The 288,358-nt window shown below is 48.6% G+C and overlaps 1 protein-coding gene across 1 annotated transcript; it reads right to left on the bottom strand.

The window, feature by feature from the left end:
• Positions 1–73,921: 73,921 nt before the first annotated feature.
• Positions 73,922–240,042, bottom strand: LOC146813592 (E3 ubiquitin-protein ligase TRIM39-like). Its single transcript, XM_085620341.1, has 6 exons — positions 239,559–240,042; positions 223,641–223,736; positions 189,499–189,729; positions 159,412–159,434; positions 158,812–158,864; positions 73,922–75,050 (listed from the first exon to the last, which is right to left on the bottom strand). Exons 1-6 carry the CDS (start codon positions 239,967–239,969, stop codon positions 74,554–74,556), a joined length of 1,311 nt encoding a protein of 436 aa, XP_085476467.1. The 5' UTR covers positions 239,970–240,042; the 3' UTR covers positions 73,922–74,553.
• Positions 240,043–288,358: the final 48,316 nt, after the last annotated feature.

Here is a 288,358-nt window from a genome sequence, read left to right as displayed (position 1 = left end):
AGGAGTGGTGTGGTTTGGTATGGTTTAGACTATAGTGGCATAGAGATGAGTGGAGCGGTGAAGAGAGGAACAGCATAGACTGGAGCGATGTAGAGTGGAGTCGTGTACAGTAGAGGGGAATAGAATGGAGTGGTGTATAGTCAAATAGTGTAGAGTGGAGCAGCATAGAGAGGAGTGGCCTAGAGGGGAGTGATGTAGAGTGGCATACAATAGAGTGTCATGGAGTGGCACAGAGTGGAAAAGCTTAGAGTGGAGTAGTGTAAAATTGAATGGTGCACAGTGCACAGTGAAGTGCAAAAGAGTGGGGTGCCGTAGACTCCAGTGGCATAGATTGGAATAGTGCAGAGTGCAGTAACAAAGTAGAATGGCATAAATTGGAGTGGCATAGAGCTAAATACCGTAACGTAGATCAGCATAGAGAGGAGTGAGACAGAGTGGAGTGTCGTAGAGTGGAATAGCGTGGAGGTGGTGTATAGTGGAATGGCATAGAGTGAAAGTGCCACAAAGAGGAGTTGCATAGAGTGGAGTGGCATAGAGTGGAGTGGCGTAGAGTGGCATAGAATTGATTGGCATAGAATGGAATAAAAATGGAGTGGCATACAGTAGAGTAGTGTTGATTGTAGTGTAGTAGTTTCAAATAGTGTAGAGTGGAGTGGTATAGAGGGGCGTGGCATACATTGGAGTGGCATAGAATTTAGTGTCGTAGAGTAAGTGGCACAGTGTGGAATAGCATAGAGTGGAGTGTTGTAGAATTAAATGTCATAAAGTGTAGTGGAATAGACTGGAGTGGTGCAAACTGGAGTGGTGTAAAGTGGAGTGGTGCAGAGTAGAATAGCGTAGCGTGGAGTGGTGTAAAGTGGAGTGGCATCGAGTGGAGTGGGGTAGATTGGAGTGTTCTATAGTAAAGTAGAGTCGAGTAGAGTGGCGTAAAGCCAAGGGGCATAGATTGGAATAGCATAGTGTGGAGGGGTCTAGAGGGGCGTGGTCTAGAGGGGCGTGGTCTAGAGGGGCGTGGTCTAGAGGGGTGTGGTCTAGAGGGGCGTGGTCTAGAGGGGGGTGGTCTAGAGTGGGGTGGTCTAGAGTGGAGTACATTGGAGTGCCATACGGTGGAGTAGCGTAGAGTGGAGTCACGTATAGTGGCATGGTATACAGTGAAGTGGCATACAGTGGAGAGGAATAAAGTGGGAAGGTGTACATTGGAATAGCATAAAGTGGAATGGTGTAGACTGGAATAGCAGACAATGTTGTGGCGCATACAATGTCGTGGCATACAGTGAAGTGCTGTAGAGTGTTATAGCGTAGCATGGAGAGACGTGGTTTGGAGTGGAGTTACATAGAGTGGAATAATGTAGATTGGAGTGGCACAGGGTCGAGTTGCATACAGTTGAGTTACATAGAATGGAGTGCTGTAGACTGAAAAAGAGTAGAGTGGAGTGGCAGAAAGTGGAATAGGGTAGAGTGGAGTGACACAGAGTGGAATGGGGGTAAATAGCATAGAGTGGAATGGTGTAGATAGGAGTGGTGCAGAGTGGTGTGGTGTAGAGTGGAGTGGCATGTTTTGTAGTAGGGTCTAGCTTAAACAGACATAGGATGAAAGTGTCTGAACTAATGTAGATTACATTTGGCAAGAATATAGAACATGGGGTAGAAAAGGTCACTTTGGTAGTGGCTCTAAATTTCTTAAGTATTGTTAAAGTTATATGTCACAATACAAATAGTTATGTGCTGGCCTGCGGTATACTGTGGTTACTTCATGGTATACCGCAATATATGCCAATCGCAAGGCAGTATATTGCCAGCTATTGATGCCTTCCAACCGTAAAGTGCAGCCATGTAGTTTTCACTCCACTTTGGCTGTTTTCTGTATAAGCACGTTAAATATGGGTAAGTAGGTTTTATAGTTGTTCCCTGCCTATTTTACTTTATTAAAAAGATCATAGGTAGGGAAATGTATTTATATATATTTTTAAAATATGCCCATGCCCATAATTACACACATCTCTGATCATACTTGAACATCATTTTTATATATGTACATGTGTATATATTACCCATTGTTCCCCACTAGCTAATTATAGATGGGGACACGTATCCATAGGAACAGGATATGGATTTTTTGGTCTAATAATAACTTTGGTGCTTTTTGATTAATCTTTATGAAACGTTCCCCCAAAAACATTTCATCCACCTCAGCTTCTTAAAGGTGATCCATCAAGCAGGGGTGAGAAAAACGGTGATTCATAAAACATGTTTTTCCCATGTAGTTTTCAATAGAAAATTTAGACACAGCTTCAGCCAAAATGGCTGAGCGGAATTACAGAAAATTGACAAGAAGGCGACTCAAATGTATATATATTTAACAATGCTAATGATTCACGATGGATCAGTGGATCCCCAAGCTTAAGCAAGCATTGTGATTGACTAGCTGAACCTGACAGAAAATTGCACCCATCATCTTAGTCCTAAAAACTAAATAGAATGATAGAAAGTTGGGTAGGGTTGCCCTGACCCCTGTGCCTTGTTGGGGGGTGGCGGGGGGCTCAGAAGGGCCACCTTTGTCAAATTAAAAAAAAAAATCTTTTATTTGAAGTTTCGTAGATCCATGGAATCAATGCGACATGCAGGATTACTCTGTTTAAAATATAATTAAATTCTATGTATTTTTTAACAAAGGTTTTAAAAATGAAGCATATTTATTAATTTAATTTAAAATAATGTATTAATGTTTTGTAAATATCAAGAGTTTATTTAACAATTAAATTACTGTTATTTAATAATTAAACTTCAGATGAAATATTTTTTAAATTAATAAAAATTCAAAATACTTAAATGTTTAATTTAAAATTAAGTTAATAATTCTGTGACATTGTTTATATTATTATACGTTTAAAATAAATATTTTAAATGATCATTAAATCACATTATTAATTAACACAAATATTTTTTCTATTTTTTCGAAACAATATACACGTTAAACATTTTCCCTATATTTTACCCTGTGAGACCGCGACCTTAATGGTGGAGATCTCCTCCAATGTATTTAACATTACAAATAGTAACTTTCAACTCATAAATTAGGCTCCAGCCTATACATTTAGAAGGCGAGGACTTTTGAGTAACATTACACTCATAAATAGTGAAGATCCCTAAGCAAAAAGTTGCTCAAAAGTGAGTAAACTTAGACATGCAAATTTATTCATTTGTAATATTATTTGTGAATGGGCTCCATAGGTTTTTAAATTGCATGTTTTAGTAAGCAGTACTACTGTAGTACTACTTTACGTACTGAAAAATACAGTTTGTGATTTGGGCTCTATGGCTTTGGGAATTGGAACATGACTATCATAACACAATATGGTAAAGGTATCACTTAAATCTGACTTAACTTTAAATGGCATCACTATAATTACACAGTAATTCTACAGAGACTTGAAGATTACTGTAATCCAACACTGGCTCTAGACTTGAACATGATTATCATCACACACTATCTTTGACTTGAACATCTGTGGGCACTTGAACACCACTCTTGTCTCTCATGATCTTTGTTTGGACTTGAACATGATTATGTTCTAATACGATCTGTGTAGGGACTCAAACATCATCGCAACACACTTTTTCTTTGGGAATGAGAACATGATTATCTTCACACACCTTCTCCCTAGGAAGGAGAACACCACTATTACACATTATGTAGAGGTTTGAACATGTCTATAGTTACACACTATCTCTGTGGGGACCTGAACACCATTATAATCACACACTAGCTCTGTGGGGACCTGAACATCACTATAATCACACACTCTCTATGGGGACTTGAATATCCTTACCTTTACAGACTATTACTGTATGGACTTGACAATGACAATCTCAACATACTCGGGCCCAAATCACAAAGGTAAACTTATACCTGAAGTCAAAGTTTATACCTGAAGTAAAACTTTAGAACTGAAGTCGAAGTTTAGACCTGAAGTCTAAGGGCCTGTTTCGAAAAGGTAAACGTACAATTTTGTGTATGTTTTAATGTGCTTGCTTTTCACAAAGGTATTTTACTAGAAGTATCTTTACAACTGTGGAGCCTGCGCACATAACAAGATAGGACAGTCCTATATTTTTATGTGGGCACTCTTAGCAGTCATGAAGATGCTACTAGAAAAATAACTTTGTGAATAGCTAACAATTGTAAACTTACAGGTCCTCTTTTTAGACCTGAAGTCTAAATTTCAACCTGAAGTCTAAAGTTTGATTTCAGCTCTAAACCTGGACTTCAGGCCTAAACTTAGACTTCAGGCCTAAACTTAGAAATCAGGTCTAAGTTTAGCTTTGTGAATTGGGCCCTCTGTCAGTAAGGACTTAAACACCATTATAATCTAAAACCACGTGAGGGCCTGAAGTGGAGACTTAAGGATCGTTATCTGCATGCACTATCTGTGTGGAGATTGAACAGTTTCTTCATCCCCCATTTTTCCCCCTCCACCCCAGGCATAGGTATAGGTGACAGGGATCAAACAGAAAAGGCAGCAAAGGCATATCACATGGAATTGGAGTGAATACTGACACACATACATGACCACTGTCAAATTTGACAGAGAGGTAGGACAACAGAGGAGGGCACTGGGCATATATTGTACATCTAGGTATGTAGCACATGCTCTACCTATACTTTCATACAGTGGTGGGTGTGCAAAGGTATGGTTATTGTGTAGGAACATTGGGTATATTACTGGTGATACTGTTTTTAGTTCTTAGCACTGCATATCTGTGAACTCAGTTTTGTTTGAATAGTACTAGCATTGGTAGGGTTGCTTAAACTATGACCTAGAATGTTCAGGAGGTATGGTGCGGGTCAAGATAGTTTGTTATGTGTATGTCCGTTTTCTTTATATGTCTCTTCTTATTCCTTCTGTGTAATACATGTTTTAGCTCTTCATACATCAGTGTCGTGGCCGCAATGCAGTGGTGTTAGCAACAGTCTTAAAATCAATAACAAAATGTTGCAAAAAAAGAACAATATCTTCACACACTGTTTGTGGAGTTTTGGACATGACACTATCTCTTTGAGGGCTTGAACATCCCAATAACAATGCAATATATCTATGGGGACTCGATTATTCCAGTAACTACACACTATATTTGCAGGGACTTGAACAGCACAATAATCAAACTCTATCTTTATGGGGCTTAAACATTGCTATAATCACACACTATCTCTCTGGGGACTTGAAAATCACTATAATCACACACTATCTTTGTGGGGACTTGAACATCACTATAATCACACACTATCTCTCTGGGGACTTGAAAATCACTATAATCACACACTATCTCTCTGGGGACTTGAACATCACTATAATCACACACTATCTTTGTGGAGACTTGAACAGCACTATAATCACACACTATCTTTGTGGGGACTTGAAAATCACTATAATCACACTTTCTTTGTGGAGACTTGAACATCACTATAATCACACACAATCTTTGTGGGGACTTGAACATCACTATAACCACACACTATCTCTCTGGGCACTTGAAAATACACTTTAATCACACACTATCTTTGATGGGACTTGACCATTACTATAATCACACATATCTCTGGGGATTGAACATCGCTGTAATCACACACTATCCCTGTGGTAACTTGAATATCATTACCTTTACATACTATTGTTGTATGGACGTTACCATAATGTTCTCCAGACACTCTGTTGGTAGGGACTTGAACACCACTATAATCACACACTATCTTTGTGAATCCGGTCCAATATGTGTAGAGATGTTATCTACACACACTGTCTTTGTGTGAAATTGAACGTGCTTACCTTCACATATGATCTCTGTGAGATATTGAAAATCTTCATAACCACACACTATCTCTGTTGGGACTTGAACGTTCTGTGTAACTACACACTGTTACTGAGGGGATTTAAACATTCCAATAATCACACACTATCTCTGTGGGGACTTGAATATTACTATAATAACACACTAGCTCTGTGGGACTTGAAAATCACAGTAACCACACACTATCCCTGTGGGGACTTGAACATTCCAATAATCACACACTATCTCTGTGGGGACTTGAACATCACTATAATAACACACTATCCCTGTGGGGACTTGAATACATTTATAGTTACACACAATCACTGTATGGACTTGGACATGATAATCCCCACACACTATGAGAGCAATTTCAGCAATTTTACGTTACTCTGCCCGTTCGCGTACTTATGAGTAATTTGGCACAGACATCCTGTTGCAGGAGCACTGGAAGAACGAATATAGCGAGCATGAGTGGATGTGGACTGCTGCTGTTCGGTTTCTGTTATATTTAGATCTATTTTCTTAGCTATTGTCTTAGCATGAAATGCATCCTCAGGTCCATTTTGTGCATTTTGCACTCAGAAAAAAGTCCTAAATGCTGGGATATGCTAATTGCGTAATTCAGCAACATTTTGCATAATTTTGCTGTAATTTCGTATAATGACGCTACAGAAAATAATGCAAGTTACTCCCCCTCCTACTTTGTCTCTGAAGAATTTGAGCACTAAGCAAAGAGTTGCATACAGTTTTAAATTCCCTTCTGTAATCTTGCTATATGTTAATATCTGGCACTTTATTAACACAATTCATCTTTTGTGTACCCATAGAATAAATGAAGCCATTGAATTATGAAAAGATTATGATGTTATGTGCATATTTTACTGATAAAATAAACATTTAGCCATGTGTACATGACTGTATTCAATAGCAAATGATAATTATACAGCAAGTCCCCACAAAGATGGTAACACATGTTCAAGTCCCCACAAAGATGGGGGGCCTGGTGCTTTCAGGGGCTTCAGACGGGCAATAGCAGAGATCACCTCTTCTATCCGTATGGGGGCCTCCAGCCCATCATCCTCGGTGGGAGTGGAGTGACCGCTGCGCCAAGTAGGTACCCACTGGGGTCAGCAAGGTTAGAGGACTGAGCGGAATACAGGTTCGCGTAAAAGGATCGAAAGGCCGCCACGATCTCTGCATCTTCCGTGACCTCAGACCCACGCTCTCCCTGCATTGCTTTAATTGCCTCGGCCATTTGTTGACTGCAGAGGCAGTGAGCTAACATGCGACCTCCCCTATTGGAGCCCACATAATATTTATGCTTCAGCCGAATCACCGCATATTTGGCCCCGTCGAAGTCTAAACGCTTCAGCTGAAGTCGCTCCTTCTCCAACTGGCGCCATATTCTGGGGGCACCTCTGGGGGCACCTGTGGATTGCCTAGAGTTCCCTTACTTTGGCTTCTAGGTCCTCTCGCTTAGTCTGCCTAGTTTTGTCATCATAAGCCACTTTGGCGATGAAGGCCCCACTCGCGACCAGTTTAAGAACCTCCCATACAGAGGCAAGGGGTGTGGAGCCAACATCGTTAAGTGCTAGGTAGTCAGTCAGTGTACGGCAAATGTCTTCCATGATCTGCTGCGACCGTAGCAGGGAGTCTCTCAGGCACCAATGCGATGTGGGTGAGGGTGTGGGTGGCAAGCGCAGTGTCAGGGCAATGTGCGCATGATCTGAGGGGGATCAGGCCTCAATGGTAGAAGCGCTGGTGCATGCCAATGCAGCCTGGGTGATGAGAAAGTGATCCAGGCGGGCATAGGTCTTATGGGCTGCTGAATAATAGGAATAATCTTGTACATCGGGATGTAAGCAACGCCAAGCATCCTTGATCCCACAGTCGGCCAGACATTCACTACCACTCCCTGATATAGCGCCTGTCCCCACTGATCGCTAGCTAGAACGGTCAAGACCTGCGTTCATAACTAGGTTTTTGGCAGCCGCTATCGTGGGGTCTTGAAGCTGGCCGTCCCGCGAGTTGGGAACAGGCCCTGGAGAGAGGATTTGCGTGAACCAGGAGGCTGTCAGATGAAAGAGGAAGCACACAAGCTCCTAGTAGGGGCGTCGCTTGCACTCGGGTGTTTCACAAATACTATTGGCGTTCCGCTGCAGCCAGACTGAATCTCCGGCCCTCCTTCAGTGCCTGGTGGTAGGGAACTACAGGCCCTGCGATGCTCCCATGGGCATCCAGCCCCCAAGGTGGATGGGATCGGGGAATACGTAGCACCGGTGGCCACAGACCCCACCGAACCTCCGTCCGCTGGAAAGGCCTAAACCGCCAGCAGGGTCCAGTGCCACCCGAGGCACCCCTCAAGTCGAGCCCACGGGGTGTGCGGAGGAGGCCCGGCAAGTAATGATACCCCAGCCTCGTCGCCGCTCCGCAGGCCCCACCAGCACTCCTTTCAAGGCCCTTGCCACCTGACCACGGGCAACCGGACAGTAGGCTCCCCTGTCGAGGAGATGTTCTACCAGCAGGAGGGCCCCCGCCCACATCACCCCTGTACCTATACTTCTCCTTCACCACAGTCTTCACAAGCATAGCTGGCCTCGTGTGGGCTGCTGTTGGAGGCCACACAGACACCAATCCAACCGAAAGGGGGGTTGGTGGGGGGCAAGAGTCCTCACCAGGCAGTCCTCGAGTGAAGCACTGTGCTGATCCCATCCCCTGGGCAGTGGGAAGAGGAGTAGGCCCCCGGCCGTCAGAGTGCAGTGGTTTGTGTAGCACTCCCAAGTCTGGGTCTGTCACGAGTGCCCGCTGGTTCAAGAGCAGTCGATGCAGGGTTCTGCTGCAGCAGGCCATCCGTGATTCAAAGGCGGGAGCGGCGGTGGAACGTCTTCTGGGCCCTACGCTCAACTGCATGCCTCCGGATCCCGCAGGGCCTCCTCCAGGAGATGCCAACCCCGCAGGCCCTGACTCAGCAACAGACGGGGCCAAAGGGCACACAGTCCTCACCTTGTGGCATCTGATGCTGTGGTACGTCTGTTGGGTCTCCTCAACAGCAGGGTGCTGAGTGGGCCGCACGTTGCGTCCTGGGACTGCCCTGGCTCCTCACTGCCAAACGGCCCTCGAGCCGCTTCTCTGTCCCCTGGCGAGCGGGAAGGTCGCTGCTCGGTTCCCCGCCTGGAGCGCCGCAGGAACCAGTCACTTTAGGTGGGGGCCGAGCATCTGATGTGCTTTGGCAAGTGCTGTTGGCCTGGAGGGAGCAGAGCTCAGAGAGAACGTGCCTGCTCACTCCGCCATCTTGACCACGCCCCTGAGCAGCACGTTTGATTTAACGTCCGGGTACTGGCAGATTGCATTAACCAATGGGGCCAAGGAGAGGTCAGCATTCCCAACCTCAGAAGGACATTACCAGTTCTGGGTGATGCCCTTTGGGTTGAATAATGCCCCTGCCACCTTTCAGAGGTTGGTCAACCAGGTGTTGGCTGGACTAGAGGATTTCAGTGCTGCATACCTGGATGACATCGCAGTGTTCAGTTCCAGCTGGGAAAAACACTTGCAGCACCTTGGTGAAGTGTTGATGGCGCTGCAGAGGGCAGGCCTCACGACAAAGGCCAGTAAGTGCCTGATCGGGCAGGGTTCGGTGGTGTACTTGGGACACCAGGTAGGAAATGGCCAGGTGGTACCCCTGCAACCCAAGGTTGAGACCATTCTGGCTTGGGAGGCCCCCAAGACTCAGACAGAGGTGAGAACCTTTTTAGGTCTCACCGGTTACTACAGGAGGTTTGGTAAGGGGTATGGCACCATTGTTGCCCCCTTAACAGAGCTGACTTCCAGGAAGCAGCCCAAGAAGGTGATCTGGACTGAGTTCTGCCAGAAGGCTTTTGGTTCCTTGAAGGCCGCCGTGTGCACGGCACACGTGCTCAAGGCACCCGACTTATCCAAGGAATTAGTCGTGCAGACTGATGCTTGAGAGCATGGTGTGGGAGCGGTGCTCTCACAACTGAACGAGGAGGGCCTAAACCAGCCTGTAGTCTTCCTTAGCAGGAGACTACTCCCCAGGGAACAGAGGTGGAGTGCCATAGAATGGGAAGCTTTTGCTGTGGTTTGGGCACTGAAGAAGCGGAGGCCTTACCTGTTTGGGACTAACTTCCGGGTTCAGACAGACCACAGGCCCCTCAGATGGTTGATGCAAATGAGGGATGAGAATCCAAAACTGCTGAGGTGGTCCATCTCCCTACAGGGAATGGACTTAAAAGGTGGAACACAGCCTCGGCAGAGAACACACAAACGCAGATGGTCTGTCCAGGTTCTTCCTCCTTAGTGAAGAGAACTCCCAGGAGGTTGGGTAGTTCTCCCTACTTTTAGATGGAGGGGACATGTGTTAAGCTTGGCATCTTTTGGTGTGTTTCCCCTGAGTTTTTGCTTTCTGACCTCCCGGTTTTGTCTGTGCTGGCGTAGTGTGTCTGCGCACTTTTCTCACTGCTGATCAGTGGTAAAGTGCAAGTGCTCCTGTGGTAAAAGATGTAATGGATTGGTGTTTCCGTGATTGGCCTATTTGATTTATGTGTCAGTCCCTAGTAAAGTGCACTGAGTGCGCCAGGGCCTGTAAATCAAATGCGGTTAGTGGGCTGCAGCACTAGATTGTGCCACCCACACAAACAGCCTGTAAATTTAACTCTGGCCTGCCATTGCAGAGCCTGTGTGCAGTCTGGTACTGCCATGTTGACATGGCAAGTGCACCCACTTGCCAGGCCATACCCTTCCCTTACATGTCAGTCACCCCTAAGGTAGGCCCAAGGTGCCCCTCTGGGCAGGGTATGTGAAAGGTAGGACATGCCCTGGTGTATGTGTGTGGCACGTCCTGATAGTGTATTACTGCCAATTTCGTTTTCCACTATTTCAAGGCTATCCATTCCCCATTGGAAATAATGGGTAGTTTGTTTATAACATCTTCTAATCATAACTGGCCCTGGGAACTAGGTAGGAAAATACAGTTTAGTATGCCTGAAATCTGAATCTAAAGATGCATCTTTTAGTGAAGGTGATTTTTACATTCTGGGTGTGAAAATACCACTTTTAGAAAGTAGGTATTTTCTTGCTCAGCCATCCAGCAGGCCTCTGTTGGGTTTGTTGATTGACTGTCTGGGTTTTGGACGACAGGGGCTGGGGAGCAGCAGTGGCTTCGGATAGTCTAGGTGGGTCAGAACAGGTCTGAATAGACCTGGGCTGCATTTAGAGTAGGGGGAGGAGATTTCCTTGCACCTGAATGGTCCTGGTCTACCTCTGACAATGCCGTCTCCACCTCCTTCCAGGAAGCCACACCAGAGAAGGCAGAACTGGTTCTTGCTGTGCACAGACACTCTCTGCCTGGGAGGACAAAGGATTTTGGCTATAAAAAGTGGAGCTCAGACCCCTGAACTTTAGAGCTCTTTTGGACTGAGAAGACTGCCAAGAAGAAGAGCTGGAGAAGCTGTGAGGAGGAACTACCACTTTGCTGTGTGCTTTGCTGCATTGGCCTGCAGTGGCTGCTTCTGTCTTGGGCAGTGAAAGGACTGGACTGAACTTTCTTTGATCTACTTTTGTGAGTTTCTCTAAGGGCTTGAGTTGAAGCTTGCCTCCTGTTTATGAAGTCTCAGGAACAGGAAAGACATAAAGCTCTTCTGCCCTGGGAACTGTGTGTTTTGTACTGCAACAGAAGAAAAGCAACCAGATGCCGTTGACGACGCTGCCGACTCTGTGTCCTGAAGGCACTGCAGAGGGCACTGCCACAATGCCGCACTGAAACCCTGGTCTCACCGGCGACGCCAGCGAGCCGCTGCTCACACCGTGACCTGTCGTCACCGCACTCCACACCACCTCGCTTCACGACGGCGACTTGGTATCCCTGACAACGCCACTCCAAGCTGAAATCGATGCCACTGCCTGCACCGTGGTTCGAGGGCACTGCTCGTAAAGTTACATGACGCGCTGCCCTCATCCTGCACCGCGGCCTTGGCCTACCAATGCTGGCGCCATCTACTCCAGTTCGTCAGCCGACGACAGCGATTCAGCAATTACGACGCCGCTGCTTGCACCGTGACCTGCCAGCACCACAACGGACACTGCATTATGTTGCACCGCGACCCTGGTCTCACGACTATGCTATCTGACGGCGCCACCGAGCTGCTGTACGCACCGCGACCTGAGGGCGCTGCACCGCTACACTTCGCACTGCAGCACCCGACGCCTGCCGACACCAGCGCTCCTGGCTTCAACCGCGAGGAGTTAAATCTGCAACGTGCGTGACTTCAAGGGCCCGACGACTGCTGCACTGACCTCCGGAACCAACACCTGTGGACTCCGTGCTTTCGGAAGCTCGACGCGAGGTTGCTGACGCCCTGCATATCTAAAAGTACTGTTTTCCGGGTCTTCCTGACACCGTAGCTGGCCCGCGATGCCGTGGTCAGCCAGAACTGTTTGGATTTGTCTGTTCACAATGTCGTGATAGCCCCAGAGGGAACAACTGACATCAAGGAACTTCATTTCAAGGCTATTTTGATAGCAGAAGATTTCTAAATACTGTATTGTGGACTTTTGGTCTTGTCTTGAGTACATAAAAATATTGGATATTTTTCTAAACTGGTGTGGTATCCTTTTGTAGTGCTTACACTGTATTGTTGTTGGTTATGTGCAAATGCTTTACACACTGCCTCTAAGGTAAGCCTGACTGCTCGTGCCAAGCTACAAAGGGGGTGTGCAGGGGTTATTTTAGGAGTGTAACTCCCTTATCCTGACTACGAAGAAGGATCCATTCTTGGACAAAGGTGCAAGCCCTTGCCAACTAGAGACCCCCATTTCTAACAGTGGTTGTCTCCGGAGCACAAGGAGGACGACTGCGATGCTTGTAAGTCGTTTCAATCCCAAAAGACTTTTCACGATCGACGGGCTTGACATGGTGAAATGCAACATCAGAATATTTAACACACTCCGGATATCTTCGGTGAAGAATCCGAGCATGAAGATGTTGAATGCCCACTGGTGTTCGGTGAAGCAGGAGAGTTGTCAATGACCTTGAAGCTGCAGCTGTGGGGACCAGGTGACGCTGTAGAAGACCAGGAGCCGTTCACAAGCTGTCCCAAGCCGGATGACGAGAGCTGAAGGGTCGGTGTCCGTCGTGAGCATTAAAGCCTTGGCAACCAAAAACAAAGTGGCAAGCGAAAAAGGTGCAGAGTTCGGACAAGCAAGTTCCAAGTGACTCACCACAAGCAGGGGAGTCGGAGTAGGCCCAGAGTAATCAGGAGAGCCCACTGAAATCAAATGTCCCTTGAACGGACCCACAGATCTCTGGAGACGCCCAGCCTAAGCAACAGCCAGCTGTCGCGGTGCACAGGAGCTTGGTTCAAACTATGTTGACGAGGGATAGTGGCCACAGACTTGGAAGTGTGGGCCTCGAGAGTTATAGTACCACCAACTGTGTTACTGAACCTGTCGGAGTCCGTAGGAGCCCAGGAGCAGCAAACCGGTCAGTTACGTTACAGTGCCTGCTGATGCAGGGGAGTGACTCCTTCACTCCAAGGGAGATTCTTGGATGTCCACAGGCTCTGTGAGGAACCTGTAATGAGCACGGACATGGACAGTGCAGCGGACTTGCTGGACAATGAGATTTGGAGTAGACAGAGTCTTCCTGGTTGCAGTCTCGGTTCCATAGGCGAAGTCTGAGGCGGTCAGAATGTCCAGACGGTTGAAGATGATGCAGAGTTGAATCGGAACTAAATCCCAAGACGAATTTAAGGTCCCTCCCTCAGGTAAGGCCAAAAGTACCCTAAGGAAAGGGTTGGGATTCATTCAGGGCTCCCTCTCAGAGGAGGGGCTGGACAGTGGGGAGGATACTCCCATGTCCTTTGTCCAGTTTCATGCCAGAGCGGGAGCCAATGGCTCCTTGAACTGGTTTCAGCTGGAGTATGCAAAGAAGCCACCAAAGGTGCCCTTCAAGGTGTCTCAGTGGTGCTGGCAAGAACCCCCACCATGCCCCAATACACTAAACCTTGTCTGGGAGGTGGTGAAACCTCCCTGTGACAGGATATCTATTGTTCTGCCTCGCCCCTGCTTGAGCTTGGCTCAGCAGTAGGAGGAAAGAAATATGTCTCTTGTCTGCAGCGGCCCTATCTTGCTGTCCGGGTCTGGAAGACTGGTACCGGGAGCACTGAGGGCCTTCTGGAGGAGCTTTATAGTGCATGGAATCATATCTCCTACACAGTCTATGGTGTGGGGTATGATTCCACCATGTTTGATATCAAACATGACAGGGTTCATTGCAGCCAGTTTAGAGATGGTCACCGCGTAATGACGCATGGCCAGCCTATATGTCGTAATGGCTGAGGCACTTACAAACCATGAGAATGGACTCCGTCGGTCGTAGGGGTTTCCTGCTCATGCAGGGTTGCCCTCACACTTAAAACCGAGCACTCTGCCTTCAGGATTGAAAGGCCTGCCTTGGGGGTGAGTTCCATGGTGAGGTGTTCTTGCTGAAGATCACTACTACTATCTTGTCCGTATTGAGCTTGAGGCAGTTGGCTTTCATCTAGTTAGTGACGTCGGTCACGCAGGCTGTGAACTTGCTTCTAGTTTTGGGGCTCTTGTCTGAGAGGTAAAGTATACGTTGTGTGCATAGGAGAGGATGTTGATGTCTTGTGTGCTGATGGCGTTGGCCAGAGGGATCGTGTATGCATTGAAGATGGTGGGGCTGAGGGATGACCCTGAGATTGCGAGCTTGTGAGGAGTAAGGTACCAGGCTTACCACTTGTATTCTGTCTGGTAAGGAGTAGTAGATCCAGTGGAGAGCAGGTCCTTGGACCTGATGCAGATGGGATACGAGAACATCAAATACTGTGGAGAGGTCCAGGAGAACGATGGCTGCTGGGTCTCCTCTGTCCAGGATCATGCAGATGTTGTCTGTGGCCGTGATGAGCACTGTCTCTGTACGGGCATGAATCTGGGTTGTGTCGAGGAGCTGGTGGTTGCTGAGTTGGTTGGTGAGGCATCGGTTGATCAGTTTCTCTAATATACAAATAAGTTGCTGGGTGTATGATCAGATCTGTGTTCTTTTGCAAAGGTGATAAATTGGCCATCACATCACCCAGGGAAGTCAGCTGGAGGGTTTGTAGTTGCCTGGGCTTTTTTCTTCTTTTCTTAGGCAGGTGATATACCAGGTAGTGCACTAGAGGGAGGTTTTGAGAGTAGAACGGCTTCTACAAGCCTGTTCTGTACACACCACAAAGTTTAGTTCTTCTGTTGGTGAATGACTGGTTGGCACATTGCGAATTTCAAGGGCATGGGCACTGCACTGTTGCCCTTTGCATCAAGACGCAGTGGCAACGGGGAGGTGAGGAGATGTGGTACCAACAGGACGAATAGTGAAATAGTGAGCCCGGGTGCACAGGTAATGGAGCCCAAAGTCTGGATCACACGCCAGCCTGAGGGCTTCCCATTTTAGTCTGGGCTGTTTACGGCCAATGCCAGCTTCAGTGTCTGGGATCTGAGGAGACGGCCGTGGTGTCTGGGCAGTACACGGGGGATGTTTGGGAAGGACTGCCATCTTAACTAAGGTAATGCGACCTGCCCGGTTTAGTGCAGCAATTCACCTGCTCTTCTTTTTGTGCACGGTGGGCCATAACTTTCTTTTTTAACCTGGCATTAGGTCAGTCTCTTGACCAATTCAGATACCCAGGTATTTAGCCGAAGATGCATACACTACTGATGGACAATCCAGGTCTTATATCAGGATATTGGGTATTCAAGGGGAAAGTGTGCCACCTGCCCCAGTTGATTGACAGGCCAAACAACTGGCCGCATACAAAAAATCCATGAATGCTGGGGGAAAGGTTGGAGCGCAGTTCCCTAATGAATAACAGGATATCGTCTGCGTAAAGTGAAATGAGCAACCGGCGTGCCCTAAAGTTAGGCTTTTACTCAAGTGGTGTTTACAGAGGAGAACGGTGGACCTCGAAGCTGGGAACCGGGTTCGAGGCTCGGTAAACGACGCTCAACGTCCTGTGATTCTGGGCAAATCACTCATTCTCCTTAACTGTGAGTGAAACTGATCAATACAAGAAAATAAGGAGCATAAGGTGAGATCCAGCTTGGATGAATCCTGATTGGTTGGGCAATACCATGTTTGAGAACAATCGTTTAGCCAGAACTCTAGCGGACATCTTGTTGCCATTAAAATGAATGATGGAGGACAGTACAAACTTTCTGAGTTTCAGCAGGGTAAGATTTAAGTCCCTCACCGGAAGGCTCCTTGTAGCTTCTTCACACATTACCAGGAGATGCATGTAATACTGCCTGGCCTGTGTTGGATGGGATTGTATGGGATGCTGAGGGGTGGAGTTGGCAGAGGTGGGCACACCTCCTGGGCTGGCTAGGTTTTCCCGCCTGTCATCCCGCCGAAAAGGAGGGGAGATAGGAAGGGGGCCTGATCCTGCTAGCAGGACAGGCTGGGGTCGCATTACAAAGTCTGCCAGGCCTTTGAAGCTCCCCTGTCACAGATGGCTCTTCCTGGTGTGGGGGAGGTGTGAACACCTCCACCCGGGAAAGGTTTTGTTTCTGGGCTCAGGGAGCATAGGCTCCCACCCTAGGGACCAGAAACATGTCTCATGGTGGCAGGCTGGTGTGTACCAGTCAGGGAACCCACCAGAGGCTGGTCGTTTTTCAGGGGGCATCTAAAAGATGCCCTCTGTGTGCATTTTTCATTAAATCCCACATTGGCATCAGTGTGGGTTTAATGTGCTGAGAAGTTTGATACCAAACTTCCCAGTCTTCAGTGTAGCCATTATGGTGTTGTGGAGTTCGTAATGACAAACTCCCAGCACCATATACTTTTAATGGCAGCACTGCACTTACAGTACCCAGGAATAGACTTGGGTACTGTAGGGGTACAGGGCTCCTGCTCTTGTACCCTCACCACTGGCATAGGGCACTCAGCTAGAGGGGTGACTGATGTATGCCAGGGCAGTGGCTTGTGGGCATGACACACAGGGATGTGTGCCATGTCGACTCTTCACTTTGTTCTGCACCAAGGCGCTGTGTGTGTGTGTGTGTGTGTGTGTGTGTGTGTGTGTGTGTGTGTGTGTGTGTGTGTGTGTGTGTGTGTGTGTGTGTGTGTGTGTGTGTGTGTGTGTGTGTGTGTGTGTGTGTGTGTGTGTGTGTGTGTGTGTGTGTGTGTGTGTGTGTGTGTGTGTGTGTGTGTGTGTGTGTGTGTGTGTGTGTGTGTGTGTGTGTGTGTGTGTGTGTGTGTGTGTGTGTGTGTGTGAGAGAGAGAGTGTGTGAGTGAGTGAGTGAGTGAGAGAGAGTGAGAGAGTGAGAGAGTCAGGGTACAGGGCCTCTGAGGGTGGCACAATAAGTGCTGCAGCCCTTAGAGGCCTTCTCTGGTCACAGTGCCCTGGGTACCTTTGGTACCAATTACTAGGGGCTGAGCTGCGGCCAAAGATGCCAATTGGGTTATATTTTGGGGAAAGAACACAGGACCTGGGAACCTGATTGGCAGGGACCCAGGGCACACCAAGAAAAAGTGCATCCGTAGTCTGGCAAAAAGTGTGTGGTGGGGGGGGTTACTGCAACAGAAACCCACTTTCCTACACACGTGACAAGTGGTACAAGGAGGGTGTAGTGACTTATGGACAGAGTACATACTGATGCTACGTGGCTGACCAAGCATCGAGCTTGAGTTGCACCGATCAATGCTCCAGCTCAGGCGGCTGCTGATACTACAAAGCTGTCGGGGATCATTTGAAAAAGAAAGATTCCAGAGAAATATGTGAACTGATAATGAGAGCTATGTAAAATCTGGCAAACCAAGTGTATGGGCAAGATTTTATAGTATGCTAAATACTGTGGTGAGTGTTTTGATTTGAAGCAGAAGAAGATTAAGATGAATCCAATGATTGCACAGAGAAAGCAGATTCTGAGAAACAGAAATTCGATGATGGTTGCTGATTCTGCAGGATGAGTGTGTGAGGTGGTGTAGACTCAGGGTTGTGGTAGAGGGAATGTGAAAGTCTGGTTTGTAAACAAATATTGATTTGCCCTGTTTGGCATTTCTGTGGCAAAATCAGGCACGAGAAGTTGAGATCGAATTGAGAATGATTGGCATTTGCATTCTGGGGTGTGTTTAGACACAAACTGTGCCCCATCTCAACTGACTCTTACGCAGAATATGCAAAATCGAAGGCAATTCAAAACGAATATGCCTGCAGCTCCAGTTCTGCAGCAAAACATGAGAAACAAAGTCATACAATTCAGGGTACCAGCAGAATCCGCAGATTCTGAACAATGATTTCTCTCAGTTTTCACCTGAGACAAATTCACAGTGACGGTGCCTGAGGAGGGCGGTGGACTGCATTCTTGGTGCCGTCCTAGAGGTACGGCAGCTGGCCTTTATGTGGATGATGAGGCGGATGGTCTCCCCCATATCATTCTTGATTGACCCAGGTGCTACCAGTTCTTTTCTGTGGAAGTTAAAACCAGCCCTTTTCGGGAAAAGAAGTCCAAGTTCTAGGCATTAGCAACAGACAGATTGTTAATCAGGTTACAGCTAATGTCTCTGTTAAAATAGGGCCAAAGAAGAAAATTAACCAGTTTGTATTGTGATTCAAGTCCTGTGAATTTGCGTGGTAGGGTCTTGCTCTGCAAGATGAACTGTGTGATTTACTGCACACCGGATGGTGTTACAATTGAAACTGAACACGAAGATTGAGGGGCATATGTAGATGGACTTCACGCCACCAGAAAATAACTTTTTAAGAATTTCTGGTGGCATTAAGTTTATCGCCTTATTTTCAAGGCAGCATTAAGCCACATAATGTGGCGCAATGCCTCCTTGTAAATAAGGCCCCCTTTCATGCTATACTTGGTGTAAAATGGGAGGGCAATGGGTGCTGCAGTGGGCGTTCCGTCGCAACACCAATTGATTTTGACGATGACCCCTATTTACAAGGGTGGGGTAAATATGGGGCAGCGCCAAATTTAGGACCAAAAAAACCTGGACTTTACAAGGCGAAATAAGGAGAAATTATTAATTTCTCCTCGTTTTTGCTGTTTCTATGTGTGCTGCCTTCTGCAGCACACATAGAAACAGCAAATCGCCATGAATGCCAACGCAGACTCTCTTGCATCATTGGGTGCCTGCGTTGAGGGAATGATTGTTTATGTGCAGGTGTAGAAGTAGACCTTACCAAGGCCTCCCGGTGCTAGGGGTTCGCCATTCTTTGCGCACTAGTCCTCAGACCAATAAATAGAGATTGGCACGGAAGCTGTAATATCAAGAAAACAGTTTATTAAACCTCATGAGTGGAACTACATCTATACACAACCCTCCGGCAGTGTATGAGGTAGCACAAGTGGTACTGAGACTGTGTGTCTTTTATACCCACTCAAGAGCTCAAAAGGAGGCGGTACAAGTACACACAAGAATAGCTATTCACATACATGGACATACAGAAAATGCTCAGTCAACAAAGTAGGAGGAGCAATGAGTTGCTGACATCAGTTAAAACAGCCTGACATTTACAGACTAAGACAGGTGCATGAGCAGCTACAGACTTTTCTGAGCATGCTCAGTGCTGCAGGAGCTAAGTATAGATAGTTATTCTAGTAAAGCACAAGGGTAGGCAACAGCGAAGAAGGAAGGAGCATATGGCAAGCACATGGTCAGTCAAAATGGCTGCCAAAAAAAAATGGCTTCAGCTCATGCTAACCGCGATCTCTTCCAAATTCCCGCAGATGACCCTTTTAGCATTAGCTGAAGACATCTATGATTTAGAAGGAACAATAAAAACATCTTGTATGTTGATTTGCATCATGTCATTAACTTCTTGGTCTAGTACATGTTGGGCATTCACTTTCCCAACGCTATGTTTGGTAGGTGTACAAGCAGAGGCACAAAGGGAACAAAGCATTGGACCACATTGTAGGCACAGGCAGCATGTCAGCAGAATTGCAAATAATATACATAGTATTGTCAACAGTTTCCAGTCCCAGGTAACAAATAATGTCCACAGCCAACCGGTTAAAGTCCATGTTCCGGTATCTGGGTGAATCTCAGCAGCGATTTTATGCAGTTTAGAGATTGCATCAAAAACTGAAGGGGTGGGATCAGGGATATAAACACAACAACTGCTCCCGATGGTGCGACATGCACCACCTCGATCGGCCACAACAATGTCCAGGACCATACGGTTTTGGAGCGCCACAATTATCGCAATCTGTAGCACTTCTGTGATGTTTCCAAGTGCCATAGCTGTCTGGTTGGTCACAGCCTCTACAACACGTGTCAAACGCCTGATCTTTCTGCTGTTCAAGGCAGCACCAACAAAGAAGAACAGACCCAAATTAAAATCAATATATTGCTGCAGTGTAGTATCAGTCTGATCCACCTCATCATGATTTGTAGTCCTCTTAAATCTGTTTTTGGAAAAGTCATTGAACAGTTTATAGTCCTTGTGATATGATGCAGGTGCCAGAAACACAGGTGGTAACAAAAAGGGCACCAAACAAGTACCGGACCAGCCAATGGGTAAATTATAATATCCCTTATTTCTACATATAAAGTAGGTATTATGCGATGACGAAAAACTGCTGTTATTTACTCCAGTAATATTTAAAATCAGAGTACAATCGCTTTTTCCCACGGGAATTTTGCCAACACTATTCACACACAAGTCTGCTTGAGCCCTATTAACAGCTATAACAAAAGGTCCATTACCCTTAACAGTTCGAGTATTGGGGAAAACATCGGGACAGATTTACGTTCCCTGGCGCATCCCTGCAAATTAGCAGGGATGCGCCAGTGAAGATGCGTCATGCAAGTTTGCCCTTGCGCCACAGCAGATGCACCGCATTTACAATGCGGTGCTTCATGGCGCAAGCACAGCAGATGCGTGACACATCTGCTGGCGTAAGGTTGGCGCAGTGCTGAAGTTGTGTCGCAAGCGCGACACAACTCCAGCACTGTTCCAACCTGCCCTATCCTTAACATGGTGCGTCACGCCTTACGCCTTCTTGAAGCAGGCGTAAGGATTTGACGCACGAGTGTCGGAAAAGTGACTGCGTGAAATCTTGTAGATTTCACTGCGTCACTTTTCCGAGGCTTTTTCCGACGTAACACCCACCCTACATACATTAAACCTGACGTAGGTTTAATGTGGCACAGGGCTTTACAACGTGACGCATCTCCCTAGATGCGTCACGTTGTAAATCTGTGGCAGCATGGCGCTAGCTTTTGCGCCGCCGCTGCGTCACAAAAGTGGCGCAGGGGGCTTGTAAATCTGCCCCATAGTGTGTAGAGGAATTTCCTCTGCGTTACTCCTCCATTTCCCATACAGTTCCTTTAGCCTGTGGATCTCCTACCTCATCAGGATAGCACACCTTATTTAGCTGGTAGTTCAGTCTTCCTACATCAACATCAGTGATATTAGCAATGTGAGTGGCCCACAACAGAGCAAACCAGGCCCTACAGGAGCCATTGTGAGAAAATGGCAGGGGAGTGAAAGGTGTTCCTCCCTTTTTCTGATGAGCTGGCATCATTCCACACACCCAACAGTCAGTAATGTTCATAGCATTATGTGTGTGGTGCAACATCTGGATGAACGTGTTGTTAAAATAAGACTGTCTATGCTTCTGCTCATTAAAAGGGAGGGTGAAGTAGTGGTGCTCAATAGGTGCTGGAGTAGTGGCAGTCAGTGTTCGTCGAGCCGGAGCCACTTCCTCTACAACCCAAGGTATTACTGCCATAATGATCACAGTGACAGTAAACCCAGCAATGCACTTAGTCTTTTTGTTGCAGATTCTTGCAGCAGTCGATGTCTTTTCCCTAGGCATGTTTATCTTGACGTTGAAATAACAAAGCAGATGGAGCTCTAAAGTCCTGGGCAGCCGTTGGTTTCTTCACTGAGTTTGTGGAAGAGTGTCACTAATAGATCCCCCCCCCCCCCCCACACACCCCCTTTGAAGCCCAGTCTTTCACTAACCCAGGACGGTTGCTCAACCAGTCTTTTTCAGCAATGCAGTTTCTCTCCAGGGCCGCAGCTGATATCGAGATGCAACAGGGTTCGTGTGGTCCGGGAAGACTTCCTCAGGTTCTTCAGGTGATAGGGCTTGGCCTCTCTCTGTGCCCAGGATGTCTCGATGGTCGGTAAGTGCAGCAGGTTCCACCAGGGCAGACGGCACCTTCTTACAGTGCGTGGAGTGAATCCAATTCTTCCGATTGGTCACTCGGACTGCAGTTCTGGTTGCCAAGAGCACCTGCTCAGGACCTCGCCACCTTGGTTCCAGGCTATTCGACCTCTGGAAGACTTTGATCATAACCTGGTCACTAGGCCGCAGATCATGGCATTCACCTCGCGACCTGTCAGCAAGAGCTTCTCGAACCTGTTGATGAATAGAAAGCAAACTGTCAGTCAACTGTGACAGATCGTGACTCATCAGCACACAAGGTACATCATGTATTGGGAGTGGCTTAGGAATCCCCCAGATATTCATTGGCCTTCCAAAAACCACCTCATACGGTGTAAGGCCAGATCGTGTATGTGGCACCGATCTAATGGAAAATAATGCCGAGGGTAGTGCATCAGGCCATTTCAGCGATGTGGAGGCCTGGATTTTTGCTAACTTAAGTTTGAGAGTAGAATTGTATCGTTCCACTAGCTCTGCTGATTGTGGGTGGAAAGCAGCCTGAAACTTCTGCTTAGTTCCTAATCCTTTCAAGACATACTCAACAACTTGCCCAATGAAATGGGGTCTGTTATCACTCGATAAAAGTCGGCAAACACCAAATCTGGGGAAAAACTCCTGACGGTCCTGAGGCGAAAAGCCGGGACTTGTATGCATGTGCTGTTTTTTAGATTGTGTTTTTTTCAAATTTGTACTTTGCTTCATTTGCACAAACCCTGTTTTTAAATGCGTGGTAAATCGACAATATTGTCAACAGACATAGCGCAGCACTAACTTGCCTACTTTTGACCTGCTATTCAGTCTCTTACCCCACCGCAACCGATTAGGTGTTGCCTGGGGGCTTGTTCTCTAGCGGCCACCATCTTGGGTGAGGAAGAGGGCGAGCAGACTAGTTCTCGGCACCTCCCACCCTTGTAGGATAAAAAATGGTTCCCCCACCCAGGAGGCGCAGCGGGCGTGCCGGAGGCGCGTCGAAGGCGGGCCGGGACCAGGGGCCACATCCCCTACCCAAACGACTAGCGATACCCCAGGAGAGACGAGCTGCCTTATTTCCTACTCCAGTAGTGAGCTTAGGAGTCTCAACAGTACAAGGGTAAGCAAGTCTGCACTATGTGCACAAATGGGACCATTAAACACCATGGGCCCTTTCTGCTGCCATACCTGCAGATGGGAGAGTGACACGTGGTATGATCCCACTCCGATAAACACCTCAAATCTTGCCCTCAAATGCATCTACCTTAACGCTAGATCCCTACCCAAACACGCGACGGAGATATGGGGCATATTGACCGATCTTAAACCCGACTTGGCCTTTATAACAGAGACCTGGCTTGACAACCATATCACCCCCGATGTTGCAATAGCCCTTCCAGCTGATTACAAAATACTTCATTTAAATAGAGTAAAGAAAAGAGGTGGAGGGGTAGCTTTGCTATTTAAGGACTCCCTCACCTGTAGACAAGAGGTGATCACACAGGCCAATAGCCATGAAGCAATGGCATTTTCAGTGTCTATAAACACCAACATTCTATTTGGTGGAGTGATAATTTATAACCCCCCGGGCAGTACGTTAGACTTTAGTGCCCAGCTTCTTGCACAAATCATGCCAGTCTGTCTTAAAAACAAAAATATCCTGCTGATAGGGGATTTCAATATACACTACGACAATAGCAATAACCCCCTAACTAAACAGCTACTGGAGGATATGGAAATCCTACAGCTGACTCAGAGAATTGATCAGCCTACACACATAGCAGGACACACATTAGATCTGATGTTCTCTAACATAGGAGCCATTGACATCAACGAGATAAAACCAATGATATGGACAGATCATTTTATGATTGTGTTTTCCATTAACCTATTTACTAAACACTCCAAACTACCGGCCTCGGCAGCAGTAAAAACAAAGAGCTGGAAAAACTTTTCTGTAGAAAAATTCCAGCAACATTTCACACATGTAAACACAGGAATTACTAACATTAACGACGAAATAGAACTACTCCAGAACAACATTAGGAGCGCACTGGAACATTGTTCAGCACCACACTCCAAACACAAACGTAGATCCACAATATCAGAGAAATGGTACGGATCAGAACTAAAGTCATTGAAAAGGAAATGCACATTATGTGAACATAAATGGAGACTCAATAAAACCCAAGAAACTAGAGCCACATACAAAAGAGAACTTACACTTTATAACAAAGCTATTAGGAAAGCGAAGAAAGAATATTTCTCACGTAGAATAACAGAAAATAAAAACTCATCGAAAGAACTATTTAAAATAGTCAAAGAACTATGTAGCCCTGCGAGTCTCTCTTAAGATTTTACTCCTTCGCAAGAAGGCTGCAACACAATAAATGAATATTTTTGTGAGAAAATAGACACAATTTATGCCTCTTTCTCCAATATTGAACTGGAACATACAGAACCCCATGTGCCATTCATAATTCAGGCTAGCTGTCCCAGGTTCGGCCCCTTCTCAGAGGAGGAGGTGGGCAAAGTTATGTTAGAAGTAAAATCAGGCTCCCCATTGGACCCATGTCCACATCATATGTTCTCGCAACTAACTCCAATAATCTGCCCGGCCGTAACAAAAGCATTTAACCTCTCTCTAAATTCCGCTGAATTTTCAAAAATCTGGAAAAACGCCACAGTTACCCCCTTATTAAAAAAAGCAGGTTCTGATGTTAATAACCCGGCAAACTATCGGCCTATATCACAATTACCCTATTTATCTAAAGTATTAGAAAAGTTAGTCAACAGGCAGTTGTCCAATTTCCTGGAAGCCAATGATCTACTAGCTATCTCTCAAACAGGGTTCCGGACCAATAACAGCACCGAGACAACACTCCTGGCAGTGATGGATAACATCAGAACCCAGGTAGATCAGGGGAAAACGGTCGCCCTGACCTCTCGGCGGCATTTGATACCGTACCACACAATCGGTTACTGGAAATTCTTGCAGCAAAAGGCATCCGGGAAAATGCTTTAGGGTGGCTACAATCTTTTATGCAAGATAGGACACAATCAGTACGGATGGGTGATTTTTCATCCCCTCCCCAGAACATTAAGTATGGGGTCCCACAAGGGGCCTCACTGAGTCCGACTTTGTTCAATGTGTTTGTCTCCTCGTTGGCTGAAACAGGAAGAAAGTGGGGTGTCGATATCTGTTCCTATGCAGACGACACCCAACTGATGATCAAATTGGATGAGGAGGATGACCCAAAGGACAGGTTACTACATTGCCTCTGGGAACTAGCCAATTGGATGCATAGCCACTGTCTTAAGCTAAATGCAGATAAGTCCAAAATTCTGTTGCTCGGCAAACATACACAGCTATGGGACAGCAGCTGGTGGCCCACAACCTTGGGCACCCCCCAGCCCGACAATGACGGCTAAGAATCTAGGTGTGACACTAGACAACACTCTGAGTATGAAAACCCATGTATCAATAATCTGTGGTAAAGGCTTTGCACTACTGAAGATGCTCAGAAGAGTCTTTCCATGGATTCCTACTGAGTGCAGAAAGATCCTGGTCTAGTCTCTACTAATGAGCAGGCTGGACTATGGAAACTCCCTGTTCGTGGGAATGGCTGACTATCTCTGTTCCAAATTACAGGTCGTACAGAACGCTGCGGCAAAGGCAATCTGCAACAAAAGAAAATACGACCCAGCCAAGAGCTGCACTGGCTGCCAATGAGACAAAGAGCTGCCTTTAAGCTACTGTGCATAACGCATAGAGCACTGCACAATACAGGCCCACGTATTTTAAAAAATAAATTACGTCCCATCCAGGAATTTACGCTCCCAAGCAAGAGCAAGAACTACCCGTGTGAAAACAGCAAGGATGGACGGACGGGCCTTCTCCCACCTGGCGGCGACCAGCTGGAACGAGCTGCCTGTGAATCTTAGATTAACGGACAGCCATCTGTCCTTCAGGAAGCAATTGAAAACATTTCTCTTCCCCAAGCCTGATTAAAAGAATGACCCTGTTATCTGCCTACCACTCACTACTGACACTATAGCGCCGTGATATCCTACTTAGGATGATTTTTCGCGCTTTATAAGCACTATTAACATTAACATTAAAAGCACCTTTGCTGTAGTAAGAGCTGTAATATCTTTCGTAAGGTACGCTTCTATCCACTTACTGAAGGCATATACCACTACTAGGATTTTTTTTTAAAGTTATTACAGCGTTCAAGCTGGATGTAATCCATTTGCAGGACTTCAAAAGATGCAGTTTGTGTGGCAAACCCTCCTGTTGAAGTTTGTGTTCCCTTTCCAGGATTATACTGGAGACAAGACTGCACTATCTTTTTAGCTGTACCGGCAATTTGTGGATGATCCCAAACTTGCGTAAGCAACTTCGCTATAGAAGAAGCTCCAACATGTGCCGGCCCATGTGCATCGTAGGATGTAAATAGGCTGTGGGCAATCTCCATTTAGTCATGTCTTTATTTCTCCAACAGCCCTCATCATCAAATGTTCCTTACTTAGACCATTGCTCAAGTTCTTCTGCAGAGGCAGATCGCTGCATGTCCAGCACTTCTTGCCTGGCATCATGCCAATGTTCAGCCTGAGACTTAACCACGTATATAGATGTGGTGCTTCGCTGCATCGCAGTCTCACGGGCTGTGTGATCTGCAAAGGCATTGCCCTGTCCTATTTTATCAGTCACTTTCTTGTGTGCGCTACACTTAACAATTGCCACTTTCTTAGGATAGGTCGAGGCAGTAAGGAGATTATGTACTAATTCTCCATGCACTATTTGTGTCCAATGTGATGTAAGAAAGACTCTCTTCTTCCAGAGCTACCCAAAATCGTGAGCCATTCCAAAGGCACAGCGGCTATCGGTATAGATGTTAACAGACAAGTCAGTACTAAGTTCATACGCCCTCATCAATGCTATCAGCTCAGCTACCTGAGCTGACTTCTGTGGGATGCGAGCTGTCTCAACTACCGTCTGAAGCGTTGTGATTGCATATGCAGCTGATGTCGTGCCATCCGGTAATTTCAAGCAGGACCCATCAACCCATAATTCCCCATCAACATTTGAAAGAGGGGTATCTTGCAGGTCAATACGACCCTTTGTCTGTTCCTCAGTAAGGAATATACAGTCATGAGACTCTTGCTACTGAGGCTGAGTAGCTGGAGCTGGCAATAGAGTAGCCGGATTAAGAGTCGAACATCTTTTCAAGGTGATATGAGGGGCCAAGAGTGTCAATTCATAACCTGTCAAGCGAGCACTAGTTAAATGCTGCGTTTTGGTCTTGTTCAAACTGCATGGGGTTCTAACACAAGCAATCTATGTGACAAGACTATTCCCTCACTCTGACGTATGGACACAGCTGCCGCAGCCACAGAGCGAAGACACACAGGCAACGCACGTGCGACTGGATCGAGGAAAGATGAAAAATATGCACAAGGACGCTGCTCATCACCGTGTGTCTGTACTAGAACTGAGAGTGCGCAACCATCCCTCTGGTGTACATGGAGTGTGAAGGCCTTGGTGTACTCTGGAGTGCCTAATACTGGTGCAGAACTTAGAGCTTGACGCAACTGTTGGAAAGCATTCTGACATTCAGTATTCCATGGAAGGGGCATTGGAGTGTGTTTAGTCAAAAGAGCCAACAAGGGTTTAACAATGTGTGAAACGCTAGGGATCCGCTGCCTACAAAAAGAAGTAAGACCAATGAATGCTCGAACATCTTTCTGAGTACGGGGCACAGGCGTGTCTAAAATAGCTTGGATGCGATCTGGTGGGAGTGCACATCTCTCCTTAGACAGGAGGTGACCTAAATAGGTAACCTACTGTCTACAATATTGCAATTTCTTCGAAACCTTGTGATGGTGTGATGCAAGAAAGGAGAGCAAGGACAATGTTCTTTCTTCACATTGGTCAGTGGTGTCTACAGCCAACAAGATGTCATCAACATATTGTATGAGAGCCACCCCTTTTGGCACAGGGAAAGAATCAAGCTGTCTTTTCAATGCCTGGCTATAAATGCTAGGACTCTCTGTATATACCCTTGTGGAGCTCTACAAAATATGAAGGATCGATTATTCAAAGTGAAGCCGAACAAATATCGGCTGTCGGGATGAATAGGTATGGAAAAGAAAGCGTTCTTCAAATCAATCACAGAGAATGTAGTTGCAGTCGGAGGAACCATGGTAAGGAGTGTCGTCATGTCAGAGACTACCGGGTATTGGAGTACTACGATCTTATTAACCTCACGAAAATATACAGGTTTATCATTGATTTGCGAATCAGTGTCCTTCTTCAAGATAGGAAAATAGGGCTATTGCAAATATTGTAAGAGACTTCTTCCACAACCCCTACTCCAATCAGATCTTGAACAATATTTATTAGTGCCTCTTCACCTTCTCGAGAAATCCTATACTTAGACAGTCGAGGCAATGAAGCACCTTCCTTCACCTGAATATGAACTGGTGAGATAACCATCTGACCCACATCAGTATCTGACGTAGCCCACAGAGTACTAGGTAGGGATGCCAAAGCAATATCTTCTTTAATAAGACTTATCCTCTCAACCATGGGATAGTTATCATTCAGAATAACACACACACCTTCTGGGGAACAACGTATCGTAGCACGAAAATGTTTGAGCATATATATCGAGTCCCACAATGTTGTCCGGTGTGTTAGGGGAAAGCAAAAATGGACATGCAGCAGAGAATTTATCAACATGAAATGCAAGTGGTTGTGACAGTGGGCTAAGGGAAGGTGTCCCATTGAATCCTATCGATGTGATTGTTAAGCCAGACAGGGGAGCCCTAGGAACCAATTGTTTAGACAGGGCGCTATGGGTAGCTCCTGTGTCAACCAAAAACCGATCAGTAGAACCCAAAATGTGTGCGTTAACATAGGGACCCTTCTGATCTACTGGGACTTCAACTGATTCCTGACACCATCCTAGGCATTCCTATGCATAAACAGAATCCTTCAAATCAGCGGTAGAATAATTGGACATTTGATATTGGTTGCGTCTGTAAAAAGTGTTAGAAGAATTCTGAGTATGCTCATTAGCTTCAAACCTGGTGTGATCATCCATACCTCCCCTATTTCCTGAGTTCCCTGGGCGGCTTCTAATTTGTCCTCTACCACGCTGATACTGCTGATCTTGCAAAAGTGGGCACTCAAAACGCCAATGTCCAATCTCCTTGCAATAGGCACACTGATCAGAAGACAAAGTAGCTCGAGGAAAAGGGGGTGCACTAGGGCGGTACATCGCACGTCCACCTCTACCACTACCTCTGTAAGATGGACCATAAACCTGAGCTAACATAACCTTTGTTTTTAAATCCTTAGCCTTTTTATCCTCGTTGCTCTTAGCTTCCAATTCCTGATGTTCATAATACTGAGCCATAGTCAAAAGAGAGACTGGGGAAGACGCAGTCCATGAACTCTCGCTGGCCTTTAGGCGACTAGCTATTCCTGGCAACATGTTCGTGACAAATTTGTCGACGAACAGATGCTTGCCCGTGTCATCTGTCAATGACTGGCCACTAAAGTCATGGAATGTCTCCTCAAAACGTGTAAAGAAATCAGAAACTGACTCATCTGGTTTCTGCTTACAAGAAGCTAGCATAGTCCAATCTATCTTTTTTAGGATGTATGAGAGTTTTCAACTTAGTTATTATAGCCTTTGGGAGGTCTAATCTCTCTTGTTGTGGTTTCTGTGCGGGTTCCCTTTCTGCATCTATCCTCTCTCGTCCCTTCCAAATATCTCCCAAAGCTGCATGATCATCTACTTTACGAATAGATCTCCACATATCAGGGGGTAAAATAAGCCCAAAAAACATATCAATATCAGACAAAGTCAAAGTACAAGAACTAATGGCTCCTTCAATTTCTTCATAAAAAGCAGCCGGATTTTTCCGTGGATCAGGCAAAGCAGCTTTAAGAGCCATGACATCCGCTCTACTCCAAGGAGCATAGACCCGATTATAAATAAAATATCCCTTTGCATCAGTTGAATCTTTATCGTCATCTGTGCCTGCACCCCTAGGAGATACATACAAAGGCGCAGCTTCGCGTATTGGTTTCCCATGAACTCCAATATCCTTATCTGTCCCTGGATCGTCATTCTGCAGCACGGGGGTCTGAACTGGTTGTTCAGCTGTAGCAGCTGCCTTTTTCTCCTCTCGCAAACGGAATACATCAGTTCGTAGTTTAACCACGTGTCTAATTAAATCGGCCACCTGGGAAGGGAGAAAAATACTGTCACTCAACCGTTTATGATCATTTTTTATATCAACAGGCTCTAATTCTTTGGAATGATTCCTGAACCGTTCAATTACTTCTGCAGTAAACGTCTCTGTAAAATATACCTGCTCTGGCCATTGCTGAACTTTTGCTATAAGGTCTGGAGCAGAAGTGTTATCACGAGCTGCTTTACGAGCAGTGGATCTAAGAGTGGCCGCACGGTCAGCGGTCATAAAAGAGCAAGTCTGTCGTTTAGTGTCCGATCCTGACTTTCCCCGATCTGAGAGAGAGATGTCATCATCAGAATCATCCTCGGGGGCAGAGGGAAAAGTATAAGGAGGCGGAGAGCGATCTAATAGAATTGAATCGTCCTGTGGTTTATTAAGTAGAGGGTAAAGGGGGTGCCGGACAGGGTATTGGCCATTTACCTGTAAGCGGTGCTCCCTAGCCTCCCTCTCTTTTGCTTCCTTCGCATCTTTAAGTTTCATTCCCAGCGCTTTCGCATAGATATTTTTGCGCTGTTCTTTTTCTGCTAAAGATTACTCTTTCACATGCTTCTTTCTCCCAGATTCGTACACAGTCAAACATATCTTGTCTACTTTTGCGCTTAAACACACATTGTTCCACATACTGAATCTTTCTAAGATCAAATGACCCATTTATTGGCCATTGTAGATCAGGATCCTTTTTGGTGTATTTATTCCAAAGTGTGCGATACATTATGGAAGAAATACCGTTTTTAATGTACATTGGAGTCCCCTCGGGGGGAGCCGGCTGACTCTGTTCTAGATCCATATTGGTACCGCCAAGAAAGCAACACATCCTACGAAGTGTGCTTGGAACGGGCATGCCAAGAATATGATAGCATATATAATATTATAACAAGTAGTACTTAACAGAATTTGTACCGTTCAAGAATTCAAAAATTAGAGAAAATCTCCTCATTACCTGCAATTTATATATACCCAAGCAAATCCAAGATTTTGGCCAAACAAACAAGAAGTGTCCCATCAGACGACCTTACCAAACAAAAGTCTCCAACTGCCAAGCTCTGAATCAACCGAATGGTCTCTGCACGACGAACGCCAGAAGGGATCTCAGTTGAGGACCGACACCACCTGGAGGGTCAAATCTGGAAAATTGGAAAGGCACTTCGGTCTGCTAAGACAAGGGTCTCCTCACGCAGTGTACATCCTTAGTGAGATTCCAAACCTCTGTCGAGACCACTCCTACGGGCATCCGAGTCGCCGATGAGCCCCACGTGACAGGCACCAATTTATAGAAGTAGACCTCACCAAGCCCTATCGGTGCTAGAGGTTCGCCTTGCTTTGCACACTAGTACTCAGACCAATAAATAGAGATTGGCACGGAAGCTGGAATATCAAGAAAACAGTTTATTAAACCTCATGAGTGGAACTATATCTATACACAACCCTCAGGCAGTGTATGAGGTAGCACAAGGAGTACTGAGACTGTGGGTCTTTTATACCCACTCAAGAGCTCAAAAGGAGGTGGTACAAGTACACACAAGAATAGCTATTCACATACATGGACATACAGAAAATGCTCAGTCAACAAAGTAGGAGGAGCAATGAGTTGTTGACATCAGTTAAAACAGCCTGACATTTACAGACTAAGACAGGTGCAAGAGCGGCTACAGACTTTTCTGAGCATGCTCAGGACTGCAGGAGCGAAGTATAGATAATGATTCTAGTAAAGCACAAGGGTAGGCAACAGCGAAGAAGGAAGGAGCACATGGTCAGTCAAAATGGCTGCCAAAAACAAAATGGCTTCAGCTCATGCTAACAGCGATCTCTGCCAAATTCCCACACAGGAAGGAAATGCAGGGGTGCGCTGTATCATTGTAGATACGGCGCAACTCTGTGCTTTTGAATTGAGGGAGCACGGCGTTAGCAATTTTGGAGCTAACCTGTGCTCCTCCAGTTCACTGTATATCAACCCCTCCGTGTTAAAATAAAATCTCAAGATTCAGGAGTTTCGTTGTTTCCAGTTCTTACAAATGATGACCAGCCAAGCGTTCTTATCCCTTTCTCTTCACAAGGTTAGTCAATATCGGTTTTGGACCCGCATTTTGGCATTCGCTGTGCCTTATACATTTTATCAATGTCCAAAATAAAGACTTTGTTTGATGCAGAATTCCACAGGGTGTAATGGAGGTCCCTCGATTTTTAGTCACATCCTCAAGAATGAGGTGGATACTTTGCAGTTACCCTATAGATCAGACTCGGTCCAAACACTGCCACCAAGACCAAAAGACGAGTGCAAACTGGATACAACTGCACTCTTGAATCTTCGTGCCGACAATGGTCACAAGCTTTCACCTACAAAGATGCAGTACTGTAAAAATGGAAGTGCTTGATCCTGGGCATCAGCTCAAAAAGGAATGTCTCAAAAGAATGTGTTTGTACAATCCTGAGGATGAACGGCCAAGACCCAACGCACAGAGTTAAATCCGAGTTGGCTGAACATGGGAGTACTGTTGAAGAGCTGCTGGGACCCTCAGAAGGTGAGTTATTGGCCCAGGAAGGATTGGCCTTTGACCGCGACACTGGGCAACAGGTACCCCAGTGGCGACTGGACTTTGACCAGACCGGAGAGGTTTTTAACCGTGCAACCAGGACTCTCATTATCTTCGTGGACCAAAGAATCCCTGTAGAAAGACCCCTGTAGCCCACATTGGATCCACAGCCTCCTTAAAGCACCTGCAGCATCCTTCATCCCTTGCATCAGGACCACTCCATAGGAATCCATTGCAATGCAGTTAAAGGGGCAGATTTACAACAAAGTAACGCAGCACGGTACAGCAAGTCATTTTGCTGCACCGTGCTGTGTTAGTTTGGAAAGCACAGAGATGCAACATATTTACAAGAATATGTTGCATCTCTGTGTTTCCCCTGCGCTGGCGCTCAAACTGCAGCCATGCGCCGGCGCAGGCACCCTTGCACCATGGTGCAAGGATGCCTGCGTCGTGGGGAGATTGTTTTTGTGCAGGAAGGGACTCCTTCCTGAACAAAAACAATCACAAGAGGATTTTTCCTCTTTCAATGCGTGCTGTAGAATGCAGCACGCATTAAAAGAGAGAAAAATTAGGAGAAATGAAAACATTTCTCCTCATTTCGCCTCGCTACGCCACCTCTAGGGGGAGTAGCATTCACACGCATCTCCAGATTTACGATTTCTCATAAATCTGGAGATGTGTCTTGTTCCATGGGTGTTGCTTGGCAACACCCATGGAACGCCCCTTCAACGCACAGTGCTGCGTGTGAAGGGGCCATATTTATGAGGAGAAGAAGTCACGCAGGGTGGCTTTTCCTCTCCTTGTAAATATGGAGGAGGCACCTGCGCCACAAGTACGTCACAAAAAGTGATGTTGTGGTGGCACAGGGGGCTTGTAAATCTGCCCTAAAGTGCATGGAATTGCTGAAGGACTGCTCTCTGTGAAGGTAACTTCTCTGGAGGACCTTGCTGGTCCCCTTGACTGGTTCCCTGCCAGAGTTGGTCGTCCCAAGTACTCACTACCGATCCCGCTTTACTGGATCCCTGCTTTAACTAGCTTCATTTTATTTAAGAACTCTCAGAGACCTCCTCCTTGTTGAGTCTGCCCTGGTGGTATCATCCGTCTATTCTAAAATCTTTGGATACCCAGGAAGACTAATGAGCTTCAACCAGTCCTCTTGTTCTTTTGTTCATGACTTAGTTGCATTTTTGTGATTAATTATTCTTTTGGGGAGAATACAACTGAACAATTAGGCGAGGAATTCTTTTACCGTGACAAGAACAGAACAAAGAACGTATGAGCTGCTGCATGAAGGATTCATCTAGGGGGGCAGGAGGGTTTGACTTCTGCAAGACTTTGAGGATTCCCTTGGGAGAGAACCAGGATTACAGGTAAATAACGTAAATTTTTCTTCCAGGTGATTCCCATAAGGCACTGAATAGAGTAGCTAGTTCATCTGACGCCTGAGGACGAATCAACAACTAACAACAGCAGCTGTAATCCTCACTGAAATAGATTTCTTAAGGAGGCCTTTCCAACTTGAGTGTCTGAATAAAGACAACAATGCCTTGCGAAAGTATGCACCGATCTCCAAGTAGCAGCTTTGCAAATTTTGAAGATGGGGACATTTCTTAGTAGAGCTGGCTTTAGGTAACTCTGCTGTCCAACTGGTAAGCGAACAGAGATGGTCTGCTAGGACGAAGCTATACCTGTCCTTATCAGGACATAGTTAACAAAAAGATGGTCAGATTGCCTGATAAATTTGATTGTGTCTAAGTAAAATTTCAGGACTCTTTTGAGATCCAACAAGCGTAACGCTCTTTCCGCTGGGGTGGAAGGATTAGGAAAGAACGTTGGGAGTGAAATCGTCTGGTTAATGTAGATATCATACACGACCTTGGGAAGAAAACTCAGATGAGTTGTCATCACCACCCTGTTAGCATGGAGAACTGTGTAAGGCTCTTTGGCACATAGAGACTGAATCTCACTGACGCTGCATGGCAAAGTATTCGCTACTAGAAAAGCAGTTTTCCAGGTAAGGTGTTGTAAGGATGCCTTATATACAGGTTCGAAGGTTGGACCCATTAGTTTCAAAAGTACCACATTCATTTCCCTCGGAGGAGAGGGAGAACGCACCGGTAGGAAAACCTTCTTGAGCCCCTCTAAGAAATCCTTTACCAGAGATATTTGAAAGAATGAAATCTGTGTAGGGAATTTTCTGTAAGCAGTAATTTCCACGTGATGTGCCCTAACAGAGGAAAATTGCAGCCCAGATCTTGCTAAATGGAGGCGATAAGATACAATTACGTCCTCCTGCCCCAGAATTGGATGAAAGTCATTTTTTTTTAACACTCCACATATAAAATCTTTTCCACTTGAACGCGTAGGAGCACCTGGTCGAGGGCCTTTTGGATTCCCTAAGAACTTCCATGCATTCCTTTGGAGAGTCCCAAGTGTCCATATTGGAGGAATTCAGGAGCCATGCTGTCAAGCTCAGCGATGGAAGGTTGGGGTGGAAATTAGGCCTGGGCAAAAATTTCGTTCCGTTCGCGGAAATTGCGATAATTTGACATGTTTGCGTTCCGCGGAGAGCGCGAAAATGTCAAAATTTCCGCTTTCCACAGCTTGGCGATAATTTGTTTCTTGCTCGCGCTGTAAAATAATACATTCTCGCGCGCGCGATCGCCTTACCTGAATACCTGCGTTCGCTGACAAGTTTTCTTGATCCGGTCGCGTTCTCCATGAGATGTTGGATTGTTTTTAGCCATTTGCGCTGTCTCGCGACAGTTAGCGCCCGCAGTGACGTCATGCGTCACGCGATCACGTCTTTCTTCTCGCGATCATGCACCACGAGACAACTCAAAACAAGATGGCCGCGCCCGCGAGCAACCACATGGGTAAGATGGCGACCCGCAACCATGCAGAAAATCTTGCGAACAACGCGGGAAAAAAATTCCGCATCTTCGCGATATTTCCGCTTGTTTGCGATAATTTTAAACATTTTCGCGATAATTTGCGAAAGTGGATTTCGCAAATTCCGCCCACCCCTAGTGGAAATCCTCCTGCCAAGCTCGAGGAGGAGATCCAATCTGCATGGCAGCCTCCTGTGTGGTCTCTCTGATAGGTGGAGGCGATCCAGGAACCAACGCTGGCAAGGCCATTCTGGTGCTATGAGGATCATCCTGGCCCAGGCCCTGTACAGTTTGTTGATGAATGTCAGGCTTAGCGGAATGGGAGGAAACGAGTATAGAAATGTCCCAGACCAGATTACCCAAAGGCCATTACCCTTTGTTCCTGGTAGGTAGAACCTGGATGCGAAGTCTGGATATTTTTATTTTGGTTTTGTCTGCAAGCAGATAAATTTGCAGATACCCCCACACAAGAAAAATGTCTTGCACAACATTGTTGTGCAGAATCAGTTGGCTAAATTGCGGCTGCAAGAGCCCGCTTGCGTGTTCTGGAATCCTGGCAGGTGAATAGCTGAAATACCCAGGTGGCTTGCGCTTCCATAGATAGGGGGTGAGAGTCAGTGCCCCCTTGCTTGTTCAGATAGTGCATCGTGGTCGTGTTGTCCGTTTGGACCAGAAGAGAGCTGGTTTGAATGGATGGATGGATAGAAGGACTTGAGGGCTCGATGGACCTCCCGCTGCACCAGCATGTTCACGTGATATGGTTGCTCCTTGTCCAACCATAGGCATTGTGTGTGCAGAGCCCATGTGAGCACCCCCTCCCCTGGGGGGGAGGCATCTGTGATGAAGGTTTGTGTAGGAGGGTCCTGGTGAAAAGGGACACCTACCAGCAGATGTTGACGACGATACCACCATGGTAGCGAGTGCCTCGCAGCTTGTAAGAGGGTCCGTTTTTCATCCCAATGGTCTGCAAACTGATTCCACTGGTCATCCAGATTCTGTTGCAAAGGGCTCAAGTGCAACCTGGATTTGAGGAAAATGAAAATACACGAGGCCATCGATCCCAGGAGAGACACCATCGGTCTGGCAGGTTGGTGTTGAGTGTGGAGAAGGTTGTAACACTTCGGAGGGATTGAGGATCGTCTCTCCTCCAAAGGACACTCTCTTGCGGCCTTTGTGTCCAGGGTTGCACCCAGATAGTGTAGTCCCTGGGTTGGAGTTTGGATCGATTTTTCAACATTGATCTGGAGCGCTAGATAGTTGAAGGTCTCAATGCCGATGCAATAATGCTTTTTGGGTTGCTACAGGGCAGAGCTTTTTACAAGCCAGTTATCTAAGTATCAGTAGGCGAATATTCTTCTCCTTCCTAAGGCCGCTGCTACTACATCCATGCACTTCGAAAACATGCCTGATGCTGATTTCAGGCTGAACAGCACCACCTTGTACTGATAATGCTTGGATGCCACTTGGAAATGCAGAAATTTCCAATGTTTCTAGGCACTTGGGATGTGGAAGTAGGCATTCTGCAGATCGATGGAACACATCCAGTCCCCCTTATGGAGTTAGGAGTAGATATGGAGAAGGGCAAGCATCCCGAATTTCTCTTTGCAGGTGTATTTAAGGCCAGAATGGGCCTGAATTCTCTGTTTGGGCCTTTTTTCTTTGCCAGGAGATGAGTACTTGGAAAGCATGGGGGCCTCTTCTATGAATCCTCCCGGAACAGACTGGAGTCTCCGCTCTGAAGAAAGGTTTGCTGGGGGCATAAGATTTTTGAAGGTGAAACAGCGGGAGGAGGAGACTTGAGCCATAGTTAGTATCCATTCTGAGCAATATTTAAGACCCAGTTGTCAGTGGTGATGGAATGTCACTCGTCCAGGTGTTTGGTGATGCTTTCCCCCCACCAGAGTGGGAAACGGAGATGGGGGAAGCGATTGTTCATTGTTTGGTTGGCATTTTTGAGGCGGTTACTGGATGACGATTTGCTCCTCTTCCCAGCGCTGGTTTGTTGGTGCTGCTGTGGAACCCAGTGAGAGTTTAAACCCTCTGTTGGTAGGGTCATCTGTCATAAGGCCTGTATCTACGACGAAAGTCTTTCTGCTTTTCAAGACCCACAGCTTTGAGTGTGTCTAGTTTGGTTTTCATTTTGGCCATTTCATCATCTGTGTGAGAACTAAATAACGAATTACCGGCTACCAGACGGTTAGGAATCCACTGCTGTGCCTCTGTAAGGTGAAGCCATGATGAACGTCTGGCACACATTTCCTAACAATACCCATGTGCAGCCAAAGTGGAAGCATCCGCAGCCGCACTAATCACCTTATTGGAAACAAAGCCCTGTTCCTGTAGCATTTCCTGCAAGTCCTGTCTATCTTCTTTGGGTAATTTTTCTGTAAACCTGGACAGTGAGACCTGTCATAACTCCCTAGCAAGACTGATTCACTAGCCGCCTACATATAAGAAACAGAGGTGCTGCACATCTTTTTTCCCAAGGCGTCCATCTGCTTCCTTAGCTTGGGGGGGGGGGGGGGGGGGGGCGATGCGGAAGCAGCACCTGTGTGCATCTTCCTAGCCATGGCTATAATCACCGGGTACAGTGGTGAGTCGGTTCTCAGGAATAGCTGGTCCTGATTTGGAGCCTTATTTTTTAAGGATCCTCATGGGAGCAGCTCATAGGGAGGCTTGAGTGAGAAACCGGTCCTATTCTGACTGGAGCAGACCTGGGTCCAAAGGAAGCAGTGGCCTCGAAGAAGTTCGTTAAAAGTGTTCAGGTCATCTATTGGGGATACTCTCAATGGTGCAGTGTCCGTAAGTGTGGGTGAGTAATCCTTTATTGAAGATCTTGTGTATGTAGGAGATCTACGTCTGAGTTGACGTGACCAAGAACATCAAGACCTCGGAAGTGGTGTGGAGGATCTGGTTCTGTGCCAAAATCTACTCATAGGTGTTGGACTTGGCCCTTCTGGCAGGCTCACCCCTAAACTTTTTGCGATTATATTAGCTTTTTCCCAATGTCGTGTAAGTGGTTTTAGGCCTCTAGGCGCTTTAACACTTTGTCCCACTGTGAAGTGCGTGCGCTCTGTGTTACATTGAATGAGACTGACCTGCCCTCTCATAGGAATGCATGGGGAATGTGTGTGTCCATGGTAGTTCCTGATGCGTGGGGAGTGCATGGTCGAGTTTGGTATGTGCAAACTCGTGAGAGTGAATGCTGCGCGATGATGTGTGTGTCGTTACTGTGTCTAGTGTAGAAGTGCCACTTCTAGACGCTGGCATAAATGTGAAGTGACTCTCTGGCTTGTGATTGGCTGGTGAGCCTGGCTCCAGGAGTCAGGATGGGTCTGCCCCAGTGGTGAGTGGAGAGATCTGCATGTTGATGAGTGGGAGGAGTACACCTGGGACCTGAATAGGGCTGGGCTTTCCCCACACAATGCTGGCTCCGCCCCCTGTGGTGCGACTGATGACCCTGGCCTGTTCTGTGAATAGGGAGAGGGGCTGAGCAAAACAAAGTGCTCAGGAACCTGTTGCATCTGGTTCGCCCCTTCCCTGCACCTTGAGACAGAGGTAACCGGTGTATAAAAAGGGGCTGTGACCCCATGTAAAATGTTCTTCTGATCCTAACTGGAGGGGGGCCTGCTGCTGGGAGCCAGGAGAGACCGCCACTCGGGACTGCCTCCCTGCCTGGAGCTCCCTGTGAGCTGGCCCCTGGGCCCAGCCCTTGCCCCCCTGCCTCCTAAAAGACTTTTCCTGGACTTTTGCCTCCAGCACCCTGGGGGCGCTTTGGCATATATTTTACTAGAGCGCTTGGCTCTTGGCCCAAGAGGAGAAGCGCTCCTGATCTGCCTGCAGCACGAAGCTGCACCGTGTGGGGTTCCCACCCCACCATTGGTAATTATCGAGCAGGTGCCCACCCTGCATCTCGGCGCTAAGAAAACCGAGCGGGAGCCCACCCCGCATCGGTGCCTTCGTGGCGGGTGCCTACCCCGCTTTGTGTACTTGGAGAGGGAGAGAGCTCTCTGCTTCCTGCCGCCTTAACGTAATTTCGGCGGTTGGCCACCCCGCCGTTGGGCTCGTTCTCGCGGGTGCCCACCCCGCATAATTGCCATTTCATTTACTATCCCTAGCGGGTGCCCAACCCCGCCGGAGACTTTGTGCTGAGTAACGGGAGCCTACCCCGTACTGAAATCACCGCCGCAGCCCGGACCCACCAGGAAGCCAGGCAACCCACGCCGAGATGTGGGCGGGGCCTGGATCGAAGAGAGGGAAGTCCTTTTTCTGGCTCGCTGGCCGGTAGCTGAGCCCAGCCGGAGGTCGGAGATGCGCTGGACGGTGTGCGGAGGAGTGCAGCAGGGGCTGGCGGGGCCCCCGTGCCGCGAGGGAGAGCCCCGCGCCTACATCGGAGGAGGCGTCCCCCGCCTGGAGGAGTCTCCGCTTCAGTCCGGTGAGTGGGGGCTGAGTTAGGAGCTCCCGTAGAGCTCCTCCGTATCCTTTGCCTCCCTACCCTTCACTTTTGTTCTTTCAGCTGCCCCACTTGCAGAGGGCAGCTGCACCGAGGGGGCAAGTTCTTTTGGGGGCATGGTCTATCTAGAGCGCCAGTGCGCTCCAACGTTTGGGGGACACGAGTGTTCCCAGAGCCTAAGTGGCTCCAGCGCTGCGCCATGCTTGGTTCAGAGCCTGTGTGCTCCAACCCCGGGGGCATGTTTGATTAAAAGCACATCCTGTGCTCCAGTGGGGGCATTATTCTTTTAGAGTCCAGAGGGGCTCCACCGAAGGGAGCATTCTCAGTCTAGAGCCCAGAGAGGCTCCAACGCTGGGCATATTTGTTGAAAGGGCCATTGAGAGCCCAGGCCTCCCTTTTTGACATGCCAGCCTGCACAGCTGCCCAGCAAGTAGTGGGCAGCTGCAACGTTTAGGCCTGATCTTTGCGCCTTCTGCCTTGACTGCGTGCGCAGTCCAGCCCTGACACTTTGGACAAAGGGCGTTTGGGCCCCTAAAAGGCCAAGTTGGCCTGGGGACAGTTTTCCTGTGTTGTGCCCTCACCTAGGGTGCATGGTTATTTTTACATGTGTACTTTTGCGCCATGTGTATTGCCTTTATGCTATTGTTACTCCTACCTGTGTCTATGCGTAGGGGACTGTTTTCCTAGTATAGGTTATGCTAGTGTGTTCATGGTTCCCTGCGTGATACATGCCTAAGGTGGTTAGGATTGCGTAGGGTGTACTTACCTGTTACCAGTGGTTACTGGTTGTGCGCTACATTTATTATTTGTTCTACATTTACAATTTGGTGATTTGTGATGATTCTGACAGTGGTCCATGTGGCCCTGTCCCGTGTAAATAGTCCCCTGTAAATTCTGCCCAGTGCCAGTGGCACAGTGTAAATTATGTGATTATCATCTAAATGTGTTTATTATAATACAAAGGCTATTTTTTTATATATATCCTTGTGTGGAGTTTCTTTTGTGGTGGGCCTTGGGTGTTGTTGCTGGGTGCGCGCGCAAACGCTTTACACATTGCCTCTGGGATAAGCCTGACTGCTCGTTCCAAGCTACCAAGGGGGTGAGCAGGGGTTATCTTTGGCGTGTAACTCCCCAGCCCTGACTAGAGTGGTGGTTTCTGCCTGGCTTTGGCGCAAGCCCTAGCCAACCAGAAATCCCATTTCTAACAATAGGTTGCCTGGTTCTGTGCAGAGATCTGCTCTCCCTAGGTAACGTGGATCTTCTTGGAGACTTGGGTGGAATGTTTTGTAACAGATCAGTTGAAGGAGCCGCAGCCTGTGGGTTTGACTTAGGAGATGATATCAGCGAGGCAGACCGTGACTGAGAGTAGATCCAGGAATACAGCAAATCTGTACCACTTACAGATGCTTTCTAGCCAGCGTGGTGAGAGATTGATCGGAGTCTCAGACACCTTTAGGTGATGAGGCGACATCCGCCCCTCTGAAGAGGAATATGAAGAAGACCTTGATCTTCAGTGTTTAGAGGAGGCGGGTCCTTCTGAAAACTGTCTGGACGTTGAGTGGCATTTCGACATCGGAGCAGTCTGGCCAGGGTGGGCCTTTGACGTTGATTGGTGGTGGAACGTCGATGAAGAAGTATGCGAATCTTGCCTGACACTGAGCAACGAGGAGCTGTCATCAGCGGAGGCGTTGTGTGCCACGATGTTGTGTGGCAATGTGAGACCATTGATGGAGTCTTCGCCATTGACGCATGCCTCAATGTCAAAAGGTGATGTGTTGCCATCAACGGAGTCCGCCTAGGCGATGTTTGCCTTGACGTTGAACAGTGATGTGTTGCCATCGATAGTCTCCGAAGTTGAAGCCTGTCTCTCCCTTGAAAAGTGATGTGTGGACATCGACGGAGTCCCTCACAACATCGACAGGTGATATTTTGCAGTTGGCGGAGTTTTCACCTTTGATGCACGTCTCGATGTCGAACCGCAGTGTGTAGCAGACGATGGAGTCCCTATAAACAACATATGTCTCATCGTCACTCGGTGGTGTGTCACCGTCGACTGAGATCCTCCAGGCATTGTCTCTAGGCGTTGTTCATTATTAGTTCGGCGCTGACCGAGGTCTTGTAGGCGATGTGTGCCTTGTAGCTGAAGGTACTTTCAACGTCGATCTTGACACCAAATGGGAACAGACAGGTATTTTCCTACCTCTAGATGTGGATCTTGTCCGTTGCTTTTGTTGTCTGTCTGGGGATCTTCCTCTGGAGACTGTCTTGGAAAGAGAGAAAGTGTCTTTTTGGACAAAGTTGGTTCAAGTCCTCCTGATGAACCAGTCCTTCCTCTCTACAGCAAACCATGGAGACAGATTTTCTCTTTATCTTTTAAAGTTCTCTTTGAGAGTGTCTTACATTGATGACACGTCTCTCAAAAATATGCGTCAGGGAAACAGATGATGCAGACTGAGTGGGGGTCAGTCTGTGCCTTCTTTTTGGTACAAGCAGGGCACTTGGCAAAAAGGGAAGGCTTTTTTAACAGAAAAAAATAACATTTCTGTCAGGAAAGTAGTGATCTTCACATCTGCCTCTAGAAGGGTGATCTAGAGCTAACTATTTACAGTCTTCCACTGATTCCTTTACAGCATCCTTCAGGGGAGAGCCAAACTTCACTCCATTGAAAGGGAGATGACTTATAAGGCCTTCTCAGAGTTATCTGCACTCAAGACCCTAAGCCAGGCATGTCTTACTATCGCTATAGCTGGTCCTAAGGAGAGGCTGCTCCACAAAGTTATTCCAACGAAATGTTGGATAAAGGCCTGACCCGTTGTTCTGGCATGGAGAGACAGAAGGTACACTCAACCCCAAGATGTAATTCTTCTGCTAATATCTGGAAATCTCAAAGTGACTGGACTATAAAAGTAGCATATATGCCAGCTCTCGATGACAAGTCGGATACTATATAAAATGTATTTACAACAGGAGACGGAATGCGTGAATTAAGCTCAGCTACCGATAATTGCTCTGGTCGCATTCCAGTCTATCGTTATTTTGCTCACCATATCACCCCAGTTAAGACCCAGACACATGCAAATAAGTCTTGACCCTGATTCTCATAGGAACATTCCAGCCTGCACTGCCAAGCCAGGTCCTCCCTTAACCAAAACACGAGCAACCCAGGACCGGTTTCACCCTAGTTATGGGCTCATCAGCCGGGTACAGATAGGTTCCAATGATGCAGTGTGACTGATTTGTATATCGCCGGGCCTAAATTGAGGTGGCGTGCAAAATAACGATGGATTGGGATGTGGGCTGACTAATCACCCATCACTTTTGATATACTTCAGTATAAAATCTACTTGTGGCACCTTCAATCTTCTTATCGGCAGGAGCCACGTCCTCTGAGATACCGGTTCCTTGAGAAGCCATTCAGGATTCAACCTGCATCACTGCTGGGAATTCATGCTGTACCCCATCTAGAGAGTACCTACTGGAAAGAACCGGGAAAAACTGGGCTTCAGAACCTCGCCACTCCCCTTGCAAGGACTCCTCGCATGGCCTTAAGCACTGGAAGAGAATGAGGTGCCTTCCATCTGTACTGAGAGAAGACATCTTCCTCTATCTCCTTAAAAGGAAATGCATGGAGGCAACACATTGTTTCACAAGCATTGCATTACTGCTGTCAACGCAGTCCTTTGCGCATATCTATCTATACAGCCTAGCTCCTTCTCAGAGGTGCCTGTGTCCTGCTTGGGGGAGTGGGGGAGGAAAGCGGCATCTGATTATCACTTGCAAAAGTTCAATAGAAGGCCCACCCTGCTCGCCTCTAGAATGGCAGGACGCTTCTTCCCCAGTTGACGCAGTCACCATGGATTCTTTGGCTGGCGCGCTTTCCCTGCTTCGTGGCATTTCTCATGGTGAAAATCAAGTCGCCCAAGATCAGGAGCGATTTCTGCGCCTTCTTGATACTGAGGCGATCAAACAACCTGCTGCAGAAACAGTGCGGGACCACTGCCATAATAAAGTCAGGCGTCGCGGTCCCACTGATGAATAAAATCCATTTATTCGCATTACTGTTCGTTTATAATGCACTCCCCCCTACTCGCTTTGTGGAGGCGGCAGCTCTGAATATAGCTACGGAGTACTTGCAACCAGGACACTAGAGAACTGGAATTACAAACTTCAGGGCAGATTTACTTCCTGTTCATGCTACGAAGGGCAGCAAACAAAGGAGACAGCAGAAATGCGCCATATCAAGTAAGATATGGCACATTGTTGCGGTCTCTGAGCACTGGCAATATGTGCTGACTAGCGCCAACACAGACACCCTTGCATGATGTTACAAGTGCGCCGCGATTACTGGCAGGATTGGTTTTGTGCAGGAAGGGACCCTTTGGAAAGAGGAATTAACGAGTAGAAACAGGTCTCTCTCCTCGTTACAAGTCACTCAAGAGGGTGCAGCCTTTAATGCAGGATAACAGAAGGCCATACACACACAAGATCTGGAACAACATCTCCAACGCCATCAGAAGGAATGGCTACTCTCCCGTAATTCATGAAGAAATAGAAGGGATTTTGGAGAATATTTACAATAAAGTGACAAAGCGTGTTGTTAAGCCAAGAAGGCTAACGACACGCTTCATGACTTTAGAAATGCAGGGCTTCAACATATTTACTAGTATATGGTGCAGCCCTGCGTTTCCCCCTGCGCTGGCGCTAACTTTAGCTGCCTAGCACCGACGCAGGCACCCTTGCACTATAGTGCAAGGGTGCCTGTGTTGAGGGGAAGATTATGCATTCTGCTGAGGTCGGCAAATTAGTTGTGCATGCCTGGAAGGTGTTCTCCCAGAAGATGAATTTTGCCCAATCCCAAATAGTCTGAGAGAGGCATGACAACTGCAGAGAGTGTGTCCCCCGTTTTGTACATAGTACATTGCTGTCATATTGTCAATTTGGACTAAGACAACTTTCCCTATGAGGTGACGCTGAAATGCTTTGAGTGCTAGATAAACAGCTAGAAGCTCCAAGTAATTGATGTGGAGACTCTTGTGTTTGGTGTCCCTGGACCCTGAATTGTTAGATGCTGGAGATGGGCACCTCAACCTGTGAGAGATGCATCTGCTGTTAGTACGACTTGTTGAATCGGGTCGATGAAGGGCCGCCCTCTCGTGTGTTCCACCACGGCAGAAAGTGATGAGCATGGCTGGGCCGTCTACCAACACTAAATTTGTTAATTGACCCTGTGATGGATTCCACTGACGCGCTAAGAATTCTTGTAGAGGACGCCCGTGTAATCTTGCGTGAGGCACTATTGCAATGCATAATGCCATCATCCCTAATAGTTGCGTGAAAGTTTTGACTGTTTGGCATTGGCCGCTTTGAAACTGTAGTAATAAAGTTTGAAAGTTTTGAATTCTGGCTGCATTAGAAGAGACTAGATCTGTGCGAGTGTTTAGCATTGCTCCCATATATGGTCGCAGTTGTGAAGGTTGAAGCTAGGACTTTCGTGCATGGCCTGTAAATCCCAATTGATATTGTGTTATACTTTTTTATAGAGCGCATAGCTGCCCCGGCAAAGGGGCGTCCCTGCGCTGATAGCAGACATTAGGAGGCTACTAACAAAAAGCAGGGCCTATAGCAGAGGAAAGAGGAGCGTTTTAATTGCCTTACAAAATGCCAGGTAATTATTCATGCTGCGGATATGTATTGGGAGAGAGTTCCAGAGTCTGGCTGCCAGTGTGCGGAAGGAGCGCCCACCAGCACGCACCCTTCTCACCCGGGGATCAACCGTCAGATGTCGACCCATCAAGCAGAGTTGTCAGGTGGGTGTATAGGGTAAAAGCAGGTAGGCCAAAATGCCAGGAGAGGAGAAATTCAAAATTTTAAAAGCAATGCAGAGGGACTTTAACTCTACACGTCAGGATTTCAGTCTTGTTCGTCCCCAGGTAGAGCGAGCTAGCATAATCCAGTCTCGACAGAATGGAGGCCTGAACAATAACCTGCCTGATGGACAGATCAAAAAAACAGCAGTTTGAGCCCCTGCAATATACAGAAACAGGTCCCTGCCACTTTCTTAGTTTGGACCTGGAAGCTAAGGGCCGAGTCAACCCAGACATATACATTTTTTTACCACCTGTTTGGGGGCGGGTGCACAGCCCAGGGCAGCAGGCCACCAGGGTTCACCCCACAGCTAGGAGTCTCTCCCAACCAGCAAAACATTACACTTGCTGGTGTTAAGCTGGAGACAGTTGGCAGTCATCCACTCAGCGATAGCTGCGAGGTCACTCCGAAACTTGCGAGCGTCCCGCACAGGATCATCAGAGTGCTACTACCAACTGTGTATCATCTGCATACGATACTGCTGTAAGCCCTCTACTCCTGGCCACAGCTGCTAACGGTTGGACATACAAGTTGAAAAAGCGTTGGGCTCAGAGCTGAGCCCTGTGGCACCCCTTGTTTAGTGGTATGGATCATAGAGGCAAAAGGGGGGGCTGTTACCTGGAATGTCCTCTCAGAGAGAAAAGAGAAAACCAGTCCAGGGCAGACCCCACGATGCCCGCCTCCTCCAACCTTTGCAGCAGGATCTGGTGGGCAACCATGTCAAACGTGGCACTGAGATCTAATAAAATCAGTGCCAAAATGCGTCCCGCATCTAGTGCTACCCTCAGATGTGCGGTCGGATCACTGACAGAATATCGAGGAGCAAAATATCGACCTGCCAAAATATCGATGACAAAATATAGAATGACAGAATATCGACTTCCTATCTACAAACAGGTAAGTACAAAAATATCGAATCCAAAATATCGTTGTAAATAATATAGTTTGTTAAAATATCGAATTTTTTAAATGCCTTAAAAGTAATGTAAAATAATGAAATAATAAATATAATTAGGTAAAACATACTTAAATACAAATGTACTGTTCCCACTCCAGTGAGTGCAACAGTAGGGAAAGCGTTGGATAGCGGGTGGGTAAAAATTACTATTCCCACTCCAGTGAGTGCAACAGTGGGGAAAGCGTTGGATAGCGGGTGGGTAAAAATTACTATTCCCACTCCAGTGAGTGCAACAGTGGGGAAAGCGTTGGATAGCGGGTGGGTAAAAATTACTATTCCCACTCCAGTGAGTGCAACAGTAGGGAAATTGTTGGATAACGGGAGGGTAAAAATGACTATTCCCACTCCAATGAGTGCAACTGTAGGGAAAGCGTTGGATAGCGTGTAGGTAAAAATTACTATTCCCATTCCAGAGAGCGCAATAGGGAAAGCGTTGGATAGTGTAGGGGTAAAAATTACTATTCCCACTCCAGAGAGTGCAACAGTACGGAAAGTGTTGGATAGCGTAGGGGTAAAAATTACTACTCCCCCTCCAGTGAGTGCAACAGTAGGTAAAGTAATGATTTAATAATTAAATATATATAAACTAATTATTACCAATACAAATGTATTAAAAATTAATTACCAATGACAAATTATTTAATAATTCATTATTAATACCAATAAATATTAATTATTAAACATTAATTATCTATTAATAATTAACCACACATAATTTTTCAATACCAAAAATTAATAAGTAATACAAAATGTTTACGAATTGATAATTAGCAGCAAATTCATTATTAATACACAAAAATGTTCAATAATTATTTAATTACAATTAAATTACTTCCCACCCTATTCCCCTATAAACCCACAACCCGCTCTGAACAATACATTAATACAATTAATAGAATTATCCATTAATCAATTAATAAAAATGTATTACCAATTAGTTAATTAACAATACATTAATTATCAATACCAATAAATAATTACTTAATTTCAATTAAATTACTTCCCACCCTATTCCCCTATAAACCCACAACCCACCCAAATAATAAATTAATACAATTATTATAATTAGCAGTTAAAACATTATAAAAATTAACTAAATTAATACAAATTAACAATTAATAATTAACAGTAAATTATTTATCAATACCAATAACTAAAATTAAATAATTACTTAATTACAACTAAATTACTTCCCACCCTATTCCCCTATAAACCCACAACCCACTACAGAACTAAAACGCAAAATTAAATTAAAAATAATTAATACTTCCTAAAAATTAATATTTAATTTACAATAATTAGATTACCTCCCACCCTGTTGCCCTATAAACCCACAACCCGCTACAGAATTAAACTATGCAAAAATTAAATAACATAAAATTCATTACTTTAAAAAAATTAAAACATACATTGCAAAAATAATACATACTTTTAACACATATACTATCACTTAAAACACTAATCAAAAAATCGATATTTTTAACTATATTATGACTGCCGATATTAGTAACTTCGATATTATGACAATCGATATTTCTAACCTGAATTTCGATATTCTGCACCACTTTATTTTGGCAATTCGATATTCTGTCCATTCTATATAAAAAACTTGATATTTTGGCAATTCGATATTAAAAATTCAATATGACTGTTACCCGTTCGGTCACAGCTAGGAGAGCAGACTCCGTGCTGTGACCCGGGCGAAAGCCATTCTGAGAGGGGTCTAGTATGTTGTTATCTTCCAAAAATCCTGTCAAGATGGAGTTAATGTAGGCCTCCGAGATCTTGGATACCCACGGCAGGAGAGAAATAGGACGCAAGTTCTCTGGTTTAGCTGTTTCTAGGGGTTATTTTTATAGCAGGGGGACCACCCTTGCTTGCTTCCAAGTCATAGGGACAACTGCCATGGACTGGGACATGTTGATCACCTGACCCAGAGGTGTAAGAGGCACAGGTAGCAATTTCATAAATTGATCAGGCTTAAGGGGGTCAGCAGGAGAGCCTGCTTTAACCTTGCTACATAGCATGTGCAGCTCATCCTGGGAGATCGAAGGGAAAGCAGCAAGAGTGTGAGTAGGAAGGGGTATAAACACAGGGTCAGTACACACTGCAGCTTGAGGAAAGGTCTTCTAAATGTTTTCCACCTTCTTATCAAAGAAGGTGGCGAGAGCCTCACATTGCTCATCCGATGATATCGAAGGTGCTGTAGAAGGCGCTGTAGAAGGTTTATGGTAGCTTGAGCGTGTTGTAAACACTTTTGGTGTGTGTTGGCTTTGATGAATCAGTCGTCTAGGTACAGGAACACAAGAATTTGTTGTCTGCTTAGATCAGCTGCTACCACTGCTAGACATTTTGTGAATACTGTGGGTGCAGTACTCACTCCGAATGGGATTACTTTGAACTGATGGTGATTTCATGCTATCACAAATCTGAGATATTTGCAATGTGCTGGGTGAACAGGAATATGGAAGTATGTGTCCTTTAAGTCTAGTGCTGACATAAGTCACCTTGCTATAAGAGGGGAAGCACTTGTTGAAGGGTAACCATATGGAAGTGTTTTGAAAGTATGTATAGGTGATTAGGAAGTAAAGTGAGTAAACTTATGATCCTTGATGTTGTATTGGAACTGGTTCTATAGCTCCTTTTGTTAGAAGAGCTCGCACTTCTTGTTTGAGGAGCTGTTGGTGGTGTAATGAACGTTTGCGATTGCGAGGTGGAATATTTGGAGGATTGCTGGTAAGCTCCAGGCTCTAACCATGTTGGATACGGTCTAATAACCATTTGTCTGATGTTACTCATTGCCAAATTGGAAAGAATGGTTGTAGTCTCTCCCCAACAGGATTAAAATGGTCAGGGGGGATTGTAGCCAAGTCACTATTTATTGGGGAATGGAGGTACGTGAAGGTGCGCCTTTACCTCTGCCTTTGAAATGGTTTCCTCGGTACCCACCTTTATAGAAAGCTCTGGATGGTGAGGGTTGTGTGTTTGACCTTAAGGAGGACACATTGTTATCTGAGGAATTACCTTTGAATGAATGAATCCGCATTTATAGAGCGCATGGCTAACCCGGGGCATCCCAGCGCTGAGAACAGTCCAATCACGAACTCCGAAAAGCGTTTAGAGGAACAAAAGGTTTTATGAGTTTTCGAAAGGTCAGATAATTGGTCTCAAGACAAATTTGGAGGGGGAGGCGGTTCCATAACCTAGCGATGTTTTAGGAAAAGAGACGTCCTCCACTTCGTGATCATTTGATTTTAGGAACTGCCGCCAGATGTTTTCTATCTGACCACAAGGCCCTATGAGGACGGTAGGGTGAGATGATGGTATGAATAATAGGCGATCCCTTGGCTGGCAGTGCCTTGTGCAATGCCCAGAGCCTTAAACTGGACGCTCTCCTGAATGGGAAGCCAGTGGAGTGTGGCAATGGCAGGCTTTGCTGATTGGCGACTGGGGATGTTCAGGAGAAGGCGCGCTGTGCAGTTTTGCAGTCTGCAATTTTTTGGTGGTGAAGCGTGGGGCTCCCAGATAGAGGGCATTGGCATAGTCAAGCCAGGAGAGAATCAATGCTTGAACCATCAGTCTTCTGGCGGGAAAAGGCAACAGAGGGAGGATTTTTCGTATCATCCTGAGAATCCCAAAGCAGCTAGCGGCAACCTTCTGTGCTTGCTCCCTAAAATCAAGATTACGATCAAGCCAGATGCCCAGGCTCTTAATCTGTTTTCTTAGGGGGGGTTTGGACCAAAGCAGCTGGGTCAGGGCAAGCCTACGTTCAGAGTGGGCGATTGACCAAGGAGCATCAGCTCCGTCTTGGCACCGTTAAGCTCAGGTACGAGCCTTCCATCCAGTCTGCCACCTTTTCTAGACACAAGGCTAGATCAGGCCCAGTTTTGTCAAGCTGATTGAGAGAAACAATCAGCTGAGTGTCATCGGCATAGGTGACAATCTGGATATCGAAAGGCTGCACTACCTCTGCCAGGGGGCTCATGTATACATTGAATAGAGTGGGGTTTAGGGACAAACCCTGCGGAACCCCACATCTTAGAGACATACATTCGGAGGTAATTTCATCGACAAACACCTGGAATGACCTGTCCTCCAGAAAGGATTGCATCCACTAAAGAGCTGTCCCAAACACTTCTACCTCCCTAACTCTGAATCAGCAGCAAATGGTTGACCATGTCAACGGCTGAGCTGAGATCTAACAGGATAATAGCAGCACAGCCTCCGTCATCCAAACATTTTCTAGCTTCTTCTATGTAGGAAGGTGGAATCTGACTATTGGTTGCCCCCAACTTTTTGCCTGGTATTTGAGTGGTTTTTGACTAGTCTGGCTGGGATCCTGCTATCCAGGACCCCAGCCTATCTGCTTTCTCCTTAAACCTGATGTGAGTACCCTAGGTACAAACCCAATTGGATGCGGAGGATGCCCTGACAGTCCCTTGTAGATGGTACCCTAGGTACCCAGGGCATGGGTCCCTCAGTAGGCCTACCAGGGCTGCACCACTTATTGTGCCACCCTAGGAAAGCCATACAAACTGACACCACCAGACCACTACTGTAGTCTGGGTAAGGTGGTGCTAGCACCCCTTACAGGGATATAGGTACCCTATATCCCACCCCATTACAACACATATACATAGGTCACCCCTATAGCAGGCCTTGCTAATCCTACAATGCAGGGTGCTGAGGTATGTGTGAGGGGGGACCCCTACCTGAGTAGGGCCTCTCTGCAACCTTCGTATAATCATTGCTGGGTTGTTTGTAGTGTAGCCATACCATATACTCTTAACCGCATTATATCTATCGCGATAGCGTGATAACTTGAGAATGGCTACACAGAACCATATAGTGTTTGGTGTCAAACATGTAGGAATCCTACCCCCAGTCCAGCCATGGGCATGAGGGCACGATTCCCCCCTGCTAGAGGGGCGATATGGGAAAAGCGGCAGAATTCAGACACCAATTTAAAAGTTCACACGTAGTACAAAATGGCTACTACCCGCCACCCACACGACTCTGGCTGGCTGTTGCTGGGGAAAACCCCAGCCTCGCCAACTGGACAATAGGGCTCCGGTGGCAGGGAGGTGCTAGCATCTCCCCAGACAGGATATGTGGATTGGAACAGGGTGGGTGCACCATATGTTGCCTTTCAGAGTTGCACATAGGCAGCTACAGCGCCTACATTCTGCATACACCGCCTGGAACCGGTTCAGGGGCATCCTGCCCATCGCCCAGGTGGGAAACACACAAAGGGGAGAGGGTGTAGCCACCCTTTTCCGCCTCACCTCTCATTGGTGGACACTACTCTGGACACTCCCCTAATCTTGGGGATAAAGGTGAATAACGTGGCCCCAGAGCCTCAGATTAATCTTGGACTTCACAGACTTGACCTTCGACGAGTTGCTGCCCAGCTGACTGAAGAAATCTCCCTTGGGGTAAAGGAGTTACCCCCCTGCTTGGCAGGCACCTGAAACACTGCAAGTGACCCGGTTGGAACTTCGCTGCTCCTACGGACTTCGTCGACTCCCAGCAACCTTGAGGTGGGTTTCCTAAGCATCCCAGAGGCCAGTGAGTGTGAACAGCAAGGCTGAGCACCGTGGACCGTGTGGGTGTCGAGATTCCCAATACCCCAGGACACCGGCCACCTCTTGCATAGCACACGACCCTGACCAGTGGGGAAGTTGTGCTTTGGCCCATTTTTGAGCCAACCACCAAGCAGCACTTGTGCCAAAAACCAGTGCCCTAGCCCCCTCCGGTGGCCCGTGGGCTCCCTTTTACGCACTCCATTTTGCTGCCTTCCGCGGTCCCTTGTCTCTCGACTTGTGGGCCCTAGCGGAGGACAACCTCGACATTTAAGAGTTCCCCTGGTTGCTCCAGCCCTGCTCTACACTCTCTCCAAAGGAGACCTCTCACAGACCTCGTGGGTCTGCACCAGTAGCTGATTTGTTCATCTTGCGTGGGTTGCGGTTGCCAAGGCTTAGTGGATCCAATCCGGACACTAACACCGCAGCGACCCTAGTCCGACGTGGGACAGTCGCCCTCCCGAAGCTGGCTTTCCTTGAAGCCTCCCGGAGCCCGTGGCTGCAGACCCAAGCTACACCTCTTTCCACTTGAAGCACCCGACATTGAAGGGCTCTTTCCTTTGAGCTCCCTGGTCACTGTGCCGTGACCCAGACTCTGTCCCCTCTGCTTTCAGGTTCTTCTCTACAAGATCTACAACTTCAATCTTCACTGCATCATCAACGCTTTTGGCTAGCAGCAGTTTTGTACATTTTCCCATTGAAAATTAGCCCGCGACCCGACATCGAAAACGACCTATGCACCCGGCTTCCCTGGGGCAGGTAACAGTGGTACCTCGGTACTCTCGTGGTAGTGGGCTCCTCAAAGGCTTAACTCTAAGCCCTTAACTTTGAACTCCTGCTAGAAGTGTCTTTAATCTGTTTAAATCAAACCGCGACATTCTCCATAGGCTTTAAAAGAGATCCCGATAGCAGCTATTTCCACTGCACGCGCCTCCCGTGGATCCCCTTCCTCATAACCTGGGGTGGATTCTTAAGAGGCCAGCGATCCTAAATGCCCTAGGCATTGTCTGTAGAATTGTCTTGGTTCTTATACCACTTTTTTGATATATGGTTTGGTCCCCCCCTGGGGCCCTATGATTCCAGTGCTATTTATTGTATCTATCAATGCTTGTTTGAATTGTAACTTTGCCACTAGCCTCATAAAGAGACTTGTGGGATTCTGTTTAGAATAAATACATATATTTTATATATATACCTGTGTGGGCAACTCTTTCATTTGGTCATTCAAGAGGTTATTATGGTAAAACAATAAGCTTAACACTCCTTCAAGACTTAGCCTGAAGGCTGCTCTCCACAGCTACCACTAGGATAGCTTTCTTTAAAGGTTGTCTTAAACCTATCATCAATAAGAGTCGAATTGGACTGGTGCAAGGTGTCCCTTATAACTAGAGGACAGCATATGCCAGGCCAACTTCTCACATTCTACAACTGACAGAAGGGCGGTCTCCGTACCTTGTTGAGGTCTAAATCCAGTTTGCGAGGGATGGAGAAAATTATTAATTACTTTCCAAAAATGAGGTGAGAGCAGATTTAACATGCTTTTCAGCAACGTTGCTGATCCCTGGCAGTAATGATATGGGACAGTAGTTCCCCAACACCTCTGGGTCCAAATTTTTTTTTTTTTTTTTTTTTTTTAGAAGAGCTTTAACCATTGCTCGTTTCCACAAGGGGGGACAAGTCCTGTTAGGAATGAGGTTTGATCAAATCCAGGATAACAGGAGACACAGTATCAAAGACCTGGTTTAAAATAATAGGGGAAACCAAATCTCTTTGGATCCTCCTCTGTAAAATGAGCAGCGAAAGGAACCTCTATTGGATGGTGACTGAAGGGCTTCCATTTTTTGACACTTCTGTGTCCTTCTTCATCTTCTCAAGTGACTCATCTACTTGGGGTCCAAAAAGATTCTGTTTGTCAAAGGGGGCATGAAGAATAGTTTGTTAAACCTCCGGTTTAAACCCAGAGATTCTCAGCCATGCATGTCTTCTAAGAAGAGTGCTGGCGTTAACACCCCTTGCAGCAGTATCGGCAGCGTCTAGTGCACATCTGATAGAGGAATTCGAGATTAATTTTCCTCCTGCACTAATTCTTCTCCTTTTTTCTTGTGTTCTTCGGGGAGATACTAGAGTAACTGCTCCATTTCATCCCACTGGGCCTTGTCATATCTTGCTAATAGGCCTTGTGCATTAGCTACATACCAGTGGTTGGGGAATTGTGCAGCCATCCGTTTCCCTGATTCATCTATCAATTTAGACTCTTTGTCTGTAGATGGTGCATCTGCTACAGTTTGGGAATTTGCTCTTTTCCGAACAGTGGAGACAGCTAAGGAACTTGAAGGTAACTGTCCTCCAATAGAATATGGATCATTTGGTGGAGGTTTGTATTTTTTGGCAACTCGGAGTGTTCAAATACAAGCCCGTACAGGGTCTTTAACATATCATCACTATATCGCATTATGCCCTTTAATATAGGTGAAAAATTGTGCCGCCCTAAGTGACGTTCCTAAAGTTTCAAATAAAAGATCCTTCTCTAAAGATTCCTGATGTAGTGTGACCCCATGGTATGATGCTGCTCTGAAAATTACCTCCTGGTATGCAGTGTTGTCATTAGGATGGGATGGCTTTGTAGGGTATAGATCAAATTCATTATCTGTTGAAGGATCAATGTTGTAATCATTCCATGGATCCATTGGTGGTAGACTATCATCACCCCTATAACCAATATCAGGCTGTGGGTGCGGAAAACCCTGTGATGTAATGTCTAAAGAGTTTGGGCCTGGTGGTGGTGGTGCAGATGATGGAGGGGTTTGAGCAATAGGGTGGATAGGGCTTGTGGCCACTTCCTTTTCTTGTTTAGAGGAATCTTGCAGACTATATCCTCTCAGGAATGTTCTTTTTAGAAGGTATGACATGTATATCTGTGATGTGTCCAGTGTCTAGATTAATGTAGGTTTTTTTCTGTATGGGGTCCAGTTTTTCCTGCATAATCGCCAGGATAAGTTCCGATGTTTGAGGAACATCCTTTGTTTTCGGTGCCAACATTTTCAGTGACAAACTGGTCTTGTCATTTTTATTCTTTTGAGCTGAAGGCTGGACTGCCTATTTCAGTGCCGAGCATAAGGGTGGGGCATTAGAAGCAATGTCTTTGTGCGGACCATGGCCAGAAGGCAGTGGTGGCCAAGAAGACTTTTGTCTGGTGTAAGAAAGTTTGAGGGGCAAAGGGGCTTTGTTACTCACGTCACCCTATCCTGCTGGAACATTTTCGTACTCTATCCAAGAATATGATTTGGAATGGGAAATCGAGTTAGAGAAGGCCTCCGCCTCTTCCTCAGCAGATGCCTCCATTTCTTACTGCTCTGTATTTTCTCCGAAGATATCTGGAGTGTGTTCAATGTTTTGTCACTGCATGTCCCTTCTTAGAGCCAGACGATCCCGCAAATGCTTCTTCGATCAGAAAGATCGACAAGTGTCGCAATCTTCTTCCTTGTGCTTTGGTGAGAGGCACAAGTAACAGACTTTATGCAGGCCGGTGTGCAGATACTTGGAGTGGCACCGAGGGCAAAATTGAAACGGAGTCCGTTGTATCAGCAGAAGACTGGCTACAACAGAACACAGAGTGGAAGTCGACTGGCGCGGCTAGTCTTGAAGGCAGCCAACGATGTCTTTCCTACCGAAGACAGAGAGTTTTCTATTTCTCAACATACAGAGAATGATGAAGCGTGTACGAAAACAATACAGACAAGGATACAGTGGATTGCTCACCCAAGAGATCCTGATGAATGGTTTCGAACCGGAGCACCGCAAACCACGTCTGAAGCCAATGGCGGAAAGAAAACAATTGAACAATGAAGTCGATGCCCATGCACAATATCACCGAAAGGAGGACTCACCTTCCCTTGTGACTGGAAAAGACATCTTCGGAAAAAAAGCAACTTGGAAACATCCGGGCCCAACACTAGATGGCAGGAGTATGCAAAGCATGTGTATCTACAGCACACATGCCTCAAACACATATTTCTTGAAAAGCTGTGTTAGAATAGAAATCGTTTATGCTTACGTAGTACTCTGTGTAAGTTAGCATGCGCTGTGCCATTTTCTATTTGGCCGCCATTTTAGGCTGTTTGAAACTGATCCCGTCCTATTATGAGAAATGCTCCTTTTTGAGTTTCGTTTCTTCCCTTAGGTTTCGTTCTAGTAATGAGCACACAGTTCATGTCAGCACATAGCTTTCTCACTAGATGGAGGCCCTTTCCCCTTTGTCTGGTGGTGGGCTTCGGATGGAACGACCTTGGACCATGTTACTTTGTGTAAGATATGAGCGCTGAACTGTTTTTTTTCTGTAGTTTGCTGTGTAACTGCACCTGCTTGGAAAATTCCACTGTGGGAGTGTTTTCACCTAGTTTTGAAACAAACATAATGTATCTTCTTGCTTGTCAATTTCATTTCCCGCTGTAGCACCCCTAGCGACTGGGCAGATGGGGCTCCACTCTGAGTGTATATGAATAAACAGTTATTGGTTTGTAATCTCTACTGTCTGACCGATTCTTCATTCAGTACAGAAGGCTGAGAGGTGGTCTTAGTGGCCATAAATGGGTCACTTCCTTCAGTTGGCACCCGAACAGGGACTACTTCGGGTTGTTGACCCATCCCCTGTCCGCAGACGGAGGGGAGGACGAGGACATTGCTCAGGAATCCCTGCACAAAGTTTCTGTTACTCGCTGCTGCTGCTGCCTCTGTCCCACCGGACTGTGCCTCACCCAGCGGTCGTCCCGACTGGGGTCTTAAAACAGCGAACCCTTGATTTGACTGTTTTGGTCCGAAGAGTCAGCAGTGAAGAACCGGTTTCTTTGTACTTCAGACATCAGGCGAGTCTGTTTTGATTATATATGGATGTGGTACCACTGTGATTTGGTTTTGTTTTGGTATTTGGATTGTTTTGGTAAAAAGTGCGTGCACATACTTCGTTCGGTAGTGTAACGATTTGTTTTCTTTTTGCAATGCCTAGCCTCAGTAAGTTTCAGAGTTTGTTTTCCAGTTGTTGCTCTGGTGATGCACGGTTGGCAGGATCCCAACTTGCACCTCCTGAGGGAAGTCCTAATTAGGATATGTATGTGAAACATGGCCCTATTATGTTTAGTACATTATGGCACAAACATAAGAGTGACAACGTCGAATTGCAGTGGCCCTTGACAAGCTTTTTTGATGAACAAACAATTGGATTTTTACAGGAACAATTGTTTAAAAAATGTATTAGACAGTCTATGTTTGAGTCCCTTCGCACTTGGCAGAAAGAGGCCCGACAGAGGCGATTGAAAGTAGAAAGAGATGTTAGGAAAGGAAAGTTGCAAACACTTACACAAAAGGCTGTAGCTTATGATAAAAAGAAACAGGAGGCAGGGATAGGTGAGGACAGGAGATTCCGGCTACACATTGATGAATCTTACGTGACTAGGGAGGAAGAGGATACTTTCGTGGATGCTTTGCTAGATGTTCGACCCCCACCACTGTATGTCCCAGAAAAGATTTATCCTGTCGTTCCTCAGCTGCAACAGGAGGCACTAGGTGCACCTGCCCCTACAATTATCACACCTACTGCCCCAGTTGAGGTTACCCCAGCACCTCCTATCCAGTTACATTCTTTAACAGTTGCATCACCTACTACTCCTGCTCTAGTAATACATTCCCCATCGGCCTCAATTATTGACAAACCAATACGCAGTGCTGAAGATAGAGATCCTGTTGGGCTTAGAGAAAGGTCAGGTCAGTTAATCCGATCAGGAGTCTGGAGTGGGAGATAGGGAGAAGAAAGAAGGGGTGGAGCAGGCGATACCGTGGGCTTGTAACCCAGTTTATAGTCTCACGGATATTTTGCAGGTTATGAGGGACTATGATCCCTTATTGCAACAACATGCTCTCAAATATCTGTCTTCTACTTTGATTGACCTCTAGCACACACACATCGAAACAGAAGCACCTCAGATAATATTTGATATCAACTAAGGTGTTTATGTACGTGATTCGAAGCCAATGTCTTTACATAGTAATGTTGCCAAATCGTTGCATTATAGACAAAAATTGCATGAAAAGAGTCCCACTAAAATAATTTCCAATGCAAGAGTTTCACCCACTTTATCATCCAGCAGTGACACAGCTAAAAGATCACCTTGGAGCAGTCATTAGACAGGCTGCGCCTACTCGTTTCCAGGGATTTATAGCCCATGGAAGAGGCGTGAGGGTTTGGCCCTTAAGGCTACCTTGCCCGACCCTGGGAAAAATCCTACAGCCTATTAAAAAGAATTGACAGAGGCTGCTTATTCTACTGTGATGACATTCGCTGACATTTAATTTTTTTTTTGGTTTGCTGGTTCCAGTTGATATTTGGCGGTAGTTACATACCAAAGATCATGTTGCTGAGTTGGGTGGAACGTGGGATGCTATCAAGGGTTGGGATAGGAAGCCAGGAACTAAACCATGCACTGAGTTACGTGCTTTGCCTGTCCATATAATAGCTTATATGCATACTCTTATTCTGCCCAAAGAAGGTGAGCTGGGACAAATTTACAGCTTGTCGGCAGAAGGATGAGAGTGTTTGATTATTTTACTCGGTTTGAAGATACGTTTTTGGATTATAGTGGACATGATATGTCCTCTGAGGGAGGAGTGCGATGGTTTGTTGACAGGTTTGTTACTAACATTCTTCCTGAAATAACGACCAGTTTGCAGGCATCTGAGAGTACTTGGACTACATCGTCCCCTTCTGTGATTTTAAACATGGCCCAATATTATGAGAATAGGGATAATGAACAGACAGATAGGAACGATAAAAAACATGAGGATTTGAAGACTAAGGTATTATTGCAACAAGCGTATCGAGGTAACACAAGGGGACGGGGACCCCAACAACTTCCTCATACTAGACAGCCTCCAACTACACCCTTGGGACGGAATCAGTTTGCATACTGTAGGGAGGAGGGTCATTGGCGTAGCCAGTGCCCCGTACTTTTGCAAAAAGCTTCGTCTACTTGAGGCAGAGGTTCCGGAAATGGGGGCTGGGGGACTGATAGGCAGCAATGTACTGCTGCCCCTGCGGATCGTAGTAACAATTATTTCGATGATGCTAAAGATAGACGGTACTACAATGATGATTATGATGATGTAACGGGGATATCTTACAGCTAGGACAGCCAGGGACAGGGTACGGGACCAGTTCAAATACCTGTAGATCAGCGTGACCCATATGTCAAAATAGATTTACAAGGCTCCTCCAAGGAGTTTTGGGCTGATACGGGTGCCACAAAAAGTTCTATTGCCAAACACTCAGTCCCTGGGGCACCCCTGTCTAGCCAGAGTAATGTTTCGGTGGGTTTCTCAGGAGTACCGGTTGTAAGCCCCATCTCACGCCCCCTTGCTCTTACCATAGGTCCTTTTCCAGTGGATTCTTCGCTTCTTTTGACATCTAATTGTGGTGAGAATTTGTTAGGTTTGGGTTTGTTAAGGAAATTGCACGCTACAATTTACTGCTCCTCAGATGGAGTCTCTATGACCATGGGCCCGGACGCAAGTATTAAAACAGTGCTTATCTAAAGATGCCCCCCTTCCTTCTGAATTTGATCAAGTACCCCCTACATTGTGCGCCACCGGTGATACTGATGTGGGTCTGTTGCATATACCACCAGTTTCTATACAGGTTAAGGACAAAGCCCTATTGCCTCATATTCCGCAATATAAAATCCCACTGAAAGGAGAACGAGCCCTTCTTCAAATAATTCAGGACTTAGTATGTAAAGGAGTTGTTCAAGAGACTATGGGTAATGTATGTAATTGTCCCATTCTTCCTGCCCTAAAAAGAGTGCTTTCTGACTCTTCTGATAAAGATGATGAGGTAAATTATTTTGTGAATGATCTGTGGGAAGTTAATAAAATAGTGGTTCCTCAATTCCCAGTGGTCCCTGACATTACTACTCTTTTGACAATTAATAAGTCCACTGCCCAGTTTTTCCTCCGTAATCGATCTAAAAATGCATTCTTTAGTATCTCTATACATCCGGATAGCAGGTATTTGTTTGGGTTTACACTAGCTGGTAAGAGCTTTCGCTTCTGTCGCGCTCCTCAAGGGTATACTGAGGGTCCAAGTATTTATAGCCAAGCATTGAAAGGTCAATTGGATTCACTATCGCTTCCCCCAGGTAATGTATTGGTTCAATATGTGGATGACGTATTGATTGCTTCAGATACGGAACAAGGTTATTGGGATAGTACAGTGAAATTATTGTTACATCTGGCCCATCATGGATACAAAGTATCCCTTTCTAAATTTCAGTACTGTCGACAGGAGGTTACCTACTTAGATCACAGACTGTCGAAGGAGGGTAGGAGATTGACCCCCGAGCGTATCAGTACTATTGTTAAAATGCCCATTCCACACACTCAAAAAGATGTACGTGCTTTTATAGGTATTACTTCCTACTGTCGCAAGTAGATCCCAAATTACTTGCTACTAATCAAGCTTTTACTTGCATTAACAAAAGCAGTGCATGAGCCTTTGCCTTGAATGCTTGAATGTCAGCAGTCTTTTGACCAACTGAAAACTGCGCTTTGTTCGGCTCCGGTACTTGGTACACCGAATTATAACTGTTTGTGCTCTAAGTCCATGAGATGGCTGTCTGCGCACTTTCTGTCCCAACACAAAGATTTGGGGATAAACATGATGCCTTGTGCTTATTTTTCTGCTGTGCTTGCTCCTGTTGCTAGGCCCCTTCCGTGTTGTCTGAGAGCAGTCATGGCTGTGGCCGATCAGACAATCAGCTGGACTTGTCCTCGATACTGACCTCACAGTTATGGTACCCCATGCTGTGGATACACTTTTGAATAAGCCAAAGACACAGCATTTCACCAGTGCCACAACACCTCACCAGTGCACGTCTTCCTAGCTATGAATTGACATGGTTTGCTAAACACATTATGATCAAGAGATGTGCCACTCTAAACCCAGCCACGTTACTACCCCTCCCTCTGAGAATGATGCAGTCGACAAACAGGATTGTATTTTCCAAACAGAGGAAACGAAAGGACGGATAGACCTGACTGATGTTCCCTTATCTGACCCTCAAGGATAACTATATGTCGATTTCTTTTGTTTTAAACAACCAGATGGCACCACCACTGCAGCTTATGCTATCACCACATTGCGGACAGTGGTAGAGACATTACGGGTTCCTTATCAATGTGCTCAAGCGGCAGAGCTTGTGGCCCTTATACGAGCTTGTGAACTGAGTGAGGGTTCGGTTGTCAATATCTATACAGACAGCCAGTACACATTCGGGGTTGCCCATAATTTTGAGCGACTGTGGGCAGTGAGGGTTCCTTACCTCGCATGGCACCAAAAACCCACACGTGCACCTTATATTGCAGCTTTTGTCTGCTTTAACGCTCCCCGAGAAATTGGCAGTAATCAAGTGCAGTGCCCAAAGAAGGTTACAGATGATGTGGGTAGAGGAAATACTTTTGCTGATCAGGTAGCTAAGGAAACAGCCCGAACAAAGATGAAACGCATGTTTGTTGCAGGTCCAGCTAGGTGGGATCCAGGGGTTATGTTTGAAAATACCCTTGAGAGTGTAAAGGAAATACAAAGTGAAGCCACGATAGAGGAACTAGCGAAATGGCATGAGAGTACAGCACAGTTGAATGAGGAAGGGTGTTAGATTGATATCTTGGGGCAGCAAAAACGGATGTTGCCCGATGCATATGTTCTTCCCGTGGTTACTATGGCACATGGTCCAGCTCATCAAATTAGAGAGATGCAACAATCTAAAGTATGCTTTGGTGGTTGTATGCACTTTCAGTAAATGGGTTGAGGCATACCCCACTAAAGATAATTCGGTCATTACGACTGCAAAGGTACTCCTTAAAGAGTACTTTCCTCGATTTGGTTTGCCCCGAATTATCGGGAGTGACAACGGAAGTGATTTTAATGGGAAAGGGATTAAATTGATTTGTGAAGGGTTGCACGTTAAACAGAATTTTCATGCTGCCAATCATCCAATGTTCATCCAATGTTCAACACTCCGTCCATCATTTCCTTTGGTTTTTGCTTTGTTCGCCATAAGTTGGCAGGGTATGCTCAGACGTGAGTCCCTTGCTCACTTTGCCACTGGATTCAAGCAAGCCTGGCTGAAGACGGCTGAAATGCCAGAAACCGGTCCTAGGAAGCTTGTTTCCTGTCCAGGGAAGACATGGCTTGGCAGTTCGGGCTGGACTGTTCCCATGAGGCACAGGGTCAGACTGATTTGCATATGGCCATGTCTGAACTGGGGTGGCAGAGTGGGCTAAAGAATGGTGATGGATTAAACCCAGATCAGTTGACTGGGGGTGAGTGCTTGCAATGTTCAACACTCCGTCCATCATTTCCTTTGGTTTTTGCTTTGTTCGCCATAAGTTGGCAGGGTATGCTCAGACGTGAGTCCCTTGCTCACTTTGCCACTGGATTCAAGCAAGCCTGGCTGAAGACGGCTGAAATGCCAGAAACCGGTCCTAGGAAGCTTGTTTCCTGTCCAGGGAAGACATGGCTTGGCAGTTCGGGCTGGACTGTTCCCATGAGGCACAGGGTCAGACTGATTTGCATATGGCCATGTCTGAACTGGGGTGGCAGAGTGGGCTAAAGAATGGTGATGGATTATACCCAGATCAGTTGACTGGGGGTGAGTGCTTGCAATGTTCAACACTCCGTCCATCATTTCCTTTGGTTTTTGCTTTGTTCGCCATAAGTTGGCAGGGTATGCTCAGACATGAGTCCCTTGCTCACTTTGCCACTGGATTCAAGCAAGCCTGGCTGAAGACGGCTGAAATGCCAGAAACCGGTCCTAGGAAGCTTGTTTCCTGTCCAGGGAAGACATGGCTTGGCAGTTCGGGCTGGACTGTTCCCATGAGGCACAGGGTCAGACTGATTTGCATATGGCCATGTCTGAACTGGGGTGGCAGAGTGGGCTAAAGAATGGTGATGGATTAAACCCAGATCAGTTGACTGGGGGTGAGTGCTTGCAATGTTCAACACTCCGTCCATCATTTCCTTTGGTTTTTGCCAATCATCCACAGTCAGGTGGCTTGGTTGAGAAGTACAATGGTACTCTCAAACTGAAATTGGCAAAAATACATGAGACAACAGGGTTAAAATGGCCAGAGGTTTTACCATTAGATCTTTCGTCAACAAGAATGACAGCCCATTCAAGAACAGGATTGTCACCTTATGAGGTTGTGTTTGGACGCCCAGCAATCCTACGCCCTCTTAAATATTTAGATATCAAATATCCTGTGTTGCTTGATTATCTTGGCCAGTTAACCGAAAGATTATGTTCTATTCACCAACAAGTGCGGGAGTCTCTGCCTCCTATATCAGAGGGACCCGGACACGATATTCAGCTTGGCGATTATATCCTCATCAGGCTTTTTCAGAGGAAGAAAAGTCTAGAGCCGCCCTGGAAGGGTCCCGAGCAGGTTCGGTTGGTGACACTGATGGCTGTAAAGGTTGCAGGTCGAAAGAACTGAGTTCATGCCACTCATTGTCGGAAGATTCCTCAACCGTTACCAAACGATCAGTGGGTCAAAAAGGGTGTCGGTGACGCAGAGGGCGAGCAGGTGCCTGGGCTTGTTCCCTTCAACGACATCCAGCTGACCTGGACGCAAACTGATAAGGAGAATGATGATGTTTTTAATGCGTGTATATTTTCTTTGCATTTTTGCCTCTTTGCAATCCATTATTCATCCTTTTGGTAGAAAGGCTGCTGAGGAGGAGCACCCAATGGTTCTTGTTGCACAGCATAATATGATGTGGCCCCGGAAAAGCAAAATGATCTGTGTTGTTCTTGTGGTTTTGCTGATCATAATTATGTGGGTTTTGGAAAATGATCAAAGTGTGCCTTTACGCAGCAAGGGTAAGTTATCTCCCCGAAAAGAAGCAAAAGAGTAGCCTAGCGTAATGTATTTTTAGATACACATATGAGGTTTTTCGGAGAGGGGACAGCTTGTTATCCCACTAAATCCGTTAGTCTGTTGACTTCAAATCCATTATCACTTGTGAATTATACATATACCCAACCACCTGATTTCACAGAAGTAAAAGGAGTGTTCGGTTACTAAGTGACATGTTTATACCATAGAAAGCCATCGGGGGAGGGTTACCCCGGTTGCAATAACAATACATACTGTGATAACTTTTAAATGGGTGAACAGAACATAACAGTGTCCCCCGCCCCCCAAGTGGCGTAATACAAAAATGATGCCCCTCCCCCCGCAGAATGTGACGTGGAGCCAATGAATCTCCCAGATATTCAGTGGCAATGGGCTAAACGGCAGCTCCCCTGAAAGGTTGAGGGGTCACCTTAAGGGAGGGGGGGGACTTTACCACAGGGGCTGCATGGGCTAGTTTTACACCAATGACTTCCCCAACAATAGGAACCCACCGCTTTTTTAAAACAATCCTGCATCATTCCTCAGGGCTCCAGTCCCGGCTCAGCACGCCACTACTCTTTGTAGGCTTTCCATACACTAATGCCAATTTACGCACACCTACAGCGACTCACTGCCTTTAATTATGTGTCTGCTTCTGTCACTTTGCTGCTGTGTAACTTAGGGCTGCAGATAAACATGTATGAGGTTTAATAAATCTAAAATAAACAATTTAAACTAATACATAAACCAAAAATACTAGTATATTTACTACTTCACTCAACACTGTGGAGCAACTAAACATGCTGCACTATGTGGTGTGGAAAGGAGACAGCAGAAATGTTCCATATTTCCAAAGTTATGGAACATTTTTGCTCCCTCCTTGTGCTGGCGCTTTATGTGCAGCGTTGCGCCGTAATGCGGATGCCTGCGTTACAGGCAGGATTGTTTTTCTGGAGGAAGGGAGACCTTTCTACAGAAAAAACAATCTAAAGAGACATTCATCTTTCTGTGTGCTACAGAACAGATGATGGGGAGAAAAGGAGATTGCTACTTACCAGTATGCATCTGTTCTTGGCATGTAGAGCTGCAGATATACACACTGTGCATAGATCGCCATCTGGTGTTGGGCCCGGATGTTTGCAGTTGTTTTTCCTCTTGGAAAGTCTTTGGAAGTCACGAGGTATGCGACTCCTCCTTTGGATCATACTGCGCATGGGCTTCGGCTCCATCCTCAGATTGTTTTTCGCTAGCAGGGAAATGATGGAGCGTAGTAATAAGCAGTGAAGATGCCCATGTGTGCTGTATCTAAATAAGATAAACTGGAACAGATAAAGGTAGCCAGGGAGGCGGGTGGGCGTGTGTAGATCTGCAGCTCTACATGCCAAGAACAGATGCATACTGGTAAGTAGCATATTCCGTTCGAGGCATATGAGCTGCAGATTACACGCTATGCATAGATTATATAGCAGTACTCGCTCCTAGCGGCGACCACCAGTATCTGTTGCAGTTGTTTGAAACAGTGTTTGAAGGACAGCCTGGCCCACACTAGCTTATTGTTTAGTTTGCACATCTACACAATAGTGTTTAGTGAAAGTGTGCGGTGTAGAACACGTAGCTGCTTTGCAGATATCATCTAAGGGGATGTTCCCTAAGAATGTCACGGAAGCCCCTATTTTACATGGAAGCCCCTATTTTACGTGTAGAGTGGGCTTAAGGGGGAACAGATAGAGTGCGTTTTGCTTTGTGGTAGCAAATCTGGATGCATTTAACAATCCACCTAGCTATCCCAGATTTGGAGATGGGGTTGCCTTTGTGTGGTGGTGAGAAAGACAAGAACAGTTGTTTGGTCTTATGAAAGGGTTGTGTCCTTTCAGTGTAGTAGAGTAAGGCTCGTTTGACATCTAGTGTGTGTAGAGCTCTTTCTGCAATGGTCTGTGGCTGCGAAAAGAATACGGGCAGTTCCACAGATTGGTTTAGGTGAAAGGGAGAAATGACTTTAGGGAGGAATTTTGGATTAGCGCGGAGAACCACCTTGTTATGGTGCATTTGCAGAAAGGGTTCTTGAATGGTGAGTGCTTGCATCTCACTGACCCTTCGGAGGGAAGTAATGGCTACAAGAAATGCAGTTTTCTATGTTAGGAATTGAAGTTCACATTTGTGTAGAGGATCAAAGGGAGGCCCCATTAGTCTTGTGAGAATGATGTTTAGGTTCCACACAGGTGAGGGTGGCACTCTGGGGGGAATTATTCTCTTGTGGCCTTCCATGAAGGCTTTTATGGCTGGAACTCGAAAGAGTGAGAGAGGTTGCCTGTTTTGCAGATAGGCAGCTATGGCCGCAAGGTGCAGTCTAATAGACGTGTAGGCTAGGTTGCATCTTTGTAGGTGTAATAAATAGCCTACGATGTGTTGAATGGACACATCTAGGGGATTGAAGTTATTGTTGTGACAATAGATCACGAAACGTTTCCACTTGGCTGCGTAGCAAGCTCTAGTGGTAGGTCGTCTAACTTCTCTAATGACGTTCATTCAGTCAGGGGGAAGATTAAGATAACCGAATTCTAGGATTTCAAGAGCAGATCGCAAGGTTGAGCTGAGCTGGGTCCGGGTGCCTGATCTCTCCATGGTTCTGGGTTAAGAGGTGTGGAGAGTGGTGCGGTACTATAGATAGTTCCAGCAGTGTGGTGTACCACGGTTGTCTGGCCCAATTTGGAGCTACTAGGATGAGAGTGAGGGAGTGTTGTTGTAGTTTGCACACCACTAAGGGAATGAGTGGGAGAGGCGGAAAAATGTACGCAAATCTGCCTGACCAGTTCATCCATATCGCATTGCCTTTGGACAATGGGTGTGGATACCTGGCGGCGAAGCTTGGGCATTTGGCGTTTTCGTGTGTGGCGAAGAGGTCTACTTGTGGATGGCCCCACATTTTAAAGTACGGGTGAAGAACTTGTGGATGGAGTTCCCACTCGTGGATCTGTTGTGCTTGTCTGCTCAGCAGATCGGCCATAGTGTTCTGGACTCCCGGGACATGTTGGGCTAGGAGAAAGATTTTCTGGGGTATGGCCCATCTCCATATGCTCTGTGGTAACAGAGAGCTGCGGAGAGTGTTTGCCGCCTTGTTTTTGTATATAGTACATGGCTGTCATGTTGTCTATGCGGACTAGGACGGCCTTGCCTGAGATATGGGTTTGAAAGGCCTTTAGGGCTAAGAATGTGGCTAGTAACTCTAGATGGTTGATGTGGAGTAACTTCTGTTGAGGTGTCCACCTGCCCTGTGTGGTGTGATGTAGTAGATGAGCTCCCCAGCCAGAGAGCGATGTGTCCGCTGTCAGTACTATCTGAGGAACCGGGTCCAGGAACGGTCGCTCTTTGGAAAGGTTTTTGGTGTTCCACCACTGCAGAGAGCGATGGGTACAACCGTCTACCAACACCAGATCTGTTAATTGACCCTGGGCCTGGTTCCATTGGTGCGCTAAGCACTCTTGGAGAGGACGCATCTGGAGTCTTGCGTGAGGTACTATGAATATGCAAGAGGCCATCATTCCTATAAGTTGCATGAACACTCGAGCTGGAAGAGAGTGTTTTGGGTGAAATTTGACACGTAGAGCCTGAATGTTTGCATCCTGCCAGGACTGGCATAGGCTAGCACTTTTGAGGTGTCTATGGTGGCCCCAAGGTATTGTTTTACGTGCGACGGTTGCAGATGGGACTTGGTATGGTTTACTGTGAAGCCCAGTTCGTGAAGTAGTTGGATAGTGGCGTGAATGTGTTGTACACACTGGTGGTATGAGTTGGCTTTTATGAGCCAGTCGTCTAGGTATGGGAAGACGTGGATGTGTTGTCTTCGCAGGTGTGCGCCACTACCGCTAGGCACTTGGTAAACACCTGTGGTGCTGTGGTGAATCCGAATGGGAGCACTTTGAATTGATAGTGTTGACCGTCCACTACAAATCTGAGAAACTTTCTGTGAGCCTGGTGAACAGGAATGTGGAAATAGGTGTCCTTGAGGTCTAGGGTGGCAAGGAAGTCGTTTTGGGAGAGCAGGGGAAGTACCTGCTAGAGTGTGACCATGTGGAAATGGTCTGAGTGTATATAGGAGGGAGATTACCTCCTGCTTTAAAAGTGACAAATGTTCCTGGGTGTTGTTTGGGTGGAATGTGGGGGGGGTAGATGTTAGTTTGAGACAGTAGCCTGACCAAATTATCTGTGTTCCCCATTTGTCTGAGGTGATAGTAGTCCAGACAGGAAGGAAATTGTAGAGTCTGCCCCCGAACGGAGTGGGATGGTCTGGGGGGAGTGGAGGGAAGTCATTGGGCAGGGGTGGAGGCAGAGCGGGAGGTGTTAGTTTTGCCTCTGCCTTTATTGTTATTACCACTGTAGCTGCCTCTGTGGTACCCCTAGTGAAGGTGGATTGGGTATGGGGTTTATAGGAAGTGGAGGCACTGTCGGAGGAGTAGCCTCTGGAGGTGCTTCGAAAGGAAGAGCGGCGAAAGGAGCGCCTGGGAGGGTGCGACAGCTAGGCTCCCATAGACTTCGCCGTATCAGTGTCTTTTTTCATTTTTTGTAGGGCAACTTCAACGTTTGGGCCAAACAGATGTTCCTGGTCAAAGGGGTGGTTGAGGATGGAAGCCTGCACCTCGGGTTTGAAACCAGGAATTCGGAGCCAGGCATGCCTACGGAGGAGGATGCTGGTGTTAATTGCCCTAGAGGCGGTGTCAGCTACATCGAGGGCACAGCGAATGGAGGTGTTGCTGATGGTTTTGCCCTCCTGGATGAGCTTGTTGGCTCTATTCTTATATTTGTCAGGGAGGTGTTCCATTATGGCTTCCAGTTCATCATAATGTGCCCTGTCATATGTTGCCAAAAGCGCTTGAGTGTTTGCAATGCACCATATGTTGGCCGCCTGGGATGCAGTTCGCTTGCCAGAGGTGTCTAGGAGTTTGGACTCTTTGTCAGTTGGTGGTGCCTCACCTGATGCCTGGGATTTTGCACGCTTCCTTGCAGTGGAGACTACTAGGGAGTCTAGTGGTGCGGGCCCTCTGATGTAGGTGGGGTCTGTAGGGGCGGCCTTGTACTTCTTCTCGATGCAAGGGTTGATGACTGTGGCCATGACAGGGTCTTTAAAGACCTCCGGCATGTCCTTGATAACCCCTTTAAGCATGGGCAGAATGGAAGTGGCCCTGTGTGTAGTGTCAAAGGTATCTAGGAGGAAGTCCTCCTCCACGGGGTCTGTATGGAGATCAACTCCATGGTAGTGTGCAGCCCTATGGAGCAGTTGGTTAAACCCCATAGTGTCTTCGGGGGGGGGGGGGTCCCATGGGTCTGGGGAGCCTGTAGGAGTGGGGTCCCCTGTGGGTTGGTCATGGGGTCCATCCCCTGTGTCGTCGTAGACGTCGTCCTAATCATCCGGAGAGGGTGTGGGGGAATGATGAGGTGGGGGAGGCGGAGGAGAGGAAGGAGGAGGGGGTGGAGGAGGGGGTGAAGGTAGTCTCAAAGGGGAGGTAGCAAAGTCTCTTCTTTGGAGGTGGAGCCGGAGCAGGCTTGTCCAGCGGTCTCTTTTTGATGCTGAGCATCAAATGTCCAGTTTTAGGGTCTTTGACAAGTGTTTTTTGTAGTGGATCGGGCCGAAATACTTCCTCTGTGAGGGGCCGATCCGTCGGCGCCGAAGGTGTCAGAGCCGTAGGTTTTTTAGTCTTGGAGTCGACATCGGTTCGTTGTTTTGAACTGTGTGGCTTATAAATGTCCGGTTGTTTCCTCGGTTCCGAGATGATTTTCGGCTTCAAGGTGTGGGTGTCGATGGCTTTGGATTTTTTGCTCGGTTCCGGAGATGGTGTCAGTACCGAGGAGCTAGTGCTTGTCTTCGGCGGCGAGTGCTTTGGTGTGGAGGAGGAGGAGGCCATCTTTTTTGGTGCCAGTGCGGAGGAGTGTTTCTCAGCACCGACCGCAGGCTGGCTCGAGCCCGAGCTGCTCGAAGGCTTGATGGGCTTCTTAACCGGGCCCGAAAGCGAGGTATGTGAAGCAGTGTCTTTGGTCGTGCCTAGGCCCGAGGGCGAAGGCGTGACCGAAGCCTTTTTCGATGCCGTCGAGGGAGGGGGGTGGGGGATCGATGTGAGTACTCACGCCCCTCTGTGCTGGAGTGATGTCTTCGATATCTGAGTCGTCGGCTTCGGAGGTGCTGACGAGGCCCTCTTCGGAGAGTGCCATGGTTCTCCTCGCCCTTCGATCCCGAATGGCCTTTTTCAACCAGAAGGATTTGCAAGCCGGACAGTCTCGTGCCTCGTGTTCTGGGGAGAGGCAGAGGTTGCACACCTCATGGAGATCGGTGTGGGGAAAGTTTTACCCACATCGAGGACACATTTTAAATAGAGTTCTTTCCATCAGCCAAGACCAGAGCTGAGGTAGTCCCGAAGGCCTTAGTCTACGACCGGAATCGAAGACTTCGAAAGATGAGTCACGTCGAGTGTAGAGATCGCGATCGAAACAATACCGCGGAAAGGGAAGGATTGCTCGTCGATCAGAAGAACAGAAAACGGTTCGGAACCGGAGCGCGAAGAACACATCCGAGCCCGATGGCGGAAAAAAAACAATCTGAAGATGGAGCCGAAGCCAATGCGCAGTATGATCCAAAGGAGGAGTTACATACCTCGTGACTTCCAAAGACTTTCCAAGAGGAAAAACAACTGCAAACATCCGGGCCCAACACCAGATGGCGATCTATGCACAGTGTGTAATCTGCAGCTCATATGCTTCGAACATATATTTCTACTCATTACGCCTCTGCAGGGTAGGCGCTCCATTTTAGCGTAAACCCAAGTTTACAAGTCTGAGTAAATCTGGATGTGTGTCAAAAAAGAAGGGTGGATGCAGGGGAATGCCCTTGCTCCACCCATGTAATGCCAATTTGATGCAAAGTAATGTAACGCAGCGCTGCATTACTTTGTACTTACTAAACCACGCACACAAAGTGGCATTACGTGGAGTAGTAAATGCCAACAAATTATCTTGCATTGAGGAGGCATTAGAAACGAACAAAGACTCTAAAGGTACTTGTACTCTGATGTATACTGGGTCATTAGGTGCAGCCCTGTATTTCTTCTCTACCCTGGGAGTGATGATCCGAGCTTTAACAGGGTCTTGAAAAAAATCATCAGTAGGTTTAAGCATGGCCGTGAACGGTTTGTGTAGCCCTTTCAGATGAACATAGGGCCTCCAATATAAAATCCTCCTCCAGACTCCTTACGGAGCTCTAGCCCATGGTATTCTGCAGCCCTATTAATGAGCTCTATGTACCCAATGTTATCATCTGGAGGGGAAGGTCCAGATGGAAACAAATCAGGGTCATTATCAGGTTGAGGGACATTAGAATGATCCCATGGATCAGGATCCTGTGGCATCTTGTGGTGCATAGGCATCTAAATCATCATCATCCCCTGTATCGTGTGGGTCAGGTGATGGTGGTGTAGGGATATGTGCAGGTGAAAGAAGAGGGTCTCCAGAAATAGTCAAATTTTTCTTTTTGTAAAGGAATATGGTTGTCGTCAGATAAGCCCATTTTCCTCTTTAACGGAAGTTTGGCATGAATGTGACCAGTATCCGGGTGGATTGCGATTTCTTTCTGCTTCGGATCTTGTGGATTTTCGGTCCGAGACTCTTTAGTTGCTGTACCATCTTTCAACGTCTGTTTCGGCTCCGAAAGTTTTGGCGCCGAAGATTTAGCTTTCCGTAACAGCGGAACGGATACCAGAAGGTGTTTCAGTTTCAACGCCGAAGGTTTCGGGTCAGCACAGACGTGGGGATGGGTTGAGCCCGAGCCGGAAGGCTGTTGTCTGTGCTTCGGCGCCAAGCCTGAAGGCAGGGTGCTCGAAACTTTTTCTCAGTGCCGACCTGGGCCCGCAGGCAGTGGAGGGACCGGAGCCTTTTTCTTGTAAAGGAGATAATAGGGGAACAAAGACTCTTTACTCACTGTCCGTTGGCCCCTGGGTCAGGTCTTCGGCATCGAAGTCAGCATCAGATATGGAGACACGTTCCTCCATCTCGGCTTCCTGCGCTTGCGTTTCGTCGTGATCGGACTCTTCTGCGAGGAGGTCCGGCATTGGGCCGCTTTGCTGGTACATTTCATGATGTCGAGCCAGACGATCACGGAGGGTTTTCTTTGACCGAAACAACTGGCACGCGTTGCAGTCTCTCGTCGTGTTTCGGGGATAGGCAAAGGTTGCACACTTCAAGCAAGTCGGTGCACAGGAACTTAGCGCGACACCCTGGACATAACTTGAATGGAGTCCATTCCATCAGCTGCTACAGATCCCAGCGCAGGTAGGTCCAACAGCCTTCCACAAATGTTCCGATCGAGGATTTTGCAGAGCAAAACGATACGCGGAGAGTGTGAAACTTGATCGATAACAATACCGTTGAGGGTACTGGATTGCGCATCGAAGGGGGCCCGAAGGAACGGTGCCAAACCGGAGCGCAACAATTCACATCCGAACCTGATGACGGAAAAAAAAAAACAATCTAACAATAGAGTCGATGTCCATGAACACTATCGCCTAAGGGAGGAGTCACCTGGAAAGACTTCTTCGAAGAAAAACAAAGTGCAAACTTCCGGACCCAACACTAGATGGCGATCTATGCACAAGCATATGATCTACAGCTCATATGCCTCGAACATACAGATTTTTATAACTACATTGTGTGATTCTTCTTTTTCACTTAACCTATACCATAAGATTAAGTACTGGTAAAACAAGCTGATTTACACTTCTTGTGGACTAAGCCTGAAGGCTGCTCTCCACAGCTACCACTTAAGAGAGCTTTCTAAGGTTGTCTAAGACTTCTAAAATCATCACCATAAGGGTTGTCTGGATTAGTGCACGGTGCTATACTTACAAAAGTGAGCACCAAATACTAAGGCAGCCTCTCACTGCTACTGTGAAACTCCCTCACCGATGCCCCCTCTGGTGGCCGGTCCTTACCACCTCATCTCACTTTTGCCAGTAGTCACTATATTACCTGAAGGGTGTGCTGTGAAAAACCATGGCACCGTCCTTGAAGTGGCCAGTGCCTTGAGCATCTTGTTGGCTTTGGATGAGGATTAGGACTTTCAAACATACTGGTACCTTCCATTTCAAATGAAAGAAGTCTGGGAACTCTGTATCGAACAATATCTGGCCATTTAAAGCCTTGATGAGGACACAATACAGTCAGCAATGGAGCGGAGAAAGAAGAATTAAAGAGGGTTTCTCTTTTAACGAGAGGTGAACCTGGGTGCACCAGTTTAAATGAACTGTTCCCCCTAGAAAATTAATTCCTCAAAAAACATTAAGAAAGGCGTATGTGCAAACTGAAAGACTTTGCATCTATATTACTACATGTACAGTGAACTATTCCAACAAATCTGTTACAATTGATAAATCAAGACTCTTGAGCCGGTCTCAGGTAAGAACGTCTGTATTGCTTTTATTCATACAAACTCTGCAGGAGGTTTTGAAAAGGCAGCGCAGTGCTCTGGTGCTCACGCAGGAAGATGCAATGAATTTAAAGCAGAAAGAAAAAGAAATATATAAGCCATGAAGCCATTCTCTAATTTCTGTCAGAAGTTCCCTTAGTTATCAGTTGCTCACTGGTCCACTTGAAAAGTGTACGTTTCAACCCTCGCTGCAGGGTGTTCCTGTGCCATCATCCAGACAATTACCAGACCCTGTGAGCATATAAAAATACAGACCAGCAGAAACTGCATCTTGCAGAAGATCAAGTATATTAAATATGACTTCACTGAATCAATTTGACGAATAAGCATCATTTGTCAGAAGGGCTCAAGTCCCATGAAGGATGGATTCGAACTGGCCGCTCCCAGTGAATCGGTCGATAACTAGATCAGTCTGGAGATCACATCTGATTCAAGGACAAAGGCGCGAATAGATCTGGCCTGATATACAGGCACGAAAGAATATGTGACAGATTTTAGGTTTCAGCACACTGACTATGCGGTGTCAGGGTGAAGAGCCATGGTGGAGGGTCTGGGGCCAACTATGGGAAGGACGAGTTTTTATTTTCACTGCAGCTTTTACACCAGACGCAGGTCTCCCCCCACCCAGAAGTAGGGGTGGAGCACACCAGTGAAGGTGTCATTGAAGGTGTTGAGCTGCTCCCAGGTGTCTGCATTGTAAATGGACAGCCGTCCCCCCTCATAGTCCAGATACACCCCCAGTTTCAGGGGACGCTGGTGGGTGGGGAGACAGGGAGCTTGTCTTGAGTGTTCATCACTGAACCGTCGTGCAGCAGCCCAGACCCATCTCTGAGAGGACAGTGAGACATCATCCGTCCTGCTCACACATTCCGCTGCGACCCCCACAGACCAGTCTAGGCCAGTCTGCAAGAGCTGCACCTCCCAGTAATGTCTCCCTGAGATGAATGCTTCTTTCCCAAGCACACAGCGAGCTTGTGTGAATCTCTTAGGACTGTCCAGAAGGAACTGCTCACTCAGTGTCCACTTCACACGTCTCTCGTTCTCCGAGATGGTCAGGTGGCGGTGAGCTGTTTCTGGATCCAGAGTGACTAGCACTACAGAGAGAGGACCAGAGAGAGTTAATGACACTGTTTGACCTCAGGCAAATCATCGTCCAACAAAGACTAGCAATACAGAGAAAAGAGATTTAATGACACTCAGAGACCTCAAGTCATTCTACAACCCACAGCTCCCAGCACAACAGTGGCAAGACAGTAAAGCATGGTGTGATCTCAGGCAAATCCCTTTCCAATTTACAGACCCCATCACTGCAGATCGAGAAAGAGTTGATGTGTCCAATTTTCCCCTCTTCCCCAACTGATGATGTAACCTACCTCACCGCGGACGTGCCCTACCTCACCGCGGACGTGCCCTACCTCACCGCGGACGTGCCCTACCTCACCGCGGACGTGCCCTACCTCACCGCCGACGTGCCCTACCTCACCGCCGACGTGCCCTACCTCACCGCCGACGTGCCCTACCTCACCGCCGACGTGCCCTACCTCACCGCCGACGTGCCCTCAACCCCCTCAACTGCAAATGCCAATGAGATGCCCTTCCAAGGCACAGATCCTCCGTTCATTTCTTGATTAGAAGTGCCCTCCAACACAGGTTCTGATAAGCCAAACATATTACATGCTATGATCTATCCCTCCCCTGAGCTGATGTGCTCTCAACCCAGATGCAGATGTTTTCCGCTGACTAAGTATCAAGGCTGATGTGCCCTGCGCGGAAGGTACATATCTTAGTTGGGATGTGTGCCCTACAAGCCAGGAGTTCGCAATCCCAGCTGCACAAGTCCAGATTTAGCCTCCCACTGAGATTCGGAGGAGCAGAAGGGACTTCCTCTTAGCTTTATGTGCTTCATAGTAAGCCATGAGATGCCCTCCGACCTAGGTATTGATGATTCTGTCCCCCCCCCCCCCAACCCCCAAGAGATGTACTCTTGAATTCTGGATCTGAACCCTCTCTGCCGCAGCCGCTGATGAGCTAGCTATCTACTGTGCTTGGTGCTCGCTTCCCTAAATGCGGATTTGCATGATTGCGATTCCAAGGTCCAATGAGAGCTCCACATCACCCAATTATACCCCTTCTCACCTCGATGCACTCTCCCATCAGTGTGCCGATGGACCCTCCAACCCAAAAGCTTTTGTTAACTCTAGACCAGATTTTGATATACACTTATAATTACATGCCACAGACTCTTCCCCTTGTGCTGCCATGCCCTCCAACACAAGTGCTGACGGACACTACATCTCACGCCCTCCAACACAAGTGCTGACGGACACTACCACTCACGCCCTCCAACACAAGTGCTGATGGACACTACAACTCATGCCCTCCAACACAAGTGCTTATGGACACAACTCACGCCCTCCAATACAAGGGCTGATGGACACTACAACTCACACCCTCCAAAACAAAGTGCTGACAAACACGACAACTCACGCTCCGGACCCCATCTACTGACGTGGACAACTCACGCCCTGGAACAAGTGCTGACGTGCACTACAACACATGCCCTCCAACACAAGCGTTGACTGTATTGGTGTCATAAGAGAAGTCAGACAGGGATGTATTCTAGCTCCCCTATTGTTTACTTTATACATCAATAATGAATATGCTACTTACCAGTATGCATCTGTTCTTGGCATGTGGGGCTGCTGACATTCATATCAGTGCATAGATCGCCGCCTAGTGTTGGGTCCGGATGATTGCACATTGTTGTCCTGGAAGAGTCTTCGAAGTATCACAAGATAGGTGGCTCCTCCCCTGGACTACAGTGCGCATGGGCATCCTCTCCATCCTTATATTGTTTTTCGCCATTGTGGCAGTGATGGAGTAGATACCGTAAGTGATGACCATGCCATACAGTAATTCTGAGTGCTGCAGCCGCTACAGGCGCCGGGGAGGAGGGTGGGCGATATGAATGTCAGCAGCCCTACATGCCAAGGACAGATGCATACTGGTAAGTAGCATATTCAGTTCGAGGCATGTGGGCTGCTGAATTCATATCTGTGCATAGATTATATAGCAGTACCTCCCCTAGCGGCGGCTACCCGTGCCAGCTACAGCAGTCTGAAAAAGGGTTTTGAGAACAGCCTGTCCTACAGCTGCATGCTGTTTTGAATACACATCTACACAGTAGTGTTTTGTAAATGAATGTATAGTGGACCATGTGGCTGCTCTACATATTTCCTCTAAAGGAATATTCCCTAGGAAAGCCATGGACGCCCCTAACTTTCGTGTTGAGTGGGCTTTGGGAGGAATCGTTAATGTGCGTTTAGCTTTTTGATAGCAAATTTGAATACATTTAACGATCCATCTGGCTATCCCTGCTTTGGAAATGGCGTTGCCCTTGTGTTGTGGAGAAAAGGCAACGAACAGTTGTTTTGTTTTCCTAAAATCCTGTGTCCTGTCTATATAGTACATGAGGGCCCTCTTTACATCTAGTGTATGGAGCATTCTCTCCGCGACATTTTCTGGATTTGGAAAGAAAACACGCAGTTCAATAGTTTGATTCATGTGGAACTGCGATATCACTTTAGGCATGAAAGTGAGGTTAGTACGTAGTACAACTCTGTTTGCGTGAACCTGTATGAACGGCTCTTGAATGGTTAGTGCCTGGAGTTCACTAACTCTTCTTGACGAAGTGATTGCCACTAAGAAGGCTACTTTCCAGGTGAGGAATTGAATCTCACATGAATGTAGAGGTTCAAAAGGTGGACCCATCAATCTGGTGAGGACCACATTCAGGTTCCACACCGGTGCCGGTGGGGTTGTTGGAGGAATCACTCTTTTGAGTCCCTCCAAGAAGGCTTTGATGGCAGGCACTCTGAATAAAGAGAGGTGCTGCCTGTTCTGAAGATAGGCCGCTATTGCGGTTAGATGTATACGGATGGAGTTGTATGCCAGATTGCATCGGTATAAGTGTAACAGGTAACAGATGATGTTCTGAATGGATGCATCCAGCGGATTAATGTTATTGTTTTTACAGTAAATGACAAACCTTTTCTATTTAGCCGCATAGCAAGCTCTGGTTGTGGGTTTCCTGGCCTCCTTGATGATATTCATACATTCTGGAGGCAGGTTCAGGTAGCCAAACTCTAAGACTTCAGGAGCCAGATCGCCAGGTTCAGCTGTTGCGGATCTGGGTGCTGAATTTCGCCATGGTTCTGTGTTAAAAGTTTGGGTGTTAGCCGCAGTCTTTGAGGCGGCACCGCGGACAGTTCTAGGAACGTGGTGTACCATGGCTGGCGTGCCCACATTGGAGCAACCAGGATGAGTGTCATCGAGTGTTGCCGTAGTTTGCGTGCCACTAGCGGTATTAATGGCGCTGGGGGAAAAGCGTACGCAAATCTGCCTGACCAGTTCATCCATATCGCATTGCCCTGCGACTGTGGATGCGGAAACCTGGCGGCAAAGCTTTGGCATTTTGCGTTTTCCCTTGTGGCGAATAGGACTATCTCTGGATGACCCCACTGCTGGAAGTACGGTTGGAGTACTGATGGATGTAGCTCCCATTCGTGTATTTGGTGGCTGTGTCTGCTGAGCAGATCCGCCATCTGGTTGTCCTTGCCCGGGAGGTGTTCCGCCATGAGGAACATGTTCCTCTAAATGGCCCACTTCCACATGCTCTGAGCCAGATGAGACAACTGTGGAGTGTGTGTTCCTCCCTGCTTCTGTATGTAGTACATGGCAGTCATGTTGTCCGTCCGGATCAACACGACTTTGTTGCACAAGTGTACTTTGAATGCCTTCATTGCCAGGAAGATAGCCATCAGTTCCAGAAGGTTGATGTGCATCTTCTTTTGTTGTGTCGTCCATAGTCCCTGCACTGTGTAATTGAGTACATGAGCTCCCCATCCCTGGAGAGACGCGTCCGCCGTCAGTATTATTTGTGGAACAGGCTCTTGGAACGGTCGGCCCTTGCAAAGGTTTTGTGGATTCCACCAATGCAGAGAGTTGTATGCCCGACCGCTCACCAACACTAGGTCTTTTAACTGTCCTTGAGTCTGATTCCATTGACGTGCCAAGCACTCCTGAAGCGGGCGCATATGTAGTCTCGCGTGCGGGACTATGAAGATGCAGGAGGCCATCATGCCTATCAGCTGCATGAACACCCGCGCAGGAAGGGAGTGTTGAGGTTTGAACTTTATCAGCAGTTGCATGCTGTTGATCCTCACCAAGTTTGGCTGAGCTTTGGCTGCCAGAGTGTCTATGGTCGCGCCCAGGTACTGCCGTACGTGGGCGGGTTGAAGATGTGACTTTGGATAATTTAGTGAGCATCCCAGACTGTGAAGAAGGTGAATGGTGTGGGATACGTGGCTGGCACACTGCTGGGCTGACTTTGCCTGAACAAGCCAGTCGTCCAGGTAAGGGAAGACGTGAATGTGCTGTCTTCTTAAGTGTGCAGCCACCGTCGCTAGGCATTTGGTAAAGACCCTGGGCGCCGTTGTTACCCCGAAAGGGAGTACTTTGAACTGATAATGCTGATCCTGAAGAGTGAACCTGAGATATTTTTTGTGTGATGGGTGTATGGGTATGTGGAAATACGCATCCTTTAAATCTAGTGTCGCTAGGAAGTCTCCCTGACTGAGTAACGGCAGAACCTGCTGGAGGGTGAGCATATGAAAATGCTCTGACAATGTATTGGTTGAGGGGGCGGAGGTCTAGTATAGGTCGTAAAGACCCGTCCTTTTTTGGGATTAAGAAGTACAGAGGGAGGAGCCTAGCGCGCAACCAAGATGGCCGCGTAGGTGCGAGGCTCCCGAGGACCTCCGCGACCTCCTGAATTAATCCTGGCGATATCCTGTCCTTGTTGAGGGGACTGTGTCGGTGAACCCGAGCTGAGGCGCCACCCGTTTTTCGGGTTCGAATCGGACCCCGGACACCGGTGGGAGCACCGATCGAAGGTTGCGGCCTTCTCCGCGCCGGCCCCCCGGATTGGAGTAGTGGGGCGATCCGGGGACAAAGTGAACAACAGCGGCGGGCAAGGCTGGGCGACTCGCGTACCCCGCGCTTTCACTTTCGCTTTTGCGCCCTCCTTGCCCTCAAGCGAGGTAGGGTTGCGGAGCGGGGTGCGGTGGTGTGGCCTTGTCAAGGTGCCCGGCTGACCCGCCGGCTGTGGGTCGTCCTGCGGTCCAGTGGTCGCCCTCCCCCCCCCCGGAACCCGTGAACTGGTTTATCGGCCCGTTTAAGGAGATTGGCACGACGGTGGGAGAGCAAGCATGTCCACCAAACAAGATGGCGACCGGGCGAAGGTGAAGACGACCCGCCGTGGCCCGGCGCACCAATCCAACAGTATGGACCGCTACACTCTCCAGAAGGGATCTCCGGAGACATCGCGCACATCCCCGGCGGGCCCGACGGAGGCATCTGCTCAGCCGGTGGATCTGACCCTCCGGGACGTCATGGGCGCCATCGCAGAGATGAAGGCCTCGGTGGACCAGCGCTTCGACACCCTAGCGCAAAAAATAGACTCGGTCCTTGTGGATGTGAGCCTCGTGAGGGCTGACTTGTCCAAAACGAACGACCGGGTCGATTCCCTGGCCCACACCACAACGAGCCTCACGACGGATGTGGTGGCCCTCCAGAAGGAGGTGCGCCGGCTCGGCCAGGCGAGCGCCCTGATGGACCGGCGACTGGAGGATTCCGAGGGTCGGGCCCGGAGGAATAATGTTCGTATTGTGGGGGTGCCGGAGGGACGAGAGGCGGAGGCGGCAGATCTTTTTGTGGAAGAATTGATCCTTACCCATCTCCAGCCCCGGGGGCTGAGTAAGCTTTTTGCGGTGGAACGTGCTCATCGGGTCCCTGGGGGCAGACCTAAGGCCGGTGCCCCGCCACGGCCTCTCATTGCCCGGATTTTTAACTTTCGGGACAGAGACGCTATCCTGCAGACCTCCAGGCAACAGGGACCGGTCAAGCTTGATAACATGGATGTGCATTTCTACCCAGACTTTACTCCGGCGGTCCAAAAGCAGAGACTGAGTTTTCTCGGTGTTAAACGTCGCTTACGGGACCTGAACCTTAAGTACTCAATGCTTTTTCCAGCTAAGCTGAGGGTGGAGGTGGATGGTCGCACGCACTTCTTTGACCGGCCCGAGGCGGCTGGGGACTGGTTGGACACTCTGCCTGGAGATCGGGGCCGAGGGGGTGGGGGGGGTGCGGTCAGCGGGGAGGGCCCGCCGGATCAGAATTGAGGGGTGAATAATAGGCCTTGCTCTGGACAACATTCCTTTACCATTTATTGATCGTATATGTTCCCCTCCTATGGAGGTCGTTCGGGGTCTGTTGGGGGCTTCCCTCCTCCTCTGGGGGACTAGTTAGTTTTCATCTATGGGGCGACAGGCACACTGCACTTTGGGGGGGCTGTCTGGGCTCATGCAGGGGTGCAGGGAGGGGGGAGTTCTGTTGGGATGGGGGGTGGGGGGGGTGTGTTGTTTGTTTGCACCGCAAGGCAAACCCGCTACTGTATTGTTGCTCTCAAGATGCTCTGTGGGGGACGACTGATTGTTTCCACGTACGATGGGGGGTAGGGATTTGACTGTGTTGTCATGGAATGTTAACGGCCTGGGGGATAGGATTAAGCGTGGTGTGGTCCTGCAGTACTTGAAACGTATTTCACCAGATGTTGTCTTCCTGCAGGAGACACACCTTATAGGTAACTCCTTTCATGCTATGAATCGGCGGGGCTATCGTTTGGTGGCCCATTCGGGCTTCACTTCGGGCTCGCGGGGGGTGGGTATCATGATCAAGAACTCGCTCCCGTTGGAGATTGATGAGGTGCGCCATGATGAGAGGGGACGCTACACTGTCCTGGTGGGTAGAATGGAGGGTAGAGTGTTTATTTTTATATCAGTGTACGTCCCGCCTGGGTTACAAGCTACTACATTTGCGGACCTGGGGCGCCTCCTCCTGGACCTTCCGGGTGGCCTGCTGGTGGTTGGGGGGGGACTTTAATGCGGTAGCTTCTGGGTCTATGGATCGTCATCCCCCTAGGGACCTCCCCCGGGCACAGGCGTGGCTGTCCGGCCTTTTAGACACACTGGGCCTGGTGGATTGCTGGCGCCTAAAGCATCCCGCACAGCTGCAATACACCTTCCACTCGGGTGCCCATGGTAGCCTCTCGCGGCTTGATTACATCCTTGTCCCGGCGGCCTATGCTGGGAGGGTGGGGGAGGTGTGCCATCTGGCGCGGGGTATTTCAGATCACTCCCCATTGCTGTTACATTTCGATGTCGTCCCGAGGGGGGAGGGCAGGGTGGCTCCAATCAATGCATGGTATTTGCGCGACCCCAGCATTCGTGCCGACTTGATCAAATCCTTACAGCGATATTTTGACGAGAATGTGGGGTCTGTCCCTTCGGCCATCTCCCTGTGGGAGGCTTTTAAGGTAGTTCTCAGAGGGGAGGCCCTCTCCTTTATCTCCCATGCCCGGAGGCGCGAGCGGGAGGAAGTGACCCGGGTGGAGGCCGAGATTGCGGAACTGGAGGGTGACCTGGGGAGCGGGGTAACGGATGCCAAGCTGCATGTTCTACACCTCAAGCAGGCGGCCTATAGGGCCCTCGTCACGGAGGCGGCCAGGGGCCTCAGTAGAGAGCAGCAGGGGCGATTGTATGATGTGGGTGATAAGGCTGGCAAATTGATTGCGTGGTTGGATAAGAGGGAGAGAGCGAGTCGTGTGGTTCCTTTGATTGAGAGGATGGATGGTGCGTGTGTCACCGAGCCGGAAGCCATTGTCTCCTGCTTCGCGGATTACTTCCGCGAGGTGTACTCCCCGGTTTCCCCCTGCTCGGAGGAAGATTCCCATGCCCTGCTTCGGGACATCGCGCTGCCCTCCCTTACGGTGGAGGACAGGGATTTGCTGGACGCTCCTCCCACCTCGGACGAAATTGCCCTGGCTATTCGCTCGGTTGCATCCGGCAAGGCCATGGGCCCCAATGGTATCCCCATCGAGCTTTACAAGCTACGCCCGGATGTACTAGCGCCCCACCTGCGCGCGATGTTCCTGGCGGCCCACTCGCAGGGTTCCCTCCCGCCGGACCAGCGTCTGGCCACAATCGTGGTGATCCACAAGGAGGGGAGACCCCGTGAGCGGGTCACATCCTATAGGCCGATCTCGCTCTTGAACGCGGAGCCCAAAATCCTCGCCAAGGTGTTGGCCAACCGGTTGGTCGGCGTGGTGGGCGATTTGGTCCACCAAGACCAATCTGGCTTTATACCCCACCGCAACACGGCTCTTAATCTGCGACGCTTGCACGGGGTGCTCGCGCGTGTCCCGTTTGTGCGGGAGCCGGCCATCTTGGCGTCCTTAGACGCCACCATGGCGTTTGACACGCTTGAATGGCCATACATCTGGGCGATGCTGGCGAAATTTGGATTTGGACCGGGATTCATTAGCTGGGTCAAATTGTTGTATTCGGGCCCATTGGCGCAGGTGGTGGTGAATGGGCGAGTCTCGGCCCCATTCGCGCTGGGGCGGGGCACGCGTCAGGGTTGCCCCTTGTCGCCGCTCCTGTTTGCACTGGCCTTGGAGCCCTTGGCGGAGTGGCTACGGTGGCACCCTTCTATCCGTGGTCTCCGCTGGACCCCCGAGCATGAGGACCGCGTGTCCCTCTACGCCGATGATATCCTTTTGTATCTCGCCTCCCCGCGTAAATCGCTGATTGTCCTGGTTGATGTTTTGCGCTCCTTCGGTCGTAACTCAGGCCTCGTCATCAACTGGGCGAAATCCTGCGTATATGTGCTTTCCGGGGAGGCTCCGGCCCTACCACGGGACTGCCCGATCCAGATTGCCTCCCAGGGGTTCCGGTACCTGGGTATATATATTACTCTAGACCCGGAGGCCCGCTATGAGCGGAACTTGCTACCCCCCCTCCAGCGCTTGAAGGAGGACGTTGCGCGTTGGCGGCGTCTTCCGCTTTCGCCGCTTGGCCGAGCGGCCTTGTTTAAGATGATGTCCTTGCCGCGCTTTCTGTACGCCCTCCAGAACACTATGGACTTGGTTCCGGCGCGCTACTTCCGTGAGGTGGAGAGCCTCCAGCGGCGCCTGTTCTGGGACGGGAGGCCGCGCATTGCTCTGGCTAAATTGACGCTCCCGTGGTACGATGGGGGGGTCGCCCTCCCGGACATTAAACGGTATTACTGGGCCTCCCAACTAGCTGCAATTAATCATGGCCTTTACGGGCCCGCCTTGAACCCGGCATTTGAAATGGACAAGATGCTCCTGCCCGGTGGCGATTACAATCGAGCGCTCTACTCTGGCGCGCCCGACTCCCGTCTGACGGGACCGACGCGTGTCATGGTGCGTGTCTGGCACGCGGCTAATGCAGCTATGGGGTGGAAGGACCGTTTGACCCGGGCGTCACCGCTATATGCGTCTGAGAGGTTGGGCTCCCTGTGGACATCGAAGGGCTTCGAGAAGTGGGACACGATCGGAATCAGCACGGTGGGAGATCTCTGGACGAAGGGGGGATTCAAAACTTTTGAGACGCTGCAGACGGAGTTTCAGCTGCAAGGCAGTGAGTACTTTCGGTACCTACAAGTCTGCCACGCGCTGGGCTCCGTCTTTCCGGATGTCGCGTCCATTCCGGAGTCTTCCCCCCTGGAGGACAGAGTGCTGGATGGCCATGTCCCAGACAGCACAATCTCCCTTATATATAAAAAACTGATCAATGACAGATCGTGCCTGCTGACTAGTCTCCGCGAGGCCTGGGTTGCCGACGGGCTGGAACTGGACGACGAGGATTGGATTTCCGCGGTGGCCTCTCCGAAGGAGGTGGCCATCCCGGCTCGCCTTCGCTTCGTCCAGCTTAAGATCCTTCACCGGGTTTACGTGACGGGGCCAAGGCTTCTACGTATGGGCTTTGCTGGTGACGGATTGTGTAAGCGTGGCTGTGGTGCTTTGGCAACTTTCATGCATATACTGTGGGAGTGCCCAAAGGTGGAGCGATTCTGGCGTGGTGTGCATGAGGTTCTGCGTGTGGTTACGCGTGTCGCGCTGTTGCCTGAAGCGAGGAGATGCTTGCTGAATGTGTGGGAACCAAATGACTATTCGGTCCCGCAGACGCGGTGGGTGACTCTGGGATACATGATAGCTAAGCGTGACATTGCTCAATTGTGGGGATCCCAGAGGCCCCCGGCGGTGTTGGCCTGGAAAGAACATATGGATTGGTGTATGTTTCGTGAAAAGGTGGTGTATGTGGCGAGGGGTAAGCCTGGGGCGTGGGTGAAAATCTGGGGCCCCTGGAACGCCTACCGCGGGGGTATTTGTGAGCCGCCACTGCTACCGGCTGCCTCGCCAGCTCCGTCCCCCTAGCCGACCCCCCTCCCTCAGCCGTGGGCACGTGGTTCCCCAGTCCCTGATCTACTCCCATTCCCCTCTTCAGAGTTTTGCTGCTGGTTGGGATCCCCCACTTACGGAGCACGTGCCGTCACTTTGGATTGCGGGTTGCCTTGCGGGTGTGGTTTTTTTGTGTTGTTCTGTTTTGATAAAAGGAAACCGTATTGTGGGCTTGGAGTTATGCGGCCTGCGCTATTGATGTCTCCTGCTTTACCAATCTGCACCGCCAAGAGACTCTTACTGTATGTATGTCATATGCTTTTGTCACTCTAGCGGCCGGCCGGGTGGTTGTAGGCCCATACCTGTAACTTTTTCAAAATGCAATAAACGGTTTCAAAAAAAAAAAAAAAAAAAAAAAAAAAAAAAAAAAAGAAGAAGTACAGAGAGCGATGTGCTGCAGACGGAATTCCAGTTGCAGGACAGGGAGTACTTTCGATATATGCAGATCCGTCATGCGTTGTGCTCCGTATTCCCGGACGTTGCCTCCATCCCGGAGTACTCCCCTCTGGAAGATAGAGTGCTAGATGGGCATGTACCGGACGGCACGATTTCATTAATTTACAAAAAACTCATCAATGATCGCTCGGGACTGCTGACTAGCCTTCGTGAGGCGTGGGGGGCTGATGGATTGGAGCTGGATGACGAGGACTGGGTGTCTGCGGTGGCCTCCCCGAAAGAGGTGGCCATACCGGCTCGCCTTCGCTTCGTCCAGCTCAAGATACTCCATAGGGTCTATGTTACGGGGCCGAGTCTGATGCGTATGGGCTATGCTGTGGACGGGTTGTGTAAGCGTGGGTGTGGTTCTTTGGGGACCTTTCTCCATATTTTGTGGGAATGCCCGGAGGTGGCGCGATTCTGGCGTGGTGTGCATGATGTTTTGCAGGCAGTTACGCATGTGTCGCTGCTGCCCGAGGCGAGGAGATGTCTCCTGAATGTGTGGGAGCCAACCGACTACTCAGTGCCACAGACGTGGTGGGTGACTCTGGGATATATGGTGGCCAAGCGTGATATTGCGCAATTGTGGGGTTCCCAGAGGTCACCGACTGTCTCGGCGTGGAAGGACAACATGGATTGGTGTATGTTTCGGGAAAAGGTTGTGTATGTCGCGAGAGGTAAGCCTGGGAAATGGGTGAAAGTGTGGGGCCCCTGGAACGCCTACCGTGGGGGAATCTGTACCCCGCCGCTGATGCCTGATCCGTCACCGGCCCCGTCTCCTTAGCCTGCTTGTCTTCCTGGTTCTGGGCATTGAGTCCACTTTGTCTCCGTCCCGACCTATCCCCCCACTTGATATTCCTGTGGATCGGTAGGGTCCCCCCCAGGGGAGCACATGCTGTTGTTTCCGATTGTGGGTTGCCTTGTGGACTTGTTTTTTCGTTATTTATATAAAAATGAAACCGTTGTGTGGGGTCCGGATGGTGTGGCTGCCAACGCTTCTTTCAACTCCTGTGATCTCTCTTCTGCCGCAGCGTGTGTTCTACTGTTTGTATTATATGCTCTTCCTGTTTGCTAGCGGCCGGCCTAAAGGTTGTAGGCCCATCTTTGTATATCTTTTGGATTCTGTAATAAACGGTTTCAACCAAAAAAAAAAAAAAAAAAAAAAGAAGTACAGAGAGTACACCCCTGTCCCCTGCTGGTTGACGGGCACGAGCTCTATGGCTCCTTTTTGCAGCATACTTGGTACTTCTTGCTGCAATAATGTCAAGTGCTCTGCGGACATAGGACGGTGTCTTGGTGGTATGTTGGGTGGATTGGATGTTAATTCCAGACAATAACCGTACTGGAAAATTTCTCTGACCCACCTGTCTGTGGTGATGGATCTCCAGACTGGCAGGAACTGTTGGAGTCTCCCCCCGACCGGTGTTATGTGGGCGGGGGGCAGCGACAAGACGTCACTGTTTGTTATTGGCGGAGGACCTGGTGTTGTTGTGTCCTCAGCCTCTGCCTTTGGTGCTGGATCCACGATATCCACCCCTATTGTTTTTATTATAGGTACTCTGGGTACCTCCTTTACTGTACTGCTGCTGGGGCCCCTGACCTCTAGCTGCTCCTCTATTTCCGGGGCGACGAAAGGAGCCACTCCGAAACTGCTGCGACTGTAGAGCCCCCTTAGATTTCGCAGTTTCAGTGTCCTTTTTAATCTTTTCCAGTGTAGTGTCAACCTCGGGGCCAAATAAAAAGTCGGGGTTGACTGGTTGATTCAAGATATTATTCTGAATCTCAGGTTTGAAGCCTGATATTCTCAGCCATGCGTGCCTCCTCAACATCACACTAGTGTTGATTGCCCTTGCTGCAGTGTCAGCTGCATCCAGTGCTCATTTGATGGACGCATTTGTAATGAGTTGTCCCTCTCCGATGAGGAGCTCCGCTCCATCTTTGTATTCATCTGGTAGGTGTTCTAGCAGTGTTTCTAGTGTATCGTAGTGTGACCTGTCGTATCGGGCCAGGAGTGCCTGAGTGTTGGCAATGCGCCAGATGTTTGCTGCTTGTGCTGCTACCCGTTTGCCTGATGTTTTTAGCACTTTGGACTCCTTGTCTGGAGGAGGAGCATCACCTGTAGTCTGCGAGTTAGCTCTCTTGCGAGCATTAGAAACTACCATGGAGTCCAACGGCAATTGACCCTTAATGTACATGGGGTCTCCGGGTGCAGGTTTGTATTTCTTCTCTATTCTGGGGTTCAATACCCGTGCCCTGGTGGTTTCCTTAAAGATGTCCTTAGCATGTTTAAGAACCCCTTTTAGCATTGGTAGAGTCTTGACCGTTCTTTCTGATATGGAGAACGTGTCCACCAAGAAATCCTCCTCCACAGAGTCAGAATGGAGTTCCACTACGTGATTGGCAGCTGCCCTTTCAATGAGGGCGTTAAAAGCAGCAGTATCTTCAGTGGGAGATGTTTTGACATTGTAAAGATGAGTGTCAGGAGCATCTTGTGGGTCACCTTGGTCAGTAGGGTCTCCCCATGCTTGATCTGGGTCTTGCTGTTGGTCATCAGGGTCATTATCCACAGGATAAGTGGTATCATCCCCAATATAGCCCTCTCCTGCATCCTGTTCCGAGTGTGTAGGAGAAAAGGATGGTGGTTCCTGATGATAGGAGTGGAATGTTTCTACAAGCACTGGCGTCGAACCTGAAGCCAGTTTCCTTTTTAGTGGAATCTTGTAGGAGTCTAAAGCCTTCTTTGGAACAATTCTCCGCTTACGGAACAACAGCCTACCAGTGTCGGCGTCGATAAACTGGTCCCGCGAGTCCTCGACATCGGTTCTTTCCGTGGACACTGTTTGTGTGTGTTCGAGACTCCTCTGAAGTTCGAACATCTTCGGTGCCCCGGGTGGCGGCAATCCAAACTTGATCGGTGCCGGCGCCGAGTGAGCTTTAGAGACTGTGTGGTTCGGGACCCGTTTTTGGTTCGAAGGTTGCCCGTTCCCTGATGCGCTGTAGGGCCTCCGACACCTGTTGCAACGTGAATGCAGACGGTGCTTTGGAACCGATAGGCTCTTTGGAGACAGGCCTCGACGCGGTCTCCGGTTTCTTCCCAGCCTTCGGGTGTTCGATCCGAAGTTTGGGATCGACGACTGGTTGATTCGATATCTTGGCAGCCGCCGCACTCTTCGGTGTCGACGTAGTCGGATCGACCACCGTGACCTTGGTGGTCGGTGCTCCAACCTTCGGCGCCATAGGCCGTTGCGTCTTCTCGGACCGAAGGCCTTCTTCTGTGTCTCGGTGCCGAAGCCCTTTTTTGTCTTCTCGGTACCGAAGTCCTTCTTTGTTTGGTCGGTTCCGATGTCCCTTTTCTGTGTCGACGGATCGGAGGGCTTCGATGCCTTCGATCCGACCTGAACCAGTTGCACTTTCGGTTTGACCGGTGCTGGTTTTGGTTTCGCTTTCACTGAATCGAATCCAGTCTTTTTTGATAGCGTTGGCTCTTTTGAAATGTTCGAAGCCGGGCCTTCAGGCGGGGCTGTAGAACGATCAGACCGATCTTGGGTAAGGCCCGCAGGCGATCCCTCGACCTGAGCCTTGTCAAGACTGTGTCCTTAGGCCTCCGCATCGACGGATTGGCCTAGCTCCTCGCCCGAGCTATCTTCCTCGGCCCCAAGGGCCTCATCGTCGTCTCCTACCTCGTCGACGACGTCTTCGTCCTCGAAGATCACCTCATCATCATCGTCAGATTGGGATTCATGCTCCGAAGCATGGCTCGAGTCTATCTCTTCGACGCTCTCGACTTCCTCATCCTCGGTGCCGACTATGTTAACCGGGGTAGGCGCCGATTGTTTGGCCTCCAATCTAGCCGCCCGTCGATTCTGAAGTGTCTTCTTTGACCGGAACCGGACGCAGGCCATACACCTTGACTCATCATGATCCGGTGATAAGCATTTGTTACACACCGGATGGACATCGATGTGTGGATATTTCGCATGACATAAAGGACATCTCTTGAAGGGAGTCCTCGATTCCATCCTCGAACGTCGATCGATGTTCGGACCGAGACTAGGTCCGAGAAGGGTGAATAAGTATAATAGTCTGTCGATACCGAACGCAAACAGTACCGACGATACCTAAAGGCTTTTGCCTTAAATAAAGTTTTCCGAACTTGAGCTAAGATAAGCACATCCGAACCCAATGGCGGAAAAAAACAATCTGAGGATGGAGAGGATGCCCATGCGCACTGTAGTCCAGGGGAGGAGCCACCTATCTCGTGATACTTTGAAGACTCTTCCAGGACAACAATGTGCAATCATCTGGACCCAACACTAGGCGGCGATCTATGCACAGATATGAATTCAGCAGCCCACATGCCTCAAACTCTAGACTCCTCTTTGTGCACAGCTTGTAAGGATATCCCTCGAGCAGGGGACTGGCTAATCCCTGCTCTCTTATACGCAGACGATGCAGTTTTATTAGCGCGAACAGCGGTTTGCAGATTTTATGAAGTCATTGGATCAAAGTCTTAATCTTTCAAAACCTCACAGTAAGATTATGGGTTCTACACCCAAAAACTAAAAAACGCATTGTTGTGGAGGGAATGAAATATCAAGGGTGACCACATTCTCGTACTTAGGGGTCCTGTTTGATGAAAGGGGCACTTGGGCGGCACAAATAAAAGCGAAAATAAATGCTATGATAAGATCAAAAGGGGGGGCGTGGCCTAGCACGTCAAGATGGTGGTCGCACTCTAAGAGTGCTCCGGACCCCTCCGTCATCAGCGCAACCATCCTAGATCATCAGCACCTTCTTTTCACCTGCCAGGCCTCCGTTACCTCTCCCCCAGTGGCTGCTACTTGGAAGAGTTGTTGGCACCGTGTCGTCCAGCCCGCACAGAGAGGTCCTTGCTGCGGCCTCTGGTACGCCTGACTCTAAGATGGCGGCGGCGGCGCCCTGAGGCTTGACGCCCTGCCTGCACCCGGCGCTGGGGTTGTTTCGTCCACCACAGTGAGCCTGAGAGTTCGTCCTCAGGAGGCTTGGGGGTATTCCAACACCACCGCATCACGGAGCGGAGGTGCCACGCGATGTGCCTCGAGGACTTGATCCTCCTGCCCCCGCTATCTGGATCTCTGACTGGGCTGCTTGGCCCGGGGGGACCGTGAGTGACGACTGCCAGCAGGAGTGTGCAGCGGGAGGTTCGGCCGCCTGATCAGGCTGCGGGTTCCCTGGATTGGGGCCCCCCTCTCCCCTTCTGCCCCCCTTTGGTCCTGGGCTTGGTCCTTGATGGGCCGGTACGGTGGTGGCATCTGGCGGCCCTCTGCGGGCCTGAATGATTGCAGCCACTGGCGCTTGGCTGCGCGTCCGGTCCCACATCATGAGGGTCCTGCTGTGATAAAGTGCGATCTCTCTTGCATGGTATGCCCCCACTTTTTGCTAAATTGCTGATGTGCTTTGACTGAGTGTCCCCTGGGCTCCTGCCAATCAGGTGCCCAGGGCCTGTGTTCCTTACCTAAACTGCATTGAAGCCTAAACCCAACTGGCATCTCTGGCCACAGGTCAGCCCCTGGTAAATGGCACCATAGGTACCCAGGGCACTGTGACCAAAGAAGGCCCCTAAGGGCTGTCGGACTTATTGTGCCATCCTTAAAGGCCATGTCCCCTGACACTCACACACTGCCTTTGCAGGCTGAGTGCCTTGGTGCAGAACAAAGTGAAGAATCGACATGGCACACATCCCTGTGTGCCATTCCCACAAACCACTACCCTGGCATACATCAGTCACCCCTCTAGCTGGGTTCCCTATGCCAGTGGTGAGAGTACAGGAGCATGAGCCCTGTACCCCTACAGTGCCCAAGTCCATTCCTGGGCACTGTAAGGGCAGTGCTGCCATTAAGAGTATATGGTGCTGGGAGTTTGTCATTACGAACTCCACAGCATCATAATGGCTACACTGAAGACTGAGAAGTTTGGTATCAAACTTCTCGGCACATTTAGCCAACACTGATGCCAGTGTGGGATTTAATGTAACATACACGACAGAGGGCATCTTAGAGATGCCCCCTGAAACTCAACCAACTACCAGTGACCTGACTGAGTGGCTGCGCAGTCTGCCATCACCAGACATGTTTCGGAACCCCCTGGGTCGAGAGCTTGCTGCCCTCAGGGGCCTGAAAATGCACATCCCCAGGATGCTCTCCCAGGATGGGTAGGGTTCAAGAAGGAGAAGCTTCAAAGGCATGCTGCCTTTGTGAGCCTCTCTAGGCCATTTGCTGCTTTCAGCAACTGGTCCCCACTGGTTCTACCCCCCCACTTTGGGCGGAAGAACCGGCGGGAAAAACAAATGAGGAAGAGAGGTGAGCCCACCTCTGCCAACTCCACCCCTAAGGTGGGGGAGGCGAGGTGAAGCACAACCTCGAGTCCCCGCCATCTTGAGGAGGGGGGGGGGGACCCAGCCAACAAGGGCCAGGCTCCTGCCCCCCTAAGGGGTGTACCCACCCCAGGGAAGGGACCCATTGGTCCCTGCCCTTTACCTACCTGTAACACCCCTAAGATTAGTAGTTAGGGGCACCCTGAACCTTCCTTCCTCAGATCCAGCAACCACAAGAAAAGAAGAGAAGAAGGACGAGAAGCCGTACAGAGCTATCAAGAGGACGACGCCCACTGACTTGGCCCCAGCCCTGTCTCCCCTCGAACCTGCTCCTGCAAAACCCCGGCGTGTCCAGCGGCCAGCAACCTCAAAAATCCCGGAGGACCGGCCTGCCTTCACTTTCCAAGCTGTTTCTCCCGTGAACACCGGACGTGTTTGAACTGCAGCTTCTGGTGCCAGCCAGGACCCGCGAATCCAGCCCACTCTGCACCCTCCGAACCTGGCCCGAGCTCGAGTGGAAAAATACCACGAGGAGGTCCCTCCGGCGATCCTGACCCGAGATCCAGTGACCCCTTACCTGCCTCAAGCTTCCTGACTACGCCTGCAGCCTCCATCCAGAGGACCCCCCCCTACCGCGACCAGAGCGGGTGAAAATCCGACATCCCAAGGCACTCCTGCACCAGACGGCCTTGTGTGCCCAACCCAGCGGTGCCTAACCAACCTTCAACATCCCAACTTACCCCTCAAAGTGGTGGTCACTCCTGGAAGATCCTCGTCCCCGAGCCTGCAGCGTTTCTTTATCCCGGAGAATGTCCATTGAAATCAACAGCGCACCCGACCTCAAAACAGCACCCTGCACCCGGCCACCCTAGTGCCGCTGAGGGTGCCCCTTTGCTGCTAACGTGATCCCCAACTTGCCCTGAAATTAACCCTAGGAGCTTTGCTCCCACAACCCCGTGGCCTCCTTGCCAGCTGCCACCAATCGGAGTCCCCCTATCCTCTATAGGATAACATTGGGCCTCAACACACTTTACCCGGCCGCCCTAGTGCCACTGGGGGTGCAACAACAGTGCATCACTGACCCTGGGAGACCTCTGAGTCTAACCCCAGGACCCTAACTCCAAAGACAGATTACCTACCTGGAAACCGATAACCTCGTTTTCCTCATTGAATAACATTGACACTTTTTCTCCCAAATAGTTTCTAAGTGTCGACTTTTGAAAACTGAGAATATTCCTTAAAAATCACCCAATTAACCAAAACGCATTTTCTCAACTGTTTTCAGGAGATGCCCCAGTGCTGAATCTAGGTATCCAGCACTGAGTAAGAAAAGTATTGTTAAAGTAACTTACCTGCTAAGTGAATTTCCTCCCGTATGATAACATTGGTGATTCTATGTGAAAAAGTTTAAGTGTCAACTTTTGAAATACAATAATATTCTTTGAACATCGTACCTCTAACTAAAACAAATTAACTTAACTGTTTTCAGGAAATGTCCCAGTGCTGAATCTAGGATCCAACCCTGTGTTAGCAAAAGTAATTAATTGCATTTTTCTTAAAAAGCCCATTCATACGAATGTACAATACCTGCTAAGTGTTGCAAACTGCTTACTTACACTGTAACCAAAATCAGTACAAGTTATACTGCAATTTTGAGCTGTGTTCATACAAGTAATTTACTACTGCAAAGTATTTATATGCTTACCTGTACCAGGCTTGCTTGGTTCTAGAAATAAAACAGTATATTTTTTTTATACAAAAACAATTGGCCTAGAGTTCAGTTCTTGAGTGTGTGAATTCATTTGCTGACTGAGTGTGTACATCAAATGCTTAACACTGTCCTCTGATACTGCCTTACTGCCTGACCAAGCTACCACTTTAGAGAGTAAGGTTCTATCTAACTGTAACCTCTGCCAAACCTCTGGAGACCCTTGGACCCTATACACACTGTACCTCACTTTGGTGCAGTATGTATAGAGCCAGTTTCTTACACCTGCTCCCTGTCGGGGCTACTGAGCTCCCTGCGGCCCACTGCTGAGTTCCTGTGGTGTGGGGCCTGCACTTGACTGTACTGACTGGACCCAGCTGCATCGGACATCCTGCCTTCTGACCTGCCAAGGACCTTGCGCTATATCTGGTGGAACAGAGGTGGGTGCTGGCTGGCCTGCGCGGGGTGGTCCCAGGTGCCATCAATACACACCCCCCCCCCACCTTTTCCCCCTCACACCACCAGTCCTGCTGATTCGTTCCTGGGGCCTGGCCCTGCAAACTCCTCTACCTCCCTGCTTGTGGTGGTCCTGGTCTGGTCCTGGAGGTCTGCCTGCCTGGGGCCATGCTGCCTGTCCTGCGACCTGGCTGGCGTGGTGCATCTGAGGCCGTGGACCACCTGTTGGGGGGTTGGAATCTGCCACATACATCGAGTGGCATGGGGTCCCGGGCGGGGGCCCCCTCCGTCACTCCCTCCTCTCTGTGCCAGCCCTGGAGCACCCTATTGAGACACTGAGCCTCTCGCCGAACCTCGTGCTGTTCCCCTTGAGACCGCCAACGGGAGGGGTGGTGTCGGCTGCACCAATTTAGCAGCGTGTGTCCTTGGCAGAGGGCCCCCACTACTTCCTTAACTCAGCACTGCTCCTGGGAGATCCGACCGGGCCTTGCAAGCTTCGAGCGCCTGGGCCTGCGTTGCTGGTCTGGGGTGCCGACCTGGGCGAAGTTCCCAACTTCACAATCCACCTGCCGCGGGGGGCGGAATGGGCCGCATTTATCGAGCAGCGTGGGGTCGCAGCACAAATCCCCTCCGCCCTCTGCCCCTATGGGGTTCTCCGGGCTGAGTTTGGCGTCGTCCCGATCGGATCAGCAGTCATCTCAGGCGGCAGGGGGGCTGTGTTTGCTTGCACCTGCGATTCCATCTTGAGGGGCCTGTACGGAGGGGAGGGTGGTGTCCGGATCAGAGTACAGACTTAGGTGCCGTGCCTCTCTCACATAGGTTCATCCCCTCCGCGAGCCTGGGCTCTTCCTGCTGACCGGGCATCTGTGGTCCTGCGCCTGGAGCGGAGATGGGTAGGGATCGTGCCCCCAAGGCATCCACTCCGCAAACTCAGACTAAGATGGACCAATACACCACCACAGACCGCAACCCAACAGACGGGACGCCTGGGGGCTCCTCCCTCCCTGGGACTGACTTCTCGACCATCCTACAAGCCATAGGCGCCTCCCAGGCTTTGGTGGAAAGCAAGATCGGGGAGGTCCGGGTGAACATGGCCTTTATACGCCAGTGCCTTCGTAACGCCACAGCATGGTTCTCGGAGGCGGAATCCCGCCTCTCCGCGGTCGAGGACGAACTTGGGCAGCTGAAAACTCAGGTGTCTCGCCTGCAGACTCGTACATCAGAGCTGCATCGTCGGGCGGAGGACGCCAAAAACCGCTTGCGGCGGAACAACCTGCGCCTGGTGGGGTTCCCGGAGGGGGTCGAGCAGGGTCATAGAGGCATGGCTGAAATCCTAGATGCCCTGTCGGTCTGGTTTGCGATTGAGCGCGCATACCGCTCTGACACCTAAACCTCCTACCAGTGCCCCGCACCGTCCTATCATAGTGAGGATCCTCAACTTCCGGGACAGAGATGCCATCCTCAGCACGGCCCAAAGCCCTGGGCCCCCTGAAGTACCATAATAGCACCATCATGCTCTTCCTGGACGACACGAGGGAGGTGCATGCCCAGCGCTGTTCCTATGCGAACAGAAGCTTCGCAATTTAGGGCTTAGATATGGCCTCCTCTTCCCGGCTCGCCTCCAAGTTAACTTTCAGGGCAAAACAATCTTTTGACACCCCGAAGGCTGCCTGGACCTGGCTCACGGAGGAACGGCCCTTGCGGACTCGACCTGCTCCCCCCCCAGCGCTGTCTGACCTTCAGCAAAAAAGTCTGTCTTCTGCCAAGCAGCAACGGAGACGCACCCGCTCTCATGAGGAGGGGGGGGGGCATTGCGGTAGCTGGGCCTCAGGACCCAGTTGTTGGCCACCGGGGGGCCCTCCTTGCTCTTGACGAACGAAGTTGTGCCAGCTCCATGGACAACGTGAGCCGCGATCCGGACCCATCTGGGGCCTTGCGACCTGCCTTGTCGAACTCAGACCTTTCTAGAAGCCCCGCACTTCAGGACATTGATGGAGATGCAGCAGTTTGATCTGCGAAAAGCCGATGGGTCAATACCGGGGTAGATCCCCCGTGATCACTACCCATTTAGACACAGGCTGATGATCGTTCACATCAGTCACTATGGAGGGGTCCACTGTTGCCACGAACTCCCCAGCTAAGCGTTTTAGCTTGGCTGCCTGTTATTAACTGGTTTCCTTTTCAGGGCGACAGATGCTTCGGTTCTGGAAGTATAGGGAGGGAGGAGGGTGGGAGAAAGGGACCGTTGTTCCAGTTTTTTGTTGACACACTTGTTCCTTACAATAGCATCTTTGACCGGTAGCAAGGCAAGCACGCACACAACTTACACTACAATGACACATTTACTAACTCGCACAGGCGGAGCATTCCTCCAGCGCCTGCTGCCTGTTCTGCGAGTTTCACCTCACATCCATGTTCCCCATGACTGACACTCATAGTGGGAGGGGAACGCTTCTTATAACGTCCTGGAATGTTAATGAGCTGTTAGAGTCAAGCGAACAGTGGTGTTGAAATACACACAACGCCACACAGTTGACATACTGATGCTCCAAGAAACCCACCTTGCAGGCAACAGCTGCCCCTTCCTGGCGAGGTACGGCTACGGCGGGGTCTGGTACTCCGGCTTCAACCGAGGGTCGAGGGGCGTAGCCATCCTTGTGTGCCGTACCCTTCCATTTGTATTACGCAAGACTACCACTGACCCTTCAGGTAGTTTTGTGGCCTTGGAAGGGACCATTGGTGACGGGGCCCTGAATTTGCTGTCCCTGTACTCCCCGCCAACTGTGATGACCTCCACCCTTAAGCGTATTGCGGGCCTGGTTGCCGCCTTGCCCCCGGGAATGACTGTCGTTGGGGAGGGGGGGGGGGGGGGGGGGGGGGTTGGGGACACTACAACACGGGTCATGAACCCTGCCCTTGACACCGCCAGAGCCCCCTCGGCCTCTAGAATCTCCCACGCTAATCTTTTGATGAACTGGCCGGCCGCTTTAGGGCTATGCGACACCTGGAGGCTTTGGCATCGAATTACCCAACAGTACACCCACACCTCAAATCGAAATAGATGTCCATGAATGTTGTATCTAATTAAAATAATACTGGAACAGATAAAGGTAGCCAGGGAGGTGGGTGGGCGTGTGTGAATTTGCACCTCTACATGCCAAGAACAGATGCATATTGGTAAGTAGCATTTTTCGTTCGAGGCATATGAGCTGCAGATCACACACTGTGCATAGACTGCATAGCAGTACTCCTCCTTAGCGTATCTAAGTATCTGTTTCAGTAGTTTGAAATAGAGTTCTGAGCACAGCTTGGCTCACACTAGCTTGTTGTTTTGCCTGCACATCTACACAATAGTGTTTTGTGAATGTGTGCGGTGTAGACCATGTAGCTGCTTTGCAGATGTCATCTAAGGGAATGTTCCCTAAAAATGCCATTGAAGCCCCTATTTTTCGGGTAGAGTGGGCTTTAGGGGGAATAGACAGTGTACATTTTGCTTTGTGATAGCAAATTTGTATACATTTGACAATCCACCTTGCGATCCCAGACTTTGATATGGGATTGCCTTTATGTGGCAGTGAGAAGGATACACAAAGTTGTTCTGTGAAAAGGTTTTGTTCTGTCTATATAGTAAAGGAGTGTTCTCTTTACATCCAGTGTATGAAGAGCCCTTTCTGCTACTGTTTGTGGTTGCGAGAAGAACACTGGCAACTCATCAGATTGGTTCAGATGGATGGGAGGGATAAATTTAGGAGGGAATTTGTCCTGAGAACCACTTTGTTATGATGGAGTTGTAAAAATGGTTCTTGAGTAGTAAGTGCCTGTAGCTCACTGACTCTTCTAAGAGATGTAATGGCCACAAGGAAAGCGACTTTCCATGTGAGGAATTGTAGTTCGCATTTATGCAGACGTTCGAATGGAGGACCCATTAATCTAGTGAGGACGATGTTTAGATTCCACACTGGGGAGGGAGGTACCCTGGGAGGAAGTATTCTTTTGAGGCCTTCCATAAATGCTTTAATGGCAGGTACCTTGAAGAATGACAGGTGTGGTCTATTTTGTAGGTAAGCTGCTATGGCAGTGAGATGTAATCTAATTGATGTGTATATGTGTATGCTAGATTACATCTTTGAAGATGCAGGCGGTAACATATGATGTGCTGAGTGGAGGCATCTAGGGGATTGATGTTACAGTATATAACAAATCTTTTCCACTAGGCTGTATAGCAGGCTCTAGTGGTGGGGCGCCTAGCTTCTTTGATAACGTTCATACAACCAGGTGGACGATTGAGGTAACCAAACTCTAGGATTTCAGGAGCCAGATCGCCAGGTTGAGCTGTGCTGGATCTGGGTGTCTGATCTCTCCATGGTTCTGTGTTAAGAGCTGTGGGGAGAAGTGTCGTTTTTGGTGCGGGACTACTGATAGTTCCAGCAATGTTGTGTACCACGGCTGTCTGGCCCATGTTGGAGCAACTAGGATCAGTGTTAGTGACTGTTGTAGCTTGCGCACCACTAATGGAATGAGTGGGAGAGGCGGAAAAGCGTATGCAAATCTGCCTGACCAGTTCATCCATATTGCATTGCCTTTGGACAATGGGTGTGGATATCTGGTGGCGAAGCTTGGGCATTTTGTGTTGTAATGTGTGGCGAAGAGGTCTATCTCTGGCTGCCCTCACATTAGGAAAAACGGTTGAAGAACTTGTGGATGAAACTCGTGAATCTGTTGTATCGGACGACTTAACAGGTCTGCCATGTGATTCTGAATTCCTGGAAGATGTTGGGCTAAAAGGAATATGCTTTGAGGAATGGCCCATCGCCATATGCTCTGTGCTAGTTGAGAGAGCTGCAGAGAGTGTGTCCCCCCTGTTTTTGTAAGTAGTACATTGCTGTCATATTGTCCGTGCGGACTAAGACAGCTTTGCCTGATATCTGTTTCTGGAATGATTTTAATGCCAGAAAGCTTGCTAGTAACTCCAAATGGTTGATGTGGAGTGGCCTTTGCTGATGTTTCCATGTGTCCTGTATGGTGTGATGAAGTAGCGCGATGTGTCTGCTGATAGCACAATCTGTGGAACTGGCTCTAGGAACAGTCGGCCCTTTGGAAAGGTTTTGGGTTATCCACCACTGCAGAGAGCGATGTGTGCGGCCGTCCACCAACAGCAGATGTTAGCGGACTTTGAGCTTGGTTCCACTGACGTGCTAAGCATTCCTGTAAGGGGAGCATCTGGAGTCTTGCATGAGGTACTATGAAAATGCAAGAGGTCGTCATCCCTATTAGTTGCATGAACACTCGAGCTGGAATTGAGTGTTGCAGTTGGAATCTTGCTATAAGAGCTTGCATGCTTGCTATCCTGGCTGGACTGGGATACGCAAGGCTTGTTGAGGTGTTTATTGAGGCACCCAGATATTGCTGGATGTGGGATGGTTGGAGGTGAGACTTTGTGAGGTTTAAGGTAAACCCCAAGTCGTGAAGTAGTTGGATTGTGGCGTGTGTGAGATTTACACACTGGGTATGTGACTTGGCTTTTATGAGCCAGTCGTCCAAATATGGGAAGACAGGAATTTGTTGTCGTCTTAAGTGGGCTGCTACCACTGCCAGACATTTTGTGAAGACTCTGGGTGCTGTGGTGACTCTGAATGGGAGAACCTTGAATTGGTAATGCTGACCGTCCACCACAAACCAAAGGTATTTCCTGTGAGCAGGGTGAATGGGAATGTGGAAGTAGGCATCCTTGAGATCTAATGTGGCAAGGAAGTCGCCTTGTTTGAGTAACGGGAGGACCTGTTGAGGAGTGACCATATGGAAATGGTCCGATGGTATGTAGCGGTTTAATGGTCTGAGGTCCAAGATGGGTCTCAGGGTTCCGTCCTTCTTTGGAATGAGGAAGTACAGGGAGTAAAGCCCTGTGTTTTGGTGATGAAGGGGAACTGGTTCTATTGCATGTTTTTCTAGGAGGGAAAGCGCCTCTTGTTTTAGAATCGTTAAGTGATCTGCTGACATTGGATGCTGTTTGGGTGGTATGTTTGGGGGAGTTGAAGTGAGATCTAAGCAATAACCTGATTGGATGATTTGTCTCACCCACCTGTCCATGGTAATGTTGCTCCAGACAGGTAGGAACTGTAGCAATCTTCCCCCAACTGGAGTAGAGTGGTCCGGGGGGGAGTGGAGGGAAGTCATTGTTTAGGGGTGGAGGCAGTGCGAGTATTGGTAGTTTTGCCTCAATCCTTGTCGTTATTGCCCCTGTAGCCTCCTCTGTAATAGCCTCTGTTAGATGAGATCTGGGAGGTCCCTCTTAACCCACTGAATGTACTCTTGGGGGTCAAAGAGGGGCTGGATGGATCTCGGACTGTCAAACTCTTTAAACACAGCCATGATGGTGGCCAAGAGAGACACTGTGGCGAGCTGGCTGAGCCCGACAGCGCCCACCTTGACACGATGGCACAAGAGGGTGGACTGGTGTGCGGTGCAGGAAACACCCTTGTACGAAGTCAGGGGATGCCCCAAGAAATACCGCAAAAATGTGGGGCAAATGGGTGGGGGTGATAGAGGAATGAGGTTTCTCCGGGGTGGTCTGGGACACGGGGAGTGTTCCCCTGTTCCCCTTTATGCTTAGGAATATCCAGGACGTACCTGCAGTCATAATATCACAATGTCTCCGATGTGCACTGCTGCTTTTGCTTGCTGCTGGTCTTAGGTTTCTTTTTTTCTTTCTGCTCGTTTTTCACTAAAATCAATAAAATTGGTTATCAAAAAAAATAAAAGAAGATCAACAGTAGCGGTACTAGATTTTGCACGCAGGTTAGGGGCCAAGCCGATTCAAGCCATGCTAAATATATACAAAGCCAAATGTACTCCTATTTCTAACTATGGGTCCGAAATCTGGGCATACAAGGAGGTTGAGGACTTCAAATAGTGGAGAATAAGTTCCTTAGAAATTTGCCTTCAGGCCTGCAATCCATAGCATCATAAATTACTCACCAAGAATTAGGTTTCAGTTTTGTATCGGATGCGATTGAGCGGCTCCGCTCTTGAGATGGATAACGATCTGGATTAATCCTGAACTAGAGCTGGACCATGAGATTGCCCGGGATTGTCTATCCCTGGACAGAGCAAGCTATGTACCTTGGCTAGGTTCTATAAAGAACTTAAAGAAATTAGGGTGCCCAATCTGTTTGATTTGCCAAATAAGTTGGTGAGGGAGGACTTGCTGTGGGTTAAAAAAACTATTTTTATGCATGATGCAAACTGACAGAGGCCAGAGAGATAATGAAACCAACGGTTCAAGCCCATCTACTTCTGAAAACAGTCCCCAGCGATAAAACCCTACTTAAACGAGACAAAAAAGCCTTACCACTGCTTTCTATTAACAAGAGGTAGATTAAACCTTTTGCACCTTTTATTGGCAGAAACTCAGGGGTGGTGAAATGTAAAAGACCTGGGCCCTTGCTCCTGTGATAATGTTTCAACTCAAGAGACTCTGCACGATGTTCTGCGATTAATACTTGCATATTCGATAACATTTTTTACTACCCATTCTGAAGGGAAAAGGTTTCATACAGGCAAGGTCTGCGCTAGTATATTTGCACATGTTGAATAATAAATGGGAACGCTTTAACACTGCTAGTGTTTTTAGTTGCAGCGTTTAGGGAAAGGAAAAGAAGGGCTACCAGGATATAATATTTTTAGCTTTTTTACAACTGTATTAAAACAAAAGCTTATTTGGATGTTTTTATGTATTACTCCGTTTCAGTGATGCTGCTGGAAGGGGACGGATATTTGTAAACTTCAACATAAATGCTTGATTGACAAGCAGAATATGACTGAGGAGCTCGGCCTCACCCCCCTACCTCCATCTGGAGATGAGAGAGTTAAGGTCTCTATGCAAAGTTAAAACTATTACCATGTGGTCCCATCCTACCAAGGTCCAGCTCCAGGAGCTCTTGGCAGAATATTCTAAGGGCCACCCTACGGAGGGGGAAGATACCCCCCTCAGGAGATGATGAAGTTAGTGAGGATGGGGGCAATGTCTACCCTGCCCCGCTAAATAGGAGACAGACTCCAAGGCTAGAGCTCACAGGACCTAGATTCCAGATCCCACACAGGTGAGTCAGGTTTTTCTGAGGACCTGGAGGATAGCCTCAATCAAGAAGACATCCCTCTTGCAAGGTTGACCAAAAGACTAGACCTAGAGTCCAGACTCCTGGCTCCAGAAAAAGAGCAGAAATGGGTTTAGCACCCACAAATGGTGGCAGCAATTTGATATCTAGAGAAAAGGAAAGTCCTCATGACCCTAAAATCCCCAAAGGGATGGTCCCCAAATATGAGGAAGGTGATGATTTCACCAAATGGTTCCCAGCCTTTGTGACTTCTTCACTTTTCTCATTCCACAGGTCCTCTCAAAGGGGGCACTCCTTTGGGAACTGTTGACTGGTAATTGCAGGCAATTGCAGGGACAGACTAACCTAAGGATTCCGGATCATGGCGGATCCGCGACCTTCACCACTCTGTATCCGAAGCCCATGGCCCGAGTCCAGGTGGCCCACCGACCTAGTGAAGTCCCCCTGGCAATCTTGACTTGGGATTAAGGGTTGGAACATCCTCTCCTGAACTTTCCCTCAACGCCTGAAGCCTCATCCTCAAGGCTCCCCCTGCCACGACCGGATCCGAAGACAAAACCTGATGCAAACAGACACCCCTGCACCCACAGCCCCAGGGCCTTGGTGTGCCCAACCGACTGTGTCCCAGCATCCCCCCCACTATCAAACTTACCTCTCCAGTCATCGGATTCCTTCAGTCAGCCTCCTGGAGCAAGCCTGCAGCCTTTTTCTCCGACCGAGGATCACCATTGGTTTCAACAGGGCCTCCGATGCCTCCTTGGCATTCTGCACCCATCCGCCTCTGTGCCGCTGGTGGTGCAGTCTCTGTGCTATTTGGAGACCCCACTGGTGCGGACCTTAACCCCCAGGGCCTGTGTCCCTGAACCGCAGGTACTCACCTGTAACCAGTGCCTCTTCGAGGTGGCCCCAGCCTCCATAGGATAACAGTGTGCCCAGTGACCTCTGCTCCCGGCCTCCTTAGTGCCGCTTGTGTTACAGTACCTACCCAGGTCCGATTTTTGCCCAGTGTTGACCAAAACCCCCGAAGACCATCTCAAAACCATGTACTTACCTGCAAGTTTCTCAACTGGCTTTCCTCCCATATGATTGGTCATTCTCTGAATTGCACTAAGTAATGATCCTGAAAACAGCACAAAGTATCTCTTTACTATTTAAAAGTTTTACATGTGCAAGCTACACAAACATTTGCCAAGTGTACACCGAAGTTATTGCCTGTATGAAAAGTCTACTTACCTGTAACGGAGTTCAACTTGGTTCCTAAAATAAAAGTAACTAAAGTAATATTTTTTCAAAACATTGGCTTGGAATTAGTCGCGGTGTGTGAGATTCCTGCCCTGTAGGAGTGTGTGAGATTCCTGCCCTGTAGGTGTGTGTGAGATTCCTGCCCTGTAGGAGTGTGTGAGATTCCTGCCCTGTAGGAGTGTGTGAGATTCCTGCCCTGTAGGAGTGCGTGAGATTCCTGCCCTGTAGGAGTGCGTGAGATTCCTGCCCTGTAGGAGTGCGTGAGATTCCTGCCCTGTAGGAGTGCGTGAGATTCCTGCCCTGCATGAGTGTGTGAGATTCCTGCCCTGTAGGAGTGCGTGAGATTCCTGCCCTGTAGGAGTGTGTGAGATTCCTGCCCTGCAGGAGTGTGTGAGATTCCTGCCCTGTAGGAGTGTGTGAGATTCCTGCCCTGTAGGAGTGCGTGAGATTCCTGCCCTGCATGAGTGTGTGAGATTCCTGCCCTTTAGGAGTGCGTGAGATTCCTGCCCTGTAGGAGTGCGCGAGATTCCTGCCCTGTAGGAGTGCGTGAGATTCCTGCCCTGCAGGAGTGTGTGAGATTCCTGCCCTGCAGGAGTGTGTGAGATTCCTGCCCTGTAGGAGTGTGTGAGATTCCTGCCCTATATGAGTGTGTAAAACAAACACATTCACACTACCCTCAAATATGCCTGACTGCTCAGCCCAGCTACCACTAAATTGAGAGTAAGGTTTTATCTACTTTATCCTCTGATGCACCTTTGGGGACTCACTGGACTTGTGCACACCATACCTCTTTAGTATACTATGTACAGAGCCAGCTTCCTACAAATGATGTGCAGCGGGCAGGAGTGGTGGGCTAGTGTGTAAAGGGCTTGTGGCCCTGTCAGTTTTCATTTTCTGTATGGCCGGAGATGGTATGTTCAAAGCCCATCAAAAGACACTGCCTTTTTGAAGGTTGAGCAACAGTTTGTGAGGGGCGAGTAATTATCCAGCCGGTGTCTGGGTGGATCGTTAGAGGTTTCCCGCTGAATTTCCATTTCCTCCTGCAGTCTTTGAAGCAGGGGTTAACGGACCCCGATCCATGAATGGCTTTGCTGTGCACCGACATTTTCGGCTCCAATTGGGCAGGTTTCGGCCTCTGCTTCGACCCGGAATATTTAATCGCTGATGGTTGACTCAACTCAGAGGCAGGAGTGGGCAGCTCTGAAGCAGTTGGCTTTGCTTTCTTCAGCGCCGAGCTAGCGCTGGGCGTTTCTGAACAATCGTGACCCAAAGGCAGTGGTGGCCCAGCAATCTGCTTTGAACGTTCATGAACGGGTAGTTCACTATTCGTGGTGATCTGCTGGGGTTGATGGTGAGGTGGTGGGAGAACAGTACTCATGGTTGGTTAAGGTGGAGACTGAACTTGGATCTCTAGTTCAGCGCCGAAGCTGCCGTAAGGGACGAAGGTCCCTTCATCCGTAGCAGACATTCCTCCTCCAGGACCTCCGGATCGAAGAGGTCTAGTGTGTCATACGTGTTCCTTTTAAGACATTGAGTCGCTCCAGACGGTCGCACATAGTCTTCTTTGGTTTGAAGGAGCGGCAAGCTTCGCAGCTGGCTTTGTCGTGTTTGAGGGAGAGGCACAGATTGCAGACCTGGTGAAGATCAGGGCACAGGTATTTAGGGTGACACCAAGGACAGTAACAAAAGGGTGTTCGTTCCATCTCCGTGTGAACATGATTGGGGGAGGGGGGGGGGGGGGGGGAAGAATGCTATGTAAGGCCTCTAAGGGTGATGGCTCACAGAGGCCTGCAATCGACTGCAAGTCGTAACGACAAATCAGGAGTCGTCGAACCGAACAGAAGAGCGGTAGGATCGCGATGGATAATAATACAGACGGAAAGTGGGTAAGAACTGAGAAAAGTGCAACATGATTGTGTCAAACTGGAGCATGAGAGCACATGCTCAAACCAAACCACTGAAGAAAGCAATTTAACAGTGGAGTTGATGAGCATGCGCATATCCAGCAATAGGAGAGTCAGTACTTCATGACTCCAAAGACTTGCACAAATCAGAGCCCAACACTAGATGGCAGGATAATGTACAGCATATGTATCTACAGCTATACATGCCTTCAACATACATGTACCTCTATCCCTCTTAAGGTTTGGAGTCCTGGTTGGATTTCTTCCTGACTAATACCACTACTTTACCTCTGACACAAACGTGTGCGGTTGGCATAGGGGCAGTCTCTTTCCATGCTAGCAACTCTCTCACGCTAGACTTGCACTTGACTTTGCCCAAATCCTGCATTGGTGATTCCTCGCGTCACAATTTAAATCAATGGGGGTGCTTGACGGTGCTTTTTAGCAACTACCTGGCGCTCAATGAGCCTTCTACTGATTGCAAACAACTCCTATGGGCCACAGGAAAGGGATAGCAATCAAACGCCATTTGTAGAGCTCCTGGTTACACCAACGGTGTGTCCCCGCGCTAGGATCAGACCTAGGAAAGAGAGAACAAGAGCATAGGTTGCAGAATGAAGGTACAAGATAGTCACCAAAGTTACGACGCAAAAAGCCAAGTTTTCAATAGTCTGCGAAAGGAGCGTTCCACAGAGTCCGATCGCAACATTAAGGGCAGGGAGTTCCAGATTTTTGCTGCCAGATAGCTGAATGAGCGAGCACCCATTCTCGTTTTGCGAATTTTGGGAACCTTAGCCTGGAGGGTTCCACTTGATCGGAGGGTGCGAGAGGGAGTGAATGGAGTGATCAGAGGTCGAAGGTAGCTAGGGCTCCTATTCCACCAGATTTGATGGCAATAGCACATAGTTTTGTAAGTAATTCTCTTCTCAACAGGCAGCCAATGGAGTGTTCAGAGCTTTAGAGGCAGAGGATCGTCTAGGGAGACCAAGAACCAAACGTGCCACTGCATTCTGAATGCGTTGCAGGTTGGTAAGACTTCTCTTGGTTGCTCCTCGATACAGAACATTGTCATAATTTAGTTGTGACATGACCAAAGCATGCAAAATAGTTTTCCTGGCTGCTATAGGGAAGAAATCTATAAGAATCCTTAGGACTTTGAGGACTTCAAAACACTTACCTGCAACTCTCCCAACTTGATTATCGAAGGAGAATTTCGAGTCAAACCAGACGCCTAGATGTTTAGTTACTGCTTTGGGGGGGGGGGGGGTTTGTCCCAGGGTTTCAGGCCACCAAGCAGGGGTCCAGTTGGAGGGAGCTTTCCCTACAATCAGTACCTCAATTTTATTGCCATTACGTTTAAGGAAATGGTTGGCCATCCACGTAGCTAGCTCTTCTAGGTATAAGGGCCGAAGCTTCAGAGCCATGAGATGGGGAGACATTTAGTTGTGCGTCATCAGCATAGGACACAATTGCCACATTATGTCTTTCCACAATGTCCGCATGAGGGCCAATATAGAGATTGAACAGAATAGGATTGAAAATAGAGCCCTGCAGAACTTCTTGCGCTGGAGGCATGCTTTCTGATAGAAAAGGATTCTGTGCGACCTGAAAGCTATGCTTATGGAGAAAGGTTCGTAGCCATCGCAAAGCGCTCCCTCCAACCCCGCCTCAACTTAGCCTTTGAAGGAGTAGGTTATGGGAAACCTTGTCGAAGGCCGCGCTGAGGTCCAATAGAACTAGTGCAGTGGTTTGTCCAGCATCCGCACACTTCATTAGAGTTTTCAGTAGCTAACAGGAGAGCAGATTCCGTGGAATACGAGGCTCTAAAGCCTGACTGAGTGGGATGATATGTCATTCGTGAAGATGTGTAGTTAGTTGGTTATCCACCACTTTCTCCGATATTTTAGCCAATATCGGAAGTAGAGAGATGGGACGAAGGTTATCTAGTGCTATGTGATCAACGAAAGGTTTCTTCTGAAGTGGTAGGACAATCGTCAGGGGGACGTCTCCCGCATAAAAAGTGTGTGAGGAGATGTTGGATACAAGGAGTGATAATGTCCAGCCCTTGCATCAGAACCTTAGGTGGGGCAGGGTCCGAAGGGGATCCGGACCATGCTAGACGCTATGATTTCAGCTCCTCCAGGTTAGGGGCTGTGAATTCCTTAAGATCCTTCACTCTAACTGGTTCAGCTAGGAGGGAATCAAGATTGATGGGGCTACGAGTTTCTAAAAAGAAGGTTTCATAGGTGATAAGATACTGTGGACAAAAAGAAATGGGCAATTTAATTGCAGTTCTCCACCGATGCTGGAGGGGGCGCAGTAGTACAGTCCAATGATAGATAGAGAATAATTCTTTGGATGAATTACTAGCAGTTTCTATTTTTTTTCAGTGTAGAAGAAACATCTGGTTCTCTTAATAGGCGCATGATATTTTTCAAGTTCCGCATAAGAATTGTCTTTACTTATAGGGCAATAATCTTTCTTCCAAATGCGTTCTAAGCGCTGGCACGTTTTTTGGAAAGGCTAAGTTCTTCAGTAAACCAAGGCGCAGAATTCTGCACCCTGGGATTTTTATTACCCGAAGTCCAGGGTACAGCTTCATCAAGAGCTTCCGATATCCAGTTTTCAATCTGAGAATTGGCTAGATTGACATTTTCCCTCAACTGGGGGGCTTTGAGTAGGAGAGACTCTGCAAATATTTTGGAATTAAGCGAATTCCTTTTCCTTCTTCTAGGCATTTGATTACCCTTGCTATTAGAGGTGGTCGTGTGAAATGGCACAGTGTAAGGCACCCCATAATCGTCTGACTAGGAAAATATTTATGGTTACATAACTTTCATTTTGTGACTATTGGCAAAAATAGGATCTAGGGTATGACCTAGTTGATGAGTTGGAGTGAGCACTCTGAGATAAGTGCCTCAGAACCCTAAACAAAGACAAATGTTGTCGGTTTTGCAGGTAGGCCGCTATGGCAGCTAGATGTGACCTTATAGATGTATATGCTAGGTTAAATTCTTGTAGATGCAAGAGGTAACACATGATGTTTTGAATGGAAGCCTCTAGTGGGTTGATTTTGTTGTGAGCAATAAATGACGAACCTCTTCCATTTTACCACATAGCATGCCCTTGTGGTAGGGCGTCTAGCTTCTTTGATAATGTTCATACAGTCTGGCGGAAGATTAAAGGTAGCCGAACTCTAGGATTTCAACCGCCAGATTGCAAGGTTGAGCTGATTGGGATCTGGGTGTCTTATTTCTCCATGGTTCTGAGTGAGAAGCTTGGGTGAGAGGTGCAGCTTTTGATGTGGTACTACTGATAGTTACAACAGAGTTGTGAACCATGGTTGCCTTGCCCATGTTGGAGCAACTAGGATCATTGTGAGGGAATGCTGTTGGAGTTTCCTCACTAGTAATGGAATGCGTAGGAGAAGCAGAAAAGCATGAGCAAATTTGCCTGACCAATTCATCCATATTGCATTGCCTTTGGACAATGGGTGTGGGTACCTGGATGCGAAGCTTGGGCATTTTGGTGTGTGGCAAACAATCTATGTCTGGGTGTCCCCAAATGTGAAAGAATGGAAAGAACTTGAGGATGAAGTTCCCATTTGTGGGTCTGTTGTGTTTCACGGCTGAGCAGATTCACTATTTGATTGTGTACTCCTGGTAGGTGTTCTGCCAGGAGGTAGATCTTCCGTGGGACGGCCCATCTCCAGATGCTCTGTGCTAGGCGGGATAACTGGAGTGTGTGTGTCCCCCCCCTGCTTTTGTATATAATACATTGCTGTCATGTGGTCTGTTTGGATTAGGACAGCTTTCCCTCGCAGTTGCGGTTGAAAAGACTCCAACGCTAGAGAGATTGCTAACAATTCCAGGTAGTTGATGTGAAATTGTTTTTGTTGAGAGGTCCATAAACCTTGAACGGTATGGTTTTGGGGATGTGCTCCTCAGCCGGTGAGCGATGCATCTGTTAGCACCATCTGTGGGACTGGCTCGAGAAACGACCGCCCTTTGTAAAGGTTTTTTGTGGTCCACCACTGCAGAGAGCGATGGGTGCGGTCATCCACCAACACCAGATCTGTTGGCTGACCTAGAGCCTGGTTCCACTGACGTGCCACTCTTGTAATGGGCGCATTTGCTGTCTTGCATGAGGAACACGAAAAACGCAAGAGGCTATCATTCCTATTAGCTGCATGGACACTCTTGCTGGTAGTGAGTGTTGTGGCTGAAATCTTTGAACTAGCATTTGTATAGAACTTATTTTGACCGGATTGGGATAGCTAGGGCTGTGGAAGTATTCAATGTAGCTCCTAGATATTGTTGTATTGTGGACGGTTGGAGTTGGGATTTGCTTATTTTGGGACATTGTCCGGTACAAAATCCTTCCCTGGTTCCGAAGCCTTCGGTGCTTTGTCCTATAATGGTCTTGGCACTGAAGTTTTCGGTGCCGAAGTCTTATCTGTGTGCTTCGGTGTCGAAGTTTTGTCTGTGTGCTTTGAGGGCCGAGGTTTTATCCGGCTGCTTTGGTGCTGATGCTTTATCTGGCCGCTTAGGTGCCAATGTCTTATCGGGCTGCTTCAGCGGCGAGGGATCTTTTGTCGATTTCGGTGCCGAATGTTTTCCCGGTGGAGGAGGGCATGGCAACTCTGACAACTGAGCTTTCGGAGCCGAAGATGGTTTTTCGGTACCGAGTGGTTGCCTCGAGCCGGATGGCTTTCCTTTGTCCTTCGGTGCCAGGCCTTGAGGCAGGGCGTTCAAAGTTTTCGTACGGTGTGGACCTGAGCCCGAAGGCGAAGGTGTTACCGGGGCCATTGGTATGGGCTTGGGTGGGGGTCTCAGTACTCACGTCCCTTTGAGCCGGGGTGATGTCATCTTTGGCGTCGGAGACATATGCTTTGGAGTCCAGGACCTGTTCTTCCTGTTCTGGCTCCGGAAGGTTATCGGGACCCGGATGGAAGATGTCCGGAATGGAACTGTGCCTCGCTGCATGTCGCGGCGTCGAGCTAGACTATCCTGGATGGTCTTTTTGGACTTGAAGGAGAGACAAGCCTCATTATCGTCCTCTCGATGTTCTGGAGAGAGGCACAGATTGCACACAGGATGGAGGTCTCCAAGTGTGGAAACTTAGCACCACACTGTGGACATTTCATGAATGGAGTCCGTTCCATCAACGTCCGTCTTTACTGGTGCGGGTAGACCCAGTGGCCCGCAGGCATCGAAGTTTATTCGTAAGTTGTCGAGGGTGCGTGTCGAAGGCACGCGATCAAGGCAATTCTGTCGGTTAAGTGTGATTGCACGTCGAAGGGGGTTCGATAACTACACCGATCCGGAGCGCAGCAAGTCACATCCGAACCCGATGGCGGAATAAAACAATCTAACGATGGAGCCGAAGCCCATGCGCACTGTCCACCGAAGGAGGAGCCACCAACCTCGTGACTACAAGACTTCTTCGAAGACAAAAACAACATGCAAACATCCGAAACCCAACACCAGATGGCAAACTATGCATAGTGTACAATCTGCAGCTCATATGCCTTGAACAAGGCATTCTCTGGCAGCAGGAATAAGACCTCCTATGAACACAGCGAAAAGGTGAGGCAACTACTAGCAATGTAATAAAGGAGAAGATAGCTGAATCTGCGATCACAGCATCCTCATGCCTTCCAGAAACATTCGGAAACATCCATTGGCTACTGTTGGAGAATTCAACCTTCTACTCATCACTCTACACTACGAAATGCCTAGTGGATGCTACACGGAAACAAGTTTTCCTGTCGGTCCTCCATATCACTACTCTCCCCCAGAATGATCAGGAGGAGTTCGACTTGGACATCTCTGAGGAGGAAGTTGTTGAAGCATTTAAAACGAGCACAGGCAAGACACCAAGAGAAAACTGCTTCCCCATGGCATTATCCATGGTCACACAAGACCAAACCGTCCCAAGCTTATGGAAATGTTGCAGGACGCTACGAACACAGTCTGTAAGACCGAAATTCAACACAGCGCACATCTCCCTAATTCCAAAACTGAGAAAGGACCACCTTCTCTGTGCCAATTACCGCCCCATCTCGCTTTTGAAGTGCAATATGGAGAGAGCTATGGTCCTGGCCACCAGACAGGGACGCGTTATCAGGTCTCGGATTCATGATCTCCAGGTGGGCTTTGTCCCACACAGAACGCCCTGCAATCATCTCGCCCTGCAATCATCTATGGACCTTGGTGCGTGTCCTCTGGTTTACAAGGATTGACCCAGATGAAACATTACTGCTTTCAGTCGGTGAGGAGACTGCACTAGACTTAGTTGAATGGCTTCATCGGCCTCGTACCATGGACAGATTTGGAACAGGACCCAGATTTATCCAAATGGTCCAGTGTCTCTACTAATCCCCCATGGCTATGATCAATTGGAACGCAATTCTCTCCTCTCTGACCCAATAGTCATCATCTGAAGTATGATACAGGGATACATCCTCTCACCGTCACTCTTCTGCTTAACTTTGGAAACGCTGGCTATAGTGGTCAGATCGTCGGCACAAATCACATGCATTCCGACACAGGCTGGGGAATTGAAACTTTTGTTCTAAGTAGAGTAAATCCTCCTGACAATAATAACCCAGAGTGTCGATCCCGGCTCACATGAATCTGGATGATTTCTTTGCTCACTTCTTTGGCTATAAGATGAACTGGAGCAAAACAGAGGCCATGCCGCTGACACCATGGACTTTGGAAACGATCCGTGTTCCAGCTTCCGCAAAGGCCTGAAAAGTGAGCATACTGGTTAGCAGATATTTTGGTACCATGGTGAGGGATAACATCCAACCCCTCATAGAAACTAGAAAAGGGAACTTTGCCAAATGGTCAGCAGTCCACCTGTATATCTGGGAGAGAATGTATAGTTTCTTACCCGTCGGTGTAGTTTTGCAGCTTGAAGACTTTCTGGATTCACTATGCTGTGCATTATTCCGCCATCTTGTGGTTGGGTCCGGAATCGTAGTATTTTCTCTTTTTTTTGTGGCCCAGGGGGGCGGCGACGTCCCACCATTTGGTGTCCTTCGTGATGTTGGCGCGCTTCCTGCGAAAGCTCCCACCTTTGGACGCCATCTTCGGATTCTTTTTTCTCTTCTTGTGTTAATCCCGTTTTCTCAGTTAGTCTGTAAAGTCTTGATTATCATTCACCCTTTACCTCCGGTCTCATCTTTCTGGTGGAGGAGGGTGGGTTTGCTAGTGAATCCAAAAAGTCTTCAAGCTGAAAAAGAACACAGACAGGTAAGAAACTATACATTTGGCAGCGTGAATCTTTCTGGATTCACTATGCTGTGCATAGACTTTGTAGCGGTTTGTCCATATTGTGGTGGCTGGGTGGAAGATGAGCACTGGTTACTGAATATGTGTTGTAAGACCTTCTGTCCCACTTGCGCTTCTTTGTTCATCTGGATATCCACACAGTAGTGCTTTGTGAACGTATGCACTGAAGACCATGTTGCCGCTTGGCAAATGTCTTGGATAGGTGTGTTCGCTAGAAACGCAATTGTTGCTCCTTTCTTCCTTGACTGAACTTGAGCTGCTCCTTGTAACTGTTGTCCTGCCTGCTTGTGGCAGAGTTGAATTGTCTGCGCAATCCATCGTGCAATGGTATTCTTGGTGACTGGTCGTCCCAGAAAACTGCTTGCGAAGGAGACAGAGTTGATTTGTTTTCCTGCATTCCTTTGTTCTCTCTATATAGTGCATTACAGCCCTTCTGGGGTCTAGTGTGTGTAGAGCCCTTTCTGTTTTTGTGGTCGGTTTTTGGAAAAAACTTGGTATCTGGATTGTTTGGTTGATATGGAACCGAGACACCACCTTTGGCATGAAGTGTGGGTCCGTCCTCATTACAATCCTGTTCTTGTGTATTTGTAAGTAGGGCTCTTGGAGTGTGAGAGCTTGCAACTCACTTACTCTTCGTAGTGACGTGATCGCCACTAAGAAGGCCGTCTTTATCGGGAGCATGTGCAGTGTAGCCTTGCGAATAGGTTCAAAGGGTGCCTTCATCAGTTGGGTTAGCACTACGTTGAGGTTCCATGCCGGTGCTGGCATCCTCTTGGGGGGTGAGGGTGGGCGATTCTCTTGGCCCCTTCCAAGAATCTCTTCACCACTTGAGAGGTGAAGAAACTTTTCCCAGCTTCTCCTCTCGTGTAGGCCACTATCGCAGCCAAGTGCACTCTCAGGGATGTGTAGCTTAATCCGCTTTGTAGCAGGTGCGTTAAGTACTTTAGTACTGTTGATTCCCTTGTCATCTTCCGTTGTAGCTTCTCCTTGATGCGCCATTGGGAGAACATTTTCCATTTTGCTATGTAGCAATTTCTTGTGGTCGGCCTCCTTGCCTCCCTGTGTACAGCCATAATACTTGCTGGTAGTTTGAGGTGCACAAATTCTAGGTCTTCAGGAGCCCTGCTGCTAGGCTGGGCCTCTCTGTTCTAGGTCTTCAGGAGCCCTGCTGCTAGGCTGGGCCTCTCTGTTCTAGGTCTTCAGGAGCCCTGCTGCTAGGCTGGGCCTCTCTGTTCTAGGTCTTCAGGAGCCCTGCTGCTAGGCTGGGCCTCTCTGTTCTAGGTCTTCAGGAGCCCTGCTGCTAGGCTGGGCCTCTCTGTTCTAGGTCTTCAGGAGCCCTGCTGCTAGGCTGGGCCTCTCTGTTCTAGGTCTTCAGGAGCCCTGCTGCTAGGCTGGGCCTCTCTGTTCTAGGTCTTCAGGAGCCCTGCTGCTAGGCTGGGCCTCTCTGTTCTAGGTCTTCAGGAGCCCTGCTGCTAGGCTGGGCCTCTCTGTTCTAGGTCTTCAGGAGCCCTGCTGCTAGGCTGGGCCTCTCTGTTCTAGGTCTTCAGGAGCCCTGCTGCTAGGCTGGGCCTCTCTGTTCTAGGTCTTCAGGAGCCCTGCTGCTAGGCTGAGCCTCTCTGTTCTAGGTCTTCAGGAGCCCTGCTGCTAGGCTGGGCCTCTCTGTTCTAGGTCTTCAGGAGCCCTGCTGCTAAGATGAGCCTCTCTGGTGTTGGGTGCAGCACCTCTCCGTTCTGCATCGTTAACAGGTCCCTTCTTCTTGGGAACCTGTGTGCTGCTTCTTGTGCCATTTCCACTATCTGTGAGAACCAGGACTGCCTGGCCCACTGAGGTGCTATCAGTATCAGCGTCATGTTGCTGATTCTGCATTTGCTGAGTACTCTGTGTATCAGTGGTATCGGGGGGAAAAGTGTATGCAAATGTCTTTGACCAACTTATCCATAGCGCATTCCCTTGGCACCGATGGTCTGGTTGTCTGGACGCGAAGTGTTGGCATTTTGCATTCTGGTGTGTTGTAAATAGGTCTATTTGTGGAGTACCCCATTTCTGGAAAAGCTTCTCTATTTCCTGCTGGTTGAGCTCCCATTCGTGGGATGCCGACGTCTGTCTGCTGAGCCGGTCTGCTTCCACATTGTCCTTCCCCGGGAGATGTATTGCTAGTAGGTCTGTTTTCAGTGGGATGGCCCATCTCCAAATGTCCTGTGCTAGCCCTGATATTGGTACTGCTGTATTGCTCCTTGTTAGTTGATGTAGAACATGGTGGTTGTGTTGTCTGTTTGGACCAACACCCTGTTCCCGTACAGCTTTTTCTGAAAGGCTTTTAAGGCTAGGAATACAGTCTTTAGTTCCAGGTAGTTGATGTGTCTGACCGCATCTTGCTGCGACCATAGACCCCTCATGTGTGCGCACCAACCCAGCTGGGAGGCGTCTGTTGTGATGGTCACTGTTGGAGTTGGTTGTGTGAATGGCTTCCCCTGTGATAAGTTCTCCTTCTTCCACCACGCAATTTTCTGATGGACTGCGTGCGTGACAACCAAAAGATCTTCCCACCTCCCTGTGGCCTGTGACCATTGCTGCTGGATCCATTCCTGGAATGGTCTCATGTGCAGTTGAATATTTGGGACTAGGTGAATGCACGACGCCATCATTCCCATCAGTTTTGCTCGCCGTCCTCACTGTCAGAACTTGCCCCTTGCGGTAATGATTTGTTTCCTTCAGTATAGCCAATGTTCTCTTCCTGCTGGGGAACACCTTGGCCTGAATGGTGTCGATCTCTGTCTCTAAGAATATCTTGATTTGTTCTGGTTCTGTTGATTTCTCCCAATGGACCGAGAACCCCAGTCTTGTCAGGGTTAGTATGACCTGCTGGATGTGTAGCTTGCATTGGCTGTACCAACTTGCCTTTATGAGCCAGTCGTCGAGATAGGGCTATACATGTATTCCTTGCCTTCGTAGGTGTGCTGCGACAGTGGCTAGGCATTTTGTAAACACCCTTGGAGCTGATTTGAGGCCGAATGCCAGTACTGTGAACTGGTGGTGGCTTTGATTGATCACAAACCTCAGCAGGCGCTTGTGTTTGTGGTTGATGGGGATATGCAAGTATGCGTCCTTTAAATCTATAGTAGCCATGAAGTCTCCTTGCTGATTTTGTGGTATTACCTCTTCTAGGGAAGTCATCTTGAACCTTAGTGTTCTTATGAATTTGTTCAGGAACCTTAGGTCTAGGATAGGTCTTAGTGTCTCGTCCACCTTTGGCACTAGGAAGTAAGTGGAGTAAAACCCTTTGTTCCTTTGTTCCCTTGGTACCACCTCTATTGCCTCCTTGCTGAGCAGTTCTTGTGCTTCTAGCTGCAAGAGCGAGAGTTCCTTTGCTGAGTGTGCCTTGTTTCTTGGTTTTCTGTTCAGAGGCTGTCTTTCTAACTCTATACAGTATCCGTATTGTATGATGTTTAGCATCCATTTGTCCGATGTGACCTTTCCTGGATGAAGTCTCTTATTCTTCTCCCTACCGGTGTTGAGTGTTCGAGGTGCTGTTTGCCGTTGAACGTTTGGCTAGAGTTTCCCTTTATGTCCTTCCGCCCACCCCGAGGTGTTGCTAGGGTGGGGGCATTTTCTTTGATGAAGTCACTTGGTTGAGGGCTGTTGTCCTCCTCTCCGTGTTTGTCCTTGTCCGTTCCCGCGCCCTCGAAAGGACTGTCCCCGGGGCTGGTACTGCCAGCTCTGCTGCTGCTGTCCCCACTGTTGCTGGCTTTGGTTGTTCCCTTGGTAGCATTGCTGCAATGTTTGGTGCGATGTGGAGGGCGCGGTGCCTCCCCTACCGCCCGGTCTTCTCGTGGGTGTGCCCCTTCTCATTCTCCTGAACTGCAACGCCCCCATGGACCTTGCTGTTTCGTTGTCCTTCTTAAGCGGTGTCAACTTGTCGTCGACTGGCCTGCCAAACAGTTGCTCTCCATTAAAAGGTGTGTTTAGGATGTTGCTTTGCACCTCTGGCTTGAATCCCGAAATTCTGAGCCATGCGCGTCTTCTCTCAGTCACTCCGATCATCATTAGCCTGCTTGATGTTTCTGCCGCTTCCCATGCAGATTTTAGGCATGTATTCGCCATGCTTTTCCCCTCTTCTACCAGGTGAGTTGCTCTTTGTTGGTACTGTTCCGGTAGGTGTTTTAGGAGCTGCCCCACTTCATCCCAGTGTTGGTAAGCGTGCCTGTCGATCAGGGCATTGGAGTTAGCGATGTGCCATTGGATTGCCGCATTTCGCTCCACTTACCTCCCTCCTACTCTCCTTGTCTGGAGGTGGTCCGGCATTAGTGGTTACATTTGTCCTCTTCCTAGCCGTTGCTGCAATAATGGCACTGGGTCAAGACTGATTTGCATATGGCTGGGTTCAAACTGGAACGGCATGGTGAGCAAATAAAAGATGGATTTAGGCCCAGATCTCTGTACTGGGGTGAATGTATGACATTGTTCTGCATTCTGTCCATCAACTGTTGTTTTTGCAATAATGGAGTTGGCTGGCACTGAACCTTGGATGTATGCAGGGTCCTGTGAAGAATGTCTGTATTTCTTCTCAGTCCTGGGGGTCACCGCCTTGCATGTTGCAGGCTCCTTAAAGGCCTCTCTTCCTTGATCCAGCACACTGGTGAGCATGGGCAGGAATTGGCTCTTAGTTTGTTGAGGCAGTAGAGTTTCCAGGATGAAACATGATTTCGGCTTTTCTTTCTCCATATTCACCCCATATGTTTGTGCAGCCTTCTGCACGACCATGTTGTAGACCCCTATGTTGTCTGGAGGAGAGGGCCTCGAAGGGTACGTGTCTACCCCTTCTTCCAACGATTCTGTGTCGAGATCTTGCCAATCCATGTCTTGTGCCTCCGAAGGTGTCGAGTATCGGTAGGATTGAATGTCTTCGTTGCCTTCTTCCTCGAACTAGTAGTCTTCGTCCCTGATTTCCTCGACTGGTTCGGGGGTTTTCGGCGGTTACACGTCCTAGTCGTCTCCTTCCACCGTGGGCTTCAGCGGAATGGTGTACTGGCTCATCTTCTCGTTGGAAGTCCTTTTTCCGTTGAAGGATGCTCGCCATTTCTGCCTCGAGCCTCCTTCTTCCTCTCCATCTCGGCGGCGTGTTCGCCGTGGTTGGCTGGAGTGCTTCTTTTCGTGGCCGTCGACAGCGAAGTCTGCCCTTCTAGTCTCGACGCCGAGGTGTCCTTTCCGAGGGCAACCTTCGACGAATTTTGCTTCTCAAGGGTTTTCGCCGATTGGGAGTCCTTTATGAAGGATCCGCTCGGTTGACTGTCCCTGGTAGCTGTTGCTTTCGTTGAGTGTTTTGACGGCAGAGCTCCCATTGAGGACTTCACTTCTGTGAGTGTCGCTTGGGGCTTTTGCTTCACCCTTTCGAGTGTCGCCTGAGTGTTTAGGGGTCGACGACTCACTTACCTCCTTCGACTTCTTATGGACCTTGACAGCCTCTTCTAGTCCTTCGGCGATGTTGTCCTCCTCTCCACTGGAGAGACCCAAGTCTCGGAGCGATGGAGGTGGCCCCTGGCCTTGCATGTTGTGGTTCGCCCTTCTCTGCCTCTCCCTCACTCTGAGGGTCTTCGGTGTAAACGTCGAGCAGGCGTTGGTCTTCGCTGCTGAGGTCGAGCGTCATGCAGAGGTTGCAGACTGGATGCTGATCCTTCTGGGCGTACTTGTGGTGGCAATTGGTGCAAAACTTGAAAGGTGTTTTGTCCATCCCCGTGCTCAGGGTGCCCCCTGCGAGCACATCCTTCGTCGAAGTTTTGGTTGCATAACTTCTCCCTCGTCATTCCGGGTACCTGACCTGTAGTCAGGTGTAGTTGGAAACTTGCTTCTTTGTCGATTTTCTCCGATTTTCCTGGATTCCTCTTCCAAAACTCTGGAACTCTTCGGTAACGATCCAGACCAAACGGCAGAAAAAAGAATCTGAAGATGGCGACTAAAGGTGGGAGCTTCCGCAGGAAGCGCACAGACGTCACGAAGGACACCAAATGGTGGAAAGTAGCCGCCCACCTGGGCCACAAAGAAAAAAAAAAACAAGAGAAAATACTACGATGCCGGACCCAACTACAAGATGGGGGAATAATGCACAGCATAGTGAATCCAGAAAGATTCACGCTGCAAAACTCAAACCATTAAGATTCTGGCGACCCTGAGATTTAACTACCTGTTTGGCATCCTACCGGTCGATGTGCCTGTTGAACTCCTTTCTCAGAGTGACTCAATGCTCCCCAAGAACATGTGGGGCACCCTCCATCAAAGACTGGTATTCGGCAAACTGTATTCTGCCACTTGCTCCGGGGTCCTCGGTCTGCCTAATTTCCAGACCTATTACAGGGCTCAACACTTGTCCGAGATGGCATATCATTTGAGACCACTATGCTAAATACCCCTCTGGTTCAAGATTAAATGACAACCCCATTATGGCACACAGGGCCTCTCAGTCCTCTACGCGGGCCCCCGGGCCTAAATGGACCCATGCAATCCAATGCTAACCGAGATGAATGTGGTCTGAAAATCATCCATGCGTTCCGGAAAGAGGTCAGCTTCCTACATCCAGAGCACCCGTGTGGCTTAACAGGTCTATTTCCATCAATCAACTACCACCGTCTTGTCAAAACTGGATCCTAGAGATACAAAACCTACTGAAAGAGGACACCATCAAGTCTGTTGCAGATCTTGCCACTCCCAGAGACATCTGCAGCCAAGACACTGCCTCCATCCCCAAAACCGCTTGATAGTTGTGTGGGGAAGGACTTCGCCTCCCTCCTCACTTCACTCATACTTCGTGTGACGGAGCAGCTACAAAAAGAAATTGGTCTCTGGCCTTTACGACCTCCTGGCGTCAAAATGATTATCAGAACCTGGGGACCGCCTACTCCAGACCAGATAGAAGACTTAACTACAAGTCAACTACACTCCAGCGCATTGGTCACAACGCTCAAACTCGCATGGTTTGGTGTGCGGGCAGCCTGAATGAAGTTTTGCAACACTGACACAGGTCTCCGGCCAAACTGCACAAAGCCTGGTTGTTCCTAAGCCCAAATGTTGGCGCGGTCACCAGGCAGGCGGCAACATACTGCACACTCTCTGGTCCTGCCTGGTGCTCACTCCCTTTTGGAATGGAGTTCCCCACCTCTTGAAAGACAACCTCGACATACCATCACCCCCCCTTCAGGCTCCGCTGGCAGTCTACATGAAACCAGAGGCCTGGCAGCTCTTACCATACACAAGAACCGCTGGAAGTAGTGATGCTACATGGTGTATATTCCGATGATGGTCTACATCCACTACCCCGACTGGCTGGACAGGGAGTGCAGCACGCACTGCGGCACATAAACGCCCGATATACCGACTGATCGATGAGGAACATTTTCACTGACATACGAGGCTCCCTGCTCCACTAAGCACTATGTAAGCCATTTGCTCCCACAGACCCAGTTCCCTTAGAACTGTGTGATGACATCAACTTTAACTCCTTAATGTCTGAGCCTCCTGCAGGCTCGCATGAGTCTCTACTTCCACATCCTATCACCCACCGAACCCCAACTTCTTACTACGTCATGCATGCTTGGGCCTCTTCTGACCACTCGTCCAATCCCTCCCTACGTCTATATTCTTGCCCCCACCACCCCATCTTTTTTGTTTTCTGGATAGCCACAGCTCCTGATGCACGCCGATACACAATCCATTCACACCACACCATGGCAATGGCTCACACATGGCCCCTATCACACTGTTTCTGCCCTATTTAGGATGCTGCACTACAAAGACACCACTCCTGATTGCGGTTTGTTTTCTGTTCTCCTGTATTGAAAGCATGTTACCCCCGTTTTTAAACTGAATAATTAATAAAAATATTTAACCCGAGTTGTTGTGTCTGCACTGAAGTTGCGGCATGAGCTGAACTGCTGAGCCCGCATCAAAGCTCCGGCGTGAATAAAAGCACTGTGGAAACTTAGAACACAGCGTGGCCCGTGTAATGGTCACCAACCAGCAACAAAGCGAGGCGTCTCTGGGCCCCACCAATGACCGATCCCAGCCTGTGTGCGGACACACCGATCAAGACCCCAATCCCCTCAAGCTGGGCTGCGCCACTCATTTGTGATCCACAGCTTTCCCGACAGCAGAAGTGGTCACACTGCAGGAGATGTGATCGCCCAACGCGGTCAAGAGCTCATGCCTTCTTGCACTTATCCTGGCAAGAGAGGGAGGGTGAGATAACTGAAGTGTGAGAAAGCCTGAGCGCATTACACGAGCACTGGGGGTATTCTGCACCAGAGTCCATTCCACTTGGCACTGACCCAGAGAGGGGACAGCCAGAACTCCACCATAAAGGAGGGGGTGAGGGAGAGGGGACCAGTGCCAATAGTGGGAGACGATGCAGACTCTCTCGAATTCCCAAGACACTAAATTCCATCTGGTGCAATTCGCATGAGTAGCAGTTAGTTCTAGTGGACACAAAAATCAATTTCTTCTTGAAAGCAAAGTACTGGGCTGGGACCAACATTCATCTCTAATGTGTACGTTGAAATCAAACACCCCCAATCTCTCCATAGGAAGCCTGTGACTGCTCTCCAATGCTACGACTGAGAGCCCAGTGTTGAAGTGTTTGACCCAGTTATGCAGAGGCCAAGAAGGGCATACCGGGGACCTCAGAGCAAATTACCTCTACAGCCGAGGCCCAGTAGCAGCCCCCCACATGGCGTCGCAGTCACACACTGTGTATGACTGGACTAATGAACCAGGTGTTGATATGAAGAAAATGTAAGTAAATATGTAATGCTTTTATTAACGCACACAACATTGAAGGCACTGGGGGAAAACCCAAGAGATTCTTCAATTGATCGAATACACGAGTTTATACAGCCCATGATCACATCAATGTCAATAGCGTATTGCAACAATGGTTTGCTCTTTGTAAGAAAGTGGCTCTGTATATACTGTTCCCAAATAGGCACAGTGTGCACAGAGTCCACAGTCCCCAGAGGTTTGGCAGAGGCTAAAGTTAGATATAACCTTACTCTCTAAAGTGGTAGCTTGGTCAAGCAGTAAGGCAGTATCAGAGGACAGTGTAAAGCATTTGTTGAACACACTCAGTCAGTAAATGGTCTCACACACTCAATAACTCTAGGCCAATGGTTTATATAAAAAAATATTATGTTTGTTTTATTTTAGATCCAACAATAGGTATCAAAATATACCTTCTCAGAATGAGATGCTTTAGATAAATGCTTTCGACAGGCAATAGACTTGGATACAGAAGCTATGGGCAACACAATTTCAAACACAATTATAGATCGAGCTCAATGGGAGTTTCTAAGTAAATGCAATTAGTTACTTCTTGGATTACTTTTCTTACCACAGGACTGGATCCTAGAATCAGTCTTGGACAGTTCCTGGAAACAGGCGAGTAAAAACGTTTTGGATACAGGTATGATTTTTAAGGAATATTATTGTATTTTAAAAGTTGACAAACTTTTTCACATAGAATCACCAATGTTATCTATGGGAGGAAATTCACTTAGCAGGTAAGTGGTGTTATCGCTACTTTTTCTTACTCAGTGTTGGATCCTGGATCCAGCACTGATGCATCTCCTGTAAACAGTTGGAAAATAGTTTGTTATACAGGTGATTTTTAAGGAATATTTGTAAGTTTCAAAAAACGACATTTAAAGAATTTCTGGTGAAAACCAGGCAATGTTATCCTATGGAGGAAAGTTAGCGGTAAGTACTGTTGTAATTACTTTTCAGGGTCAGAGCTGGGCACCAAGATCCAGCGCTGGATCTCTCCTGATAACAGGTGAGTAATTTCGTTTGTTAATCGGCTGATTTTCGATGAATATGTTAAAGTTTCAAAACTCGACACTTAGAAGAATTTCCAAAGTGAAACCAGTCAATGTTACCCTATGGAAGCAAAGTGAGTTATCGGCTGTTGGGTAAGTACTCGACTGGCAGAGTTAAGGTTCTGGGCATAGACTCAGGGGTCTCCCAGGATCAGGTAGGTACAGTAGTTACACCCTCAGCGGCACAGGGGCAGCCGGGTGCAGAGAGAGTTGGGCCCAATGTTAGCCTAGGGCGCGCAGGGGGCCTTTGGTTGGTGGCTGCTGGCTAGCAGGCCACGCGGCTGTGGGACCTGGGCTCCTGGTCACTTACTCGGGGCAAGTGGGGAAGTAGATTAGGATAGATGTTGCACTTCCAGGGGCACTCGGGCAGCTGGGTGCAGGGTGCTTTTGAGCCGTCGGGCGCTCAATGGTTTCCTATGGAGAAGCTACAAGACGAACAAAGGCTGCAAGCTCGGGGACGAAGATTCTTCAGGTGCGACCACCACTTTGAAAGGTAAGTTGGGAAGTTGGAGGATAGGTAGGCACCCAGGAGTTGGGCACAGGGGGCCAGGTGCGGGGTGCCTTTTGGTGCCAGGAAATCTTACCCTTTGCTGGTCGCGGTTGGAGGGGTCCCTTGTTCTGAGGCTGCAGGCGTCGTCAAGAACGTCGAGGTGGGTCCTTGGGTGCTGGATTCTGGGTCACAGACACCGGGGGGGGGGGGGGGGGGACGTCCTCATGGTCTTTGTCCACTCAGGCACAGGCCAGGCTTGGCGGGTGCAGAGTGTGCAGGGTTCACGGCTGGTGCCAGGGGTTGTTGCTTGTTGTTGAGCAGGACCACTGCTTGTGGGAGTCCCAGTCTTTGTAGAGTCACAGGCAGTCAGGTCCTCCGGGGTTTTTGAGGTTGCTGTCCACTGGAGACGCTGGGGTCTAGCAGGAGCAGGTTCGAGGGTCGACAGACCTGTAGGCCTGGAACCAAATCAGTTAGTGTCTTCCTCTGGTTAGCAGCTGCACAGCAGGTGGTCTTGTTTCTTGATCTTCTTGCTTGTTTTGGATCCTGGATCTGAAGGAAGGAAGGTTCAGGGTGCCCCTAAATACTAAATTTAGGCGCGTTACAGGTAGGTAAAGGGCAGGGATCAATGGGTCCCTTCCCTGGGGTGGGTACACCCCCTATCCTGCCACTCTCCTGTGGAAGGGGGTCAGTAGCCTAATCTTGATTGGGCAGGGCTCCCCATATTCAAGATGGCGAGAGCCCGGGGATGTGCTTCACCTCGCCTCCCCCACCTGAGGGGTGGGGTTGGCAGAGGCTGGCACACCCCCTTTCCTCCCTTGGGGTTTCCCGCCAGAGTGGGGGTCAGAACCGGTGGTGGCCACTTGCAGATTACAGCAAGTGGCCTGGAGAAGCTCACAAAGGCGGCATGCCTTTGAAGCTTCCCCTGCCCATCCTGGGGGAGGAGACCTAGCACCTTGCCCAGGATGTGCATTGTTGGAGGCCCAGGAGAGCGGATGGCTCTCTATCCAGGGGTGTGAGGAAGTGGCTCTGTATATACTGTTCCTTAATAGGTACAGGGTGTACAGAGTGAACAGACCCAAGGGTTTGGCAGAGGCTAAAGTTAGATATAACCTTACTCTCTAAAGTGGTAGCTTGGTTGAGCAGTAAGGCAACATCAGAGGACAGTGTAAAGCATTTGTTGTACACACTCAGTCAGCAAATAGTCTCACACTCAATAACTGAACTCTAGGCCAAAGATGTATATATAAAAAATATATGCTTGTTTTATTTTAGAACCAACAACAGGTATTAAAATATACTTTCTCAGAATGAGATGCTTTGTATAAATACTTTTGCAATATGCAATAGACTTTTGTAAACAGTTACATGTGGTTGCAATAGGCAACACTATTTTAAACACAATAATGCATTGAATTCAATGGAAGTTTCAAATTATTTACAACAGATTACTTTTAGGATTACTTTTGGAATTCCAGGACTGGATCCTAGATTCAGTCCTGGGTCAGTACTTAGAATCAAGTGATGAAAGTCGACTTAATTGCTGTGATGATTTTTAAACAATATTTAGCTATTTTAAAAGTTGACACTTAGAAAATATTTCAGAGAAAACAGTCAATGTTTCCCTATGGAAGAAATTCAAGTTGCAGGTACAGTAGGTTCTCGTTACTTTTGTAATCCAGTACTGGGTACCTAGACTCAGTACTGGGACCTTTATCCAAAACAGGTAAGTAATTACGTTTTCAGATATTATACGATTTTTAAGGAATATTTAAAGATTTGCAGAAATTGACACTTAGAAGAAATTTCACAGAAAAACAGTCAATGGATTCCTATGGGAGAAAATTAGGTTACTGGTAAGTACAGTTGTAAGTATTTTTCGGAGTCAGCACTGGGTACCAAGATCCAGCACGTTTTCGTTACTCGGCTGATTTTTGGTGAATATTTTAAGATTTGAAAAGTCCACACTTTGAAGAAATTTCAGGAAAAAGCCAGTCAATGTTATCCTATGAAGAAAGGAATATGCTACTTACCAGTATGCATCTGTTCTTGGCATGTAGAGCTGCAGATCTACACACTTTTACATAGATCGCCATCTGGTGTTGGGCCCGGATGTTTGCAGTTTGTTTTTCCTCTTGGAAAGTCACAAGGTCGGTGACTCCTCCTTTGGATCGTATTGTCCATGGGCTTCGGCTCCATCCTCAGATTGTTTTTCGCCAGCAGGGAAAGATGGAGCGTAGTAATAATAGTGAAGATGCCCATGTGTGTTGTATCTAAATAAGATAGACTGGAACAGATACAGGTAGCCGGGTGGGCGTGTGTAGATCTGCAGCTCTACATGCCAAGAACAGATGCATACTGGTAAGTAGCATATTCCGTTCGAGGCATATGAGCTGCAGATTGTACACTTGTGCATAGATTATATAGCAGTTCCCAACCCTAGCGGCGACCATCCGTATCTGTTGCAGTGGTTTGAAATAGTGTTATTAGTACAGCCTGGCCCACACTAGCTTGTTGCTTGGTTTGCACATCTACACAGTAGTGTTTAGTGAAAGTGTGCGGTGTTGACCATGTAGCTGCTTTGCAGATATCATCTAATGGGATGTTCCCTAGAAAAGCCATAGAAGCCCCTATCTTTCGTGTAGAATGGGCTTTAGAGGGAACGGATAGCGTTAGTTTTGCTTTGTGGTAGCAAATCTGGATGCATTTTACAATCCACCTAGCTATCCCTGATTTTGAGATGGGGTTGCCTTTGTGTGGTGGAGAGAAAGAGAAACAGTTGTTTGGTCTTTCTGAAAGGTTGTGTTCTTTGGATATAGTAAAGTAAGGTTCGTTTGACATCTAGCGTGTGTAGAGCCCTTTCTGCAACAGTCTGAGGTTGCGAGAAAAATACCGGTAATTCTACAGATTGGTTTAGGTGAAAAGGGGAAATGACTTTAGGTAGGAATTTTGGGTTGGTACGGAGAACAACCTTGTTATGGTGCATTTGAAGAAAAGGTTCTTGTATGGTAAGCGCTTGTATCTCACTGACCCTTCTAAGGGAAGTGATGGCTACAAGGAAAGCTGTTTTCCATGTTAGAAATTGCAGTTCGCATTTATGCAAAGGTTCGAAGGGAGGCCCCATTAGCCTTGTGAGAACGATATTTAAGTTCCACACAGGTGAGGGTGGTACTCTAGGGGGAATTATCCGTTTGAGGCCTTCCATGAAGGCTTTAATGGCAGGTACTCTGAAAAGTGATAGGTGCTGCCTGTTTTGTAGGTAAGCTGCAATTGCTGCGAGGTGTAGCCGAAAGGAGGTATAGGCTAGATTACACCTTTGTAGGTGGAGTAAGTAGCATATGATGTGTTGTATAGACACGTCTAGAGGGTCGATTGTGTTATGGCAATAAAAAACAAATCTTTTCCACTTGGCAGCGTAGCAGGCTCTAGTGGTAGGGCGTCTAGCTTCTTTGATGATGTTCATACAGTCAGGGGGAAGGTTTAGGTATCCGAATTCTAGGATTTCAGAAGCCAGATCGCAAGGTTGAGCTGAGCTTGGTACGGGTGTCTGATCTCTCCATGGTTCTGGGTTAGGAGGCATGGTGAGAGGTGTAGCTTTTGGTGTGGTACTACCGAGAGTTCCAGCAGCGTGGTGTACCACGGTTGTCTGGCCCATGTTGGAGCTACTAGGATCAGCGTGAGGGAATGCTTTTGTAGCTTTCGCACCACTAATGGAATTAGTGGGAGAGGTGGAAAAGCGTACGCAAATTTGCCTGACTAGTTCATCCATATCGCATTGCCTTTGGACAATGGGTGTGGGTATCTGGCGGCGAAGTTTGGGCATTTTTTGTTTTCGTGGGTGGCGAATAGGTCTATTTGTGGATGCCCCCACGTTTGAAAGAACGGGTGAAGAACCTGCGGATGAAGTTCCCACTCGTGGATCTGCTGTGTCTGTCTGCTGAGCAGATCTGCCATGGTGTTTTGGACTCCTGGGACATGTTGGGCTAGGAGAAAGATTTTGTGTGGAATTGCCCATCTCCATATGCTCTGTGCTAATTGAGAGAGCTGTGGAGAGTGTGTGCCGCCTTGTTTTTAAATGTAATACATGGCCGTCATGTTGTCTGTGCGAATGAGGACTGCCTTGCCTGAAATCTGTGTCTGAAAAGATTTTAGGGCTAGAAAGATTGCTAGTAACTCCAGATGGTTGATATGGAGTAACTTTTGTTGTGGCGTCTGTGAGAAAGTGCCATCTTTCTTGCATGGTATGCCCCCACTTTTTGCTAAATTGCTGAATGTACTTTGACTGAGTGTACCCTGGACTCCTGCCAATCAGGTGCCCAGGGCCTATGTTCCTTCCTTAAAACACACAAACTCCAAATTGGCAAACCCTGGCCACATGTCAGCCCCTAGTAAATGGTACCCTAGGTACCCAGGGCCTTGTGACCAGGGAAGGCCCCTAAGGGCTGCAGCACTCCTTGTGCCACCCTTAGGGGCCCTGTACCCTTACACACACACACTGCCTTTGCAGGCTGAGTGTCTGGGTGCAGGACAAAACAAAGAGTCGACATGGCACACATCACTGTGTACCATGCCCATTACCTACACTGCCAAGGCATATGTCAGCCACCCCTCTAGCTGGGTGCATTACGCCTATGGTGTGGGCACAGGAGCAGGAGCCCTGTGCCCCTACAGTACCCGGGTCCATTCCTGGGCACTGTAAGTGCAGTGCTGTCATTTAAGAATACATGGTGCTGAGAGCTTGTCAAACACGAGCTCCACAGCACCATATTGGCAACACCGAAGCCTGGGAAGTTTGGTATCAAACTTCTCAGCACATTGAACCCACACTGATGCCAGTGTAGGATTTAATGTACTAAGCACCCCAGAGGGCATCTTAGAGATGCCCCCTTACAGCTAACTTACAATCCACGTCTGCTCTGAGGCTGCCCAGGCTGCCACACAGCAGACACGTTGCTGGACCCCTGGGTGGGAGAGCCCCTGCTCTCCCGGGCCTACAACAATGCACATCCTGGGTGAGGTGAGAAATCTTCTCCCCCAGGATGAGCAAAGGGAAGCTTCAAAGGCAGGCCACCATTTGGAGTTTCCCCAGGCCACTGCAACCCCCCACTCTGGCGGGAAGCTTGGCCGGAAACCCCATACAAGGACAGGGGATGTGCCAGCCTGCCCACCCCACCCCTCAGGTGGGGGAGGCGAGGTGAAGCACATCTCCGGGCTCTCGCCATCTTGAAGATGGGAGGCCCTACCCTATCAGGATTAGGCTACTGCCTCCCTCCCACAGGAGAGAGGCAGGATAGGGGGTGTACCCACCCCAGGACAAGGACCCATTGGTCCCTGGCCTTCACCTACCTGTAACGCCCCTAAATCTAGTATTTAGGGGCACCCTGAACCTTCCTTCCTCAGATTCCAGATAGAAAACTACAAGAAGAACAAGGACCTGCCCTGCAGCTGCTAAAAAGAGAAGGAGACACCAACTGCTTTGGCCCCAGCCCTACCGGCCTGTCGACTCTCGAACCTGCACCAGTGCGGCATCTCTCGTGGCCAGCAACCTCACCAACCCCGGAGGACCTGGCTACCTTTTTGGCTCTAAGCCCATGGGACTCCCATGAGTAGAGGCTCTACTCAAGAAACCTATTTTTAACCCCTGGCAGCAGCCCGGAACCGCGGACCCAACACACTCTGCACCAGCCAAGCCTGGCCAGTGCCGGAGTGGACAAAGACCCTGAGGACGACCCCACGGCGACTGTGACCCCGAGTCCGGCACCCAAGGACCCCCCTCGACATTCCGGAAGAAGCCTGCAGCCTCAGAACCAAGTGCCACCCCAGCCGCGATCGACAAGAGGGTAAGATTTCCGACATCAAAAGGCACCCCTGCACCCGGCGCCCTACGGCCCCCTGTGCCCAATCCCGGGGTACCCACCTAACCTACAACTACCCAACTTACCTCTCGAAGTGGTGGTGGCACCTGGAACATCCTCGTCCCCGAGCCTGCAGCCTTTTTCCAAACCGGAATATTCCCATTGATTTCCATTGAGCGCCCGACGGCTCAAAAGCACCCTGCACCCAGCCGCCCGGGTGGCCCTGGCAGTGCACTCTCTACACTAACCTACTTCCCCACTTGCCCTGAGTAAGTGACCAGGAGCCCAGCTCCCACAGCCGCGTGGCTTGCCAGACAGCAGCCACCAACCAAGGCCCCCCTATCCCTCATAGGATAACATTGGGCCTAACTCTCTCTGCACCCGGCCGTCCTGAAACCGCTGAGGGTGAACCAACTGTACCTACCTGACACTGGGGGACCCCTGAGTCTATGCCCGGAATTTCAACTCTGCCAGTCGAGTACTTACCCTTAAAACCGCTAACTTCATTTTCCTCATAGGGTAACATTGACTGGCTTTTTCTTCAAAAATCTTCTAAGTGTGAACTTTTCAAAACTGCAAAAATTTAACAAAAATCAGCCAAGTGACAAAAACGAATTTACTCACCTGCTCCTAGGTGAGCTCCCAGTGCTGGATCTTGGTGCCCAACCCTGACTCTGAAAAGTGTCCACAACTATACTTACCTCTAACTCATTTTTCTCCCATAGGAAACCATTGTCTGCTTTTCTGTGAAATTTCTTCCAAGTGTCTATTTTTGCAAATTTGAAATATTCTTTTAAAATCGTACCATTTCTGCAAACGAAATTACTTACCTGTTTTTGATAAGGATCCCAGTCCTGGGTCTAGGTACCCAGTCCTGGATTATTAAAGTAACGATAAAGTACTCTACCTGCAATTTGAATTTCTTGCCATAGAGATCCATTGAATGTTTTCTTTGAAATATTTTCTAAGTGCTAACTTTTGAAATAGCTAAATATTATTTAAAAATCATTACAGTTATTAAGTCGACTTTCATCACTTGATTCTGAATACTGACCCAAGGCTGGATCTAGGAGCCAGACCTGGAATTCCAAAAGTAATCTGAAAAGTAATTTATTACAAATAACCTGAATTTACCATTGAGCTCAATGCATTGTTATGTTTAGGAAATAGGATTGTTTATTGCAACCAACTGACTGTTTATATAAATTTATTGCTTAAGGCAAAAGTGTTTATATTCAACCTCTCATTCTGAGAAAGTATATTTTTATCCCCTTTGTGGTTCTAAAAATAAAACAAGCATATATTTTATATATATAAACCATTGGCCTAGAGTTCAGTTATTGAGTGTGTGAAACCATTTGCTGACTGAGTGTGTACAATAAATGCTTTACACTGTCCTCTGGTACTGCCTTACTGCTCGACCAAGCTACCACTTTTGAGAGTAAGGTCATACCTAACTTTGACCTCTATCAGCCTCTGGGGGACTGTGGACTCTGTACACCCTGTACCTATTAGGGAGCAGTATATACAGAGCCACTTTCTCACATTGGTGGATCAGCGGTGGGATACAAACTTGCATTTGTTGGACTACTTGGTTACCATCTGATCACACGACAGAACTCTTAAAAATTGCCTTTAGAATTCTGATTGGTTTTTCCAAAATTACTAAAAGTCTTGCTAGGGCCTTGCTTAAGTCCCATTAGAATTTAGAACAATAAAAGTCACTATAGTCAGGGTAGAGGGTTAGAACTGTCAGGTTAGAATGTCTCAAACAAACCCAGCTATTAGTGATAATAATAACATGGACCTGGTGGAGGAGCTCGACCTCACACCTTACTTACACTTGTCTTTCAAGGAATTGAGGTCCTTATGTAAACTCAAAAATTTACAAATGGGCCAGCATCCAACCAAACAAGGGCTCCAGGAGCTCCTGGCTGAGTATGCTAAAGACCACCCATCTGAACATGGTGATGGCCAGTCAGATGAGGAAAGGGAAACAGGGGAGGTGGACAGCAACCTCCCCATACTATTCCCTAGGGAGGAGATGGCACCCATACCCTCCAACTCAAGACATAGCATCTGGGCACCTAGAGACCACACAGGTGGCTCTGGTCCCAGAGACAACACTGGGGGACCCCCCAGTGAAGAGGACAGCCTTGTGAGGCTGGCCAAAAGATTAGATCTAGAGTCCAGGCTCTAGAAAAGGAAAGGAGAGAGATGGGGTTAGCACCCATCAATGGTGGCAGCAATAACAAAAACAAGGATAGGGAGGAAACTTCTGACCTTAAAATCCCCAAAGGGATTGTCCCTAAATTTGAGGAAGGTGATGATATCACCAAATGGTTCACAGCCTTTGAGAGGGCTTGTGATATCAGGAAAGTAAAGAAACCTCTCTGGGGGGCACTCCTGTGGGAACTGCTCTCTGGTAACTGCAGAGACAGGCTTCTGACCCTTTCTGGGCCAGAGGCAGGATCCTATGACCTCATGAAGAAAGCTCTGATTGAGGGATTTGGATTCACCACTGAGGAGTATAGAATTAGATTCAGGGGGGCTCACAAAACCCAGACCCAGTCCTGGATTGATTTTGTAGATTTCTCAGTGAAGACACTGGATGGTTGGTTAGCTGGACATGGTGTGCAGGATTTTACTGGATTGTACAATTTATTCATGAAGGAACATATATTAAGTAACTGCACAAATGAAAAGTTGCATCAGCATTTGGTAGACCTAGGTCTAATTTCTCCCCAAGAATTGGGAAAGAAGGCAGACCACTGGGTCAAGACTAGGGTAACTAGGACGTCCACTGGGGGTGACCAAAACAAAGGGGTCCCAAAGCCTCCCCAAAAGAAAGAGAGTGAACCCATTGCGGATAAAAGTAAGGAGTCCCAGGTAGCCCCCCAAAAACCTGTCCAGGAGGGTGGGCCCCAAGAAACCTCACAAACTAGACCAGGGTACCAAGGTAGGAATTGGGATCCCAACAGAATATGGTGTTACAACTGTCAGAAGTCTGGACACCACACCAAGGACTCTAGCTGTCCTAAAAACAAAATCCCTAATACAGCTCCAGGGGTGACTAGTGTAGCCCCAGGAGTTGCCAGTGTAGCTTGGGAGGGAGGGTCCTCAGATGAGGAAGTCCTCCTAGCTTTCAACTGGGGAATGGGCCCAAGAAGCAAGCTGGAGATCCCAGAGGGGAGTAGACACTTCCACCACCTACTGGTGAATGGAATCCCAGCCACTGCCCTGAGAGATACCTGTGCCAGTCACACTGTGGTGCATGACAGGTTGGTATTCCCACACCAATATGTCCCAGGGGAAACAAGAAGGGTGAGAACTGTCCCAGGGGGAGTCACTGTTAGGCCTGTAGCTATAGTGCCCCTAGCCACAGCTGGATCCCTTAGATGGAGAAAAGTGATAGTCAGTAACAACCTTCCCCTTGATTGTCTCTTGGGGAATGATCACTTAGAGGTGGAACTGAGCCAAAGAGAGGTGCTGGCCCAATGCCAGGCCTCACCCAAAGAACCGGTGGGTGCTCAACCTGCAGTCAGTGCAGCTGAGCCCCAAAAGAGTGAGAAGAAACAGATTAGGAAAGGTGGGCAACTGTTAGCCACAGTTCCAGAGGGCCAGGGAGATTCTATCCCAGTGAGGGAAGACCCAAACAATGGCACTGGTACAGCCCCCCCTAACCAACAACAAGGCCTGACTAGTCGGACAACTGTCCAGTCTGAGTTAGTGGCTCCTCAGATGGCAGAACAAAGGGTGGAGAAAGGGTGCTCACCACAAAGAGTGGTGACCCCCCACCCTCAAATAAACCAGCAGCCAGGACCCAAAGAGACCTATAAGATAGCCCCCTCACTTGCCAGTCAGGAGCTAAAGTTGTGGTTCTGGGCACTGACAGCCTTCATGGCAGCCCTATCCTTGGCATGGTGACCTAACCCCCTGCCAAATAGCAAGTCAGGCCCCCTGACCTTATTGGTCATGGTGGGGTTGCTCAAGTTGTGGGTAACCTCTGTGGGTAAGCCGGGCCTAGCCCTGGCTAAGCTAGAATTTGCAGAGGTATGCACCACAAAACCCAAAATAGAAAGATGGGACAAGGACACTAAAAGACAAGGAGAGGAGCCTTGGGAGTTAGGTCCTGAAACTAATAAGACAGGCCAGCTTTCCAAAGGGACTGCCCATGCCAATGCAGATGGACTTCCCAGGTTCTTCCACTTAGACAATGAAGACTCCATAGGACAAGGTTAGTCTCATCACCTTTCGTTTGGGGGGGGGGGGGGGTTGTGTGAGAAAGTGCCATCTTTCTTGCATGGTATGCCCCCACTTTTTGCTAAATTGCTGAATGTACTTTGACTGAGTGTACCCTGGACTCCTGCCAATCAGGTGCCCAGGGCCTATGTTCCTTCCTTAAAACACACAAACTCCAAATTGGCAAACCCTGGCCAGAATGTCAGCCCCTAGTAAATGGTACCCTAGGTACCCAGGGCCTTGTGACCAGGGAAGGCCCCCAAGGGCTGCAGCACTCCTTGTGCCACCCTTAGGGGCCCTGTACCCTTACACACACACACTGCCTTTGCAGGCTGAGTGTCTGGGTGCAGGACAAAACAAAGAGTCGACATGGCACACATCACTGTGTACCATGCCCATTACCTACACTGCCAAGGCATATGTCAGCCACCCCTCTAGCTGGGTGCATTACGCCTATGGTGTGGGCACAGGAGCAGGAGCCCTGTGCCCCTACAGTACCCGGGTCCATTCCTGGGCACTGTAAGTGCAGTGCTGTCATTTAAGAATACATGGTGCTGAGAGCTTGTCAAACACGAGCTCCACAGCACCATATTGGCAACACCGAAGCCTGGGAAGTTTGGTATCAAACTTCTCAGCACATTGAACCCACACTGATGCCAGTGTAGGATTTAATGTACTAAGCACCCCAGAGGGCATCTTAGAGATGCCCCCTTACAGCTAACTTACAATCCACGTCTGCTCTGAGGCTGCCACACAGCAGACACGTTGCTGGACCCCTGGGTGGGAGAGCCCCTGCTCTCCCGGGTCTGCAACAATGCACATCCTGGGTGAGGTGAGAAATCTCCTCCCCCAGGATGAGCAAAGGGAAGCTTCAAAGGCAGGCCGCCATTTGGAGTTTCCCCAGGCCACTGCAACCCCCCACTCTGGCGGGAAGCTTGGCCGGAAACCCCATACAAGGACAGGGGATGTGCCAGCCTGCCCACCCCACCCCTCAGGTGGGGGAGGCGAGGTGAAGCACATCTCCGGGCTCTCGCCATCTTGAAGATGGGAGGCCCTACCCTATCAGGATTAGGCTACTGCCTCCCTCCCACAGGAGAGAGGCAGGATAGGGGGTGTACCCACCCCAGGACAAGGACCCATTGGTCCCTGGCCTTCACCTACCTGTAACGCCCCTAAATCTAGTATTTAGGGGCACCCTGAACCTTCCTTCCTCAGATTCCAGATAGAAAACTACAAGAAGAGCAAGAAGAACAAGGACCTGCCCTGCAGCTGCTAAAAAGAGAAGGAGACACCAACTGCTTTGGCCCCAGCCCTACCGGCGTGTCGACTCTCGAACCTGCACCAGTGCGGCATCTCTCGTGGCCAGCAACCTCACCAACCCCGGAGGACCTGGCTACCTTTTTGGCTCTAAGCCCCTGGGTCTCCCATGAGTAGAGGCTCTACTCAAGAAACCTATTTTTAACCCCTGGCAGCAGCCCGGAACCGCGGACCCAACACACTCTGCACCAGCCAAGCCTGGCCAGTGCCGGAGTGGACAAAGACCCTGAGGACGACCCCACGGCGACTGTGACCCCGAGTCCGGCACCCAAGGACCCCCCTCGACATTCCGGAAGAAGCCTGCAGCCTCAGAACCAAGTGCCACCCCAGCTGCGATCGACAAGAGGGTAAGATTTCCGACATCAAAAGGCACCCCTGCACCCGGCGCCCTACGGCCCCCTGTGCCCAATCCCGGGGTACCCACCTAACCTACAACTACCCAACTTACCTCTCGAAGTGGTGGTGGCACCTGGAACATCCTCGTCCCCGAGCCTGCAGCCGTTTTCCAAACCGGAATATTCCCATTGATTTCCATTGAGCGCCCGACGGCTCAAAAGCACCCTGCACCCAGCCGCCCGGGTGGCCCTGGCAGTGCACTCTCTACACTAACTTACTTCCCCACTTGCCCTGAGTAAGTGACCAGGAGCCCAGCTCCCACAGCCGCGTGGCTTGCCAGACAGCAGCCACCAACCAAGGCCCCCCTATCCCTCATAGGATAACATTGGGCCTAACTCTCTCTGCACCCGGCCGTCCTGAAACCGCTGAGGGTGAACCAACTGTACCTACCTGACACTGGGGGACCCCTGAGTCTATGCCCGGAATTTCAACTCTGCCAGTCGAGTACTTACCCTTAAAACCGCTAACTTCATTTTCCTCATAGGGTAACATTGACTGGCTTTTTCTTCAAAAATCTTCTAAGTGTGAACTTTTCAAAACTGCAAAAATTCACCAAAAATCAGCCAAGTGACAAAAACGAATTTACTCACCTGCTCCTAGGTGAGCTCCCAGTGCTGGATCTTGGTGCCCAGCCCTGACTCTGAAAAGTGTCCACAACTATACTTACCTCTAACTCATTTTTCTCCCATAGGAAACCATTGTCTGCTTTTCTGTGAAATTTCTTCTAAGTGTCTATTTTTGCAAATTTGAAATATTCTTTTAAAATCGTACCATTTCTGCAAACGAAATTACTTACCTGTTTTTGATAAGGATCCCAGTCCTGGGTCTAGGTACCCAGTCCTGGATTACTAAAGTAACGATAAAGTACTCTACCTGCAATTTGAATTTCTTGCCATAGAGATCCATTGAATGTTTTCTTTGAAATATTTTCTAAGTGCTAACTTTTGAAATAGCTAAATATTATTTAAAAATCATTACAGTTATTAAGTCGACTTTCATCACTTGATTCTGAATACTGACCCAAGGCTGGATCTAGGAGCCAGACCTGGAATTCCAAAAGTAATCTGAAAAGTAATTTATTACAAATAACCTGAATTTACCATTGAGCTCAATGCATTGTTATGTTTAGGAAATAGGATTGTTTATTGCAACCAACTGTGACTGTTTATATAAATTTATTGCTTAAGGCAAAAGTGTTTATATTCAACCTCTCATTCTGAGAAATTATATTTTTATCCCCTTTGTGGTTCTAAAAATAAAACAAGCATATATTTTATATATATAAACCATTGGCCTAGAGTTCAGTTATTGAGTGTGTGAAACCATTTGCTGACTGAGTGTGTACAATAAATGCTTTACACTGTCCTCTGGTACTGCCTTACTGCTCGACCAAGTTACCACTTTTGAGAGTAAGGTCATACCTAACTTTGACCTCTATCAGCCTCTGGGGGACTGTGGACTCTGTACACCCTGTACCTATTAGGGAGCAGTATATACAGAGCCACTTTCTCACAGCGTCCATGTGCCCTGCACTGTGAGGTGTAATAGATGAGCTCCCCAGCCTGAGAGCGATGCGTCTGCTGTTAGTATTATTTGTGGAACCGGGTCCAGGAACGGTCGACCTTTGGAAAGGTTTGTGGTGGTCCACCACTGCAGAGAGCGATGGGTGCGACCGTCTACCAACACCAGATCTGTCAGTTGCCCCTGGGCCTGGTTCCATTGGCGCGCTAAGCACTCTTGGAGTGGACGCATCTGGAGTCTTGCGTGGGGCACTATGAAAATGCAAGAGGCCATCATCCCTATCAGTTGCATAAACACTCTTGCTGGAAGGGAGTGTTGAAGTATGAATCTTTGACGTAAAGCCTGAATGCTTGCAATCCTGGCTGGATTGGGGTAGGCTATGGCTTTTGAGCTGTCTATGGTGGCACCCAGGTATTGTTTTATGTGGGATGGTGTTAGCTGGGACTTTTGGTGGTTCACCGTGAAGCCTAGTTGGTAATGTAGTTGGATTGTAGTGGCGGTGTGGTGTACACATTGGTTGTAGGACGTGGCTTTTATGAGCGAGTCGCCCAAATATGGGAAGACGTGAATGTGCTGTCTTCTGAGATGTGCCGTCACTACCGCTAGGCACTTGGTGAATACCCGTGGTGCTGTTGTGACTCCGAATGGGAGCACCTTGAACTGGTAGTGTTGCCCGTCCACTACAAATCTGAGGTAGTTTCTGTGAGCATGGTGTACCGGAATGTGAAAGTATGCCTCTTTGAAGTCCAGTGTGGTGAGGAAGTCGTTCTGGGAGAGGAGCAGAAGCACCTGCTGAAGTGTTACCATGTGAAAATGGTCTGAATGTATGTATGTGTTTAGAGGCCGGAGATCTAGAATAGGTCGTAGAGTCTCGTCCCTTTTTGGTATTAGAAAATATAGGGAGTAGACCCCTAAATTTTGCTGATTGGCGGGAACTTGTTCTATTGCCCGTTGTTGTAGGAGGGAGATTACCTCCTGTTTTAGTAATGTGGAATGTTCTTGTGACATTGGGCGTTGCCTGGGTGGAATGTTTGGGGGGGGGGGGGGGGGGTAGATGTTAATTCCAGGCAGTATCCTGACCGAATAATTTGGGTCACCCATTTGTCTGAGGTGATGGTCTCCCAGACCTGAAGGAAATTTTGTAGTCTGCCCCCGACCGGAGTGGTATGGTCTGGAGGGAGCGGGAGAAAGTCATTGGGTAGGCGGTGTGGCAGAGCGGGCGGTATTGGTTTTGCCTCTGCCTTGGTTATTGCCCCTATAGCCGCCTCTTTCATAACCCCTTGTGAAGGTGGACTGAGTGGGGGATTTGTAGGAAGTGGACGCGCTATCTGAGGAGTAGCCTCTAGATGTACTCCGAAAGGGAGAGGGGCAAAAAGAGCGCCTAGGAGGGTGTGACTGCAGGGCTCCCATAGATTTCGCTGTATCAGTGTCCTTCATTTTTTCGAGGGCCTCATCTACCTTTGGGCCGAATAGGTGTTGTTGGTCAAAGGGATGATTTAGGATGGAGGCTTGTACCTCTGGTTTCAAACCAGATATTCTCAGCCAAGCATGGCGACGGAGGAGGACGCTAGTGTTAATGGGCCTGGAGGCTGAGTCTGCTGCGTCTAAGGCACAGCGTATAGAGGTGTTAGTTATTGTCTTACCCTCTTGAATTAATACATTGGCCCTATTTTTGTATTTTTCTGGGAGATGGTGCATAATGGTTTCTAATTCATCATAATGCGCCCTATCGTATCTGGCCAATAGCGCTTGGGTGTTGGCGATACGCCATATATTGGCTGCCTGTGACGCAGTGCGCTTTCCTGATGCGTCCAGTAGCTTCGACTCTGTCAGGTGGTGGTGCTTCGCCTGGCGCCTGGGAATTTGACCTCTTTCGTGCAGTGGAAACCACTAGGGAATCTAGTGGCGCTTTGATATAGGCAGGATCTGTGGGGGCAGCTTTGTACTTTTTCTCAATGCGTGGGTTAATGACCCTGGCCCTGACTGGGTCCTTAAAAACCTCTGGCGCATGTTTTACCACTCCCTTGAGCATAGGTAGTGTTGGACTTGGCCCTTCTGGCAGGTTCACCCCTGAACTTTTTGCTTTTACTGGTGACCTGGTGGTGTTGATCTTTGGTTTCTGCGCACTTTCCCTGTGCCCCAGAGTAAAGTGCGTGCGCCCTCTGAGTGCATGTGGTGAGATAGGCCTGCCCTCCCATAGGAATGCATGGGGAATGTATGTGTCCCTGGTAGTTCCTGATGCGTGGGGTTTGCAGGCTCGAATTTGGTATGTGCGGACTCGTGCGATCGAATGCTTCGCAATGATGTATAATGCGTGATTATGTCATGTGCGGAAGTGCCACTTCTAGGAGTTGGCATATTAGTGTAAAATGTGTCTGGCGTGTGATTGGCTGGAGCTGGCTGGTGAGCCTGGCTCCAGGAGTCTGGGTGGGTCTGCCCCAGTGGCGAGTGTGAGATTAGCATGCGGATGGCTGGGGAGGAGTGCACCTGGGACCTGAATAAGGCTGGGATTTCCCCACACAATGCTGGCTCCGCCCCCTGTGGTGCGACTGATGACCCTAGCCCTGCCAGTGAATAGAGTGAGGGGCTGAGCACATCAAGGGTGCTCCCCAACCAGCTGCGACTGGTTTTCCCCCTCACCCTGAACCAAGAACAAAGGGAAAAGGTGTATAAGAAGGGGCTGTGTCCCCACAGAAACTGTTCTCTTCCAGGATCCTGCCTGAGGGGGCTGCTGCTGTTGCTGGGCCAGAGGACCGCCACTTGGACTACCTCCCTGCCTGGAGGCCCAGTGAGCTGGCTCTGGGCCCAGCCTTGCCCCCCTGCCTGAACTTTGCCAGGACTCTTTTACTGGACCTTGCTCAAAGCGCCTGGGGAGCGCTATACTAATTGACTGAAAAGCGACTGCATCTGTGGCCAGCAGCTCGGCGCTACGATCATCTACGAGGGAACCCCGACGTAGGGATTCCCCCGCTTTGCCCTACTCATAGCGGGTGCCCACCCCGCTTATTTGCGTACCTTTTGCCTTAAAAACGAAAGCGGGTGCCCAGCCCGCTTCGTGCCGCTCAGTGGCGGGTGCCTACCCCGCTTATTTAATTATTTAGTTGGCGGGTGCCCACCCCGCTTATTTGTTGTGTTTACGAGGGAGCCTACCCCTCTTACGGCCAGAGAATCACCGCCGCGGCCGGGGAAGCCCAGGAAGTCAGGCAGCTCTGACTGGGACAGAGGTGGGGCCTGACTCAGGAGGAAGCCGGAAGCTGACGGGAGCCCACCCCGCGCTCCGGTACACGAAGCAGGAAGAACTACGGAGAGCGAGAGAGCCCTGAGGAGCGGGAGCTCTCTTGTGACACTTCGCACTGCCCAGGAAGAGTCCGGTGTGACGGGAGCCTCGGAGGCTCCCTAAGAGAAGTGCGGACTGGCGAGAGAAGGCGGAGGGGACACGAGGCACCCGGCCGAGTGCCTGGCCCCGCCGCATATCCGCCCCATGCCGGCCGCCACCAAGCAGCGAAACGCCACCACGGGAGACCAGAGGGAGCACCCTGGAATACAGGTGAGGCGCCCTGTGGTGTATTAAGTCCCCTTGTGGCCGGGGGCATTTCCTGGCACCCCAGCCGGTAGAGTGCCAGTGAAGGCACAGTGCAGTTCTGCTCAGGGCGGCCCCGGATGGCAGCGGGTCGCCCCAACCCCAGGGGCATGTTGGGAGTGTGAACACGTCCGGTGCTCCATTGGGGGCCTTCTCCGTCTAGAGCCCAGAGAGGCTCCATCGTTGGGGGCATATTAGTTTCAGAGCGCTCGTGCGCTCCAACGAAGGGGCGATTATTGTTGGTCTGAGTCCCAGAGGGGACTCAAACGCCAGCCAATATTGATATTTAGAGCCTAGGTGGCTCCAGTGACGTATATTGTGTTGGAAGTTACCCTGGTGCCCAGGCTCAGTCCCCACAGCTGCCCAGCACTTAGTGGGCAGCTGCAACGTTTAGGTTGTGGCCTTTACGCTTTGGCTTGCGCAGCCTGCGAAGCCTTGCCCTGACATTGGGACACAGGGCGTCCTAGCCCCTACAAGGCCAGTTGGCCTAGGGACTGCCACAAGTGGTGGCTAATGTGAGTCTTGCGCTATTGTTCCTAATCTGCACCTCTGAATGTGTTTTTATGCGTCATGTGCCTTGTGTTTACACCTCTGAATGTGTTGTGATGCATCATGTGTAATGAGCTTATACCCCTACAGGTATTGTGATACTTAGGTGGTTGTCTTTCTCCTAGTACAGGTGGTGCTAGTGAGGTCCTGGTTCCCTGCGCAATATTTTCCTAAGGTGGTTAGGGTTGCGTAGGTGGTACTAACCTGTTACCAGTAGTTACTGGTTGTGTGCTACATGTGTTATTTGGTGCTACAGTAATTTTAGATCCTATGCTCTAAGTGCTAAGTTCTAAAAGCGCTACTTCCTGACAGTGGTCCATGTGGCCCTGTCCCCTGTACATATAATCCCTTGTAAAATTCTGCCCAGTGCCAGTTGGCACAGTGTAAATTGTGTGAATATTATCTAATGTTTTAGGTATAATACAAAGGCTATTTTTATATAATACCTTGTGTGGAGTTTCTTTTGTGGTGGGCCTTGGGTGTTGTTGCTGGGTGCGCGCGCAAACGCTTTACACATCGCCTCCGGGATAAGCCTGACTGCTCGTGCCAAGCTACCAAGGGGGTGAGCAGGGGTTATCTTTGGCGTGTAACTCCCCAGCCCTGACTAGAGTGGTGGTTTCTGCCTGGCTTTGGCGCAAGCCCTAGCCAACCAGAAATCCCATTTCTAACATTGGTGATCAGCGGTGGGATCCGGATTTGCATTTGCGCTGTACCGCAGCAGCAACTGGCTGCACTACAAAACTCTGCATTTAGATAATCACATTTTGGGGATTATTGTTTTTGAAGTTCCATTATTTCTTCTCCTGAAGGTATCATTGAGTAATTATGTCCAGTACATTTGTCCCCCGCCCTGCGCCCAGAGTTTGGTACCTGTGTCACGTGTGGTCAGGTTGAGGGATCCGGGGTGGTAGAAACTGCCTTACCAGTCCGAGGGGGGGGGGGGGGGTTGTGTGTGGATGAATGGTGTGTGGCACTAGACAGTGAGTGCGAGTTCTCTGGGATAGAGAGCTTGCTGAATCCTTTGTGAATTGTGCACTCCTGTGTTAAGCTCAGACCCCTAGGTTCCCTGTGTAATCTTTTCTCAAGAACGTCGGCCAAAATGGAGCCTGCTTTTGATTCCTGTGATCTGTTTGGGTACAGTATGTTGGAGTTGGTAAGGTTCTGTGAAGAGAGACACATAGGGGTGGACGAGTCAGACACTCAGTCCGAACTTAGAAACAGCCTGATCCTATGGAAAAAGGGTCAATGGGATCTTGAGCACAGTAGGATAAGGGCCCGGGCCTCACACCAGGAGGGTGGTGGGTCTGTGGGGAGCCCTGAAGATTCAGAAGAAGAGGAAGAAAGTGACCTGACGGGGACGCCAGTAGACAGTGAAGACCCCATAGATAGGGAGTCCCTTGCTGGGTCCAGTGTCAGGAGCAGCACCCCATCCCTTTCCCTGTCCCCAGAGGAGTGGGTAGATAGGAGGGAAGAAAGGGAGCATCAGCTGGCCATGGAGAAGCTCAGGATAGAGCATGCCAAGCTGGAGACCGAGAGGGTCTTAGCTCAGAAACAGATGGCGGAGGCTGAGATGGCCTTCGCCAGGGAGAAATTAGCTCTGGAGGGTAAATTGTCCCCTGAGCGCAGTGGTAGTTTTCTGGATTCACCAGTGAGGGTCGAGTCCAGTGGTGGCAGCTATATAGGTTTCAGTGTAGGAAATCCCATTCCCAGTTCCCAGAGTATGGTACCTTGTTCCCGAGAGGAGGAGTACAGGTTGAAATTCAGGGGCAGTAGGAAACTGTCTCACCAGTCGTGGGGGTTGTTTGTGGATGACTGTCATGATGCACTGGTGGAGTGGCTGATGGTTAACCCGGAAGATGATTTGGATGAAGCGCTCAAGATGTTTACCAAAGAGCAGATGCTCAGTATTTGTTCTCCCGGGTTGCGCCAACACCTGCTAAGGTACGACTCTTTTTGTCCTTGGGAACTTGCAGAGGAAGCAGAACGCTGGGAAAGTGCCCAAGGTTCTGATGGAGTATGGGAGAGTACTTCCAACAGTAGTGGCTCAGGTATCTTCCCGTCCTGCATTGGGGAAGAGGTTCAGAGTAGCTCAGCTAGGTCCCAGAGTAGTGAGAGGGGTGTAGGGGCTCACGGCCTATCTCAGTGGAGTAGGAGTGAGTGTGTGACTTCGAGTCACCAGATGCCCGAAACCCAGTCTCAGAGCCTGGATGGTTTCTTCAGGGAACACCAGGTTGGGGGCCTAGGCTGTCCTGTTAGTCCATTTGAGGAGGATCACCTAGTGAAGAGAGAACCTGGAGCCTCTGTAAATAGAGCTCCAGTGGTTCTGGTGTCAGGCAGTACCGCTCCAGTAGGGAGGGTGCAGAAGTCCAGCGAGAGGGGTAGCATGGGGCTGTGTTCCCCGGTGGAGGCGCCAGTGGGTCAGGGACCAGCCGGGAGGGCTGAGTCTCCTAGAAGTGACCAGGGTGACCACACGTCTGTCCTGGGGGATCTTCGCGCACTGTCAGGTGGACAGGGGACGGAAGGTCTGCGCCAGGCAGACTGTCACGCAACATTTGAGGCATATGTTACCCTCAGGGGGATGGTGTGTAAGTCCCCAAAAGTCCTGGAGTGCCAGGCGATTATTCCACCAAAGAATCTAGGCCGGAGGTTGGAAGGCCAGGTTCAGGATCAGCCTGACCTGAAGGGTAGGACGACTGTAACCAGTGTCCTGACCGGTTCTTCTTCCAGAGGTACCGCCCCAGTTGGTAGGGAGCAGGACTCTGGAAGGGGGTGCAGAGGGTGGGAGAGCCCACCTCTGACCCCGGTGCAACCTGAGGGGTTAAACGCTAGGTTGGGAGACCAGTTCTCAGGGAGGGGTCCTGAGCTGGTAGGTGAATTGCGTTACGGGGTCGCCTCTCAGAGGAAGAGAGGGCAGAACCCCAGAAGAAGAGGTAGGGGGAGGAGAGCCTCGCCCGTGACTTTTGGTCAGCTTGAGGGTACAGACCCTAGGCTGGAGGATCAGTGGCAGTTTAGAACTGCCCTAATGAGGGGTAGAGTGGAGAATGGTTGCTATGTGCCAGGGGTTACTACCCCCCACTCTGTGGTTAGGCAAGGACCGGTGGCACCTGGGTGGCCTAGGGCCTGGTCTTGGCCGCGGACAGCTTGGGAGTACCAGTGGGGTAGCCCAGTTGGTCCAGACAGTGGTTTCAGAAGGAATCCCATGGGTTCACCGTGGCGTAGAACAGGAGGGTGTCCCTGCAGTTGCGGGCCCGCGTCCGTGTTCTATCGCCCAAAGCAGGGAAGTCCATCACGGTGGTGATTGGTCTGCCCTGCGTTTTTGGCTGGAAGGGGGTTGTGTTGGACTTGGCCCTTCTGGCAGGTTCACCCCTGAACTTCTTGCTTTTACTGGTGACCTGGTGGTAGCGATTTTTGGTTTCTGCGCACTTTCCCTGTGTCCCAGAGTAAAGTGCGTGCGCACTCTGAGTGCATGTGGTGAGATAGGCCTGCCCTCCCATAGGAATGCATGGGGAATGTATGTGTCCCTGATGCGTGGGGTGTGCAGGCTCGAGATTGGTATGTGCGGACTCGTGTGATCGAATGCTTCGCAATGATGTATAATGCGTGATTATGTCATGTGCGGAAGTGCCACTTCTAGGAGTTGGCATATTAGTGTAAAATGTGTCTGGCGCATGATTGGCTGGAGCAGGCTGGTGAGCCTGGCTCCAGGAGTCTGGGTGGGTCTGCCCCAGTGGCGAGTGTGAGATTAGCATGCGGATGGCTGGGGAGGAGTGCACCTTGGACCTGAATAGGGCAGGGCTTTCCCCACACAATGCTGGCTCCGCCCCCTGTGGTGCGACTGATGACCCTAGCCCTGCCAGTGAATAGAGTGAGGGGCTGAGCACATCAAGGGTGCTCCCCAACCAGCTGCGACTGGTTTTCCCCCTCACCCTGAACCAAGAACAAAGGGAAAAGGTGTATAAGAAGGGGCTGTGTCCCCACAGAAACTGTTCTCTTCCAGGATCCTGCCTGAGGGGGCTGCTGCTGTTGCTGGGCCAGAGGACCGCCACTTGAACTACCTCCCTGCCTGGAGGCCCAGTGAGCTGGCTCTGGGCCCAGCCTTGCCCCCCTGCCTACCTGCCTGAACTTTGCCAGGACTCTTTTACTGGACCTTGCTCAAAGCGCCTGGGGAGCGCTATACTAATTGACTGAAAAGCGCCTGCATCTGTGGCCAGCAGCACGGCGCTACGATAATCTACGAGGGAACCCCGACGTAGGGATTCCCCCGCTTTGCCCTACTCATAGCGGGTGCCCACCCCGCTTATTTGCGTACCTTTTGCCTTAAAAACGACAGCGGGTGCCCACCCCGCTTCGTGGCGCTCAGTGGCGGGTGCCTACCCCGCTTATTTAATTATTTAGTTGGCGGGTGCCCACCCCGCTTATTTGTTGTGTTTACGAGGGAGCCTACCCCTCTTACGGCCAGAGAATCACCGCCGCGGCCGGGGAAGCCCAGGAAGTCAGGCAGCTCTGACTGGGACGGAGGCGGGCCTGACTCAGGAGGAAGACGGAAGCTGACGGGAGCCCACCCCGCGCTCCGGTACACGAAGCAGGAAGAACTACGGAGAGCGAGAGAGCCCCGAGGAGCGGGAGCTCTCTTGTGACACTTCGCACTGCCCAGGAAGAGTCCGGTGTGACGGGAGCCTCGGAGGCTCCCTAAGAGAAGTGCGGACTGGCGAGAGAAGGCGGAGGGGACACGAGGCACCCGGCCGAGTGCCTGGCCCCGCCGCATATCCGCCCCGTGCCGGCTGCCACCAAGCAGCGAAACGCCACCACGGGAGACCCGAGAGAGCACCCTGGAATACAGGTGAGGCACCCTGTGGTGTACTAAGTCCCCGTGTGGCCGGGGCATTTCCTGGCGCCCCAGCCGGTAGAGTGCCAGTGAAGGGACAGTGCAGTTCTGCTCAGGGCGGCCCCGGATGGCAGCGGGTTGCCCCAACCCCAGGGGCATGTTGGGAGTGTGAACACGTCCGGTGCTCCATTGGGGGCCTTCTCCGTCTAGAGCCCAGAGAGGCTCCATCGTTGGGGGAATATTCGTTTCAGAGCGCTTGTGCGCTCCAACGAAGGGGCGATTATTGTTGGTCTGAGTCCCAGAGGGGACTCCAACGCCGGCCAATATTGATATTTAGAGCCTAGGTGGCTCCAGTGACGTATATTGTGTTGGAAGGCACCGTGGTGCCCAGGCTCAGTCCCCACAGCTGCCCAGCACTTAGTGGGCAGCTGCAATGTTTAGGTTGTGGCCTTTACGCTTTGGCTTGCGCAGCCTTGCCCTGACATTAGGACACAGGGCGTCCTAGCCCCTACAAGGCCAGTTGGCCTAGGGACTGCCACAAGTGGTGGCTAATGTGAGTCTTGCGCTATTGTTCCTAATCTGCACCTCTGAATGTGTTTTATGCGTCATGTGCCTTGTGTTTACACCTCTGAATGTGTTGTGATGCATCATGTGTAATGAGCGTATACCCCTACAGGTATTGTGATACTTAGGTGGTTGTCTTTCTCCTAGTACAGGTGGTGCTAGTGATGTCCTGGTTCCCTGCGCAATATTTTCCTAAGGTGGTTAGGGTTGCGTAGGTGGTACTAACCTGTTACCAGTAGTTACTGGTTGTGTGCTACATGTGTTATTTGGTGCTACAGTAATTTTATATCCTATGCTCTAAGTGCTAAGTTCTAAAAGCGCTACTTCCTGACAGTGGTCCATGTGGCCCTGTCCCCTGTACATATAATCCCTTGTAAAATTCTGCCCAGTGCCAGTTGGCACAGTGTAAATTGTGTGAATATTATCTAATGTGTTTGGTATAATACAAAGGCTATTTTTATAGAATACCTTGTGTGGAGTTTCTTTTGTGGTGGGCCTTGGGTGTTGTTGCTGGGTGCGCGCGCAAACGCTTTACACATCGCCTCCGGGATAAGCCTGACTGCTCGTGCCAAGCTACCAAGGGGGTGAGCAGGGGTTATCTTTGGCGTGTAACTCCCCAGCCCTGACTAGAGTGGTGGTTTCTGCCTGGCTTTGGCGCAAGCCCTAGCCAACCAGAAATACCATTTCTAACAGGTAGTATGGAGGTAGACCTATGTGCGGTATCAAATGTGTCAAGGAGGAAATCCTCCTCCACTGGGTCAGTGTGTAGCTCTACCCCGTGATAATGTGCCGCCCTCTGAAGTAGGTGGTGGAAACCTAATGAGTCTTCCGGTGGCGATGGTCTGGAAGGGTAAATGTCATCTTGTGGGACGTCTGGAACATCTGGGTTATTGTAGTTGTCCCATGGGTCTGGGGATCTTGTAGGGGTGGGGTCTTGGGGCACATCCCCTGGATCCTGATATGGGTCCCCCTGATCATCATCGTCTGGAGACGGGGTAGGAGAGCGATGAGGTGGGGGTGGAGAAGGTGGAGAGGGTGGAGGAGGTGGGGAAGGTATTCTGAAAGGGGAGGTAGCAGAGTCCTTCCTCTTTGGGGGTGGAGGCGGAGCCGGTTTGTCCAAATGTCTCTTTTTGGAAGAGAGTGCTAAATGTCCAGTTTTTGGATCCTTGGTAAGAGTTTTTTGTAAAGGATCCGGTGTAAACAGTTCCTGTGACAATGTTTGTTCCGTCGGTGCCAAAGTTTTCGGGGCCGATGACTTTTTAGGCTTGTCCGTGCCGTGTTTAGCACTGGGCTTGGGAACCTCAGATTTCTTGGTCGGCGCCGAGGTGGGCTTCGGAGTGGAAGTGTCGGTGCCGAGGGCCTTATGGGGTTTGGTTGGTACCGAAGATGGCGTCGGTACGGTAGCGTTGGGTTTCGACACCGAGGGCTTTGGTGCGGAGCTCAGTGTCGAGATAGAGGCCGGTTTCTTTTTCGGTGCCGAAGTGTGTTTTTCGGCACCGCTGGAAGGCTGGCTCGAGCCCGAGCTGCCGGAAGGCTTATTTGGCTTCTTCACCAGGCCCGATGGTGGGGTGTGTGAAGCAGTGTCTCTGGTCTTGCCTAGGCCCGGAGGCGATGGCGTGACCAAAGCCTTTTTGGGTGTCGGCGCGGGTGTGGGAGGGGGTATATTACTCACGACCCTCTGCGCTGGGGTGATGTCCTCCACATCTGAGTCGTCGGCTTCGGAAGCACTGACGAGGTCCTCTTCGGTGTGCTGCTGTCCCGGATCTTCGACGTAGTCTCCGAAGAGGTCGACTGGAACGGAGGTCGAGGAGTGTGCCATGTTTCGTCTGGCTCTTCGATCCCGAATAGTCTTTTTCGATCTGAAAGACTTACAGGCCGGACAGTCTCGAGCCTCGTATTCAGGGGAGAGGCGGAGGTTGCACACCTCGTGAAGATCCGTGTGGGGGAATTTGGACCCACATCGAGGGCACTTCTTGAATGGAGTTCTTTCCATCAGCCGGGACCGGAGCTTGGGTAGGCCCGAAGGCCGCCGTCGACAACTGGAACCGAAGATTTGTCGATGAGAAGGTGATTGAGGAGATCGCGATCTGAACAATACCGCGATGAGTGAGGATTCCGCTTCGATCGTCAAACTGTAAATGTTCGGAACCGGAGCGCGAAGATTACATCCGAGCCCGACGGCGGAAAAAAACAATCTGAGGATGGAGCCGAAGCCCATGCGCAATACCATCCAAAGGAGGAGTCACCGACCTCGTGACTTCCAAAGTCTTTCCAAGAGGAAAAACAAACTGCAAACATCCGTGTCAGACTCCAATTACTGAACGCTACTACACAGGAACAGAGATGCTAGTTCCCAAATCCACCCCGACAGCAACCCAGAGCTTAGTGTAACAAGTCTCTAGAATGGATATCTTGGGGGGAAGGGGGAAAGTGGATAAAATAACAAAAGAGAGAAGAGACTGTTCTGCTGGTTTTCTTCAGTAGTCCGTCCTGCAGACTTCTATTGCTGAAGAAGTAACCTGTAGACAAGAGTTCATGTTATCATAGACGATTTAGACCTTAGACCTCTCTTAATCTCTTTAACCCAGTTTCCTCACTACCTTACCATACTAGTTCCAGAACTCAGCTCCTCTTCTATTTCTTTTTATTCTTTCCTGTGTGTGCTCTTTGTTCTTTAACTATATTCTTCGTCTGCAATTAGAAATAAACAGCTAAACCTAATGCTTATCTTCCTCATGTAATTCTTTCTCCCTGCGTATCTTACTTACTTCTCTATTTTCTTTCTATTCTCTTCTATAATTTATCTTCCTTGCTTTCTGCCTCAATTTGCAGTTTGTTTTCTTTTAGCACACCTGCAATATATTTACATTCATAGGTTTAGACTTCTACTCTCTTTTTGACTTGGTATTATTTATTTATGTTCAAATTTGAATTCTACTTACTGTGGTTGGGGTCTTTTCCTATTGGTAATTAATCATCTGTGTATTTGGTATTTCTCTTCTTATGCTTTTCGTTGGGGTCTTATTACTCTCAGCTTCTAAGCCACTGTCTGACGTTTTCTTCCTGTGGTAAGTATTGTTGGTCTATTTTAACTATTTACAGGTAGCTCAAGTGTACTAGCGGGTAAGGCTAACCACTTATTCGTTTTTTTCAGGTCTTGCCGAGTCTGCACATGACCTCTATGCCGGAATACTAAAAACTGCCTTCTTCACAGCAAGTTCTTTTTACTTGTATAGTTCACAGCAATTTACTTCAATTCTCTGACGTGACAAAATATACGCTTAATAACTTAGCTTCGTTTTCTGTTTCTTTCTTCAGATGCTCCGGGCGACGCTGCTTCCTCTCTCTCTCTCTCGAAGCGGTACGAAAGCCTCACAAAACTGAGAATTGCCGTTCTCCTCATATATCACTTAACTTCCTTGAACTCCGCTTACAACCTTATTATCAGCTGAATTCCGAATGCCCTTCAGTCCTGATAAATGATAAGCCCTCAAAACTACACTTTGACTCTTTTGTTAGCGTGCTCTGAAGCGCACTCCTGACTCTCTGGAATTCTTGGTGAAGTGCGCAGTTCACAAGCCGCGCGAGCCTCACCTGGGATTCCAGCGCGTTCTCTGCTGAACACTAGAACGCTAACAGCCACTCGGTTCTGGTGGCCTTTTTAGGCGCCATTTCCGAGTCAGTTCCACCCAAGTATCTTCCATTGCACAGGGTGCGTAAACTTTGGGTTTTCGATGCGCAATTAACCCTATCTGTAATCTTGGAGTCCTCACAGTACCCTCCAACAAGGTAGATTCTCTCCTCTGGGGTTTAGTTGGAAATCGTCGGTGAAAGGCCTTAACTAATCTTGGAGCGTGAACATCTTCATCTCGTTCCCAAGATCTTTCCTCAGGCCCATAACCTTTCCAGTCCACCAAATAGTAAAGCTTTTTGCATTTTGGAGTCTAGAATTTCTTTGACTTCAAATTCAGTACCAGTCTCTAGTTGAAGAGGCCTTGGTGGCAGGTTTTTTCGTAAGTTTTCTGGAGCCTTCTTCAACAGGGATATGTGGAAAACTGGGTGTATTTTCAGCCTTCGTGGTAATTGAATTCGGTAAGTCACCGGATTTATTTTCTCCTCTACCAGATATGGACCAATAAATCTCGGTTGAAACTTCCGATTTCCTTTTAGTCTCAAATTCTTAGTACTTAACCAAACCCTATCTCCTATTTCCAAATGGGGGCCTTCTCGTCTCTTTCTGTCTGCATAAGTCTTATACTTTTTCTTAGCTAGTTCAAGATTTTCTATTGCACTCTTATGTACCTGTTCTAACTGTGTTATGATCTCCTCCACCGCTGGAACTGAGATTTCAGTTTGCCTGAGAGTTGAGTTGGGGTGTCTTCCATAATTCATAAAGAAGGGGGAAAACACAGTGGAAATATTCTTTGCATTATTATGGGCAAACTCGGCAGCCCATAGATAGTCCGACCATCTCAAATACTGTTCAAGTTCCTGATTCACCCTTTCGGTTTGACAGTCAGTTTCTGGGTGATAACTGGTGGAGAAACGGACTTCTGTACCCAACCCTTCCATGAAAGATTTCCAAAAGTGGGAAACGAACTGTGGACCTCTATCTGTGATTACTATTTTAGGGATTCCATGTATTTTCACTATTTGGGCACTAAAATGAGTCGCCAACTGCTTAGCCGTTGGCACTCCCTTTAGAGCTGTGAAATGAGCCATTTTAGAAAGGGAATCTACCACTACTAAGATGGTATTGTAGCCCTGACTAAGGGGTAAGTCAGTAATGAGGTCTAATGTAACAGTGTGCCAAGGATATGGTGGAGTGGGTAAGGGCATAAGTAAACCTTTTGGGGCTTGCCTTTCGGATTTTCCTTGAGCACAAATCTCGCAAGTCTTAACATACTGTTGAATGCTCTTTGACATTTCAGGCCACCAGTAGTGTTGCTGATTTTCAAGGTCTTTTCATCCATTGCGTCAGAGATACTATGTTCAAGATCAACTGAAGTAATTGCTCCAATAATCTTTTCACTTTATTTCCTAGGGGTGTCTTGATTTTCTGTGTCTATCCTGGACAAGGCATCTGCTTTCCCGTTCTGGGCTCCTGGCCGATAACTGATGATGAAATCGTAATCAGCAAAGTATAGCGACCATCGAAATTGTCTTGTTGTTAGGGTTCTGGCTGTCTTTAGAAATTTTAAATTTCTGTGGTCAGTGTATACAGTGATTTGATGCTGTGCCCCCATTAAATGATCTCTCCAATCCTTGAATGCGTTTTTTATGGCCAATAGCTCCTTCTCTGTGATTGTATAGTTTATTTCCGCCGGAGTTAATTTTCTTGACCTATAGGCGACTGGATGCAGCTGCCCCGTTACCTTGCTTCGTTGGGACAAAACTCCTCCCACAGCCTGATCTGAGGCATCAGTCTCCACATAAAAAGGTTCAGTCGGATCTGCATGTTGTAGTATTGGGGCAGACGTAAAACTTTCTTTTAGAGAGCGGAAGGCGTCTTCGGCTTCAGTTGTCCATTCAAATTTGAGCCCTTTTTTTAATAGACGGGTGAGTGGTAAAATTTTACGTGAAAATTCACCAATAAATCTCCGGTAAAAATTGGCAAAACCAATAAAGCTTTCTACTACTTTGACGCTCTCAGGGGACTTCCAGTTTATTACTGCTTCGATCTTTTTGCGGTGCATAAGAATGCCTGTTGGTGAAATTACAAAACCCAAAAATTCAACCTGTGAGACACTGAAAGCACACTTCTCAAGCTTTACAAACTGTCTGTTTTCTCTCAACTTCTGTAAGACTCTTCTAACCTGGTCCTGATGTTTTTCCATGTTCTCAGAGTAAATAAGGATGTCATCAATGTACACCAGTGCACATTGGTCGATGAATTCCTTCAATACATCGTTAATGAAGTGTTGAAAGGCTGCTGGAGCGTTACATAGCCCATAGGGCATAACCTGATATTCAAATAAGCCGAACCTCGTTCTGAAAGCCGTCTTCCACTCATCGCCCTCCTTCATTCTCACCAGATGGTACGCTCCTCTCAGATCCAACTCCGTGTAAATTGTTGCTCCTTTCACTTGATCTAACAAACCAGATAATAACGGCAATGGATAACGGTTCTTCTTTGTAATCTTTTTGATGGCTCTCTAGTCGATGCAAGTCCTCAAATCCCCTTCTTTCTTTGGCACAAAAAACAGGGGCGAGGAGACTGGGGACTGCGAGGGACGAATGAAGCAGTTTGCTAGATACTTATCCAAATATTCCTTGAGGTGATGGTGTTCTTTTTCCGTAAGGGCATACACACGGCTGCAAGGTAGATTCGAACAGGGTTCAATCTCAATTTTACAATCATAAGGTCTGTGGGGTGGTAATTTTTCAGCTTCCACTTCGTTGAATAAGTCTTCAAAATCTCAATATTCCTCTGGTATGTCTTGTACATGGATCACACAAATTGATCCTCCAGTCTGACACAACGAATGTGCAGGATTAACCTCCTGCTCCCTCTGCAGACCTCCAAAACAATTTCCTAAACAATAATCTGATTCCATCTTAATGGCTCTGGTGCTCCAGTTGATAGTTGGGTTATGTTCAGTGAGCCAGGGAAGTCCAAGGATTAATTGGAATTGGGGGGCATCGATCAAGTTAAACTGGATCTTCTCCTCATGTCCGTCATTCGAGATCAAATGTATTAATTCTGTGTGGCTGACTATTGGACCTGAGGACAGATTGGTTCCATCTACAGCTCTAACAGGCTCAAATTTTAACTTTCTTATGGCTTCAATTCCCACCTTGCTTGCAAACTTTAAATCGCAAAAGTTTCCGGTGGCTCCTGAGTCGATCATTACTGAGACTTCCCTCAGCGTCACGTGTCGGAATCTGATTTCCATCGATAAAATTAGATGTGGCGCTGCAGATTGTAGAGTATTGGCCACCCTATGTTCCTTTGGAGTCTGATCTAAAATCGCATCCACCTGTTCAACTCCTCCAACAGATGGTGCCTTTAGTTTTTCTTTCGGCTTAAAACTTCCCTTGGGTTTCTTTGGACAAGCTCGCACAAAATGGCCTCCCGATCCACAGTACATACAAAGATTGCTGGCTCTTCTCTTTTCCTTCTCTTCTTTGGAAAGAGGACCCCGTATGGTACCAATCTGCATTGGTTCGATGCCCTGCTGACCTTCATAGCTTCGTCCTCCTTCCGACCGGATTCGATCAAATCTTGGAACCACCGACTTGAAATCTTTTCTTTTTTCACCTTTTCTTTCCCCTTGACGGAAATCGATTTCCAGCACCAAGTCTACCAACGCTGAGATTTCTGTGGGTCTATTGGGTATTCCAGCCAATGCATCCTTTAACTCATCTCTTAAATCACGATAAAACACCGCTACTCTCTTACTCTCAGGCCAGTTGGTTTCCACCACTAGTTTATTGAATTGAGCCAAATAAGAGACCACATCGCGATTTCCCTGTTTCAGGTCAAGTAGCTCGTTGTCTACGGCTTGGGATATCCGCCTTTTCTGTCAAATATTCGAAGGAACTCTTCTTTGAAGTTCTCATAATTTCGCAATATGGGATCGTCCTTTGAAATCAGAGGCAAAGACCAGGATGCTGCATCCCCACTTAGGTATGACATCACAAAGGCCACTCGAGACTGAGCATCTGGAAAAATGGTAGGGCGGCACATGAAGTGTAACGAACACTGCGTAATGAATATTTGAGCCTTCTGTGGATCCCCACTAAAACGCTCAGGTGCCGCTAATGGAATGACGGGTGAGAGGGAGTGAATCACCTGAGTAGTCATCCTATTAGTCCCTTCTGTCAATGAAGCTTGAGCGTCCGACCCAGAACCAAAAGGTTGTCTAAGCCTTTGCGCCAATTCTGCGGTCTCTTTTCTAGAATTTACTACTTCTAATCTGAGGCTCTGGTTTTCCTCTCGGACTGCACTTAACTCTTTTTGTATGGTATCTAATACAGTTCCTAACCCTTGTAAGTCTATTCCCTCAGCCATCTCTGTTCGGGTGTAAAATGCAACTTGGGCACCACTCTGTCAGACTCCAATTACTGAACGCTACTACACAGGAACAGAGATGCTAGTTCCAAAATCCACCCCGACAGCAACCCAGAGCTTAGTGTAACAAGTCTCTAGAATGGCTATCTTGGGGGGGGAAGGGGGAAAAGTGGATAAAATAACAAAAGAGAGAAGAGACTGTTCAGCTGGTTTCTTCAGTAGTCCGTCCTGCAGACTTCTATTGCTGAAGAAGTAACCTGTAGACAAGAGTTCACGTTATCATAGACCATTTAGACCTTAGACCTCTCTTAATCTCTTTAACCCAGTTTCCTCACTACCTTACCATACTAGTTCCAGAACTCAGCTCCTCTTCTATTTCTTTTTATTCTTTTCTGTGTGTGCTCTTTGTTCTTTAACTGTATTCTTCGTCTGCAATTAGAAATAAACAGCTAAACCTAATGCTTATCTTCCTCATGTAATTCTTTCTCCCTGCGTATCTTACTTCTCTATTTTCTTTCTATTCTCTTCTATGTTTTATCTTCCTTGCTTTCTGCCTCAATTTGCAGTTCGTTTTCTTTTAGCACACCTGTAATATATTTACATTCATAGGTTTAGACTTCTACTCTCTTTTTGACTTGGTATTATTTATGTTCTAATTTGAATTCTACTTACTGTGGTTGGGGTCTTTTCCTATTGGTAATTAATCATCTGTGTATTTGGTATTCCTCTTCTTATGCTTTTCGTTGGGGTCTTATTACTCCCAGCTTCTAAGCCACTGTCTGACGTTTTCTTCCTGTGGTAAGTATTGTTTGTCTATTTTAACTATTTACAGGTAGCTCAAGTGTACTAGCGGGTAAGGCTAACCACTTATTCGTTTTTTCAGGTCTTGCCGAGTCTGCACATGACCTCTATGCCGGAATACTAAAAACTGCCTTCTTCACAGTAAGTTCTTATTACTTGTATAGTTCACAGCAATTTACTTCAATTCTCTGACGTGACAAAATATACGCTTAATAACTTAGCTTCGTTTTCTGTTTCTTTCTTCAGATGCTCCGGGCGACGCTGCTTCTTCTCTCTCTCTCTCGAAGCGGTATGAAAGCCTCACAAAACGGAGAATTGCCGTTCTCCTCATATATCACTTAACTTCCTTGAACTCTGCTTATAACCTTATTATCAGCTGACTTCCGAATGCCCTTCAGTCCTGATAAATGATAAGCCCTCAAAACTACACTTTGACTCTTTTGTTAGCGTGCTCTGAAGCGCGCTCCTGACTCTCTGGAATTCTTGGTGAAGTGCGCAGTTCACAAGCCGCGCGAGCCTCACCTGGGATTCCAGCGCGTTCTCTGCTGAACACTAGAACGCTAACAGCCACTCGGTTCTGGTGGCCTTTTTAGGCGCCATTTCCGAGTCAGCTCCACCCAAGTATCTTCCATTGCACAGGGTGCGTAAACTTTGGGTTTTCGATGCGCAATTAACCCTATCTGTAATCTTGGAGTCCTGACAATCCGGGCCCAACACCAGATGGCGATCTATGCAAAAGTGTGTAATCTGCAGCTCATATGCCTCGAACATAGAGTTATCGGTTTAAAGGTAGGTACTCGACTGGCAGAGTTGAGGTTCTGGGCGTAGACTCAGGGGTCCCCCAGGGTCAGGTAGGTACAGTTAGTTCACCCTCAGCGACACTAGGGCGGCCGGGTGCAGAGAGAGTTAGGCCCAATGTTATCCTATGAGGGATAGGGGGCCTTGGTTGGTGGCTGCTGACTAGCAAGCCACGCGGCTGTGGGAGCTGGGCTCCTGGTCACTTACTCAGGGCAAGTGGGGAAGTAGATGGGTGTAGAGGTTGCACTGCCAGGACCACTCGGGCGGCTGGGTGCAGGGTGCTTTTGAGCCTTCAGACGCTCAATTGATTTCAATGGGAAATCTCCGGTTTAGGAAAAAAAGACTGCAAGCTCGGAGGCGGGTGCCACCACCACTTCGAGAGGTAAGTTGGGTAGTTGGAGGATAGGTAGGTACCCCGGGAGTGGGCACTGGGGGCCGCGGGGCGCCGCGTGCAGGGGTGCCTTTTGGTGTCGGGAAATCTTACCCTCTGTTGATCGCGGTAGGGGGGGCACCTTGTTCTGAGGCTGCAGGCTTCTTGAGGAGGGTCGAGGGAGGTCCTTGGGTGCCGGACTCGGGGTCATAGTCGCTGTGGGGTCGTCCTAGTGGTCTTTGTTCACTCCGGCACTGGCCAGGCTTGGCTGGTGCAGAGTGTGCTGGGTTTGCGGTTCCGGGCTGCTGCCAGGGATTAGAAATAGGTTTAGAGTAGAGCCTCTACTCATGGTAGTCCCAGGGGCTTAGAGCCAAAAGGTAGCCAGGTCCTCCGGGGTTTGTGAGGTTGCTGGCCACAAGAGATGCCGGGTTGGAGCAGGAGCAGGTTCGAGGGTCGACAGGCCGGTAGGGCTGGGGCCAAAGCAGTTGGTGTCTTCCTCTCCTTAGCAGCTGCAGGGCAGGTCTTCTTTCTTCTTGCTCTTCTTTGTATTCTTGGAATCTGGAATCTGGGGAAGGAAGGTTCAGGGTGCCCCTAAATACTAGATTTAGGGGCGTTACAGGTAGGTGAAGGGCAGGGACCAATGGGTCCCTGTCCTGGGGTGGGTACACCCCCTATCCTGCCTCTCTCCTGTTGGAGGGGGGCAGTAGCCTAGTCCTGATAGGGTAGGGCTCCCCATCTTCAAGATGGCGAGAGCCCGGGGATGTGCTTCACCTCGCCTCCCCACCTGAGGGGTGGGGTTGGCAGGCTGGCACATCCCCTGTCCTTATTTGAGGTTTCCGGCCAAAGCTTCCCGCCAGAGTGGGGGGTTGCAGGGGCCTGGGGAAGCTCACAGAGGTGGCATGCCTTTGAAGCTTCCCTTTGCTCATCCTGGGGGAGGAGATTTAGCACGTCGCCCAGGATGTGCATTGTTGCAGGCCCAGGAGAGCAGGGGCTCTCCTACCCAGGGGGCCAGCAACATGTCTGCTGGGTGGCAGCCTCAGAGCAGACGTGCATTTTAGGTTAGGTTTAAGGGGGCATCTCTAAGATGCCCTCTGGGGTGCTTGGTACATTAAATCCCACACTGGCATCAGTGTGGGTTTAATGTGCTGAGAAGTTTGATACCAAACTTCTCAGTCTTCAGTGTTGCCATTATGGTGCTGTGGCACTCGTGTTTGACGAGCTCTCAGCACCATGTACTGGCAGCACTGCACTTACAGGGCTCAGGAATGGACCTGGGCACTGTAGAGGTACAGGGCTCATGCACCTGTACCCTCACCACTGGCATAGGGCACCCAGCTAGAGGGGTGACTGAGGTATGCCAGGGCAGTGTGTTGTGGGCATGGCACACAGTGATGTGTGCCATGTCGACTGTTTTGTTCTGCACCAAGACACTCAGCCTGCAAAGGCAGTGTGTGTGTGTCAGGGTACAGAGCCTCTAAGGGTGGCACAACAAGTGCTGCAGCCCTTAGGGGCCTTCTCTAGTCACAGTGCCCTGGGTACCTATGGTACCATTTACCAGGGGCTGACATGTGGCCAGAGATGCCAATTGGGTTCAGGCTGTCATGCAGTTTTAGGAAAGAAACATAGGCCCTGGGTACCTGATTGGCAGGAGCCCAGGGCACACTCAGTCAAAGTACATCAGCAATTCAGCAAAAAGTGGGGGCAACCATGCAAGAAAGAGGGCGCTCTCTCACACTCTTCAGGGAATGAAACTCTAGAAAACCCCAGGATGAAAGTGTCCGTCACCATCTTGGTGCTGATGAACCATAGGACGAAGGTCTTTATAACCAGGTGGTGGGTAAACTTCCACCACAAGTCTGAGCCCGTCTACACTGCTGCTTGGATGTAGCAGAATGGCCGGTTTGACCCCCACAACAGGATAGCCACAAATACCTTCCCTCCACTCACCACACCCTGGAGTTTGATTGCTGAAGGTCTGTAGCGTATTCTGAAGTCTCTGCTCAGAGGTAAAACTGTGCGTCTGCACCACATCAGTACTGCGGCCACAGACCGTGCGGCACAGCCTGTACCTCAATGCACTGCAGACCTGGCTCAGTCTCCTGCACACTAGAGAGGAGTTAGTTTACGCCGCCAACAAAGCAGCAATGTTCCTAAAGATCGGCATTAAACTCGAGCGGCGTGAACCTTCCCCTGTACCTCAGGGGGATACTGAGGACAGATCACTGCATTCCGCTCTCAGGACTTCTTTTCCCTGTGGTTCCAGAGTCACACTGGTTCTCTCTGTGACTCTTCTCTGCTCGGACTGGCTGTGTTTTGAGGTTTGTAGGTGGGATCAGAGCTGACAGTGCCACATTGAAGATAGGCTGCTGGGGTCTACACAAAGCTGCCTTGCTCTACTCCCACACAACTGCCTTGCCTCTAATCTCCAGGACTCAGAAGGCCCCTGAGACGAACAGCAAGAGGTTCATTGGTGGAGTGTAGGTCACCAGTAACAACTCCCTCATAAGCATGGTGTGCAGGTCATGGCAGCCCCTGAGCTTACCCCAGTCCACCTAAGGCCATAGCACATGGCCTGTTCGCCAAGCACCTTGACATGAACAGACTGGAGTAAGTAAACTGATGGGGAAAGTGTAAGAAGTGCAGAACACCAGAGAAAACCCAACAGTGTGAAAGGATTGCAAGTGCATATTTCCTGAATAACCAAATGCCGAAAACAAAAACGGCTACACTGACAGCAATATACTTGTTCATCAAAAAAATGATATAACGGACAAAGAATTTTACCTTTATACTTCTTGCCTAACCGTTCTGGTAACTGAGAGGACACATTTCCGCATCTGAAAAACAACAGCCGTTGCCATAAACATACAGAACAGGTCGAGGAGTCGAGTGAGCAGTCCACAATCACAACACAAGCACATCACTGACATTTACTAAAATATAAAATCATGACACAGTCCAGGCTTTTTAGGCAATGACATGCTGTATTCTGGAGCCTCATTGGGCAACGCCTGGCCAACGTTGGACGAAAGTGTCTGAGGACAAGTTGGACAACCTCAAAAACTACTTTAAACAAAGGGCAGTGTAACAGATTCTGCGTCCCTGACAATGAACAACCCTGGACCAAGTTGGACCATTTACCAGAACAGAGGCAAACAGACAATCCCTGGAACACATCACACGCACTGCACACCACTGGCAGAGGCAGGAAATGACATAGCAGGTGTAAGGAGGGGTTTTTACTGCACCGTACACGGGCGAGTAGACAGAAGAAAAAGGGTCCATTCTCTCTGCTGTTGAATAATGAATCTTCAAAGATCTCCAGCGCACAGTTTACGCACCCTTCTCTTCACTAGGGCTACCAACAAAAGATACCAGACTTACCTGGCAACAGTGTTTTTCACATCCTACAAGAGAGAAAAGAAAAGGAATTAGATTCTCCTGAGGAGTGTAGCACAGCAGGTCTGCAATAAATACGCTGCAATCCTGAACCTTGCAAGAGGGGAGCACACAGGAGAACATTCTAGTAACTCTGCTGCACCCTCACACCGAGAATGGGTACATGGCGAGTTCACCATGGATGGAACCTATAGGCTGAATACTGCATGGTCATACACTTTACCTCGATCATAGTAAACTGAACATTATTAAACAAACAAAAAGGTACACCTTTACAATTACATACATGTGACTCCCAGGTAGGTACACACCTTTACTGACCCCAGGTACATGCACACTGAGGGGGTTTAGGACCCCACAGCTCCTGCCGCAGCGAACCATGGATCAGTCAGTGTGGAGAAGCCAATAAAACGCCTGTAAAATGTAAATCCAGTATTTGTAAAGCGCACAGCTACCCGTAGGCATCCCGGCGCTGGGGGCAGTCGGGAAGATTAAGCGAGCTATTGCCCAGAGTCACATGGTGCTGGGCTGACCTGCCGCCGGTGCCAGGGATCGAACCGTGATCCCCAGCGTCGGGCGTCAGTCGCCCTGGCCACTGCGCCACACTCCCGGGGTAAAGTATTGAATGACTCTTGCACCTGGCACCAGTGCTTCTTTACTAGCCTCTGTATCAATGCAGAAGTGGTTCAGTACGTTCTGTACCGCCCGTGCTTCATTATGAGTAGTTTCTTACCTGTAACTCCAGTTCTGTAGTAGGGGTAACTCTGCGATATTCATAATAATGTGAATAGTCCCGCCCATGTGTGTGGACCCCGGAGCACTTCAATAGATATAGTCTCTTAAGTTGTCTTCTTCTGCAGTCCTGCATAGACACTTAAGAGATAAGAAAAGACAATAATGCAGCCTGAAAACACTAGGCTACTCTGGCCATTACTTCATCCTGAAGTGAAAAAGATAGCCAGGTAACAGTTAAATTTAACTATTTTACTAAGTTTCACACAGAGAAACTCCCCTTCACAAAAGGAATATGCTACTTACCAGTATGCATCTGTTCTTGGCATGTAGAGCTGCAGAGTCACACACTGAGGATAAGATCGCCATCTGGTGTTGGGCTCGGATGATTGCAGGTTGTTGTTGTCTTCGGAGAAGTCTTTGGTCACGAGGTTGGTGACTCCTCCCCTGGACAACAGTGCGCATGGGCATCCACTCCATCGGCAGATTGTTTTTCGCCATGATGGGAAAAGATGGAGTATATAGAAAAGAAAGAAAGGATGTCCATGTGTAATGTCTAAGTAAGACGGATGCTGGAACAGATACAGGTCCCGGGGAGGCGGGCGGGCGTGTGTGACTCTGCAGCTCTACATGCCAAGAACAGATGCATACTGGTAAGTAGCATATTCCGTTCGAGGCATATGAGCTGCAGATCACACACTGAGGATAGATTATACAGCAGTGCTCCCCTTAGCGGTGGTCGCCTGTATCCGTTGCAGCAGTTTGAAATAAAGTTTTTAGGACAGCCTGGCCCACGGAGGCCTGTTGTTTGGCCTGCACGTCAACACAATAGTGTTTAGTGAAGGTATGCGTGGTAGACCATGTGGCTGCTTTGCAAATGTCTTCTAAGGGAATATTGCCTAAGAAGGCCATAGAAGCCCCTATTTTACGCGTGGAGTGCGCCCTAGGGGGAACTGTGAGTGTACGTTTAGCCTTGAGGTAGCATATTTGGATGCATTTAACTATCCACCTGGCTATCCCTGATTTGGAGATTGGGTTGCCTTTGTGTGGTGGCGCGAAAGCAACAAAGAGTGGTTTTGTCTTTCGAAAAGGTTTTGTTCTGTCGATGTAATAAAGCAATGCTCTTTTAACATCTAAGGTATGTAGGGCCCTTTCAGCTACCGAGTCTGGATTTGGGAAAAAGACCGGTAATTCTACTGATTGGTTAAGGTGGAAAGGGGAAATCACTTTTGGAAGAAATTTAGGGTTTGTCCTAAGAACCACTTTGTTACGGTGTAGTTGTAAGAAAGGTTCAAGTGTAAGGGCTTGTATTTCACTTACTCTGCGCAGGGAAGTGATTGCGATAAGGAAGGCTACCTTCCATGTTAGGAATTGCAATTCACATTTGTGCATAGGTTTAAATGGGGGGCCCATGAGTCTTGTTAGGACCACATTGAGATTCCACACTGGGGCAGGTGGCAATCTTGGGGGAAGAATCCTTTTGAGACCTTCCATAAACGCTTTGATGGCTGGTACCTTAAAAAGGGACAGGTGTTGCCTATTTTGCAAGTAGGCTGCCAAGGCTGCTAGGTGTAATCGTATAGAGGAATACGCTAGATTGCATCTTTGCAAGTGTAGTAGATAGCAAATGATGTTTTGGATGGAAGCATCCAATGGATGTATGTTATTATTAGCGCAGTAGATGGCAAATCGTTTCCATTTAGCGGCATAACACGCTCTAGTAGTAGGGCGTCTGGCTTCTTTTATGATATTCATACAGTCTGGAGGGAGATTGAGGTAACCGAACTCTAAGACCTCAGGAGCCAGATCGCTAGGTTCAGTGTTTGAGGATCTGGGTGTCTGATTTCTCCATGGTTCTGGGTTAACAGATCCGGGGAGAGGCGTAGCTTTTGATGTGGAACTAAAGATAGTTCCAGAAGTGTGGTGAACCACGGTTGACGTGCCCAAGTGGGAGCCACTAGTATTAGTGTTAGTGACTGTTGTTTCAGTTTGCGTACCACAAATGGAACTAGTGGGAGAGGCGGAAAGACGTACGCAAATCTGCCTGACCAGTTCATCCATAGGGCATTGCCCTTCGACTGTGGGTGTGGAAACCTGGCGGCGAAGGTTGGGCATTTTGTGTTTTCGGGAGTGGCGAACAGGTCTATGTCTGGTTGTCCCCACTTCTGGAAGAAGGGGAGTAGAACCTTGGGGTGTAGTTCCCATTCGTGGATCTGTTGTGTGTGGCGACTTAGGAGGTCGGCCACTTGGTTGTGGATCCCTGGGAGATGTTCTGCTAACAGGTAGATGTTTTGGGGAATTGCCCATCTCCAGATTTGCTGTGCCAGTTGGGACAGTTGGAGAGAGTGTGTCCCTCCCTGTTTCTGTATACAATACATTGTCGTCATGTTGTCTGTGCGTATGAGGACAGTTTTGTTCTTTAGGTGAATTTGAAAGGATTTTAGTGCTAGGAACACTGCTAAGAGTTCCAGGTGGTTGATGTGGAGCAGTTTCTGTTGACTGGTCCATCTGCCCTGAGTGGTATGGTGAAGGAGGTGGGCTCCCCACCCCGTGAGAGATGCGTCTGTAGTTAGCACAACTTGTGGAAGAGGCTCTAAGAACGGTCTCCCTTTGGACAGGTTGATGGTGTTCCACCATTTTAGTGATCGAAGTGAGCGACTGTCCACCAACACCAGATCGGTAAGTTGTCCGTGAGCTTGGTTCCACTGTTGTGCTAAGCATTCTTGTAAGGGACGCATTTGAAGTCGTGCGTGTGGGACTATGGAGATGCAGGACGCCATCATGCCTAGGAGCTGCATGAACACTCTTGCTGGAAGAGATGGATGAGTTTGAAATTGAGAGATGAGATTTTGTATACTGGCTATCCTGGCTGTGCTGGGATAGGCAATGGCTTTGGATGTATCTATGGTTGCTCCTAGATACTGATGTAAGTGGGAAGGTTGTAGGTGGGATTTGGGGTAGTTGATAGTGAATCCCAAATCGTGGAGAGTTTGAATCGTGCGATGAGTGTGGAGAACGCATTTTTGGTATGTATTGGCTTTTATGAGCCAATCGTCCAGATAGGGGAAGACATGGATCTGTTGTCTTCTGAGATGCGCTGCCACGACTGCTAGGCACTTGGTGAACACTCTGGGTGCTGTTGTTACTCCGAATGGGAGAACTGTAAATTGATAGTGTTGCCCATCTACCACAAATCGTAGATATTTTCTGTGAGCGGGATGCATAGGGATGTGAAAGTATGCGTCCTTGAGGTCCAATGTGGCGAGGAAGTCTCCCTGCTGTAAAAGTGGGAGGACTTGTTGGAGAGTGGTCATGTGAAAATGATCCGAATGTATATACTGGTTTAGTAGTCTGAGATCCAGTATGGGCCTTAGTGTTTTGTCCTTTTTGGGAATGAGGAAGTATAGAGAATATACCCCTTTTCCCTGATGTTGAAGGGGGACTGGTTCTATCGCATGTTTTTGTAACAGGGATTGAACTTCTTGTTTGAGGAGAGAGAGATGATGCGAGGACATTGGACGTTGTTTGGGCGGTATGTTTGGGGGGGATTGTATGAGTTCGAGGCAGTAGCCAGACTGGATAATTTGTCTTACCCACCTGTCTGTGGTGATGGAAGTCCAGACAGGCAGGAATTGTTGGAGTCGCCCCCCGACCGGAGTGGAATGGTCTGGGGGGAGTGGTGGCAAGTCACTGTTTGGTGGCTGGTGAGGTGCGGGTGTTGTTGTTGTTGCCCCGTCCTCGACCTTTGTTATTGTTTCCCCTATAACCTCCCCGGAAGTAACCTCTGTTAGGGGATGTTTGTCCAGAATTTTTAAAGGTGGACGTGGTCTCAGTTGATGTGTTTTTGGAGCCTCCTCTATAAAAGGAGCGACGAAAGGAACCCCGGTTTTGATGAGACTGCAGTGCTCCCATAGACTTGGCAGTTTCATTATCCTTTTTCATTTTTTCTAATGCAGTATCCACTGCAGGGCCAAATAGCTGCTCTTGGTTGAAAGGTTGAGCTAGAATTGCGGTTTGAACCTCCGGTTTAAAACCGGAAATACGGAGCCAGGCATGTCGTCTGAGTAAGACGCCAGTATTGACCGCTCTAGAAGCAGTGTCTGCTGCATCTAAGGCGCATTTAATGGAGGCATTAGATATTAATTTGCCTTCTTGGATGAGGTCAGAGGCCTGGGACTTAAAGGGTTCAGGCAGATGTTGCATAAGGTCCTCAAGTTGGTCATAATGCGCTCTATCATACCTGGCTAACAGGGCCTGGGTATTCGCAATACGCCAATGGTTAGCCGCCTGCGCGGCGACCCGTTTGCCCGAGGCTTCTAAAAGCTTAGACTCCTTGTCTGGGGGAGGCGTTTCTCCAGTTGTCTGTGAGTTAGCGCGCTTCCTGGCATTTGATACGACTAGGGAGTCTAAAGGGAGCTGGGCCTTAATGTATGCAGGGTCTTGCGGGGCTGGTCGGTACTTTTTTTCGATGCGTGGGTTGAGAACCCTAGCTCGAACAGGGTCTTTAAAGACTTCAGTAGCATGCTTTATGACCCCTTTGATCATGGGCAGTATGTGAACAGTCTTTTGTGACTGCTCAAAGGTATCAAGGAGGAAGTCCTCTTCAATGGCGTCTGTGTGCATAGTAACGCCGTGGAATGTTGCTGCCCTATTTATAAGTTGGCCGTACCCTAGGTGGTCATCAGGAGGGGAGGGCTTGGAAGGGTAGGTAGTGGGGTCAGGCATGTCAGGTATAGGATAAGACCAGTCATCCATGGGTGCTGGGTCTGGGAACGTAAAAGGGTCGTTTGGGTCAACAGGATCATCAAATAAATCAGGGTCCGCCCCTCCCCCTAAGTCATCATTATCATCCTGTGGAGGAGGTGAATGATAGGGAGATGGTAAAGGTAAAGGTAAAGGTAAAGGAGAATCAGGAGGAGGAGGGGGGGACGGGTTAGGAGGTAAAACAGGAGAGGAAGGACGAAGTGGTGAAGTAGCACAGTCCTTTTTCCGTATGGGAGCTGGGGGAGGTGTAGTGTCCAGCTTCCGCTTTTTATATGAGATGGCAGTCACATGTCCCGTTTTAGGATTGATATAGATCCGCTTCTGAGTAGGATCTGGTCGAAAAAGATCATCTGGCTCCGAAGGTGGTGTCTGTGACGTCCGCTTCGGGTCTTTATGAGCTTGTTTCGGCGGGGACGCAGTTTTCGGCTCCGATGATTTTTTCGGTGTCGACTGATTTTTCGGTGCCGACTGATTTTTCGGTGCCGACTGATTTTTCGGTGCCGACTGAGGTTTCGGTGCCGACTGAGGTTTCGGTGCCGGCTGAGGTTTCGGTGCCGACTGAGGTTTCGGTGCCGACTGAGGTTTCGGTGCCGACTGAGGTTTCGGTGCCGATGGACTTTCAGGCATCGATGTTGAAGAACGTTTCGGTGCCGGTGGAGACTTCGGTGCCGAGGAACGTTTCTGTGCCGAAGGAGATTTCGGTCTTGGAGCCTGTTTCGGTGCCAACAATGGATGTTTGGGTGCCGAGGGTGTTAAAGGCACAATTAGGTGAGGTTTGCTCGAGCCCGAGCCACCCACAGGCTTAGTTGTCTTCGGAGCCGGGCCCGAGGGCGGGGCTTCTGAAGAGGATTTCCGGTCGCGACTGGGCCCAACTGGCGGAGTCTTGACCAATGCTTTTTTGGATGGGGTAGGGGCAGGGGGGGTGGTACTCACACGCTGCCCTGGAGTGATGAGGTCATCGGAATCGTCGGCTTCGGACACGATCTCGAGATCTTCGGTGTCGTCTTCGGGAACATCTTGAGCAAAGATGTCCTCCGGTTCTGGAGCTGGTTTGGCCATAATATGGCGTCGAGCTCTTCGGTCCCGGAGGGTCTTCTTCGAACGGAAAGCGGAACAAGCTGGACAGGTGGACTCGTTGTGTTCCGGCGACAGGCAGAGGTTGCAAACCTCGTGGTGGTCACTGTGGGGGAACTTCGCTCCACACTGGGGGCATTTTTTGAAGGGTGTCCTGTCCATCAGCCGCTTCCGGAACCGGTCCGAGTTGATGTCGACGTCGATGAAATGAAGATTAAAGAGTTAAATTGATTGCTGGAAGTTTTCTGCTGGAGCGGAAAAAAGTTCATCCGAACCCAATGGCGGAAAAAAACAATCTGCCGATGGAGTGGATGCCCATGCGCACTGTTGTCCAGGGGAGGAGTCACCAACCTCGTGACCAAAGACTTCTCCGAAGACAACAACAACCTGCAATCATCCGAGCCCAACACCAGATGGCGATCTTATCCTCAGTGTGTGATCTGCAGCTCATATGCCTCGAACATCCCTTTTTCATGATAGAGATGAAGGGTTGGACAGACAAGCCCCATAGGCTGCCATTATATGTCTGTAAATGGATACCGTGCCTTTAAGAATCCTTCTGGAGACCCTCGGTATCCCATGATGCACAGCCAAAGGCCAGTTACTTTCAGTTATTTTTGAAGGCGTAGAACGAAAGGCCTGGTGCATCAGGGTATCACTGTTTCATCCACTGGGGAGGAGGGCGGGTTGCTTATGACTATCACAGAGATACCCCTACTACAGAACTGGAGTTACAGGTAAGAAACTACTCCTTTTGTAGTAGGGGATCTCTGTGTATAGTCATAATCATGTGAATAGAATGGCAAGCCCATCCCCCACAAACCAAACCCAGCGGTGGAAGAAAAACACCCACTATGGTGCAAATAGATTCCTCAGCGAAGCCTGCCCAACCTGAGCATCCGCCCTGGCATCCGTGTCTAGACTGTAGTGCTCAGTAAATTTATGGACTGACTTCCAAGTGGCAGCCTTACAGAATTCCGAAATAGGTATGTCACGAAGTAAAGCCGCAGCAGCTGCTTTACCTCTGGTACAGTGAGCTTTAGGCTTACTAATCAAAGGCTTGATAGCATTCTGACAACACAGCTGAAAGCAGGAAAACAATCCACCCAGAACTAGATTGTTCGGAGATAGCCATTCCTGTTGCGTCCTCATAACTACCGTAGAGGAACGAAATGCCGTATAAGGTTCTTTACAACATAAACCTGAAGAACGCTGACCCTATGGGCAGAAGTTTATGGCCACAAGGAAAGCCATCTTCTAGGGCAGATGCTGAAGAACAACCCTATGGAAGGGTTCAAAAGGTTCCTTCATCAGTCGTGACAGGACTACACGCAACTCCCAGGGAGGCGAAGAACGCCGAATGGAAGGAAACACTTACGTCCATTCCTCAAGAAAATCTCCGATGACTGGGATTTTTAAAAGAAAACAAATTTGTAAAGGACATTCCCTATAAGCAGTCAAAGCTGCCAGGCGAACATCGATGGAATGGTATCGAAGACCAGAGTGAGCCAAGAGCAGGAAGTAAGGAAGGAGGACATCTTCCGTACAGGAAGTAGGAACCAAGTCCTTAAAAACACACTAGAAGGAAAATCTCGACTATTATGCGCATAGGACATGCGTGTAGAAGGAAGTTTGACCTTTTTTGTTTTTGTTTTATATATACCTCCAGAAGTCCTGACGAAGATTCAAACATCCGCACTATACTAATTCAGGAGCCATGCCGCTAAATGCAACGACAAGAGGCTGAAGTGCACCATCTGTCTGTCTAACTTCTTCAGAAGGTCCGGCCAGCACGAAAGACGGAGAAAGTGGCAGAAGAGACCAGTGGAGTGGGTCTGTGAACCACCACTGACGGGGCCACTCCGGAGCAACGAGGCTTATCTAGGCCCGCCAGAGAGAGAGAGCTTGAACAGCACTGTCGGAATCAGGAAAATTGGCAGAAAAGCGTAGAGTAAAAAAAAACGCCCGACCAACCGACCCATAGAGCCTTCCCCAGAGTCCCTGGGTGTCAGAACCTGAAGGCAAGTCTCGGCCTCTGCTGTTTACTGTGATAGAGAACCGATCGACTTCCGTAGTACCCCATCTTTTGAATGTCTTGCTCCATTCAGTCGGGCAGGACCCATGTGTGGTGCACGTGACTGAGTCTGCAGAGAGCGTCTGCCTGAGCATTCTGAACCTGAGAAGGTGAGTTGCCATGCTGGTCAGGTTCCTGGCTAACAGCCAAAACCAGATTGTCTGGGATCCCAGGGACAACACTCGAGATCTGGATGCCCCAGCTTGTTGGGGCAGAACACTCGTATGGACCATCTGGACAAGCATGAAGCAGGTGTGAAACGACAGCTGGAAGGCTTTCAGCGCCATATCGACTGCTCGAAGATCCAGGAAGACGATGTAGTACCCGGACTCTTTCGGGAACCACGTGCCCTGTATCTGAAGATGCCCAGAATGCGCACCCGAGCCATGTAGAGAAGCAATCATCACTATGGTATGCGTGGGCATCTATGTGCTGGAAGGGAATCCCCCGGAAGAGATTATGGAAAACACCACCAGCAGATGAGCCGTAGAGTTTTTCATGACAGCTGAATCCTGTCTTCTCAAACCCGCAGCGTCTGGTCCACTGATCCTCCAGACATTTCTGCAGGGGTCCCCTATGGAGGTGTGCATCTGGAGAGAGGAAGACTCAAAGCCATAAAGCTCAGGAGAGACGATACAGTCCCCACCATGGGGGGGAGGGCATGATCCTGAGAGCTTGAGCCTTCCGAAGGATCGATGAACATCTCCCCTCCGAAGGACACACATTTGCTGTGCGTGCGTCGAATAGTGGCACCAAGGTGCTGTATACAGGGTACAGGAGCCGAGAGACTTCGTGAGGTTGCTGTGGAGTCCCAAACGAAATAAGAGATTGGAAGTCCGATTGAAATGCAGCTGCGCTTCCCGAAAGTAGCTGCTTTGATCAACCAGTCATCCAGATACGGGTAGATGAACACTCTAATCCTTCTCAGATGCGCAGTCACTACGGTCTCATGTTTGAAAAATGTCCGAGGTGTTGACTTCAGGCCGAAAGGCAGCACGAAGTACTGATAATGGATGTTGCCCACTGTGAAACGCAGGAACATGCGACATTGTCCGCACTATGGGTACGTGAAAATCTGCGTCCTGCAGATCTATTGCGCATAGCCAGTCTCCCTGATGAAGTCAAGGGTAAATCTGATGCAGGGACAACAAACAGAGTTTTTTACTTTCGAACCCCTGTGTCTGCTTGTCGCAAGTCGAGAATGGGTCCAAACTCGTTCATGCCCGTCTTGCACATGAGAAGGAACAGTGAATACAATCCTGTTCCATCCTGCCCCAGAAGAACCGGTTCTAACGCCCTTTCCTGTAAGAGGGTGTTGGCCTCCCTCTACAACTCGCGTATGTAACGTAATCGAGTTGGAGGGATTGACGGAGGAGAACCTGTAAAACGTATCGAGTATCCACTGTGCACAATATACCCAATGTCCTGAATTATTTTCTGCCAAATGTTCTCGGACACAGCCCCCTCCCCACCCGAGTGGATAACAGACGAGGGGAAGGAAACCCTTCAGGGCTTGGAACCAGCAGAGGCCTTGGTCCCTTGTCCAGGCTGCTGGTTTGATCCTCCTCTGTTCAGAATGGAGGCCCAAGACCACTGAAAAATCCAGGAGGAATAACGCCGCTAGAATGGGCGGAAGGTCTTCAGCTGCTCTAGGTTTCTCCAAACCTACAGCCTTCAAAGTCTCCACTTCGGTCCTCATGTGGGCTACCTCGTCATCCGCATGGGAGCCAAAGAGTTGCACCAGAGAACGGGAGATTGGAAATACACTGCTGTGCCGCAGGTGTCAGAGGTGTCAGACGAATCCAAGCATGCCGCCACAGAGTAATACTATGGCAAAACCCGGGGCCGCCAGGAGCGAATTATCCGCTGCCGCACTGACGATTGGATTCGAGACCATCAGGCCCTCACTGACTATCTCCTGTAGTCTTTCCTCCTGTCTCGGGGCAGGAGATCCACAAAATTGTTGAAGGAACTCCCACTTGCAAGTCTTCCTACCCGCCGAATCCCTCTTACGGCTCTCCTTATCCGGTGGCACCGGGGAAATCGGAGCCGTAACATGCCGTTTTCGTGCCGCCACCCCTATGACAAAGTCAGGAGTGAGGTCCACCCGGAGGAAGGCATCCGACTCCGGGGGGGGGGGGGGGGGGAGGGGGGGCTATAGTACTCCCATAACCTGGAAGGTGTCCAAACCCGGCACCAACGGTAGTGGACGACATTTTTGTCTCTTCCGTAGAGTTTCAAACATCACTGATGTCGACTGTACAGGGAGCTTTGAAGCCAGAACCTCCTGGTAGGTGGAAATACCGCCAACCTTTGAAAACCCCACTATAGGGGAAATTTGTGAGTATAGGAAAGAACCTCCCCATACTCGTGGAAGATGTATCCCTGGCATGCCGGAACCAAGACCTTCCTTAACGGTGACGACGGGATCTTATGGAAGACAGCGGAGCCCATGCGACCGATGTCTCAAATGAGACCTTGTTCTTGGTCATCGAGGTTCCACGGATGAGGCGGTGGGTGGGAGAGGAGCCGGAGAGAATTCTGAGGTATCCCCGATGGTACCACCAGTGGAGGCGACCTAGATGATGAGTAGGTACACGAATACTCCGAACTAGGCTAAGAAACAAATGTCCCTCGCTTACGAGCTGGCCACGTAAAGTAGCCCCAGACTCCCCATCAGAAGTTCTGCTAGACGTCGAGAGTCGACGTTGCCTGGAACGCGAAGTCCCTGCAGACGATGATAGGCTCTCCACGGAGCGAGGCCCGGAAACCGGGACCTAGACGTCGAGCATCGGTATTGACCCCTCGACGTCTACCTTCTCATCGATGCGCTCCGTGATGTCGACACTCCGTGACGTCAACTTTCCATGACGTCGACTCTCTCAACGTCGACCGCAACGTTTTCCAGTCATTTTCCTGCTGGGGAGCACCCCAGAGGTCGCAGCATAAGACTTGGTAGAGGACTTACCCTCTCCTTTCCCAGAGGCTGAAGAAGATGCCTACCGTCTTCTCAGCTCCCACCCAGGGAGCCAAATCTTCTCCCTGTCCGCAAGGTGCGCCTGAAAAAGATGTTACAGAGAAGACAGGTGTCAAATACATAAGACAGGAAAACACAGAAAACAAACTCTATGAGCTCCAGACTTGGCCTTTTACCTACTGCAGTCAAGACACTTGCCAAATAGAGATAGCATTTTGACAAGAAAACTGCAGAAATTCTGCCAAAAAACCACAGCAGAATGTAGACAAGGGCCAAAGACATCGAGTGAAACTACAAAAATCCAGAACTAATCACTAAAAGTTTTAGCAAAACCAAAAAGGGAAGAGCTAGATGCTCCAGGGTCCTGCTAGCAGGAGCCGGAAAAAAGAACTGAAAGTAACTGGCCTTTGGCTGTGCATCATGGAATGCAGAGTGGGCTAAAGAACGGTGATGGATTAAACCCAGATCAGTTGACTGGGGGTGAGTGCTTGCAATGTTCAACACTCCGTCCATCATTTCCTTTGGTTTTTGCTTTGTTCGCCATAAGTTGGCAGGGTATGCTCAGACGTGAGTCCCTTGCTCACTTTGCCACTGGATTCAAGCAAGCCTGGCTGAAGACGGCTGAAATGCCAGAAACCGGTCCTAGGAAGCTTGTTTCCGGTCCAGGGAAGGCATGGCTTGGCAGTTCGGGCTGGACTGTTCCCATGAGGCACAGGGTCAGACTGATTTGCATATGGCCATGTCTGAACTGGGGTGGCAGAGTGGGCTAAAGAACGGTGATGGATTAAACCCAGATCAGTTGACTGGGGGTGAGTGCTTGCAATGTTCAACACTCCGTCCATCATTTCCTTTGGTTTTTGCTTTGTGCATCATGGGATACCGAGGGTCTCCAGAAGGATTCTTAAAGGCACGGTATCCATTTACAGACATATAATGGCAGCCTATGGGGCTTGTCTGTCCAACCCTTCATCTCTCACAAAAAAGGGATTTTTGTGAAGGGGAGTTTCTCTATGTGTGAACTGTTACCTGGCTATCCTTTTCTATTCAGGATGAAGTAATGGCCAGAGTAGCCTAGTGTTTTCAGGCTGCATTATTGTATTTTCTTATCTCTTAAGTGTCTATGCAGGACTGCAGAAGAAGACCACTTAAGAGACTATATCTATTGAAGTGCTCCGGGGTCCACACACATGGGCAGGACTATTCACATTATTATGACTATCACAGAGTTACCCCTACTACAGAACTAGCCTCTATCAAGGCAGACCTGTTTCAGTACCTTCTGTACCACAGGTGCTTCTTTACTAGCCTCTGTATCAATGTAGACCTGTTTCAGTACCTTTTGTACCACCCGGGCTTCTTTACTAGCCTCTCTATCAATGCAGAAGTGTTTAGTACCTTCTGTACATCTGTGCTTCTTTACTCCAGCCTGTATAGATGCAGAAGTGTTTTAGTACCTTCTGTACCACCAGTACTTCTTTACAAGCATCTATATATCAATGCAGAAGTGGTTCAGTGCCGTCTGTTCCACCCGTGGTTCTTTACTAGCCTTTGTATAAATGTAGACTTTAGTACCTTCTGTACCACCCGTGGTTCTTTACTAGCCTTTATATCAACGCAGAAGTGTTTCAGTACGTTCTGCAACACCTGTGCTTCTTTACTGGCCTATAAATCAACATAGAAGTGTCTCAGTATCTTCTGTACCACCTGTGCTTCTTTATTAGCCTCTGTATCAATTCTGAAATGTTTTAGTATGTTTTGTACCACCGTTGCTTCTTTATTAGCCTCTGTATCAATTCTGAAATGTTTTAGTATGTTTTGTACCACCGTTGCTTCTTTATTAGCCTCTATATCAATGTGGAGGTGTTTTGCAAAGATGTACAAGGGTGACCAAGTTGCACCTATGCTGTTGCCATTCAAGAACACATTGGCTATGAACGCTAGTTGCGGCTCCCTTTTTTCGGGTTCTAGGTTTTTCTCTTGATTGCTCCCACGATTCTGAGCAGCAAATGTAATTTTATTTTTCACAGTTTTTGATATAGCGCGAACTTGACCAGAGGGTATCGGGTTTCAGAGCTATTTACACGAGCACCAGTTGCGTTACTTGAGGACACATTCATTTTTATTAGTCACAAGGAAATTGTGATTTGCCCAGAATCACAGGATGTTCAGCGTCATTGCTGAGACTAACCCGGTTCCCCAGGTCGACCGCCCTAGCCGTTACGCCAACTCCCCTCCACCCTGAAAATTGAGTCTTTGCGCCAAAGGACTGCTAGTCACACAGCACACAAAGAATGGTTTCTCCTTCCCGCATCGTTTTCTTGAGCCGTGTAAGCAACGCAGGACTGGCCTTCTTACATAGTGTGTGTACACGGGTCGTTGAGACCCACAAGTTTGGCTATTGGAAGAAAGATGGTAGTTCTACTACTTGGTTCATGTGGAAATGTGTCATGACCTTGGATAAGCAGTGTGGGTTTGCCTTTGTAACTACCCAGTTTGTATGTATTTGTAGGTATGGCTCCTGCACTGGGTGCTTGCAATTCTCCAACTCTTCGCAGTGAAGTGATGGCAATCAGGAAAGCTGTCTTCACGGTTAGAAATCAGAGTACTGTCTTGTGTACAGGGTCCAAAGGTGCTGTCATTAAATGCGTTGGCACTAGATTAAGGTTCCATATTGGAAGTGGAAGTTGACTTTGGTGGTGCGACCCACTGCACCACTTACTTGAGAAACATTTCTATTAAAATGTTCCTGTAATGTTTTCCTACAGTGCCCGTGGTGAAAGCCACTACCGCTGCCAGGTATATCTTTAAAGATGTGTATGCAAGACCTACCTCAAGCAGGAGCGTTCGGTATTTGACAATAGTAAGGTCCCCTGTGAGCATGTTTGTTTTATTTTCTTACACCAGCAGATGAACCTCTTCCACTTGGCTTTTTAGCATTTAAATGTGACTTCCTTCCTAGCCTCCTTGAGTATTTCCACGCATCTTTATGGTAGACTGCGGTGTTCAAATTGTGTATTTGGAGCCATGCTGCTAGGCTGAGGCTAGCCAGTCTGAGAGTCGCATGATTGTGCTACCACCCCCCCACCCCTGGACCTTCAAGATAAGTAGGTTCTGTCGAGGAAGTATCTTCATTACTCTGCCCGATGTTCTCTCCACAAAGAACCATGTCTGTCTGCCCTATAATGGGGTGAATAAGATCATCAACATATTTGTCGGTCTGCCCCTGCTAATCACTAGAGGCATCAGTGGGATTGATGAAAAGGTGTAAGCAAATATCCGGCCAGTTTATCGGCAGGGCACTCCCCAGAGACCATTGGTGAAGGTATCTGGAAGCAATGTTTTATAGGCACTTCTTGTTGGCATGGTCATTGTCCCTATTCTTTCATACGGAAATGCTTTTAGAGAGGATTCAGTTCTGTTTAAAAAACAACTTTTTCTTTTGGAGGAAAGATTTTTGAGGCTAAAGAAGAGCACAGCGATGAGCACTTGTTTTGCTCCCTGTTATGCCAGATTTTTTTAATGGGATGTGGGAGCAGCAGGTGACCATTGCCCTAGCGTCATGTGGAGTCACTACATAAACAACTTGATTTTGGGATGGTACTTGTGAGAAAGCAGTGCAATTTGTGAGTAAGCTGAATGAATCCTTTAAATCTAGGTCCAACATTTAGGATAAATTCTAGAAAGATTGAATTTCTGGACATAACAGTTGAAGTGGAAGATACAAAAAATACCTCCAGATTGCATAGTAAGGCTCCAGCTGGTAACACTATTGCATGTGCTAAGTAGTAATCCTAGAGCCCTTACTGAAAGTATCCTACATGGTGAGCTCCTCACAGCACGGAGAAACTGCAGTATTGACGCAGCTTTCCAGCAAGAATGTTCTGTGATGCTGGACAGATTTGAAGCCACAGGTTACAAACCAACTACTTTAAATTCTGCATTGCAAAGAGTACAAAAGGTATTGAGGGAAGAACTTTGGGTCCCTAGGGTCAACCCAGAGAGACAGACTACTGCCAAAAGTAGATTTTATCTCCACATACAAGGAGAAAGCAGGCACATTGAAAAACATTCTAAGGAAACATTGGCCTATATTATCAGTAGAGAAAAGTTCCGCTGGATTTGTAGACGAAACCCCAGAGTAACCTTTAGAAGAGGTGTAACCTTGAAGGGCAGATTAAGAGATTAAGCCAGAATGACATTGGGAAAAGGATGAGCAGTACAGGCAGAGGTCAAGGGCTTCTTCCCTGCTTAAAGTGCAAAGCCGGTAAACAAAGCTCGATAGTGGAGCATCCACCTCTATCAAGTTTGACTGCAAGGATAAACCAGTAGGGAGCCCTTCATCGCACCAACGATTGCCTCGACTCAGGGGGGACCACAAACCCCAACCTGCCTTGGGGCCGGAACTGCCGTCAACCACTCCAGACCGTGCCAGGACGCTTATAATCTGCTCCGGGCTCCTGCGATGCAGGACGTGTACGAGCGTGCACAGGGCGCATGCAGGCAAATCCCGGGCCTGTCTACACCCGTTCGCGGCCGGGCTGGGCCCACTCTGTTGGCTGGTGCATCTGTGTAGACTGCCAGGACCTGGCTGCTCCACCATTCTTGCCCCCCCTCGAGAAGCCCACCCCAAGTGGACATTGACTGACTTTGCTATCATAAGGTACTTTGTTTGGTTGATCCCTTGGTGTTAACACATCATTATGAGGAAGCGGAAAGCTGCAGAGGGTGGGTTGGGTGTAGTCCACAAAAGGAAATTGAAAAATAACGCTGTGTGGGTTAGTCCAGTTGGAGTATTTGAGCGTATTGATATCCTAATATCAGATTGTGAAGTCCTACTTGATCCAGCTGGCTTGAGCAACTCATCAGTACTTACTGATCAGGCTGACACTTGCAATCATGCCAAGCCTAGGCGAATTCCCACCATGTTTAAGAAGGCCATAGTTTGAATTCAGGCATACAGCAGTCAACTATAACTGCGCCTCCTTCTAACCTTACCCCCTGTGACAATATTGCGATGTCGCTCTCTAAAGACTTCCCATGTAGCAATAGGTTCATGGAGTTACAGGCCCAGATTCACCCCATCCCAGATGTCTCTTTTAATAGTTTGGACGGTTGTGTAACAAATGAAAGTAGGGTGGCTGGCCTACCTACTGAGAATCTAGTGCAAACCTCGAGCTTAGACCCCCTCACCCACTACTCCAGTGGTCCCCCTAGATCCAGGTAGGTCGTTTAGCTCAACGACCGGTATTGTGCCTAGTGTGGATTCTTCCTGCATGCCCCTCTAGCTCCAGATACTGAACCTGGCCCAGGCAGTTGAAGCCCTTGTTAGAAGTCTTTCTGATTCTTTATCCATGGCCCTGTTTGAGATTCATCTTATGAAATGAACAAATGAGCATTCCTCTCACTAGTCCAGCAGTAGACCCTGGAGGAGAAAACTAGGTGAGACTGGCCAGTGTGTTGCCAGAAGGGCCATCAGAGGAGGCCACTGGATTTGGCAGGGAGGGAGCGGGAGATCCCATCCAATATTACGAAACCAAAATGGGCCGTCGAAACCTACACATGACAGGATTAGTGAATAGGGGAGCTGGCCTATAAAATCGCCCCAACTTTGACATTGCCACCCTACCCATAATTGCCCCCACTCCTCTGGTAAAACACCTAACCCTATACAAACTATAGCTATGGCCACTGCAAAGGTGGTATATCTAACAGGTATCCCCAAACTTTTACCAAACTCTGGGAGGGAAGATGAGGCCTTCCTAATCAACAAGAGTATTCAATGGATTTGGCATGCAAGAGGGTGTAGGTCTATCATTAGGGAGGATATGGATATCAAAGGGGCAAACTGATGCCAGATTAGGGGAGGCTCCAGGGATGCTATAGCACTAAGAGGTCTTCATCTATATGAGCTCCAAAAAGGAGTTGTCCATCATAAGGCATGTCAAGATTTTTTGGTCTCGATTTCAGGCCTGAATGTTGCTGCCTTAAGCCATCCTTGGCGCCTTAGGACCGCCGCCCCAGCCAGATGGCGGAAAGCAGTGGACGCAATGTCCATCGCAGTCTATAATTTCAGAAGCCGATCTTTCGCCCTCTAGCAACACCTTTTTTGCTTCCTCTTCAGACTCCTGCGGCAGGGTCTCTAGGCAGGGTGCAATGTCTGACCACATCTGCCTGTTATAGTGTCCCAATAACGCCAATGAGTTAGACGCCCTCACAGTCAACGCTGACATGGATGAAAAACATGTCCCAATATTGTCTAAGCGCCTGCCCTCTTTATCCGGAGGTGCTGACAGTGGGGCAGATGGGTTTTTGATCTGTGTTGAGCTGCCTGAGTAATCACCGAATCAGGCTTTGGATGGTCTATAAGGCAGGCTGGAGAGTTGTCAGGAGCTCTATATTTTTTATCCAACCTTGGCAAGACTGGAGGAACTGTAGAAGGGTTTTGCATTATTTTTAAGCCTTGATCCCAGATATAATCTATGATAGGCATAGATCTAACAGATTTCTTGAAAGGTTCCTTGAAATCGTAAAGGAAACAGTCCTGTTGGTGAGAAGGTATAGGCAGTTGAAAACATTGTGCTGCTCGTTCCAGGAGGTTGTGGAATCCTCTGATATCTTCTGGAGGAGAGTCTGCCTGAGGAGGTAAAGACGACGCTGGAAGAGGGATAACAGTCACCCCATTCGTCATGATGAGACTGGATATCTTGAATTTCCCTTTCTTGTGGCTCATCCTCCTCGTCGTCCGTAGAGGGGGGGAGGCGGCACAGGCAGTTCAATGGCAGGAGGCGGCAGAGGTGGAACGTGCGCCATCTGAGGTAGAGAGAGAACTGGAGCAGGAGACGGAGCAGAGGTAGGGAACCTCTTTTTGTAGTCTGAAATCATGAACTGCAGGTCAGAGACCTCTTGATATTTAACATTGAGTTCAGAAGGACTTCTTGCAGCCCGGTACATACTGTCCTCGTCCGAATCCTCATCCTCATCCAATAGATGAGAGGGAAGCAAAGATTGGACCCTACTGGGTGATGTCAGGGAAGGCGTCAGCCTCAGTTTGCTGAATTTCTGTTGAAAATATGCACTTTCGGTCTTAGATTTAGGTGTCTTCGATGAGGCCGTTGTCGGTATACTCATCGTCGACAAAGATTCATCGTTGGTAATACAGGGCACCGCCGCTGATGAAGGAACTCTCGTCGACGAAGTCGTCGACAACAAAGTCGTTGTCGAAAGGGTCGTTGAGGGTACACTCTTAGTCGACGTACGTACCATCGTCGAAGAAGCACTCGTCGCGCTAGTCGAGCGAGCTGTCAACACTATCTTCAACGTCGATGAAGATTTCTTGATCGTCGACGACAAAGGGGTATGTGCCGTTGACGAAGACGTAGTCGACGAAAGAGATGCAGACGAGACAAAGTGTGGAAACTGTCGTCGTCTACGAAGTAACTCCAGCAGCTGTATGAGGAGATCTTGTCGTCGAAGCCATCGTCGACGAGATGATAGTCGACGGGGCAGAGGAAGGCTTTTTAAAGGCATGTTTCACCCTCTGCGGAGGGGTTAGAGGGTCTGAAGCTGTATTTTGCGATTTTTGAAAGTGAAGAGACTCCCTGGCTGGCAAATCCTTAAGTTTTGAAGCCTCTGAAGACTTTGTGTGTCTTCTTTTGAGGTTGCTGCGAAGAAGAACCTGGAGAGACATCTCTGGGCCTTTTCTGAAGTGTTTTAGAAGAGGATTTAGATTAGATCTCTCTCCTCAGAGGACAAGGGGTCTTCTTTGTCCTTAAACCTCTGCAGCCAAATCAAAAGCTTTCCATCATAGTCTTTTAACGTTTTTGCAGAAAAGGTAAGACCTACCTTGCAGTCTTCAGATGAGTGGTCCGGATAAAGACAGTAGAGGCAGTCTTTATGTTGGTCATCGACGTGTAACCTCTTCTTTTTGCAGGTACCACAGGGCATAAAAAGGCCTTTTTTAGGAGTGTCTGACATGAAGACAGCAAGAACTTCACTCAGAAAAAGAGAATCCTGAAGAAAAATACCTTGTAATCCAAGAAATAAGGAAAACCTGAGCAGAGCTCAGTGGAGACTCCCTTAGCTTGAGGTGCGGTAGAAAGTCTGAGGGACAAGAGCGCCTTCCAGGAAGGTTCCAGAGGGTGGTAACAGCTGATTGGTTGTTCTCTAGAGTTTGGTCCTTATTACAAAAGGACCTGGATATGTTACTAATGTGAGGCCTTAGGCCTATTACTCTCTATGTCTTATGAGACATTTATGTACCGGGGCCTCCCATCCAGACGACGGGGAATGATTCAGGCATGTGAATCTATGAAAGATACCCTAATACTGGATAAAAGGGAGCGACCCTTGCCTATGGGTCTTCACACTAGCATCCCATAAACATATCTTTGGTGTCTAGTGGGCTTTCTGCCTCTCCTCGCGGGGGAATAGATAAGGGGCTATTGCCCTGATCTGCCTTCCTGGGTGGCGGGGAGGCAGAAAGCCTTTTCTGGCAGTGGGGGCATTACCATTCTGGGCAGCCTGCCCCTAAGTTTAATAAAAAACATAATCCCTGGTGCCTAGCTGGGGGGGGGGGGGGGGGGGGGGGGATGTAGAAATTAATTTTACAGGGTGGGAGCATTGGCATGCCCATCTCTGGCAGCCCCCCACCCCCAAATCCTACTAAAAAAATGAATCCCTGCCAACTAGTGGGCTTTCGGCCCCCCCCTCCGAGGGCATAAAGACTGAATAGCCCCAAAAACATTTGGGGGAGCAAAGACCCTTCTCCAAGGGGCTGCTCCCCCCTCCCTGGTGTCTAGTGGTCGAAGGGGTACGATTGTAAAGGGGAGATTCTCCCCTTTTCAATGAGACATCTCCTGTCTTTCTATGTGCTCGGGGGTTGGTATCGCCTCACGAGCATGTAGAACGTGAAAAAGGAAATGAGCCCAACATTTCAATTTCAGTTTCAGGGAAATGACGTCAGTGAAACATGCACGCCGATAGTCTTTCCTTAAACCTGCAGAACAGCCACGGGAGCTGGGGAAGCCCTTCCACAGCTCCATTGACTGTTCAGGGCTCCAAGAAATCCCTCTGGTGCCTGCACCGGAGGGATTTCTAGTGCCATGTGCGCGCGGACGCCTTGTGGGGTGGGGTGGTGGGGGAGGGGTTACTGGAATGTGATAACCGCGCTTACCCGGAGGGGGTTACTGGCACCGCGCTAACCCGGAGGGGGTTACAGGCACCGCGCTAACCCTGAGGGGGTTACAGGCACCGCGCTAACCCTGAGGGGGTTACAGGCACCGCGCTAACCCTGAGGGGGTTACAGGCACCGCGCTAACCCTGAGGGGGTTACAGGCACCGCGCTAACCCGGAGGGGGTTACTGGCACCGCGCTAACCCGGAGGGGGTTACTGGCACCGCGCTAACCCTGAGGGGGTTACAGGCACCGCGCTAACCCCGAGGGGGTTACAGGCACCGCGCTAACCCCGAGGGGGTTACAGGCACCGCGCTAACCCCGAGGGGGTTACAGGCACCGCGCTAACCCTGAGGGGGTTACAGGCACCGCGCTAACCCTGAGGGGGTTACAGGCACCGCGCTAACCCTGAGGGGGTTACAGGCACCGCGCTAACACTGAGGGGGTAACAGGCACCGCGCTAACCCTGAGGGGGTAACAGGCACCGCGCTAACCCTGAGGGGGTAACAGGCACCGCGCTAACCCTGAGGGGGTTACAGGCACCGCGCTAACCCTGAGGGGGTTACAGGCACCGCGCTAACCCTGAGGGGGTTACAGGCACCGCGCTAACCCTGAGGGGGTTACAGGCACCGCGCTAAACCGGATTGGGTTACAGGCACCGCGCCAACCCTGAAGGGGTTACAGGCAATGCGCCAACCCTGAGGGGGTTATACAGGTGACAAAGGCAAAATTGGCTGGAGAGAAGTAACACGTTTTTACCAGCACCCCTAAGTGTAGTGTCTGTGCCAGACTTTTCTTCTAATTGCATTAGCAGACTCAGCAACGCATGGGCATCTCAGGAGATTGAGAGTAGGCACGATAGTGGAATTATGTGTTGCCAGTGACGCCACAGAGAGCCACCAGTGACTTCAGACCAAGCTAAACTCCAGAAAGGAAGAATCAGGAGGAGGAAGTCTAAACCTAGAAGAGATGGTGGAATTGATGGTGTTCCTAAAGGATGTTGCAGCAAGACTAAAAGTGCCACAAGTTGTACAGATATGAGAGTCAGAGCAATACTGTACACTTGTGTGTTTGGAGGTAGATTTCCACTCAGAGGGTCCACAAAATAGAAGGAATATGCTACTTACCAGTATGCATCTGTTCTTGGCATGTAGAGCTGCAGAGCCACACACTTAGGTTAGTAGATCGCCATCTGGTGTTGGGCTCGGATGCTTGCAGGTTGTTGTTGTCTTCGGAAGAAGTCTTTGGTCACGAGATAGGTGACTCCTCCCTTGGACGACAGTGCGCATGGGCATCCACTCCATCCTCAGATTGTTTTTCGCCATGATGGGAAATGATGGAGTTTGTAAAAAGAGAGAGAGATGTCCATGTGTAATGTCTAAGTAAGACGATGCTGGAACAGATACAGTTCCCGGGGAGGTGGGTGGGCGTGTGTGGCTCTGCAGCTCTACATGCCAAGAACAGATGCATACTGGTAAGTAGCATATTCCGTTCGAGGCATATGAGCTGCAGATCACACACTTAGGATAGACTATATAGCAGTGTCTCCCCTAGCGGTGGTCACCTGTATCGGTTGCAGCAGTTTGAAAGAAAGTTTTAAGGACAGCCTGATGAACAGAAGCTTGTTGTTTTGCTTGCACGTCAACACAGTAGTGTTCAGTGAAGGTGTGTGTTGTAGACCATGTGGCTGCTTTTCAAATATCTTCTAAGGGAATGTTTCCTAAGAATGCCATGGAAGCCCCTATTTTGCATGTGGAATGTGCTCTAGGGGGAACTGTTAGTGTGCGTTTAGCTTTGTGGTAGCATATTTGGATACATTTAACTATCCACCTGGCTATCCCGGATCTGGAAATGGGGCTCCCTTTATGTGGTGGAGAGAAAGCAACAAACAATTGTTTGGTTTTGCGGAATGATTTGGTTCTGTCAATGTAGTAAAGCAGGGCTCTTTTAACGTCTAAGGTATGAAGAGCTCTTTCAGCTACCGAGTCCGGATTTGGGAAAAACACTGGTAGCTCGACTGATTGGTTAAGATGGAACGGAGATATGACTTTTGGTAGGAATTTCGGATTTGTTCTAAGAACCACTTTGTTGCGGTGTAATTGTATGAATGGTTCTTGTATGGGTAAAGCCTGGATCTCGCTTACCCTTCTAAGGGATGTGATAGCAATAAGGAAAGCCACTTTCCATGTGAGGAACTGTAGTTAGAATATATGCAGAGGTTCAAATGGGGGTCCCATGAGCCTTATAAGAACAATGTTTAGATTCCACACTGGAGAGGGTGGTAATCTGGGAGGAATAATCCTTTTAAGGCCTTCCGTGAAGGCTTTGATCGCAGGTACTCTAAATAGTGACAAGTGTTGTCGATTTTGTAAGTAGGCTGCTAATGCTGCTAGGTGGAGACGTATGGATGAGTACGCTAAATTACATCTTTGCAAATGTAGTAAGTAGCAAATGATGTTCTGGATGGATGCATCCAGTGGGCGTATATCATTGTTAGTGCAGTAAATCGCAAATCTTTTCCATTTTGCAGCGTAGCAGGCTCTAGTGGTAGGTCGTCTGGCCTCTTTTATAATATTCATGCAGTCTGGTGGTAGGTTGAGGTAACCAAACTCTAGGACTTCAGGAGCCAGATCGCTAAATTCAGTTGACCTGTATCTGGGTGTCTGATTTCTCCATGGTTCTGGGTTAATAAGGACGGGGAGAGATGCAGTTTTTGGTGTGGAACTAGAGAGAGTTCCAGCAGTGTTGGGAACCACGGCTGGCGTGCCCATGTGGGAGCTACTAGGATCAGTTTGAGAGACTGTTGCCTGAGCTTGCGTACCATGAATGGAATGAGTGGGAGAGGCGGAAAAGCGCACGCAAATCTGCCTGACCAGTTCATCCATATCGCATTGCCCTTCGACTGTGGGTGGGGAAACCAAGCGGCGAAGGTTGGGCATTTTGCGTTTTTTTCGTGTGTGGCGAACAGATCTATGTCTGGTTGGCCCCATTTTTGGAAAAAGGGGAGTAGGACTTGTGGATGCAATTCCCATTTGTGGATCTGTTGAGTCTGTCCACTTAACAGGTCGGCAATCTGATTGTGAACTCCTGGAAGGTGTTCTGCAAGCAGGTATATGTTCTGGCAAATGGCCCATCTCCAAATGTTCTGTGCGAGCTGGGATAGCTGGAGAGAATGTGTGCCTCCTTGTTTTTGTATGTAATACATGGCTGTCATGTTGTCCGTCCGGATGAGGACAGTTTTGTTCTGGAGATGTAGTTGGAATGATTTTAGTGCTAAGAATACTGCCAGTAGTTCCAGGTAATTGATATGGAGCACTTTCTGTTAAGTGGTCCATTTGCCCTGAGTGGTGTGTCCTAGGAGATGGGCTCCCCATCCCGTGAGTGATGCGTCCGTTGTTAGCACTATTTGTGGAAGAGGCTCGAGGAACGGCCGCCCTTTGGACAGGTTTATTGTGTTCCACCATTTTAGAGAGCGATGTGAGCGGCTGTCCACCAACACCAGATCTGTTAGTTGTCCGTGAGCCTGATTCCACTGACGTGCTAGACACACTTGCAAGGAACGCATTTGAAGTCTTGCATAAGGCACAATGAAGATGCAGGACGCCATCATGCCTATGAGTTGCATGAACACTCTTGCTGGAAGAGTGTTGGGTTTGAAATGTTGCGATGAGAGCTTGTATATTGGCTATCCTGGCTGGGCTGGGATATGCTAGGGCTTTGGAGGCATTTATGGTGGCTCCCAGATTTTGATGTATGTGGGAGGGTTGGAGATGAGATTTGGGATAGTTTATTGTGAATCCCAAGTTGTGCAAGATTTGAATAGTTTGGTGAGTGTGTAGAACGCATTTGTTGAATGAGTTGGCTTTTATTAGCCAGTCGTCTAGATACGGGAAGACATGAATTTGTGGTCTTCTGAGATGCGCTGCTACTACTGCTAGACATTTGGTGAATACTCTGGGCGCAGTTGTTACTCCGAATGGAAGGACTGTAAACTGATAGTGTTGTCCGTCCACCACAAACCTTAGGTACTTCCTGTGAGCAGGATGCATGGGAATGTGGAAATAGGCGTCCTTGAGATCTAGTGTGGCAAGGAAATCGCCTTGTTGTAGTAGTGGGAGCACTTGTTGAAGAGTGATCATATGGAAATGATCTGAGTTTATGTACAGATTTAGGAGTCTGAGGTCGAGTATTGGTCTTAGAGTCTCGTCCTTTTTGGGGATTAGGAAGTACAGTGAGTATACCCCTGCACTTTGATGTTGTAAGGGAACTGGTTCTATTGCGTGTTTTTGAAGCAATGAGAGAACTTCTCGTTTGAGTAGCGCAAGATGGTCTGGTGACATGGAACGCTGCTTGGGTGGTATGTGTGGGGGGTAGTGGTGAGTTCCAGGCAGTAACTATCCTGGATAATTTGTCTTACCCACTTGTCTGTTGTGATGGAGTTCCAGACAGGTAGGAACTGTTTGAGTCTTCCCCCGACTGGAGTGGAATGGTCGGGGGGGGAGTGGAGGAAAGTCACTGTTTTTTGGCGGGGGAGGTACGAGTGTTGGTATTGCCTCGACCTCGTCCCTTGGTGTTGTTTCCTCTATATCCGCCTCTGAAATATCCTCTACTGGGGGATGTTTGTGTAGAGGGTTTGAATGTGGAGGTGTCGTCTGCTCCAATGTTTTTGGAGGCTCCTCTGTAGAAGGAGCCGCGTGGTTGTGGAGACTGCAATGCTCCCATAGACTTAGAAGTCTCGGTGTCTTTTTTCATTTTTTCAAGTGAAGTGTCTACTGCTGGCTCAAACAGATGTTCTTGGTTAAATGGTTGGCTGAGTATGGTACTTTGTACTTCTGGCTTAAAGCCTGAAATGCGTAGCCAGGCATGGCGTCTAAGGAGTACACTTGTGTTTATTGCTCTAGAGGCGGTGTCTGTGGCGTCAAGTGCACATTTAATTGACGCATTTGAGATAAGTTTTCCCTCTTGTATAAGGTCATTTGCCTGGGTCTTGTATTGGTCTGGCAGGTGTTGTAGCAGATTCTCCAACTGATAGGAGTGAGCCCTATCGTAGCGTGCTAGTAGGGCTTGGGTGTTGGCAATCCGCCAATGATTAGCAGCTTGTGCTGCTACTCGTTTGCCCGAGGCTTCTAATAGTTTGGATTCTTTGTCAGGGGGTGGTGCATCTCCCGTGGTTTGGGAGTTGGCGCGTTTCCTTGCGTTGGAAACTACCAAAGAATCCAGAGGGAGCTGTCCTTTGATGTAACAAGGATCTTCTGGGGCAGGTATATATTTTTTCTCAATTCTTGGGTTAAGCACCCTGGCACGGACGGGGTCTTTAAATACTTCTGTGGCGTGTTTTATGACCCCTTTGATCATAGGTAAAATTTGTACCGACTTCTGAGACTGTTCAAAAGTGTCTAAGAGGAAGTCTTCCTCGGGTGCATCGGAGTGCATGGTGACGCCATGGTAAAGTGCTGCTCTGTGTACTAGTTGTCCAAACCCCAGGTGGTCATCTGGAGGTGATGGTTTGGAGGGATATGGTGTAGGGTCAGGCATATCTGGTAGAGGGTATGCCCAATCATCCAGTGGTGAGGTATCTGGATCCGTGAACGGATCATTAGTATTATAAGGATCACCCCCTCCCCCTAGGTCATCATCATCATCCTGTGGGGGTGGTGTATGTGAAGGAGATGGTAGAGATAAGGGTGGTATAGGCAGAGGGGGTGGGGTAGAAGGTGGTATGGGAGAGGAAGGAGGAATAGGTTATGTTGCGGAGTCCTTTTTTATAGGAACTGGGGCAGGTGTTGTGTCCAGTTTCCATTTCTTACATGGCACTGCAGTGACATGCCCAGTTTTTGGATTAATATAGATCTTTTTTTGTGTTGGATCTGGATGGAACAGTTCTTCAGGAACAGATTTTGGCGCGGATTTTGTCGGTTCCGATCGAGGTTTTGGTTGATCGGTGGAGTCTTTGGCTTTAGGAGGTGTATTATAGTCCTTAGCCGGTGGTTTCGGTGCCGATGAAGGTTTCGGTGCCGAAGTGGAGTCTTTCGGCTTGGGAACTTTCGGTGCCGGTTTATCTATGGGCCTCGATATTTTCGGTGCCTAAGGTGTCGGATCCGATTTCGGTGCCGAGAGGTCTTATGTCTTCTTCGGTGCCGGGGGTAAAATGACATGCGGCTTGCTCGGGCTCGAGCTACCGGAAGGCTTATGTTTCTTCGGAGCCGAGCCCGGAGGCGGGGCTCCTGAAGGATGTTTTCGGTCTCGACTGAGGCCAGCTGGCGAAGTCTTGACCAATGCCTTTGGTTTTGGAGGGGTTGGGGCAGGGACAGGGGCAGTGGTACTCACGCGTTGCCCCGGAGTAATGGGGTCGTCTGAGTCGTCTGCTTCGGAGACGATTTGAAGTTCTTCGGAATCTTCTTCCGGGACATCGGGACACTCAAAGATGTTTTCTGGTTCCGGAGCTGGTCTGTGTGCCATGATATGGCGTCGAGCTCTTCGATCCCGAATGGTCTTTTTGGGATCGAACTGCTGCGCAGGCTTGACAGCTGGCTTCGTCGTGTTCCGGTGATAGGCACTGGTTGCAGACTTTGTGATGGTCACTGTGCGGAAATTTTGCTCCACACTGGGGGCATTTTTTAAACGGCGTCCTTTCCATGAGCCGTAGGCCACACGGCGTGGATAGGCCCAACCGCCCGCGTCGACGTCCGGAATCGAGCCGATGAATTCGATGTAGAGTGATGTTTCGATGTAGTTGTAGAAGTTTTTTAGCTTCGAAAAGGTTGTATTTGAGATTTTCAACCGGAGTTGGAAAAGTTACATCCGAAGCCAATGGCGGAAAAAAACAATCTGAGGATGGAGTGGATGCCCATGCGCACTGTGGTCCAAGGGAGAAGTCACCTATCTCGTGACCAAAGACTTCTTCCGAAGACAACCACAACCTGCAAGCATCCGAGCCCAACACCAGATGGCGATCTACTATCCTAAGTGTGTGATCTGCAGCTCATATGCCTCGAACATACAATTTCTAACAAATGCAGATACCACTGTATATACTATACATTCCCCCAGCCAAAGAGAGGACAGCTTACCACTGCAGAGGCAAGGACAGTGTATTAAGAGAAGCAGCTTTTGTAACACATGTGAGATAGATTTCGCTCATTAACCCCCTGACATGAGCAGTAGTAAATGAAACCCCTATGAGACAGAGTATACCCTTGCATAGTCTATTCTGCCACATCTCCACATGCCCCCCAGCATATGTTTTTAATGTTGTGATGGGGTGACGGATGACAGACTCACCCTTGGACAGAGAGGGTTTAAAGTACTGGACAGTTGGTTACACCTATACGGGAAATAGGGACAGATAATTGGAAGCAGGGAGGAACGGAGTCTACAGACCCCACGGAAACTCATGCAGTTCCTAGCTATCAATTATAGGAGATTATTCTCTAAAGAAGTTGTTTTCCCACAATGGGAGCTTACCCATGGTTGAAGCATGCCAGACGGGTGATGGACAGATACTCTTATAAATACTACACCTACTGGCTTCAAATTACGTTGCAGCATGGAGACCGCTACCTCACACCATAGACGATGCCCTCCTGACAACAGATCAAGGTGACCGCTGCCTCCGGATATTGCTGGACCTCTCCGCTGTCCTCGATACTGTCAACATCCCTCCCTCAAACACTCAGGAGTCTCAAATGGGACTGAGCAGTGTCCTGCACTGAATCTCATTCTACCTTTCCAAAGGACACCAGTTAGTTGCACCTGCAGATCACCAAAGATGCCCATTAGATGTGGAGCCCCCCCAGTGCTCCAGAAAGTCTCTGGTGATCCTCAACATCTAACTAGAGTCGCTTGGTGTGGACTCACAGATGAGAGCAACAAGAATCACCAATAAGCCGATGATACACAACTCTACAAACAAGTCTCCTCTGCCTCAGACATCCAAAGCCTCAGACACTGCCTGCACCACATCCGGATCTGGATGTCCAGCGCCCACCTGGAGCTCAACCCAACCAAGACAAAAGTTTGTTTTTTGCCAAGAACAACTAACAGGAAACAGTACAAACCTGGCTGAAGGACCAGAATTTGGACTGCGGCGAGCCCAAACCTTCATCTAATCTCAAGTCACTTGGATCCACCCAGCTTTCGCTCAAGGAACTCATTGTTAAAAACCACGAAGACGGCCATGTACCAGCCCTCCTTTCTAGATAGTGAAAGTTTTTTCCAGAAAGTAACTTCAGAACTGTTGGTCAAGTCTTACTGCTTTTGTATCTGGATGCTTGTAATGCCCTACTCCATGGTCTTCCAGATTTCACACTAGCACTCCTTAAAGGCACCCTACATGTGTCAGCTCTCAAGAAACTACATCAGGCCACCCCCCCCCCCCCCCCTTATCATGATGGAACTCAATTGGCCCCACACCATTTAAAGAGCCATCACGACTAGCATCCTGCTTAAATTGCAGACAAGCTCACCACCTCTGGTAGTTGTCTGCACACCCACAGCCAGGACATCTCGGACTGATGCACCCAGGATATGGAACACCCCTGTATCAGAATGCTGCTGCAGTTTAGGAAAGAATTGAAGGCGCACTTCCTTAATGAACGCTACATACCACTGCATTAGCAGAGCAGAAACCAGATACATCTCTTACTCGTTTAGTCTGTGCTCGTCTTGGACCATAAACAGGACTGCACTGCCTTTTGGCTAGGATTGTCCTATCTATAGAAATACCCCATGCATGCATCATACACAACATGTAGCCGCAGGTAAATCTATGCTCTCCTCAGGATACAAGCAATGCTCTGTTTAGGAGTGTAGACCGAGGGAATAGTAGGTTAAGATAGGTCTGATTCAATTAGGGAGCAAATATTATCCCCTAAATAAAATTCTCCATCTCTTCCCCCTTATGTTTAGAAGGGCATCTGAAGGAACAGGAAGCAAATGTCATCAATGAATGACTAACCAGCTACCCTCAACACTGCGAAAGAGGGCAGTCGAAAGACCGAGGAACAAATGACAAGATGTTGCCCCACACTAACAAAACTGTGCAGTTGTACAGTGCCTAGAGGTCCTATCTGCAATACTGAATGTGCGTCCACTCAAGAAGCATATCCCGATTTGTATGTGGGTGTGGCTTCATGCAAACGTGCATGCTAAAACATTAAGAAGGCGTCGGAACAAGCAAGGGGTACTCTGGTCCTGGTAGGGTGGTAATACTGCACACATAACCATGCACGAGGAAGCGGACACCAAACACTAGGCAGTTCTGTCTTATATTTTACATCACCTTCAAGAGCTCCTCTGCCGGCAGCTGACACTTCCTCTCAATATCAGTTATCAGGTCATTTAGTGAAGACATTTGGTTTGTTAATTTTGTTATCTTCGTGTTTTCTTCCAGCATAACTTTCTCATCCATCTCCTTTAGTTTAGCGAGCAGACTCGTTTCTTCATTGTACAGGTGCTGGTGAAATCTTACAAAATCTGCCACAATTTTCAACCTCCAAGTTTCCAATGTGCCCTGTTAGGAAGAAAAAAAGAAAATAAATAAATATATACACATACACATACACAAACAAAATATTAACGTTTCCAACAAAGTTGCAAAGAGGTTCTAAACACTGCTAATGTGTGACTAATGTTAACGGCTTGATCCTTCCAACAGCATAGGGTAGAAGCCCTTCTGCACTATCTCTTTGTTTTATTTATTTATTTTTAGAGTTTTCTATAGCACGAACCAGATTCAAGGTAGGGTATCAGAGCGCTTTACATAGTGAGCAAGGTATGAATAGCACATTTAGTAAAAACATGGCATACAAAAACATAGTATATAAAGTAACAACAGCATAAAAGAGTTGGGGGTAAAAGCAGAGTAGAGAATTGTTCTGAGCAATAAGAATTAATTCGAGATTGTGCAAGTCTTAGCTTCGAAATATCAGTGGACAGAGAGTAAAGGCAAGTTTGAGGTTGCAAGCTGGTGTGGTGTTTTTGCGGATTTAAGGGAGAAATTTGCTCATCAAGAATAATTTTGCTTGCTTTTTAGGTCTCGCCTGACCTTGCACATGCGCTGATCCGGCGAGACATTTAGTAGGTGGGTTTAGAAAGGGCTACCCACATTTTTGTGCTGGCGACAAGCTACCATGCACGATGGCGTGCACAGCTGCTCCCCGCATTCCCCCCTCCCTTCTCGCCCAACCATCTGCCTTTCCTGCACCAGCCTTCAGCACCATACCCCTCCCCCCGCTGCTGCGCGCGCATCCCTAGCGTGCGTCATCGCGATCACTTTCGCTTTTAGAGTGATCGCGATGAGGGATTGTCAGTGTGTAAGGGGTACTTCAGAGTGCGCCGTCTACACAAAGCAAGCAGCACAGATCCGCTCACCTTCACAATCCAACGTCTAACAACCCCCAGCCGGGAAACAACATAGGAACAACAGACCAAGCATGACTGACCCTACACTCTTGACCCACGGTCCACAGTTATTCCACTTCATCTGCCCCTCTCCATATGTCACAATCACCACCTGAGCCGGTCTTCTTGTCTACCCTTTCACCTGCCTGCCTGCAGCTTTCCATGCTTTTCTTCTGTCCCTTTGCTTTTCTGTCCCTCTTTGTGGCATTCTCAGTCCCTAAATTCATCTCTGGCAAGTGGAGCGAAAGGGAGAAGGGCAGGCAATCTCCATGTGTCTGTGAAGTCCCCTCGTTATATACATCTTCGTTCTACTACTCTGTCTGCCTTTTGATAACTCAGATTGATGTCTTGTTTTCCCATCTCATTGCCCGTCTCCCTACCTTGTCTCTATGCTCTTACAGTCCCCGGTCTGCCTGCCACTATCCTTCGCTCTCCTCTTCTCCCCTTTCATGTGTCTGCCTCTTTCCCTGCGGTCTTTGGCTCTTCCTGTCTATCGTCTCCCTTTCATGTCCATTTGTCTCCCTCCCTGTCTCGGTCGCTCTCCCATGGTCTCTTTTCATGACTGTTGGTTGCCGGGTGTGGATTCCTCCTTAACGTGCTCTATTCACAGTGCTTTTTTTTTCTCCTGTAAATAAGAGTGACTGTTGCTGCCCCTTCACTGCCCACGCCCTGCTCAGGGGCTGGCACTGACCAGTGAATGGAGCATTCCTCTGGTGATTTATAATGTAATGCACCTTCCTACAACTGGTGAGCACCAAAAACCACTTATGTACTCTGGGAGTGGACATGCAGAGATTGTGAACATGCACTTTTGTAGAATGTGTTCCTTGCATTGCAGTAGTTTCACCATATAGGCAGTTTAACCCTATGCCTGTGCGTTTGTGTATATGATTGCTTGTGGTCACAATTGTGCATATGTGTGTGCATGTTTCTGTGTGCGTCTTTGTGCACACAATTGTATTTGTGTGTGTATGTGTGTGTGTGTGTGTGTATGTTTGTGTGTGTCTGTATATTTTTAAGATTCTGGTGTGTGTGTTTGTGCACTTCTCTGTGTGTAAAAGTGTCTGTATATATGTAGGTGTGAGTTTGTCTGTATATCTTTGTCTTTCTGGTGTGCTTTTGTTTCTGCATGTGTGCTTGTTTGGTGTGTTTGTGCACACCTCTGTGTCTTTGTGTGTATGTGTGTCTGTATGGGACTCACTACAGCTACAGATCATCTGTGCTGACGTCATGGGCTTTTGCAGCAGACGGGGGGGCCCTGGCCCCTTCTGCCCATCTCTGGCTGCACTCCAAAGCACGTCACCAGCTTCACCCCTGCTGCCCTTGTTCTCGTGTAAACTCCTTGACATGGCGTGCCTCCACCATGTCTGCTGGGAGAGTGGCCCACGCATTTATTCTCTTTTGGGTGAATAAATATTTCCCATCACCCCACCCTCCCACTCCAGTCTCCGACTTCTTTTTATAGGGAGCTCTCTTTCACTAAAAGATGCAGCTTTGTGCACTCTCTTCTGTTGTGTTCAAGATGTTGAATGTCCGTCGAGAAGCGCCTTGAAGCCCGACGTGCTGGTGCTGCGTTTCTCTAATGAGCTGGACTTTGAGACCTTACATGCTCACATATGTGTAGGTATGCCAGCCTAGTCTCTCTGCTCCTATGTCTGCCTGATGCAACTACACTGCTCAGGTGAGCACCAGCCCGGTCTTTGATTTTGTGCTAGACATTGTACCCCTGCACTTAAGGCACTTCACGGCCAAGGAGAAAGTTACACACATACTCTTCATGTGTGACTTGATTGTGCCAACTGCATCCCAATCAGGGCTTCCTCTCCCCTCCACAATTTAACACCCAAATTGAGCAATAAGCAACTTATAGATGGCCAGTCAACCTTTGTGAATGGCACTCGGGTGCGCAGGAACCAGAGTCGCCATATTTTTCATACCTTTTGATCCGTTTGAGCTAAAATGTTTTTTTTAATTTACAGATTATGCAGCAGATGATGGATTGTGTGACAAAATCAGATATATAAATTCAGACTACCAGTTGTACAAAAAAAAGCACTTTAAATAAGTACTTCTCAATGCAGTGCAATAATGTGCCTATTAGTGTCAAAGCTTCTGTGTTAAAGAAATGCACTTTTTTGAATTTTGTAAGACACTTTATCATATTTTCATTAAACAGCACTGAAGCTCATCCTTGGGTGTGTGTGGCCGTTTGCCAGTGGCACGTGAAGCAACAGTAGATGTTGCAGCACCCAGGATAACGTGCTGCATGGCTAGATACTCATAAGGTTCCAAAAGCGAGACCTATTGGCTATGCCAATGCTTGTTGAAGAGAGGTATTGAGGCGATTTTTCTGCTGAATGGCGGAAGCGAGTTCCAAATTCTTGGCACCGCTCCAGAAAATGCTCTGTTGGAGGTATTACTCTTGTTGAACCGCAAGGGTTTCAGGAGTACATTATCTGAGCTCATAGAATGGGTTTCCTCCAGATAAGGTACGTTTTTGGGCTAGGTACTGGGGGGTGCTGTGGTGTAACGCCTTGTGAGTGATGCAACCCATCTTTAAGTGAATACGAGCTTCGTAGGGTAGCCAGTTGAGTGCCTTCAGGTGTGGCAATATGTGGTCAAATTTCCTAGATCCTGTTGGGGAGCTAGAACATCCGTATTCCAGCCTCGATATGACTAAGGACTGAAAATTTTTAACACAAAGGAAGGTGCACTCAAAAAACAAAGTCCAAATTTATGTGTATTCCAAAGATTTTTTCTTGATCTTCGTGTTTATTAAAGAGAATAGACAGCCAACGCGTTTCGTTCCTAAAACACAGGAACTTCTTCAGGGCAAACAGTAGGTAACACGAGTAATTTTATTCCATATTCGTAGAATCAGGGGAAACCCAGATCATAATGTCGTATCGCACATTTGGTGTGTAATAGCACGTCCACAAATTTAAAAGTGAAGGCAAGATCTCAGATCTCAGCACAGCTGTGCTGCTTTCCTGCCGGTTATCATGCCGTCGGATTCCTAGTGAACACTAGGAATAATTGGTCCAACAATGGATTCCCTATCAATTTGATTGAATATTGTGTACAACACGCGACGTAATATTAACAAGAGATCTTGCCTTCACTTTTAAATTTGTGGACGTGCTATTACACACCAAATGTGCGATACGACATTATGATCTGGGTTTCCCCTGATTCTACGAATATGGAATAAAATTACTCGTGTTACCTACTGTTTGCCCTGAAGAAGTTCCTGTGTTTTAGGAACGAAACGCGTTGGCTGTCTATTCTCTTTAATAAACACGAAGATCAAGAAAAAATCTTTGGAATACACATCAATTTGGACTTTGTTTTTTGAGTGCACCTTCCTTTGTGTTAAAATTTTTTGGTTCTGCCCTGCATCTAACAACGACGGATGCTGGAAGTTGTTGCACCACGTACACAGACACAGTGTACTCTATTAAGAAGGAAAACAGTAGGAATCTAAGTGCTTGACCTTGGTCCGTCGTTGGGTTTGCTTTGTTTATGTATGACTAAGGACTGAACTGCAGTTCTGAGGTCTGGGTTCTCGATGAATGGCTTCATTTTTCTGAGATAGCGGAGGTGAAAGCGGGCATTTTTAGCCATCAAGTTGATGTGAGCTTGCATGTTAAGGTTCTTATCCAGTGTAATTCCGAGTGATATGGAGTCCACCAACGTTGGTGTGCAGTTCAGAGCAGTGATCATTTTGGACCATTCCTTTGTTTCCTGGGAGCTATTTGGGGAAGGGGGTGGGGAAGATTAAAAGAAATTCAGTTTTTTGTGAGTTTAGCTTGAGGAAGTTGGTCGTTAACCATTGAACTGTTTTTTCGAGAGCTAGGTTCATGGTCTTTATCTCTTCAATGGAGGTGATCTTAATGTAAAGTTGAGTGTCGTCCGCATACATGTGGTAGGAGATGTTTGCCTGCTGTAGTAGATCGGTAAGTGGTTCGACATATAAGTTGAATAGCGTGGGGGAGAGGGTAGAGCCTTGTGGAACTCCTAGTAGGTTAGATGAGAGAGAGAAAGAATCTTGTTGGTCATAAAAGATTGCGTTCTATTTTCCAGAAAGGATTTGAACCATAGAAGGACTGTGCCAGATAAACCCATCCTGTTTTCTAGACGTCTTAGAAGTTTGTCGTGGTTGACCGTATCGAAGGCCGATGAGAGGTCGAGCAGGACTAGTAGGCAGGTATCATTGCAGTCAAGAGCTAAGAGGGTGTCGTCTACTATCTGTAGGATCTGTGCTATGGCCAGGTCTTGAAAACCCAATTGGTGGATGTTCAGTGGACTGAAGTTTGTGATGTGTTGGTTCAGTTGTCGCTGAACACATTTTTCCAAGACCTTTGCTAGCATGGGAATGTTGGTTATTGGTCGGAAGTTGTTGGGGTCGGATGGTGTTAGCCGTCGGGTTTTTTTAGGATAGGGGTGACTTGGCCAGTTTTAAGGCAGTCCGGGATGTGACCTTGTGTCAGCGAGGCATTGATGATTTTGGTCCAGAGAGGGGAGATGATATGGTAGATGTGGGGTAGGCAGTTTGAGGGGACGGGGTTATTGAGGTGGTTGTTGAATTTGGTAGTCGCTAGAATTTTGGTGATGTCATTGAGATCGTAGAGTTTGAAAGTAGACCAGTGAGAGTTATTTTCGGGCAGAGTTAGCTTATGTTGTACCGGGTTAATGGCTTGAATGATCTTTGGGGTGGCTGAGTTGATTGCCACCGTACTAAGTTCGAGTTGGAGGGAATTAGTTTTTGCTGCGAAGAACGAGGAAAATTCTTCACTACTCATCTGTGATGTCGATGTTAAGAGTGAGGATTTGGCCAATTTGTTCGATTGTTGTTTCAGAATTTCGAAGAGTCTTTTTGGTCTATTTTTGGCATTCTCTAGTTCTGATTTGAAGAAGTCTTTTTTTGATTGTAAAATACTTTTATTGTATGAGTTTCTGGCTTTCCGGAGTAGTTTGAGCTGGAGGGGGGAGGGATGTTGCCTCCATTTCCGTTCTGTTGATCTGAGTTTGCGTGTCTCTTCATTCAGGGCTGCGCTGAACCATGGGTTTTAATCTTTGTCCGGAATTCTTGTGTGTTTGGCGGAGCGGCTTGGTCGAAAAATTTGGACATCGTGGAGTTATAGTGAGCAGTGAGGGCATGGACGTCTGACATGTTATTGGTGGGGGTAACAGCCTTCTCACAGTGGGAGGCAAGGTTGTTCCAGTTGATGTTCTTTGTGTCTCTTACCCATTGTTTTGGCTTGCTTGTTGCGAGAAAGTTTTCTTGTTAGCAGAGGGAATTTGGAAGGAGATAATAAAATGGTCTGACCAGTCACAAGGGGTAATTGAGATCGATTCAATTGTATTTTGTTTAGAGATGAGCCAGTCGAGAGTAGCACCCTTTGTGTGAGTAGGCTTTGAGATAGCTTGTATCAGGGAATGGTCTGCAAGGAAGGTTTTGAAGGCATTAACCTGCTTGTCCAGTGGGTTCTCCCAGTGGAGATTGAAATCTCCAAGGAATAGGTCATTGGAATGAAGGGAGCCACAGTGTAGGAAAGTGGCTCTATATATACTGTTCCCTAATAGGTACAGTGTGCACAGAGTCCACAGAGGTTTGACAGAGGTTAAAGTTAGATATAACCTTACTCTCTAAAGTGGTAGCTTGGTCGAGCAGTAAGGCAGTATCAGAGGACAGTGTAAAGCATTTGTTGCACACACTCAGTCAGCAAATGGTCTCACATACTCAATAACTGAACTCTAGGCTTGTTTTATTTTAGAACCAACAATAGGTATTAAAATATACTTTCTCAGAATGAGATGCTTTTTATAAATACTTTTGCAATATGCAATTGACTTTAGTAGAAAGTTACAAGTGGTTGCAATAGGCAACACAATTTTAAACACAATAATGCATTGAGCTCAATGGAATTTTCAAGTTATTTGCAACAGATTACTTTTAGGATTACTTTTGGATTTCCAGGACAGGATCCTAGATTCAGTCCTGGGTCAGTACTTGGAATCAAGTGATAAAAGTCGACTTAATTACTGTGATGATTTTTAGACAATATTTTGCTGACACTTAGAAAATATTTCATAGAAAACAGTCAATGATTCCCTATGGCAGAAAATTCAAGTTGCAGGTATAGTATGTTCTTGTTACTTTTGTAATCCAGTACTGGGTGCCTAGACTCAGTACTGGGACCTTTATCCAAAACAGGTAAGTAATTAAGTTTTCAGAAATTATACGATTTTTAAAGAATATTTAAAGTTTGCAGAAATTGACACAAGAAATTTCACAGAAAAACAGTCAATGGATTCCTATGGGAGGAGAAAATTGGGTAACTGGTAAGTACAGTTGTAAGTATTTTTCAGAGTCCGTGCTGGGCACCAAGATCCAGCACTGGGAGCTCACCTAATAGCAGGTGAGTATTTTCGTTTGTTACTCGGCTGATTTTTGGTGAATATTTTAAGTTTTGAAAAGTCCACAGAAGAAATTTCAGGAAAAACCGGTCAATGTTACCCTATGGAGAAAATTGAGTTATCGGTTTAAAGGTGAGTACTCGACTGGCAGAGTTAAGGTTCTGGGCATAGACTCAGGGGTCTCCCAGGTAGGTACAGTTGGTTCACCCTCAGCGGCACAAGGGCGGACGGGTGCAGAGAGAGTGAGCCCCAATGTTATCCTATGAGAGGTAGGGGGGCCTTGGTTGGTGGCTGCTGACTAGCAGGCCACGCGGCTGTGGGAGCTGGGCTCCTGGTCACTTACTCAGGGCAAGTGGGGAAGTAGATAGGTGTAGAGATTGCACTGCCAGGCCCACTCCAGCGGCTGGGTGCAGGGTGCTTTTGAGCCTTCGGGCGCTCAATTGATTTCAATGGGAAATCTCCGGTTTAGAAAAAGACTGCAAGCTCGGGTACGAGGATTCTTCACGTGCCACCACCACTTCGAGAGGTAACTTGGGTAGTTGGAGGATAGGTAGGTACCCCGGGATTGGGCACAGGGGGCCGCGGGGCGCCGAGTGCAGGGGTGCCTTTTGGTGTCTGGAAATCTTACCCTCTGTTGATCGCGGTTGGGTGGGGGTACCTGGTTGAGGCTGCAGCCTTCTTCAGGAGTGTCGAGGGAGGTCCTTGGGTGCCGGACTCTGGGTCACAGTCACCGTGGGGTCGTCCTCGTGGTCTTGGATCACTCCAGCACCGGCCAGGCTTGGCGGGTGCAGAGTGAGAAGGGTTCGCGGTTCCGGGCTGCTGCCAGGGATTAGAAGTAGATTTTGAGTAGAACCTCCACTCAAGGGAGTCCCAGGGGTTTAGAGTCAAAAGGTAGCCAGGTCCTCCGGGGTTTGTAGGGTTGCTGGCCACAAGAGATGCCGGGTTGGAGCAGGAGCAGGTTCGAGGGTCGACAGGCCGCGGTGGGCTTCGCCAAAGCAGTTGGTGTCTTCCTCTTAGCAGCTGCAGGGCAGGTCTTCTTTCCTCTAGCTTTTCTTTGGATTTCGGAATCTGGAATCTGGGGAAGGACCTGGAAGGTTCAGGGTGCCCCTAAATACTAGATTTAGGGGGTTACAGGTAGGTGAAGGGCAGGGACCAATGAATCCCTGTCCTGGGGTGGGTGGGTACATCCCCTATCCTGCCTCTCTCCTGTGGGAGGGGGGCAATAGCCTAGTCCTGATTGGGCAGGGCTTCCCATCTTCAAGATGGCGAGAGCCCAGAGATGTGCTTCACCTCGCCTCCCCCACCTGAGGGGTGGGGTTGGCAGGCTGGCCCATCCCCTGTCCTTATTTGGGGTTTCCAGCCAAGCTTCCCGCCAGAGTGGGGGGTTGCAGTGGCCTGGGGAAGCTCACATAGGCAGCATGCCTTTGAAGCTTCCCCCTGCTCATCCTGGGGAGGGGGGGGGGGGGGGGGGGGGGGGGGGAGGAGATTTAGCACCTCGCCCAGGATGTGCATTGTTGCAGACCCAGGAGAGCAGGGGCTCTCCTACCCAGGGGTCCAGCAACATGTCTGCTGTGTGGCAGCCTAGCAGCCTCAGAACAGAGGTGATTGTAGGTTAGGTTTTAGGGGGCATCTCTAAGATGCCCTCTAGGGTGCTTGGTACATTAAATCCCACACTGCATCAGTGCGGGTTTAATGTGCTGAGAAGTTTAATACCAAACTTCTCAGTCTTCAGTGTTGTCATTATGGTGCTGTGGAGTTCGTGTTTGACGAGCTCCCAGCACCATGTGCTGTTAAATGGCAGCACTGCACTTACAGTGCCCAGGAATGGACCTGGGTACTGTAGGGGCCACAGGGCTCCAGCTCCTGTGCCCACACCATTGGCATAGGGCACCCCAGCTAGAGGGGTGGCTGATGTATGCCATGGCAGTGTAGGTGGTGGGCATGGCACACAGGGATGTGTGCCATGTCGACTCTTTGTTTTGTCTTGTACCCAGACACCCAGCCTGCAAGGGCAGTGTGTTTGTGTCAGGGTACAGGGCCTCTAAGGGTGGCACAATGAGTGCTGCAGCCCTTAGAGGCCCTCCCTGGTCACAAGGCCCTGGGTACCTAGGGTACCATTTACCAGGGGCTGACATGTGGTCAGGGTTTGCCAATTTGGTTTTGAGGTTTTTAGGGAAGGAACATAGGCCCTGGGCACCCGATTGGCAGGAGTCCATGGCACACTCAGTCAAAGTACATTCAGCAATTCAGCAAAAAGTGGAGGCATACCATGCAAGAAAGGTGGCACTTTCTCACTATTTCCATAAGTTGTTCTGTGAAAATTGTGTTCAAACCTGGAGGATGGTAGTTTATATGTAGTTTGTGGGAGTGGTTACTTGATGATTTCACAGAAATCCCAAGGTATTCACAGGAGTCCAGGGGTTCCGAGTAAAACTTTGAGATGGTGATGTCAGAACGATGTATGCAGACTAAGCCTCCTTTTCGCAAACGTTCTCTATGTCATGAAGGGATGACTTATCGGCATAGCTGCAGCACACTGGGCTGCAACCCCCTTTCATGTTTTTCTAGCTGCCCTAAGTTTTCCCTTTACTGAGCTTAAAGATTATGAGAGTGCAGTGGAAGCACACACTTTTGTTTCATTTTTTTTTTCTACATGAAAGCTGACAAGGGAGATTCCTCCCTCGACAATGCTCAAGCAGCAGCACTTATGTCCTGCAGCTCGAAAAGGAATACAGACCAACATTTAGATTTCTCCTGAACAAAAGTAAAAAAAACATCGTTATTTTCAAGGCCAACAGCTCTAACTTTAACAAATAAGAGACCTATTGCATTGCAAATACTGGTTATACTATGTGTTCTGTTATTTTATTTCAGAATGTACCAATAAATACAGCTAAAAACTTTAAAATTGGTATCACTTCTGTTTTCCCCACATTTTGCATGTTTCTGCAGTATGTACCGTGACTCAGCCTGTTTAATGCATTTCACTGTGTTTCCAACTTCTAGTACAAGAGACACTACAAACAGCACATTTTTTGAATGATCAAAAGCCATACGCCCATTTTGTTCTGGATCCGACTCCGGAATGACTAACGAGCTCAAGTATTCCAGGGCCCTGGATCGCTGCCGATTGAGCCTGTGTTGGTGTCTGGCAGGCGTCGGGTGGCAATGACTAAATTACAACGCCTGAAGGCGCAGGGTGGTTTTGCGGCACTAGATTTTGAATCTCATTATTTGGCGGCGCAGATGCAGGGGTTCAGCCAGTGGGTATGTGGTCAACAGACTGCTAAGAGAGAAGTGGGCCCATTTGTCCCTGCCTCCGGGGAGTCATTTCAACAGCTTTTAAATCCCCGGTATCTTCTCCAGGAAGGCCCTCGGGAGCCGATTGTTATTGGACATGGTTGGGTGCGGTGCTTGCAAAAGACGTGTACACAATTCCCACTCTGCTGACTTACCTTCACAATGGCTGGGATTGGGGCAGCATGTCGGCCAATGGTGTGGGCTCTCCAAGTGGGCAGCCGCTGGAATTACCTGGGAGGGGACCTCTTTCAGGCAGGCAGACTGCTCCTATTGGAGGACCTACAGCTGGAGTTTGGACGTCAGTGGGTGTCAATTTTACTTGCATAGGGCTGTACTAGCGACAGTCAAAAGACACGGGGGCCAGGGTGGCTGAAACCATTATGCATCAGAGTGGTCACCTTATTTGCACCTCCACAGGGTCTCAGAGTGGTTACATACTTCCATAGGGCTCTTAGAGCAGATATGGTTACCCCTGCCCCACAAGGAGCTTTGGGACACAGAGGGAGATTGGTCGAAAAATCAGGAGTATCTTCCAAAGAAGGCGGCTTAGAAAGGTCAGGCTCACATTAATTAACTTGAATTGGCTCCAAAGGGCTTATTTTATGCCCGGCAGGATTAACATATTACCGGACTACGGTGAGGCAAGCTTGGGGCTGAGATTTATCATATGGTCTGGGCCTGTCCTAACCTTTTGGGATTCTGGGACGGTGTGACGGAATGTGTCAAAGACATTACCCATCGTACGCAATGTTACCTGCTCCCCGAGTAGGTTTACTGGAGTGGTTCTCGCGCCTGGCCACTAATAGATTCATTGATTTGGCTATGGCTCTCGCCAAGTGGGTAATTACGTTGCATTGGAAAGTCAGCTCAGGTCCCAATGTGAACAAATGGCGCAGTGAGCTTCTCAAACGGGCTGGTTTCGAGAGTGGTGTGCTGCTCAGAGAGGCCAAGCGGGGTTACGGATCCACTGACATGGTGCGTGAATGGGAGGATGGCGGTATCGGAGGGGCACTAGCAGAGTGGATAACCTTGAGTTGGGTGGGTGGGTGCCCCACTTGGCCAATTGAAGGGGTGCTTCAACATTAGTCTTTCTTCATGACAGGAAGATTGTTTTCTTGTTGAGGGAGGTGTAACTGAGCTAGAGGTTGTAACTGGAAGAATTAGCTAGGTTTTAAGCTGAATAATTGCTTAGAGTCCAGCTCGAGATGATGTATTCATAGCTATGAAGTACGTGACTTTTCTTTGCATCAAACACTACACTGTAGCTTATATGCTTTGTCGCATCTTTTTGAGACCAGACTGAAATGCGCTGCTCCTAGCTGCACATCACATCTCGAATGGGATGCTTACGTTGTGAAGCTGGCTGTCTGGATTGGAGGTTCTAAGTTCCTGCCACTTGTTAAGCTGCTTTATGTCCAGCATTGAAATTCACTGTGTAATTTGTGTGACGCGCACAAGAATATCGGAGTTCCCTTTTACTTGGGACAGCTGGCTGTTCATATGAGACCTGCACAGTAAAGGCCAAGATTGCAAATGTAGTCTCAAATGAATACATGTAGATATTTCTATCAACCTTTTTACCATCCTCATTGTGAGAGACGAAGAAGTATGGCAAAAGGGAAGCTGTTCATAGAACACCATCACCTTTTGCTTGAGTCGGGATTGCTTGTGCCGGCTGGGTAACAAATTCAACCCCCAAAGAAACATTCATGGTTTTCAGCAGTAGACTTTTAAAGAAACCTCTTCCAGTTCCAAGATATTTAAAATGAGGCAATAGTGGGGTGGTCACCTGTGTTTACTAACTTGCATGGTGATAAGAATATAATGTTCTTTTTATTCCTGTGAAGTGAAAGGCAAGGGCCCCCTAGACCTCTTCTTTCACTAAAAGAAACCTTTCTAAACTAGTCTATTGTCTGCACTTCTCCTACTGAATTCACAATATCATACTTTTTCAAACAATCTGGATTCTTCTCTGCAGCGGAGACAAAAAGATGTGGTCATTTACAACCCAGCATCAAGCAGCTGCTGCTCCTTACATTCATCTCCTGCCGCCTCCATTTACTAGCATTATCTGTGGGAGGTCCGAAGAAGGAATATGCTACTTACCAGTATGCATTTGTTCTTGGCATGTAGAGCTACAGAGCTACACACTGCATAGATCGCCATCTGGTGTTGGGCCCAAATGTTTGCAGTTGTTTTTCTCTTGGAAAGTCTTTGGAAGTCACGAGGTAGGGGACGACTCCTTTGGATCATATTGCGCATGGGCTTCAGCTCCATCCTCAGATTGTTTTCGCCAGCAGGGAAACGATAGAGTTTTGTGAGAAAGAGAAAAGATGCCCATGTATGCTGTATGTAAAAAAGATAATACTGGAAACAGATAAAGGTAGCCGGGTGGGCGTGTGTAGATCTGCAGCTCTACATGCCAAGAACAGATGCATACTGGTAAGTAGCATATTCCGTTCGAGGCATATGAGCTGCAGATCACACACTGTGCATAGATTATATAGCAGTACTTGCTCCTAGCAGCGACCACCAGTATCTGTTGCAGTGGTTTGAAACAATGTTTTGAGTACAGCCTGACCCACACTAGCTTGTTGCTTAGCTTGCACATCTACACAATAGTGTTTAGTGAAAGTGTGCGGTGTAGACCATGTAGCTGCTCTGCAGATATCTAAGGGAATGTTCCCTAAAAATGCCATGGAAGCCCCTATCTTGCGTGTAGAGTGGGCTTTAGGGGGAACAGATAGCGTGCGTTTTGCTTTGTGGTAGCAAATCTGTATGCATTTAACAATCCACCTAGCTATCCCAGATTTGGAGATGGGGTTGCCTTTGTGTGGTGGTGAGAAAGACACGAACAGTTGTTTGGTCTTACGAAAGGGTTGTGTTCTCTCGATGTAGTAGAGTAAAGCTCGTTTGACGTCTAGTGTGTGGAGAGCTCTTTCTGCAATGGTCCGTGGCTGCACGAAGAATACGGGCAGTTCCACAGATTGGTTTAGGTGAAAGGGAGGAATTTTGGATTAGTGCGGAGAACAACCTTGTTACGGTGCATTTGCAGAAAAAGTTCTTGAATGGTGAGTGCTTTTATCTCACTGACCCTTCTGAGGGAAGTAATGGCTACAAGAAATGCAGTTTTCCATGTTAGGAATTGAAGTTCACAATTGTGTAGAGGATAAAAGTGAGGCCCCATAAGTCTCGTGAGAACGATGTTTAGGTTCCACACAGGTGAGGGTGGCACTCTGGGGGAATTATTCTCTTGAGGCCTTCCATGAAGGCTTTTATGGCAGGTACTCTAAAGAGTGATAGATGTTGCCTGTTTTGTAGATACGCTGCTATGGCAGCAAGGTGCAGCCTAATAGACGTGTAGGCTAGGTTGCATCTTTGTAGGTGTAGTAAATAGCATATGATGTGTTGAATGGGCACATCTAGGGGATTGATGTTATTGTTGTGACAATAGATCACAAAACGTTTCCACTTGGCTGCGTAGCAAGCTCTAGTGTTGAGCGTCTAGCTTCTCGAATGACGTTCATACAGTCAGGGGGAAGATTAAGATAGCCAAATTCTAGGATTTCAGGAGCCAGATCGCAAGGTTGAGCTGAGCTGGGTCCGGGTGTCTTATCTCTCCATGGTTCTGGGTTAGGAGGCATGGTGAGAGGTGTAGTTTTTGGTGTGGTACTACAGATAGTTCCAGCAGTGTGGTGTACCACGGTTGTCTGGCCCACGTTGGAGCTACTAGGATGAGAGTGAGGGCGTGTTGCTGTAGTTTGCGCACCACTAGTGGAATGAGTGGGAGAGGCGGAAAGGCGTACGCAAATCTGCCTGACCAGTTCATCCATATCGCATTGCCTTTGGACACTGGGTGTGGATACCTGGCGGCAAAGCTTGGGCATTTGGCATTTTCGTGGGTGGAGAAGAGGTCTATCTGTGGATGCCCCCACATTTGAAAGTACGGGTGAAGAACTTGTGGATGGAGTTCCCACTAGTGGATTTGTTGTGTTTGTCTGCTGAGCAGATCTGCCATAGTGTTTTGGACTCCTGGGACATGTTGGGCTAGGAGAAAGAGGTTTTAGGGTATGGCCCATCTCCATATGCTCTGTGCTAGCTGAGAGAGCTGCGGAGAGTGTGTGCCGCCTTGTTTTTGTATATAGTACATGGCTGTCATGTCCGTGCGGACTGGGACTGCCTTGCCTGTGACATGTGTTTGAAAGGCCTTTAGGGCTAAGAATGCGGCTAGTAACTCCAGATGGTTGATGTGGAGTAACCTTTGTTGAGGTGTCCATCTGCCCTGCATGGTGTGATGTAGTAGGTGAGCTCCCCAGCCGGAGAGCGATGCGTCCGCTGTCAGTACTATCTGAGGAACCGGGTCCAGGAACGGACGCCCTTTGGAAAGGTTTTTGGTGGTCCACCACTGCAGAGAGAGATGAAATGAAAATGAAATGAAAATTGTTTTTTGTAAAGCGCATGTTTGCCTTGGCATCTTAGCGCTTACTGCCGTACATCCAGATAAAGAAAACTTATGGCCTTGTGGGGATACATGTAAATAGCCACGTTTTTAAATCCTTTCTAAACTGTAGTAGATCACTTTGCATTCTAAGATGCAATGGCATAGTGTTCCAAAATTTAGGAGCCAAGTGCCGAAAACTTCTACCACCCCACTTCAAAGTCCTTACTTTTGGCACCACAAGCAGGTGGGCTGACGCAGAACGTAGACTCCTCAGTGGGGTATACTGTTTGCAGTATTGACCTATCTGCGATGGTCCTAGCCTGTGCAAGCTCTTATGTAATATACACGTTGATTTAAATTGAATCCTCGCGGATATGGGTAACCAATGTAATTTTTCGCGAGTAATTTGGCTAATTGAGCTAAATTTAGGTAGCTCCAGCAACAGCCGAGCTGCCGCGTTCTGCAGGATCTGAAGTTTTTGGATTACACTTTTTTTTGATCCAATATAGAGTGAGTTGCAATAGTCAGTTTTTGACAGGATCAGTGCCGTTACAACCAACTTCCTTAAAGACATCGGAATAAAAGGAAGGATTTTCCTAAGGATTTTAAGTGAAAAAACAGGAAGAAGTGATACTGTTTACCTGGTCAGTTTGGGAAAGTTGGTCATCAATAAGAATTCCAAGGTTTTTTACCTTCTTTACTGGCTGAGGGCAGAGTCCTGCTGCTTCAGGCCACCAATTTGAGTTCCAGAGAGACATGTCTCCTCCAAACAGAACTACCTCCGTCTTCCCTGTATTCAATTTTAGGCAGTTATTCTGCATCCAGCAGATGATCCGATTCATGCATAGCTTAAAACGCTCGGCCACAGTCTCTGGATTTGTGGCTAAAGAGATGCTAATTTGTGTGTCATCTGCATAGCAAATGGCCTTAGAGCCATGGGAGCGAATAAGTTTGGCCAAAGGGGAAACATATATGTTGAATAAGGTAGGTGAGAGTGCCGATCCCTGAGGCACTCCACACGGCATTACAAAATGAGGGGATGTATGCTCATCCAGTACCACCGCTTGCTTCCTATTTTCCAAATAGGAACGAAGAACATCTGCGGCTCTATCTTTTATACCTATATCCGCCAAACGCTGGAGGAGAATATGATGATCCACCGTATCAAACGCGGCGGATAAGTCAAGCATTACCAATATAGCTTTTCCACCCTGATCTAATTGTAGTCGTATGCTTTCAGTAGCTGCAATTAATGCCGTCTCAGTGGTGTGGTGTGGCCTGAAACCATGTTGCGCTATATCTAGTTTATTATTGCGTTCTATGAAGGACAGAAGTTCCTCATTTAACACTTTTTCGAAAACTTTAGAAGGAAATTGTAGACTAGTGATAGGACGATAATTGGCCACTTCGAGTGGATCAAGAGTGGTTTTTTTTAATAATAGGCCTAATTAGAGAATTTTTCCATTCTACCGGGAAATACCCAGATGTAAGGATATTGTTCAAAATAGGTGTTAGAATTTTTGCTATTGTGTTAGGGACCATGTGGAGAACCACAGCCGGACATGGGTCCAAGGAGGAGCCTGATTTAATTTCAAGAATGGCTTTCTCAACTCTATCCTGTGTAAGGGAGGAGAAATTTATTAACGAGACTGCGTTATCTGATTCATCCATCACGGACACGGCCTGTCTGTCATTTCTACCTATGGAGAATTCATCATACACTTTAATCACCTTTTCATAAAAGAAATTGGCAAGTTTGTCACAAAATTGTTTGGTTGTCTTTACTGACTTTATATTGCCGAATGTGGCCAGTTTTGTGACTATCTTGAATAATTCTAGAGAAATATTTTTGGCAGCCATAATTTTCTCTGCAAAATATCTGGATTTAGCTTCAAAAATAGCCTCTTTGTATATTGTCAATGCCTCTCTATAGCACAATTTATCGATCTCTGAATATTCCTTCCTCCAGAGTCGTTCTTTGGCCCTGCAGATTCTCTTTAAGTTTTTTAAGTCGGGATTATACCAGGGGGCTGATATACGCTTAGTAATAGCCCGCGTCCGCGTTTCCAGACCTAGGTTTAGAAGCGCTTGTTCAATGGGCACGACGTCTACCAACACCAGATCTGTCAATTGGCCCTGGGTTTGGTTCCATTGGCGCGCTTAGCACTCTTGGAGAGGACACATCTGGAGTTTTGCGCGAGGTACTATGAAGATGCAAGAGGCCATCATCCCTATAAGTTGCATGAACACTCGAGCTGGAAGGGAGTGTTGCGGTTGAAATTTGGCGCGTAGAGCCTGAATGCTTGCTATCCTGGCAGGACTGGGATAGGCTAGCGCTTTTGAGGTGTATATGGTGGCACTGAGGTATTGTTGTACGCGGGACGGTTGCAGATGGGACTTTGCGTGGTTCACTGTGAAGCCCAGTTCATGAAGTAGTTGGATAGTGGTTGTATGAGTTGGCCTTTATGAGCCAGTTGTCTAGGTATGGGAAGACGTGGATGTGTTGTCTTCGCAGGTGTGCTGCCACTACCGCTAGGCATTTGGTAAAACACTCGTGGCGCTGTGGTGACTCCAAATGGGAGCACTTTGAATTGATAGTGTTGACCGTCCACTACAAATCTGAGAAACTTCCTGTGAGCGTGGTGAACGGGAATGGGGAAATAGGCGTCCTTGAGGTCTAGGGTGGCAAGAAAGTTGTTCTGGGAGAGTAGGGGGGGGGGGGGGGGGAAGGACCTGCTGGAGTGTGACCATGTGGAAATGATCTGAGTGTATGTATAGGTTTAGGGGTCTGAGGTCCAGGATGGGCCTTAGAGTGCCGTCCTTTTTTGGTATGAGAAAATATAGGGAGTAAACTCCCATGTTTTGTTGGTGGGTAGGAACTGGTTCTATTGCATTCTTTTGTAGGAGGGAGATTACTTCCTGCTTTAGAAGTGACAAATGTTTCTGTGATATTGGGCGCTGTTTGGGTGGAATGTTTGGGGGGGTAGATGTTAGTTCGAGGCAGTAGCCTGACCAAATTATCTGTGTCACCCATCTGTCTGAGGTGATGGTAGTCCAGACAGGAAGGAAATTGCGGAGTCTGCCCCCGACTGCAGTGGGATGGCTTGGGGGCAGTGGAGGGAAGTCATTGGGCAGGGGTGGAGGCAGAGCGGGAGGTGTTAGTTTTGCCTCTGCCTTTATTGTTGTTACCCCTGTAGCCGCCTCTCTAGTAACCTCTAGTGAAGGTGGATTGGGTAGGGGTCTTGTATGAAGTGGAGGCGCTGTCGGAGGAGTAGCCTCTGGTGTTGCTTATAAAGGAACAGCGGCGAAAGGAGCGCCTGTGAGCTTGCGGCTGCAAGGCTCCCATAGATTTTGCCGTGTTGGTGTCCTTGTTCATTTTTTCAAGGGCAACGTCGACGTTGGGACAAACGGATGTTCCTCGTCAAAGGGGTGGTTGAGGATGGAACTCTGCACCTCGGGTTTGAAACCTGAAATTCGTAGCCAGGCATGCCTACGCAGGAGGACGCTGGTGTTAATTGCCCTAGAGGCGGTGTTCGCTACATCGAGGGCGCAACCAATGGAGGTGTTGGGGATGGTTTTACCCTCCTGGATTAGCTCGTTGGCCCTATTCATGTATTTGTCAGGGAGGTGTTGCATTATGGCTTCCAGTTTGCAATGCGCCATATGTTGGCAGTCTGGGACGCTGTTCGCTTGCCAGAGGTGTCCAGGAGTTTGGACACCTTATCGGGTGGTGGAGCCTCACCTGATGCCTGGGAGTTTGCACGCTTTCTCGCAGTGGAGACTACTAGGGAGTCTAGTGGTGCGGGGCCTTTAATGTATGTGGGGTCTGTAGGGGCGGCCTTATACTTTCTCAATGCGAGGGTTGATGACCCTGGCCCTGACCGGGTCTTTAAAGACCTCAGGTGCGTGCTTAAGAACCCTTTTAAGCATGGGCAAAATGGAAGTGGCCCTCTGTGTAGTGTCAAAAGTGTCTAGGAGGAAGTCCTCCTCCACAGGGTCTGTATGGAGATCAATTCCGTGGTAGTGTGCAGCCCTATGGAGCAGTCGGTTAAACCTCATTGCGTCTTCAGCAGGGGGGGGGGGGGGGGGGGGGGAGAGGGAACGGTCTTGAAGGGTAAAGGTCATCCTGCGGGACATTAGGGACGTCTGAGATGTTGTAGTCGTCCCATGGGTCTGGGGAGCCTGTTGGAGTAGGGTCCCCTGTGGGCGGGCTGGTTATCCGGCCCATCCCGTGTCATCGTAGACATGGTTATCATCCTCATCAGGAGAATGATGAGGTGGGGGGAGGCGGAGGAGGAGGAGATGGAGGAGGGGGTGAAGGCAGTCTCAAAGGGGAGGTAGCAAAGTATCTTCTCTTTGGAGGTGGAGCTGGGGCAGGCTTGTCCAGCGGTCTCTTTTTGATGCTGAGCATCAAATGTCTAGTTTTAGGGTCCTTCACAAGTGTTTTTTGTAGTGGATCGGGCCGAAATAGTTCATCTGTGGGGGGCCGATCCTTCGGCGCCGAAGGTGTCGGAGCCGTAGGTTTCTTAGGCGTCGACTCTGCATCGGTTCGTTGTTTTGAACCATTGGGTTTCGAAGTGTCTGTTTCCTCGGCTCCGAGATGACTTTCGGCTTCACGGTGTGGGATTCGAGGGCCTTTGTTTTTTTGTTCGGCTCCGGGGATGGTGTCGGTACCGAGGAGCTAGTGCCAGTCTTCGAGCCCGAGCCGCCTGAAGGCTTGATAGGCTTCTTAACCGGGCCCGAAAGCGAGGTATGGGAAGCAGTGTCTTTGGTCGTGCCTAGGCCCGAGGGCGAAGGCGTGACCGAAGCCTTTTTCGATGTCGTCGAGGGTGGGGGGGGTCGATGTTAGTACTCACGCCCCTCTGTGCCGGAGTGATGTCCTCGACATCGGAGTCGTCAGCTTCGGAGGCGCTGACAAGGCCCTCTTCGGTGTGCTGCTCTTCCGGAACATAGATGCCTACTCTGAAGATGTTGTCGGGGATCGAAGTCGACGAGTGAGCTATTGTTCTCCTCGCTCGCCGGTCCCGAATAGTCTTCTTCGAACTGAAGGATTTGCAAGCCGGAGTCTCTTGCCTCGTGTTCTGGGGAGAGGCAGAGGTTGCACACTTCATGTAGATCGGTGTGGGGAAATTTCGACCCACATCGAGGACACTTTTTAAATGGCGGCCTTTCCATCAGCCAGGACAGGAGGCCAGGTAGGCCCGAAGGCCTTCGTCGACGACCGGAATCGAAGACTTCGAAGGAGGAGTCGTGTCGAGTGTGGAGATCGCGATCGAAACAATACAGTCGAAGGGGGGAGGATTACGCGCCGATCAGAAGAACTGGAACGGTTCCGAACTGGAGCGCAAAGAACACATCCGAGCCCGATGGCGGATAAAAACAATCTGAGGATGGAGCCGAAGCCCATGCGCAATAGGATCCAAAGGAGGAGTCACATACCTCGTGACTTCCAAAGACTTTCCAAGAGAAAAACAACTGCAAACATCCGGGCCCAACAGCAGATGGTGATCTATGCACAGTGTGTAATCTGGAGCTCATATGCCTCGAACATAAGGATTTAGCCCTTTTTGCAGTTATTAAAATAAAAAACTGTCTCTTATCAATCAGATGAATTATGTTACTTACCCTGTAAGCACCTGTTCTTGGCATGTAGAGCTGTAGATTCACAGGCTGTGCATACTCCTGCCATCTAGTGTTGGGTCTGGATGTTTGCAAGTTGTTTTTCATCAAAGAAGTCTTTTCAGTCACGAGGTAAGGTGACTCCTCCTTTCGGTGATAATGCACATGGGCATCATCTCCATCGTTAGATTGTTTTCCCGCAAGAGATTGAAAGTGGAGTAAATACATTTTGTACAGAGATGTCCATGCATATGTAATGTAAATAAGAACTGCAACAATCATAGGTGTCCGGGGAGGAGGGAGGGCACATGTAAATCTATAGCTCTACATGTCAAGAACAGATGCTTACAGGGTACATTAGCTTGTGGACATGCTAATACATCCACACAATGTTTGGTGAATGTGTGTGGTGTAGACTATGTTGCTGCCTTACATATGTCAGCTATAGGACAGCTGCCTAAAAAGGCCATAGATCCTCCTATCTTGCGCGTAGAATGTGCTCTAGGAGGTATAGTTAAAGTTCTTTTAGCTTTAACATTACAAGTTTGAATACATTTAACAATCCATCTAGAAATACCAGATTTGGAGATAGGATTTCCTTTATGAGGTGCAACAAACAGTTGTTTTGTTTTATGAAAATCTTTTGTTCTATCAATACAATATGCTCTTTTGACATCAAGTGTGTGAAGAGCCCTTTCTGGTACCGAATCAGGTTGAGGGAAGAACACATGTAACTCAACCGATTGGTTAATATGAAAAACAAACTATTTTTGGAAGGAGTTTGGGGTTTGTACAAGGAACCACTATCATTAAGAAGTTGAAAGAAAGCTTCTCCTAGGATTAATGCCGTAGCTCAACAAACATGCCTTAATGAAGTGGTAGCAATCAGAAAGGCAACCTTCCAAGAAAGAAATTGTAATTCACAATTGTGTAATGGCTCAAAAGGTGGACCCATAAGCCTTGTGAGAAAAATGTTAAAGGTTCCAGACAGGTGCATCTGGTACTCTGGGCGGTATTATTCTTTTAAGGCCTTTCATAAAAGCTTTAATTACTGGAACTTTGAATAAAGGATAAATGTTGTCTGTTTTGTTGATATGCAGCTACTGCCGCAAGGTGTGACATATAGATGTGCAGGCTACGCCAACTTGCTGTAAGATGCAAAAGATAACAAGGAAAATGCTACTTACCCAGTATGCATCTGTTCTTGGCATGTAGAGCTGTAGAGTCACATGCTGTGCATAGCCCCCCATCTAGTGTTGGGTCCGGATGTTTGCACTTTGTTTTTGTTCAAAGAAGTCTTTTCCAATCACGAGGTAGGCGACTCCTCCTTTTAGTGATAGTGCGCATGGGAATCGACTCCATTTAGATTACTTCTCACAGAGGGTGATAATGGAGTTAGTAAGAGTAGTAAGAGATGTCCATGTATGTATGTATCTAAGTAAGATGTAACTGCAACTGTATAGGTACCCAGGGACGCGGGTGGGCGCATGTGACTCTACAGATCTATATGCCAAGAACAGGTGCATACTGGGTAAGTAGCATTTTCCGTTCGAGGCATATGAGCTGTAGATTACATGCTATGCATAGACTAAAAAGCAGTTATCTCCAAAAGCGGTGGCTAACCTGTAGCTGTTGCAGTGGTCTGAAATAGTGTATGTAAAACTTCTTGGTCCACACTAGCGTGCCGTCTTGCTAACACATCTACACAATAGTGTATTGTGAATGTGTGAGGTGTAGACCATGTTGCAGCTTTGCAGATATTATCTATGGGTATGTTTCATAGAAATGCCATAGAAGCCCCTAGTTTGCGGGTGGAGTGCGCTCTAGGGGGGAGATTGTTAAAGTTCTTTTTGCTTTTGCATAGCATGTCTGAATGCATTTGACTATCCACCTTGCAATGCCTGACTTGGATATTGGATTGCCTTTATGTGGTGGAGCAAAAGCGACAAATAGTTGTTTTGTTTTACGGAAAGGTTTTGTCATTTCTATATAGTAAAGAATTGCTCTTTTCACAACAAAAGTGTGTAGAGCACGTTCTGCCACATAATCTGGTTGAGGGAAGAACACAGGCAACTAAACAGATTGGTTGATATGAAAGGAAGAAATGACTTTTGGTAGAAATGTAGGGTTGGTCCGAAGAACCACTTTGTTTTGGTATATTTGTAAGAATGGTTCTTCTATAGTTAGTGCCTGAAGCTCACCCACTCTTCTCAGAGATGTGATAGCTAAGAGAAAAGCTACCTTCCAAGTAAGAAATTGTATTTCACATTTATGCAATGGTTCAAAGGGTGGACCCTTTAGCCTGGTGAGGACAATGTTGAGATTCCACACGGAGCAGGTGGAAGTTTTGGAGGAATGATTCTTTTAAGTCCCTCCATAAATGCTTGGATGACAGGCATTCTAAAAAGAGAATGATATTGTCTGTTCTGCAGGTATGCAGCAAGATGTAAGCGTATGGACAAGTACGCTAAATTGGAACGCTGCAGATGTAGTAAATAGCAAATGATGTTTTGAACTGAAGCGTCCAGTGGATCTATTGGATTGCTATTGCAGCATATCACACATCGCTTCCACTCTGCTGCACAGCATGCTCTTGAGGTAGGACGTCTAGCCTCTTTGAGAATATTTATACAGTCTGGCGGAAGATTAAAGTAGCCAAAATATAAGATCGCAAGGTTGAGATGGCTGGGATCTGGAGGTCTCATTTCTCCATGGCTCTGAGTGAGCATATTGGGAGTGAGGTGTAGTTTTTGGTGAGAAACTACTGAGAGCTCCAACAGGGTTGTGAACCAGGGTTGTCGAGTCCATGTGGGAGCAACTAGGATTAATGTCAGGGGCGACTGTCTGAGCTTCCGAACCACAAATTGAATGAGTGGGAGAGGCGGAAAAGCATAGGCAAATATCCCTGACCAATTCATCCATAGTGCAATGCCCTTGGACAATGGGTGTGGATGTCCGGATGCGAAGTTTGGGCATTTTGGTTTGTGGCGAACAGATCTACGTCTGGAAAGCCCCACATTTGAAAGAATGAGAGGAGAACTTGAGGGTGAAGTTCCCATTCGTGGATCTCTGGTCTTTGACGACCGAGCAGATCTGCAATCCGATTGTTTACTCCTGGAAGGTGTTCTGCGAGGAGAAACATTCTGTGATGTAAGGCCCATCTCCAGATGGTGTGGCTAATTGTCATAGCTGGAAAGTGTGCTCCTCTCCCCCGTCCCCCCCCCAGTTTCTGTATGTAGTACATTGCTGTCATGTTGTCTGTACAGACAGCTTTGCGTACTAGATGAACTTGAAATGCTTGGAGCGCTAGAAAAATTGCTAGCAGCTCTTGATGGTTTATGTGGAGCTGCTTTTGCTGCAGGCTCCACATGCCCTGAATTATATGCATCTGGTGATGAGCTCCCAAACCAGTGAGCGATGAGTCTGCTGTAAGCACCATCTGTTGAACCGGGTCAATGAAGGGCCGCCCTTTTGAAAGGTTTTGTGTTTTCCACCACTGCAGAGAGCGATGGGTGCGGTCGTCCACCAACACCAGATCTGAAAACTCAACCTGAGCCTGGTTCCACTGACGCTAAGCACTCCTGAATGGGATGCATCTGGAGTCTTGCGTAAGGGACTATTAGTATGCAAGACGCCATCATCCCAGTAACTGCATGAACACTCGAGCTGGCAATGAGTGATGAGGCTGAAACTGGCAGAGTAGAGTCTGCATGTTGAGGATTCTGGCCTGATTAGGGAAGGCCAAAGCCTTAGCTGTGTCTATTGTGGCTCTCAGATACACCTGTGTGTTGGATGGCTGTAGATGGGATTTTGACAGGTTCATTGTGAATCCAATATCGTGGAGCAACTGCACTGTTTTGGGAGTGTGACAGACAGCTTTTTTGTGAGTTGGCTTTTATGAGCAAATCATCCAAATATGGGAAGACGTGAATGCGGTGTCTTCGACGGGGAGCTGCAACTACTGCTAAGCACTTGGTGAAAACTCGGGGTGCGGTTGTTAATCCAAATGGGAACACCTTGAACTGATAATGGTGTCCTGCCACTACAAACCTTAGGTATTTGCGATGAGCAGGATGTATTGGGATATGGAAATAGGTGTCCTTTAAGTCCAGAGTGGACAGAAAGTCGCCTTCTTGAAGGAGCAGGAGCACTTGTAGAGTGACCATGTGAAAGTGGTCTGATTGAATGTATAGATTGAGTTCTCCGAGGTCCAGTATAGGCCTGAGAGATCCGTCCTTCTTGGGAATTAAGAAGTACAGGGGGAATACTCTGGTTTGTTGATGTTCTAATGGGACTGGCTCTATTGCTCCTTTTTCTAACAGAGATTGAACCTTTTTTTTTTTTTTTTTTAAAAGGGTGAGATGTTCCTGTGACATTGCATGTGATCTTGGAAGTATGTGGGGGAGTGTCTGCAAGTTCCAGACAGTAACCATATTGGATAATTTGTAGAACCCATTTCTCTGAGGTGATGGTGTGCCAGACAGCGAGAAAGTGAGAGAGATGTTCCCCGACAGGAGTGATATGATCGGAGGGAGGGTAGTGGAAGCAAGTCACTGTTTGTTATTAGCAGGGGAAGTTGCCTCTGCCTCTTCCTTTGCCGTTGTTTCATCTAAAACCGCCTCTAAAATATCCTCTTGATGAGAGCGATTGGTTGTTGCCCTTGTAAGAGGAGGCAGGATTTTCTGTGGTAACAGTTTTGGAATCAACCCTGTAAAAGGAGCGGTGAAGTAAGAAACCTCTAGTAGCAGATAATTGTAAAGCCCCCATGGACTTTGCGACCTCAGTGTCCTTTTTCACTTTCTCCAGTGAGGCGTCAACTGCTGGACCAAAGGTGTTCCTTGTCAAAAGGTTGATTAAGAATGGAGGCCTGTACCTCAGGTTTGAAACCTGATATTCTTAACCATGCGTGTCTGCGTAGCAACACGCTTGTGTTTACTGCACGTGCTGCTATGTCTGCTGCATCTAATGCTCATTTGATAGAGGTATTGGTAAGGAGTTTTCCTTCTTGAATGAGATCATTTGCCTTAGCTTGATGTCCATCAGGCAGATATTGGATACGTTTTGCCAACTCATCATAATGAGCTCCATCATATCTGCTGGCAAAGCCGGAGCATTGGCAACGCGCCAGTGATGAGCTGCCTGAGAAGCGACCCTTTTACCAGAGGCATCAATTAACTTGGGCTCTTTATCAGGAGGAGGGGCCTCACCGGTTTGTGAATTTGCTCATTTACGTGCATTAGAGACCACCAAAGAGTCTAAGGGCAGTTGACCTTTGATGTAAGCAGGGTCAGTAGGTGCTGGTTTATACATTTTCTCAACCTTGGGTGTGATTATTCTTGCCCTGACAGGGTCTTTAGAAACCTCATCTGCATGCTTAAGCATTGGTTAAGTGTGTGTTGTTTTTTGAGTGGCGCTTAAGGTCTCGAATAAGAAGTCCTCCTCTAAAGTCTCTTTATGTAATTCCACCCCATGATAGTGAGCAGCCCTGTTAAGAAGCTCAATAGAACCTGTATTGTCATCAGGAAGTGATGGCCTTGATGTATTATAATCCTCCCATGGATCAGCATCTTGTGGTCTGTTGTCATCCCCATCCCCCTCATCCTGTGGGTCAGGGGATAGTGGTGGTGAATTAGTGGGGGTAATGAGTAGGTGAGGATTCGTAGGTGAAGGAGGTGGATTATAAGGTGGTGATGGGTTCGTACCCATATTCCTTTTCTTTAGAGGTATATGATGCTGATTCTGATGTGGCAATTTCCTTTTTTTAGGTAATTTGGCATAAATATGTCCAAGATCTGGGTTGATGACCAGTTCTTTTTGTTTCAGACCCTGAGGTGGAATATCGTACCAAAAATAGTTTTTGGAGTCTTTTTCTCTTTAGTTGTAGTTTTTGGCGTCGAAAGTTTCAGCTCCGAACTCTTCACCACCGAAGATTTAGGCTTGGACAAAGATGGAGGATGGACATGCTTGGTTTTCAGCGCCGAGAATTTCGGTTCAGTGTCGCTAGGGGGCCCGACTCAATCCTGAACCGGAAGGCTTTTCTTTGTGTTTCGGCCCCAGGCCTGGGGACGGGGCACTCGAAACTCTCTTGGTGCCGACCTTGGCCCGCAGGCAGAGGAAAGACCGAAGCCTTTTTAGGTTTTGGTTGTTGGGGCAAGGGAGTTTCTGTACTCAAGGTACGTTGACCCGGTATAACTTGCTCCTCTTCTTCCCTGTCGGAGTCGGCTTCAGACACAGCGACATGTTCTACTTCCTCGGCTCCTTGAGAGTGTTCTTGGTCCGAATCTTCTCCGAAGATGTCCGGTACGGAGCTATCTTGTTGCATTTCGTGACGTTGAGCCCGATGGTCACGGAGCATCTCCTTTGATCGAAACGAGCGGCACGTGTCGCAGTGTTTCTCCTTGTGTTCCGGGGACAGAGATTGCACACGTTGTGCAGGTCGCTGCGCAGAAAGTTGTCGCGAAACCAGGGACAGAGCTTGAATGGAGTCTGTTCCATCAACTGCTAGCGAGCCTGGCATGGGTAGGCCCAACAGCTCTCCATGAGTTTTCTAATCGAAGATTCTTGGTTCGAAACGATACAAGGAGAATAGGAAATGCGATCGAGAAACAATACCATCGAGGATAGTGGATTGCACAAAGTGAACAAGAGAAACAGTGCCGAACTGGAGTGCAGCAATTCACATCCGAACCAGATGGCGAAAAAAACCAAAAAACAATGGAGTCGATACCCAGGCGCACTATCACCAAAAGGAGGAGTCACCTACCTCATGACTGGAAAAGACTTCTTCGAACAAAAACAAAGTGCAAACATCCGGACACAACACTAGACGGCGGGCTATTGTGAGAAAGTGCCCTCTTTCTTGCATGGTATGCCCCCACCTTTTGCTGAATTGCTTATGTTCTTTGCCGGAGTGTGCCCTGGGCTCCAGCTAATCAGGTACCCAGGGCCTATGTTCCTTCCCTAAAACTGCATTGAAGCCTAACCCCAATTGGCATCTCTGGCCACATGTCAGCCCTTGGTAAATGGTACCATAGGTACCCAGGGCACTGTGACCAGAGAAGGCCTCTAAGGGCTGCAGCACTTGTTGTGCCACCCTTGAAGGCCCTGTACCCTGACACTCACACACTGCCTTTGCAGGCTGCGTGTCTTGGTGCAGAACTAAGTGAAGAGTCGACATGGCACACATCCATGTGTGCCATGCCCACAAACCACTGCCCTGGCATACATCAGTCACCCCTCTAGCTGGGTGCCTATGCCAGTGGTGAGGGTACAGGTGCATGGGCCCTGTACCCCTACAGTGCCCAAGTCAATTCCTGGGCACTGTAAGTGCAGTGCTGCCATTAAAAGTATATGGTGCTGGGAGTTTGTCATTACAAACTCCACAGCACCATAATGGCTACACTGAAGACTGGGAAGTTTGGTATCAAACTTCTCAGCACATTATACCCACACTGATGCCAGTGTGGGATTTAATGTAAAATGCACCACAGAGGGCATCTCGGAGATGCCCCCTGAAACTCGACCAACCTCCAGTGACCTGACTGAGTGGCTGCCACCACCAGACATGTTTCTGGACCCCTGGGTCAAGAGCTTGCGGCTCTCGGGCCTGAAACAATGCACATCCTGGGACAAGGTGCCACGCCTCCTCCCCCAGGATGGGCAGGGTTCACGAAGGAGAAACTTCAAAGGCATACCACTTTTGTGAGCCTCTCCAGACCAATTGCTGCTTTCAGCAACTGGTCCCCACTGGTTCTACCCCCCACTTTGAGCAGGAGAACCAGCAGGGAAAACAAGTGAGGAAGGTGTGCCCACCTCTGCCAAATCCACCCCTAAGGTGGGGGAAGCGAGGTGAAGCACAACCTCGAGTCCCCGCCATCTTGAGGGTGGGGGGACCCAGCCAACCAGGGACAGGCTCCTGCCCCTCTCCCATTGCAAAGTGGCAGGATAGGGGGTGTACCAACCCCAGGAAAGGGACCCATTGGTCCCTGCCCTTTACCTACCTGTAAAGCCCCTAAATTTAGTATTTAGGGGCACCCTGAACCTTCCTTCCTCAGATCCAGCGACTACAAGAAAAGAAGAGAAGAAGGACGAGAAGCCGTGCAAAGCTAACAAGAGGACGACTCCCACTGACTTGGCCCCAGCCCTGTCTTCCCTCGAACCTGCTCTTGCGAAACCCCGGCACGTCCAGCAACCTTCAAAAACCCCGGAGGACCTCACTGCCTTCACTTTAAGGACGGTCCCTCCCGTGAACACCGGACGTGTTTAAACTGCAGCTTCTGATGCCAGCCGGAAACCGCAAATCAACCCACTTTGCACCCGCCGAACCCGGCCCGTGCTGGAGTGGAAAAACACCATAAGGAGGGCCCCCCCCGGCGATCCTGACCAGAGATCCGGCGACCCCTGACCTGCCTCAAGCCTCCAGACGCCTGCAGCCTCAATCCAAAGGACCCCCCCCTACCGCGACCAGAGTGGGTAAGAAAATCCGACGTCCCAAGGCACTCCTGCACCCGACGCCCCACAGCCTTGTGTGCCCAACCCAGCGGTGCCTAACCAACCTTCAACATCCCTACTTACTCCTCGAAGTGGTGGTCGCTCCTGGAAGATCCTCGTCCCCGAGCCTGCAGTGTTTCTTTGTCCCGGGGAATCTCCATTGAAATCAACAGGGCACCCGACCTCAAAACAGCACCCTGCACCCGGACGCCCTAGTGCCGCTGAGGGTGCCCCTTTTGTGCTAACTTGGTCCCCAACTTGCCCTGAGCTTAACATTAGGACCTTTGCTCCCACAACCATGAGGCCTGCTTGCCAGCAGCCACCGCCGGGGTCCCCCTAGTCCCCATTGGGTAACATTGAGCCTCAACATTCTGCACCCGGCCGCCCGATTACTTACCTCGAAACCGATAACCTGCTTTTCCTCATAGAATAACATTGACACATTTTCTCCCAAAAGGTTCTTAAGTGTCGACTTTGGAAAACTAAGAATATTCCTTAAAAATCACACAAATAACCAAAATGCATTTTCTTAACTGTTTTCAGGAAATGTCCCAGCGCTGAATCTTAGGTATCCAGCACTGAGTAAGAAAAGTAACGTTAAAGTAACTTACCCGTGAATTGAACTTCCTTCCATAGGAAAACATTGGTGGTTCAATGTGAAAAAGTTTCTAAGTGTCAACTTTTGAAATACTAGAATATTCTTGAAAACTCGTACAATTAACTAAAACGCATTTACTCAACTGTTTTCAGGAAATGCCCCGTGCTGAATCTAGGATCCAGCACTGTGTTAGTAAAAGTAATCTACTAAGTTTGTGCATTGCATTGCAACCCCTGTAAACTGGAACTGGTACAAAGTCCTACTGTATTTTGAAAGTATTCAACAGCAGCATTTCATATCTGAAAAGTAATTTAATGTTTACCTGTGCCAGGCTTGCTTGGTTCTAAAAATAAACAGTATATTTTTTTTATACAAAAACAATTGGCCTAGAGTTCAGTCCTTGAGTGTGTGAATTCATTTGCTGACTGTGTACATCAAATGCTTAACACTGTCCTCTGATACTGCCTTACTGCTCGACTACTCTACCACTTTAGAGAGTAAGGTTCTATCTAACTTTAACCTCTGTCAAACTTCTGGAGACCCTTGGACTCTATACACACTGTACCTCACTTTGGTGCAATATATATAGAGCCCGTTTCTTACAGCTACGCACAGCATTGGATATACAGCTCACATGCCTCAAACATAATATTTTGTACAGATGCATCTAGCGGATCAATTGTGTTACTATTACAATATATAACAAACCTTCTCCACTTTGCTGCATAGCATGCTCTGGCGGCAGGTGTTCTTGCTTCACTATCTGGTGGTAGGTTTAGGTATCTGAACTCTGACTTCAGGAGCCAGATCGCTAGGTTGAGCTCCTTGGGGTTTGGATGTCGGAGTTCTCCATGGTTCTCTGCGAGAAGGTTGGAAGTGAGGTGCAGTTTTTTTGTGCAGAACCACTGGCAGTTCTAGTAGTGTGCTGAACCATGGTTGACGAGCCAAGGTGGGAGCCACTAGAATCAGTGCGAGTGATGTCTGCCTGAGTTTCCGAACCAGAAATGGCAGGAGAGGGGAGGCGGAAAAGCGTAAGCAAATATCCCTGACCAGTTCATCCATAGGGCCTCGCTTTTGGATAGATGGTGTGGGAATCTGGAGGCAAAGATTGGACATTTTGAGTTCTGTGCTGTGGCGAAGAGGTCTATCTGTGGAAACCCCCATTTTTGGAAGTATGGAAGGAGAACCTGGGGGTGAATTTCCCATTTGTGTACTTGTCGTATCCTGCTGAGGCCAGCAAATTGGTTGTCATGCCTAGAAGGTGTTCTGCTAGAAGATGAATTTCGCCCAATGCTAAATGGTCTGAGAGAGGCGGGCCAACTGCAGAGAGTCTCCCCCTGTTGATGTGGAGACTCTCTTGCTTGGTGTCCCATAAACCTTGAATTGTTAGATGCTGGAGATGGGAAGCCCAACCTGTGAGAGATGCATCTGTTAGTACGACTTGTGGAATCAGGTCGATGAAGGGCTGCCCTTTGGTTTTGTGTGTTCCACTATTGCAGAGAGCGACCGTCTACCAACACTAGATCTGTTAATTGACCCAGTGACTGATTCCACGGACGTGCTAACCATTCCTATAGAGGACGCATGCGTAATCTTGCGTGAGGCACTATTGCACTGCAAGATGCCATCATCCCTAATTGTTGCATGAAAGTCTTCACCGTTGGGTATTGGTTGTTTTGAAACTGTAGTAAAAGTTTTGAATTGTCGCTGTACTGGGAGAGGCTAGATCTGTGCGAGTGTTTAGCGTGGCTCCCAGGTATGGTTGCAGTGTTAGTTCTTTCAAGTGTACTTGACACAAAGCTGTCACCTGTACTCTTTTTAGCGTTACGAAAGAGGCCCCCTAATATTAGGATCTGGTTCCTTAAGGTAGGGAAAAATCGCAATAATTGTACAGAATTAAGTCAACCAATCAAAACACAATAATAAATGATGATCAATGTACTGTCAAATTGAACCAAAGACAACAGTAGTTTTTACAAAAATACAAAATAAGCTTTTATTGAAAATAGAAAAACCAAGAAAAATATAACATTCATTCATACACTTGCATGTTCATCATGCACACTTCCAGTCATACTATCAATTATAAAAAGACATTATATTTGTTAACCATTTCCTCTTAAATGACAAATGAACCATGTATGTAAAAAACAATTTCAGTTAAAAACAATGTGGCACAGATTTGATGGACAAGAATGTTGGTATGCGCGTTTTGGCACACCAAAGTGCCTTCGTCAGGAAAAAATGGCCACGAAAAGAAGAACTAATTAGAATCTGTGATCATAAAAGTTGTATTATAAATAGGGAAGGGGTTCATAAATGTCCTTAAATTGTATTCTTGCCCTGACGGGGAGCCAATGGAGGCTCCTCAATGCAGGTTCATCCGATTGCCGCACAATTCTGGATCACCTAAAGCTTATGTGAGGTAAAATGAGGAGATCCCAGGTATAGGGCATCACCATAGTCCAGGCGAGAGAGGTTAAGAGCCTGAACCATAATCCTTCTTGCGTGGGAGGGGGGGCGGGGGGGGGGGGGGGGGGGGTGGAGGATCTTACGCGACAGCCTCATTAGGCCATAACAGGTGGCTGAAAGCTTAGTGGCCTGGAAATCAAAACTGAGAGAACTATCAAGCCACAACCCCAGGCCCTTGATCTGGGGTTTGGGTCTGGGGCGGGACCAAGGCAGTCCGGCCTGAAAGAAGCAGGTTTGATGGAGGGGGGAGTTGCCGGGAATTATTGTGTGCATTGAACCAAGGATAGGAACCACCAAAAGGGTAATGAAGACGCATAGATGGTGTAGGTCAATGGGAGGAAGCATAGCAGATGGTGACAATGAACCTACTGTAAAATATAAGAAAGTAATTAAGTGAATGAAATAAGAAAGGAGAAGAAGCACCGTAAAGTTGAGGTCCGTGCATTAGGTTAACCTGTGTTAAGGTATCCATTAGATTATCATTACTTTATTGGATACACCTTAGTAAATAAGAATTCCTATGTACACTCTTAATATGTGCATTTCTTGCAGTTTAGATCTGTCTCCATACCTGACACAACGTTGATGTTTTGAGGCACCATTCAGGTCTCCAAAATCCATGGGGTATACTTTTCATTACTTTACATCTGTATAGGAAAGACACTAATAAGCACTTCCAACACGGGTGAACCTAATGCACGGACCTCAACTTTATGGTGTTTCTTCATAATTCTTATTTCATTCACTTCATTACTTTCTTATAGTTTACACTAGGTTCATTGTCACCATCACCATCTGCTATGCTTCCTCCCTTTGACATATACCATCTATGCGTCTTCATTACCCTTTTGGTGGTTCCTATCCTTGGTTCAATGTACACAATAATTTGTGTTCTTGTATTTTCATTAATTATTGCGGTCATTTATGAACCCCTTCCCTATTTATAAGACAACTTTTATGATCACAGATTCTACATTGTTCCTCTTTTCGTGGCCATTTGTTCCTGACGAAGGCACTTTGGTGTGCCGAAACGTGCATACTAACATTCTTGTCAATCAAATCTGTGCCACACTGTTTTTAACTGAAATTGTTTTTTTATATACATGGTTCATTTGTCCTTTATGAGGAAATTGTTAACAAATATAATAATGTATTTTTATAATTGATAGTATGACTGGAAGTGTGCCTGATGGACATGCAAGTGTATGAATGAATGTTATATTTTTCTTGATTTTTCTATTTTCAATAAAAGCTTATTTTGTATTTTTGTAAAAACTACTGTTGTCTTTGGTTCAATTTGACAGTACATTGATCATGTATTATTGTATTTTGATTGGTTGCCTTATTTCTGTACAATTATTGCCTGTACTCTTTTCAACATCCTTAATTTAATACAAAAAAAAAAAATGGTTCCTCCACTAACACAACATGTTGCATTAATGTGCACTGATACTTCGCATTCAGCAGCTCTGGATGTGCATCAAGGTACAGTGCTGTTCATGGTGTTAAAGTGAGCTTGTGCGTCTCCCTCACATGTGCCAAAAGAGCAGAGGTACACACTCATGACCACCCGGAGCAGACTCCTCTGTTTAGACTCTCACGATTCAGAGCCTCTTTATACACTAGACTAGGAACAATAAAGCACACCCCTACATTCGCCAGGCGACAGTTACCCACTCACCCTTAAGCTTCTAAATGTACCCTCTTCTTTCAGTTTGGGTTCCTGGAGGTCTTGCACCTCTTTTTTCATAAGCTGCAGCCACTCCTGGAGGTCCGCCTGCATGGAGAGAAGTCGGTGAATTAGACGTGTACAAAAAGCAGTTTCACGTATCGCCAAATTCATGCTTCACACAAGGAATATCAATTGTGCCATAAATCTGAAGGCAAGGTTCTTTGCCACAACGAGGTGTTGTAACGGTCAATGGAGGAGCGGAGATTTCCACACTAGTGGAGTCTGAACTTCATCTTCAAAGGAGGTTTTGTACAACCAAGAAAGTTTAATGCAGAAGGAATTGTGGCAATGGAAGGGAGTCGAAAAACAGCCACTGGTAAATCCACATGGAAGAAACCTGAAAGATCAACATAGCCCTACAATTGTGTACATTACTACACACTCAAACCAAGAGTAACCCTGTGTAAGAAAGTGGCTCTGTATATACTGTTCCCAAATAGGCACAGTGTGTACAGAGTCCACAGTCCCCAGAGGTTTGGCAGAGGCTAAAGTTAGATATAACTTTACTCTCTAAAGTGGTAGCTTGGTCGAGCAGTAAGGCAGTATCAGAGGACAGTGTAGAGCATTTGTTGTACACACTCAGTCAGCAAATAGTCTCATACACTCAAGAACTGAACTCTAGGCCAATGGTTTGTATATAAAAATATATATAGCAGTTTTATTTTAGAGCCAATAATAGGTATCAAAATATACTTTCTCAGAATGAGATGCTTTAGATAAATACTTTAATAGGCAATAGACTTTTGAATGCAATAGACAGTTGTTGCAATAGGCAACACAATTTCAAACAATAATAGATTGAGCTCAATGGGAATTTCTGGTTAAATGCAAAAGATAACTTTTTGGATTACTTTTCTTACCATAGGACTGGATCCTAGATTCAGTCCTGGGACATCTCCTATAAACAGTTGAGTAAAAACGTTTTGGTTACAGTTGTGATTTTTAAGGAATATTATTGTATTTTAAAAGTTGACAGAAACTTTTTCACATAGAATCACCAATGTTATCCCAGGGGAGGAAATTCACTTCGCAGGTAAGTGGGGTTATCGTTACTTTTTCTAACTCAGTGTTGGATCCTGGATCCAGCACTGGTGCATCTCCAGTTAACAGTTGAAAGAATATGTTTTTATTATACAGGCGATTTTTAGCAAATATTTGTAAGTTTCAAAAATCGACACTTAGAAGAATTTCTGGCAAAAACCAGGCAATGTTATCCTATAGAGGAAAAATCAAGTTAGCGGTAAGTACGGTTGTAATTACTTTGCAGGGTCAGTGCTGGGCACCAAGATCCAACACTGGGATCTCTCCCGATAGCAGGTGAGTAAATTTGTTTTCGTAATTCGGCTGATTTTATATGAATATTTTAAAGTTTCAAAACTCGACACTTAGAAGAATTTCCAAGTGAAACCAGTCAATGTTATCCTATAGAAGAAAAGTGACTTATCGGCTTTTGGGTAAGTACTCGACTGGCAGAGTTAAATTTCTGGGAATAGACTCAGGGGTCTCCCAGGGTCAGGTAAGTACAGTTGTTACACCCTCAGTGGCACAGGGGCAGCCGGGTGCAGAGTGAGTTAGGCCCAATGTTATCCTATGGGAGGCAGGGGGCCTTTGGTTGGTGGCTGCTGGCTAGCAGGCCACGCGGCTGTGGGAGCAGGGCTCCTGGTCACTTACTCCGGGCAAGTGGGGAAGTAGATTAGAGTAGAGATTGCACTACCAGGGGCACTCGGGCAGCTGGGTTCAGGGTGCTTATGAGCCGTCGGGCGCTCAATGGATTTCAATCGAGAAGCTCAAGAATCAACAGGGGCTGCAAGCTCGGGGACGAAGATTCTTCAGGTGCGACTACCACTTCGAGAGGTAAGTTGGGTAGTTGGAGGATAGGTAGGCACCCAGGAGATGGGCACAGAGGGCTGCCGGGGTGCTATTTGGCGTCAGGAAATCTTACACTCAACTGGTCGCGTTGGAGGGGTCCCTGGTTCTGAGGCTGCAGGCGTTGTCAGGATCATCAAGGTGGGTCCTTGGGTGCTGGATTCGGGGTCACAGTCGCCGGGGGGGACGTCCTCGTGGTCTTTGTTCACTCCAGCACAGGCCAGGCTTGGCGGGTGCAGAGTGTGCAGGGTTCGCGGTTCCTGGTTGATGCCAGGGGCTTGTTACTTGCTTTGAGCAGTACCACTGCTCGTGGGAGTCCCAGGTAGTTAAGAGTCACAAGGCAGTCAGGTCCTCTGGGGTTTTTGAGGTTGTGGAGCACTGGAGACGCCGGGGTTTAGCAGGAGCAGGTTCGAGGGTCGACAGGCCTGTAGGGCTGGGGCCAAATCAGTTGGTGTCTTCCTCTTGTTAGCAGCTGCACGGCAGGTCTTCTTGTTCTTCTTTCGGAATCTGGATCTGTGGAAGGAAGGTTCAGGGTGCCCCTAAATACAAAATGTAGGGGCATTACAGGTAGGTAAAGGGCAGGGACCAATGGGTCTCCTCCTTGGGGTGGGTACACCCCCTCTCCTGCGGGAGTGGGGCAGTAGCCTAGTCCTGATTGGGCAGGGCTTCCCATCTTCAAGATGGCGAGAGCCTGGAGATGTGCTTCACCTCTGGCACACCCCCTTTCCTTCCTTTGGGTTTCCGGCCAGTCTTCCCGCCAGAGTAGGGGTCAGAACCGGTAGGGGCCAGTTGCTGAGTACAGCAAGTGGCCTGGAGAAGCTCACAAAGGCGGCATGCCTTTGAAGCTTCCCCTGCCCAGCCTGGGGGAGGAGACCTAGCACCTCGCCCAGGATGTGCATTGTTGCAGGCCCAGGAGAGCGGATGGCTCTCTACCCAGGGGTCCAGCAACATTTCTGCTGTGTGGCAGCCTAGGCAGCCCCTTAGACAAGTAGCTCTGCTGACCTGGTTTTCTGGCTCTACAGCAGCTGTGCTGACCTGGTTTTCTGGCTCTACAACGCCTCTGCTGACCTGGTTTTCTGGCTCTAAAGCAGCTCGGCTGACTTGGGTCTCTCCCTCTAGAGCAGCTCTGCTGACCTGGTTTCTCTGTCTCGTATTGATTCCAAGAAGCCTCGCAAGACGAGATCAGCGCATGCGCTGCTTACGTCACGAGACCTAAAAAGCCTGTGTTGCATAGTACAAATCATGTCACTATTTCTTGGGACACACGGCTTCCATTTTACTGGGGAAAGAGTATGTATGTGTTGGAAGGGCGATCTCAGGGGGTTACAGAACACGTTCCTGACCACCCCGTGACCCACCTCTCCCAGAACCAGGCCGAGCACCGGCGGGGAGGCCCTTTTAGGAAGGGGTCTCGTACTTTAGGATCGCACGCGCTGAGCTTGCACTACTTGACACAGGGACACCACACAGTAGGTTTCAGTAGACGGAGATCTTTATCTATAGATTCTTTGGATCTTTATGATCCACCAGGTAGTCTTTGGTCAATACAACAAGCTTGGTAATTCCTTGATAGGGGGGTTGGGGTAGCGGGACAGTTCTAGGTTCAGAGTCAATGCCGAGTCTCCTTCGCACAGCTCTCAATCCTCGAGCCGGGGGACACGGTACAGTCTCGGGTCCAGCCGGACCAGTGTATTCTCGAGCGGCGACCACGTCTGCAGGGCTCCGGCGGGAAGGAACTGTCGATCGCGTGATCTTCAGGGAGCCGTGATTCACTCGGCAGGGCTCCAATGGTCTTAGGGTCGGGGGAGCAGAGAGTCTCTCAGCAGGGCTCCAGTGTTCTCGGGAGCCGCGACGACGTCAGCAGGGCTCAGATGGTTTCCAAGGATCAGGTAGCGTCCTTCTTTCCAGTTTCGTCAAGCCGCGACCAGGTCTGCAGGGCTCTTAGTTCCAGGCCTTCTCCTCTTTGAAGTCCGGCGTCCTCACAGAGAGGGGTCTTGGCGTCTGGGGGCGGTGTGTTGGGATTTCCTGCCGCTCGGCTCTTTGATCCTTTCAATTTGGGCCGGGAGGGACTCCAGACACCCAGCATGCCGGGAGCCAGCTCCCTGGGGGCCCGGAGGGTGATCGAAACCCTCTATTGAGGGGAGGTCAGAAGTGTGACAGAGACTACTCCTCCCGGTCTTGCTTGTGGGGTTCCCTCTTCCACGGCCGGGCATGGCGCGTTTAGGGTCTAGGTTTCGCTGGGGCCCCGGGCCGGCCATCGGGACATGGTGGCCGGGGGTCTTCGGTGGCTACGGGGTGGGGAGGCCGGGCGGCTATAACCAGGGATGGTGTATGGGTTGGTTTGGGGTGCTAATGGTCATGGAGGCCCACGCCACGAGGCCGGGCCCCACAGTATGTATCTGTTAATTATAGAGCGCCTTGTGATCAGAATGGTATCATGGTGCTAGATAGGTAAAAAAGACTCACCAGTATAGGTATAAGTAATGAAGAGAAGGTATTGCATCAGAGAACCAGAGTTTCATGTCAATAGTTAATGAGGGAAGAGCTACGTTTTCAGGGCCTAAACAGCTCGGATTGGGATCTTACGGAGACTGGTAGCTTGTTCCATAGTTACGCAGCTTTCACAGTGAAGGCGCCTCCTCCCTGCCGTACTTTATTGAATCTCTGTTCATGGACATATTTATGTGTGGTTGAGCGAAGAGTCCTGCCCGGAGTGGGTCTCCTTGATCTGGTTTGTAATGGCTTTGGTCCTTTGTTATGAAACACCTTAAATACAATAGAGTAATTTAAAAATAATACTCTTTTTAATGGGTAGCCAGTGGAGCTCTCCAAGAGCACCAGTGGAATTCTGAGATCTATTAAGTTTGGCTAGGACTATCTGAACGTGTTACAATTTCTTTAGTAAATAATTAGGGGCTCCCAGGAGGGCATTGCAAAAATCCAGTCTATTTGGTATTACACCTCTAGAAATCAGGGACCTTGCTTGTGCAGTTAACACTGGGTACAATTTCCTGAGGCCTCAAATCAGAGTGAAACAGCTCCCAGCTGCTCCGTTCACATGCTCTTGAGGAGATCCTGATGCAACACTACTCCCAGATTCCAGACTACTGTGGCGTTGCCAAGCGGGTCACTGTAGGTAGAGGCCAGAGATTGGCAGTGTGTAGTAATCTGCTTCTGATGTAATGCATCTACCTTGCCCTGGTTCTCTGCCTGATGCTCTAGCTATATGATGTCATTTGGAATGTTATGGATGTTGGTACATGAAGGGAGGCAGTTGGAGAAGATGGGCGGAGCAGCCAGGAGGCTGCTCCTGGTGGGGCTTATATTAAGACTTACATTGGAACTTTATAAGATGTAACTGAAGAATAAATAACTTACTACAAGAGCTGTCTACGAGACTTCATTGATTTCTACATTGGCGACAAGGATGGGATCCAAACCCACGCGTGCAAAGCACAATGGATTAGCAAGAACTTACGCGTGCAGAAAAGAATAATATTTGGCAGCTATTGGAACTAGAACTGAAGATACTAATATTACTAAAGACAATAAACTATTTAAAATATCTGGCACCTACCGGGGCTACAGCCGGACCCAGACTACAACACCCAGAAAGCCCGGCTGCAGGAAGGCGTGGCCACTGTCGGTAAATACGCGGAGACGCGAACCAATCGGCGCGCGCTATACTGATTGTTGGAGCTGTTGCTGCAGAAGACGCTGCCCGGCGGAGAACGCTCGAGCAAGGATTCCGACGGCCCCCGCCACAAGGATAATCACTACGGGACGCTGGTGTAAGCGTCAACAAGCCTACCCGGGTCGCTTCCACCACCGCCTCAGAGAGCCTGCCGTGAGTTGCACGGCTTTCGGAAAACTTTGATTCCCGTAACTAGGGAGAACCACCGCGGGGCGCTGACGTAAGCGTTGCAGCGTACTTCGTCCATATGGCCCTACGGAACAGAGGAGCGCCCTTCGCCTCACGGATTAAGAAGCAATTTCATTGGGGTACTATTGAGGAGAGACAGCACTCACAGCATTACAGGTATCAAAGGAATAGGGGAGGGGCTGCCCAGTGCGAGACTAAATAACATTGCCTGATAAAGCAGAGCGTCTGGAAACCTTGTGCTATACGCTCACGATTCTTGGATACGTCCAACGCTAACATGGTGCAAATGTTAGGGTTGTTGTAATACTCTTCTACAAAGCAACCTTTTGACTTTACAGTATGAAACCACTAAAATGCACATTGGTGTCTGTTTATTTTGGGATAGAAGGGGGAGGTTTATGTACGAATGGTCGGTATCGTGTCCTCCATTCGGGGCAACGCAACACTATATGGCTTGGCTGCATGTTCAGCGCAATGAGTGATGACACACACTCGTTAGGCATTAGTGAGACCTGATGAGAGGAGGTGTGTTTTGCTGTCTTTTCTATGTGTTCTCTTTTGTTGCAGGAATCCCACTCCCCGCTGTCCCCGCCCTAGTTCCTTTCCCTCGCCCAATTGCCCTTGTACTCTGTGTTGGTGTAATCCAGAGTCGGGGACATCTGGAGGTGGAACCCTTGTGCATCACCCAAGTCTGAAGGAGCCGCAGTGGACCGTGACACCCGCCCCACCAGTGACCCGGACAACGGTCGCCCTAAAAACAAAAAAAATGTCAAGGTGCCAGATCCACTGCAGTCATGTTTAAAAAAATATGACCATCTGGAAATATGAAGTGAGTGACCAACAGTGTGCCACTGTGTTGAGTGCTGACCCTTGAAATGTGGTGTCGGGGGCAAGCATCGAGCCCCGGTGTGAAGTGGTTGAGCACAGAGCACTCTGCAGTTGTGAACTTGTGAAACGCTGTAAAGTGGTTGTGTCAACTTGAAAGTGAAAAAACGTCAGTCAGTAACGGACACTCATCTCTGATGTGTAGTGGGTGTAATTTACATTTTACATTTTAAATGTGCTAATTGAAGACATGTCAATTATTCCCTGTGTTAATTATTCAAGTGTGCTGGTCGGGGGTAAACATCGAGCCCCAGTGCGAACTGGTTACTTCAAGTGTCTCTATGATGATTTACATTTTAAATCCCTGTTGGAGCCGGCCTCGTGGCGTGGTCCTGTTCCCCCTCGCTAAGCCGCACGAGGTCCCATGCACCTCGGGGCTCCTCCATTTTGGATTGTACGTCACTCTACGTAACCACCTACGTGACCCTTTCCACCCGGCCTCGGTCCCAGCGAGGCCCGACATCGAGGCGCCAACCCCTGGCCCGGGGGATACCACGTGAACCCTTCCCACTCCCGGCGGAGGGCAGTATCGATGGGACCCCCAACCGTCCTTCCACACCTAGGTGCGATCGCCCCACAGCTCTCTGGGGCCTGGCGCCTCTCCTGCTGGGCGTCTGGCCGCTCCCTACCCGGCCTCTCCGCCCCCCCGGGTGCAAGGGTCCGGACATCAAAGGGCTGCAGTCCTATATCTGGGGCGACCCGGCAACAAGACAACAGTTGTATCCCGGAGTCAAGAGCCCTGCTGATCGGATCGCGCTGACCCTACGGAGAAAGACTCATCCTGAAACCACACCCCGAGCCCTGCTGACTACGTCGCGGCTCCACCGTGCTTAAAGACCTTCACGAACCTTTGGGGCCCTGCTGATGCTGTCGCGGCCCGACCTTGTTGAACGTACCATCAGAGCCCAGCTGACCTCGTCGCGGCTCGACCGAAGCGGACCTACCACCGGAGCCCTGCTGACTGTGTCGCGGCTTGACCCAAGCGGAACTACCACCCGAGCCCTGCAGACACCGTCGCGGCTCTCCACGTCCGAGCTGTTTTGAGACCAGCACGCAAGGTCTGGCGCAGAGCCTCCCCGTACCTGGCTGGTACTGAGACTGACCCGCTACCCTATCCCTCTAAGACATTGAGACTCTTTTCGGATCACTCGATCCCACTGTAAATATTGAATGTGCTACCTTTGATAAAGAACCAAGATAAGCAACTGATACGGAGTCCTGTGTGGTGGTGTTACTGGGCCTAGTACGATCTCAGGAGAAGGACCTCTCCTAGGAGGCTTCTCAGCGGCGCTCGGCTATAACTTTGCGGTAGGAAGGTGGCCGGAGCAGTCCCCTCGACTCCCCGGTGGTCCTCCCTCCAACAATCCCCAATCTTGACTGGAGGTGAAGTACTTAGTGAGAAACTGGAACAATTGAAGTATTGTAACGGTGCAGGGAAATCATCGAGCACCGAAGTGATGTGGCTTTAGGACTTCACGTGTGGTAGAGCGGACATTGGCACATAACCAACAGCTCTTCAGTAATGTTATTACGGAGCTCTTCCTGAAAGTGGTGCCACGTTATGTCGCATGAGGTAGAATTTGTGACTCGTCGTGGTGAGCACCAGATATCTACTTGCCAGTGTTTTGTGCTATGTACTGTGGCATTATGCACACCTTTGCGACATGGCAGTTGAACTACTATTCTACCGGAATTTTTACATCGGCACGAGTGGTGCATGGTGCACGCACGCCTTCTTACTTTCATCTGGTGGCCGGCCATGCCTCCTTTGTGACGCTTTCCAGTCTACGAGGTTCTTCTTAGTTGGTGCATGTTCGTGCGGGGAACCACCCGGCACTTCTCACGTCGACGTCCTACCATCTTGAGCTTGGAGGCAGACTGCGTATTTATCTTCACGATCAGGATTGCCAAGATAGTTAATTTCATAAACGGAGTACTGACGATAAACATCATTTTAAAGTGAGCGTCACTGCCTGAGGATCGGCAAGAGGTCAGAGGTAGTGTCATTTAAGTTAATTGAAAACTTCACATTACTGGGAAGTTCGCTGTGGAAAATGTAAAACTAGTTCAACAATGCCATCTTGTGGCTGTTTAGCACCACTGCACCAGGGGAAGGAAATAAACGGTTCACTTGTCTAAGACACCGAGTAATCTCGAGCACGAATTGAAGACCAATGTTTTGACTCGAGACTTTGTTGAAGATCGACAGTGAGTCAGAGAACCTATGAATCACGATGTTGACATTGCCTGAATAGAAACAGAAGAGAGTAAAGGAACATAGAGCCAAAAAACAACAAAAAAAATGATCTTGGAAGCCAGAGTCCAGAGTGTGCCCAGAACAGGGACAGTGATGACTGTGTTGAACTTGGTGATATGTTGGCTCTACGAGTTATTAGCTATAGTAAGACCATAAAGGCCAATGGATTAATTGTTGCCTGTTTTGACATTTTCAGCAGAGTAATTTGCAATTAATTGGCAAGGTACTCTTTGGGTGAGAATTCGCTCACTGGTGTTATAGTCTAAATTAATATGTATTTTCATTACAGTGTTTTATAGGGAGGTGGATTTTCCCCTTTAAAATATTCAAAGATAGGGAGGTGGATTCCCCCTTTACAATGATTTGGAAGGTTACTGTGTGTGGTGGTTTATAGGGAGGTGGATTCCCCTTTATGAGGTTGCTGTGTGGTGGTGGTTTATAGGGAGGTGGATTCCCCCTTGGACGGTTGCTGTGTGGTGGTTTATAGGGAGGTGGATTCCCCCTTTAAAATGATTTGGGAGGTTATTGCATGTGTGTGTTTTATAGGGAGGAGGATTCCCCCTTTACAATGCTTTCAGAGGTAACTGATGTATAGGGAGGAGGATTCCTCCTTTTTAAGTCCCGCCTAGCTATTGCGATAGCAATCGCTATGCGAGACTTTAGTAAAGGGGCATTTCAAAGTGCTCCCAAAAGTGGATTGCATGGCGAGCACGCGCACAATCACGTGCATCGTGCCGACATGCAATCCACTTTTGGGGGGGGGAAGCGCTTCCGCCCACTGGCGCCCTCGACATCATACTTCAAAGGGTCCACTCCCCCGCCTGGAATGCGCTCCCCCGCCAAGCGCGCGCCACGCTTCGCCGGGTTTGTTCTCGGATATTGTGCATTTCTCCCTATGTTCCTCTTACTTTATGAGGCTGTTTTCCTCCCTCTTCATTCTCTCCCCATCTTCCTTTACCTGGGCCGTTCTTACCGTCTTGGGCGAAATGCACATTAGAGGCTCAATGCTTTATTTTCAGGTGCTCAGTCATTTATACTAACTGAAAGGAGAGGAAGAGGATGTGGCATTACTGCCAGAGCTGCCGACTGCAGAAATGGGAAGCCAGGTTCGACTCTCTGCGTCCATTCAACATCCTGTAATTATGGGCAAACCACCTAACCTCCCCGTGCCTACCAAAAATGAACGTGTCTTTGTGTAATGTAACTGATGGTCATTTAAAGCACTCCAATACCTCACGGGCGAGTTGGTGCTATATAAACCTGCAAAGGTTTCAACCCTGAATGGTTAGAACTGCAAAGCTTTGGGTTTAGTTGCTTTATATCTGTGTTATACATGAACTGAAACAAAGTGACTAGCACGACTGTTCGCAAGGGTACCAGATTTATTTGTCTGTCACTTTGTTTCGAGAGTTGGTCCAGAGTTGCCGGGAGCAGGGGATAGCGGGCAAGTTGCAAATAAATACATGTTCACATTGAAGGATGAATAACTAGAGTCCTGAATTATTTGTCGGCATGTAGTGCACCAAAGCCTTCCCTCTCGTTTGCTTCACTAACAGAAATTACAAAAAAAAACAATTTATCAAAAACTATTGACTTTAGTTTGTGCGTTGTCAATCTGGGCTTTGTAGTGCATAATCATATGATTATTGGTAGACTGCAAAGAAATATAAAAAAAATGCAGTTTCTTGTTTTCGGGCAGCCCTTGTCAAATACCTTTCAATTGTGCAAACTGTCACACGCAAATTATATATATTTTTTTCTTCTGTGGTTCGTTGTTAAATTCAGTGTCCGCACTTTGGGGCTTATTTACAAGCCCCTTGTGCCACCGGTGCGTCACTTTTAATATGGAAAAGAGTGAGTATCGGTCGGCGCAGGGGGCTTGTAAATAAGCCTCCATGTTTTCAAGAGTGTTTCTCATTGCTGCAATCAACCTGTGTTTGGAGGTTGGGGGAGGGGAGGTGTTCCTTTCATTCCTAACTTAAAGGCTCACCTCTGTGATCAGCCAAAACACAAAGGCTGCGATCTGCATACATTAACACTTTGACGGCTGCCCAGGAAAGTGCTCTGCCTAGAAGGAACTGCTAACGCCCTGCTCTTGGACCTGTTGCATGAGAAAGGATGGCGATTTCATGTCTTAATTACTAGCATGTTCTTGCTGTTGAAATTATAACGTGGTTTTACACGGTGTAGCAGGAGGCAATTTTGCTGTTTTAGTGCTTGTAAACATTATACGTCAGTTTGTTTGACGTAATATAACTATGATAGATAAAAAGACAATATCAAGTCCCCCCAATGTATTATATTTTACATTTTTCAAAAGATGCCACCTACTGTTATTTAGCATTGTAAAGAGGAGACAGATGTTGGAGGAAAAACCGAATTGTCTCTTCTTATATGTGATAATGCAGAATGTGAGACCAATGCTACACACCCCAAGGACTCCTCACATTCTGTGGGAAGTGGATAGAACTGTCTTTTGTCTCCCTTTGAAGTACAGGCTGTGGGTCTGACAGCACAAGTGCACTGGAGCACCTTTCAACTTGTGATAGAGATCATTGTAAATGTTCTGAAGAAGCTTGCTGCAGGTCTGGTAAACGTGTTTGCAAGTGTTGTGTAGATGTTTACTTTATGAAAAAGCTGTGCTCGGCAAATGGTACACTTCTCTCAAGGCACATATTAGGAAAATAATTTGCAAAGATGTAGACGTATTTGGGACGGAGTGCTTTTGAAAAACAGCACTGTTAGTTGTGTAGCTCAGATGTGTTGCAAGTGATTGTTTTGCACTGCCTAAACGGTAGGCTGGTAAGATAGTTCAGAGGGCTGAGCGTCTCTCCCCGTAAACGTACAGGTCACTGCTGGTTTAAGTCCTGACATGGACAAAGATGTCTATACAAATATCTAGGGTTATGGTAGCATCTTGTACGTAATTGGCTAGTTTTTTTTTTTATTGTGCACTACATGAATAAGGAATATTGGTTACCGTTCAAATATTAAAACTGTGGTTGCACCAACAGCAAAGGAATGATGGATTGACTAAGGCAACAGTATATGCTTTTATATAGTAATATAGTGCCTCGAGCTTATCTCATGCACACAAGCCATGTTTAATTTAATCTCATAATTCGCAGGTTCAAACTGCCCAAATAGCGAAGCCACAAATGTGTGCTTCCCTAGAGCATAGTACTTATTGGTGTACAATTTGCATCTATTTCTCATGTGCATCACCCAGAATGGGAAACTATACACAACATGCATTTAATTCATCAATTCCCAGGTCCAAAAACTGGAATTTCAATGATATACACACCTTGAACCCTCAATTTGTGTGAGGTTGTACCTAACAAATCACAGGTGCAAAGTCCTGCTTCATGCCCATTTAAGATTTTGTGCCCAATGTGCTTATGCAGAAATAATGTATGGCGTTTGAAAAAAATCGACTAGGTAAAGAGTATACCTATATTGGCCTTTACAAACAAAATCTTAAAACTATACCTTTATATGCACTCCGAGATATGGACACATGTGATTTTTTCTAATTCACAGAAAATTCCATTGTTCATTTGGCAAGCTGCAGGTTTCGAGCATACGTCTGTACATGTCATGCAACCTTTTTTAGGTCTCGCCTGGCTATCAAGTAAGCGATCGCTCAGCGAGACTTATGTAGGGGTTTCAGAAAATGCTCCCAAAGGCTTCTCAGGCGGATCGGGTGGTGGTTACGCACACAACCACGCGAATTCCATTTGCCACCAGCTACTTCCTACGCGTGCGCCGCCTCACGCATTCAGAGAGATTTAGTAAGGGGCACAAGACCTTAGGAATGCGGTTTATGAACAGTGCATGTGTGGCATTCAAGCGCGAAGCTGGCATCAGACTTTAAAGCAGCAGACTGCTTTCGCCAGCACACGGCCTCACTTCCTGCATCCCCTCTTACAACAATTAACTTTCGTTATAACTCACACCCCACATGCTCGTTGCCTCCCACCCTTCCTTTGATGTCCGCTTTTCTTGTTGTTTACAAACCACGCCACACACTGCTGCACGCCGCACACTGCTGCACGCCGCACACTGCTGCATTACACACTGATGCACGCCGCACACTGATGCATTACACACTGATGCACGCCACACACACACACACACACTGATACACGCCGCACACTGATACACACCGCACACTGATACACGCCGCACATGGATGCACGCCGCTGCACGCCTTACACTGCTGCACGCCGCACACTGCTTTTATGCGAGTTTATGCTACTGACATTGTAAATGACAATGCCTTTTATTTGTTTTAAAACAAAAACATAAATAAAAGGCATTGTAATTTTACAATGCCAATAGCTCAAACTCTTATAAATGCGAGACCTATTGCATTGCAAATGCTTGTTAAAGGTTACTGTGGTGTATGGTCTATAGGGAGGTGGATTTCCCTTTTATTGTGAGCTTGCAAAAGTGTGCAGTAGGTGTGAGTGTACAGTATATTACTGTGCGTGCAGTAAAGGGCATGTGATATTCCCTGGTCCTGCTACTAGTTTACATTTATTATTTCTATTTTACAGTCTATTACTTGCATTATCGCATTATTATTATTATTACATTTTATATTATTATTACTACATAAGGAGAGTTTCTCATTTTAGTACTATGTTATATTGCGTTTATTTCTGGGATGTTTATCTTCTCTTTCTATGTTTATATATTTGTATACTATTTCATTTTGTTAAATATTATAAGGGGGAAGATGTGTAGTAATCTGCTTCTGATGTGATGAATCTACCTTGCCCTGGTTCTCTGCCTGATGCTCTAGCTATATGATGTCATTTGGAATGTTATGGATGTTAGTACTTGAAGGGAGGCAGTTGGAGAAGATGGGCTGAGCAGCCAGGAGGCTGTCCTGGTGGGGCTTATATTAAGACTTACATTGGAACTTGCTAAGAGATGTAACTGAAGAATAAATAACTTACTACAAGAGCTATCTACGAGACTTCATTGATTCTACATAGGTACAGGTCTTGGGATTTTACTAGAGAGGCAGCAGAGAAGCTCCAGGAGCTACACACCTCGCACAAGGGCCTCTCCTAGGGCCCCTCACACACCCTTGGCCCCAGAGGCTGCACACCAAACACAGGGGCCTCTCACACAGACCTTGGAGTTCCTGACACAGACCCTAGAGCCAAGGGGCTTAACAACCCGCACAGGGGCCTCTCCAGGACGCTGGGCACCAGGGGCTGCACACCTCGCACAGGAGCCTCTCTTCGTGACCCTCACACAGACCCTGGCCCCCAGATGGTGCACACCATACACAGGAGCCCAGAGGCTGCAAACTAAGCACAGAGGCCTCCCCTAGGGCCCCTCACAGACCCTGGGCCCGGGGGGGGGGCTGCACACCTCGCACAGGGCCCTCTCCTGGGGCCCCTCACAGACCCTGGACCCCAGAGGGTGCACTTCTCGCACAGAGGCCTCTCCTAGGGCCCCTCACACAGACCCTTGGCCCCAGAGGCTGCACGCCATACACAGGGGCCTCTCACACAGACCTTGGAGTTCCTCACACAGACCCTAGAGCCAAGGGGCTTAACAACCCGCACAGGGGCCTCTCCAGGATGCTGGGCACCAGGGGCTGCACACCTCGCACAGGAGCCTCTCTTCGTGACCCTCACACAGACCCTGGCCCCCAGATGGTGCACACCATACACAGGAGCCCAGAGGCTGCAAACTAAGCACAGAGGCCTCCCCTAGGGCCCCTCACAGACCCTGGGCCCGGGGGGGGGGCTGCACACCTCGCACAGGGCCCTCTCCTGGGGCCCCTCACAGACCCTGGACCCCAGAGGGTGCACTTCTCGCACAGAGGCCTCTCCTAGGGCCCCTCACACAGACCCTTGGCCCCAGAGGCTGCACGCCATACACAGGGGCCTCTCACACAGACCTTGGAGTTCCTCACACAGACCCTAGAGCCAAGGGGCTTAACAACCCGCACAGGGGCCTCTCCAGGATGCTGGGCACCAGGGGCTGCACACCTCGCACAGGAGCCTCTCTTCGTGACCCTCACACAGACCCTGGCCCCCAGATGGTGCACACCATACACAGGAGCCCAGAGGCTGCAAACTAAGCACAGAGGCCTCCCCTAGGGCCCCTCACAGACCCTGGGCCCGGGGGGGGGGCTGCACACCTCGCACAGGGCCCTCTCCTGGGGCCCCTCACAGACCCTGGACCCCAGAGGGTGCACTTCTCGCACAGAGGCCTCTCCTAGGGCCCCTCACACAGACCCTTGGCCCCAGAGGCTGCACGCCATACACAGGGGCCTCTCACACAGACCTTGGAGTTCCTCACACAGACCCTAGAGCCAAGGGGCTTAACAACCCGCACAGGGGCCTCTCCAGGATGCTGGGCACCAGGGGCTGCACACCTCGCACAGGAGCCTCTCTTCGTGCCCCTCACACAGACCCTGGGCCCCAGATGGTGCACACCATACACAGGAGCCCAGAGGCTTCAAACTAAGCACAGAGGCCTCCCCTAGGGCCCCTCACAGACCCTGGGCCCGGGGGGGGGGGGCTGCACACCTCGCACAGGGTCCTCTCCTGGGGCCCCTCACTGACCCTGGACCCCAGAGGGTGCACTTCTCGCACAGAGGCCTCTCCTGGGGCCCCTCACACAGACCCTTGGCCCCAGAGGCTGCACACCATACACAGGGGCCTCTCACACAGACCTTGGAGTTCCTCACACAGACCCTGGAGCCAAGGGGCTGAACAACCCGCACAGGGGCCTCTCCAGGACGCTGGGCACCAGGGGCTGCACACCTCGCACAGGAGCCTCTCCCGGGGCCCCTCACAGACCCTGGACCCCAGGGGCTGCCCACCTCGCACAGAGGCCTCTCCTGGGGCCCCTCACATACCCTGGACCCCAGGGGCTGCCCACCTCGCACAGAGGCCTCTCCTGGGGTCCCTCACAGAGACCCAGGGCCCCTCCTGGCCCTCACCTTGTACTCCTCGTAGGCCTCGGCCAGGGGCAGCACCTCGTGGGGCCTGTGGGCGGCGGACATGCTGCAGATGGTGCAGATGAGCCCCTCCTCGCCCCGGCAGAAGAGCTTGAGCTGCTCATTGTGCTCCTCGCACACGCCCCGCACCAGCAGGGGCTGCAGGCGCAGCTCCCTCACCAGGTCCACGATGCTCCGCAGCCGCTGGTTGGGCCGCAGGTCCTGGGGCGCACAGACCTCCCTGCACTCGGGGCAGAGGGCCTGGGACGCCCCGCCCTCCTTCCAGTGAAAACTGATGCACTGCCGGCAGAAGTTGTGCCCGCAGTCGATGATCACCGGGTCCTTGAAGTATTCCAGGCAGATGGAGCACGTCACCTCCTGCTCCAGGCCGCGCACGGTGCCTCCCGCCGCCATAACGCGCGCACTTTCACTTTCACTTTCAAACCTCTGTTTACTTTCTTCACGGAAGTGAACTCCGCTCCTACCGTGTCACTTGATCCGTGCCAAACCCTTCCGACCAATCATTTCGAGCCGGCGTCCATCCATCCAATCCGCAGGTACCTGTGAAAGCCAACGTTCTGACCAATCCTGGCTATTTATGAGGGCGGAGTCCAATAATCCATCCAATCCTCACCTACCTGTGCCGGGAGGCGGGGTCACGTAACATTCTGCCCAAACCTTCGCTTGCAATTAGGCGGGTCCGACATTCCAACCAATCCCCGTCCAATCATAGGCGGGCCCGACATTCCAACCAATCCCCGCCCTATCTTGGCCCGAGTCTGACTTCCAACCAATCCCCGCAGCTTTCCTGGGCGGGCCCACTTTCGGACCCTCCCCGTCTCGCGGGAATGAAGCTGCAATTTACAGAGATCCCCATTTTCACACTAAATGATTCAAATGTCCATAAAGAACAACGGTGAGTGAGAAGCACAGCTCCATGTCAGAACCCGAGGCTTCGGATTATGCTTTCTCCTACAATCTACATTATTACAACAAGTATTGGCAAAGCCAATAGCTATCGCCTTTTTTTTTCTTTTTGCAGATTTCTATAGCGCAAACTCAACCCGAAGGTATCGGAGCGCTTTACATGGGCACCAGTTGTGTTACAGACGGACACATTCATTTTTGGTACGCACTGGGAGATTAAGTGATTTGCCCAGGCCTGTGGTGTCCTGTGGGACACGTTCTAGTGCTCCGCAGGAAGCTGTACTCCGGCCACCCCCTTGAGGGCTGGACACACTGCACCCCCACACCCATCCATCACGGGTGCCACGAGTGACGTGGCCCCGTCAATAAAAAGGCCCGGGTGCACGTGCTCGTGGCCTGTTACTGATCTACCTTCACTGGGTGCACGTTCCTTCTCCAATGCCCAATACTACACTGGCGACGAGCTGGTCTGTCCCCGTGTGTACACCTTTTGGCTCCCCGGCGTGCCCCGAGGAGAAATGTAGACTGGGGCACCGACACCCCTTTACGGTTTGCCACTGCGGCCACCGATCTGCACACGCCTGGCCTGGGAGACACGCTGAGGGATCGTGGAGTGACTCCCCCACAGCCACTGCTTACACGCCCATACGCCACGGAATCACCGAAGCTGGGCACGACCAAAGAGGGCAGAAGTAGACGGGGGATGCACGATGAGCCCGACCTGCAACTACCACAGTAAGCACCAGCTCGGTCCCACACCAGGTGGTGGCCTCAACCCTGGTAGAGGGGGAGAAGGAAAGTCATAGCTGCAGCGGCAAGCCCCTCCCGCCAACAGTCTGCTCTCACCCACCAGCGCGATACAGCGAGCAATGCGGCACCGGATTAGGAGCCAACACTGACCGCATAGTTGTGAAGCAAGTAGCCCAGCCAGAGAGGAAGCTAGGGCGAAGCAATAGCGCTGTGCTCAGGTCTACAGCCCCTCACCTGCTAATGTACCTAGAGCCTGTTTTGCCCACCTCCACCTCCAGCTGCCCCAGCGCGGAGGTGCCGTAACGGAAGCACGGCCCGCCAGGTTGTCAAGCCCAGCTCCAGCAGCGATCACCTAGCCTGGAAATCAGCAAAAGTTCCACTGGCCAGCGAGAGCCGCCCCAGTGAGTGCTCCCGATTCGTGCACCCGAATGTGGCCCGTCAGTGAAGAGGCTCGTTGACGCGTCCACCATCCGAAGGAAGACTGTGACGGCCAGAGCAGAGTGCGCAGCACCACCTAGCAGTTGCCAGAGAGAACAGCATTGTCCTCCGTCACCACACAGTCAGGGCATTGTAAAACAAAAGCCTCACCACTGCCCATAGAAAAGTGGTCTCTTTCACGGGAGAGAACAGCCCCACGCTCCTCACAGGCACACCCGCCATCCAGGCAGAAGCTGTCAGCATGCTATGCGGTAACGTGTAGTAAGGGAAAGCCAACACTTACCGGACTCCCTCCATGCGGCCGCCCCGACCGGGGTTAAGGCAATGCTCTCCCCAGCACTGCGTATCTCACCCGCATGATCAGCCTCACCGAAAGTGCAGCTTCAGAAAAGAGAGCACCAGCGCCACCTGGCTGCCAGTAGCGGAACCGCGACTGCCACAAGAAGCACGGAGGAGCTCCTCCAGGGACTGCTGTGGCCTTGGAGGAGCAGACTCAGGTACGGAGCCACACAGCAGTTGCATGCCTGCACCGCACCTGAAAAGCACAGTCCCACCTGGTGGTCACACGCCGCACCGGCATCCCTGCCCAGCGAGAGTGCTGTGCGAATCGGCCCCGGTCCAGAACCCAGGAGTTCGACCGCCCCTAGCCCCTCTGGTGGCCATCCAGAGCAAAACGCAGCGCCACTGTGAAGAGAACGGCCTGGTTCACCCGCTCCGCACTGCGCAGAAGAGTGAGACGGTGGAAGGCAGCCCCCACACGCTCAGGCCCTTACCTCTTCTGGGCCACAGTGCCCCACAAGAGGGGTTTACACCTACGCTTGCTCACGACTGCCGGTCTGCAATCATCAGCGCTGCACACCACGGCCGGCTGAAGTCCGGCACCAAATCAGCACGCAGCCCGATTGTTGGATCCGGCCTTGTGGCGTGGTCCTGGCCCCCTCTTCAGGCCGACCGGGGACTTCTTCACCCTTCGGGGTCCCCCCTGGATTGTACACATCTGCCCGCACCAGCCAACGTGACCCGGCCCCCCCCGGCCGCGGACCCAGCGAAACCCCGACATCGAGGCACCAAGATCCGGCCAGGGGGCACCACGTGGCCAATCCCCCGATCCCGGAGGAGGGGAGTGTCGATGGGACCCCCAACCGTCCCCCAACGCCTGGGTGCGATCGCTCTCCGGCCTCCCTGGGCATTGGTGCCTCTCCCGCTGGGCGTCTGGCCTCTCACAGCCCGGCCTCTCCGCCCCCCCGGACGCAAGGGTCCGGACATCAAAGGGCTCCAGACCTATATCTGGGGCGAACCCGCACCAGGACAGCAGTTGTATCCTGGAGTCGAGAGCCCTGCTGATCGGATCGCGGCTGACCCTACGGAGAAAAGACTCTTACCTGGAACTGTACCTCGAGCCCTGCTGACTGCGTCGCGGCTCCGCCTTGCTGAGAATAAGATCCTCACGGAAACCTCGGGGCCCTGCTGACGCCGTCGCGGCCCAACCTCGCTGAACTACCATCGGAGCCCTGCTGACTTCGTCGCGGCTCGAACTAGCTGAACTGACCCGCCGAGCCCTGCTGACTCCATCGCGGCTCGACCTCTTCGAGCCGCCCTTGTGTCCGGCACCCGACGCTCCGACTCCCGGAGTCCCTCCCAGCTTGAGGCTTAATACCTGGGCGCAGGGTACCCCCGTATCAGGCAGAAACTGAGACTGTCCCGCTACCCCTTCCCCACAAAGACATTGAGACTCCTTGCGGATCCCTCGATCCACCTGTACATATTGCCAAAGACCCCTACGATAATTACCGATAAAGATATATGAGAACTGATACTCGTGTCGTGTCCTGTGTGGTGGTGTTACTGGGCTAGTACGATTATAGGGGAAGGACCTCTCCTAGGAGGCTTCTCAGCGGCGCTCGGCTACTTCCTTGCAGTAAGGAGGCCCACTGGGTGGTCCCGCCGACTCCCCAGCGGTCCGCCTTCTAACATTTGGTGGCCAGCGACGGGATCCGAGCCAGACGCAAATCGTACAGCAAGTAACTCACCCGCTACCTAACCAGACGCAGAATAACCATGAGCAGCAAGGAGACCACCACGACCGCGGGGTTCCAACAAGAACGGTTGGAGGAATACACCCACAAAGAACTCAAACAGTTCTGCAAAGACAAAGGCATTTCGACCACCGGATTAGGCTCAAAAGAGGACATGCAGAAAGCCCTAAGAGCCTGGGTAGAGTCCGAAGTAGCGTCGCCCCAAAACGAAGGAACATCAGAACTAAACATAGCCTTGCAGCCAACCACGGCCCCGGCAAATGGGGGAAGGAACCGCATGGAAGCCGGCCTATCCCCAGAAGAGATACGGGCGCGGGAGAGGGTCCGGACCCATGAGTTAGAACTCGCACGACTCCGGCTGGACGGAGAACTCCTGCTGGCGGAAAAGAAGTTGGCCCTAGAGCAACTACGGTTGCAAGAAGAGATTGAGGAAAAAAAACGGCACAGAGAACTGGAGGAGAAAAAGCTAACCCTCGAGCACGATCGGAGCCTCAAGGAGCTTGGGAGACCGGCTCCCCCAGAAACAAGGACACTCCTCCGCCGACAGAGGCGAAGGTACATATCCCCAAGGATGTCGTCAAAGAATACTACAAGAACGACGACATCCAACAATGGTTCAAAGCCTACGAAGTGGCCATGACCTCCCATCGGGTACCCCGGAAGGATTGGGGTGCCGGCCTATGGGGACGATTCCTCAGCGAGGGTCGAGACACCCTACTACAGCTCCCGGACGACGTGATGACCTCGTACGATCACATGAAGGAGGCCCTGCTCACCCGCTATGGCCTCACCGCAGAAATGTACCGCCAGCGCTTCCGAGACTGCAAGAAACTCCCCGGTACCACTTGGGTGGAGTACGTCGACTTTTTTAGCAGAGCCCTGGAAGGGTGGGTCAAGGGCAGCAAGGTCACCTCCTACGAGCAGCTGTTCGACCTCATTGTCTGGGAGCATCTCTCCAACAACTGTTTCGTCGAGCTAAGACAGCACCTCCTCGACAGCAAACTGACCGAGCCGCGGAAGCTCGCCGTCGAGGCCAATCGGTGGGTGAACACCCGGGTCCCCCGGAACTCGATGGGGGAGTACCAGCGGAACGCCACAGGACCCCCCCCCCGCCAGCGCGGCAGAGGAGGAGGGTCAAACCGGAACCAAGACTTTACAGCAGGGCCGCCCCGGAGTCCTCCTCGGGGTCCGCCCTCGAACCGCACGTCCCCGACCCTAGTACGAAAGGGGACAACCCCAGCCCGACCAGGACCTCGGCCAACGGTAACCTGCTACAGCTGCCAACAACCAGGGCACTATGCCAGTGACCCATCCTGCCCCATGAACCGACGAAGCGGGGCCACCGGGCCCCCGCCCCGACAGCTGGCGGCCACCGCCCTGGGGGAAGGGGAGGAGGAGGAAGAGAAAGCCTGTGGTAAATATTTCGTTACCGGTACTATTTTTTATGCGGTAAAGTCTTAGTGAGAATAACTCAGTAAAAATAAGAGGCAGAATCCGTGGTATTAGAGGTTTTAAAAGGCTTTATTCCTATACAAAGGAATACAATTCGAATTGTGGGCCTTCTATTCCATCACCACGAAAGTTCAGGAAGGAAGGGGCATACATTATTGACAGATAAGCAGTTTTATAGAAAATACATTACAGTGAAACAGATGCAAGAGGCGTAACAGCTGATAATACAGATAAACTGTGCATACGTAACTAATAGAGGCGTATACATGGGTGTAACTAAAATACGTCATTAAACATGATGTCACAAGTGGGTGGATCCATAGAAGAATCCTGCAATGTCAGCAGAAATATTCGGCAGAGATGCGTGCGCATCCGCATGACGTGTGATTGACGTGCAACTAGAGGGTGAAGGGGACTTGACATTTAGCTCTACTTGTGGAGACAGAAGTCTGAGGGTCATGTCAACCTAATCCCAAATCATATCTAATATCCTATGTTTAAAGAACTGTGTTATCCAAAAGGAAAGGTCTCTTCGGACGGAATCTATTCTATACTGACTGTTAGTGCGTGTACGGGCGTCTAAGTGTCTACGTGAGATGCGAGGGGGCAGGAATATTCCATGGTAACGGGTGTATGAATTACTTGCATGAGGACAGCGAGGCCTGGCCCTTTGCACGGTAGCTAGAGGAATGTTTACCTAAACTGCTAGACAGGAATGCATCGGATGAGGAGCGAAGCAGATAATCTTGAAGGTGAAATACAGTTTTTGGCAGGCAACTGGCTGGATCAGGCACCGTTAGCCGCGCAGGGAGTAGGACAAAGTTCATGGACACAGATGCTGGCTCAGACTGGAGCTTTCAGAGGCAGGAGGCAGGAAAAGGCTTGATGACAGAATTCAGGGCCTACTCGCCTGGATCTGTAAAATGTGGAAAGTGAACCACATAAAGTCGGTGGCCTTTCATACTTAGGAATGGAATATCTGACCCATTCATGGTGGATCTGAAAGAGGACATGTTGACGGTGGACGCACATGTATTTGCGTCTTCAAAACTGGAACTGGAGGGAACATACATGTACTTGTAGCATGCACATGGAGCCGTTGGGGTCTACGATAGGGGACATAACTGATCACAAAATTCATATTTCCTCATTCCCTCCTTGTCCCCTACGGACCCTCAGGAGATATCGATCTTCATCAATCCATCGATCTGTTCATATAGCATCATTTGTTCTTCTTTCTTCTTCCGGGATTTTGAATGAAAACTTGGAGGTGGGATACACGATGTGGCACACAGACCACAAATCGCTGGCCCACATTGTAGACATAAGCAGCAACTGAATAGTATGAGAAAGCCAATACCTAGGAAGGATAGGATTCTCCATCCCCAGGCTGACAACACGCCCCAGAACCAACCGGACCAAGTCCAGGTGCCTGGACTCTGGTGTATCTGGCTTATAATCTTATGAAGGCGGGTTATGGCTTTATATACTGACGGCGAATTTTCTGGTATGAAAATGCAGCAACTTGATCCGATGACCCTACAAGCTCCGCCCCTATCGGCCAGGATGACGTCAAGGACAAGACGATTTTGAAGTACAACAATCCGCATAGCAGACTGCTCTTCTGTTAAATTGCCTAAGGCGGAAATAGTCTCGTTCACTACTGCTTCAAGGGTTCTGGTTAATCTACGTATCAGCTTACTATTAGTGACTGTACCTATATATGGAAAGAAACCTTTATTGAAATCTGTGTATTTTTCCCATGCTGTTTCAGTGTAATCGACAATTGGGAGATCTCTCTGTTGTCTATTGTGTACTAAATGGGTATTTCTGTGATAATCAGGCGGGGCTAGGAAAACAGGTGGCAGAAGGAATGCTATGTAACAGGTACCATCCCAATCTAGAGGTAGACATATATATGCAGTCTGGCCACATATGAAGTAGGAATGATGGGAAGCTCTAAACGTGGACTTGCCTTGATCACTGAATTTTATTACAGTGGTGCATTTACTATGGCCCATGTGTATGGAACCATTCTTTCTTACACATAATTCCCCTTTTACTGGGAATACTGACATGGCGGGCAAGATTGGTGTAGCTTCAGATTCAACGTTCAGGATCATGAGGTTAAGTGTAAAATTACCTAATCCATATACTTCATTTTCTAGATCAGTTCCTGTTCTTTTGGGGAGTCCCTCCTTGTTAGGGTAGCAGACTTTAAGTAAAACTAGGTTCAGGTTTCCCCATACCCAGTTGTCTTGATAAACTGCGGAATTTGAATCTAAAGAATTAATCAAACTAAACCATGTTCCACAGGAGCCATTGTGTGTGAACGGATATGGAAAGAGGGGCAAAACTCCCTTATAGTTTTGATAGGTGTGGAAATATGGATTTTTCTGGTCAGTTATGTCCCCTATCTTGGACCCCAACGGTTCTATGTGCATGTTACAAGTACATGTATGTTCCCTCCAGTTCCAGTTATGAAGACCCAAACACATGTGCGTCCACCGTCAACATGTCCTCTTCCAGATCCGCCATGAATAGGCCGGATATTCCATTCCTAAGTATGAAAGGCCACCGGCTTTATATGGTTCACTTATGCCATTTTACAGTCCAGGCAAGTAGGCCCTGATTCTGTCATCAAACTCTTCTTGCTTTCTGCCTCTGAAGCTCCAGTCTGAGCCTGCATCTGTGACCATGAACTTTGTCTCATTCTCTGCGCGGCTCACGAAGCCTGACATCAGCCTGCTGTCTGCCAAAAACTGTATTTCACCTTCGAAATTATCTGCTCCGTTCCCTGCCCGATGCATTCCTGTCTAGTAGTTTAAGTAAACATTCTTCCAGCTACCGAGCAAAGGCCCGGCTTCTCTGTCTTTATGCAAGTAATTCATAGCCCTGTTACTATGGAAGATTCCTGCCCTCGCATCTAGTGTAGACATTTAGACGCTTGTACACGCACTAACAGTCAGTATAGTCAGTATAGAATAAGATTCTACTCAAAGAGACCTCTCTTTTGGATAACATAGTTCTTTAAACATAGGATGTTAGATATGATTTGGGATTAGGTTGACTTGACCCTCCAGACTTCTGTCGCCACATGTAGAGCTAAATGTCAAGTCCCCTTCACCCCCTAGTTGCACGTCAATTACACGTCATGCTGCTGCGCGCGCATATCTGCCAAGTATTTCTGCTGACATTGCGAAATTCTTTCATGTAACCACCCTCTTATGACATCACATCTGATGACGTTCTTTAAATCACTCCCAGTTACGCCTATTTTTGCTACGTATGAATATATTATCACCACTATCAATTGTTACGCCTCTTGTATTTGCTTCACTGTAATGCCTATTGTATAAAAGTAATTGATTGTCAATAATGTATGTACTTCACTTCCTGAACCTTCGTGGTGATGGAACTTGGAGCAACCGATTATAATCGACCACTGGAATAAAGCCCATTCCGAACCTCTAATACCACGGATTCTGCCTCTTATTTACTGAGCTATTTTATTATGTTTCTGTATCAAATTAAGTCCCGGTAATTAAATTATTTACCACATGAATGGCGCCCGAACAGGGACACTTTCTCATCTCACGCGCCGGCGGTGCGTTGCAGGCCCGGTCTCCTGCCACAGCTGGACGGACAATAACGCGTACCAGCAGGATTTCCTGTATCTCCCTCCGGTCAAGCGGGGGCGACTGAGGCTGCGATCAACACCCAGACGAGGCGGTGAGAAGTGCGAAGTATCCCGACCAGAGCCTAGCTGAGAGAGCAAGATCCGAGGTATACAGAGGCCCACCAGTTTCCGAAGTCCCAAGTCGAGTCCAGTGTCCGAAGTGTTCGAGTCGAGTCCAGTCCGGTTCAAGTTCAGTTCAGTTTCCAAGGCCTTCCGTTTCCGAGCTACCCGGTGAGTACCATTACTGGGGAGGCGTTCTGGCGTGCACATAAGTTGTGCCGGTCCAGACGGGTTTGGGTACACAAATCCGGTCTGCACTGTTTCAGCAGTGTATCTGTACTGTTTAGCAGTATATCTAGTATATCAAGTATATAAATTCAGAATAATTCAGTTCAAGTCGAGTATTATGTTTAGTGATTAAGTTTTCCTTAGATCGTCATCATCATTGTTGCTCAGTTAAATGTTAAATGTTAAATGTTTTTAGTACGTTCTGCATATTGTGGTATGAATGACTGTTCATTATTGTGATTACTGTATTAAGTTTGTTCAAGATCAAGTATCAGATCAGTTCTCAATATGCCGCTCTTTTCGAAATTAAGACAGATCACAACTAGAAAAGGGGTACTCGAAGAAGCTGTTCCTATTCCTCCTAGGGACACTCCAGGGTACTTCATGTATCATAAACATGGCTTAGACGCTATATTATTTCTTGATTTATGGGTAGACTACACCAAGGAATTACCAGAAAGTCAGAGGTGGCCCGCGGCTGGGACCTGGGATGCAGAGTGCATCGTGAAAGTAGAGGAAGAATTATGGAAAAAGAAAGCTAGACAATCACAGAAAGACGCCATTGAATTATGGCGTAAAGAATCATATAGACGTACAGAAAAAGCACGTAGACAGGAAGAGAAGAGTAAAGAGAATTCAAATGAAGTCCGAGAAAATCTATTAATTGAAGAAGGTGCACGAGTGAAATCAGAACAAGTAGACAGACAAAGACATGCCCTTATGAAGGGTATGTATCCCCTTCTGGCCGAAGGATTACCTAAGGCTACTCCGGGGATACCAAAAGACTTGCCACCTCCATTATTTCCAATAAAGGTACATCCTAAGGGGCATCCTAGAACCGCAGAAGATGTTTTTCTTTCCTCTTATTTAGATGACGCAGCTCCCGAGTATGCTAATCCCGCCCCACATAGACCGCCTGCCAGGGAGGTTCAACGCCAAGATCCAGTACCCGTATCCCTACAGCAACAAGTTCTGACACAAGTTCCGGCAAACACATCTGTTTCTGCATCTGTTCCTACAGCTACTTCCATAGCTGTGTCCACACCTATAGTTGCTGTATCGCGTTCAACGAATCCTTTCACGCCCGATACCCCAGATGGGGCTACCGGAGGTGCTACCAATATTTTTTCTACGCCACCCAGAATAAATAAACTTACTTTTCAAGAGTCAGCACATTCACGTACCCCCAAACTCATAAATGCCCGTACGCTTAAGGAACTTCTTATAGATTGTAGATATGACCCTGTGCCCGGAAAAGAGGACGAAATGACCCTGGCATCATTACGTATCAGACGAGCCGCGGTGTATTTAGGGAAGTTACCAGGAATGACTGCGCATCTAGATAATATATACCATTTTGTCCAAACAGGGCGAGATTCTGAATGTATTAACAGAGCTATGGAATACCAGAAAGTGGAGATACAGGGGGAACTGTTACGTTTCCTTATAAATTGTGTGATCAGAAATCAAGACCGACCGGGGGTAGACCCGGAAGCAATGCAAATTCTTACCAGATGGAGCCAGAATATATCAGAAGGGAGACATGATAAGCAAAACTGTATAATAGCCATGTGCCGAAAGATCCGTAAAGAAATAGAACGCCTACACGAAGAAAGATTAGCGGTAGACCAGTTCGAACAAAGCGAGGAAGAAGGATCAGGACTGCCCACAGGACAGTCAGAAACTATAGCCTATGTAGGTAGAGGAAGATCTTGTAATAGTACTAGATGTCTTACTGACCCGATACGTCCGATATGTCTAGAAAATAACAGGAATTTCCAAACACCAATAATAAATATAAGGTCTAACGAGCACTCATTCCAAGCAGCTGACAAATTACTCCGAGAACGAAGGGGTTATCATTTTCTCGATTCTATGGATGAACAAGAATTAGCCAGGTCAGCTGTCCATTGGGTTGACAGTCCCGGGAAGTATAGTGATGATACAGTAGCACACACATTTTTGAATCTCACCCCAGATGAACAGCGTTTAGCTGGGATTTATATGATCCAACAACTTCTTATACTATATAAAAGCCAACATTCAGATCCTGGTCCCTTACCTGATATATTGACTGAATTACTCACGAATAGATGGAGAGGTTCAGGTATTAAGCTAATTAAAGAAATACTAGAATCAAGAAAGCAGTACATTCTTTTTGTATGTCCAGGACATGTCTCACTGCCCATTAAGGAAAGAACCACGTATTACATGGACAGACAGAATCCCTTACGAGAAGTACACCCAATAAAAGGCGAGGACAATGAGTTTAAACGTGTATTTGTATATACACCCATATCGAAAATAGAATTGCTAGAAATGAAGAAAGTGGTACCCAGTCATGACAAAGACCCAGCGGGTTTCCACCGAGAAATTAAAGACATGTTACTCATGGGAGAGTATACCTATCCCGACATTATGACCATATTAAAGGTATTGATGCCGGCTGGCATTTATGAAAAACTCAAGGAAAAAGAGTGGGAGGTGGGAGACCAAAAGATAGACTGGACAGCATTAGAAAATGAAGAAAAGGCCCGAGGTCCAGGTTTGGGGCTTGGGGACAAAACTAAAGCACTACCAGGTTTACTAGTACAGGTACTGCCACGCTTATTAACCACGAAAAAGGAAGACTGGGGTGCAATTTCAGCCTGTAAACAAAAGCAAGATGAAGACACTAGTGATTTCTATGCACGATTTGAAAAATGTTTCGGTATAAATAGTGGCATAAAAGCAAGTAGCGAATCATACCCACATCTGTTTGTGACAAAATTAGTTGAAAATTCCTTGCCCCAAGTGAAGAATAGAGTATTAAAATTCGAGAGTACCTGGCAAGGTAACACTCCATCACAAATGTTACAAATGTTACAGTATCATCACAATAGAATTAGAGAGGAACAAGATCATGAACAAAGACGCATGAAAGACACGAAAATGAAAATGCTAGTCTCCCAGACAGTTCCAGCTGAAGGACATAAAAAGGGTACGACACATTCCGGTGATTCAGCAGGACCTGTAAAAGGGACATGCAACTATTGTAAACAACTAGGTCATTATGTACACGATTGTCCAGTCCTGAAGCGTAATATCGCCACAGGTATTACAAAAGAAAGATCACGGCCACTTAGACAGGATCAGAATGAACAAGGAGCCTTGCAGCATGCACAGTCCATGCCAGCTCCACAACAGTCTATACAGTTTGTGCCAGCCGCACCAGCGTTGCCTGTTGCTGCCACGCAAACCACGACACGACAGCTGTACCAGACCGCACAGTATGACTATCCTGATTATCAACGATACGCATGAACAAGCCTAGAGAGGGAAGTAGACTTACCCCTTATCGAGATCCCTGTAGATCAAGAAGGACCTTATGTACATAGTGAATTATTAGGCCAAGACAGAAAATTTTTACTCGATACAGGGGCAAGTCGAACAACTATAAAACGTAGTGAAGTTCCAGGGGTACCCCTCTCAGGCTCACAGAATATTTCCCTTGGTTTTTCAGGAAAACCTATTGTTAATGAAGTGTCACAGCCTCTTCCACTTACGATAGGACCTTTGACCCGAACTACAGATTTATTGCTTACTAAATCATGTCCAGAAAACCTGTTAGGAATAAAAACACTGAAAGCTCTAGGAGCTATAATATGTTGTTCTCCGGAAGGAGTAAGATTGTTTTTACGTGATTTTAAAGGTCACTATGTGTCTAGAGACATGGATCCCCGATTGCAGACTTTACCTACACATCTATGGGCACAAGGCCCTACTGATGTTGGTTGCATGAATATTACACCATATCGAGTCACACTAAAGGCAGGAGTGGTACTACCACGAATGCGACAATACAAGTTACCACCAGATGCTGTAGTGGCTTTACTACAAATCATTGACGAGCTCATTGCCCAAGGAGTGGTTGTAGAAACAGACTCCAATGTATGTAATTCACCGATAATTCCGATTCTCAAACGAACAGATCCGAAGGCCCCGCCAGTATATCGATTGGTTATTGATTTGCGCGAATTAAACAAATGCATTGTGCCACAATTCCCTGTGGTCCCAGATATCTCATCATTACTGACAGCTATTGATTCCGAAGCAACATTCTTTACTGTAATTGATCTCAAGAATGCCTTTTTCAGCGTCCCAATAGATCCGGAAAGCCAATATTTGTTCGGATTTAGTTTAAATGGACGTAGCTTCAAATTCTCACGCGCACCTCAAGGATTTACAGAAAGCCCCAGCATCTATAGCCAAGCACTAAAACGAGAACTCGACAGTATCCGCATGCCAGTTAACACTGCTCTGCTTCAATATGTCGATGATCTGCTGATCACCGCTAGAAGCGAACCCGAATGTGAGAAAGCATCACTGACAGTTTTACGATTTCTAGCCGAAAAGGGGCACAAGGTGTCCCCTTCTAAGCTGCAATTCTGTGTCCAGCGAGTTGTTTATCTTGGACACTCGCTGTCCAAGGAGGGGAGGCAGCTTACACCCGACCGCATTCAGTTAATAGCTAACATGCCAATACCCAAGACACAAAAGGAGGTGCGGGCTTTCATAGGCCTCACTTCATATTGTAGACAGTGGATCCCTCAGTATGCATTTCTAGCAAAACCACTCATTCAGTTGACAACACAGGAGGCAGCCACATCGACTGTTCTCCCTTGGACTCAGGAACATACACAAGCTTTTGAAAGCTTAAAGAAAGCTCTATGCCAAGCACCTGTTTTAGCAACACCATGTTACAGAAAACATTTTACACTCTTTGTTACAGAACGCGAAGGTACTGCCTTGTCAGTACTCACACAGGAACAAGCAGGAGCACACAAACCATGTGCTTATTTTTCTAGTACATTAGGTCCCGTAGCTCAGGCTTTGCCTGCGTGTCTGAAATCAGTGGCAGCGACAGCTTTAGCAATCAGACAAAGCGATGCCATAGTGTTAGGACATCCATTGACAGTTCAAGTACCACATGCAGTAGAGGTTCTTGTGAATCGAACGCAAACACAACATTTGACTATAGCAAGACTTACAGGGTACGAACTAACACTGTTTCAGCCACATATAGAAATCAGACGTTGTAACACATTGAATCCTGCCACACTTTTACCTGTAAATGGAACAGACCCACTAGCTCATGACTGTATTGATGTTATTACAATTACGACGAAACCCAGACAAGACTTGACCGATGTCCCATTGTCAGACCCAGACCTGACGTTGTATGTAGATGGTTCATGTATGAGAAAAGGTACAGGAGAACTAGTGGCCGCTTACGCAGTCACAACAGATACTGAAATCATTGAAACAAATTGCATAAATACCTTGTCAGCTCAAGCAGCAGAGCTCGTCGCTCTGACACAAGCCTGTATTCAAGCCACAAATAAAAAAGTCAACATATACACTGATTCACGTTATGCATTCGGAGTTGTACATGACTTCGGCGTGCTGTGGCGAGAGAGAGGTTATTTAACTTCTCACGGTGCCCACATTCAGCACGGACCCCTCATTCATGCCTTATTAGAGGCAATACATCTACCCACTGCAATATCAATTATGAAATGTAAAGCTCATACGAAAGTTACTGATATCATTTCTCAAGGCAATGATTTAGCTGACAGAACAGCTAAACAGACTGCTCAAACTCAAACATCCGACATGACAAAGACAATAGTCCTGACGCCAACACATTGTATGACGGTTAAAGATCCTACTCTTGACGTAATTGACATACAGACACATGCTACACCAGACAAAATAAAGAAATGGACTGAATTAGGAGGGATCCAAACCGATCAAGGATGGATGATGAAGGAAAAGTCTGTGTGGTTCCTTCCTGATTCAATGGTCCAAGTTATAATTAACACTGTACATAGTCCAGCACATCTAGGAGAAAAAGCTATGCTAGACAGCATTCAACACATTTGGTTCAATAAACATTTACGAGCTGCAGGCAAACAAAAAGTTCGTACCTGTATGATCTGTTGTCAGTTTAACCCAGGAAAAAGCGTTCCCGTAGAACAGGGTGGATTTCATCCTCCTGATCATCCTTTTGAAGTCCTCCAGATGGATTATATCCAGATGGAACGATGTAGAGGATTCAAATATGTTCTCGTAGTTGTTTGCGCTCTTTCCCGTTGGACGGAGGCATACCCGGTTTCAGATTACACGGCCCCGACTACTGCCAAACAGTTAGTTCGAGAATTCTTCCCACGATACGGTTTACCACGTGTTGTTCACTCAGATAACGGCCAGCCGTTCTCGTCCGAATTAATGAAACACGTTTCACTTTTGTTAGGCTATCAGTGGAAATTCCACTGTGTCCGACACCCCGAAGCAGCAGGTCTCGTAGAAAGACATAATCAGACTCTGAAAATAAGATTGTCCAAAATATGCAGAGAGAAAGGTGTCGACTGGGTAGTAGCATTACCAGTTGCACTCTTTTACACAAGAATGGTAGCACACTCTCGAACAGGGCTATCCCCTTATGAAGTGATCTTCGGTAGACCACCAAACATGTGGGGGACGCCCATACCACGCAAAATAACTGATATTGACTGTAATATGCTGACAGATTACTTGGCTTCCTTGATGTCTGCACTACAATCTTGTCGTTCACAGGTAGCTGCAGCTTTTCCTGACAACACTGAGGTGAAACCCCATGACGTAGTTCCGGGAGACTTGGTCCTCGTGAGGAACTTTGATCGAAAGACTCAGCTGGAACCTAGGTGGAAGTTGCCTCAGCTGGTGTTGCTCACCACAAGGACAGCCGTGAAGATCGAGGGCAGAAAAGGTTGGATTCATTCAAGTCATATCAAGAAATTTCATGGACTACCAGCAGATGTGAATACCACACCTCGTGTGTCTTCACCCATTGACTCAAAACTCCCTCTTGTTGAACAAAGTAATTCTGAACATTATAAACTGAAACTTAGGTCCAATCAGTCGAGCAATTTGATTGTTTAAGTCCTCTCCAAGGTGAAGCGGTTGAATTGTCTCTGACATGTATCCCTTGGACCTGAATAGAGAAAACACCCGAAAAATGTTGAAACGACAGGCGTACTGTAAATCACTGCGTAGTCATTGCATAGTGACATTAATAATTTTGTTTTTCTTAAGTCTTTTAATAATTACTGCAAGTATATTGTTGCACATATATTATCCTATTTCTAGACATGTTTACAATGTTACTGCCGAACATTCTTTTAGTGAATTACCTCCGCTTGAGTTGTCTTATAGATTTGCGCTGCGCAATAACACGTTTATTAATATGTTACATCATTCCCATCAGGTTAGCAATGCTACAAATTGTTGGATATGTGGCCGACTCCCTCCCTATCAGAATTATAAAGGAATTCTACCTCTCTTTCCATACCCGTTCACACACAACGGCTCCTGTGGAGCATGGTTTAGCTTAATCAATTCCCTAGATTCGAATTCTGCAGTTTATCAAGATAACTGGGTATGGGGAAATTTGAATTTAGTTTTACTTAAGGTCTGCCACCCTAACAAGGAGGGACTTCCCCAGAGAACAGGAACTGATCTAGAAAATGAAGTGTATGGATTAGGTAATTTTACGCTTAATCTCATGATCCTAAATGTCGAATCCGAAGCTACTCCAATTTTGCCCGCTATGTCAATATTTCCAGTAAAAGGTGAATTATGTGTAAGAAAGAATGGTTCCATACATATGGGCCATAGTAGATGCACCACTGTAGTAGAATTTAGTGATCAAGGCAAGTCTACATTTAGAGCTTCCCGCCATTCATATTTCATATGTGGTCAGACGGCATATGTACGTTTGCCTCTAGATTGGGATGGTACCTGCTACATTGGATTTCTTTTGCCGCCTGTTTTTCTAGCTCCTCCTGATTATCACAGAAATACTCATTTAGTATATACTAGAGTAAGGAGAGATCTCCCAATAGTCGATTACACTGAAACAGCATGGGAAAAATACACAGATTTCAATAAAGGTCTCTTTCCCTATATAGGTACAGTTACTAATAGTAAGCTGATACGTAGATTAACCAGAACCCTTGAAGCAGTAGTGAACGAAACTATTTCCGCCTTAGGCAATTTAACAGAAGAACAGTCTGCTATGCGGATTGTTGTGCTTCAAAATCGTCTTGTCCTTGACGTCATCTTGGCCGATAGGGGCGGAGCTTGTAGGGTCATCGGATCAAGCTGTTGCATTTTCATACCAGAAAATTCGCCATCTGTATATAAAGCCATAACTCGCCTTCATAAGATTGTAAGCCAGATACACCAGAATCCAGGCACCTGGACTTGGTCCGGTTGGTTTTGGAGTGTATTATCTACCTTTGGATGGAAGGTCCTATCTTTCCTAGGTATTGGCTTTCTCATACTATTCAGTTGCTGTCTATGCCTACAATGTGGACCAGCGATTTGTGGTCTGTGTGCCACATCGTGTGTCCCATCACCAAGATTTCATTCGTCCCAGAAGAAAAAAGAAGAACAAATGATGCTATATGAACAGATCAACGGATTGATGAAGATTGATATCTCTTGACGGGCAAGTAGGGGACAAGGAGGGAATGTGGAAATATGGATTTTTCTGGTCAGTTATGTCCCCTATCTTGGACCCCAACGGTTCTATGTGCATGTTACAAGTACATGTATGTTCCCTCCAGTTCCAGTTATGAAGACGCAAACACATGTGCGTCCACCGTCAACATGTCCTCTTCCAGATCCGCCATGAATAGGCCGGATATTCCATTCCTAAGTATGAAAGGCCACCGGCTTTATATGGTTCACTTATGCCATTTTACAGTCCAGGCAAGTAGGCCCTGATTCTGTCATCAAACTCTTCTTGCTTTCTGCCTCTGAAGCTCCAGTCTGAGCCTGCATCTGTGACCATGAACTTTGTCTCATTCTCTGCGCGGCTCACGAAGCCTGACATCAGCCTGCTGTCTGCCAAAAACTGTATTTCACCTTCGAAATTATCTGCTCCGTTCCCTGCCCGATGCATTCCTGTCTAGTAGTTTAAGTAAACATTCTTCCAGCTACCGAGCAAAGGCCCGGCTTCTCTGTCTTTATGCAAGTAATTCATAGCCCTGTTACTATGGAAGATTCCTGCCCTCGCATCTAGTGTAGACATTTAGACGCTTGTACACGCACTAACAGTCAGTATAGTCAGTATAGAATAAGATTCTACTCGAAGAGACCTCTCTTTTGGATAACATAGTTCTTTAAACATAGGATGTTAGATATGATTTGGGATTAGGTTGACTTGACCCTCCAGACTTCTGTCGCCACATGTAGAGCTAAATGTCAAGTCCCCTTCACCCCCTAGTTGCACGTCAATTACACGTCATGCTGCTGCGCGCGCATATCTGCCAAGTATTTCTGCTGACATTGCGAAATTCTTTCATGTAACCACCCTCTTATGACATCACATCTGATGACGTTCTTTAAATCACTCCCAGTTACGCCTATTTTTGCTACGTACGAATATATTATCACCACTATCAATTGTTACGCCTCTTGTATTTGCTTCACTGTAATGCCTATTGTATAAAAGTAATTGATTGTCAATAATGTATGTACTTCACTTCCTGAACCTTCGTGGTGATGGAACTTGGAGCAACCGATTATAATCGACCACTGGAATAAAGCCCATTCCGAACCTCTAATACCACGGATTCTGCCTCTTATTTACTGAGCTATTTTATTATGTTTCTGTATCAAATTAAGTCCCGGTAATTAAATTATTTACCACATAGGGAGGGAGTCGGCCACATATCCAACAATTTGTGGCATTGCTGGTCTGATGGGAATGATGTAACATACTAATGAATGTGTTGTTGCGCAGCGCAAATCTATAGGACAACTCATGCGGAGGAAATTCGCTAAAAGAATGTTCTGCAGTTATATTGTAAGCATGTTTAAGAATAGGGTAATACATGTGCAATAGTATGCTGAAAATAATGATCAGAAGACTTAGAAAAAACAAAATTAATAATGTTACTGTGCAGTGACTACGAAGTGATTTACAATATGCATGTTTTTTCAGCTGCACCTGTTGATTTCTTTCTCTATTCCGGTCTAGAGGATACATGTCAGAGACAAATTCAACCGATTCACCTTGGAGAGGACTTAAACAATCAAATTGTCTGACTTGCTAGACCTCAATTTTAGTTTGTACAGTTCTGGTTTTGTTTTCTCAACCAAGGGGAGCTTTGAGTCTGTCTGTGAGGGAATACAAGGTTGAGTATTCACACTGGGTGGTAGTCCATAAAATTTCTTGATATGACTCGAGTGCAACCACCCTTTGCGACCCTCAATCTTCACGGCAGTCCTTGTAGTCAGTAGAACCAACTTAGGCGACTTCCACCTAGGATCCAGTTGGGTCTTCCGGTCGAAATTCCTGACCAAAACCAGGTCACCAGGAACCACGTCATGGGGCTTCACCTCAGTATTATCGGGAAAAGCTGCGGTTACCTGTGAACGACAAGATTGTAGTGCAGACATCAAGGAAGCCAGGTAATCTGTCAGCATATTACAGTCAACATCAGTTATTTTGCGAGGTATAGGCGTCCCCCACATATTTGGTGGTCTACCGAAGATCACCTCATACGGGGATAGCCCTGTTCGAGAATGTGCTACCATTCTCATGTAAAAGAGCGCAACTGGTAAGGCTACTATCCAGTCGACACCTTTTTCCCTACATATTTTGGACAATCTAATTTTCAGAGTTTGATTATGGCGTTCCACGAGACCTGCGGCCTCGGGATGCCGGACACAGTGGAATTTCCATTGGTAGCCTAACAAAAGGGAAACGTGTTTCATTAGTTCGGATGAGAACGGCTGGCCATTATCTGAGTAGACAACACGTGGTAAACCGTACCGTGGGAAGAATTCTCGAACTAACTGTTTGGCAGTAGTCGGGCGGTGTAATCTGAAACCGGGTAAGCTTCTGTCCAACGGGAAAGAGCACAGACAACTACGAGAACATATTTGAATCCTCGACATCGTTCCATCTGGATATAATCCATCTGGAGGACTTCAAAAGCATGATCGGGAGGTTGAAATCCACCCTGCTCTACGGGGATGCTTTTACCTGGATTAAACTGACAACATATCATACAGGTACGAACTTTTTGTTTAGCTGCTGCTCGCAAGTGTTTGTTGAACCAAATGTGTTGAATGCTGTCTAGCATAGCTTTCTCTCCTAGGTGCGCTGGACTATGTATTGTATTAATGATGACTTGAACCATAGAGTCGGGAAGAAACCATATAGATTTTTCCTTCGTCATCCATCCTTGATCCGTTTGGATCCCTCCTAATTCAGTCCATTTCTTTATTTCTTCTGGTGTAGCATGTGTCTGTATGTCAATTACATCAAGGGCGGGATCCTTAATTGTCATGCAATGTGTTGGTGTCGGAACTATTGTCTTTGTCATGTCAGTTGTGTGAGTCTTATTCTGAGCAGTCTGTTTAGCTGTTCTGTCAGCTAGGTCATTACCCTGAGAAATGATATCGGTAACTTTTGTATGGGCTTTGCATTTCATAATCGATATTGCAGTAGGTAGATGAATCGCGTCTAATAGGGCTTGAATGAGGGGTCCGTGTTGGATGTGAGCACCGTGAGAAGTTAAATAACCTCTCTCTCGCCACAGTACGCCGAAGTCATGGACGACTCCGAATGCATAACGTGAATCTGTGTATATGTTGACTTTCTTATTCTTGGCTTGAATACAGGCTTGTGTCAGAGCGATGAGCTCTGCTGCTTGAGCTGACAAAATGTTAATACAATTTGTTTCAATGACTTCAGTGTCTGTTGTGACTGCGTAAGCGGCCACTAACTCTCCTGTACTTTTTCTCATACATGACCCATCTACATACAATGTCAAGTCTGGATCTGACAAAGGGATATCTGTCAAGTCTTGTCTGGGTTTCGTCGTGATAGTAATGACTTCGACACAATCATGTGCCAATGGATCTGTTCCGCCTACTGGTAACAGTGTGGCAGGGTTTAATGTATTACAACGTCTGATTTCTATGTGTGGCTGAAATAATGTTAGTTCGTAACCAGTGAGTCTCGCTATAGTCAAGTGTTGTGTTTGTGTGCGGTTCAAGAGAACCTCTACTGCGTGTGGTACTTGTACTGTCAATTGATGTCCTAACACTATGGCATCGCTTTGTCTGATAGCTAAAGCTGTTGCTGCCACTGATTTCAGGCACGCAGGAAGAGCCTGAGCTACTGGATCTAATGTACTAGAGAAATAAGCACATGGTTTGTGTGATCCTGCTTGTTCCTGAGTGAGTACTGACAAGGCAGTACCTTCGCGTTCTGTAACAAAGAGTGTAAAAGGCTTACTGTAACATGGTGTTGCTAAAACAGGTGCTTGGCATAAAGCTTTCTTTAAGCTTTCAAAGGCATGTGTATGTTCTTGAGTCCAAGGGAGGACAGTCGATGTGGCTGCCTCCTGTGTTGTTAACTGGATGAGTGGTTTTGCTAGAAATGCATATTGAGGGATCCACTGCCTACAGTATGAAGTGAGGCCTATAAAAGCCCGCACCTCCTTTTGTGTCTTGGGTGGTGGCATGTTAGCGATTAACTGGATACGGTCAGATGTAAGCTGCCTTCCCTCCTTGGACAGCGAGTGCCCAAGGTAAGCAACTCGCTGGACACAGAATTGCAGCTTAGAAGGGGACACCTTGTGCCCCTTGTCGGCCAGAAATTGTAAAACCGTCAGTGACGCATTTTCACATTCACGTTCGCTTCGGGCGGTGATCAGCAGATCATCGACATATTGAAGCAAGGCAGTGTTAACTGGCATGTGGATACTGTCAAGTTCTCGTTTCAGTGCTTGGCTATAGATGCTAGGGCTTTCTGTAAATCCTTGAGGTGCACGTGTGAATTTAAAACTTCGTCCATTTAAACTGAATCTGAACAGATATTGACTTTCCGGATCTATAGGGACGCTAAAGAAAGCATTCTTGAGATCAATTACAGTGAAGAACGTTGCTTCTGAATCAATAGCTGTTAATAATGAAGAGATATCTGGGACCACAGGGTATTGTGGTATAATACATTTATTTAATTCGCGCAGGTCAATAACTAATCGATATACTGGTGGTGCTTTTGGATCCGTTCTTTTAAGAATCGGAATTATCGGGGAATTACATACATTGGAGTCGGTTTCGACAACCACTCCTTGTGTAATGAGCTCGTCAATGATTTGCAGCAAAGCCACAACAGCATCGGGTGGTAATTTGTATTGTCGTATTCGTGGTAGTATTACTCCTGTTTTTAATGTGACACGATATGGTGTAATATTCATGCAACCAACATCAGTGGGGCCTTGTGCCCATAAATGTGTAGGTAAATTCTGCAGTCGGTGATCCATGTCTCTGGACACGTAGTGACCTTTGAAGTCACGTAGAAATAGTCGTACTCCTTCCGGAGAACAACATATTATAGCTCCTAGAGCTTTCAATGTTTTTATACCTAACAAGTTTTCTGGACAGGATTTAGTAAGCAATAAATCTGTAGTACGTGTCAATGGACCAATCGTAAGTGGAAGAGGTTGTGTTACATCGTTTATTATAGGTTTTCCTGAGAATCCAAGGGAAATATTCTGTGAGCCTGAGAGGGGTGCCCCTGGAACTTCACTGCGTCTTATAGTTGTTCTGCTTGCCCCTGTATCAAGTAAAAACTTTCTGTCTTCCCCTAATAGTTCACTATGTACAGAAGGTCCCTCTTGGTCTACAGGAACCTCAATAAGGGGTAAGCCACCTTCCCTCTCTAGGCTATCTCATGAGTATCGCTGATAATCGGGATAATCTGCTTGTGCATACTGATACATTTGTTGTGTTGTTGCTTGTGTTGCAGCAATAGGCTGCGCTTGTGGTGGTGCTACGTTCTGTTGTGGAGCTCCCTGTTGCGGAGCTAGTTGTTGCGGAGCTAACCTAGGTTGTGCATGCTGAGGAATTTGTTGTTGATTCTGATCCTGTCTAGGTGGACGTGGTCTCTCCTGCGTTCTACCTGTAGCAATATTATGTTTCAGGACTGGACAATCGTGTATATAATGACCTGGTTGTTTACAATAGTTGCATGTCCCTTTCGTAGGACCTGCGGGATCACCCTTTTGATGACCATTAACTGGGACTGACTGAGCAACAAGCATTTTCATTTTTGTATCTTTCATACGTCTTTGTTCGTGTTCTTGTTCTTCTTTAATTCTATTGTGGTGATATTATAACATCTGTAACATCTGTGATGGGGTATTACCTTGCCAGGTACTTTCGAATTTCAATACTCTATTCTTAACTTGCAGCAGGGAATTTTCAACTAATTTTGTCACAAACAGATGCGGATATGACTCACTACTCGCTTTTATGCCACTATTTATACCAAAACATTTTTCAAATCGGGAATAGAAATCACTAGTGTCTTCATCTGGTTTTTGTTTACAGGCTGAGATTGCACCCCAGTCTTCCTTTTTCGTAGTTAATAAACGTGGCAGTACCTGCACTAGTAGTCCTGCTAGTGCTGTAGTCTTTTCCCCAAGTCCTGCTCCTGCAGCTCGGGCCCTTTCTTCGTTTTCTAATGCTGTCCAATCTATCTTTTGGTCTCCCACCTCCCATTCCTTTTCTTTGAGTTTCTCATAAACACCAGCTGGTAATAGGATTTTTAATATTTTCATAATGTCGGGGTAGGTATACTCTCCCATGAGTAACATGTCCTTTATTTCACGGTGGAAACCTGCTGGATCCTTGTCATGGCTGGGTACTACTTTCTTCATTTCTAATAATTCTAGTTTAGTTATAGGCGTGTACACAAACACGCGTGTAAAGTTATTACCGTCACCTCTGATTGGGTGTACTTCGCGTAACGGGTTCTGTCTATCTATGTGATACATTTTTCTTCCTATGATGGGAACTGGAACGTGTTCTGGGCATACGAAAGTTAAATATTGGTTTCGGAATTCTAGAATCTCTTTAATCAAATCAGTACCTGACCCTCTCCATATATTCGTGAGTAGTTCTGTCAATATGTCAGGTAAGGGTCCTGGATCGGAGTGTTGGCTTTTATATAATATAAGGAGGTGTTGAATCATGTATATACTAGCTAAACGCTGTTCGTATGGGTCAAGATTCAGAAACGTGTGTGCAAGTACATCATCATTGTAGTCGCTGGGACTGTCAGCCCATTGTACTGCTGACCTAGCTAATTCTTGTTCGTCCATGGAATCGAGCATATGGTACCCCCTTCGATCTCGGAGTAATTTATCAACGGCTTGGAATAGGTGTTCAGGGGATTTTGTATTTAACATAGGATTTGGAAAATGTCTATTATATTCTGGACGTATTGGACGTATCGGGTCGTTAAAGTCTCTAGTATTATTATGGGGTCTTCCTCTACCTACATAAGCTATTGTTTCGACTTGTTCTGATTCTTGCTCCTCTTCCTCTTCTGATTCTACTCTGTCTGTTTCTCGTCTTTCTTTATGTATTCGTTCTACTTCCTTGCGGATCTTTCGACTCATGGCGATTATACACGCCTGTCTATCGTGTTTCTCTTCTGATATGTTCTGACCCCATTTGACAAGTCTTTGCATGGTATCGTGATCTGCCCCGGGCCTGTCTTGATTCCTAATTACACAATTTATGAAAAAACGTAGTAGTTGTCTTTGGACATCCACTTTCTGATATTCCATAGCTTCGTTAATACTTTCTGGACCTCGCCCTGTTTGGACAAAGCGATATATTTCGTCTAGGTGTTCACCCATTCCTGGTATCATCATTAAATATAATGTAGCTCGTCGTATACGTAGTGATGATATGAGCAATTTATCCTGTCTACCTGGTACGGGGTCGTATCTACAATCCACAAGCTGTTCTTTAAACATGTCGGATGTCGCTAATTGGGGTGTACGTTGGAGTGCTAAATCTCTAAGGGTCTGTTTATTTCGCGGCGGGGTGGCAAACATGTCTGTCGTACCTCCGGTAGCACCGTCTAAGGTGCCAGGCACGAAAGGATTCGTTGGGCGTAGGATAGAGATTGTAGATGCAGGAAAAACTGCAGAAACGGACGGACCTGTGGGAACTTGCGTAGGAGTTTGTAGTTGTGGGGATACAGACGGATGCTCTTGGTGTAGAACACCATCGGCAAGCGGTGTATGCGGTATGGCATTAGCATACTCGGGAGCTACGTCATCTAAATAAGAGGAAAGGAAAACGTCCTTTGCTGTTTTGGGATGTGTTTTGGGATGTGCTTTTATCGGGAGCAATGGAGGAGTTAAATCTTTTGGTATTTCCGGGGTAGCCTTAGGTAACCCTTCGGCCAGAAGAGGATACATACCATTCATAAGAGTGTTTCTTTGTCTATCTGTTTGTTCTGTTTTTACTCGGGTACCTTCCTCAAGTAATAGATTTTCTCGGGTTTTATTTGAATTCTCTCTACCTTTCTCTTCCTGTCTGAGCGCTTTTTCTGTACGTCTATATGATTCTTTACGCCATAATTCAATGGCATCTTTCTGTGACTGTCTGGCTTTCTTTTTCCATAATTCTTCTTCTACTCTCATGATGCAATCTGCATCCCAGGTCCCCGCTGCGGGCCATCTCTGACTCTCTGGTAATTCTTTGGTGTAGTCCACCCATAAATCAAGAAATAATACGGCATCTAGACAATGCTTATGATACATAAAATACCCTGGAGTGTCCCTAGGTGGGATGGGAACAGCTTCTTCGAGTACCCCTTTTCTAGTTTTGATCTGTCTTAGTTTCGAAAAGAGCGGCATTTTTAGATCTTACTATTAGAACACACTTAATACAGTAAACACAATAATGAACAGTCATTCACACCACAATGTATAGAACGTATTTAAACATTTAACATTTAACAGTTTTTAACGAACAATGATAACTAATAGAAAACTAGTTACTGACATAATACTGATACTAGGTAATACTTATTTATATGCAAGACATACTATATATACTGCTAAACAGTACAGATACACTGCTGAAACAGTGCAGACCGGATTTGTGTACCCAAACCCGTCTTGACCGGCACAGACTATGTGCACGTTAAATGCCTCCCCGGTAATGGTACTCACCGGGTAGCTCGGAACGGAAGGCCTCGGAACGGAACTGAAACTGGACCGGACTGGACTCGACTTGACTGGACTCGGAACTTCGGAACCTGGTGGGTCTCTGTATACCTCGGATCTTGCTCTCTCAGCTAGGCTCTGGTCGGGATACTTCGCACTTCTCACCGCCTCGTCTGGGTGTTGATCGCAGCCTCAGTTGCCCCCGCTTGGCCGGAGGGAGATACAGGAAATCCTGCAGGTACGCGTTTTTGTCCGTTCAGCTGTGGCAGGAGACCGGGCCTGCAACGCACCGCCGGCGCGTGAGATGAGAAAGTGTCCCTGTTCGGGCGCCAATTTATGTGGTAAATATTTCGTTACCGGTACTATTTTTTATGCGGTAAAGTCTTAGTGAGAATAACTCAGTAAAAATAAGAGGCAGAATCCGTGGTATTAGAGGTTTTAAAAGGCTTTATTCCTATACAAAGGAATACAATTCGAATTGTGGGCCTTCTATTCCATCACCACGAAAGTTCAGGAAGGAAGGGGCATACATTATTGACAGATAAGCAGTTTTATAGAAAATACATTACAGTGAAACAGATGCAAGAGGCGTAACAGCTGATAATACAGATAAACTGTGCATACATAACTAATAGAGGCGTATACATGGGTGTAACTAAAATACGTCATTAAACATGATGTCACAAGTGGGTGGATCCATAGAAGAATCCTGCAATGTCAGCAGAAATATTCGGCAGAGATGCGTGCGCAGCCGCATGACGTGTGATTGACGTGCAACTAGAGGGTGAAGGGGACTTGACATTTAGCTCTACTTGTGGAGACAGAAGTCTGAGGGTCATGTCAACCTAATCCCAAATCATATCTAATATCCTATGTTTAAAGAACTGTGTTATCCAAAAGGAAAGGTCTCTTCGGACGGAATCTATTCTATACTGACTGTTAGTGCGTGTACGGGCGTCTAAGTGTCTACGTGAGATGCGAGGGGGCAGGAATATTCCATGGTAACGGGGCTATGAATTACTTGCATGAGGACAGCGAGGCCTGGCCCTTTGCACGGTAGCTAGAGGAATGTTTACCTAAACTGCTAGACAGGAATGCATCGGATGAGGAGCGAAGCAGATAATCTTGAAGGTGAAATACAGTTTTTGGCAGGCAACTGGCTGGATCAGGCACCGTTAGCCGCGCAGGGAGTAGGACAAAGTTCATGGACACAGATGCTGGCTCAGACTGGAGCTTTCAGAGGCAGGAGGCAGGAAAAGGCTTGATGACAGAATTCAGGGCCTACTCGCCTGGATCTGTAAAATGTGGAAAGTGAACCACATAAAGTCGGTGGCCTTTCATACTTAGGAATGGAATATCTGACCCATTCATGGTGGATCTGAAAGAGGACATGTTGACGGTGGACGCACATGTATTTGCGTCTTCAAAACTGGAACTGGAGGGAACATACATGTACTTGTAGCATGCACATGGAGCCGTTGGGGTCTACGATAGGGGACATAACTGATCACAAAATTCATATTTCCTCAAGCCGACACCGGGTCCACCGAGTGGGAGCCGGCCGCCATGTCCCTCGTATGCCTGGGCAGCCGAGAAATGGTGCCCAAACCCCCATCCCGAGCAACACCCAGAAATACCAGCAGTGGGTCACCATTAATGGACGCTGGGCCGAAGCCCTCCGTGACACTGGAGCCAGTGTGACCGCTGTCCGCTGCCACCTGGTGACCTCCGAACAGATCCTGCCTCATGTACTGTGCCCCGTCCGGACGGCCTGTAGGAAGGTGGAATCTGACTATATGGTTGCCCCCACTTTTTTCCTGGTGTTTGAGTGGTTTTTGACTAGTCTGGCTGGGATCCTGCTATTCAGGACCCCAGCCTATCTGCTTACTCCCTAAAATGATTGGTGTGCATATTAGATGCACTAGTGATTGGATACTGTGGTACCTTGTGAGCCCCTAGTATATGGTACCTTAGGTACCTAGGGCATTGGTACTTCACAGGCCTACCAGGGGCAGCAGCATGTATTATGCCACCCCTGGGAAGCATTCTCAATCTGACACCACAGGCCTGCTACTGCAGCCTGTGTGAGGTAGTGTTAGCACTCCTCACTGAGGTATAGGTTTCTATATCTCACCATACACACACATATGAACCTATCAGTCACCCCTATGGTAGGCCCTATCAATCCCAAGGGCAGGGTGCGTGGTTTACTATGTGAGGGGGTGCTTCTGCCTGAGCAGGACCCCTCTGCAGCTGGCAGAGTCTATTCTCTGCTGCTGTTTGTGGATGCGGTTAAACCATATACTCTTAAGTGCATTATAACCTCCCGGTTAATGCTAACTTTGGAATGACTGCATCAAAACATGTCGTGTTTGGTGTCAAACATTTTGGAATCATACCCCCACACCAGTAACTGGTGTGGGAGTATGATCCCACCCTACTAGAGGGGACGACATGTACCCACTGTACCAAACGGTAGAAATCTTCTAGAGCCCTGGCATCACAAAATGGATGCCACCAGCACAGACACCGGGCTGCCCTCCTGCTGCTGACCGAAACTCGCAGTGGAGGGAGCTCAACAAAGGGTTTCCTGTCACAGGGAGGTGTCACAACCTTCCAGACAGGATTTAGTGTATTGGAGCTGGGTCGGTGCACTCTTAGAGTGCCTTTGAAGTCCTGCACTGGGGGAGCAGTAGGCTCCTCTGTGCATATGCCAGCTCAAACCGGTTCAGGGGCCTCTGCCCCTGTCCTGGCGCGAAACTGGACAAAGGGAAGTGGGTGTAACCACCCCTACCCTGGCCCTCCTAGAGGAGTGGCCATAGAGCTAGTCCCTCCCATCTTTACAGTATAAGATACCAAACATTGCCAATGCAATTCAGATTACACCTGGAGGACGCTCTACGAAGAAGAATCCGGTCCCTTCAACGTTCTACTACCTTTAGAAGACCGAAGGATCTCCCTTGGAGCCAAGGAGTGGCTCCCCTGCTTTGCAGGTACCTTAAGGACTGAACAACGGTTGCAAACTTTACCGCTCCCACCGGAGCCCGAAGTCCCTGCGTCCCCTGAAGTCGATTTCCTGACCTCTCTACGGCCATTTTGAGTCCCCAGCGAAGCTGTGGCGTCTGGACCCCACGAGTGACGAGGAACGACAATACCAGGGAACCGTGCACTGATTTCGAGTGCAAGCCCTGAACGACAAACTACAAACCTGTGCTTTGGACCACTTAATGTCCAAGTCCCGAGCAGGTACTGAACCAAAGATCAGCGGCCTACCCCGTCCCGAGTGACCGTGGGCTGTTGCTGAAGTTTTCCTGCAAAGGCGTCTTCGCGGTTGCTTGCCCGTTGGCTAGTAGCCCCCCTGAAGACATCCTCGACTATTCAAAGGGTTGGCCTGGTTGCTCTGGGCCTACCCTCACTTACGCTTGCTGGGTAAGTCCCTCGGACCTTGCTGGTCTGAGCCATCCACCATCTTCATTCTACCCGAGACTTGCAGTTGCCAAGGGTTGTTGGCTCCAATCCGAGTGCCGACACCGCCAACAGCTGCAGACGTTGTGGGACCCTCCAACTCCAGCTGCTGATCGTCATCGATCCCTCCTGGACGACGTGGGCGAAGAGACAAAACACCATCAGCGACGAAAGCGACGCGACAGTTGTGGTCATCTATCCTGAAGGCCACCGGTCACTGGCAAGTGACTCTGAACTCTGTCCCCTCAATTTCCAGGTCGCCTGCAACTCCAATCCATCGTTGGAACCGAACGGACACCTTTCTCGACGACACAAGCAGCAAGAACACCTCGATTCCCATTGAAATCAGCATCGCGACCCGACACCAAAGGACACCTGTGCACCCGGACTCCCTGGGTGAGGTAACTCTGGCATTACGGTGCCCAAGTGTGCATTGGCTATCGAAATACTTACCCTGTAAGTTGTGTGCTTGTTGTCCACTCCGAAGTGCCCTAGAACTTTAAAATACAAATCGCGACATTTTTGCATTGAAGTCTATGAGAAACTCGCGTGCGTGTTTAGACACTGCACGCGCCTCCTGTGGGCTGATTACTTACCTGAAAACACTACAGCAGTGAAGCCCCAGCGATTCCCAAGGCCCTAGGCCTCTTCATTTTGCTTGTCGAATTTGTTATACCATTTACTTAGTATATGGTCTGGTACGCCCCTAGGGCTACAGTGATTTATGTGCTTAATTTGTTGAGAAATGTTGATCTTTTAAATGTTTACCTGGGACTAATCTCATAAAGAGATTAGTAGAGTATATTTAGTAATAAATACATATATATTTCATATATATACCTGTGTGGTGTCTTTTCATTTGATAATTCAAGAGATTATAAGGTAAAACAAGCTGCTTTACATTCCTCAGTGACTTAGCCTGAAGGCTGCTCTCCACAGCTACCACTAGGATAGCTTTCTTTTAAAAGGTTGTCTTTAAACCTATCTACCAAGAGTCGAATTGGACTGGTGCAAGGTGGCCACTAGAACTAGTGACCAGCATATGCCAGGCCAACTTCTCACATTGGTGGGCAGTGTGTGGGATTACAGCTTGCCATTGTTTTACCAGAAAATCTCAATTTGAATTACTAACTGAAAACCACTTAAGGTACTCAAGGTACATATAAAGTCAAGCTAGTATCAATAAGTTCTACTGAACTTAGAGCTGTGTGTAAAGGGATAAACACACCCTTGCTACAGCTCAAGCTAGGTTTAGTAGGCCACAACTAGTGTAGGTAGTACAACACTGCACAACACTAGTATGCCTCACCAGGATGGAGCCAGTGGGTCCATCCCAGCTCAGTACAAAGACCTGGCCTACACTGACCTGAAGGCCTTATGCTTTGAAAGAGGACTGAGGGTGGGCAGGAGTCCCTCATCACAGCACCTGATAGATCTGCTAGTAGCAGATGACCTGAAACAAGCTCTAGGAGCAAGTGGGTCTGGATCAGGGGGTGGGTCAAACATAGTCTTTGGGTCTGATGATGAAAATCAAGATGACCTGGAGTCTGTGATTGAAGGGCCAGACTCAGAAGAGTCTGAAAGGAACAGAGGAATTCTCTCTAAGAGAACTGACAGAGTGGGAGAGAGGCCTAGGTCCCTCTCAAGGGAATCTGACCATTCATACCACTCTGGAAGAGAATCTGTCACACAGAAGAACTCCAACTTTCCCAGGGAGACCTCTTCTAAGAGAAGGTACAAGTTGCTACAGTATGAGGAAGCTAGGCTTGCTCTCAGAGCCAAGCAACTGGCCTTAGATAGGGAAGCCTTCGAGCTCCAAAGAGCTTCAAAAAAGGAGGGGTTAGATGCCCCTGGTGGCAGCAACAGTGTCCCTAGTGTGAGAAGTTTGCCTGATATGTAGTGCTCACTATTCTAGTGATCACTGTGTATCATTCCAAACGACCCTTATTGATGATTGGTTGTAAGTCAACTTTATAGACCAGCTATCCTAGTAGCGTGGATACGAGCAGTCTTAGGCTAAACTCTAGAGGGCGTGTTAAGCCAGCTGTTTACCATCACATATACCCCTTGAATACCAAGTGAAAGGACACCACACAAGTTGTTATGAAAATAAAGGATATTTATTTATAACAAGACTACCCTGGCTCTTTATGAGTCAGGGCGCTAAGCACAATACAAAACTCTTAGGAAAATACTTCTGGTTGCACAATTTACACAAATGCCCGAGGGCACAAAACCCTTACACTGCAGGTGGAAGGGGAGAGGTTAGAAAGTCTAAAGTTACTGATTCCGGAGTGATCCGATCAGTGGGACTAACGAAAAAGGAACTGGACACTTGTAAAGCGAACCTGCGATGGAGCACCGAAATGCTCGAGTTACCTAGCCCAGAGGCTGCGGCCGTGGAAGGTTCGGCAAGATGTCGGAAGTCCTCGTTGTAGTCTCAGGAGCCTGAAAGAAGAGTTGCTGGCAGGCGACCAGTGTCGATGTTCAGCGAGATCCAAGCCTGGATCGGTGATGAAGGAAACCTGAAAGCAGAGGGGACTCAGTTCTCAACCGCTAGCCAGCGATCGTGTGGGTACCAGGAGGGTACCGGCTGAAGTCACCTCGACCAGGTGAGTGGATGACGTCGGACTCGGCTGTTCCTCGGACCAGGAGGCGCGGCGGCGACCAGGATGGAGGGCGAGCTGTCCCACGAAGGTGTCTGCTGTCGATGATGCTGGGCCCAGGAATGGGGCAGCGGATCTTGGCAGTGGCAAACCCACGCGGTGGAGTCAAGATGGCGTCTGGAGTGGACCGGGAGGGTCCGTGGTACTCCTCTGTTGAAGGGGAGCAAGAGCCAGTCTGGAGCAACCAGACTAGTGATGAAAAACAATCGTGGTGCGTCGTGAAGAGGGCCACAAGCCGGTCGGCAAGTGGTCGAACAACGCGGTGAACAGCAAGGAGCGGAAGGGCCCCCACGCAGATCTCGTGGATGCTGGGGAGGCAGACTTCGGTGCTGGAGCTGCTCAGGGTTAGGGCTTCTCAAACCCTAGGTGCACTCACTCGAGGGTCCCTCGGTGGGCGTGCTAGATAAGCGTCGTGCAGGTTCTGAAGATGGCCGGTCCCGCAAGTCTCGTCACACCTACGACTCTCAGCTGGGCTGATGAGGTAGGTAAAAGGTCAGAGATGGCAGGGAACTCGGGTCTCGTCGAGCTGGGCAGTCTTGATCCGTAGGAGAGACTTACAGCAAACCGCAAGCGCTTAGGTGGTGCCTGCTGGTGCAGGGTGGCTACTCCTTAGCCACAAGGGAGAGTCTTCAGAAATAGTCAAGAGTTCCTTTCGTGGAAAGTAGTTCAAGATTCAGAATTATCCAATTTGGGAAGGGGACTCGCTCCTACCTTTATTCTAAGAAAAGGGGCTGGCCCGTGACTAGGTTCTACCTAGGGGTGGAGCCAGGAGGGGGGTGGTTACACCCCTATCCTTTGTCCGGCTTCGCCCCAGCTCAGGGGCTGGTGTGCCCCCGAAACTGGTTTGAGCCGGGCTATGCACAGTGAGCACCGGGGTGCCACTTGCAGTCACCTTCCTTTCAGCCCTGCCTACCTGGGATACACAAACCCTGTCTGGGATGGTGCTAACACCGCCCTCGACAGGAAACCCTTTGTCCAAGCTCCCCTCGCTGGAAGGTCTCCCAGCAGCAGGGGGTCAGACTTGTGTCTGGTGGCAGCATCCATTTTGTGATGCTGAGGCTTGAGTCAACTTTACCCGGGGTTCAGGGTTACTTCCATGTCGTGCCCCTCTAAAAGGGGGGAATGCTAACCCCGTCGCCAGAACTGGCGAGGGGTTCGTATTCCAATTCGTATGACACCTTACTCGACATGTGTAGGTGATGCGATGCCAAAGTTAGCAAATAACCGCGAGGATTATAATGCATTTAAAAGTAGTTGGCCCGCGTCACAGTGGAACGGCTATTAGGACTTGGTTCCGCAAGCCGTCGACGGGCTCAGCTCGCGCCAGAGCACCGTCCCACATGATTCCCTGCACTCTGCCTTCAGGATTGGTAAGGCATGCCATGGGAGTGACTGATAGGAATCCATGTGTCCACCCTAGGGTTAGGTGTAGGAATACTACACCTATAGCAACGGGTGATTACACCACGTTGCCCCAGCTGTCGTGCAGCCAGTTGTGTCAGATTTGGGCGGCCATTCCAGGGGTGGCATAATACATGCTGCAGCCCCTGGTAGGCCCTGGGTAGACCGATGCCCTGGATACCTGTGGTATGCTGAGACAGGGACTGACAGGGTGACCCAGTTCCAATTGGTGGATGCACCTAATGTACATGTGTGTTAATTTCGAGAGAGAACAGCTAGGCTGTGGGTCTGATTGGCAGGCCCACAGCCAGGGAAAGTCGTAAACCAATGAAGCAAAAGCAAAAAATCTGGGTGATCATAGGATTGCAGACCCTACTCTCCTACATGACCCCCCCCCAAACTTTGGGACAATAAGCTAACCTTGACCAGGTGAGTCTTCTTGCTCTAAGTGGAAATACCTGGAGAGCCCATCTGCATTGCCATGATCAGTGCCTGGTCTATGCTCCACTGTGAAGTCCATCCCCTGTAGGGAAATGGACCACCTAAGTAGTTTTGGGTTTTCACCCTTCATTTGATTTAGCCACAAGAGGGGCTTATGGTCGGTCTGAATCTTGAAGTGAGTGCCAAACAAGTATGGCCTCAGCTTCTTCAGGGCCCAAACCACAGCAAAGGCCTCCCTCTCAATAGCTGACCAATTCTTCTCTCTGGGGGTCAGCCTCCTGCTAATAAAAGCTATGGGCTGGTCATGACCATCAAAATTCAGTTGAGATAGAACAGCTCCCACACCCAGCTCCGAAGCGTCTGTTTGGACAATGAATGGTTTGGAGTAGTCTGGACTCTTTAGGATAGGCGCTGTGCACATGGCCTGCTTTAGGTCATCGAATGCCTTCTGACAGCTTGCTGTCCACTGAACTTTTTTTGGCATCTTTTTACTTGTCAGGTTGTTTAGCGGGGTCACAATGGATCCATAATTTCTGACAAACTTCCGGTAATAACCAGTCAGGCCCAAGAAAGCTCGAACCTGAGTCTGGGTGGCTGGAGGAGCCCAGTCCTGGATGGCCTGTATTTTGCTCTCCAATGGTTGAACCTGGCCTCCACCTACAAGGTGGCCCAGGTATACAACCTGTGTCTGCCCCATCTGGCACTTAGTGGCCTTGATAGTGAGGCCTGCCTTTTGCAGGGCCTCTAACACTTTCCTCAGGTGGACCAGGTGATCCTCCCAGGTGGAGCTAAAGACAGCGATATCGTCCAGATATGCCGCGCAGAAGTCGTCCAACCCAGTGAGAACTCGATTCACCAGCCTTTGGAAGGTGGCAGGTGCATTTTTCAGACCAAAGGGCATTACCACGAACTGATAATGCCCACCCGGGGTAGAAAATGCTGTTTTGGGCTTGGCCTCCTCAGCTAGCCTGATTTGCCAATACCCAGCTGTCAGGTCAAACGTACTTAAGTAGCTGGCCGAAGCCAACCGGTCGATAAGTTCGTCTGCTCTTGGTATTGGGTGGGCGTCAGTCTTAGTGACTGCATTGAGACCTCTGTAGTCCACGCAAAACCTCATCTCTTTCTTACCGCCCTGGGTGTGAGGTTTCGGCACGAGAACTACGGGACTAGCCCAGGGGCTGTCCGAGGGTTCAATGACTCCCAGCTCCAACATTTTCTGCACCTCCGTCTTGATGCAGTCTCTGACATGATCAGGTTGCCGATAGATTTTACTCTTTACGGGCAGACTGTCCCCAGTGTCGACCTCATGGGTACACCAATTGGTTTGACTGGGCGTCAGAGAGAACATATGTCGAAAGGATTGAAGAACCTGTTTACAATCCTTTTGTTGATGTCCAGAGAGGCTGCCACAAAAGACAACACCATCTACTGACCCATCGTCAGGGTTCTGAGAGAGCAGGTCCGGGAGAGGGTCACTCTCCTCCTCCTGTCCCTCATCTGTGGCCATGAGCAAGCCCATGCCCTCCCTGTCGACATATGCCTTGAGCCTGTTTACGTGGAGCACCCTGTGGGGGCTCCGGGGAGTTCCCAGGTCTACCAAGTAGGTGACCTCTCCCTTTTGCTCAATGATCGTGTGGGGCCCAGACCATTTGTCTTTGAGTGCTGCTGGGGCCACTGGCTCCAGCACCCACACCTTCTGTCCAGGCTGGTTCACAGTCAGGACAGCCTTTTGGTCGTGCCAAGCTTTCTGTAATTCTTGGCTCGCCTCAAGGTTTTTAGACGCCTTTTCCATGTACTCCGCCATCCGCGAGCGGAGACCGAGTACATAGTCCACAATGTTCGATGCCGGCTTTCTGAGAGGTCTCTCCCATCCTTCCTTTACCAAACAAAGGGGTCCCCTTACAGGATGTCCGAACAGAAGCTCAAAAGGGCTGTAGCCAACCCCCTTCTGCGGGACCTCTCTGTAGGCGAACAAGAGGCAGGGTATCAGGACATCCCATCTCCGCCGAAGCTTTTCAGGTAGTCCGTGAATCATCCCTTTTAGGGTCCTGTTGAATCTCTCAACAAGCCCATTGCATTGTGGGTGATAGGGTGTGGTGAACTTGTAGTTGACACCACACTCCTTCCACATTGCAGTCAGATATCCCGACATGAAGTTTGCACCTCTGTCTGAGACGACCTCCTTAGGGAAGCCCACTCTGGAGAACACTCCAAGTAGGGCCCGTGCCACTACAGGTGCTGTAGTGGTCCTAAGTGGAATAGCTTCAGGATACCTAGTGTCGTGGTCCACCACCACCAGTATAAACTTGTGCCCTGATGCTGTCTGGGGTTCCATTGGTCCGACAATGTCGATCCCCACTCGTTCAAAGGGTACCCCTACCACCGGTAGTGGTATGAGGGGGGCCTTTGTCGTGCCACCTGACTTACCACTGGCTTGGCAAGTGACACAGGAGCGGCAAAACTCCTTCGTATCTTCGGACATGTGGGGCCAGTGAAAGTGTGGAACAATTCTGTCCCAAGTCTTATTCTGGCCTAAGTGACCTGCAAGGGGAATCTCGTGGGCCAAGGTAAGAAGGAAACCTCTCAGAGACAAGGGGATGACCAGCCTCCTGGTCGCACCAGGTTTGGGGTCTCTTGCCTCGGAGTACAGGAGTCCATCGTCCCAGTACACTTTGTGGGTACCTGTGGCGTTCCCTGCAGCCTCAGCAGCAGCCTGCTGTCTGAGGGGTTCAAGGGAGGGGCAGTCTAACTGTGCCTTCCCCAGGTCTTCCCTGGAGGGTCCCCCTGAGCCCAGAAACTCAACCTGACCAGGTTCAAGCTCTTTCGGCTCAGTTCCCCTCAGTTCTTCAAGGTCAGCCTCCTCAGAGACTTGATCCACGACCTGGGGCAAGGGGGAAGGCGAAGCCTTACCCTTACTGCTCCTCTTCTTGGAAGGTGTCTGGTCCGTTCTTCCAGGATCCAGCACCTGTTCAGTGGGGCACCTTTTGGCCTGTGACCTGGTCACAGCAAGGACATGTGCTGGCAAGCCTAACATTTCCATGTGAGTCCTCTGCTCCACTTCTGACCATTGTGACGTTTCCAAATCATTGCCCAACAGACATTCTACGGGGAGGTCTGAACTAACCACAACCTTTTTCGGGCCACTTACCCCTCCCCAGGAGAAATCAACAACTGCCATACTGTGATTGGTAGTGACATTGCTGGCATTGGTCACTAGGTAACTGGTACCTAGCATGATCTGTCCAGGGTCCACAAAGTTAGGCGTCATCATGGTGACACTGGCACAAGTGTCCCTGTAGGCCTGAGCCACTTTTCCATTAATCAAAGGTGTCTGTCTGTATTTGCCCAAAGTATTGGGACTTGCATCAGGGGACATATCCATATCCCCTGTACAGACAAGGACGGCCTGAGTGAGCATGCCGACTAAGTCGTCACTCCCCTCGGTTCCCAAGGTTAACCCAACTAATGCCTTGGGAGGCGCACTACCACTGCTGACTGTACTAGGGGGTGCAGGTGAATTAGGGGCTGCAGTGGTAGGAGTTTGCCCTCCTTTCTTGGTGCACTCACTAAACCAGTGAGTCTTACTTTTACAGTATTGGCACCACCTTTTTGACTGGCCTTCTTGAGTCTTCTTCTTCTGTGAAGCCTGACCCCCACCCTCTTTGGTTTGTTGGGGACCTGTCGAAGACTTCTGGTCATTTTGTTCGTTCTTGTTACTACCCTTCTGGTCTGCTTTCTTCTGACCACCCTGGTTCTGGTTCTGGTTCTGCTTGACCCTTGTTCTGACCCATCTGTCTGCCTTCTTTCCCAATTCTTGGGGAGAGGTCAGATCCGAGTCGACAAGGTGCTGATGCAACAATTGGTTCTGACAGTTGTTTAAAATCTGTTCTCGCATGATAAGATTGTACAATCCTGTGTAATCAGTAACCTTGCTACCCAGCAACCAGCCTTCCAAAGCCTTAGTGGCACAATCGACAAAGTCAGTCCAATCCTGAGACTGAATTTTCTGGGTGTCCCGGAACAGCACCCGGTACTGTTCCGTGGTTAAGCCGAACCCATCAATCAGTGTGCTCTTCAGGACTTGGTAGTTGTTAGCATCCTCAGCTCTAGTAGTGAGGAGCTTGTCCCTTCCTTTACCTTCGAAGGAAAGCCACAGTATAGCTGCCCACTGACTTGGGGGGACGCACTGGACAGTGCAGGCCCTCTCCAAGGCAGTTATCCACTTGTGGATGTCGTCCCCTTGTTTAAAGGGGGGCACTATTTTACTCAGGTGTCTAGTGTCTATACCCCTGTCTTTCTCTCTACTGAGAATGCTGCCACCAGTGGGATCTAACCCACTCAATTTCTGCTCTCGGGCCAGGGCAAGTCTTTCTTTGGCGAGGGCAAGTTCTTCCCGCTCGATCCTCAGATTGACTTCCCTCATCTTCGCTTCATGCTCCCTTCTCTGAGGGGACGTCATTCCTCTCTGAGAAGATGCCTGAGAGACATGTGTATGAACCGATCTGCCAGAGCCTCTGGAGAGAGACCTAGCTCGTCCGTTCCCAATGTTAGGCCTGCTTGAGCGTGGGCCCGGGGCTCCCCCAGTTCCATTCTCATGCCTGCTTAAGTTGGTCCTTGTAAGCCTGCTGACTACCACTGGACCTTTGTCTGCCTCGTCTTCTGATAACTCCTCCTCGTCCTCCTCCTCTGTGTGGAGGTCGAGGTCGGGGTCACCGAGGGTTCCCTCTAAGGGAGGCATGTTCCCATCAGCACTGGGGGGACCTGTGTTAGAGGACCTCCTAGCATCGTACGCCTCTAAGAGACCTATCAGAATTGCGATGGTAGGGTTAGAACCCTGGTTTAGCTTCCTGGAGGCACACAGTTGTCTCATCTCCTTGAAGCTAAGAGTTGCATATCGTGACACGACCTGTGGAGGGTCACTGACCACTAAGGGAGTCTGCGAAGACTCTCCGTGGACCGACATGCTTTTCTAGTGAGGTGTAAGTGATGCACCTACCTACACTATGTGTTTGCCGACTGATCCCTTGCTAAGAGTTGTAGTCAGGGTGTGCTAAGCCCTGTTACACTACAACAGCCGGTTCAGTAGAACTCGGAGTATTCTAAGTTAAGTTATATGTACCTGGGTACTTATGTGATCTTTCACTGCGATATTCTTAGGATACGTGTGTGGTAAACAACAGCAAGCTCAAATCCCAACCGCTGCTCACCAATGTGAGAAGTTTGCCTGATATGTAGTGCTCACTATTCTAGTGATCACTGTGTATCATTCCAAACGACCCTTATTGATGATTGGTTGTAAGTCAACCTTATAGACCAGCTATCCTAGTAGCGTGGATACGAGCAGTCTTAGGCTAAACTCTAGAGGGCGTGTTAAGCCAGCTGTTTACCATCACATATACCCCTTGAATACCAAGTGAAAGGACACCACACAAGTTGTTATGAAAATAAAGGATATTTATTTATAACAAGACTACCCTGGCTCTCTATGAGTCAGGGCGCTAAGCACAATACAAAACTCTTAGGAAAATACTTCTGGTTGCACAATTTACACAAATGCCCGAGGGCACGAAACCCTTACACTGCAGGTGGAAGGGGAGAGGTTAGAAAGTCTAAAGTTACTGATTCCGGAGTGAGCCGATCAGTGGGACTAACGAAAAAGGAACTGGACACTTGTAAAGCGAACCTGCGATGGAGCACCGAAATGATCGAGTTACCTAGCCCAGAGGCTGCGGCCGTGGAAGGTTCGGCAAGATGTCGGAAGTCCTCGTTGTAGTCTCAGGAGCCTGAAAGAAGAGTTGCTGGCAGGCGACCAGTGTCGATGTTCAGCGAGATCCAAGCCTGGATCGGTGATGAAGGAAACCTGAAAGCAGAGGGGACTCAGTTCTCAACCGCTAGCCAGCGATCGTGTGGGTACCAGGAGGGTACCGGCTGAAGTCACCTCGACCAGGTGAGTGGATGACGTCGGACTCGGCTGTTCCTCGGACCAGGAGGCACGGCGGCGACCAGGATGGAGGGCGAGCTGTCCCACGAAGGTGTCTGCTGTCGATGATGCTGGGCCCAGGAATGGGGCAGCGGATCTTGGCAGTGGCAAACCCACGCGGTGGAGTCAAGATGGCGTCTGGTGTGGACCGGGAGGGTCCGTGGTACTCCTCTGTTGAAGGGGAGCAAGAGCCAGTCCGGAGCAACCAGACTAGTGATGAAAAACAATCGTGGTGCGTCGTGAAGAGGGCCACAAGCCGGTCGGCAAGTGGTCGAACAACGCGGTGAACAGCAAGGAGCGGAAGGGCCCCCACGCAGATCTCGTGGATGCTGGGGAGGCAGACTTCGGTGCTGGAGCTGCTCAGGGTTAGGGCTTCTCAAACCCTAGGTGCACTCACTCGAGGGTCCCTCGGTGGGCGTGCTAGATAAGCGTTGTGCAGGTTCTGAAGATAGCCGGTCCCGCAAGTCTCGTCACTCCTACGACTCTCAGCTGGGCTGATGAGGTAGGTAAAAGGTCAGAGATGGCAGGGAACTCGGGTCTCGTCGAGCTGGGCAGTCTTGATCCGTAGGAGAGACTTACAGCAAACCGCAAGCGCTTAGGTGGTGCCTGCTGGTGCAGGGTGGCTACTCCTTAGCCACAAGGGAGAGTCTTCAGAAATAGTCAAGAGTTCCTTTCGTGGAAAGTAGTTCAAGATTCAGAATTATCCAATTTGGGAAGGGGACTCGCTCCTACCTTTATTCTAAGAAAAGGGGCTGGCCCGTGACTATGTTCTACCTAGGGGTGGAGCCAGGAGGGGGGTGGTTACACCCCTATCCTTTGTCCGGCTTCGCCCCAGCTCAGGGGCTGGTGTGCCCCCGAAACTGGTTTGAGCCGGGCTATGCACAGTGAGCACCGGGGTGCCACTTGCAGTCACCTTCCTTTCAGCCCTGCCTACCTGGGATACACAAACCCTGTCTGGGATGGTGCTAACACCGCCCTCGACAGGAAACCCTTTGTCCAAGCTCCCCTCACTGGAAGGTCTCCCAGCAGCAGGGGGTCAGACTTGTGTCTGGTGGCAGCATCCATTTTGTGATGCTGAGGCTTGAGTCAACTTTACCCGGGGTTCAGGGTTACTTCCATGTCGTGCCCCTCTAAAAGGGGGGAATGCTAACCCCGTCGCCAGAACTGGCGAGGGGTTCGTATTCCAATTCGTATGACACCTTACTCGACATGTGTAGGTGATGCGATGCCAAAGTTAGCAAATAACCGCAAGGATTATAATGCATTTAAAAGTAGTTGGCCCGCGTCACCATGGTACGGCTATTAGGACTTGGTTCCGCAAGCCGTCGACGGCCTCAGCTCGCGCCAGAGCACCGTCCCACATGATTCCCTGCACTCTGCCTTCAGGATTGGTAAGGCCTGCCATAGGAGTGACTGATAGGAATCCATGTGTCCATTTTAGGGTTTAGGTGTAGGAATACTACACCTATAGCAACGGGTGATTACACCACGTTGCCCCAGCTGTCGTGCAGCCAGTTGTGTCAGATTTGGGCGGCCATTCCAGGGGTGGCATAATACATGCTGCGGCCCCTGGTAGGCCCTGGGTACACCGATGCCCTGGATACCTGTGGTATGCTGAGACAGGGACTGACAGGGTGACCCAGTTCCAATTGGTGGATGCACCTAATGTACATGTGTGTTAATTTCGAGAGAGAACAGCTAGGCTGTGGGTCTGATTGGCAGGCCCACAGCCAGGGAAAGTCGTAAACCAATGAAGCAAAAGCAAAAAATCTGGGTGATCATAGGATTGCAGACCCTACTCTCCTACACCTAGAAACAGAGATTATACTCCTGACCATAGGAACCTGTCCAAGGTTGTTCCTCCCTACCAGAGTGGGGATGATATCCACAAATGGATAACTGCTATGGAGAGGGCCTGTAAAGTTCAACAGGTCCCCCAGAAACAGTGGGCAGCAATCTTGTGGCTCTCCTTTTCAGATAAAGGTAGAGACAAGCTCCTCACTGTTAGAGAAGAGGATGCTAATGACTATGAATCCCTGAAGAGTGCTTTGATAGATGGGTTTGGCTTAACCACTGAACAGTACAGGTTGAAGTTCAGAGACACCCAGAAAGCACAGACTCAGGATTGGGTGGACTTTGTAGATTGTGCTACCATGGCTCTGGAGGGTTGGATTGTTGGCAGTAGAGTCACTGACTTTAAGGGATTGTATAATTTGATTATGAGAGAGCAGATCCTTAATAATTGTCAGAACCAACTCTTACACCAGTACCTGGTGGACTCTGATCTGACCTCTCCCCAAGAATTGGGAAAGAAGGCAGACAAATGGGTCCGAACCAGGGTTAGGCCCAAGAACCAAGGTGGTGACCAGAAGAAAGATTCCACTAAGCCCAAAGAGAAAGGTGGGGATAACAAAACAGAAAAGTCCCCTGAAGGGCCCCAAAAACCAAGTTCTGGGGGTGGGTCCCAAAATCCTTCCTCTTCCAATAAGAAACCATATTGCCATGTGTGCAAGCAACCTGGACACTGGAAAACTGACTCCAGCTGTCCAAAGAATGGCAATAAAGAGAATGTTCCTCCCAAAGCAGCTCCAACACCTCCTGTTACTACCAGTAGTAATCCCCCAGGTGGTGGGAGTGCACCCAAAAACTTAGTTGGGTTTTCTTGGGGAACACAGGTGGACTCTGGCCTAACCAGGTCCCCTACACAAGCAACTCTAGTCTGTGATGGTGGCATGGGGTTTGCCAACTTTACCATGAGTCCCAATATCTTGGGCAGGTACAGACAAGAGCCTATGATCAATGGTCAGAAGGCTGTGGCCTACAGGGACACAGGGGCTAGTGTCACCATGAACAGCTTTTACCTGAGTTTAGCTACCAGGTGACCAACATTGATGGAATTAGGACAGACCATCCCATGGCAGTAGTAAATCTCAGCTGGGGAGGGGTCACTGGCCCCAAGAGAGTGGCAGTGTCCCCAACCTTGCCTGTAGATTGTTTACTGGGGAATGATCTAGAGATCTCAGCCTGGGCATCCCTGAGAGAGTGGATGAGACCCTGAGGGCCTCACCTCCACCCCAGGAGAAAGTAAGGGGAGTGAAGCCTGAAACTATGGATCACTCTACCCAAACAGAGAGCATAGGGGGAGAGGAACAGTCCTCCCCCCACCAGACCAAGGGTGAGGGTCAAGTTTCTAAGGGAACTGATCCTGCCCCTTGTGAAGTAACTGCCCCAGAAGTGGACAGGCCTGGCCTGGTCACCTCTCTGATGGCAGGGGATCCTTCCAAGGTGGTACCCAGTCTGGAGCAGGTATCCTGCCCCTCTCTACCCTGCCTCAGTCAGCCCAGGGCTGCAGAGGTCAGGGAGGTCAGTGGACCCTTAATGGGCCCCTGTCCAGAGGAACCCCCTCATCAGCAGATTAGGGACACCCAGCAGAGTAGTTCTAGCCAGGTGAAAATTCCTCTACAACCTGAGGGATCCCCCTTACCCCTAGGTATAGGCACCCCTCAAATGGATGTTGTTGAACACAGGGAAACCTGGGGCCTAGTTGCCCCAAACCTTCCAGTGCCCTCCACTATTCCAACCAAAGGGATCCAACCCCCAGATGTAGGCAGCCAGAGGATGACCCTTAGGGCCAGATATGACACAGTCATGGGCAGAAAGGCTTCCATAGTGGCCAGTGATCTGAGGAGGTTGAGACCAACCCAAGTAGGGCCTCACTTCCAGACTCAGACACCCCACCAGCCCACCTCTGACCCAAAAACCAATACAGGTAATTTCCCTAGACTTTGGAGAAACTCTAGAACCCCTTGGGGTAGAATTTCCCAAGTGGGCCATGAGACAGGGAGCAACCATGCTAGTGCAGGCTCTTCCTTATATGGCCACTCAGGAAATAAAGGCTTATCTGGACAAGGTTAGCCTTATCTCCTTTCGTTGGGGGGGGGGGGGGGTTATGTAGGAAGGTGGAATCTGACTATATGGTTGCCCCCACTTTTTTCCTGGTGTTTGAGTGGTTTTTGACTAGTCTGGCTGGGATCCTGCTATTCAGGACCCCAGCCTATCTGCTTACTCCCTAAAATGATTGGTGTGCATATTAGATGCACTAGTGATTGGATACTGTGGTACCTTGTGAGCCCCTAGTATATGGTACCTTAGGTACCTAGGGCATTGGTACTTCACAGGCCTACCAGGGGCTGCAGCATGTATTATGCCACCCCTGGGAAGCATTCTCAATCTGACACCACAGGCCTGCTACTGCAGCCTGTGTGAGGTAGTGTTAGCACTCCTCACTGAGGTATAGGTTTCTATATCTCACCATACACACACATATGAACCTATCAGTCACCCCTATGGTAGGCCCTATCAATCCCAAGGGCAGGGTGCGTGGTTTACTATGTGAGGGGGTGCTTCTGCCTGAGCAGGACCCCTCTGCAGCTGGCAGAGTCTATTCTCTGCTGCTGTTTGTGGATGCGGTTAAACCATATACTCTTAAGTGCATTATAACCTCCCGGTTAATGCTAACTTTGGAATGACTGCATCAAAACATGTCGTGTTTGGTGTCAAACGTTTTGGAATCATACCCCCACACCAGTAACTGGTGTGGGAGTATGATCCCACCCTACTAGAGGGGACGACATGTACCCACTGTACCAAACGGTAGAAATCTTCTAGAGCCCTGGCATCACAAAATGGATGCCACCAGCACAGACACCGGGCTGCCCTCCTGCTGCTGACCGAAACTCGCAGTGGAGGGAGCTCAACAAAGGGTTTCCTGTCACAGGGAGGTGTCACAACCTTCCAGACAGGATTTAGTGTATTGGAGCTGGGTGGGTGCACTCTTAGAGTGCCTTTGAAGTCCTGCACTGGGGGAGCAGTAGGCTCCTCTGTGCATATGCCAGCTCAAACCGGTTCAGGGGCCTCTGCCCCTGTCCTGGCGCGAAACTGGACAAAGGGAAGTGGGTGTAACCACCCCTACCCTGGCCCTCCTAGAGGAGTGGCCATAGAGCTAGTCCCTCCCATCTTTACAGTATAAGATACCAAACATTGCCAATGCAATTCAGATTACACCTGGACGACGCTCTACGAAGAAGAATCCGGTCCCTTCAACGTTCTACTACCTTTAGAAGACCGAAGGATCTCCCTTGGAGCCAAGGAGTGGCTCCCCTGCTTTGCAGGTACCTTAAGGACTGAACAACGGTTGCAAACTTTACCGCTCCCGCCGGAGCCCGAAGTCCCTGCGTCCCCTGAAGTCAATTTCCTGACCTCTCTACGGCCATTTTGAGTCCCCAGCGAAGCTGTGGCGTCTGGACCCCACGAGTGACGAGGAACGACAATACCAGGGAACCGTGCACTGATTTCGAGTGCAAGCCCTGAACGACGAACTACAAACCTGTGCTTTGGACCACTTAATGTCCAAGTCCCGAGCAGGTACTGAACCAAAGATCAGCGGCCTACCCTGTCCCGAGTGACCGTGGGCTGTTGCTGAAGTTTTCCTGCAAAGGCGTCTTCGCGGTTGCTTGCCCGTTGGCTAGTAGCCCTCCTGAAGACATCCTTGACTATTCGAAGGGTTGGCCTGGTTGCTCTGGGCCTACCCTCACTTAGCCTTGCTGGGTAAGTCCCTCGAACCTTGCTGGTCTGAGCCATCCACCATCTTCATTCTACCCGAGACTTGCAGTTGCCAAGGGTTGTTGGCTCCAATCCGAGTGCCGACACCGCCAACAGCTGCAGACGTCGTGGGACCCTCCAACTCCAGCTGCTGATCGTCATCGATCCCTCCTGGACGACGTGGGCGAAGAGACAAAACACCATCAGCGACGAAAGCGACGCGACAGTTGTGGTCATCTATCCTGAAGGCCACCGGTCACTGGCAAGTGACTCTGAACTCTGTCCCCTCAATTTCCAGGTCGCCTGCAACTCCAATCCATCGTTGGAACCGAACGGACACCTCTCTCGACGACACAAGCAGCAAGAACACCTCGATTCCCATTGAAATCAGCATCGCGACCCGACACCAAAGGACACCTGTGCACCCGGACTCCCTGGGTGAGGTAACTCTGGCATTACGGTGCCCAAGTGTGCATTGGCTATCGAAATACTTACCCTGTAAGTTGTGTGCTTGTTGTCCACTCCGAAGTGCCCTAGAACTTTAAAATACAAATCGCGACATTTTTGCATTGAAGTCTATGAGAAACTCGCGTGCAGCTGATTACTTACCTGAAAACACTACAGCAGTGAAGCCCCAGCGATTCCCAAGGCCCTAGGCCTCTTCATTTTGCTTGTCGAATTTGTTATACCATTTACTTAGTATATGGTCTGGTACGCCCCTAGGGCTACAGTGATTTATGTGCTTAATTTGTTGAGAAATGTTGATCTTTTAAATGTTTACCTGGGACTAATCTCATAAAGAGATTAGTAGAGTATATTTAGTAATAAATACATATATATTTCATATATATACCTGTGTGGCGTCTTTTCATTTGGTAATTCAAGAGATTATAAGGTAAAACAAGCTGCTTTACATTCCTCAGAGACTTAGCCTGAAGGCTGCTCTCCACAGCTACCACTAGGATAGCTTTCTTTTAAAAGGTTGTCTTTAAACCTATCTACCAAGAGTCGAATTGGACTGGTGCAAGGTGGCCACTAGAACTAGTGACCAGCATATGCCAGGCCAACTTCTCACACGGCCGACAACACCGAGAGCATGTGCCGGATGGCCCGGATTCCATTCGAGTGGGGAGGGGTGTCAGGCCTGCTGAAAGTGACCGTCCGTGACGACGCCCCGGTGGACTGCCTCCTGGGGAACGACCTGGAAAGTTCCCCCTGGGCCCAGGTTGAGCACCGGGAGCACTTAGGGATGCTGGGACTGCCCAAATGGGCCTGCGCCACCACCCGGTCCATGACCGCTCAGGCCCACCGACCAACGACAGCGGCGGCCCCCGACGAGCCCGAGGGGCCCGAACCACCACCTCCCTCGGTCGAGGAGGAACCCGACGCGGATGCCGGGCCGTCCGAACTTCCCCAGAACGAGATCGCCTCCCTCGGCGAGCTCCCTGAACTTGCACAATGGCGCCACGACGGGGGCCCCACAAGGGAACAGTTCCAGCAAGAACAGAAAACCTGCCCCTCCCTCGAGGGGACCCGACAGTAGGCGGCCGCCAAGGCCGCCGGTGACCAAACAGGAACACACTGGGTCTATTGGGACAATGACCTGCTCTACAGCGAGCAGAAGATCGCAGAACTAGGGGCCGGTCGAGTGCTGGTGGTCCCCCTCCGATTCCGAGGTTTCCTCCTCAATCTGGCACATGATGTGCCCCTCGCCGGGCACCTGGGGCAAGACAAAACATACAGCCGCCTGGTGACCCACTTCTACTGGCCCCGAATGCGTAAGGATGTGGACAACCACTGCCGGACCTGCCCGACCTGCCAAGCCAGCGGGAAGACTGGGGGACGGGTCAAAGCCCCTCTCCAGCCCTTCCCGGCCGTCAACACCCCGTTCGAGCGAGTAGGAATAGACATAGTGGGGTCCCTGGACCCCCGAACCGCCCAGGGTCACCGCTTCATCCTCGTCCTAGTCGACCACGCCACCCGATACCCTGAGGCCATCCCTCTCCGAACTGTGACAGCCCCGTGGTGGGCCGGGCCTTGATGGGAATCTTCTCGAGAGTGGGGTTCCCCCGGGAAGTGGTGAGCGACCGCGGTACGAACTTTATATCGAAATACATGCGGTCCCTATGTCAACAATGTGGGGTCACCTACAAGTTCACCACCCCGTACCACCCCAGGGGAACGGACTAGTCGAACGTTTTAACAGAACACTGAAAGGGATGATCAAGGGCCTGGAAGAGCCCCTGAGGCGGAAATGGGACGTCCTGCTGCCCTGCCTCCTATTTGCCTATCGGGAGGTCCCGCAGAAGTCTCTAGGGTTCAGCCCCTTCGAACTCTTGTACGGACACCCTGTCCGAGGTCCCCTCAGCCTGGTCAAGGAAGGCTGGGAGACGAACATCCGAAATGCCCCTCCCGACGTCTACCGGTACCTCCTGACCCTGCGGAACCAAACCCGGAGGTTCCGGGCACTGGCCGAGGCCAACCTCGAGGCCAGCCAAGAGGACATGAAACGCTGGTAGGACCAGAACGCCTCCTCCATTGAGTTCGAGCCGGGCCAGCAAGTCTGGGTCATGTCGCCCGTGGACCCCTGTGCCCTCC

Source organism: Triturus cristatus, chromosome 7, assembly GCF_964204655.1.
Source record: "Triturus cristatus chromosome 7, aTriCri1.1, whole genome shotgun sequence".
Lineage (NCBI taxonomy): Eukaryota > Metazoa > Chordata > Amphibia > Caudata > Salamandridae > Triturus > Triturus cristatus.
The sequence above is the reverse complement of the archived record's forward strand: the minus strand, read 5'-3'. Positions and strand labels throughout refer to the sequence as shown.

What these genes read in the sequence shown, in the direction of transcription:
- LOC146813592 (XM_085620341.1), bottom strand. Translation starts at nt 239,969, where the DNA reads ATGGCGGCGGGAGGCACCGTGCGCGGCCTGGAGCAGGAGGTGACGTGC. An exon ending in GTACATTTAGAAGCTTAAGG is followed by an intron (nt 189,730 to 223,640) that starts GTGAGTGGGTAA and finishes TCTTCCTAACAG; the next exon opens with GGCACATTGGAAACTTGGAG. An exon ending in GTGAAAAACACTGTTGCCAG is followed by an intron (nt 158,865 to 159,411) that starts GTAAGTCTGGTA and finishes GTTGTTTTTCAG; the next exon opens with ATGCGGAAATGTGTCCTCTC.